This window comes from Nomascus leucogenys, chromosome 13 (genome assembly GCF_006542625.1).
Source record: "Nomascus leucogenys isolate Asia chromosome 13, Asia_NLE_v1, whole genome shotgun sequence".
Lineage (NCBI taxonomy): Eukaryota > Metazoa > Chordata > Mammalia > Primates > Hylobatidae > Nomascus > Nomascus leucogenys.
Window position 1 is genome coordinate 103,759,449 of NC_044393.1, and position 288,358 is coordinate 104,047,806.

Sequence of the window (288,358 nt, forward strand, 5' to 3'; positions counted from 1 at the left end):
GAAAACCTTTTATTAACATCAACAAGACAGGGTAGCCAGAAATAAATGAAGCAATGGTGCTTTAGGGCATTGAAATGACTCTGTGCACCTCTACAGTGAGGAGAGCAGTTAGTTAGATAACCCGCAGAGTGCACAGCGCCCGGAGCCGGGCACCCGGGTGGAGCTGGACTTCAGGGGAGGAGGCGACGTCCACGTGGGGTCAGAGATCCTGACCACTGTGCCACTCTGGTGAGGAATGCTGATAGTGGAGGAGGGTGTGGGGAACAAGGGGCCCATGGAAAATCTCTGCACTTTCCACTCAATTCTCCTGTGTACCTAAAACCGCTCTAAAAAATAAAGTCTATTTAAAGGGGGAAAATTTATAGGATGCATTTGAAGAAAACCTTGAACTCTACTGGGAAATAGTAAAAAGATTCAAGCAAAGGAGATTGTTCTTAGATAGGAAGGCTAAGCATGGTAAAGATATAAACATCCATCTATATACATCTAATGAGATAAGGATCAAATAATAACCTTTTTGACCTTTATAAAATAACCTGAAAGTTAATAAAAAATATAAGAGTAATATGTAATATTAAAATATAAAGGTATAATAAGAAATATCTATAATAGTGGTACAGAAATAGATAGTTAAAAAACAGCAAAGACTCTAGAAACTTCCATGGAGTCCAGACTCTAACATGCATGGGAATTGATTACAAGATATTATTTAAAATAACTGTAAGGTACTAAGCAAAGACTTAATGCGTGTATATTGTACTCCAACGGTCAACTCATTAGCCTCAATTTCTACCACAACCCTTTACACCAAAATTAATTCCAGGTGGATTCAGTATGATTTTTTGAGGTAATCTTCAAGTGTGCTTAGTTTTGCCAGGTGGGATCGTGCATGCCTGTGGTCCCAGCTACTTGGGAAGTTGAGGTGGGAAGATGGCTTGAGTCCAGGAGTTCCACTACACTCCAGCCTGGGCAACAGAGCAAGATCCCCACCTCTTAAAAATAAAGAAACAGGCCAGGCATGGCAGCTCACGCCTGTAATCCCAGCACTTTGGGAGGCCGAGGCGGGCGGATCACCTGAGGTCGGGAGTTTGAGATCAGCCTCACCAATACGGAGAAACCCCGTCTCTACTAAAAATACAAAAATTAGCTGGGTGTGGTGGTGCATGCCTGTAATTCCAGCTACTCAGGAGGCTGAAGCAGAAGAATTGCTTGAACACAAGAGGCGGAGGTTGCAGTGAGCAGAGATCGTGCCACTGCACTCCAGCCCGGGCAACAAGAGCAAAACTCCATCTCAAAAAGAAAACAAAGTAACAAAAAAAAATGTGCCTTGTTTTTATAAACATGAGATGAAACCAAGAAGTCATAAGGAAAAATATTAATAAATTATACTACATTAAAAATTTGTAGAGAAAAAGCAGCATGAGCAAATTCAAAAGATAAATAAAAACCCAAAAGCGTGCAATACCTATGAGAAAAACTATTTTAATTTTGCTTAAAAGGCTCTTATAAATTATTAAGGAAAAAAAGCCTAATTTTTTAAAATTCTAAGAAGAATGGTCAGGTGAAAATACATCAATCTTACACATAATTTAAGAAATGCTAGGGCCAGGTGTGGTGGCTCACTCCTGTAATCCCAGCACTTTGGGGAGGCCAAGGCAGAGACCTCCAGATCACTGGAGGTCAGGAGTTTGAGGCCAGCCTGGCCAACACGGTGAAACCCTGTCTCTACTAAAAATACAAAAATTAGCCGGGCTTGATTGTGGGTGCCTGTAATCCCAGCTACACGGGAGGCTGAGGCTGGAAAATCCTGCCTTGAACCCGGGAGGCAGAGGTTGCAGTGAGCCAAGATTGTGCCATTGCACTCCAGCCTGGGCAACAAGAGCAAAACTCTGTCTTAAAAAAAAAAAAAAAGAAAGAAAAAAAAGACAAGAAAAAAAGAAATGCTAATAAAATTAAGTGATGACTTTCTTTGTATCAGATTGGCAAAAATTGAAAATATGCAGAGTTGATTGAAGAAGGTGCACAAACCATCACACACTAAGTGTTAGATGGTGAACTGGCAGAAACGATGGGAGGTCCAAAAAAACTGTCAAGAAAAGAGCTCCAAACCCTGTTAGTAAAAAATGCCATTAAATAATTCCGTGATAGCATGTAATTTGTGTTTAAAAAACAAAAACCCAGCACCTCAGACCTTACTAGTAAGAGGATAGCTGCTATCAAAAAACCTGAAAACACCACGTGTTGGGGAGGAAGTGCAGAACCTGGACGCCTGGACGCTGCTGCTGGGAGTGTCAAACCGGGCAGCTGCAGTGAAAAACAGTGCGGCAGTTTCCCAGCAAGTTAAAATAAAAACTCCCATAGGGCCCAGCAACTTCCCCTCTGCATATAGACAGAGAATTGAAAGCAGGATCTCAAGGAGATATTTGCACTCTCGTGTTCATAGCAGCAGCATTCACAGCAGCTAAAACATGGATGCAAACCAAACACCCATCGACAAATGAATGGATAAACACAATGCGGTCTGTGCATGTGATGGAGTATTACTCAGCCTTAAAAAGGAAGGGAATCCCGACGTATGCCACAACCTGATGGACCTCAAGGATATTTTGCTGAGTGAAATAAGCCAGTCGCCAAAGGACAAATACGGCAGATTCCGCTTACTTGAGACCCCTCGAGTGGTCAAACCCACAGAGACAGAAAGTAGAACCGTGGGTGCCAGGGACTGGGGGGGTGACAGAGTGGGGAGTTCGTGCTTCATGGGGACAGAGCTCCAGTTTGGGAAGATGGAAAGTTCTGGAGATGATGGGGGCGAGTGATGGATGCTCAGCAATGTGGCTGTGCGTAATGCCATGGAACTGTACGTTTAGATAGTCAAGATGGCGAATTGTAGGTTATGTGCATGTCGCTGCAATTAGAAATGAGACCCGGGCCTCACGGAGCCGTGTAGTATTCACACAGTTGCACCAGAGACACTGTCAAGGGACACCCACCCTGGCTGGGCAAGTGTAACTGGCTGCAGCTTTGGTTCAAGCCCAGGAGTGGGCAAGTAGGGGTGGAGAGGAGTGGCACCTACGTTTTCCACAGCAAGCATGTACACATTTTGTCATTATTATTATTATTAATTATTATTGAGATGGAGTCTTGCTCTGTCACCCAGGCTGGAGTGCAATGGCGCAATCTCAGCTCACTGCCACCTCCGCCTCCCAGGTTCTAGCGATTCTCCTGCCTCCGCCTCCCAAGTAGCTGGGATTACAGGTGCATGCCACCACACCCGACTAATTTTTGTAGTTTTAGTAGGAATGAGGTTTTGCCGTGTTGGCCAGGCTGGTCACAAACTCCTGACTTCAGATGATCTGCCTGCCTTGGCCTCCCAAAGTGCTGGGATTACATGTGTGAGCCACCACACCCAGCCCAGACTTTGTAATTTAAAAGGAGGAAGAAAATGATCTGACATCTGCGAGAGGAACGGCAGCCAGAAAGAGCCTACAGCCAAGGCGTGACACTCAGTGGAGACCCCACCACTGGGCAGGGCCCTCTTGGGGCAGGCTCCAGCAGCCCCCTGCCCACACCTGCTCCCTGCAGGCTCCTGGGCAGTGCTTTCCTCCTAAGGGCAGACATTCCCTCCCACAGACCTGGGGAGCCAGAGCCTGTATCTCCTGAGCTTGAGGGCAAGAGTAGCACCCACGTTCTCTTCCCAGCATCATCACACTTATTCCATCAATAGGGTGTGGGCCCCTGCAGTGTGCCAGTCCTGGGCCAGGCACAGAGATGACACTGAGAGACAGCAGGGAGACGGCACCACCTCAGCAGTCCCCCGTGGATCCTTTAAGGGGACGAGTGGCCTAGAGACACGCCTGGCCCACCGGGCAGAGGCCGGTTGATGAGCAGCCGAGGCGAGGTCGTGAAGGAGGCCGCTTGTTCCCGAAGGCCTTCATGCCCCTTCCTAGCCCATTCCTGCCACACCCTGCCAAACGGGAAACTGACAACGGCCTCGGGTCCCGCCCATTTCAGAGGCCACCAGCAGATCACTGGAGGTCAGTGAGGGCCCCTGGAGGTGCCGGCCCCAGGGTTGACAGGCAGAGAATCCCGCAGCATGGGGGACGCTCCCCAGTCGGAGCCGACCTTAACCCTCCAGACTGTGGGACGGCAGTAAAACCACAATAGCTGGTGTCGGGAAAACAAAAGGAACAAGGTCCAAAGGGTCTTCTCCTTCCAGGGCCAGGTACCACAAAGGGGGTGGTCTAAGCAGGGGCCTTGAGCTGAGACCCTGGTCACCCTCAGGGGTGCCCTGGTGGAGGATGGGCAGGGGTTGGTGGTGCCCAACATGCAGGGGTGGGCAGAGGTGGAGCAGCCAGCAGGGGAGGCTGGAAAGGAGGACCCGAGGATTGGCCATGAAAGCAAGAGGCGCATGGCAGCCCTGACGCAGGGGCGCTTGCAGAAGCCAGGAGGGGCGAGGGCCGTGAGGCTGGGCCTCCATCTCTCACCACATACAAAGGTCAGCTCAAAACAGATTAAAGACTTAAATGTGAGATTGGAAACTATAAAACTACAAGGAGAAAACATAGGAGAAACACTTTATCACATTGGTCTGGGCAAGAATTCGGGGGGTAAGACCTCAAAAGCACAGGTAATAAAAGCAAACATAGACAAATGGGATTCCACCAAACTAAAAAACTTCTGCACAGAAAGGAAGCAGTCAACACAGTGAAGGGAAAACCTATGGAATGGAAGAAAGTATTTGCAAGCCATACATCTGATAAGGGACTAATAACCAAAATCAATAAGGAACTCAACTCAACAGCAAAAATCAAATGATCCTATTTAAAAATGGCCAACATCACTAATCACCAGGGAAGTGCAAATCAAAGCCAGAGTGAGACAGCACTGCACACCTGTGAGAATGGCTCGAACCAAACAAAAAAAAGATGGCAAGTGTTGGCGAGGATGAGGAGGAAAGCAAACCCTGTACGCCACTGGTGGGAATGCTAATTGGCACAGCCATTACGGAAAACAGCAGGGAAGTTCCTCAAAAAATTAAGAATAGAACTTCCCTATGATCTAGCAACCCCACTACCGAGTACAGACCCCAAGGGAATGTAGTCCCTATGTCAAAGAGACACACTGAAAAGTCACAGTGCTCCCATAGATAGGCACAAGGATTAGGAGTCAATTAACAATAAAAAAATTGGAAAGAAGTGTTGGCTCTGCCAGCCCCAGCTAAGTCAGATGGCCCATTGGACCTTGTATTGCTCCATTCTCACATTGCTATAAAGAACTACCTGAGACTGGGTAATTTATAAAGAAAAGAGGTGTCATTGGCTCGTGGTTCTGCAGGCTGTACAGGAAGCATGGCTAGGGAGGCCTCAGGAAGCTTTCAATCATGGCGGAGGGTGAACCCACACATGCCGAGTCGTTTACGGATTTTCTATTGCTGCTTTTGTGCTCCAACGACAAAGTTAAATAGTTACAACAGAGATGGCATGGCCCGCAGAGATGGAAATACTTACCAGCTGACCCTTCACAAAAACAGGTGGCCGCAGAGCCATGTTCAGAGTCGTACCACGCGTGGCAGGGAGAGAGCCAGGGCTTTAGCGACCGACTTGGACTTTGGCCCATGGTTGTTGCAGGCTGTTCCTGGGGTCGCTAACTCCCTGGCACTTCCAGTCTTCTTTGCACTCAGCAGAGGAGGCTAGGAATCTGCTGGAGGCCAGAGGAAGCTCTCAGTGCCCACATCAAGCAGCAAGTAGGTGCTAGGAGGTGTTAGTAGGATACCAACAGGCTGGTGACCCCTTTACCTTGGAGGGAGGCAACCCACACAAAACCCTTCATCACTGCTCAGAGATGGCAGGTGCCAATGTTAGGCATGATTTCAGTTCTCAACCACGTTAGCCTCTTCCCATAAGACTTATGAAGAACAGCCCAACAGCATAGAACTCCATGGAAGGGGCTCAGCTGCGATGTCACCACCCAAATACTCCAGGAAGGAAAACCGAGTCCAGGGCTGTGTGCTTTGCCAAGGGCCTCTCTCTCAGAAAATAGCAATGATTAGCGATAAGGTAGCTAAGAATGCTGGTTTCATGCATTTTATTGCTAATGTGACTCCTGGAAGGAGGGCAGGCAGGATGCTCACTTCCCCCTGAGTAGGTTAGGGTTTCTGTATCCTGTTTTGTGAGGCAGGATTAGGAGAATCGCTTCAGGACACAGGGCAGCGGTGCTGCCACCTCTGCATTCACTGTGAGTGCTCAGGGCTGTTAGTGCCAGAGAGACAGAATTCAACCAAATTGAAGGAGATGAGATGTCTCTTCCCAGGTTTCCCTAAATGGGTTGGCTTCAAGTGGAAGAAAATGCTGAAAGAGGTTTTAAAAGAGCAATGCAGAATGAGATAGAAAGAATAGAAAAAGAAACCCCTAAGACAGTAGATCTCACCGTGGAGTTGGAGCTGGACCAGGTGAAACAGTGAGATCCAAGAGGGGCCTATGCCACTGCCCCCTCTTTCCCGGGGGTCTCCATTTCTCTGTCCACCTCCCATGCCCTGGCCCTGGGGCTTGCCGACTTCCTGACTCCCCACCCCACTTCTCTAAGCTCCGCCTTTGCACCCACCTGGCGTGCCCCAGCCCTGCACCTGGTGTGTTCAAAACTCATCAGCAAGTCAAAATGTCTGAATGCCCGAATACGCGTCTATTTGCAATTATATGCACATGCTGCAAAACACTATTAGGGACTGTGTCAAGTTTTGAGATAAACATGCCCAGGAGTTCTAATATTTCCTCCTCAGCCCTCAGGGGCTCCTGGCCTCCTCCTGGCCTGCACCCTGCAACGCGCACACCCCACTCTGGAAACCTGAGGCCAGCAAGCGGCCCTGCCTGCACCCGCTCTTCACACCACTTTCATGTATGGGGAGGGATCCGTTGCCAAGATGATTTTGAAAACCTTTTAGGCCTTTCCAAAGCATCCTCCCCAAAGCTTATCCCCCCCAGATCACCCAGCACGCTCGCCTTGGTCTGTCCCAGAGCACTGACAAGCTCATCTTGGTCTCTTCCAGAGGCACTGCTAGGGCCCCCAGCCTGGGTTATGCATTTGCATTTGAGCAGCAGCTTCCTGGAAACAATGCTTTAGGGTGAAAAGCAGGCCCCGGGTCTGGACAAAGAGAATGTATTTTGGGTGATGGGTATCTTTTGCTTCATCTCCAATCACCCAAACCCCAGGGGGTGCCTGCTGATGATGTGTGGAGTGGACATGGGGACTGACTCTGAGAAGGTTCTTGGAAAAGGCTCAACTGACACCCACCAGTGACACGACGGCCCCTGTGTGGAGACCTGACTCACACCTCCTCTGTCGCCAGCCCATCCCCATCTAGCAGCTCCCATGGGATGGGCCCTTTGTTCATACAGTCTCTGTGGGCTCCCAGCCCTGCCTTCCCCTCCACGTCCTGTCCCCAGCCCCTGGTGCCCACACAGGACACCTGAAGCCACCACCCCTGTCCTGTCCCCCTCTTGGTCCCAAAACCAGGCGGGAAAAGCCAGCACCAGTAAGAGAGCCAGCCTCGAACTGCCCAGGCAGAGCTTGCTCAGTCCTGCGTGCAACCCAAGGAGCCAGCAACCGTCCAGGAGAAGCACAGCATGTGCAGAGGTGAAGAGCAGAGGCCCCACCCAGACCCAGCCGAGGCCAGGGCCAGCGGAGGCACTGGGGGCTCTGTCCCAGCCTTCAGAGCCTCTTCTTCCCATGTGCCCAGTCCCTGCCACAGTGGGCCCTGTCCTCCTCGCTGGTACCACCGATTCTCTCAAGGCTCTTACGTTGCCCACCGTAACCGACGTGACGGAGGCCGCCTGCTCTGCCTCTGTTCTCTGATCAGCTAAAAGCCACCCACGAATTCCTGCATTGAGAGGGCAAGCTTCAGCCAGGAGAACTGAGAGTGTTTTTCTAAACCAATTGTAACTAACTGGTGTCTTGTAATCAGCAGCGCGTGAGAGATGTTGTCCAAGGGTCAGGGACAGGGGCATGCCTTCCCCGGCTGCCAGCCTGAGCCATGACCCCAGCCCACCCCAAGTGAGCTCAGACAGGTGAAATGCCTGTCCAAGTTCATGGAACCAGGGCACAGCGGGGACAAGGCTGGAATCCAGGGGAGCCCAAAGCAGCTGCCCTCAAGGCTGGATGCAGGGCCTGGACTGCAGGTGCTGAGAAGGACCCCCCAAACGGATTCTCTTTGAGTACCCAGGAGCCGGGTAACAGGGAAAGGCGGTGGCCCAGCGGCCTGGCCCCCTTGGGGAAGGGTTTGCTGGGCTCTCTGGAAGCCCCTGGACCTCTGTGGCACTCCCCTTCATACACACTCACCTCCGCAGAACACCTCTGGGTCCCAGGCACTCCGGGCCAGTGCAGGCCCCAGCAGCAGGGCCAGCAGAGCCAGGGGCAGCAGCATGGGCCCCATGCCAGCTGACTGACTGTGCCGCCGCACACCAGCCTCCTCCCAGGCCCCTCACAGACCCCTCCGTGAGTGCTGGGCGTGCAGCAGAGAAATGGCATACAAAGGTCCTCGGGCCGCGCCGCCCTAGATACCTGCCCTGCCCTGCGGTGCTGCACCTGGGCCCCTTCCCAGTGAGCCAGCTGCACCTGCACCACACGGTTGGTCCCTGCCTGGTCCCCGCCCCCGCCCCCACCCCCGCCCCTAAACCTGCCCTGTCTGCCCTTCCCTCGGTACCCAATCACCCCCACCCCACGTCCCCACATCTGTCTAAGGTTCTCACACTTGTCTCAAGTTCCCACACCCTCATCCCCATCCCACCACCCTCACCTCCCTCCCCACCCCCACCCTGCCCTGCAGCGGCTGGTGCTGCACCTGGGCCCACTTCCAGGTGCCCAGCAGCCTCAGCCCAGCTGGTCAGCGCCCTGGGCCTACCCTCACCCCTAGTCCTCCATCCTGGCCCTCCTCCTTCACCCCTTCCCAATTCCACCCCATCCCTGGTCCCCACTCCATGGCCAGGTCCCCACACCTTGGTCCCCAGCCCTGTCCTATGATCTCTACTACCAATTGAGGTCCCCACACTCATGTCCCTGTCTCCAACCCCGCCCCTGTCCTGGCCCCACCCCCTGCAGCCCTCATCTGCCAGGGCCATTTTACAGCCCCTGTGCACCACGGTATGAGCCATGGAGCTCAGGCCCTGGAACTCAAAGCCCAGGGGGCAAACCCTCCCCCTGCAGGTAAAGGTGTGAGGTCCCCGGGCCACTCTGGCTGGGGGACATCACCCGGGGTTCTGAGAAGCTCCTCCTTTATCTTCCTGGGGACCTTCCCACCCCCATCCCACTCTCCTTCTCCTCTGTACCCTCCCATGGCCCCCCTTTCCCCACTTCATCCCCGCACACCCCATAAGCCTCTAAGTGGGAGGAGCTGATGTGTGTGCACTCTGACAGGACCCCACCCTGAAAGCAGCGGCCCCTTCTCAGAGGAGCAGGGCATAAAAAGCAGCTGAGCACCAGGCGCCCCCCTGGCCACCTCCCCTGGAGGAAGCCTCCACCAGGGTTAACACGGAGCCTGCACTGGTGACCTCCCTAGAGCACCCCACTGTGGACCCACAGGGCCCTGCGGGGCACAGGTGGGTGGAGAGGGAAGGCTAAGTGTTTAGTACAGGGAGGAAAACATTGTTCTGAGTGATTGTCTCCACATTCACCTCGTCTGCATTGTCCATGGTGCTGTTTGCTTCTGAGCACTCGGTCCCTAAAATAATGCTGGCTCCATCGAAGATGACAACAGGGAGCGACATTTAGAAGAAAATGGAGGTGAGGAAGGAGAGGGGCATGGGGAGAGAGGAAAGAAGGAGGAAAGCTAGAAGGGAGGAAGGAAAGAAAAAGAGAGGAAGGAGGGAAGGAGGAAGGAAGAAGGAAGAGAGGGAAGGCGAGGGAGGAAGAGAGGGAAGGCAAGGGAGGGAAGATGCCCCAGGATCTCCTGGTAACCACTGTCCCATCATGGACTCTGCTTCCCTCTGAGGACCCTGGCACCTTTTAGTGCAGAACAGCATCTGGAAACCAAGCTCGGGGTGCTCACTGCGTTCATTGCTGCGGGGGTGTCATGGCTCCCAGGCTCTCGGGGGACAGAAGGAGGAAATAGCTGTATATATCCATGTAGACAGACATGCTCACCCCTACACAAATGTGCATGTCTCGCTGACTGTTGCTGGGTCCATGTGTACATTTTAATGAACCTGTCAGTTGACACTGAGACCCCAGTCCCAGTCTTGCCACCTCCAGTTCTTTCTCATTTTCTCCCTTTCCAACATTAGTAGGCCCTTCTCTGACAGCAAGAAACCTGGCTCCTGTCTTCCTGGAAAGGTTTATTTGCTCCATTCTCTGCATATCTCCCCAGCGCCCGCCACTTCTTCATATCACTTGCTCCCCTCCCCAAGTTATGTCATTTACCAGGGCCCAAAGAATGGGCTCCATAAATAACAGCCTTGTGAGGTCTTTATGAACAGCTTGCTGCGTGCCAGGATCTGTGCTTTATGCAGGGATTCATCTTTAATTCACTCAATATCCCCAACCTGTAGGTAGGAAACTGAGCCTAAGGAAGATGTAGTCATTTGCTCAAGTATGCTCGCTCGTGTGGTTAGTGACATCATTTTATTCTTAGCCAGGGCAGCAGTGTGCTCAGTTCCTGGTCACCTTGCTCCTAGGTATGGCTAGGAGATGAAGCTCCAGCCAGGGAGATGTAAGCAGAGGTTGTTGGTGAGGCCTCTGAAAAGTTTGTTAAAAGTGGGAAGACTGGCCAGGAGTGGTGGCTCACACCTGTAATCCCAACACTTGAGGGAGGCCGAGGCAGGCGGATCACGTGAGGTCAGGAGTTCAAGACCAGCTGGCTAACATGGTGAAACCCTGTCTCTATTAAAAATACAACAATTAACCGGGTATGGTGGCAGGTGCCTGTAATCCCAGCTACTCAGGAGGCTGAGGTGGGAGAATCGCTTGAACCCAGGAGGTTGCAATGAGTCGAGATTGAGCCATTGCACTCCAGCCTGGGCAACAAGAGCAAAACTCCATCTCAAAAATAAAGAAAACTGAGTAAGGATGTGAGCAAAAAGAATAGCAAAATTAAGAATTTGATAACACAAGGAGTGGTAGTGGGCTGCTGAAACATCAGTCTCATATGATTTGTGGGAGTGTAACTGGGTACTGCCTGCAGCGAGGGTAACCTGATAATAGTCAAATAATCATTTAAGTTCTAAGCACACGTCCTGGGTGACCCAGTGATTCCTCCTGCAGGAATTCAGTCCACATACACTCGCGCACTCCTGCAGGAATTCAGTCCACACATCCCCCCCCCCCCCCCCCCCCCCCCCCCCCCCCCCCCCCCCCCCCCCCCCCCCCCCCCCCCCCACATCCACTCGCGCACTCCTGCAGGAATTCACCCCACACATCCACTCGCGCACTCCTGCAGGAATTCACCCCACACATCCACTCGCGCACTCCTGCAGGAATTCACCCCACACATCCACTCGCCCCCCCCCCCCCCCCCCCCCCCCCCTCGCGCACTCCTGCAGGAATTCACCCCACACATACACTCGCGCACTCCTGCAGGAATTCACCCACACATACACTCGCGCACTCCTGCAGGAATTCACCCCACATACACTCGCGCACTCCTGCAGGAATTCACCCCACATACACTCGCACACTCCTGCAGGAATTCACCCCACACATCCCCCCCCCCCCCCCCCCCCCCCCCCCCCCCCCCCCCCCACCCCACACATACAGTCGCACACTCCTGCAGGAATTCACTCCACACATACACTCACACAGGTGCACAATAGTTCATGTCTGAAGTTATTCATTGCAGCATTGTTTGAAATAGCCAGAGATAAAAAACAATCTGCCCTCAGTAGGAAACGTGTTAAAGTGTGGTGCAATGAACTACTGCGTCAGGGAAAAGAAAGAGAAATTTCTTTTTGTTTTTTGAGACGGAGTCTTGCTCTGTCACCCAGGCTGGAGTGCAGTGGCGCAATCTCAGCTCACTGCAAGCTCCACCTCCCGGGTTCACACCATTCTCCTGCCTCAGCCTCCTGAGTAGCTGGGACTACAGGCACCTGCCACCTTGCCCAGCTAATTTTTCTTTGTATTTTTAGTAGAGACAGGGTTTCACCGTGTTAGCCAGGATGGTCTTGATCTCCTGACCTCAAGATCCGCCCGCCTCAGCCTCCCAAAGTGCTGGGATTACAGGCGTGAGCCACCGTGCCTGGCCGGGAAATTTCTTTACGGAATGCTACGGGATAATCTCCAAAACGTATTTTTAAGTTAAAAAAAAAAAAAAAGAGATTCCAAACAGTGTGTATATAGCAGGTCCTTGACTTGTGATGGTTTGACTTGTAATTTTTTGACTTTATGAGGGTGTGAAAGCGACAGGCAGTCTATAGAAACCATACTTCAAATTTTGAGATTTGATCTTTCCCAGGCTAGTATACGCATCACGAACTCTCTCAAACCTGGGCAGGGGCAGTCGCAGCCCCCAGTCAGCTCTGAGACCACAAGGGTGAGCAACTTGCCCTCTGCAGTGGGCTGCGCTGCCCAGTGATGTTGCCAGCTATGGGCTGATGTGAGTGTTCTGAGCAGGGTTAAGGTAGGCGAGGCTGAGCTGCGATGTTCCCTTGGTTGGGTGTATTAAATGCATTTTGACTTAAAATACTTCCAACTTATGATGGGTTTATTGGGATGTGATGTCACCCTAAGTTAAGGAGCATCTGTAATGTAATATGCTACTCTTTGAGTAAAATAAAATATTTCTGGAAGGATACCAAGATCAGTCTCCTCTGGGTAGAAAAACTGAGTGGCTGAGGACCCTTGGATAATACAAAATCTGGCCTTTGTCCCTGGTTCCTGGGTGGCAGACTGTAAGTTCTGGGAACTTCCCAAGTGGTTAAACTGTCCCCATTATTCACCTTACTCATGGTGGGCCCTGGTAGCTTATACTAATGAGGTGAGCCAGCATGGCCCCTGGATACCTGCAGAATGGGAGGTGGTCACTAGCAAACCCAATCATGTGATTAGAGGGCTAGGACTTTGGGCCCAGGGCTATCGGCCCAACCTGCTGACCTCTGGGAGGCGGTGGAGGAGCTGGAGACTGAGTTTTCCCCAGCTTGGCCGATCACTCAACCAGTCGTGTTTATGGAATGAGGTGCCAGTAAAAGCTCTGATGCTGAGGCTCCATGGAGGGTCCAGATGTGCCTGGAAGGTGACGTGTGCTGATGCACAGGGCAGGACATGGAAGCTCTGCATTCAGGACCCAACCAGCCCTCACCCCACGTGTCTCTTCATCTGGCTGGCCTGATGTGTGTTCTTTATTATGAAAATGGGATTGTGGCCAGGCACGGCAGCTCATGCCTGTAATCCCAGCACTTTGGGAGGCCGAGGCGGGTGGATCACCTGAGCTCAGGAGTTCAAGAGCAGCCTGGCCAACATAGTGAAACCCTATCTCTACAAAAATACAAAAATTAGCTGGGCATGACAGCGGGTGCCTGTAATCCCAGCTCCTCAGGAGGCTGAGGTGGGAGAGTCGCTTGAACCCAGGAGGCAGAGGTTGCAGTGAGCCGAGATCATGCCACTGCACTCTAGCCTGGGCAACAAAGTGAGATCCAAGTGTAACACTTTCGTAGGCTCTGGGAGTGTTCCAGTAAATTATAAAACCTGAGGTCATCAGGGGAGCCCCCGGATTTGTAGCAAGTTGGTCAGAGGTGCGGGTGGCTTGGGGACTTCACTTGGGGGTGGCATCTGGAGCAAGGGCCATCTTGTTGGGACCCTACCCTTAACCCATTTATGCCAGAGGTCGCAAATTTTTTTGTGTGAAAAATCAGATCTTGGCAATGACCTTGAGCGGTAGGCTATAAGTCCCACAAGCTTAGTGTTCCACTAATGGAACACTAGGCATAAGTGGGTGAAACCTGTGGGGTCTGATGCTAACTGGGTGGCAGTTTCAAAGTGGAAACAAAAAAAAGGGAAATGAATTTTTGCTATAGACATTTTGTACCTTTTTTTGAGTATATTTCCTATTTACAAACAAATATAAAATAAAAAGAAAGGTATTTTTAACTCTAGGAAAAACAAACAGTTTTAGATGAAAGCCACGGTGCAAACATGAAGCCGACTAAAATGTGGCCTGATTTTGAGCTACCGACGGAGCTAAGAAAAAAGACTTTCTTCCCGCGGACAGGGAGCCCTCTCCTTCGAGAGGGGAGTCTAAAGCTTCCCGCCTGCTTCATGTGCTTCAGAAGCTCTAGCTTTCATTCTCCGTTCGATTTTACCAATCAGCCCTGAGCAAACAGACCTCCGACCCTTGAAGTCAGGAACACTTACTTGGAGTTTCTCCGGACAAGGCACAGGTGGCCGGGGCCAAGCTGCCCAGGTGAGGAAATTCTGGAGGACTCACGCCTTAGGTGCATTTGATTTCACCACCGCAAGAAAAGCCTCCTCACGTGCACCGCACGGGCTTGCAGAAAGCAGCCCCAGCCCAGAGTAAGGCGTTCGGCCAAGCGCGCTCTGCTCTGTCCCCGGACACTCCCTCTTCCTGATATCCTTGCAGCTCTCTGGTTGGGGATTTTTTCTTTCTCTTTGCATCCTCATTTCTCCTCTGGGCTTTTCTGTTGCACAAAACAGAAAAGAAAGAGAAGAAAAACACTTTGGCAGATTGTTTTATTCTGTGGCCAAAGGAAATCAGAGAGGACTAAGTGTGGAAGGAGCTGAGCGAGTCCAGCCCACTCACTGGGTGTACAGAGCAGCTTAGCAACAAGGCCTGGACTGCTGCGCTGGGCTTGCATTCTCCAAAAATCTCCCCAGTTCACCGGGGTCAGCCTGAGCGGGCACTCCAAGTCCATGGCCTGTGTCAAGTGAGTTGCACAGTTAACGCTACCTGGAGGCACTGGTGTCACCTTGGGTGTGGCATTGGTGTCACTCTTCCCCATCTGCTGGCCCAGACTTTTAGGCCTGCGCTGTCCCCTGGTTGTCTGTGGTCCTCCCCAGAGACAGGCTCAGTCCTGCCGGGCGCTGTGGAGTGCCTACCCTGGTGGCCGTTCCAAGCTTCAGCCCCCTGGGCAGGTCCAGGCTGAGACACCACAGGAAGGCCAGGGGAACCTCTGTACTGCCCGGACAGACCCCATCCCAGCATCCACTGAGGCCCCTGAATGGCTCCTTAGAGACTCTGGCTGCTGCTTCCTCTGCTTGGGGCAGCATGACAAGGCTCTGCAGGGCTGAGGAGGGGTGGGGTCCTCAGAATGACAGGTGCATCCAAGCCACACCATGCGGCACTGTGGGTGGCCTGTCCCTCTTCTTAGCCAATCCTTTACCTGAGCATTAGCGCAGCATTGTTTGGCCGGGATGAGCGTCGAGTTTAAATAGCCATGGTCCCTTCTGTCTGCCGATAGTGACTCCAGGGCCTGGTGGGGCCGGGCAGGGCACCCAGCTCTGAGGAAAACGCTGGCCTGTCCCCTCGACATCCCTCCTCTCAAGCCCACCTGCCAGCAAGACAAGCATGAGCCCCAGTCCCCGACGAGGCTGGTCCGATGCCTCTGACCTGCTCCCAGGCTACAGTGAGGACGGAGGGAGGAGCAGCACCTGGCTCCGACCGCCTGGCCACGCAGGCCTGCCTACTCCTGTTAGGGACCAACTGGGTCCCTGACTTAGCCCCTCTGAGACTCAGTTTCCCCAATCTGTAAAACAGGATGTGAAGGTGAACTTTAGGTGATGACTTGACTGGGGAAGGCAGGCCTGGGTAGCTGGTGAGGCCTCAGGTCTGGGTGTGTCTGGAGGGCGTTTCCGGGAAAGACTGGCATTGGAATCAGCGACTGAGGAAGGATGCTCAGCCCCCAGCCTGGGCCAGTGCCACCCAGCCACTGCGGGCCCACTGCACACAAGGCCAAGCGCAGGCATATTGCTCCCGCTCGCTCTCCTGGGCTCTCACAGTCCAGGCTCTCTGGCTCTTGGGCTCTGGGATCCCCACCAGCAGCCCTCCGGGCTCTCAGGCCTTCGGCCTTGGACTGAGAATCATACCATCAGCTTCCCTGGGTCTGAGGCCTTCAGACATGGCCTGAACTGTGCCATGGGCTTCCCTGGGTCTCCAGCATGCAGATGGCTGTTCTGGGGACTCCTCAGCCTCACAATTCCCCTAAGAACCCCCTCATATATCTCCATCTATCTACAGAGCTATCTGTGGAGTCACATAACTAAACCCCTATCTATCTACATAGATACCTAAATCCTTGTCTATCTAAATAGATATCCAAATCCCTGTCTATCTAAATAGATATCTATGTATCCACAGAATGAAATCCCTGTCTATCTACATAGATAGCTAAACCCCTGTCTATCTACATAGATACCTAAATCCGTCTATCTAAATAGATATCTACGTATCCACAGAATGACATCCCTGTCTATCTACATAGATATCTATGTATCCGTGGAAAAAAATCCCTGTCTATCCACATAGATATCTATCCATGGAATGAAATCCCTGTCTATCTACATAAATATCTATGTATCCACAGAATGAAATCCCTGTCTATCTACATAAATATGTATGTATCCACAGAATGAAATCCCTGTCTATCTACGTAGCTATCTATGTATCCACGGAACGAAATCTCTGTCTATCTACGTAGATATCTATGTATCCATGGAATGAAACCCCTGTCTATCTACATAGATATCTATATATCCATGAAATGAAATCCCTGTCTATCTACAAAGATACCTATCCATGGAATGAAACCCCTGTCTATCTACATAGATATCTATATATCCATGGAATGAAATCCCTGTCTATCTACAAAGATATCTATCCATGGAATGAAACCCCTGTCTATCTACATAGATATCTATATATACATGGAATGAAACCCCTGTCTATCTACATAGATATCTATATATCCATGGAATGAAATCCCTGTCTATCTACATAGATATCTATCCATGGAATGAAACCCCTGTCTATCTACATAGATATCTATATATACATGGAATGAAACCCCTGTCTATCTACATAGATATCTATATATCCATGGAATGAAATCCCTGTCTGTCTACATAGATATCTATCCATGGAATGAAACCCCTGTCTATCTACATAGATATCTATATATACATGGAATGAAATCCCTGTCTGTCTACATAGATATCTATCCATGGAATGAAATCCCTGTCTATCTACATAGATATCTATATATCCATGGAATGAAATCCCTGTCTGTCTACATAGATAGCTATGCATCCATGGAATGAAACCCCTGTCTATCTGTGTAGCTATCTATGTATCCATATGTCTACATCTCTGTCTCCATCCATCCATCCTGTTGGTTCTGTCTCTGAAGAACCATGACTAATATACAAGGATGAGAATAGCCTCTGTCTGGCCATGCACAGTGGCTCACGCCTGTCATCTCAGCACTTTGGGAGGCCCAGTCAGGTGAATCACCTGATGCTGGGAGTTTGAGACCAGCCTGGCTAACATGGGGAAACCCTGTCTCTACTAAAAGTACAAAAATTAACTGGGTGTCGTGGTGCACGCCTATAATCCCAGCTACTGGGAAGGCTGAGACAGGAGAATCGCTTGAACCTGGGGTTGCAGTGAGCTGAGATCATGCCACTGTACTCCAACTTGGGCGACAGAGCGAGACACTTTCTCAAAAAAAAAAAAAAAAAAAATAGGTTCTGTCTTCCGGGGCTGCTGTAGGGGTTCTCACGTGTTGCAGGTAGTAGCAGCCTTGGTACAGTCCCTGGCCCAGCATAAATGTTCTGTGAATCTCATGATGCTTACAGCGATGGTGCGATGCACGGTGTGGTGACTGTTCATGCAGCAGACTACACGGGACCCCGAGCTTGCCTGGGGATGGTGGGGCCTCTGCTGAATGGCAAAAGTGGGCAGAGGAAAGAGCAGTAGCCTCTGAAAGGCGATTTGAAGAGGAGAGAGACCGAGGAGGCCAGGGCAGAACAGGGCCAGGAAGTAAGGTGGTGGCCAAGAGGCGCCCGTCAGTCCCATGACAAGGCCTGGTGTAGGGGGCTCTGTGGAGAGCCCCCAGCCACTGCCATTCTCGACTATGCTTGTGGAGCTGGGTGGCACGTGATGACTTTGCCAAGCTCCATGACATGGAGCTTCAGCCTCTGCAGCAGAGCAGGTGGTGGAGTGCGAAGGGACCCTGTGCTCTCTGCATTTTCCCTTTCCCAAGTTCCAAGTCGAGAGCCAGGCCCAGTGCACCTTCCTCCCAGGGATGCTTGGGATGCAGCCCAAGGGGACTCCTGTGTCCCGGGCATGTTTAGGAACAGCCTGGGAAAACAGAATCAGGTTATGTGGCAGGCTGGGGACTCTGGGGAAGCCCTGAGCCTCTGCAGCACAGAGAGGAAGAGACTGGAAGGCTGATTCCCAGGATGGTGAGGGGCCTGCAGTCTGTGCTCCCAACCCAGCAAAGCCTCAGACACCCAAACTCCCATGGAGATGACTCCTCCAGGCAGACCTGGGGCTCCTGCACCTGCTTGGAAAGAGTCACTGGGACCAGCTGCCTTCCAGGGTCGAGAACGGGAACGCATGCACGGAGAAAGTTTAATAAATGTGTCAAACAAGCGCACTGCTCATGTACTCAAGTTCCTGAATATAAAGCCAGTCTCTAGCCCTTCCAAAGAGGCCCAGGCACATGGCGATGACATTTACAGTCATCATCTTGGTTATTCTATGCATGTGGTTTCATGGGGGAGGAATATCTGGCATTAGAAGACCAAGATTCAAGACTCATTTCCACCCGTGTGGAGGCTGTGTGGCCAAGGATAAGTCACCAAGTCTCTACTGTCCTCCATTTGCTCACCTGTCAGTGGATTAACAATGCTTTCCATCTGCAGGGTGGTGCAAGGGGTACTTAGGATCCTGTACCAAAACCACTGTGTAACACAGAGATCAACACACAGACACAAGCCAGGGTCCTCTCTCCACCAGTTGACAGCCCAGGACCACACCTGCCCTCTGCGGTCACTTTCCTGGGGTTGTACCTGCTCACATTCTGCTGTGCATGTAGTCACAGGGAACAGGCTAAATGAAAGCCTCTTTCATTCAACCTGAGTTGTCATTCGACCCAAGGAAAGACTCCAGCAAGCTTGTCTGGAGGCATATTAGAGCCCATGACCCCAAACAGTTGGCCTGAATACTGGGCAAAATGAAAATCCCTGGGCCTCATTCTGGCCAGACGTCCAGGAGCTGGTGAGGATAAAAATGCTAAGTTAGGGAGAGAGATGGGTCCCTCCTGGGGAACCGCAGAGCTGCCTTCTGCTAACTGCACCCCCGGGCGCCCGCCTATTGTTCTGGGAGGGGGCTCAGGAAGGAAAGTCTGCTTTTCTGTACTGGGTAAGTAACTTTCAAGGTCAGGATAACCTGACTGCACTCACCGAGCCTTTAGAACAATGACCACTGTCTGGCACATTCCAGGATGAGGCTGTTTATCCCGAGGCTTGTTCCATTTCCGACAGATATTGATCACACCCCTTCTCCATGCTGGGTGCTGGGGATGCGGGGATGAAAAAGCACAGCTCACACTCCTCCAACCACCCGCCAACCCGAGAGTGAGTTCCAGCGTGCTGGCACCTGCAGAGCCCGACATCCTGATGCAACCTGTGGGTGGGAGGAGGCCACACAGAGGGAGGGTCAGAAATTCCAAAGCAAAGAATCTGATGCCTCAGCTTCCCAGGGCAGGAGTCACAGCTTTCCGGCAGCAACAGGAAGCAAGAGCAGCGGTGGGTGCTGGACACGCCAGCGGCACCTGGCCAGAGTCCACAACCACTTGCAACCTCAGAGCTGGCCCCTGAAAGCCATCAAGACAGCGCAGCCAGAGCCTCAGATTCTCAGGCCAAACCAGTCTCAATGCTGGGCAGCCTTTTCCATGTGAAATTGCTAGATCCCATCTTATAATGGATACCATAAATTTGTATTAACATGGCATCTCACATTTAAGGAGTTTTTGAGGCAAGGTAGTGTTGAAAGTTTACCCTCCAGGCAAAAAAGAATGAATAAGAAGAGAAAAAGCCAATAACCTCACCCCTCTGAGGTTTAAAGCACCGGCTCGTTTACTGGGATATATATTTTTCTTTCATTGAATTGTTTTGTCTCTTTTACTTAGATTGAAAACCTCGTGGGCAGGGATCACGTGGCCCTTTTGCCCCCGAGCGTAACCAACAATAATCACTCGCTTTAAATAAATGCGTGTAAGAGTGAAGGCCTGTATGTCTAGTAGCTACGCCAACGTCTGTGCAAGTGCAGAGAAACACTGCGGCCTCCCCTCTGTTCCGTGTTGCTTTCCCTGTGCAGACAAGAAGTGAGCCCCTTTTCCTGAGGGGGTCCTTGGGTGCCAGGGCCAGCCAAGAAGAGTGTGGGGAGGTCTCACCACCCCCTATTTGCACAGGTGACTGCCAGGCTTGGAGGGGGCCCACGGAATAGCAAAGCCCTGGAGAATGAATTCAGCTGAGAAGGTGAAGGAGTGATCTTCCCCTTTTGGCATAAGGAGGGACAGGGCAGGAAAGGGGCACCTGCAGAGGACAGGTGTAGAAAAGGCTACACTGCAGGGAAGGTTTCTATGAGGGTCTGAATGTTTGTATCCCCCCAAAATCCACATGGTGAAACTTAAGCCCAAATGTGATGGTATTACGAAGTGGGGCCTTTGGGAGGTGGTTACTCATGAGGTCAAAGCACTAATGGAATTAGTGCCCTTATAAAAGAGGCCCAAGAGAACATATTCACCCCTTCCACCATGTGAGAGCACATCGAAGATGCTCTTTATGAGAAACAGACCCTCATCAGATGCTGAAGCTTCGTGGCTCTTGATCTTGGACTTCCCAGTCTCTAGAATGGTGAGATTAAGTATCTATTGTTTTTAAGTTACCCAGTCTAAGGTATGTTGTTATAGCAGCCTGAAGAGACTAAGAAAGAAATTGGTACCAGGAGTGGGGATGTTGCTATAACAAAAACCTAAATATGTGGAAGCTTCTTTGGAGCTAGGTAATGGGTAGAGGCTGGAAGAGTTTGGAGGTGCATGCTAGGAAAAGCCTACATTGCTGTGAACAGAACAGCAAGGACAATTCAGGTATGGGCACAGAAGAAGAAGAGAGCCTCTGAGAAAACCTCAATCTTCCTCAAGATTGATAAGAGGTCAGAAAGAGAATGTTGGTAGAAATACGGCCAGTAAAGGCCATTTTGCTGCAGTTTCAGAAGGAGGTGAGGAACATGTTATTGGAAACTGGAGGAAAGGCCATCTTTACTATGAAGTGGCAAAGAACTTGGCTGAATTGTGTTCATTCCTAGTGCTTTGTGGAAGAATGGATTTGTGAACAATGAAATAAGGTATCAGCAGAAGAAATAACTAAGCAAATTGTTGAGGGCGCAGCCTGGCTTCTCTTGACTGCTTATAGTAAAATGAAAGAAGAGAGAAATGAATTAAAGATGAAATTTATAATCAAAAGGGAAGAGAACCTAAAGATTTGGAAAATTCTCAGCCTGGCCACATACAGAGCAAAAAAGCATGTTTAGGAGAAAAATCAAGGGTGTAGCCAAGCGACTGCTAATAAGGAGATTGGTGTGGAGAAAAAGAAGCTGGATGCTGCTCATCAGGACAGTGGAAGAGTGACCCCAAGAACTTCTGAGCTCCTCAGGGCTGCTCTGCCTGTCACAGGTCCAGAGTGCTAGGGCCTTGGCGATAGAATGATTTCAAGGCTCTGCTGCCCATGTTCCAATGCAGTGCTACTTGGCCACCCCACCCGGGCTCAAGCCCACCTAGGCTTAAGCAGGCCCAGGTGCAGCTCAGCCCACCCCTCTGGAAGTCACAAGCAGTAAACTCTGGCAGTATCTATGCAGTGCCCTCTCCATAGGAGCTGTGGTGACATGGCTCCCTCCATCCAGATTCCACAGGATGGCCTGGAGAGCCCCAGCACCCAGGGAGAGAACTGACACAGAGGTGGGGCCACCTCAGAGAGTTCCCACCAGGACAATGTCCAGTGGAGTTCTAAGGGCAGGAGTGCCCACAAGACTCCGGCACAGTAGAGCCAGCAGCAGTGTGCAGCCCCAGCCTGGGAGGGCATGGAGCTCCAACCAGGGAGAGCTTCAGGAGTTACCATAGGCCACCACCCTCCCCGACCCCTCCATTCAACCACTGAATCTCTCAACTCGTGTCCTCTTCCAACTCACGTCCTCTTCACCCCCATCCTCCTCCCTCTTCTGGATGACCGCAGGCCTGTTTTCCAGGCTCCTCTCCCCACTCCAGGCTCTCCACAACATTCTCCACAGTCCTGCTGCTAAAAACCAACCCAACTGTGACCCAAAGACTCAAATGCCCAAGTTCTACCAAGTTCCACCAAGGGTTCCCACATTACCTTGAGGATAAGGGAGATTCTTATGGAGAGAAGGAAGCCAGACCAAGGGTTCCCACATTACCCTGAGGATAAGGGATATTCGTACGGAGAGAAGGAAGCCGGATGCTACCCATGAAGACAGTGGAAGAGTGACGCCAAGGGTTATCCTCTGCATTGGCATAAAAGCCCCGCACGAGGGGCCCCTGGCTGCCACACGGCAGCACCATCCTCTGGGCACCTTGCTCAGAGTTCCGTACATGCACTGCACCTCTGCGCACAGGCTGCCCCTCAGTCTGAAAGGCTGAGCCACCCTCCCAGCGGTTCCTAGTCCTTCAAGACTTAGTCAAGGTTAGCTCCTCCAGGAAGACTTCCCAGTGCACTGTCCTTCCCCTCCATGTGAGTCTGAGCCTGGTTCCAGCACCTCCAGCCTCCATCGGAACCCCCCACCCACCAATCCTCCAGAGAGGGGCTCCCTGGGCTGGGCTGGGCACCACTCTCGCTGGACTTGGCACTGGACATAACTTCCAGTGTGGGACACAGTGGACACTCAGTAGAAAGTGTTTCTGACACATCAATAACAGACTGATGTGAAGCAAGTCACAACGACCCCAGGACTCCACGTTTCCACCAAGTGAGGGGATGTTACTCAGTGAGCTACAAGACCACTCCCAGCCCTGCTATTGCACCAACTGTCCTTGAACTAAAGCCACTGAAAACAAAGTCTGGCATAAGAGGGTCTTTCTCAGATGGAACATAGCTGCTCTCATGATCTGTCATGCCACGTGACATGCCATATTCTGCAGGCTGCAATGCTGCAGCATTTGTGACCTTGGGAACCACAATTCTGACAAAACAAATTAGACACTAAGCATCTCTAGCTATCATTAAACTTCCCCAGCAGCGGGGCGATGATCGCATCAGACCTCAATTCTGCTCTCAGTTGTAATAGGAGTTTAGAGCCATATGTGCCTCGTTGCCTGAGGCACAGTAAGGCTGTGTTTAACAGGGCTCACGCTAGGGAAATAACGTTCCAACAGATCATAAACAATATTGCATTTGCATCGTGCATGTTTTTCCCTGTTTCCTCTCATCATAAGAAAAGCTGTATGCATTTGGTTCATCCTTCCCCAAAACACATCCGGCCTGTGTTATCAGAAGCACATGGGGAGGAAAATCTACTTCCGTCTGATGGACCCTGTTAATCTGAGCACAGCTGAGCTGTACCTGGGGCTCCAGCCAAAAGCACACGCCTCAGAAATGACTGCAAGCACACCCAGACCAGGGCGGGAATGAGGAACTGCAGATCAGCCAGGCTCCTCCTGCAACATGGCCTGTCAACCCTCCAGTCCAGGGGCTTTTCTCTCGGCCGATTCTTTGACGTTTCAGGCTACACGCAGGGGAGACAGAGTGTGTGTGTGTTCATGTGTATATGTGTGTGTTCATGTGTGTATGTATGTGTTCATGTGTGTATATGTGTATATGTATGTGTTTATGTGTGTATGTGTATGTGTGTGTATGTGTTTGTGTGTATATGTGTTTGTGTGTGTATGTGTGTTTGTATGTGTGTATGTGTATATGTGTGTTTATGTGTGTTTGTGTGTGTGTATATGTGTGTTTGTGTATGTGTGTTTGTATGTGTGTATGTGTATGTGTGTTTGTGTGTGTATGTGTGTTTGTATGTGTGTATGTGTGTGTATGTGTGTTTATGTGTGTATGTGTTTGTGTGTGTGTATATGTGTGTTTGTGTGTGTATGTGTGTATGTATGTATGTGTATGTGTGTGTATGTGTGTGTATATGTGTGTTTGTGTATGTGTGTATGTGTGTATGTGTATATGTGTGTTTATGTGCTTATGTGTGTTTGTGTATGTGTTTATGCGTTATGTTTGTTTGTGTGTATGCGTGCATTTACATATGTGTGTTTACATGTATTTATGTGTGTTTATGCATGTATGTTTATGTGTGTGTTTATGTGTGTGTCTGTATGTGTGTGTTCATACTGCAGTGCTTTTTGGGGATATCAGGTATCCTTTTAATGTTTCTCAAAGCAGCACATGTAAACCTGGCCCCCACTGCACCTGCAGCGCTCACTCCCCAAAAGCCACACTTCCAGCTTTGCAGACTGTTTCCTACCGAGCTCCACATTTCTCAATAAACAGCCATGTCCTGCCATCTCTTAGCTTTCAGTGTTGCACTCACTGAACTCCTATCTAGGATGAGGAATTACCTCAGTAACCGCCCCCGACACACACACAGAGCTGCACACACATACACAGAGCTGCACACACTCAAAGGTGCACACGCATGCGCTGTTGCACACACATATTCACATGCCCCCTGTTCATTCCCCCAGCCTGGGCATGTGCTTGTTTTTGTTAAATCCATGCCCAGCACTGACATTATGATTGTGGAGCTACCTCTCACCACTGAGCCCCTGCACTTGGTTACATTCCCTTTCTTGTACAAATTTTGTACATCCTGGAGTTAACTGACTTTTTTCCTCATTCACTTAATTTTCTATACCCACCTTAAATTCATACCCAGCTTTTCGGGCAGAGCTCAACCTCCCTCTCAGGGTGGTAAAGCACCCCTTGATTAGCTGAACCAGGCACTTCCTCATCAGCTCCCCCATGTCCTGGATTCCATGCCTCCCTTCTTGTTTACTCCCCTCTTTAAATGGAACAAAATTTCCCGGAGCTTCAAAAAAATGGTGAAGATTTTTTTTTTTTGAGGCAGGTTTCACTATGTTGCCCAGGCTGGACTCAAATTCCTGGGCTCAAGCGATCCTCCTGCCCCAGCCTCCCAAGTAGCTGGGACTACAGGCACGCACCACCACACCCCAGTGAAGATACTTTTTGAGACCTTATAAAATTATAAATATCTTTATTCTGCTCTCATACCTGATTGATGATTTACTGGGTATGGGATTCCTGGTGGGAAGTCATGTTCCTTCTGAATTCCAAAGGCTTATCATGGAATGTGACCTTCTAGCTTGTGCTTGAAAAGGTGTGGAGCCATAAGAATGCCCCCCAATGCCTCCACCCCCACACCTGCGCCTTCATCCTCCCACACATCCTCCCTCCTTCTGTCCCCACACTTCCATCTGCACCTCGCATTTCCAGCTACCAGGAGCATGGTTGGCTCAGAGTCCCAGCTGCACCGCTCTGAAATCTGTGGCCACATCCGTGCAGCCAGGGCGGTGCATGACGGGGTTCCAATGCAGTGCTGTTCTTGGAGGACCGTCGTCTCCTCTGCTGGCCGTGATGGCATGAGGACCCCCATGACCTTGGGCTGCCACAGGCCACGGCTGTCCCCACCCTTCCTCCCATCTCCATCACTGGGGTGTCCTCCTTTGAGGCCCAAGACCCTTTCCCACCCCGTCTAATTCTTGTCCCGGAGCCGTGTTGCCCTGAGAGATCCCTGCACACACAATTACGTCTCCTCATCCGCTTCTCACAGGAACCAGGCGGACCCAAAAGTCAAATGTCATTTTCCTTTGATTATTTGTTTGACCTGCTTTTTCTCTGGAAGCTTTTAGAAGCTTCTCTTCATCACTGGTGTCCTGAAACGTTGTGACAATATGCTTTCGTGTGAGTTTTTCCTCCCTTGCAGGTCTGGGCGTTCAATGGGCCTGTGTTTATTTCCCATGGCTGCTGAAATGAAGCACCGCAGGCTGGGGCTCATAAACATCCGAAATGTATTGCCTCCCAGCTCTGGGGCTGGGAGTCCCAGATCAAGGTGCCAGCGGGGTTGGCTCCTCTTGGAGGTCCCTGGGGAGGATCTGTCCAGGCCTCCTCCTGCCTCTGGGGTGGCTGTCCAGCCGTGGCACTCCCTGGCTTGTGGCTGCTTCACTTCTATCTTCACACGGCGCTATCCCTCTGCAACCGTCTCTGTCCAAATGTCCCCTTACAAGGATACCAGTCATATTAGACTGGGGGCCTGCCCTATTCCAGCAGGACTTCATCTAAACCTGACTAATCACATCTGCAAAACCCGGTTTCCAAATAAGGTCACCCTGGGGTTAGGATTTCAGCATCTGAATGGGGAGCAGGGGACACAGTTCAACACACACCAGGGGCCTTTCGATTTGGAAACTCAGGTCCTTCCACCCGCCGCGTGCTCCAGCCTCACTTTTGGGAGTTCCCATTTGTTGGATGTTGGGCTGCCACAGTGAGCTTCTGATTTCTCATCTTTTTCATGTATTTTAAATGTTTTGTCCTTTTTTTCCTGGGAAATATCTTGTCGTTGTTGTTTTTAGAGGTGAGGGTCTCAAACTCCTAGACTCAAGCGATCCTCCAGCCTTGGCCTCCCAAGTAGCTGGGATTACAGGGCACTCAGCACCGTGCTAGCTGGGAAATGTCTTCAGTATGTTTGGAGCTATTGAAATGTCAACACTCTGCCATCCTGTGCCGTCGCTGACGGGGCACCATCCCAAGCTCGTTTCAGGCCTAGCCCCACTCCCGCCTCCACCGGGTGCAGGCTTCAGCCATCCCTACTCCTTGTCAGTTTCCTTTTTATGGCCCCTGCTGGGGTTGTTTGCTTTATTTTGTTTTATCTGTTTATGTTTTATACGTTCCTGTCTATACGTGTTCACTTTTCTGTGTGTTCATATCCGTTCCTGTCTGTATGTTTTATATGTTCCTGTCTGCATGTGTTCATACCCATTCCTCTGTGTGTTCACATCTGTTTCTGTGTGTTCATATCCATTCCTGCAGCACCAGCATTGACTGGGCACCGAGAAATGCAGATTCACAGGCCCCGCTATAGGAGGTTCTACACAGACAGGAGCCTGGCCGGGACTTCGCACACAGCTTCCAGTCTGGGAAGTGCTGGCCCCCCTCGTCCTGGGCTGGGAGTCGTATGGTACAGGGTGGACCTGCAATTCCCCTCCCCTCTCTGGACCTCAGCATCCTTCTGTGGGAGGTGAGAATCTGTCCAAGCTGTTTTCCCAGGACCCTAACGGTCTGCGATTAACTGAAGGAGGCTCTGAACAGAGCAAGGAGAGCCTGCAAACATTTGCTTCTGTGCAGGGGCCCACCCGGGACCTAAGTGGACATAAAGTCGTAATTTCTTGCAACTTAATTATTTTATGGAATTTTAGAACTGGCAGATATCTCAGAGATCATGCACATTGCACCCTTGACTTTTACACATGAAAGAACAGAGGGCCACATCAGTTATGTGGCTCATAAGAGGCCAGAGAAGCCATTGGCAGTGGTGAGAGCCTGGATATCTAAACGGACAACAGCCAGACCAGCTGTGGACACAGAGCCAGGAGATACAAGCTGTAGCCACCAGCCCGGGAGCTGGCCCACTGTCTACAAGCCAGGCTTGTGAGAAGTGAGGACACTGTCTCCACAGCAACCAGCCCCGCTATTTACAGGCCGGCTCCTGGCCTCATGGGAGAGGTACGGGAAGTGAGGCCACTGTCTCAAGCAGCCACTCAGGAAGCCGGACCATAACCCCTGTAACCATCGGCCCCAAATGGCCCGGGCTTGGTTCATAACTGCCACTTCCCTAATTGTTGTCCCCACTTGCAACTCAGGACCAACCAGAGAAAGCCAAATGTGCCCCCAGCCAATCTCCTGGTGAGACAGGACACAATCCCTTGACCCCTTTGAGGACAGCAACTGGAGTGGCTGGAAGCTGCCCGTGGCTCCTCTCTGGCGGGAGCGGGCTCTGTGAGGGCCCCGCAGCAGCGTCCAAGCATGTTAACAACCAATGCTCTTTCAGCTCTGCCGTCCAGGGACAGCCAAGTACCAGTCAGCTCAGTGGAGGGTCAGGGTGGCAGCCCCTGCCCTCTCGGCACCCGGGTTCTCGTCCAGTGCCCAGGAAGAATCAGGTCACGTGAGCTGTTTGAAAGGTGATGAATGCGCAAGACTTTACTAAGTGGTGGGTGCCTCTCAGCAGAAAGGGAGGCTGGAAAGGGGATGGGAATGTGATCTCTCCCAGAAGCCCGGTCCTCTCTGAAGCCACACCATCTGAAGTTAGGCACGTCTAGCCACAGTCTCTCCCCGATGCTCAGCTGCTTGTGTTGCTCTGCCAGCTGACGTCTTTTATGGGCAGAGGATGGGGCGGGGCAGGCCAAAAAGGCAACGTTCAGGTGGAAAAATGAGTCAGCTGTTTTCACTTAGGGCCGCGCTTCCAGGCTTAAGGTTGGGGGTTAGCCAGGAGCCGAGCCCTTCTGTATCACTCGGACACGCTGCTTCTGAGGCACCTCCACGTTCCCACGACGGCGGCCTCCAGCCAGGGAACCGGCCTGCTGGTCAGGCGGGAGCCTTCTGTTCTCACGGTGAAGCCCACCATCCCCTGCCCACATTGGGGTCCCTGCCAAACACAGGTGAGAGAGTGGCCCCCTTGCTGGAGAAGCCCCTGAGTTGCAAATGGGGACAACAATTAGGGAAGCAGCAGTTATGAACCAAGCCTGGGCCATCTGGGGCCAGTGGTTACAGGGGTTATGGTCTGGCTTCCTGAGTGGCTGCTAGAGACAGTGGCCTCACTTCCTGTACTTCTCCAACGAACCCAGTGCTCACTGTCCCTTCCCTCTGCTCATTGTCCCTTGCCTGGTCTTCAGTTGTTCCCACAGCAGTGAAGCAGGGATTAGATGCCAGGCCTCCAGGTCCTTCCCCAAGCTCTCTTGATAGCCGCACTGCCCAGAAGGGAAATCTGGGTAGTTCTGACAAGTAAGTCGTGGCTGCTGTTTGCTAGCGACTGGGCCTCTGGGAGGCCGCCAGCAGTTCTCGCGATGTTCCTTTGGTGACATGCATTCTAAGGCCCAGACAATCCGTTGACCGCTAGACTTCGAGAATTGTTTTCCCTAACGTGGCACTAGCCGGCTGCATGAACCCATAGTCACCTGCCCCTATTTTGGGGTCAAATCTCTTACTTGCTGTCACACAGATTTTACTTTACAATTCCTCTCTAGAATGGGCCCCACTCCCCCTACCTCTGCACAGCCTGGGTTTGGCCTCCCAGTTCTCTCATGGAGGCTGAGACGGCTCAAGAGCGTTTCTGCACTCCAGCTGCGCGTCCCCAGGCATGAGCGCTCGTTAATTTCCCTGAGAGGCCGTGCCTAGTTTGAATATTTTTTCAGTCACTGTGCAGCGTGACAGTCAAAAACACAACCGACTCAACTAAGTCAGATGGGTGCAGAAACCCTTCGCATCATTTTAATATTAAAATCCCCCCAGGTTTACAATGTGGTCCATTGAAAAAAAGGTTTAAAGACATAATGCAGTTTACAATCCTAAACCCAAACTCCTCCTAAAACCAAATATTTCAGGGAACGAATCTCAGAGGAAAAAAAAAAAGTACAAAACCCAAGCATCTAACGAGGTGAAGGACACAAATGATTGTGATTTGTGAGAGAAAGTTCCCACGATCCGAGGGACTTGGGGGTTCTCTGCTGCCGCCCCGCGAAGCCGAAACACGGGAAGGAGGGCACAGGATGATTGACTTTGATCCTGACCAATCACCTACCCCCGTGAATGACCTTTTCTAGCTCAGTTGCCCGGCTGGGCTCAGTTGCACTCCTGGGAATGTGGAGTGCTTTTCTCCCGCTCATTTGGAATTCCATCCCACCCATGACACTGGCCTTCCTCTCTGCGAGCCCTGGTTTTCCAAACTGATAGCTCCCTTCCTGCCACCCTGCAACCCACACTACGAGAGAAGCTACCAGGCACACGCTCCCGCTCAGGTTTATTAAGAACGACATCACTGGTTCTCAAGTGAGGCCCGGGGGATGGGGGAGTAGATTCAATATTGGAGCCTGTGCAAAACCCAGAAGCTTGGGTCTCTGGTCCCTCTTCAAGGGAGGGCAGACCAGGCAATCTCAAGTCCAGAACTCTGCAAAAATACCCAGGAACCATGGACAGACACGCTGGCTGTTTCTCTACTGTCAAAGCACGGGAACAAATCACGTGGGTGCCCTGGATAAAACGTGTCCTTGGCCGAGCGCAGTGGCTCATGCCTGTAATCCCAGCACTTTGGGAGTCTGAGGCAGGTGGATCACTTGAGGTCAGGAGTTCAAGACCAGCCTGGCCAACATGGTGAAACCCCATCTCTACTAAAAATACAAAAAAGAATAACTGGGTGTGGTGGTGGGCGCCTATAATCCCAGCTACTCAGGAGGCTGAGGCAGGAGAATCACCTGAACCCGGGAGGCGGAGGTTGCAGTGAGCTGAGATGGTGCCATTTCATCCCAGCCTGGGCAATAAGAGCGAAACTCTGTCTTAAAAAAAAAAAAAGTCTCCTTAAGACACACCAAATCCATGACATCAGGTTAAAATTAACGTCTGAGACTGCTGAATAGGAAAGCAAGTGAGGCAGCACTGGAGAAGAGGGAACAGGGCCCTGTAGCCGGCGGACTTGCCTGCGGGAGGGCGTCATTGTTTGCATCAGCTCCTAGTGCCCTTCACCACAGCCAAGCCCCAACCAATACCTTAGAAGTCCCCCTGCCCCCCTAAGCCCCGGGAGCTTGCCCCCAGGAGAACTGATGAGTCAGGAAAGTGCAGAGGTGTTTCTAATACCTGCGTCCCCACAAAAAGCATCAAATCACAGGATATTTCATAGTCTAACTTGGTGTTACACCATTCAGCCACTTCTTCCTATGCCCTGCCCTTAAAGGAAAGTGTCCCCACAAAGCTGGGCTCCTCGGCCCTCTGGCTGGTGCTGCCACTGCTCTTCCAGCTCTGGGGTGCACCCAGCTCCCCGACTTGTGTGGCCACTCCTGCACCAACCAGTGGCCAGGAGAGCCAGAGCTTCTGCCAAGGCCAAGGGCAGCTGGTCAGCTTAATGTGTCCTTCTGCAGGGCACTGGGGCCTGCATCTCACTGACTGCTGTGTTCTCACACCTCACCCAGTACCTAGCACAGGGTAGGGATCAAATGGCTCCCCAGACAATGCAGCTCCTCGAGGCTCTCTGGTGATACTGTGTCTACCTACTGCCTCCACTTCCCAAGACCCCGGCTCTCCACAGGACTCATGGGAGCCCACCCAAGGCAGAGCCCAGAGCCAGCCCCAAGGACAGACGCTGTGGTGAGGCCAGGCTCTCAGACTCACTGTACATGAGAACCACCTGCAAAGCTTAAACATTCCAGCTGCACCCAGACCAGCAGCACCCAGACCAGTGCCACCCAGACCAACAGTGCCGAGACCAGCACCACCCAGACCAGCAGTGCCCAGACCAGCAGTGCCCAGACCAGCTGCTGCACCTAGACCAGCTGCCGTATCCAGACCAGCTGCTATACCCAGACCAGCAGTGCCCAGATCAGCTGCTGCACCCAGACCAGCTACACCCAGACCAGCTTTGCCCAGACCAGCTGTGCCCATACCAACTGCCGGAGCATCCCTGGGGCTGGGCCCCTGCACAAGCATTTTCAAAGCTCCCAGGAGACTCTGCTGTGAGCCAGGTTGAGACCCTCAACCCAAGACATCCTGATTGTGCCAGGCTTAGGACACCCGCTCCTTCTTCAGCTAGTGCCCTCACCTTTGTGGTTCCACAGTCAGGCCACAGTGCTCACAACTGTTTAGATTAAAATGGAGACCACCTCCCTTCATGTTTCACCATGAATCCCTCTTCCCACAAAAGCTGTAATACAGCAAACAGGTGGAGAATAGCGTGCTCACAGACTACACTAAATGGGAGAGATCAGGTTTAAATTAACATCTGGGATGGCTGAAAGGGAAGGGAAATCACAGAGGCAGGAGGGAAGGGGGAAGGCACGGAGAACAGTGGACATGCCCCCCACCCAAGGGAGAGGCTGTTGTTTCCATCCACTCCCAGTTCCCTTTACTTGACTGAATGTTGTAACCCCAGATTTCCTATGTTGAAACCCTAACCCCCAAGATGAAAGTATTTGGAGGTGGGGCCTTTGGGAGGTGATGAGATCATGAGGGTGGAACCCTCAGAGCCTTTCCACCACTGAGGTCAGGGCAGGAAGATGGCCCTCTGCAACTTGGAATAGGGCCCTCCCCAGAACCTGGCCACACTGCGCCGGCACCCTGGCCTCAGACTTGCAGCCTCAATAAATGCCTGTTGTTTATCAGCCACCCAGCCTGATACGTTCTTCCAGCAACCCAAACAAACTGAGACATGAAAGCAGTGTTGTTCGTCTGGGGTAATATCTGAGGTTCATTGTCTCATGCCAAGGAAATCAAGGACGTGCACACACAAGGAGTGAAGTTAAGAGCGGAAGTTTAATAGGCAAAAGAAAGAAAAGCACTCTCCTGAAGAGACGGAGGGTCCCAAGCGGGTCTTCTGGTCCGAGGTGAAGTGCAGGAGGTTTTATAAATGAGCTCAAGGCAGCACTGTCTGCTGTACATAAAGCACAAAAGATTGGTCGCATCAGGTGTGCCATGTGCATAGCACGCAAAGAACTGGTGAGGACTGGGTGTGCCATGTGCATAGCTCATGAAGAAGCTGGCCGCCCCAGTCTTATTTTTTATTCAATTTTATTTTGAGACAGAGTCTCACACTGTCACCCAGGCTGGAGTGCAGTGGGTGCCATCTCAGCTCACTGCAGCCTCCACCTCCTGGGGTCAAGCGATTCTCCTTCCTCAGCCTCCCAAGTAGCTGGGATTACAGGTGCCCGCCACCACACCTGACTAATTTTTGCACTTTTAGGAGAGGTGGGTTTCACCATGTCGGCCAGGCTGGTCTTGAACTCCTGACCTCAAGTGATCCACCTGCCTCGGCCTCCAAAAGTGCTGGGATTACAGGCATAAGCCACTGCGCCTGGCCTGCCACCCTAATCTTTTATTATGCAGGTGGGTTTGCTACCTGGCTGGCGCCATGTTGCCTGCCTTGTTACTGTACAAGTGATAACAAAGGAAAGGGAAGATGGCGCCTCCATGCCAAACACGCCCAGCCCTCAGGTAGCCCTTTTCTGTTGGCCCAGCTGCCGGCATTCACCCATGCAAACTTCCAGCTTGCTTATCTATGTTTGCAGCTCAATTTTTCAGGCTGCTCTTCGTTTGTTAGAAAAGAAATGATTTGGGGACTGCTTCTTGTTAAAAGGGAAACCTTGCCGAGGACTCCTTTACCCTCACTATCTACCTAAAATAATTTCTTTCCAGCTCCTGTATCAACATCCCCAGCCCTCCTTCCCTTTCACCTGGTCCCTGTCCCGCTCCACCCTAGCCACTCACAATTGGCACTAATTTCCTTGATTGCAGAGATGCCTGGGAGCCCCAGAGCAACCTGTGCCTGGACCCCAAAAACCACAGAACCCAGGAGGGGGAACAAGAGAAACGATTAATTATTAGACATAAATTGCATACATTAAAACGATGGTTACAGGAGAGCAGAGAAGTCAAGAATTTAGGCTTTACATTTTAAAACCACAGTTTTCTGACTCCAGAACATCTGGTTTTGCAACTGAGGAACATGGGAAAATGCCTAGTCTCTCTCCAGGGAATCCCACATCCAGCTATTTTATTTGTTTCAAAGCATTTTCATCAGATTTTAAAGATGGTTTACTGCCTGAAGATGAAAGGAATGCTTGTCAGAGTAATTTTTCATAGTTCTGCTCTTTCATCCAACTAGATCAAGAAACTAAGCAGGTGTTTAGGAAAACGGCTGCATTTTGTACCTGTGGGAGCTTCAAAAAGCAATGGAGATGCAAAACGGTTCTAAAATTATCCAGACACATTTTGCATCTAGAAATATGTGCATATTCATTCACCTTCAAATTCCTAAAATGATGCCTTCTGAAGTTGCCACAGTTTTCCCTTTTGTTTGCAGTGTTGATGCCTCATCTCCAGAAGGTGGGGAATGTTTTGTTTTGGTTTGGTTTTGGTTTTTTTAGACGGAGTCTCACTCTGTCACCCAGGCTGGAGTGCAGTGGCACAATCTCGGCTCACTGCAACCTCTGCCTCCCAGGTTCAAGTGATTCTCCCACCTCAGCCTCCCGAGTAGCTGGGACTACAGGCACGTGTCACCATGCCCGGCTAATATGTTGTATTTTTAGTACAGATGGGGTTTCACTGTTTTAGCCAGGATGGTCTCCATCTCCTGACCTCATGATTGGCCTCCATCTCCTGACCTCATGATTGGCCTCCCGCCTCGGCCTCCCAGAGTGCTGGGATTACAGGCATGAGCCATCCGCCTGACCTGGAAGGTGAGGAATGTTCTTTTTGCTGCCCAAAGCAGGCAGGATTTCTGAGACTTACTCATCGGCCAAAAATATTCCTCAACTGCAAATCTCTTAAAGGCCACCTGGATCACCTTAGTCCCAAGCCTCGCCCAACTGGACACATCACACAACCATCTACCAACAGGGTGTCTAGCTTTGGAGTTCTTCCAAACCACAGCAGCAAGCTCACGAATGCCTCCTCAGCACTGAGCAGCTGGAGGGTGTCTGTGCTGAACATCCTGTGTCTCAGTGTCCCGTCCAAGCTGTCTGGGGTTGGCCCCTATGAGAAGGGCTCCTCACTCATTAAAAACACATAAACATGGCAATGTGGGGTGGAGAGTGACAGCCCAGGCCTACGTTGAGGTTTGGTTCCCAAAGCTCATTTTGATTTTGTTTTGTTTTCTTTCCTAATAGCCATTTGACGGACTGAGAGCTCCTAATGAGAACACAAACTTAGACGAAATAAACTACTAAGTTGAGAACTTGGATCTACAAGTGGGCATATCTTTCTAAACTGTGAATCATTAACTGGGTCTCAGACTGGCCTTGCCAAGTGTACTGCATTTTTGAAGTGGCCTAAATGGGTTTGTTCTGCTCCCATAGATCAGTCCTCATGCTCTCCCAGCAGGAAATTGATTGTGAAAGAAAATTTTCTGACTAGAAAGGAAAAGAAAATTGTGCATCTTTCATCAAATACTAAAAGGTATTTGATGAGTCATATTTCAGTTTGAAACTGACTTGCAGATGCGTCTCCTTTTACTCTCACCATTTAACCCATGCAAAATTTGCATCTAAGAATAATAAAGATTAATAAGATCTTGCATTTCAAAGTAGTTTTAAGATACTGGTGTTTCTGCACCCCCCAAAATGAATGATGTTATGAATAATGTGTTAACCCACTTATTTTAAGTGAATAAAAGATATTTGAAAGAAAGAGGAAGCATAGTTTCCCAAACAGAAGAATTCCTTTGTAATGCAATTAATCAAGTGCTACTTTTAAATTATTCACCTTATGAATTCAAGTTTTGAAAATCTCATTTTTCTAAAGCAGAATATACCTACCCAGTCTGGTTTGGATTTCCTATCCCCCACCCCGATTTCCCTTTGAACAGACGAAACAAAGAAAGTCTGCAACCTTCAATGCGATGGCTTCCTGAAGGAGTTCCAGTTACTCAAGCATTCTCTAAAATCCTATACCAACTCTGCTGTTCAAGGACCCTTTATACAACGTCAACAAGATCTCTAGCTTTTCCTTATCACCATCGCCACCGTCACCATCACCATCTCCATCACCATCAAAGTTGCAGAGCCAGTATTGGGAGCATCAAACTGTAAATCTGGATTGTTTCGGAGCATTTGTTCAATTCTGAATGAATTAACAGGCCATATTTAACAACATATGCTCATATTACATATTATCCAGAAATATAAAACAGGCCTCAACCCTCAATCATCATTTCAGCCCCTTATTCTAAAACTGGTCCTTTCTCAGGAGCCGTTCACGCGCAGTGCCGAGGACGGCCAGCAGATGGCAGCACCAAGGCCCAGAAAGAGCAGAAGCCAAGCGGAAGCTCAAGGAGCGTTCAACGCCCACCGTGATATCGTCAGGACACCTAAGAAAGGCAAATTATGTTCTCTCTTCGTTATTTTCTTTCTGAACACATTTGACAACCCACCTTTTATTAACACGTCTGCATTCTCTGAGACAATGCTTTTGCACACCACCACGCTCCTGCAGCGCAAGGTCTCAATCAGGGATTAAGAAGGCTAAGATCCTATATAAAGAATATTTATGTCTTAATTGTCTTGAAAGCTTGGCATGGTAATTGAAGAATTCAAAGGTCAAAAAATCTACTTTGTCTCTCTTATTTTTCAGAAAATCAAGAAGCCAACAACGCCAAGATTGATGGAAATACATTTTTCGTGTCTCTTCCGCACATTATACTAAGTGGTAATGTCAAACTGCCAGGCCTTTCTGATGTTTTCTCTCTAAAGGTGAATATGCCTGAGTGTGCCCCGATAGAGATGCTCACTTATAAGTAAAAGGAAGAGCAGAGAAATCGCAAAATAAGTCATCACAAAGGATAGTAAACATTGGATCGTAAACATTGGAAAAAATGTTTAACCTCAATAGCAATCAAATCCAAAAAAAAAAAAAAACCCACCGAGATGTCATGATTCACTATCAAATTATTGCACATCAAAATGTATTAATAATGAGTCCTACATGAGAGAAAATAAATTGATCAAAACTTTCTGGAGGGAATTGGAGCCAGAGACTCAGGAGCTTTAAAAATATTCACAGTCTTTGACTTATTAGCAACCATCTTGGGACTCTAACCCAAGGAAAAATCTAAAATCCAAAATATGGAGTCAAGATTTTTCACTCCAGCAGTACGTGTAACAGTAAAACACAGGACACATTCTAAATATTGCAACAGAACAGTAACTCAATTATAAAGTATTTATATGACTGTTTATATTTGGTCAATAAAATAATGCCCATACATACTTCCAGAGCTAAGCATCTGAAAGGATATAGGCAGGCTGTCTCTAAATAGTAGGATTAATGATAGTTTTATGCTATGCTTTTGCTCATCTATGTTTTTAAGTTTTATGCAACGAACTTGTTTTAGGAGGAAGAAAACCATTAAAAGAGACTTCATTTAAAAAATCAATTTACTGACAGTGTATGAGCAAGTATTTATAATAAAGTATTAAGTGGATAAAAGGGAGATACAATTCTATGTACAGTATGGTCTGAACTATGTGAAACCATATACTGTACATAAAAGAGGGCGATAAACTGAAAGAGGTTCTCACTTATGGCTGGGCTATGGGTAATTTTATTACTTTCTCCATTTTATGTTTTCTACAATGAGCCTACATTACATTTTATATCAGAAAATAATAATTTTAATCAAAATTTGAACTGTGATCCATAATAAAAATTAACTCAAAATAGATCATTCATACTTAAATGTAAAACCTAAAATCATAAAACTTCTTGAAGGAAACATAGAAGAAAGTCTTGGCAACCTTGGGTTAGACAAAGATTACTCAGGACACTAAAAATACAACCCACACAAGAAACTGAAAAACTGGACTTCATCAGAATTTAAAACTTCTGCTTTTTTGAAAGACACTTAGGAATATGAACAGACAAGCCAGGGTCTGGAAGGAAATAATTTGCAAAGCACAGATCTGATAAGGACTTGTATTCACTTTATAAAAAGAATCGTCAAAACTTGATCATAAGAAAACCCAATTTAAAAAATGGGCAGAAGGTTCAAACAGACATGTCACCAAAGAGGGTATATTATATGGAGGGCAATGGTGCTCACGGAGGAGCTCAACACCACAGTCACCATGCGAGAAAAGCAAGTTGAGCCATAATGAAATACTACAACCCATCTATTAAAATGGCTTTTGTTTGTTTGTTTGTTTTGGAGTCTCACTCTGTTGCCCAGGCTGGAATGCAGTGGCACGATCTCGGCTCACGGCAATCTCCGCCTCCTGGGTTCAAGCAGTTCTTCTGCCTCAGCCTCCCGAGTAGCTGGGACTACAGGCACATGCCGCCACACCAGGCTTTTTTTTTTGTATTTTAGTAGAGACAGGGTTTCACCGTGTTGCCCAGGCTGGTCTCGAACTCCTGAGATCAGGCAATCCGCCCACCTTGGCCTCCCAAAGTGCTGGGATTACAGATGTGAGCCACCACGCCCGGGCTAAATTTTTTTTTAAACCTGGCAATACCAAGTACTGACAGGGATTTAGAGCAGCTTCTGCCACATTCTGCTGGTGCAAGTGCAAAATGGCACAGGCACCTTGGAAACTGACTGGCAGCTTTTTATAGGTAAACATAAGCTTCCTTATTACCCACAAATTTCACTGCTCCTATTCATCCAAGAAAAATGAAAACTTAGGTCCATACAAAACCCATATACAAAGGTTTATAGCACTTATTTCTTTCTTTATTTTGAGACCGAGTCTCCCTCTGTCACCCAGGATGGAGTGAAGTGGCGCGATCTCGGCTCACTGCAAAATTTGCCTCTCAGGTTCAAGCGATTCTTGAGCTTGAGCAACGCAGGGCTGTTGCCTGAATCTAGGTGTGGATTTTTGGAAACAAGGCCAATTAGGTCACTAATTAATTTCATTCAGTAGCCCAAGCAGAGGTTATGGTCAATCAGATTTAAAACTTACTTTTAACACATATCTCTGTTCCATTAATTTTCATTTCAGGTCTCCCATATGGAGAAGAAAAGCATGCCTTTAACTTGTTATTTGAGGATCTTTTTAAGGCTTTGTTGCTGCCCTAAGGAAGAAAAGGAATTCTCCTTCTCCTTTATCCCCAGTGTCCCAGGAAGGAACCGGGAAGTAGAATGACAGCAATATTGGAAATTACTTTCCATCTGAAGTGATTTGGTACAAGCAATGGCCCTTTCTGTGTACAGACAACAGAATATACAGAGCTCTGTGGAAACACGGAAAGGAATTGCATTTTTAAAAAAATGCTGCTCAATTTCGCATTCTCAGAAAGCCTCTGTTTCCCTAAACTCTGGGTTTCCCTTTTTACTATGCCCAGTAATGATGAGCTGAAGTACAAATCGCCCTCCCAACAAACTTCCAAGCAACTCTAACACAGTCGCCTTCTTTTTCTTCAGACTGTGACTTCCAAGGACTTTCACACTTTGCCTGGTGACATGGAACATGCATGCTATACACACAGGGGACAAAGTTTCATGAGAAAACACTTGAGCTGGGTGCAGTGTCTTCTGCTAGTTTTCATTCTGTCCTATACGGCACGTTTCATTTATTAAAACGCTGGTCGAGACCCTCTAAAAACTCCATCCCTCACGAAGGAGTAGAGTGACCGATGATGTCAAAAACACAACCCGGTGAGCCTGGCCACACAACGCTTCAGAGCCTCATTACCAACTGTGGCTCGCTGAGGCCACCGGCTTCCCGCAGCCAGTGGTAGCCAGCGGTTCTCCTAGCCGCACTGCTACTTCACATCATTCTGTTTATGGCCTTCAATGTGATTCAAACTGCTGTTTCTTTAAAATAAAAAATAATCTGGCTGGGCGCAGTGGCTCATGCCTATAATTCCAGCACTTTGGGAGTCTGAGGCAGGTGGATCACCTGAGATCAGGAGTTCGAGACTAGCCTGGCCAACATGTTGAAACCCCATCTCTACTAAAAATACAAAAAATTAGCTGGGCATTGTGGTGGGCGCCTGTAATTCCAGCTGCTTGGGAGGCTGAGGCAGGAGAATGGCGTGAACCCGGGAGGCGGAGCTTGCAGTGAGCCAAGATTGCACCACTGAACTCCAGCCTGGGCCTCCGTCTCAAAAAAAAAAAAAAAGAAAAGAAAAAAAAAGAAACATGATGACAACTAAATGCAACATGTGATCCTGAATTCGATCCTGGACCAGAAAAACGCAGATTCCTGGCCCTGACCCAAGTCGTCCTGAATCAGAACATCTCATGTTAAGCGCCAGGAATCTACTGGCACCATGTGACTCTTCAGTACACTAAAGTTGAGAACGATATGGCTGTGATCTTATTCACATGACAGGCATGACTCAAACGATGGAGCAAACATATCCAGGACATTTACAAATGGAGAAAAGTGCTGTGAGGGAAAGGTGGAGGGAACGATGACCTCAGACCACACAAAACACAGATGGGATCAGACGGGGACGGGAAGGCTTGGGGAAAGTCTCCCTGAGGAAGTGGCTTCTGAAATGAGACCTGGGAAACAGACGGGTTGAGGAGACACAGAGAGGGGGAAGAGCGGCCAAGATGGAGAGAATCGCTGATGGAGAAATCCTAAAAATGAAGGGGACGTGGAGATTTGGAGGAATTGATGTTAACCGAGGATACCAAAATTGCAACCCCGCCTTACTCAGCTCATGAAGGTGACAAGTGTGGCTCTCGAGGAGTTTCACAAGCACCTGGCGGGCTTCCTGGCCCTTGAGCTCAAGGCCTGGTCTTCACACTGAGAAACTGCAGAAAATTCCATGATGAGATTCAGACACAATTAGTTTAACTTTTTCTCTTCCCGTCCGGCACAGCCTCAACATTCAGCAAATGTCTTCAGCAGGCAGCAGACCGAGTGTTTGACACCCATCAAGTCGCCCTAATCCTATGTGGCTGCTGACACCATGCTGTCCCCCATCCCCAGCAGCAGCCCTGTCCAGCCTGAACCCACATTTGCTCCCCAGAGCCCTGCCCTGCACCCTCGGCCCCTTGGGTTCATGTCGCTCCCGTGGCCCTTGGAAGCTTTGAGAGAGAGATTACAATGGAATTGTATGCACTCACTGAAACCATGTTATAAGGAGTGGTTTATAAAGTCATATAAAAGATATTATCATGTTAAATGAAAAAATATACAAAATTACTTATAAAATATTATTATAGTTTTTTTTTAATTAATAGCAGTATAAATTCTCCCATAAGAACACCCTCCCTTAACCAGTCAAATACCAAAAGAGACTAGCCAGGGCTTGCTACTCCATCCACTCCGCAACGGTCTGCAACCTGGCCAGCTCCGCTTCAGCCCCTATAGGTCATGAGTGGAGGATGTAGAAGTCTTCGGGGACTGGATCCAGAGTCCCGAGAAGTCCAGGGACCAGCCCTGACAATGGACTAAAGACCTTCAGGGGGCCAAATCTGGAGGCCAAATGCAGAGTGTCCAGTCCACACCTGTGTGGCCCACCCAGGAGCTCGGCCTAAATGAGGCATCTCTGTCTGTTCAGGCTGCAATAGGCCAACACCATAGTCTGATGGCTCAGACAACAGAAATTTACCTCTCACAGTTCTGGAGGCTGGAAGCTGGGATCCAGGTGCTGCCATGGCCGGGTTCTGGGGAGGGCTTGCTTCCTGGTTTACAGACGGCTGGCTTTTCTTTGTATCCTCACATAGCAGAGAGAGGTCATCTTTCTGGGGTCTCTTTTAGAAGGGCACCAATCCCATTCATGAAGGCTCCACCCTCATGACCTAATCACCTGCCACCGACCTTGCTTCCAAATACTGTGCCATCGGGGGTTGTGGTTTCGGGTATGAATCTGGGAGGAGGACGCAAACACGCAGTCCATAACAGGAGGCGTCCAGATACGACGCAGGGTTGGTCTTCCACCAAGGCAAAGCAACAAGCATGGGCACCCACGCTGGGAGCCACCCAGGCTATTTTTGTTTGGCTGCTGAGAGTGTGGGTAATGACATGCCTCAAACTCATCTGCAGCACTTCATGAGAACAATTTGTGTAGAAGCTGCCAATCACCCCCTAGTTGCCAAGTCTGGTCACCTTTCCAGTCTGTACCTCACTTCTCTATGGCCTTCCACACTGCGGACCACTTTCCCCTGGAAACCCACGCTGACTTGGCTTCTGTGACCCCCTCCTGCCTGTTTCCTGCTGCTCTGCTCTCCTCCTGTCCACTTCCCCTAGACTTTCACATTCCTTGGGTCCCCACGTGCAGCCTCTGCCCTTCTCACACTTGCTCTCCCAAGGCCATCACCTTCAAAACCATAGCGCCTCACACCTGACGCTGGCAAATCTACGTCTCCCACTCAGATGTTTTGCTAAACGCCAGACCGGCCATGGACACCTGCAGACCAGAATGTGACACAGCATTTGGCAGTTCACAGGGACGGGATGTTCCTCTCCCCCTCACTCCCTGCTGCTTCCCCTTTTGTATTCCCTCCCTGGGTCCTGGAAGCCATCCCAGCCTCTTTCCTCCTACTCTCCTGCTACTTCCTACCCAGTTGGTTCCTAAGCGGTGTGGATTCTGCCTCTCAGATCTTCCTCCCCCGTTACCACTGCCAAGTGTCTTTGTTTACTTTGCTCTTGAATAACCACATAGTTTTAGTATCATTTAGGAGTTTTTGTTGGTTTTTGTAGCAGATAAGGGGTTGAAGGGAAGGCACACAGGTGAGGAGCTCACAGAAGGACAGGGACGCCAGGTAGGATGGAGACCCATGCTTGGGAAGCACAGGGCGTGGCAGCTCCAGGTGGGAGAAGCACAGGACCCCACTTGTTCTTCATTCTTGAGCCAGTCTGCTCAAGATTCCAAGCCCTGGCATGAGAGGAGCTGTCACATGCTCACCTCTCAGCTGCAGGAGGCAGCTGATGGGAGACCCCTGATGCGAAGCCTCCGACCTAGGGGAGAAGGGATTGTCCAAAAAGGAAACTGAAGCACTGTCCCCAAAGAAGAGGTGACCCACATCAACCACTAGTCACTACAGCCTCTCTTTGGCCTCCCCAGCCCCAGTCTTCCCTTGCTCCACCCAGCTTCTTGCCCCATGGACTTCCTTGACCTTTCATAAAAGTCGATTTTGTTGTTTCTTTGCTTAGAATCCTTTCACAGCTCCTCACAGCTTCCCATGTAGCCCAGAATATGCACGATGCTACTTGTCCATCCTTCCCATCCACACCTTTTTTTTTTTTTTTGACACAGAGTCTCTGTTGCCCAGTCTGGAGGGCGGTGGCTCCATCTCAGCTCACCCCTACCTCCGCCTCCCGGGTTCAAGCAATTCTCCTGCCTCAGCCTCCCGAGTAGCTGGGATTACAGGGGCCCACCACCACACTTGGCTAATTTTTTGTATTTTTAGTAGAGGTGGAGTTTCACCATGTTGGCCAGGCTGGTCTTGAACTCCTGCCCTCAGGTGATCCACCCACCTCAGCCCCCCAATATGTGCTGGGATTACAGGCTTAAGCCACTGCGCCCAGCCCCCATCCAAACCTTTGTTCCACTTCCCAAGCTCCTTGCCATTTGAGTTCCTTCCTGCCTCGACGACCAATCTGGCAGCCTTTAGGGGTGAGGCAGTCAGTTGGTTTCCTAAGGCTCAATTTCCACAGGGCACTTTTTAAAAAACCCTCTGGAAATGTAAAGAGATGGCAAAAATTCTGTTACTAGAATTCCACTCAAGAGGAGTACTATTTTTGGCTAGAACTAAAGTACTTTACGCCACTCCCTCCCCACCTAAAGGATAAACAGGAAGGCCTTGAGGCTGCCTTCTGAAGATGGTGGGCTTGGCTCCTGCAAGCTCCCAGGGTCCTGCCATGAGGCCTGCACATCTGTGGGCACTCGACACAGTGAAGGGGGGCTGAGGGTCTCCTTCTTCACATCTCTATCATGCATAACTCAGTTTCTTCTTTAGATAAATTATTTTTAGCCTGGGCAACATAGCGAGATCTCATCTCTCCTGAAAATAAAAATAAAAAATTAGCCAGCTGTAGTGATACGTGCCTATAGTCCCAGCTATTCAGAAGGCTGAGGCAGGAGAATCACTTGAGCCCAGGAGTTAAGGCTGCAGTGAGCTATGATCACACCACTGCACTCCAGCCTGGGTCAGAGATAAGAATAAAGTCACAGAACTTATAGCACTGTGGCAAATGCCTTCCCTCCACCCATTTGCTTTACTATTTTCTTCCCAAACTCAGTTATCCCCTTTGGGCAGCTCCCTACAGCCACTGGTCCGGCACTGCCTCTGCGCAGCCCCTCACACCTCTGACCCCGCTTCTTCAGTTGTCTCCTGTTCGTCTACTTCCCCTGGGATCCTGAAGATTCTGGATGGCAGGAACAAGCTCTTATTTGACTATTTTCACCTCTGGCCATGTGCTCAGCACATGCTCGATGGATGTGCAGGTGCACATTTGCTTTCTGTTGTTGGAAAATCTCAGACCTCATTTCTAAAATATCAGTTTTCCCGAGAAAAACCTTAATGACTTGTTTTGGGTTACTTTTTTTTTTTTTTTTTTTTGAGACGGAGTCTCACTCTGTCACCCAAGCTGGAGTGCAGTGGTGCCATCTTGGCTCACTACAAGCTCTGCCTCCCCGGTTCACGCCATTCTCCTGCCTCAGCCTCCCTAGTAGCTGGGACTACAGGCACCCGCCACCATGCCTGGCTAATTTTTTGTATTTTTAGTGGAGACGGGGTTTCACCGTGTTAGCCAGGATGGTCTCGATCTCTGACCTCATGATCCGCCCGCCTCGGCCTCCCAAAGTGCTGGGATTACAGGCGTGAGCCACCGTGCCTGGCGGTTTTGGATTACTTTTGATTCCAAAGGAGATTTCAGAGATCTTTGTGGAAAAAATAAGGTAGGATGGATCTTCCTACAAAGCTCAACTCAACCTAAAAAAAAGTTCTTTGGCAGTTTTAATTCATTGAAACATCTCAAATTAGCTCTAAAAATCAATGTCCAGCTGATAAATGAATAGTGTGATGGGTGGCCTCCATCCCATCTCCATATTAACTCAAAAACAACTTTGAATAAAACATTGCTCTTGGCAGGGTGTGGTGGCTCACGCTTGTAATCCCAGCTCTTTGGGAGGCCAAGGTGGACAGATTGCTTGAGACCAGGAATCCAAGGCCAGCCCAGGCTAGATGGTGAAAATCTGTCTCTAGAAAAAATTAGTTGGGCTTGGCGATGTGTGCCTGTAATCCCAGCTACTTGGGAGGCTGAGGTGGGAGGATCGCTTAAGCCCAGGAGGAGGAGGTAGGAGTGAGCTGAGATCGTACCACTTCACTGCAGCCTGGGTGATGGAGCAAGAGCTTGTCTCAAAAAAAAAAAAAAAAAAAAGAAAAGAAAAGAAAAAAATGCTTTTTGATTTTTCAAATGTTAAAGATTCCAGACTAATAGAGCTGATGTTTTCTAATATTTATAATGATAAATGTTTACAAATAAAACTAATCCATGGAAAACAAGGTACTGTAACAGAAAGGAATTCACAGACTCCAGAGATGCTACCATCACAGGGATAGAGAAGGAAAGCCTGCTTTCTTTTATGATGATGCAGTCCTGTAGACATCCAACAAGTCTCAGAGGTTAATATAACAAACCTAGTCTAAAACACGTTGAATTCACTATGAACCACCATCCAGCGCCTCCCCATGATGTCACCACTGTGCAGAATATCTGTCATGCTTGTACACGCCTTTATACTTTGGCTTTATGTGAAAGGTTACTTTATATATTTTTAACCTGATGTTTGATACTTTGTTTCTGAGCTCTTTCTATGTTGGTGTGCAAAGTTCTCCCTCATTATTTTGTGATTTTATCACAATCTGTTTAACCAGACTTTTAAAAAATCAGGATTTAGATATTGTTTTTTATGTTTTTATTTGTTTGGGTTCTTTGCTTGTATTTTCTCCTGTCAACAACACCGCAAGGGCCTCTGTTTCACATCCTCTCCTGTGTATGCAAGAAAGTCTTTAGGGGCAGTAACTCAGAGTGAAATTGCTGGGTAGAAGAGAATGTTCCAGTTCAACTGTATTAGGTATTGCCAAGTTACTCTTCAAAATGATTGCTCTAGTGCAGCAGTCCCCAACCTTTTTAGCACCAGGGGTCAGTTTTGTGGAAGACAGTTTTTCCATGTATGGGGCATTGGAGGGATGGTTTTGAGATGAAACTGTTCCACCTTAGATCATGAGGCATTAGATTATCATAAGGAGCACACAACCTAGATCCCTCACTTGTACAGTTTGCAAAAGGGTTCTCACTCCTATGACAATCGAATGCTGCCGCTGATCTGACAGGAGGCGGAGCTCGGGTGGTCATGCTGCCTTGCCCGCCGCTCACCTCCTGCTGTGTGGACCGGTTCCTAACTGGAGGTTGGGAGCCCTTGGTCTAGGGTATGCTTCTACCAGCATCCACGCTCTCACTGGCACTCAGCATTGTCCAGCTTTTACGTTTCTACCAAATTGATGGGTGTGAAGTGGTATTTCTGTGTTTTAATGTGTGTACCCTGATGGGTGTGAAGTGGTATTTCTGTGTTTTAATGTGTGTATCCTGATGGGTGTGAAGTGGTATTTCTGTGTTTTAATGTGTGTACCCTGATGGGTGTGAAGTGGTATTTCTGTGTTTTAATGTGTGTATCCTGATGGGTGTGAAATGGTATTTCTGTGTTTTAATGTGTGTACCCTGATGGGTGTGAAGTCATATTTCTGTGTTTTAATGTGTGTATCCTGATGGGTGTGAAGTGGTATTTCTGTGTTTTAATGTGTGTATCCTGATGGGTGTGAAGTGGTATTTCTGTGTTTTAATGTGTGTATCCTGATGGGTGTGAAATGGTATTTCTGTGTTTTAATGTGTGTATCCTGATGGGTGTGAAATGTTATTTCTGTGTTTTAATGTGTGTACCCTGATGGGTGTGAAGTGGTATTTCTGTGTTTTAATGTGTGTACCCTGATGGGTGTGAAGTGATATTTCTGTGTTTTAATGTGTGTACCCTGATGGGTGTGAAGTGGTATTTCTGTGTTTTAATGTGTGTATCCTGATGGGTGTGAAGTGGTATTTCTGTGTTTTAATGTGTGTACCCTGATGGGTGTGAAGTGATATTTCTGTGTTTTAATGTGTGTATCCTGATGGGTGTGAAGTGGTATTTCTGTGTTTTAATGTGTGTACCCTGATGGGTGTGAAGTGGTATTTCTGTGTTTTAATGTGTGTACCCTGATGGGTGTGAAGTGGTATTTCTGTGTTTTAATGTGTGTACCCTGATGGGTGTGAAGTGGTATTTCTGTGTTTTAATTTGTGTATCCTGATGGGTGTGAAGTGGTATTTCTGTGTTTTAATGTGTGTATCCTGATGGGTGTGAAATGGTATTTCTGTGTTTTAATGTGTGTACCCTGATGGGTGTGAAGTGATATTTCTGTGTTTTAATGTGTGTATCCTGATGGGTGTGAAGTGGTATTTCTGTGTTTTAATGTGTGTATCCTGATGGTGTGAATGGTATTTCTGTGTTTTAATGTGTGTACCCTGATGGGTGTGAAGTGTATTTCTGTGTTTTAATGTGTGTATTGTTGTGTTTTTTTTTTTATTGTGTACCTGATGGTGTGAAGTGATATTTCTGTGTTTTAATGTGTGTACCTGATGGGTGTGAAGTGGTATTTCTGTGTTTTAATGTGTGTACCCTGATGGGTGTGAAGTGGTATTTCTGTGTTTTAATGTGTGTTTGATGGTTGTGTATTTCTGTGTTTTAATGTGTGTATCCTGATGGGTGTGAAGTGGTATTTCTGTGTTTTAATGTGTGTACCCTGATGGGTGTGAAGTGTATTTCTGTGTTTTAATGTGTGTATCCTGATGGGTGTGAAGTGGTATTTCTGTGTTTTAATGTGTGTACCTGATGGGTGTGAAGTGGTATTTCTGTGTTTTAATGTGTGTCCCTGATGGTGTGAAGTGTATTTCTGTGTTTTAATGTGTGTATCCTGATGGGTGTGAAGTGGTATTTCTGTGTTTTAATGTGTGTACCCTGATGGGTGTGAAGTGGTATTTCTGTGTTTTAATGTGTGTGCCCTGATGGGTGTGAAGGTGGTATTTCTGTGTTTTAATTGTGTATCCTGATGGGTGTGAAGTGGTATTTCTGTGTTTTAATGTGTGTACCCTGATGGGTGTGAAGTGGTATTTCTGTGTTTTAATGTGTTTTTTTTTTTTTTTTTTTTTTTTTTTTTTTTTTTTTTTTTTTTTTTTTTTTTTTTTTTTTTTTTTTTTTTTTTTTTTTTTTTTTTTGATGGGTGTGAAGTGGTATTTCTGTGTTTTAATGTGTGTACCTGATGGGTGTGAAGTGGTATTTCTGTGTTTTAATGTGTGTACCCTGATGGGTGTGAAGTGGTATTTCTGTGTTTTAATGTGTGTATCCTGATGGGTTGTTTTTTTTTTTTTTTTTTGTGGTATTTCTGTGTTTTAATGTGTGTATCCTGATGGGTGTGAAATGGTATTTCTGTGTTTTAATGTGTGTACCCTGATGGGTGTGAAGTGGTATTTCTGTGTTTTAATGTGTGTATCCTGATGGGTGTGAAGTGGTATTTCTGTGTTTTAATGTGTGTACCCTGATGGGTGTGAAGTGATATTTCTGTGTTTTAATGTGTGTATCCTGATGGGTGTGAAGTGGTATTTCTGTGTTTTAATGTGTGTACCCTGATGGGTGTTTTTTTTTTTTTTTTTTTGTTGAAGTGGTATTTCTGTGTTTTAATGTGTGTACCCTGATGGGTGTGAAGTGGTATTTCTGTGTTTTAATGTGTGTACCTGATGGGTGTGAAGTGTATTTCTGTGTTTTAATGTGTGTATCCTGATGGGTGTGAAGTGGTATTTCTGTGTTTTAATGTGTGTACCCTGATGGGTGTGAAGTGGTATTTCTGTGTTTTAATGTGTGTACCCTGATGGGTGTGAAGTGGTATTTCTGTGTTTTAATGTGTACCTGATGGGTGTGAAGTGGTATTTCTGTGTTTTTTTTTTTTTTTTTTTTTTTTTTTTTTTTTTTTTTTTTTTTTTTTTTTGTGAATGTATTTCTGTGTTTTAATGTGTGTATCCTGATGGGTGTGAAATGGTATTTCTGTGTTTTAATGTGTGTACCCTGATGGATGTGAAGTGGTATTTCTGTGTTTTAATGTGTGTATCCTGATGGGTGTGAAGTGATATTTCTGTGTTTTAATGTGTGTACCCTGATGGATGTGAAGTGGTATTTCTGTGTTTTAATGTGTGTATCCTGATGGGTGTGAAATGGTATTTCTGTGTTTTAATGTGTGTACCCTGATGGGTGTGAAGTGGTATTTCTGTATTTTAATGTGTGTACCCTGATGGGTGTGAAATGGTATTTCTGTGTTTTAATTTGTGTACCACTTATACCAAGTGAGGTTTAGCAGCTTCCCATGTAGTTTCCCATGTTGTCATTAAGCATTTGAGTTTTCTCATCTGTAATTTGTATATTCATATTCTTTGCCAATTTTTCTATTGCACTATTTGGGCTTTTAAAAATTCATTAGTGGCCGGGCATGGTGGCTCACTCCTGTAATCCCAGCACTTTGGGAGGCCAAGGCAGGTGGATCACAAAGCCCCGAGTTCGAGACCAGTCTGGCCAACATAGTGAAACCCCGTCTCTGTTAGAAATATGAAAAATTAGCCTGGTGTAGTGGCAGTCACCTGTAATCCCAGCTACTCAGCAGGTTGAGGCAGGAGAATCGCGTGAACCCAGGAGGTGGAGGTTGCAGTGAGCCAAGATCGCGCCATTGCACTCCAGCCTGGGTGACAAGAGTGAAACTCCATCTCAAAAAAAAAAAAAAAACTCATTAGTAATAGATATCTGATTTGAACATTACATATCGTACGCATGTATCAAAGTATCACATAGACCCCAAGAACATATACAATTATGACATATCAATTAAAAGATATGTATATACATTTTCTGGATACTAATTATTTGTTAGTCATATGTGTTGCAAATATCTTTTCCCAGTTTACAACTTGCTTTTTTGTATTTAAGTGATATCTTTAGATACAGAGCGGTTTCAGATTTTACTGAGTTCAAATTTGTCTATGTCTTGCCTTTATGCTGTTTTATGTATCTTTTTAAAAAAATCCTTCCTTATCTACTAAATTAACGTAACTGTACTACTAGGCAAATGTTTATCAGAACATCGATATGTTCTCAGCACCAGTGTAGGTCAACGTGAGATTCGCTCCTGGCTTTCCCAACATACTAGCATTGATTGTCTCAGTCTCACCACTTTGTCTAAAATGTTAACACACTTTTTCTAGCAGCAAAACATTTTTGTAAGTAGATTTAAGTTCAAACAAGATACTTGATACAGAAATGTCTTTTAAAAGAAGATGGTGCTGACGGCCAGATCTTGGAACTACCCTGGCAGAGAGCTCAATACTGAGGGCTTAGAAATTAATGACGGCTTTGCTGTGTGCTTTTTGATATGGATCACACTGTGGCCCTGGACCCCACTGCCCTCGGCCATCTACGCTGCTATCTTAAGAGTGCTTCCCTCTCTTCCGCCACTCCCGTCGCTGGCTGTTTTTATGTTCACTGCCCCATCATCTCTTTAGCCAATTAAAATCTCCTTCTGGGCAAAGGTAGCTTACACTGCTCTCTCCACTCCCTGTGCTCTGCAGGGCGTGCTACGTGGTAGCTGGCAGGTGAGAAACAAACACTAGACAAATGCCTTTTGGACGGGACTATTCAGACTTTGTACTGCTGGCTAATATTTATCTACTGCTCGGAAGCCAGCAGTCCACCTTCCCTTCATTTCCTGCTGGTGAAAATTCCATCTTTTGGGTTGCACAATCAATTAACCTGATTTTGAAGTCGCAAGGAGCTTTTTGGACCCTTGTCTCTCCTTTCTTGCTCTTCATTCCCTTCTTCTGAGCCTGGGATCCCCTGGGGAAAGGACGCATGGCCGCTGGCTCCTCTCAGGCCACATTGTCCCCCGATCTCACTGCCTAAGGGGCTGGGGACACCCCCTAGCTGCAGCAGACTGTGTCTTGAGCAGGGCCTCCAGCTTGGGCTAAATGCCCACCCCATGGCTAGTCTCCGAAGACAAGGTGGGGAGAGCAGGCAGGTGATGAGATTCCATCATGGGCTCAGTTGCTTGAGTCATGCCATGCCTGGCCAGCCGCAGGGGCCAGGGGTCAGCAGCCCAGCAGTTCCCACTGGCCACATGTGGGGCTGTGGGGGCAGGGGAGGGAGCAACTCCCCCAAAGAAGGAGAGTGGTTTTCCTTTACTAGATTTCAGGACAATAAATGTTCCCCACCCAGGAGATCAGTCCTGGCTCAGACCCTTCTAGGTGATGTGACCCCAGCCAAGTCCTTTATTCTCAAATGACCCCCAGTTGCCCTACACTTTATAAGGTGGCCTTCCAGTTTTGTTTTGTGTTTTAAGAAACAGTATCTTGCTCTGTTGCCCAGGCTAGAGCGCAGTCGTGTGATCATGGCTCAGTATGGCCTCAAACTTCTGGGCTCAAGGAATCCTCCTGCCTCAGCATCTGGATTACCTGGGCTACAGGCCAGCTGAATTCTAAAATCCTGTCATTCTGGCCGGGCACCGTGGCGCATGCTTGTAATCCCAGCACTTTGGGAGACTGCGGTGGAAGGATTGCTTGATCCCAGGAGTTGGAGACCAGCCTGGGTAACACAGTGCAACCTTGTCTGTACAAAAAATTTAAAAATCCGCTGAGTATGGTGGCACATGCCTGTAGTCCCAGCTACTCAGGAGGCTGAGGTGGGAGTATTGCTTGAGCCCAGGAGTTCAAGGCTGCGACGAGCTGTGATTGTGTCACTGCACTCCAGCCTGGGCAACAGAGCGAGATCTTGTCTCTGCAGAAAGAACTGTACAGTACGCTAATTGCGGAGTGGGGATGTTGCTGTGTGCCTTAGGAAGTGGCTAGTCTCTCCACTTTAAGCTCCAGGCATGTTAGGTGACCACTGTGAGGTCGCTTCACATCATAAAATCACCCGGGAAATGCTCAGGACACTCATGGCAACATGGCTTCATGAGGTTTGTCATTAGCCAAAATGATAAATTACAATTAACTTTTAAAATGGCCAGATTTATTTATTCAACCAACAGTTAATACTTGAGGAATTAAACTCATGGTTATTAGAATGGCAGCACCAGCTTTTGTACCTGTCCTTCGCTGGGAGGGGAATTTAACTTCTTTCAATAAGAACATGTTTTAATAACTCGATCCTGCAGATTCGCTCCAGGACTGGGCTGCTCTAACATCAGCTGCCCAGGGCTGTTGGTTGATGCTCAACTGAGACTCCCTGTAGTGGGGAACAGTCTCGTATTCATTTCTGTGCCCCCACTGCCCAGCCCCAGGCCTGGAATATCTCAGCGCGTGTTTGCTAGGTGAACAGCCAATGTTAACGAGAAGCAAATACAGTCGCCCCCTGGAAGGTAGCCCAAAGGCAGAAGGGACACATGCTAGTAACCAGTGGTGAGTTGGCATAGGGGGAACATGGATGTAAGAATAATGAATGTTCAGGCAATATACACAATTTGGACTCAGAAAAATAAAACAATGTTAGAAAGAAAAAGATGGAAGTTTGAATAATGTTAGAAGCAAAGGTGTAATATGGACAAATGGTAAAAGATGAGTTATATTCAAAAGCAGATAGATTTAACTTCGAGATTTAACATTCCCATGTTCAGAAGCAATACTTTATTTGCTTTTGCACAATCTCGATGCTATTATTAATATTGCGCAGTAATTTTATACAGCTCTCTGCAACATGCAAAACACTTCTACTGAAGTTATCTCATATGTGAGCGGCATGAGGCGTGAAGAAGGTGTCTGAGATGGGTTTCCTCCACCGTCCTCAGTACCAACCTAGGACATTTTGTCTCCCTCTTTCCATTTGTAAAACAACAAAGGAAGAATGTGAGACACTTGCGGGAGCAGGCAGCTCCCCAAGAGTAAGCCCTGTCTCTAGAGTAAGACTTTAAATATGCTTCTGGAGCATGATCAAAAACTGTCTCACCAGAGTAACACCAAATAATGTGTGTGTCACATGACAAGTCATCATTAGCAAAGGGAAAAGCTTCTTGTTTCATAAGCCAGCATGGTGCATATTTGTACTTAAATGGGACCCTCTTAGAGGAGCAGCTCAGATCCTAAAAGTGAGAATCTGCATGACCATTTCTCTATGGTTTCCATTACTAAACGCATTATTTAATCGACATCTTTAGATCAAAAATCACCCAATTTGCATGATGTATTTTACTCTTACTATGCATTAGGATGTCATCCTGTTAATGACTTTATAAAGCGTTGTTAATAATGAAAAAAGATAGGCTAAGGAAAAAAGCACCATAAAAAGAGAATTCGTTATGACTGAAATTAATAACCAAGAAGTAAAAATTGGGACAAAGGATGACTCTGACATTTCTTTCTTGGTAAGTGATAGTAACAGATCCCTCAAAAGATAGTAACAGATCCCACATGGCAGACGCCTACGTGTGCAGAGGAATGTGACTGTGAAAACTGCTTGTGAGGCTTCAGGCCAAAGTAGAGATAGATGCACAGGTGCACTCTGAGAAAAGAAAGATTTGTCTTCTTGTTTTGAGGTCCTAGGAGAGGCACAGGGCCTGTGGCCCAGATACAGTGCCACATGCAGATCTCGGGACTGGGTCAGGACAAATGGCTCAGGACCATTCACTCTTTTGCAACTCAGACTAGCAATTAGCCTCTCTGTGTCCTCCTGGCCTTCTCACTTGTGAGGTGAGGCCAATTGCCCCCTATCCTGTAGATGTTGTGTGTGAATAAATGAGGATTTGTCAACAAAATAAGATGAATGAGCTCCTTGGGAACGGGTGCTATTTAAGTGCAAGTCGCAGCTTCTTCAGCATTTCTGCCTTGGCCAGGCGAGGTCTATACACCAGCACCCTCTCCCAGGACTCTGATCTGTGCTGTCTGTCCTTTGCTCACCCCAGGAGTTTACCTGCATGACCTGAACTCACTCCACACAGACCCAAAGTCTCAGAGCTGCAGTTGAATGTCTCTTTCTGCCTTTAAGACATTTGAGGCCGGGCAGGGGGCTCATACCTGTCATTCCAGCACTTTGGGAGGCTGAGGTGGGAGGATCGCTTGAGGCCAGGAGTTTGAAATCTGTGTGGGCAACATAGTGAGATTCCATCTCTATCAAAAATAATTTTAAAAATTACCTGGGTATGGGCTGGGTGCAGTGGCTCATGCCCGTAATCCCAGCACTTTGGGAAGCTGAGGTGGACAGATCAGTTGAGGTCAGGAGTTCAAGACCAGCCTGGCCAACATGGCAAAACCCTAGATACTAAAAATATAAAAAATTAGCCGGGTGTGGTGGCAGGCGCCTGTAATCCTAGCTACTCAGGAGGCTGAGGCATGAGAATTGCTTGAACCCGGGAGGTAGAGATAGTGCCGCTGCACTCCAGCCTGGGTTACAAAAGCAACTCTGTCTCCAAAAAAAAATTACCTGGGCATGATGGAGTGTGCCTGTAGTCCCAGCTACTTGGGAGACTGAGGCAGGAGGATCATTTGAGTGGTGCAATCTCGGCTCACTGCAGCCTTGACCTCCCTGGGCTCAAGTGATCCTCTTGCCTCAACGTCCCGAGTAGCTAGGACCGCAGGTGCACACCGCCATACCTGGCTAATTTTTGTATTTTTGTATAGACGGGGCTGGCTATATTGCCCACTCCTTTCCTCACTTTCTGCCTCAACTCCACTTTGCCATTAACATGAATGTCCATCCTGAGGTTTCAGCGGATCAGAAAAGTTTCCTCAATACCTCGTCCAGCTAGACTCCGGAAATGTGAAATGATAAAATTAGGGAAATAGATAGCTTTGGAAATGTGAAATAAAATTAGGGAAACAGCTCCTAAACAGCAATATTTGAGTCCATAATAGAGGTGCACGGTGTGAACAGTGAGAGGAAGCAGATCAAACAGCCCCGTTTCCCAACCTGAAACACCCAGGGAAGTGGTTTTCACATGTTAAACAACATACAAAGCACCTGGGAAGTGATTTCCTGAGCCAATTTCTGGAAATTAAGATGTAGTAAACTAGCATGGAACCCAGGAATCTGCATTCTGACAAGATCTCAAAAGTAATTTTGATGGAAATTTCTAAAATGGACCACATTTTGGGAAATGCTGATGTATGAAATAAGTCCCATAGAGCCGTAATATCCAAAGTGGAGTGCAGATATAAAATATATAATACATAATATAATATTTCAACAGATTATATGAACATGCAGGTAAATTAAGAAGCATGACAGGCCAGGCGCGGCTCACGCCTATAATTCCAGCCTGAGTGACAGAGCAAGATCCTGTCTCTCTAAAACAAACCAAAACAAAACACCAACGTGATAGGATGAACCCTGTGAATGCTGCACCCTATTTGAAAACTAGAACATGACCTAGTGTGTGGCGTCTCCCGTGGGGCTCTTTTCTCTATCCCCTTCCCCAGACTCCTTTGCAGACACTTTCCTTAATTTGTGTTTACTATGCTCTTGCTTTTAGAAATATTAGTTTCGGCCAGGCACGGCGGCTCACACCTATAATCCCAACACTTTGAGGGGGCTGAGGCAGGAGGATCACTTGAGCTCCACAGTTCAAGGCCAGGCTGGGTAACACAGGGAGACCCCATCTCTACAAAATAAAAACAAAAAATTAGCCAAGCATGGCGGTACACACCTGTGGTCCCAGCATGGTGGTACACACCTGTGGTCCCAGCTATTCGGGAGGCTGAGGTGGGAGGGTTGCTTGAATTCTGGAGGTCAAGGGCACTGCATTCTAGCCTGGGCAACAGAGTGAACCCTGTCTGAAAATAAAATTACTTTAAAAAAATAACATGTGATACTTACCCAGCAGAGGAGATGCCATGATGAGGAAAAAATAGCACGGACTTCATACCTAAACAATATGTTGCTTAGTTTTACTTGGTTTTGAGCACAAAAATGAAATACAATATATAGGTTTCTGAGACTTAAAAAAAAAAACAACTTAGTATTGTTAGAGCAGTTTTAGACTCCCAGAAAAATTCAGAGAAAGGTGTGGAGATCTCCCATATCCCCGCCTTTCCCGACACTGGCAAAGTCTCCAAATTATCAGCGTCCCCCACCAGGGCAGCTCATTTGTTCCAACTGCTGAGCCCTTGACACATCATTATAGCCAGAAGTCCGTGTTCACATTAGGGTTCACCCCTGGTCTTCTGAGACTTTCTCACTTAATAAAGAACTGTGTCTCTGACACTCATCCAGTTTGTTGGGAGTAGCTCTGGTTCACCCCTTTTCACTGCTGTGTACTAGTCTATTGTATGAGTATGCCAGAATTTATGTATTCAATTGTATACAATCTCCTGTGAATGGACATTTAGGTTATTTACAATTTCTTGTTCTTACAGTTGCTGCGTATATAATTATAAATATCCCCTGGAGCCTAAGTTCTAGAGTTTCTCTAGGGTATGCACTGAGGACTAGACTCTGGGTCATGAATCCGCAGTAGAAGGTGTCGTCAGGCTGTTTTCTACAGTGGCTGTATCCATACACATTCTCAACCACAGTGTATTAGTGTTCTCATTGGTCCATGTCGCAATTAACTGTTACTATTAGATTTTGTCAATTTAGTGGGTTAATTTGCATTTCTCTAGTTACTACTGAGGTTGAAAATCTTTCAAAATATGTTGGAGTCCTTTTGTTTCCTTTTCTGTGAAATATCTATCTGTATTTTGTACTATTTTTCTATTTTTTTGTTTGCTGTTTATTATTGATGTGTTGGACTTCCTTGTATTCTGTAAACTAATCCTTCATTGGAAATATATGTTGTAAATATCTTCTTTGAATTTGTTCCTTGTCTTTCAATTTTTTTCATGTCTTTTGATAAATGCAAGATCTCTTATTTTTAATATAATAGATTTTTGAAATGTTTTATTACTGGCATTTTTGTATCTTTTGAAAACAAGTTCTTCAATAAACATAAAAATATTTCCTTCTGATTTAATCTGTGTATGCAAAAATGCTGTAAACATTTCCAAATATCTGTGATGTAACATTAAAAAGGTTTATTTTTTACACATGTTGAGTCCAGTGCAGACTTGGGGGGAGGGAAAGGACACACAGGGATTTCTGCTCCACACAGTCATTCAGGCGCCCAGTCTCCTTCCATCCCAAAGCTCCGCCATCCCCAGGACTTTGGAGCCCTTCTCCAGAATTTTGCATCTAATGAAGCCAAGGAAATATAAAAAGGGTAAAGGCAACACAGGAGGTCAGGCCTGAAAGTAGCACATATTCTTGCTATTAACAGGATATGACAATTACCTTGGAGGTTGTTTGAAAGGCAGAATCCTAGGCCCTACTCCACAACTTCTAAATCTGTATTTGCATTTACTACAAAATCTTCTGGTGACTAGCTGCAACAACTTATGCTACTAGCTACCCAGAGCAGGTGCAGACTTTGTAAGTTAAAGCCCAGTCCTCCACAAGCCTGTGCTTGCTCAGACACTAGCCACAAGCTCAGGGCATCTCAGGCCACTCCCACTCTATTGTTTGTTCATCTGAACGTGTCCTTAGCTTGTCTCACTACTGAACGGTAGTGCTTGGCGATGCCTAATATTTGGTGGGGAATTCCTTTCTCTCAGTACTTTGAAGATATTATTCCTCTATCTCTAGCTTCTATTTTTGCTACTAAAAAGTATTTTATGAGTCTAATTGTCATCATGTGGTAGGTGATCAGATAGTTCTCCCTATTAAAAATGTAAAAATACAGTACTTAAATTCACTGACGAATAATTCATATGCAATGAATAGCTCACATTTTAATTATATGATTTAGTAAGCCTTGGCAACTTTATATACGCTTGTGAGGCTGCAACAAGCAAGGTACAAAACATTTGTATCACAACAAAAACTGCGCCCTTTCCCAGGCAACCAGTAATCTGCTATCTGTCAGCAGAAATTAATTTTGCCTTTTTAGAATTACTTGTTAGTTGCTCTATGCACTTTTTTGAGTCTGGCTGCTTCTTTGCCTACGCCTGATATTTCTGAGTTTCATCTATGTTGTGTGTATATTAGTAGCATGTTCTGTATTACTAAATAATATTCCATTGTATAAATACATTACAGTTTATTGATTCTCATATTGGCAAATGTTTTGGCTGTTTCTACTCTGAGGCCATTATAAATGAAGGTGTTATGAATATTCGGTTTTAAAGAGTCTTTGTTGTGGCTATATGTTTTCACTTCTCTTGGATAAACGCACAGAAGTGAAATTGCTGGGTCACATATAAGTATATCTTAACTTTATTAAAAAATCAAACTGTTTTCCAAAGTGGCTGTATGATTTTAAATTTCCACTAATAATGTATGTGAGTTACAGTTGCTCTACACCCTCAGAAAAACTTGGTATTTTAAGACTTTAATTTTAGTCACTCTCGTAGATGTATATTGGAATCTAAATGTGATTTTAATTTGCATTACCCTAATGATTAATGATGTTGAACATCTCTCATGTGCTTATTGGTCACAGATGTATCTTCTTTTGTAAGGTGTCTGTTCCAATCTTTTGCCCATTTAAAAAAGTAGATTGCCTTATAATGTGAGTTCTTATCAATGTGTTCTGGATACAAGCCATTAATCGGGTATATGTGTTACAAATATATGCTCCATTGTGTGACTTGCTTCCTCCTTTTCTTAATGGCAGCTAAGAGCAGAAGTTTTTAATTTTTAGAAAGCCCAACTTTTCCATTTTTCTTTTATAGTTTGTATATTTTATATCCTGTTTTAAAAAATCTTTGCCAACCCAAATGTTACAAATAATTTTTCCCCTGGGATTTCCTCTAGAATTTTATAGTATTCGTTTTTAAACATAGGTCTATGATACATCTCATATTGACTTTTGTGTGTGTGGGGTGCAGTAATGGTTAAGGTTTGTTGTTTCAGACCATTTACAGAAAAGACTTCCCTTTCTCCATTGAATTACATGTATAACTTTGTTGAAAACCGACTGGCCATCCATGTGTCTGTCTACTCCAGGAATGTATACTATTTTTTTACACTGATTTAAGTGTTTGCTTTTATCAATACCACACTGTCTGGATTACTGTACCTTTATAATAATTATTGGAAAAACATACTATATGTGCCTCAACATTGACCTTAGTTTTAAAAATTGTTTTGGTTGGACTTCATGACTAAAACACCAAAAGCAATGGCAACAGAAGCCAGAAGCCAAAATAGACAAATGGGATCTAATTAAACTAAAGAGCTTCTGCACGGCAAAAGAAACTACCATCAGAGTGAACAGGCAACCTATAGAATGGGAGAAAATCTTTGCAATCTACCCATCTGACAAAGGGCTAACTAATATCCAGAATCTACAAAGAACACAAACAAATTTACAAGCAAAAAACAAACAACCCCATCAAAAAGGAGACAAAAAATACGAACAGACACTTCTCAAAAGAAGACATCTATGCAGCCAACAGACACAGGAAAAAATGCTCAACATCACTGGCCATCAGAGAAATGCAAATCAAAACCACAATGAGATACCATCTCATGCCAGTTAGAATGGCAATCATTAAAAAGTCAGGAAACAACAGATGCTGGAGACGATGTGCAGAAATAGAAAATGCTTTTACACTGTTGGTGGGAGTGTAAATTAGTTCAACCATTGTGGAAGACAGTGTGGCGATCCCTCAAGGATCTAGAACCAGAAATACCATTTGACCCAGCAATCCCATTACTGGGTATATACCCAAAGGATTAAAAATCATGCTACTATAAAGACACATGCACACATATGTTTATTGAGGCACTATTCACAATAGCAAAGACTTGGAACCAACTCAAATGTCCATCAATGATAGACTGGATTAAGAAAATGTGGCACATATACACCATGGAATACTATGCAGCCATAAAAAAGGATGAGTTCATGTCCTTTGCAGGGACATGGATGAAACTGGAAACCATCATTCTCAGCAAACTACCACAAGGACAGAAAACCAAACACTGCATGTTCTCACTCATAGGTGGGAATTGAACAATGAGATCACTTGGACACAGGGTGGGGAACATCACACACTGGGGCCTGTCAGTGGGTGGGGGGCTGGGGGAGGGATAGCATTAGGAGAAATACCTAATGTAAATGACGAGTTGATGGGTGCAGCAAACCAACATGGCACATCTATACCTATGTATCAAACCTTCACGTTGTGCACATGTACCCTAGAACTTAAAGTATAATTAAAAAAAAAAAAAAGAAAGAAAAAGAAAAATGCAATTGACACACAGAAAAGAAATGTTTTGGTTATTCTAGGTCTTTGCATTTCCATACATTTCAGAATCAGCTTCTAATTTCTTCATAATGCTTGCAGAGAGTTTGGACTGCACCGTTGATTAATTGATTAGTTAACTGGAGGAAATTGACACCTAAACATCATTGAGTCTTCCAAACAACATAGACTCTCCATCTCTTTAGGTCTCCTTTAGTTTTTGTCAGCAATTCTTTGAGGTTTATAGTATATTGGCCTTGCATATATTTTATTAAATTTCCTAAATATTATTTATTAAATTATCCTAAATATTTCATGTTTTAGATGCTATTCTAAATTACATTTTTAAATTGTTTCTATGTTTGTTGCTAGTACATAGCAATACAACTAACTTTTGAAAATAACCTTGTATCCTTCAACTTTGCTAAATTCACTTATTTGTTCTCATAGACCTCCCTTTTGAGGATTACTTGGGATTTCTTACGTACACAATCATGTCACATGTGAATACCAACAGCTTTCCTTTCCTTTCCAAACGATATGTGTTTTTTTTTTTCTTGCATCATACAATGGTAAACAGAAGTGGTGAGAGCAGATATCCTTGCGTTGTTTGCTTTCTTAGATGGAAAGCATTGCTTCCACCCTTGTGTGGCCTTTACTGTATGTTTGAATTAGGTTGAGAAAGTATCCTTTCATTCTTGGCTCTCTAAGAGTTTCTTTTATCATGAATATACTTTGAATTTTTCTTAATTTTTCTGCATCCATTGAGATGGTCATATGGTTTTTCTCTTTTTTCTGTTATTATGATGAATTAACAGTGAATATTAAGCCAACCTTGAATTCCTGGGATAAACTCACTTAGTCACAATGTATTATTGTTTTTATATGTTGCCGTATTTAATTTACTAGTACTTTATTAAAAATATTTGCATCAGCCAGGCAAGGTGGCTCAGGCCTGTAATCACAGCACTTTGGGAGGCTGTGATGGGAGGATTTCTAGAGCCCAAGAGTTCAAAATCAGCTTGGGCAATATAGGGAGATTCCATCTCTACAAAAAAATAAAATATTAGCCAGGAATAGTGGCATGCACCTCTAGTCCCAGCTAATCTGGAGCCTGAGGTGGGAGGATCACTTGAGCCTGGCAGGTCGAGGCTGCAGTAAGCTAATGATCGCACCACTGCACTCCAGCCCAGGCGACAGAGGAAGACCCTGTCTCTCAAAGAAAAAAAAAAAGATATTTGCAACTCTGTTAATGAGGGATATTGGTCTATCGTTTTCTTTTATGTGATGTCTTCTTCTGAGTTTGATGTTAAGGTAATTCTGACATTATTAAATGATTTAGGAAGTATTTTCTTCTCCTCTGCATTTCTGGAAGAGTTTGTATATTCTTACTTCCTTGTATGTTTGATAGAATTAACTAGTAAAGACATTTGGCATGAAATTTGCACTCTTTCTGACAGTTTGCAGTCATCCTTATGTTTATTCTTCTGTATATAATGCCTTTTTTCTCACTTTTTAAAAGATTTTTGCTTTAACCCTGATTTTTAGCAATTTGATTATGATGTGCTCTATGGCTTCCTGTGTGGTTATTCTATTAGGAGTTTGTTGAGTTTCTTCAATTATAGTTTTATGATTTTTATCACATTTGGAAAAGCTTTGGCCATTATCTGTGTTGGGATTTGTCTCTGTCTCCGACGCTTCCCTTGGGCTCCAATTATGCACATGTGAGACTGCTTGACATTGTCCTACAGGTCATTCATGCTCTGTTCATTTTGTAAGTCTTTTCTTTCTGTGTTTTTCTTGAGAAGTTTCTATTGTGCCCACACGTTTTCTTCTGCATTGTCTAATGTGCTTTTAACTGTTTATTTTGAGATAATTTTAGACTTACTGAAGAATTTCAAAGATAGTTGGCTTCCAGTATGCCCTCTGACCTATCTCTCAGAGGTGAACATCTTACATAATTGTGGTATAATTGTAAAAACTAGGAAACTATCATAAATTGATGTAATACTATTAGTTATATTACAGACTTGATTGGGAATTACTGTTTTTCCACTAATGTCTGTTTTCCATTCCAAGACCCAATTCAGGATATTTTATCTGTTATGTCTCTTCCAATCTGTGACAGTTCCTTCATCTCTTTGTTTTTGGTTTCTCATAACCTTGACAATTTTGGAGAGTATTGGTCAGGGATTTTGTGCACTGTTCCTCAATTTGGGTTTGTTTCATGTTTTCTTGTGATTTAACTAAGATTACGGGTTTGGGAGAGAGGATATGGAAGGGCAAGTATGTGCTTGTTATCACATGGGTTGGGGGGCATATATGATATCAATATGTCTTCACAATGAAGTACAGTTTTCTAAGTTTTTCTAGTCTACAGTAATTTCCCCTTTATATACTCTACTAAAGTGAATTAGTAAGTGTAGCCCATACTCAAGGGGGGAGGGGAATTAAGCTCTGCTGGAGGGAGAAATATCATAAATTGTTGGACATAAGTTAAAACCTCCACAGTCAAGTATTTTTTGGAGAGCTACTTAGGCTATGAAAACATTCATCTCTTTAAAATTTCCTGCAATAATCTCCGTGCTCATCTGCAGATCTTACAGCATCTATTCCTGTGTATGTTGTAATTCTCTATTTCCCTCATTCATTTCACATTCATTAATTGGAATCCTTTTCTAAGGAAGAGCTATCCTTCTTCTCCACTTATGATTTATTCAATCGTTTCACAAATCGATTCACAAATATTTATCTTAGTCTTTGTGTAACATTCCAATACTACTGTGATTTCTTTTCTTGCTCAAATTATTCCAGCTTTGGCCACCAGGAGACCTGTGGTTTGGTTTCTGTGTCTTTTTGACATGCTCCTACTATTTTCTTTTTTTAACACTATACCTGATGGCACCACAAAATGTTGCAGGCTCATTTTGCATTTCTTCTGCCCCAGTCCTAGAATCAGAATCAGCCATTTTTCCAAAGAGCCTTGGTTCTGTTTACTTAGAAACCCAGATCTAGGTATGGTCGCTGCTCCTGGGCCCTGTCATAACCAGAGCTATGAACTGTATGCATGTATACTAACCCATGTATATATATGAATACACATCCACATTTATTTCTGTATGTGTGTATCTGTATACATATTTATGTAACCCTGAGCCCCATACTCCTATCTCAGACTCAAACCCAGCACTGCAAGGCTTATTCAAGCATTCTCCCGTTGGTTATTTGTAATCATTTTCTCTGAGTGTGAAATCTTCTTCCCATTACTTAAACTATAATTACTTATTTGTTCAAGCGCAGTATATGTGTAAAGTGCTTTCAGGATTGCTAATCCATACCCCTGTGAGGAAAGACATTACCAACTAGAATACACTGTTCATGCACATTTCCTTCCACCATCAGACTTGCCGTGTTGATTCAACACGCTGTCTCCAAAGGTGTGTGGCTCAGCTCCCTTCTTCTCCACTGTGTTCCATGTGGTTACGGCACACGAGGAACACAGTCCGTCCACAACTCACAGTCTGCGCTCCATCTTCAACTCCCCCAACATCCTGGTTGATGTTTGTAAGCTTTGCATATGGTAAAATTCATTCTTGGTGGTGCACAGTTCTTTGAGCTTTGAAAAATGCATACAGTCATGTATCTGCTGCCACAGTACCACATAGGATATTTTCATCAGCCCCCAAATTCTCTGAGCTGATGCTTTGTAGTCAGTTTCTCTCCACTCTCAGTACCTAGCAACTAGTGATCTGTTTTCTATCCCCACAGTTTTGCCTTTTCCAGAACACAAATAAAATCATGTAATACGTAGCCTTCTGGATCTGCAGCAAAAGGCATTCAAGATTCATTCACATTGTGTGAATCAGCAGATCACACATTGTTATTCCTGAGTTACATTCCATGTATGGATATCCTGTGCATTTTGCTTTTTTTTTTTTGTAGAGATGACGTCTCACTATATTGCCCAGGCTGGTTTTGAACTCCTGGCCTCAAGCCATCCTCCTGCCTTGGCCTCCCAAAGTGCTAGAATTACAGGTGTGAGCTACCACATCTGGCTGGTAAATGTGCTTTTTTAATTTTTATTTTTTTGAGACAGGGTTACCCAGGCTGGTGTAAATTCTGTCACCCAGGCTGGGGTAAATACAATTTTAAATGTATAAGACACCGCCACACTTTTCCAAAGTGACTGTACAAATGCTGCACTCTCAGTAGCAATGTTTAAGAGTTCTAGTTACTCTGTGTCCTTCCTAAAACTTTGATAGCGTCAGTTTTTAAAACTTTAGCCCTTCTAACAGGTGTGTAGTATCTCAATATGGTTTTATTTTGCATTTCCACAATGACTAATGATGTTCAAGTCTTTCATATGCTTATTTGCTATCTGTACATATTCTTTGGTGAAGTTTCTGTTTAGACGTTTTACTCCTTTTAAAAGATTGTTTTCTTATTTGTTGAGTTGTAAGGGTTCTTTATATATTCTAAATGCAAGTCCTTGATCAGATTCATTTGCAAACATTTTCTTCAAATCTGTGGTTTGCCTTTTCTTTGTCTGAACGGTGTCTTTCACAGAGCAAAAGGTTTGAATTTTGTTCTGTCAATTACTGAGAGAGTAGGGTTAAAGTTCTAAATATAATTATGGATTTTTCCATTTCTTCTTTTAGTTCTATCAGTTTGTCTCATGTATTTCAAAGCTCCGTTAGGTGCATACATATTTACGGATTTTTATGTCTTCTTGGATAATCAGCCCGTTTATCTTGTAATGTCTGTGTTTATTCCTGATAATATTACTTGTTTTGAAGTCTACTTTGTCCCATATTGTAGACACTCTAGTTTGTTTTCTTTCTTTCTTTTCCTTTCTTCTTTCTTTCTCTCTCTTTCTTTTCTTTTTTGCATTAAGAGTATTTAGGCTTTGGAACACCTGAAGTGAGAAGCATACTAGGAAATCAACACAAAATGAATCACAGGAATGTAAAACTGCAATATGATCTGGCTGAAGTTAGTGTCACTTTAACATGATTCTTTTTTTTTTTTTTTTCCCTGGAGGCAGGACATCTCTCTATTGCCCATGATGGAGTGCAGTGGCATAATGACAGCTCACTGCAGCCTTGACCTCCTGGGCTCAAGTGATCCTCCCACCTCAGCCTCCTGAGTAGCTGGAACTACAGGTGCACACCACCATTCCTAGCTATTTGAATTTTTTTTGTGTGTAGGGATGAGGTCTCACTATTTTACCCAGGTTGGTCTCGAACTCTTGGGCTCAAGTGATCCTGCCTTGGCCTCTCAAAGTGCTGGGATTACAGGCATGAGCCACTGCAACTGGCGAATTCTTTTACTGGAACATTAAAAAAAAAATTAACTTATTTTTAACTGACAAAAATTGTATATCTTTCTCATGTACAACGTGTTGTTTCAAAATATGTACAATACATTATGAAATGTCTAAATTAAGCTAATTAACATATGCATTACCTCACATACTTATGTTTTGTGGTGAGAACACTTAAAATCTACTCTCTCAGCATTTTTCAAGAACACAATACATTGCTATTAACTATGGTCACCACGTTGTACAATAGATCTCTTGAACTTATTCATCCTGTATAATTGAAACTTTGTATCCTTTGACCAACATTTCTCCAACCTCCTGCCCTCATTCCCCAGCCTCTGGTAATCACCATTCTACTCTCTGCTTCTGTAAATTACACCTTTTTAGATTCCACACACATGTAAGTAAGATCATATGGTAGTTGTCTTTTTGTGCCTGGCTTATTTCACTTTAGCTTAATCTCCTCCAGATTTATTTATGTTGTTACAAATGATAGGAGTTCCTTTTTTTTTAATGGCTACATAGTTTTCCTTTGCGTATATGTACCACTTTTTTTTTTTTTTTTTTTTTTGCAACGGAGTCTCGATCTGTTGCCAGGCTGGAGTGCAGTGATACGATCTCAGCTCACTGCAACCTCTGCCTCCTGGGTTCCAGCAATCCTCCTGCCTCAGCCTCCTGAGTAGCTGGGACTACAGGTATGCATCACCATGCCCAGCTAAGTTTTGTATTTTTAGTAGAGACGGGGTCTCACCATGTTGGCCAGGATGGTCTCAATCTCTCGACTTCATCATCTGCCTGCCTTGGCCTCACAAAGTGCTGGGATTATGGGCATAAGCCACTGCGCCTGGCCATGTACCACATTTAAAAAAATCCATTCATCCATTGATGGATGCTTAGGTTACTTTCATATCTTGGCTATGGTATATACAGCCATATAATGTTGCGACGGACATGGGAGTGCAGATACTTCTTTGGCATAGTGATTTCATTTCATTTGGCATACACCCAATAGTGGGTTTGCTGGATCACCATGGCTGTACTAATTCACATACCCACCACGTGTGCAAAGCTTCCCTTTTCTCCATGTCCTCTCCAACACTTGTTATCTTTTATCTGTTTGATAATAGCTATTCTAACAGATTACATGGAAGACAATGTTTCTTTTGGTTAGTGTTTGCATGGCATATCTTTCCTTTCACTTAGCCTATCTACATCTTTAATATTTAAAGTTTGTTTCTAGAGATGGAGTCTCACTCTGTCGCCCAGGATGGAGTGCCGTGGCACCATCTCAGCTCACTGCAACTTCCGCCTCCCAGATTCAAGAGATTCTCCAGCCTCAGCCTCCCGAGTAGCCGGGATTACAGGTGCCTGCCACCACGCCCGGCTATTATTATTATTATTATTATTTTGTATTTTTAGTAGAGATGGGGTTTCGCCATGTTGGATAAGCTGGTCTTGAACTCCTGACCTCCAGTAATCCACCTGCTTCAGCCTCCCAAAGTAATACAGAACCTATATTTCATTCTTACATCTTAATGCAATCTGACACTTTTTGGTGTTATGAACGTTGTGTGTGTATGGATCATTCACATTCAATGGAAACTGAGTTGACATGGTTGGATTCCAACCTACCATCTTGTTAGCTGTTTTTTATTTAATTTGTTATTTCTTTTTTTCTTGGGCTAAGTTAGCTTTTTAAAATGATTCCCTTTTATCTTTCCTAAACATATATATACACATTTCTTTAAAAAAAATTTTGGTGGTCACCTTAGGGCTTACAGTTTATATTTTTAATTACTATGCATTTATTTTGAAATATTATACTGTACTTCTTCACATGTAGTATAAGAACCTTATAGCAACATATGACCACTTCCTCCCTTTCATCCTTTGTATTATTGTCATGCATTTTACTTGTTCATATGTTCTAAGCACACATTTTCCCTATTTTTGCTCCAATCAATCTTTCAGAGCATTAAAAATAGGGAAAAAATGTTACCGTCATATATTCAATTTCAACCGCACTCATCATCAACCGTGTTCATCATTTCTTTGTGTTGAACCAGATTTCTGATTGTTGTCATAGTCCTTGTACCTAAAAAGCTTCTTTTAACATTTCCTGTAGAGCTTGTCTGCTTGCAATGAATTCCCTCCATTTTTGCTCCTTAGGTATTTCTGCTGGGTAACTGTTTCTGACAACAGGTTTTTCCATCAGTACATAAAACATTGGTCATGCAACGTCTTCTGGCTTGTATGCTTTTTGATGAGACAGCTGCTTTAATTCTTATTGTTCTTTTCCTCTCTAGGAAAAGAGAAAACGTTTCTTTTTCAGCAATTAGAATATGATATATTTGGACATGGGGGCTTTTGCTTGTTTGCTTGTGTCTTGGTATTTATCTCGCTTGGTGTTATCTGAGCTTCTTGGGTCTATGTTTTGGTGCCTGTCATAAATCTTGAAAAAATTAGTTCTTCAGACACTTGTTCCACTCCTTTCTTTCTTCTTCTTCTAAGTATACATATGTTAGACCATTCAATGTTGTTCAACAGTTCATAGATGCTCTGTTTTGTTTCTTGCACTCCTTCTTCTCTTCGCTTCAGTTTGGATAATTTTTATTTATCTTTCTTCAAGGTAACTTATTCTTTCCATGTCAAGGGTATCAATGAACCCATTGAAGGCATTCTTCACCTCTATCGTTGTGCTTTTGATTTCTAGCATTTCCATTTCTAGCATTTCCTTTTTGTACACTGAATTTTTGTTTGAAACCTTGTTTTTTTTAGTGATAGTGTATACTATGGCAAATATTTTCTATGATTGGAGATGAGCACATCTTGCTGTGTAGCAGGTTGTTAGTATGAGTTTGCTATCTTATTCAGGAGTTGGGCTTAGCGAGATATTTGTTGTTGCCACAGCTATCTTCTGTGCACAAAAGGCTCCAAATTCCTCCAGCGACACCTTGTACTTAGAACATGGGCTCATTTGTGAGATTGTTTTCTCAGTGTCTGCGCCTCCTCTGAGCTTTGGGTCTTCTCTTTGCACTGCGGTCCTGAAAGAAGCAGTCTCTTGTGGGCCTCCCAACTGTATTTTGTCATTTTTACTTGACATCTGTTATTCTGGTGACAGGAGATAGGAGAGGATCAGAACCCTCTGATGTTCTGTTTAAGCATCCTCTTACACAGCGAGTGTCTGGGTCTCAGGGATGTGGACTTCAAAATACTCCTCCTACCAGCTGCAGTGTTGGGCTTGGCAGGTATCCCTGATCCTCACCTAGGGTAGAGTTTGTTATTTTTCTGTCCCCTTTGCACAACGGAAATGGGCTTCCCCATTGCCCTAGGGCCACGGTTTTTGTGGCCTTTCTCCCTGAAGGCCTTTTTCCATAAGTGAGATAAGGGAGCTGTGTACCGATGGAGTGTCTCTAGTGGACACTGTTCCCTCCCTCAAACAACGTAATGAGGAACTTCCTCAGGATTCTGCCATCTCTCCTGTGAGTGCCTGGTGGAGTTCACGAACAAGAAGCCTGCAAGAGGAGGCAAACCTCTCTACTCTGCAGCCCCAAGGGACTTCATACTCTCACACATGGTATTTAGAAATTCATTTTAAACGTTTTAGCTGACTCTTACTTCCCGCACATATGGCGTCATTTGTTTCTGTCCCAGGTAAGCAAATGCTCAGGTCCTGTTTTTCTTCCGAGGTGTCTCTCCCTCGATTTCCAGTTATTTGGTTGCCCTGCAATGTTGACTGTCTGATGGGCTCAAGAAAGCTACAGTTCTTTTTGCTGTAACCTTGGCAGTGATACTTCATCCAGTGTTCTACGTCTATGAGATAAAACTGGAAATTTCTAACTACTTTTATTTCTACCCATTGAACATTTTATTTTGAATACTGTATTTTTCAGCTCTAAAATATTCACTTCCTATCTATTTCTTTCTTCATTATGGCCTTGTTTTCCCTTAAATTATTGAGCATATGTATAGTAATTTTTTGAAATTCTTTGCCTGGTAATTCCATCATTTCTGTCATATTGTTTCTATTGGTCAATTTTTCCCCTGGTATTGGTCATATATTCCTGCTCCTTCACTTCAGTAGCAATTTTTGATTGGATGCTGGACTTTTGTGAATTTTACTTTATTGAGTGCCGAATTTGGTTGTCTTCTCTTAAAAAATATTGGACTTTGTTCTGGCAGGCCATTAAATTACCTGCTGATCAGCATACTCCCTTCCAGGATTGTTCTAAAGCTCTGTTAGGAGATTCTGGAGTAACCTTTACTCTAGCTTTCTGGTTGTTCCTGATGTACTTTGTCTATCCTCATGGAGTTTCACCCTACAGCAGCATATTCAAGGTGACTCCATGCAGATTTCCAGAACTCTTTCTCTGCCTGGCTCCCTCATCTCCAGTATTGCAACCCACAAATGTCCCACACCAGCATCTACAAATTGTCATCCCTGTGGCCCCAAATCATTAAGACCACTGTGTTCTACCTGAGTTTCCCCTTCCTGCCTCACAATCCAGAAAGCTGGGCTATCATAAGGCCCACCTCGTTTGTTGCCATTCTCTCAGGGCTCATGGTCCTCGACTGCCTGTCTTCCAATGTCTGAAAAGAGCGTTTCCAAATCTGTCCAGTTTTCAAGTTGTTTGTGAAGTGAGAAGCCTGTCTCAGTATTCCATCATGGCCAGAGGCGGAAGTTTCTCTTTCGCTGCTTTTTGTGTCTTCTCTTTTTTGGTTATTAAAATTTTTAGTTTCACCACATGTCTAGATGTGGATTTTTAAATTTTTTTTTTACTCCATGCTTGTTATGCTTCCCGAATCTTTGGATTTATGTCTTTCACTGATTCTTAAAAATCATGTGAAATCATCTTTTCGAATATTGCCTCTCCTTTATTCTTTTTATTCTCTCCTTCTGGAACCTCATTTTAACATAGTGTTTTAGTCCTGCAGGCTGCTGTAATGAAATAACACAGTCTGTGTGGCTTATAAACAGAATTTCTTTCTCACAGTTCTGGAGGTGGGGAAGTCCACGATCAAGGTGCCAGCAGATTCAGTGTCTAGTGAAGGCCCATTCCTCATAGGTGGCCATCTTCTCACTCTAACCTCACACGGTGGGAGGGGCAAGGCAGCTCTTGGGGGTCTCTTTATGAGGACACTCATCTCATTCATCTATTCACCTCCAAAGGGCCTCACCTCCAAATACTGTCACATTTAGGGATTAGGTTTCAACATACGAATTTGGGGTGGAGGAATACAAACGTTCAAGCTATATCACGTGTTTGATATCCTCACTCCAGTCTCTCAACTGCTAAACCTCTCATTCACATCCTTCATCTCCTTTTCTCTTTGTGTTATGTTCTGCAAAATTTTTTTATCTACCCTTAATTCCCAAATTCTCTCAATTGTGTCACATCTGTGTAGTTTTCCCTTTGAGTTTTTTAACAACTGTATTTTGAACAGTGTTTGATTTGATTTTTTTCCTCTTTAATTTTTTTGAAGCAATACAAACCCATAGAAAGTTTAAGAGTAAAATTAAACTTTTTTTGTGAATCATTTGTGACTAAGTTGCTGACTTGATGCCCCATCAGCCACAAGTACTGTATGTAGTATGTATTTACTACAAATGCTTTCTTCCTATATGCCACTTATTAATCACTGAAATCAGGAAATTAACTTTGTGTTACTGCCATCTAACTTTCAGACCCTATCAATTTTTGCAAATTGTCCCAATAATTGATTGAAAAGATCATTTATTGCATTTAGTTGTCATGTCTTTTTCTTCTTCAGTCTGAAATGTTTTCTTAGTCTTTCCTTGACTTTCATAATTAGATCTTTGAAGATTACAAGCCAATTATTTTCTGGAATGTCTCTCAATTTGAGTTTGTCCTTTTCTCTTCAGAATTAAATTTGGTTAGGTATCTTTGACAGGATTATCACAGAAGTGATGCTGTACTCTTCTTATTGTATTATATCAGGTGGCAACTTTTATTTATTCCATTATTGAAAATGTTTACTTTGACCAGTTAGGGTGGTTTTAGAGGCTTTTCCACTGAAAATTATTCTTTTCTACTATGTAATTAATACATATTTTCTAGGAAGGAACACCTTAACTATTTTGATACACTGTTTCCATATAAAGTTCAACTTATTATTTATCAATATTTGTATAGACAAGAGCTTTCCTGTTTTTAGTCTATTACTCTCATTATTTAATTTGATGCTCATCTCATCTCTGCTTTGGCCCATTAAATCTCACTTCTGTGTCCTTCTGACATATCTTTATCACTATTCAAGCACTCCCTTGATTTTTGGAGGGAACAAGATGTTCCAGGCTGATCGTGCGAATTCCATGCCCTAGCCCTGAAATCAGTTGTTTTTCCAAGTAATACTGGTTCCCCTTGAAAAGTGGTATTTAGAAACCAAGGTCTAGGTGCTGGGTGTGCTCAAGATGGGCTGCTGTCTCCAGGACACTCTTGGTGGACAGTTAGGAAACACACACACATACACACACACACACAGTTATACAAAAATAGGCACACACATATTTGCATATACACTTACTCCTACAATGAAATACAATTATCAAAAACTGTTAGTGCAATCACTCTTGATTCCTTATTCTAATAACACACCATAGGGTTAATTTTAGCTTTTTCTTCATGTAAGTAACTCCCTATTTGCACAGTGAGAAACTTAGCTCCATCACCCTTAATATATTTATATATCCGATCAATTTCCCTGTTCATAACCAATACGCCATCTGTGTTGTCACCTTCTTCCATGCAGGTCCCCTTATATACCGGAGTTCTGATTCCCTGTGCTCTACCTCCCATCTGTGTGAAAACTCTCACAATGCTTGTGTTCTGCTGTTCTAGTCTACTTATCTTTGGCAACTCCCACCTCATCCCAGTAGGGCCCTGAATTCCACGTTGGGCCCATACCTCAGGATTATGTCCTATTAACCTGGTCATGTGTGACTCCCCATGTTGAACTGCCCCCACGGGTGGATGCCCTCCTCACTTTGCCAATCCACAGGACATACTTTGCACCCTGTGGTGCTCTCACATGCCTTGCTGGGCAGCCCTCTCACAGGGCGTGGGCTGGAAGACATTCTTGGGCTCTGATCCTCTAGCCTGGCCAGCACATCCCTCCCCACCTCTCCCAGCCCTGCTATACCACTAGTGCTGCCTAATGGCTTTAGGACACTGTTCAGATACAAGAAAAAGGAAGCACTCTCTGGCTACTCTAGACAGTCTCTTCTTGATTTCTTTCATCTTTTATTTCCTTAAACCTTTCAAATATTGTCCTTTATGGTAATTTTAATAACTAAAGTCCCTAGGAGGTCAATCTAGTTTGTATTTTTCACTTACAGTGGTTTCTTCCCTCGTGCATTTTGTGATCTTTAAGTCCATAATTGGTTGACCTTAAACTGTGAGGAACGTTAAGTGGATAATTTGGGAAAGCCCTTCCAGGATCTCTGGCCTAATTTGGGAGCCTGGGGTTTAGATTCCCTCCTCAAAAGCTGTCCAAGAATTTGCTTCCTATTGGCAGTGCAAACGGGGATGACTTCCCCAGTGAAACCCTGAACTTCCTGTACACTACTTACTGCTCAGGCTTTGGCTCTGTTTTTTTTGTTTGTTTGTTTTTTTGCTTAAGAGATGGGGTTCTGTTCGGTCACCCAGACTGGAGTGCAGTGGTGCAATTACAACTCATTATAACCTCGAACTCCTGGACTCAGATGATCCTTCTGCCTCAGCCTCCAGAGTAGTTATGCAAAGCAGTTAAAGGTATGCACCACCATGCTTGGCTATTTTTTTTATTTTTCGTAGAGATGGGGCTTTGCCATGTTGCCCACACTGGTCTTGAAATCCTTGGCTCAAGTGATAACCACCTGCCTTAGCCTCCCAATGCATTGGGATTACAGGTGTGAGCAACTGTGCCCAGCGTTTTGCTTCCTTCTTGATCCTTTGGAAACATTATTCCTAAAACCTAGCAATACAACAAAAAATGTTTTCTACAGAATCTGTTTTGTAGGAGGAGGGGAACAGAATTTCCAGTTCATCATTACTGAGAGACGAGAAAGACTTCTATACTCACTTTATTTACAAAAACGCGAAGCTTGCTTTTACGATTTTAAGTAGGATATGTATGAAACTGCAGCGCTCACCAGGTAGTCTTCTTAGGTTTAACCCCTGACACTCATATAATGCCACGCCTGGCAGCAGCTCCACTTTGGAGGATTGAGGAGAAGAAACACACTTCACTGTGGTACAGGCATGGAAGAGCTCTACTCTTTGGCTCCCCAAATGCAATTCAGGTGCAAACCAATATGGATGGGGGCTTGGCTTGGAAGTCCTTGACTGGCGGGAACCAGTTACCTGAGTTTATCTTTTAGATTCCCACACTCAGTTAAGACAGTAACAGAGGCGAAATGGCTTCCCACCAGGTGTTTTAAGATTATTTAGTACTTTCAAGCCAGAGGCAGTGTACAAGTCAGAGGTCATTTTTACCATGAGCAACGTTTTATTTATTTATTTAGAGATGGAGTTTCACTCGTCACCTAGGCTGGAGTGTAGTGGTGTGATCTCGGCTCACTGCAACCTCCGCCTCCTGAGCAAGTGATTCTCCCGCCTCAGCCTCCCGAGTAGCTGGGATTACAGGCATGTGCCACCACGCCCAGCTAATTTTGTATTTTTAGTAGAGATGGGGTTTTGCCATGTGGGCCAGGCTGGTCTTGAACTCCTGACCTCTGGTGATCCACCTGTCTCGGCCTCCCAAAGTGTTGGGATTACAGGCATGAACCACCACACCTGGCCTACAACCAATGTTGTTTTATACCACAATGAACATTCTGTCTTCATAAGGTTTCTATGGCAAGTTAAAGTTAACACAAAGTAAAATTTGTTCATAGATAAGGAAAAGGGGTTGGTTAAATCTTTACTCACAGTAATTTACCAAGAACTTCAAATACTGGGTGTCCATGCTCAAAAATTTTTCCAGTGGGTGTTTGATCAAAAAATTTTATAGACTCTTGTTCTAGAGAAATTCAGTTTCAAGTGGCTTATGAGATTGTTTCATCTGTTAATTTGTTTTTTTGTGGAATTCTTCTGAAGATCACCACTGAATTATCCTGAAAAATATTTTCTGAGTTAGGCACGCCATCCTCCATAGTTCAAAAAATAATGAAAGGTGATAAAGAGTTCAAGTCATTTAAACATGGATGTATTAACGTGTTTTTTAATAGAGACCATTTTTCTTTTTTTTTTTTTTTTAATAGAGACCATTTTTCAATGGGTTGCTTGCAAAACATTTTTTTTGGGGAGTGAGTTCTCACAGTTGAGAAGTTTTTTTTGTTTTTTTTTTTGAGACAGAGTCTCGCTCTGTCACCCAGGCTGGAGTGCCGTGGCACAATCTCGGCTCACTGCAACCTCTGCCTCCTGGATTCAAGCAATTCTCCTGCCTCAGCCTCCTGAGTAGCTGGGATTACAGGCGCGTGCCACCATGCCCAGCTAATTTTTGTATTTTTCGTAGAGACGGGGTTTCACCATGTTGGTCAGGCTGGTCTCAAACTCCTGACCTTGTGATTCACCCGCCTCGGCCTCCCAAAGTGCTGGGATTACAGCGTGAACCACCACACCTGGCTGAATAATTGTTTTTAAAAACTTTTCTGATTTTTATTTTAGGTATTATTTACATTAGCTATTAATCCAGGAATGTTTATTTTTTAATAAGACAATTTCAAGCATATAAAAATTGAATTTTATAGTAAATATTCTTTTAGCTACAATGATTCTACCACAAGCTTTTTATTTTTTGTGACAGAGTCTCGCTCTGTTGCCAGGCTGGAGTGCAGTGTGATCTTGGGTCACTACAATCTCTGCTTCCCAGGTTCAAGTGATTCTCCTGCCTCAGCCTCCAGAGTAGCTGGGACTACAGGAGGGCGCCACCACGCCCAGCTAATTTTTGTATTTTTGTTAGAGAGGAGGTTTCACCAGGTTGGCCAGGATGATCTAGATCTCCTGACCTCGTGATCTGCCTGCCTCGGCCTCCCAAAGTGGCGGGATTACAGGCGTGAGCCACCTTGCCCGGCCAGCATTTTATTATTCGTACCGTTTTATCATCTCTTCACCCATTCACCAATGCATCTCCTGTATGGACGTCTTGGTTGTTAACTCACGGCATTGGACCTCCAGTTTCATGCCTCTCCACATTGCAGGGTCCTCTACATTGTTTTATTAGTCACCTTTCTAAAATACAAATCTTCCCATGTAAATTGTTTCTAAAATCTTTCAATAGATCCCACAGAGTCAGAAAAACGTCCCTAAGTCCGGAATCCTGGCCCCTGCCTCCCTTTCCAGTTTCATTGCTGGGTTAGAATGCCTCACCTAAGCCCCACATTCATCGATACGGAATCAATGTTTGCAGCTGGTGTGTACTTACTTAGTCAACCCCCTTCCCCAACTGCGACCACTCAGACGCGCCTTCCCGGGCCCCACACCCCAACACCCCTGAGTCCTTACGTCCACAGCTGTCTGACCACCCAGCACCCTTTCCTTTATGTCAAGTATGAGGACTTCGTTTCTTAACCTTTCTTATGCTCAAAAATGCAAACTCAGACATGAGTGCCGGGCGCTGTCCGTCCTGCTCACGTCTTGTTCTCAGGGCCGCAAGGCGCAGGGGCAGTAAGGGCCGAGAGCCCACCAGGGCCTGGCGCTGCCCGCTGCCCAGCCACGCGCGGAGAAGGGGTCGGGGGCCCGGGGTCGCGGGTCCGCAGGGTCTCGGGTTGTAGGAAGTGGGGGATCGTGGACGCCACACGACTGCGCGTGCACGTTAGTCGGGCGCGGGCGGCGCTCATCCCAGCTCGCGGAAACACCTGCCTGAGTTGTGCGCACTCTTTCGTGCCCTCAACACAAGCCGTCGGCGTTCACTACTGCAGCTCATTCAGACCTCACTCTCCAACCCACTGTCCAGGCACAGAAACGATAGTTAAGGTCCCCCGAACCGTACGCTGGGCCTTCCCTTTCCGACTCCTAACGGGGAGACCGGCTGCCGTAAAGCTTCGCTTTGCCGACTGCTGCAAAGCGCCTTACGACTGAACCCGGAATCGACCTACGGCCAGCAGTCGTCCCCGCCCTGCTTCAAACATTTGGGTTTCAGGAGCCGGGCGGAGGTGGCCGCCGCGTGTTTGCGTTGCACGCCCACCGCCCGAAACACGGCGGCGGTCTCAGGGCTGCTGCGGCCTCAGCAGGGGCAGGCCCCGGCTCCCGCCCGCCTCCCGGCCTCCATCATCCCAGGGTGCACCGCGGCGGGCGCGGGCCCGCGGCCATGTTGCGGTAGTTTGTTGTTTTTTTCCTGCGGAGGCGAAGGGGCAGCTGTGGACCGCGAAGCGCCCGGCTTCGCCTCTGCCTCCTGCAGCCCCCTCCCTTCCCTGTCCTCCGCCACCCGTACCCAGGCCCGGACCACGCACGTCGGCCCACCAGCTGGCTTGGTGGGCGAGGCTGAAGGCCGGGCCCTGAGAGTGCCATGGCGGCCGCCCTGGGAGCGAGCGGAGGAGCTGGCGCCGGAGGTACGTGAGGCAGCCGGACTCTGGGGGCCAGGGCCGCGCCGCGGTGGGCGGGGGTGTCGGCCGGGGGCCTCCCCGCTTAGGAGAGGACGAGGCTCTCCCCGGCTCCGACTTTCTTTGTGTTCGGCCTATTCAGTTTTCTCTCTTGCCTTCCCTCGCTATTGTCATTCTCCCTTTCGCTCCTCCTCTCCGCTGTGCAAATCGTACTTACCTGTGAACTTCTGTGCGTCCTCTACTTTGCAAGGCTAAGTGTCAGGCCCATCTCTGGCGTTGGCGGGCATTAAGTGCGGAAGCCGGCCTGGTGTCCTATGGCTAGGAGAGCGCCCCCCCCCACCCCCCGCTACAGTGTCACTTAGGGAGAGCGGGGCAGGTCGCTGTAGGGTGGGTGGTTAAGATTGTGGGGCCATCCTGAGAGATTTATATTGATTTCAAGCCCATTACAAAAACATAACGAAAAGATTGACCTGTGTTAAGGAATGTGCGACAGTAGGCCATTTTGGAAAGTGAGATTTCTTGAGAAAGTCTCAATAAATGCCTGTTTTAAATTGTTTGTTGTCTAATAACCTGTTAGTGTTTTATTTGCGTCTTTGAAAAGTGAAAACGTGACACAAAAGGTTTCAGTTCCTTTGGATAGTTTCTCTTGTTTGCAAGCATAAACAATATTGATGAAACACCTATCTCTAAAAAATTGTAGGTAAACTACTTTCAGGTAAAATTACATATCACTGGGGGTTTTAAAAACGTGTGGAGAGATACTTGAAAGTGACTTTTTAAATGATTATTTTGAAAACTTTGAAAAGATGGTAAAATATAGATAACAAAAGCATTTGGGATTAGTTCTTACCATTGAAACGTTGAAAAGCCAGTCTAGTGTATACCCGAGTATTTTTTAGTAAATGCTAGCAGATGGTTACATTGCAATCATCCTGTTTAGGAATTTTGGCCCAACTGTCAAAACGTTTGCCTGACAAAATGGAAAAACAAAACTACAAAGACTAAGTGTAGGAATGTCGCTTCTGGCAATTTGGTTTGTTATATGCCACTTTTCTTTCAGTTTAAATACGTGATATTTGCGTGTTACATCTGACACTAATTAAAATTTTAAAATATATAGTTCACCTATCTTTCTGGGGGTCAGAATTGCTTGTTTTATAGCATTCCCAGGGTAATCTAGGAACTCTTGGATCAACACTCTTTTCATTGGAAAGACTAAGGTGTTATTTGTATTTTTTCTCTTTTCTTTCAGTAGTGTACAGTGGAGTTTTCTAGAGGCTGAATAACATGTGAAGACGTTATGCTGATGGCTAATGGAATATATGCTTCTGTATTCTTTTACGTTTCTCCTTTTAAATTTCTAAAATAGTAATATCACTGAATGTAATGCAGATAAACAGGCTTTTTTGGGTCTTCAATAATTTTGAGGTCAGAAGTTTTGAGAATTGCTATTTTAGAAGAATAAGTAGGCTTTATTCATGATGCTTTGGAGTTTTTCCTTCCATTTTGTCACAAGTGCCAGAGTTTCCTTTGCTCTTCAATTCAAACCAAACTCCTTGCCAAGGTTTGTGACTTCTGTATGACTTGGTCCCTGCCTACCCCACCAGCATGTTGTGTGATTGTTTCCTTTATCCTGGAAGTTCATCGCATGGACTGCTTCTGTCCCTGCTCTTGCCAGGCTGCCTCCTGATCCAGTGGCTCTCACGCTCTTAAGGGAGGCTTTCCTTGAGAATTCATTCTATCTGAGGAATGTCTGTCCCTTGCTCTTGTGCCTCTCTTCTCTTCATTCTCTAGCACCGTTGTTTGTTTTCTTCAGAATGTTTATCTTAATTTGTAATTTTCTTCAGTTTTTACTTGTTTTTTAAATCCGCCTCCCACAGTAGCCTGTAAACTTCATGAGGACAGAAATGCTGCCTGTTTTACCATGCATTCCACGTGTTCCTGGCAAATAGCATGTGTTCAACAAACATTTGGTGAATGAATTAAAGGATGAAATGTATTCTTTACGAATAGGAAATAATATAATTGTATCCTAAGTTATGTTAGTCATTTCCACCTGTGTAACTGATTAAATCATGTTAGCTTGGAGAAATATTTACATTGGTAATACCTTATTGAGCTATAGATAGCTTATTTGGTAGCTCAGTTTAGCATATTGTCTAGCACAGTGGCTTTCAAACTTTTTAAAATGGCAGCCACAGAAATGTGATTGACATTGTGATTTAGTACATACATAAAAGTTAAAAAAAATTTCATGAACAATACTGGTCCATACTATGCCATGCACTCTAATGTTTTCTATTTCATTACAGTAAAATGCTGGTTGTGACCTAGATTAATTTCACAATCTACAAAATGTTCAAGATTGTCAGTTTGAAAATACTGGTCTCCTGTATAGTAAGTGGTTAATATTTATTTAATAAAATAGATCTTGGCTATCCATAATCTGGATAGCCAAAATGGGTACAACAAAGTGTCTATAGGAGTGTTTGCTTACTTTTTACTTTTTTTTTTTGAGACAGAGTCTTGCTGTGTTGCCCAGACTGGAGTGCAGTCGTATGATCATGGCTAATTGCAGCCTTGGCCTCCTGGGCTCAGTTGATTCTCCCACTTCAGCCTCCTTAGTATCTGGGACTGCAGGTGTGCACCACCACGCCTGGCTAATTTTTGTATTTTTTGTAGAGACAGGGTTTTGCCAAGGTGTCCAGGCAGGAACTCGGGCTCAAGTGATCTGCCCGCCTCAGCCTCTCAGAGAGGCTAATAGCAGAGAGAATGACAATTGTTACTTATTGGAGACTGAAAACAAAAACATAAAGGCAAAAACATGGCATTTTGGGGAAGGAACAAATAGTTTAATGAGTTTCAAGATCTTCTAGTTCTGGTGCTTCCTTGTAAAATATAAAATAAAAAATCAGTACACAAATCGTAAAAAGCCTCCAACCTAGTGAGTGCATTATCTCACTTAAAGATTTACAACTGCATTCTTGGGCCTGAGCTAATCTGATTTTATGGGTGAGGTGAAAAAATGGGTGCTTGTAAATTTTTTGTTTTCTAGTCAATTCGTAGAAATAAAAGGTTTTAATGGAAAATTTCAAACACACCCAGTAGTAGAATAATGAACCCACATACTCATCACCTAGCATCAACATTTTGGCAATCTATTTTCATCACCCCACCTCCACTTTTGTATATTTCAAACAAATCCCAGGCTGGTAAAATTTTAGAGCAAGATACACTGCTGGGATGAGTTAAGACTTTAGATACTAAACCAGTTATCTTAATTTACATTTGAGAGTAAACTAGCCCAGAAAAGTTCAGCCACCTAACTGTTAAGAAAGGGAAGTAGACTCGAATTTAGGTCTTTTGACTTCTAGTTCAATGTTCCTTCCACTGTGTCAGTATGTAGTAAGACAGGAAAGTAAGAAGCATGGTGCAGAAGGTTTTCATTCGAAATTGTGTAAGTGAAACAAGTTTTAGTACTTCAACAGGTAAAATTTACCTGGTAGGAAATTTTTGGAGCATTTTAATCACTAATAGTGCTGATAAATGAGATGTTTTCATACTGATAATTATGTGTGTATAGCCATTTAATTCTTTATTTTTCCTTCAAGAAAATCTTTCATGCTTAATTTCTTAGCTTCAATCAAGAGAGTTTGAGGAATGGGGAAAGAATAGCCTTTCTCATTTCAGCCATGAGTACTTTTAGCATTTCGTGTAGGGCAGGTGTACTAATGACAAAGTCCCTTAGGTCATATCTGGGGATATAATTTTTGAATGGCCGTTTGAAATATTTCATCCTATCACCTTCTGGCTTCCATAGTTTCTGATGAGAAATTGACTGTTAATCTTATGCAGGATCCTTTGTACATGACATGTCACTTCTCTCTTGGTGTATTCAAGATTCTCTTTGTCTTTGGCTTTTGATAGTGTGATCATAATGTGTCTCTGTGTGGGTTTCCAGATTTATCCTGCTTGGAGTGGTGAGCTTCTTGAATACGTAGGTTCATGTCTTTCACCAAATTTGGAAGCCTTTTATTTTTTTTCTCCAATTCTTTTTCCCGCTACTTTGTTTTCTCCTTTTGAGACCCCCATAATGCATAGATTGGTACTTCTAATGATGTCCCCCTGTTTTTTAAGGCTCTGCTTGTTTTTCCCCTGCTCCTTAGACTGGATAATTTCAGTATTTTCCTGTTTCTTCACCTATAGCACCCTTGTTTTCTTCAGAATGTTTATCTCAGTTTGTAATTTTCTTTAGTTATTTACTTGGTTTTTAAATCTGCCTCCCACATAAGCCTGTAAGCCTCATGAGGACAAAAAATGCTGTCTGTTTTACCATGCATTCCAAATGTTCCTGGCACATAGCATGTGTTAAATATTTGGTGAATGAATTAAAGAATGACATGTTTTCTGTATGAACCTAAAAAATATCTATAATTGCATCCTAATTTGTTAGTCAATTTCACATGCTTTACCTGTGTGACTGATTAAATCATGTTAACTTGATTTTTTCGGTCCCTCAGTTTTGGGACTGAAAATTGAACATTTTAAATATTGTGATGTGGAAATTTTGGAAGTCAGAATGTCCCCCGTTTTCTGGGTTTGCTATTTCTTGTTGTGGGCTTCAGTTGTCTGGTTTTTTGATGACTTGCCAAATGAAAATAGACTCTACCCCTTGTCTCCTGTGGTCACTGATGTCTCCGTTGTGTTGTATGATTGCCCAGCCAGTGATCTGATGGAGATGTCCTCAAACGGCTGGAGCTGCAAATAAAACAAAACCAAAGCCAGAAAACAAACAGAAACTCCTGTGCTTACAGATGGCTGAGGTGACTTCATTGCTCATCCAGGCCACCTATAACCCCAGCCTTAGCCTCACCTTCTGCATATGCGTAGCTCAAAGATCAGCCAGAGGTATAAATCTAGGGTTCTTTCAAGTTGTTTTCTGAGCATGTGCCCAGCCTTCAGCATGTGCATGGTCTTCCAGATTTCCCAGTATACATGGGAGCCCTCAACACTCTCATTCCTTCATATATTTTCCTCCTCAGCCTCTTCTTTCCCAGGCTTTTCAGTTTGTGTGTTGCTTACCCTGTCCATCATCCCTTGCCCCAGGTGACCCTGGTTAGTGGATGTTTTTAAATGCTTTTGACAAGCACTGCCTGGGATGCTGCTCTAGCCCTGAGAAAGTTCTGAGGGGGTGATCTCTGAGCTGATTCCTCAGAGAACCACCAGACAGGTCACAATGCACAATCACAATTTTTTGAGGACAGGTTCTTATTGACCCCTTTAGCATCACTGCACCAAGAGCACTGACTGCCATCCCCACTGCTGCCTCTGAGCTGTGAAATGCTTTCTCTGCGTCTGTTGTGATTATGTGTTCTTCCCCTGTTCTTTAATCTCTTAATGTAATGTATTGATAGATTTCCAGTGCCGAACTAAGCATGCATTCTGGGGTTCAAAATCTTGATCTGCACATTTTGTTCTTTTTATTATATTGTTGGATTTCATTTTAGGATTTATCTGTGATCATAAGGGAGACTGACTTACAGTTTTCTTCCTTGGTATTTGTGTGTACATTTGTGCTATCCTTTTATTTATGATATGTTGGTTTTTAGAATGAGTTGTGAAATTTTCTGGGACGGTGTAAAAATCTGTTACTGACTGCGGAAGAGCTCTTCTCCAGAGCCATTTGGGTCTGGTTCCCTTTAAAAAAGTTATCTTTTCAATTTCCTGTATTATTATTGATTTATTTAGTTTTATAAGATGAAAAGTCAATCACGATCATTTAAATTTTCCTAGAAAAATTATTCTTTATGTTCAGATTTCCACATTGATATAGAGTTAAGCAATGCCACAGCTTCTTTTTTTTTTGTTGTTTTGTTTTGAGACAGAGTCTCGCTCTGTTGCCCAGGCTGGAGTGTTGTAGTGGTGTGATCTCGGCTCACTGCCACCTCCACCTCTTGGGTTAAGTGATTCTTCTGCCTCAGCCTCTTGAGTAGCTGGGATTACAGGAACGTGATACCACACCCAGCTGATTTTTGTATTTTTAGTAGAGACAGGGTTTCGCCATGTTGGCCAGGCTGGTCTGGAACTCCTGACCTCAGGTGATCTGCCCGCCTCGGCCTCCCAAAGTGCCAGGATTACAGGCATGAGCCACCGCGCCTGGCCGACAGCTTCTTAAGTGTGTGTGTTGAAGGTAAATTTTTTGAGACTGAGACTCCTGAGTCTGAAGGAATTTTTAATTTTCACAACTTGATTGGTGGTTTGGTTGGGTCCAGAATTTTAGATTTGATTTGATTTGATTTTTGTAAAATTTTTGGCGGTATTGTTGTGTTTTCTGGCATCCAGATCTGCTCTTAAGAAGTTTGAGGACATTCTGATTCCTAATCATTTTTATGTGACCTTTTTTCATTCTAGAAGTTTTTAACAACATTTTCTCCTCTTTGTTTGACATTTCATCCCTTAAACTCAGCCATTTAGAAGGCTTCATGGCTAGGCCAGGAGGTGGAGGTTATAGTGAGCCGAGATCGCGCCACTGCACTCCAGCCTGGGCAACAGAGGGAAACTCTGTCTCACCAAAAAAAAAAAAAAAAAAAAGGGTCTAGGTTCCTGGGAAAAGAAATCAATGTCAGTTCCTGTAGATTTTAAGTCATGGTGGGAACATCCAGTAGGCTGAGCCCAGTTCACTTGTCTCTTCTTGGCTACCCAGGTTGATAGAGCGAGCCTTTATAACTTCCGTAATAGGAGGGGTCCTATCTCATATCAAGCAGGACTTCTATTATGATTGATTTTTTTTTTTTTTTTTTTTTTGAGACAGAGTCTTGCTCTGTCGTCCAGGCTGGAGTGCAGTGGCGCAATCTCGGCTCACTGCAAGCTCCGCCTCCCGGGTTCACACCATTCTCCTGCCTCAGCCTCTCAGAGTAGCTGGAACTACAGGCGCCCGCCACCACGCCCGGCTAATTTTTTTTTGTATTTTTAGTAGGGACGGGGTTTCACCGTGGTCTCGGATCTCCTGACCTGGTGATCTGCCCGCCTCGGCCTCCCAAAGTGCTGGGATTACAAGCGTGAGCCACCGCGCCTGGCCATGATTGATTTTTAAACCCTGAATGAAGAAAGTTCGTTGAAAGACAAATGACCAGTGAGCACTACACTTCATAAACAAAATAAAAAGTTCATTTTAGGGAGAACCTGTCCTGGGGCCCATGTAATATAGGAGATTTTTAAAACAGTGACTACAAATTATTTCTAAAGCAACATGGTATAGGAACGCTTTCTGAAAATTTGGCTTGGCTATTCAGAACTTAGTAGTTATGCTGTAAGGCTCATATGTTCACTTCGAAAGTTATTGGACATTACCTGATTTCTAGTTAATATTTAAATAAAGGATCTGGATTTCCTCATCTGTAAAATAAGGAATTTTGACTATTAGTGATTTGGACTAGGAACATATTACACATGAGTGTGATATTGAGGACAAAGAAGGTTGAGAACCTTTGGAATACAAAGGTCAGCAAACTTTTTCTGTGAAGGGTCAGACAGTAAATATTTTAGGCTTTGCAGGGCAGATGAGTTTTGTTGCAAGCGCTGAACTCTGCCGTTTACCTTGAAAGCAGCCATAGACAATATGCCTGAATTGGAATAGCTGTGTTCCATTAAAAGCTTATTTACATAGATGAGTAGTAGCTAAATTTGGGCAGAAACAGGTGGCAGGCCCTACTTGGCCCATGGGCTTTGGTTTGCTGACCCTTAGATTAGATAATTGCTAGAACCCTATCCCAAGCTAGTAGTCTATGTGGTATCTCATCCAAGTCCAGGATTCTGGAAAAGAAGAAGAAATAGAATGGTAAGTAAAAGTTTGTGTTAACTGTAGATGTCTGATTGCTGCATGATAGAGAATTGTAGAAATCTAGTAGATATCTTCAGTCTTGAAGGAAAATTGATTCCCCTATTAAAATGGAATGTCTTGTACAATGTTTAGGCCTTAGAAGGAGATTTTCCAGGTAAGGAGGGCATTGACCTCTTTCGTTTTGCTCAGTTAATATTTTACCCCTTGGCTTTCATGGATGTGCTGTTCTTCCTTTAAAGTTCTGAACTAATGTGGACACATTTTTTCTTCTTGGTTCTGTTTAATATGACTGTTATGAACTGGAACTTTAAAAAGTATTTGTATTCTAAAGGAAAACAGAGGGAAATGACTCAGAATATGTTAAGAATACAAACAGGCTGTACAGGGTTCTTGTGTTAGCTTGCCCTGTAAGATTTTGAGTCATTATTTCACTTAGCGTAATGTCTTCAAGATTCATCAGTATTGTAGCATGTGTCAGAACTTCCTTTTTAAGGCTAAATAATATTCCATTATATATCTGTACTATTTTTTTTTAAACCATATATCCTTCAGTAGACGCTTGAGTTGCTTCCACCTTTTGGTTATTGTAAATAATACTAATAGGAACTTGAGTATATTAATACATCTTCAAGTGCCTGCTTTCAGTTCTTTTGAGCGTATACCCAGAAATGGAATTGCCACACCAGTCCTTGGATTTAGAGGCCAGTCTTAATCCAGAGTGACTCATTTTAACTAATTACATCTGCATAGGTTCTGTTTCTAAATAAGGCCACATTCGGAGGTTCTGGTGGACATGCCCTTTTGGGGGATGCTGTGGTATGATAAAAAATGAATATTTTTTTCTGCCCTGGTTACCTCGGCAGAACTTTGGAAACCGTTTGAATTTACTGTCTTTTCTATGCTAATGAGATGGCTTATAGCGGGGGTGGGGGCCCTGGATAGCTTTGGGGTGGGAGCTTGTCAGAAAAACTAACCCCATGTTAAGAGGGTTAGAACGTTGAGGCTCAACCCCCAGCCTCCCTTGAGGGGAGAGGGGCTGGAGATTGGCTGTAGTCACCATTAGTCAGTGATTTAATTGTCAGGTTTAGGGAGCGTCTGAGTTGGTGAGCACCTCCTCGTGCTAGGAGGGTGGTGCACCCTGACTCTTCAGACTAGCCCTGTGTACCTCTTCATCTGGCTCTTCATTTGTATCCTTTATAATAAACTGTAACAGTAAGTACAGTGTTTTCCTGAGTCCTGTGAATTGTTATAGCAGTTGGGGGGAGGTGTGATAACCCCAGAATTTGTAGACTTCAGCCAGCGAGAAGTGTGAGTAGCCTGGGCACCTCATTGCAGTTGGCATCTGAAGTGGGGCAGCCTTGTGAAACTGAGCCCTTAACCTGTGGGGCCTGCCCTAACTCCAGATGATTAGTATTAGGATTGAATGGAATTGTTGGTATTGCAGTATGATTGTGCAATTTAGTACAGTCAGCAAGTCAAACTTTTAAAAAATATTGCAAAAGATGCGTGAGTGAAGTGTAATAATACACATGCAGCATTTTAAAAACCAAACTCATGAACTTCTACCCCACCTTCAAACAAACCAGCACATCTATCCATCAATCCACAGCTAATCCAGATTCAAAATACTGATGTTTTTCATTGACTTCTCCTTCCTTGTTATATTCAGTTAGTCAACATGCCTTGGAATTTCTAAATTGACAGTTTCTAGTTCATGCATTTGTCTTATTCTCCCTTCCGTTTCTTCACTGTGGTGCTAACCACATTTTTTTTTCCTAATGGCTGGTTTGTAGTTATTTTGTTTTACCATTGTTTATGTTTTATCGATTAATTAGTTCTTGCTTCTTGCTACTAGATTACCCTTTCTAAACTGAGGTTGTGTTGCATATGAAGTATAGATTTCTTATGTTGCTTTTCTAGTAATGCCGCCAATCTTTACCACCTTTTCTTTCTGACTACTTCTCTCTGTGAGTGTGCTTTCAACTTACCTGAACTCCTTGCTGTGCTCTAGGCTTGTGGAACTCAGCCTCTGTGCTGTTATTTCCCTGGAATGCCCATCTGCTTGACAAAAATGTAGTCATTCTCAGCCTTCATCTCAGTTGTTACCTAGTGTGTCAAACCAAACTTGATTTTCCCCAGCCCTCATTGCATTGTATATATTTTTTGGAATCTTTACTCAAATTTCAGTCATTCCATTAATTTAAATTCATTTGCTTTTTTACTGATAAATTTACATAATATGAAATTTAATACTTCATTAAAAATATTATATATTGTCCTGTTTTAATAATTTTATTTGTCCACACATTATATGTTGACATGTGTGCACAGATAAACATTGGTGGTGATGTTCTCCTAGTTTTACAATTGTTTTTATCAGAGAAATTTGGGATGATTTTAATATCTTTGTGCTTTTAGGTATTGCAGTAATATTTCATAATGATCATGTATTAGTCTGGTATAGATAATCAAGCTATTACTCTAATTAGTTTTTTAAAAGTTTAAGGAAGAATAAAGAAGACCATAAATCCATAATTAATTCTGTGTGAACAGATAACTACCATGATAACAGTTTGGCTTATATCCGGCACACGTGTACACATATGTTTTACATACATAGTGGCCATACCATATTGTATGATATTGGAGAATTCCCCCCATTATATTATTGGGGATATTTTTTCATGTCAGGAAACATAGTTTGACTTTAAAATTCTTATTGCTGCCTAATGTGTAACTACATGACTGTACTTTTATTTGACCTCTCTGCTCTGGCTTTTTTTTGTTGGGCATTTGGTTTATTTCTACTTTTTCCTATTAATAAAACACTTCTTGATGAACATCCTTGTACATATTACCTTTGTTCACTAAATGATGAACAGTATTTCTCAAAGTCTTGGGAGTCCCCGAGACTTTGTCAGAGTGTCTGTGAAGTCAGACTATTTTCTTGACGGTATTGAAGGCTGTTTGCCTTTTTCTACTGTGCTGACAATTGCATCAATGTTGCAAAAGTAATGGTGGGTACATTCTCTGGTGTTTTAACATGAATTAAGGCAGTGGCAATTATTTATTTTATTAAATCTTGATCCTAGAGTGCATTTAAAAAATCTTTGTGACAAGTAGGGAGCATATGCATAAAGGACTTCTGTTTCATACTGAAGTAAAACAGTTGTCTTCAGGAAAAGTACCTGTCCAGCTGGCACGGTAGTGTGCACCTGTATTCTCAGCTACTTGGAGGCTAAGGCAGGAAGCTTACTTGAACCCAGGAGTTCAGTCCAGTCTGGGTAACATTGCAAGACCCCGTTTCTTAAAAAAATAAAAAAGGTACTTGTTCAATTTAATTGTGAGCTGAGCTAGCTTTTTTTACTTCTTCTGTAGAATATCATTTTTACTTGAAAGGACAATTGACAGACTGTGGTTATTCAGATTTTAGTGCTTGGCAGATACATTCTTGAAAATGAAGTGAGCCTGTCACTTCAAGTAAAACAGTGGACATTATTTGTTGCCAATGATAATATGTAAGCTTTCAGACAAAAATGAGAATTTTGGAATATTTATACTTGATATTGTGAGCTTGAAAACGTCCCAGCACTTGAAGACTTTCCTGATGAGATTGGTGATGTTGTTAACCAGTGTGATTTTGTATATTGGATAATGAAATGTGTTAGCATTTGGAGTACTACATAAATCAGGGAACCAATATTTTCAAAATGACCACTGCATGGTGGCACAAAATCATGGTTAAAGATCCAATAACAGTGCAAGACACGCTTGGACTTTAACATAACAGGGTATGAAATATTCATTGCTGTGGCTTCAGATTCTGCATTGCAGCCAATCTTTAAGAAATGGCCACTTTTTGATTATTAATGTAGTATCGAAGAATATCTAAAATTGTTTGAAAAGACAAAGTACTTCTTTTTACAACTACGTGTTTATTTAGAGTCAGATTTCTTTCATGTATTTCAGTCAAAAAACATATTGAGCGAGACTCTGTCAAAGGAAAAAATATATATATATCTATATCTCACAAGAGATTGAATGCAGAAGCAAATAGAGGAATTCAGCTGTTTTCTACAAAGTCAGACATTAAAGAGTTTTGGAAAACTAAAAAATATTTGTTTTATAGACTTTTTGTCATTAAAATATGTTGCATTAACATGTAATACTGGTTTGTTTCTTAAGTTTTACTCTGACTATTCTTTTTAAAATTATAGTCAGCCCAGTTTGTACCAGCTGACCCTTACCTCATTTCCCATCTTTACCCTTCTGCTCTAGTCTTTTCCAATAAAGGCCTTAAGTTATATACCATATATTAGTTTGTTGGGATTACTGTTTGTCTTTTCTTACTAGAATGTAACCTACACAGGGTGAAGGGTTTTTTTTTGTCTTGTATGTCGGTTGTCTAGAACAGTGCCTGGCATATATGTGGTCAAGAAATAGTTGTCAAGTGAAGGATACAGGTTTCATGACTCTTCAGTTGTATTCATATTTTTTGCTTATCTTGCATTCTCTGATTTTGGAATGATTTCAACAGCCGCTTTCCTTAGCTATTTTATGGTATCTCTCCTTTGGGAAAATACTTTAATTATTTTTGATGATCCTGGCCTCTAATTTTGGCTTTTGTGGATTTAACTCTGAAATTTCCAGAAAGTGCTATGTAGCACGATGGCAGTTAAATTTCCTTCTGGAGTGCCTGCGCTGATGCACAGTGTGAGATGAACACAGGGATTCTTAACCTTAGCTGTCCATCAGAATTAGTGGGAGCTTTAAAAAGCAAAAAGAGCCCACTGAATCAAAAATCAGTGAGGAGGCCAAGGATTATGTACTTGTTAACAAGGTTTCTAGGTGATTGTTATTAGCTAGCCTGGCAGAATTAGATGCTCTTTTTTTTTCATTTTTTCTTATTGTGGTCTCACTGTTTTGTCCAGGCTGGAGTGCAGTGGCCATGCACAGGCATGACCATGGCACACTACAGCTTCAAATTTCTGACCTCAAGCAATCCTCCCTTCTCAGGCTCCCAAGTAGCTAGGGCAACAGGCTCCAGCCACTGCACCCAGTGGATGCTCTAATTAATTAGCAATGTCTGCCATGGATGATTGCGATTCAGTACTAATTCCTTCGCTGTGTCTTAATGAGAAAAAAGCCACAAGCTAAATTTTTAGCTTATAAAATATTGGGACTTTGCTTCTGTTTTCATAGATAGGGAATGCTCCTTGTTTTCATGAAGCATGAATTTTGATATTTTTAAATTCATTAAGAACTATTTTTTGGCCTAACATATATCAGGGACAGGGCATCCTGTACATTTAAAAATAATGTATATTTTGCGCCTGTTGGTCCAAGTACCCTGTATTGTCTGTTAGGTCTAGTTGATTTATAGTATTTGAGTCCTCTATATCCTTATTAATCTTTTACCTGGATTTCATATTTGTTGAGAGTGGGGTGTTGAATTTTCTAAGTATTAATGTAGAGCAGTCTCTTTCTCCCTTCATTTTTGTCAACATTTGCTACGTCAGTTTTGGTGTTCTCTTTCAGTGCATATATGTTTATAATTGTTATATCTTGAGGAATTGACCCTTTGATCGGTATACAGTATTCTTTCTTTTTGAAACAATTTTGGATTTAAAAATATTTTATCTGATATTAGTGTAACTTTGCCAGCTGTCTTTTGGTTAGTATTTGCATGAAATATCTTTTTCCATCCTTTCACTTTCAATTTATTAGTGTCTTTGGGTCTAAAGTGAGTCTCTAATAGGCAGCATATAGTTGGATTTTTTTTTTTTTTGAGACGGAGTCTCGCACTGTTGCCCAGGCTGGAGTGCAGTGGCGTGATCTGGGCCCACTGCAACCTCCGCCTCCTGGGTTCAAGTGATTCTCCTGCCTCAGTCTCCTGAGTACCTGGGATAACAGGCACTCGCCACCAAGCCCGGCTAATTTTTGTATTTATAGTAGAGACGGGGTTTCACCATCTTGGTCAGGTTGGTCTCAAACTCCTGACCTTGTGATCCACCTGCCTTGGCCTCCCAAAGTGCTGGGATTATAGGCGTGAGCCACCGCGCCCGGCCACTTGTTTGTTTTTAATCCTCTCTGCCAGTCTGTGATGTGACAGAAGGTAGTCAAGTGGGAAATGCCAGATGCCGGTCCTTCCAGTGGAACAACTATTGACTTGGCAAGAACTGTTGGAAGCAGCCGTTTTGGAACTTCAGAACCTAACATTGGTTTTCATCACTGATGGGCTGGTACAGAGGCTTTCTCTGTTAGTTTCATCCCCCTCCGCTGAAGCAGTTTCTCCTTCAGCTTTGTTCATGTTTCCTTTTTGTTGGATGCAGGCATTTAAGGAAATATACCAGGTCACTGGTTGATTAGGGAGATAACAGAAGAGAGACTTCAGTGACCACACTTAAGGAATACAATAAATAGTAGTTTTAAAAAGCCATTAAACAAATAGACAGCAACCTTCATTGTGTAACAGCAGCAACTCTGGGGAAGGAGAATCTGGTTTCTAGAGTTACTACATTGCAATGTACAGAATATCCAGTTTTAAATAGTAAATAGTAAATAAAATACTATATTGTATAGAAAGAAGCCTGAAAGTATGGCCCATTCATAGGAGAAAAAGAAATAGAAACCACAAGGATACCTAGACGTTGGATTTACTAGACAGATGCTTTAACCTTCTTAAATATGCTTAACGTGCTTTAGGAAACTGTGAACCAAAAAAACTAAAGGAAATCTGGAGAATGATACATGAAGTAGAGAATATTAATAAAGAAATTATTAGAAGGAAACAACTTCTGGAACTTTAAAGTACAGTAGCTAAAGTAAACTCTTTAGAGGGGATCAGTAGCAGATTTGAGCAAGCAGAAGAATCAGCAAACATGAAGGTCAGTTGAGATGATCCGTTGGAAGAGCAGAACGACAAAACAATACATAAAAATGAACAGTCTAAAGGACCTATGGGACACCACCAAGTGTACTTGTGTACACTTAGGAGACCCACGAGAGCAAGAAATTGACAGAAAAAAAATTTGAGGAAATAATGGCTGAAAATTGCCAAATTCATATACAAATATATAGCTAAAATACAGGAATCTGTACATCCAAGTACACCACACACTGGATATATTAAAACAACAGAAATTTATTCATAGGTCAGGAGACCGGAAGTCCATATTAATGTGCCAGCAGGGCCACACTCCCTGTGAAGCCTCTAGGAGAGAATCCTTTGCCTCTTCCAGCTTTTGTTGGCTTCCTGCATTCCTTGGCTTATGGCAGCATAACTCAAGTCTTTGGCTTCACATGACCTTTCTCCTGTGTGTGTGTCTATTTGTCCCCAAATCTCCCTCTCCTTATGTAGACATCAGTCATCATTGAATTTAGTGCCCTCTTTAATATCCAGTGTGATCTCATCCGAACTTGATTACATCGATAAATAGCTTTTTCAGTTTTAGAGACAGGGGCTTGCTCTTTTGCCCAGGCTAGACTACAGTGAGTCAGTCATAGCTGACTATACCCTCTGCTTCCTGGGCTCAAGCAGTCCTCCCGCTGCAACCTCCTGAATGGCTGAGACTACAGGTGTGCACCACCACACCCAGCTAAGTTTTAAAGTTTTTTGTAGAGGTAGGATCTGGATATATTGCCCAGGCTGGTCTTGAACTGCTGGCCTCAAGCGACTACCTTGGCCTCCCAAAGTGTTGGGATTACAGGCATGAGTCACTATGCGTGGCCTTGTTTCTAAAAAGATCGCATTCACAGGTGGCAGAAGGAGGGGTAAGACTTAAGCATATAGTTTTGGGGGATGCAATTCAACCAGTTATAAGCAGTTCTGCTAGCAACAAATTTCTTCCTGTTTTGTTCATCTGTGAATGTCTTTATGAAAGATCATGTTGGTGGATTTAGGACTCTTTCTTTGAGCACTTTGAATAGGTCATCTTACTGCCTCTGGCTACTTCTGTTTTGATGAGAATCAACTATTGCAGTTCCATTGTAGGTGATGAGTCATTTTTGTCTTGGTGCTTTCAAGGTTTTTTCTGTGTCTTTGGCTTTGAAACATTTTGACTACGTTGTGTGTGTTTGTAAATCGTTGAGTTTATTATCATTTGAGTTTGTTGAGCCTCCTGGATGTATAGATAAATATTTTCCAGTAGATTTTGGAAGTTGTCAGCCATTATTTCTTTGAGTATTTTTTCCTACTCCTGTCTGTCCTCTCCTTCTGGTGCTCCCATTACACGTATATTGTTGTGCCTCCTAATGGCCCCACATTTCTTTGAGGCTGTGTTCAGTTTTCATATTCTGATTTCTATTCTTTGGATTATGTCATCTCTGTTATCTGTTTTCAAGTTTACTAATTCTTCTGCTAGTTCACATCTACTACTGAGCCCCTCTAATGAACTCATTTTAGTTATTTTTCAATTTCAGAATTTCTATTTGGTTTTTAAAAAATAATTTCTGTCTCTGTGTGTGTGTATACATATATATGTGTGTGTATATATGTGTGTGTGTGTATATATATATATACACACACACACATATATTTATTTTTTTTTGGGGGAGGACGGAGTCCCACTCTGTCACCAGGCTGGAATGCAGTGGTGCAATGTCTGCTCACTGCAATCTCCACCTCCCCAGTTCAAGCCATTCTCCTGCCTCAGCCTCCCGAGTAGCTGGGATTACAGGCATGCATTACCACACCCACTTAATTTTCGTACTTTTAGTAGAGACAGGTTTCACCATGTTGGCCAGCATGGTCTCATGATCCCCCTGCCTTGGCCTCCCAAAGTGTTTTGTTTTTTTTTTTTTTTTTTTTTTTTTCCCCCAGACACAGTCTTGCTCTGTGGCCCAGGCTGGAGTGCAGTGGTGTGGTCTCGGCTCCCTGCAACCTTTGCCTCCTGGATTCAAGCAATTCTCTTGCCTCAGCCTCCCGAGTAGCTGGGATTACAGATGTGTGCCATCACATCTTTTGTAGTTTTAGTAGAGATGGAGTTTTGCCATGTTGGCCAGGCTGGTCTCGAACTCCTGACCTCAAGTGATCCACCTGCCTTGGCCTCCCAAAGTGCTGGGATTACAGGTGTGAGCCACTGCACCTGTCCTCTTTATTCATATTCTTTATTTGACCTGATACTGTCATCATATTTTCTTTTGGTTTTTTGACCATGGTTTCATTTAATTCTTTGAACTTATTTATAATGACTACTTACAGATCTTTTTCTATGAAATCTGATGCCTGGTCCTCTCACATGCAGTTTATGTTGCCTGCTTTTTGTTGTCATTGGATTATAGGTTATACCTTCTTGTTTCTTCCATATCTTGTAATTTTTTGTTGAAGTCTGGACATTTTAGATAATACATTGTAGCAACTCTGGGTGCTGGTCTCCCTGTTCTCCCACCCCTGGGCTTATTACTGTTATTTGCTTCTTTACTCCTTTGTTGACTGGCTGGGTTATTTTAATGAAGTGCTCACCCCTCCCCCGAAGCTTCTGATGTTGCTCTGCAGTGACCACAGCCTTGGGCATGCCCAGTTACCCTGGGATGGTTGTCATGGGTTTGATTGTCTCTCTCTGAGCACACCTTCTGTAATGCTCTGGGGTGTAAATTGCTTTATAAATTGAGCCCATCACATTCAGGCTCCTTTGAATGGATACTGTCCATGGTTCATGTTTGAGATTTGTTCTGACCCAAGCAGAGGCCCTCCTCACCTGTCTGTGTCCCCATTTCTCTCCAGCACAGCAGCTCATCTACATTCTGGCCATATTTCCAGCTGCTTTTACCGTTCTCTTCCCAGTTAGCTCTCACCAGAACTCTCCCTCACTGTTTTTGGGAGCACTCTTTGGCTTGAAGTCAGTTTCTTTGGAGAGTTGTGGAGCACTCTTGTTCTAAATGTCTGCTTCCTCACCCCCCACCTCTCTGAGCCACAGCATTTGTGCTGTGGCTGTGGACAGTGGTGTACCAGTCTCTGGGTGATACCCTTGCCTTAGGAGCTGAGTGCCTGGGAACGGGGGGAAAGCAGCAGCCCCAGGTCTCCTCAGTTTGGCTTTCTTGGTGTGGGACCCCCAGCCCTTGACCCAGGGCAGGGGTTCTCTGGGCCCAGCAGTGTCTGTCCCATCAATGGGACCTGAGTGAAAGAAAGGAGCCCACACGTCTTACTCACACTCACCCAGAATTCAGCCTCAACAACGGGTAGGTGGGGGTGGGATGGGAAATGCGGAGGTCCTTGTCCTCCAGCTGGGAGCTGAGTGGGGAGGGCATCCTGTGTTCTTGGCTGCACTGGTCTGGAGTGGAGTCTTAGCATTACTGAGTTTCGAGGATGAAGAGGGGTGGGTCCTGGTTTAAAACTCATTAATTCTTGCTGCCATTCTTGCCAAATTTTTGGTAGATTTCTGGAATAAGTGTCTTTTCATTTGTTGTATGTCCTTAGAATTATTCTTAGAGACTTTAAGTAGTTATTTTATAAAACAGTTTTCACCAGCCTCACAGGGAGAGGACCCGTGGAGCTCCTCATTCTGTCGTATTGGAAGTGGAACTTCTTGAGGCTATTAATTCTTTAATGTCTTTAATTATTGGATTTTCTTTCTTTCTTTTCTTTTCTTTTTTTTTTTAAAGCACTTGTTCTGTTTGGTAATTGTATTAGGCCGTTCTCACAGGGCTCTAAAGAAATACTGGCAACTGGGTAATTGATAAAGAAGAGAGGCTTAATTGGCTCATGGTTCTGTAGGCTGTACAAGTGTGGCGTCAGCACCTGCTCAGTTTCTGGGGAGGCCTCAGGGAGCTTTTACTCATGGTGGAAGGCCAAGCAGGAGCAGGCACTTACCTTACATGGCAAAAGAAGGAGCAAGAGAGTGAGCAGAGGCGGGGAGGGGTGCCACACTTTACAACAACCAAATCTCCAGAGAGCTCACTGGCTATGGTGAGGGCAGTACCAAGCCATGCCGGATCTGCCCCTGGGACCCAAACGCCTCCCACCAGGCCCCACCTCCAACACTGGGGATTACAATTCAACATGAGATTTGGCAGGGATGTATATTCAAACTGTATCAGTAGTGTTTGGTAAGAGTATATGTATTACTTCGGTAGAACTTAATTGATTTCCAGCTCCAGGCTCGGAAAATTCCTGAGGCTTTATAGGTGTTTATATCATCTGGCCCTACCTACCCCAACCACCTACCCCTAGGTAGACTCTTTCTGGGGAGAGAGATCTATGTTCTGCTGTCTCTCAAATTTCTTTGCTTGTATGTATGTCTGAGATGAAAGCCTTTAATTTCAATTCTTTGTTTACTAGGAATAAAAATAACTTTGTCAGGTGCCACCCATTTGTCAGTTCTTGTATTTTAAAATACATTGTCAAATTTAATGTTCCAGCAAATTTATGAAGTAGATAATAGCTTCGTTTTTACAGAAAAAGAAACAGGCCTCTAAAGGGCTCTGCTCTTAATTGCCCTTTCTTCACTGTCCATTTCAGTAGCCACTTGCCACACATGGCACCAAGCACTTGGAATGTGGCTTGTTCACATTGAGATGTGAGATGTGCTGTGTGTGCAAAATAAGCAGTTAGTATGGAAAAAATGTAAAATATGCTGTTAATATTTTCTGTATTGATTACACACTGTGATTTATATATATATCTGTGTGTGTATATATATACTTTTTTTTTTTTTTTTTGAGACAGAGTCTCTGTCACCCAGGCTGGAGTGCAGTGGCGTGATCTCAGCTCACTGCAGTTTTGCCTCCCGGTTCAAGCGATTCTAGTGCCTCAGCCCCCCAAGTAGTTGGGATAGCTGGGACTACGGACGTGCACCTCCATGCCTGGCTGATTTTTTTTTTTTTGTATTTTTTTTAGTAGAGGTGGAGTTTTGCTGTGTTGGCCAGGCTGGTCTCAAACGCCTGACCTCAAGTGATCCATCCGCTTTGGCCTCCCGAAGTGCTGGGATTACAGGCATGAGCCAGCGCGCCTAGCCATACATACTGTGATAATATTTTGGATATACTATGTTAAATAAAATATATTGTTAAAATATCGCCTGTTAAAGTTTCACCTATTTCTCTTTACCTTTTATAAATGTGGCTACTAGAAAACTAGAATTAGGTGTGTGCTTATATTTCCGTTGCTCAGCACGTCTCTGTGTTATCTCTATTTTGCTTAAATGGAATCTTAGCTTTCCCTGGTTTGGAAAAGTGACGATTACAAAAAGTGTTATGAAAGTCTCTAACTTTTTAGCACATCACATTTTTTTTCTTTCACGCAGTAAAAAAACCACTCAAAACCCATTTTATAAAGAAAACACTTTAATAACATTTGTGGGGTTTTTTTTTTGTTTTGAAAACCTGTTAGTGATTTTTCATGCCCAATAATGTTCAATAAGTTGGTTTTCTTGGATAGCTTGGTGTTTTTTAAGATGTTTCATTATTAAAAATGGCTAAAGTGTAAAATGATAGTTATATATGAAACTTCTGTAATTTAAAATGTCGTCAGGAATCCTTAACAAAGTTGTTTTAGTGTTTGAATTATTTGCATTGTGTCTATTGTAACTTAGTAAAACTGACTTCAATGGACTGTTCTCATAGATGATGACTTTGACCAGTTTGATAAACCTGGCGCAGAACGGTCGTGGAGAAGAAGAGCTGCTGATGAGGACTGGGACAGGTACGTGCACCCTGTGCTTCACCTGACCGCCCGTGCCGATCTCTCTCATTCTGACACTTGCTTCCTGAGGGATCTTTGCTGAACACAGCACTGTGACTACCTGGTGCTCTCTCTTGAGTGGGGCTGTCCCTCCTGGGCTAAAGTGAAGCTTCTCCATGCAGAAGGCTGAGGTGGGCTCCTCTTCCGCGCCTGTGTTGTGCGGAGGGCGGCCAACAGATCATAGGTCTTCTGTCCTTTTTCTTTGTTTTTGTACAGTAATGATACTGACTTTGTGGACACCCAGAACCATTACTGGAGTGGCCTTGTGCCAGAGTTCTTTAAGCTCTACTTTGTGCTGAGTATCTGGCTACACTTTTAACGTTTTTTCCATTCTAATGTGTGTAGATGGTATTTCACTAATTTTAACTTTTGTTTTCCTGGTTACCAGTGAAGATGAAAATCCCTGTTTAGGAATGGATGAAAATGACCTGTTCAGGAATACACACAAACACAATTTAAAAATCCACAGAAATGATAGATGGTAGTTTGATAGAGTGGTTACCTCTGGCAAGGAGTTATAACAGAGGTTAGAGATGTGTTCTGGGAGAAATACACAGTGGGGCTTAATCTGGGTTGTGGGGCTGAGAAATGATGGTTATTCTTTATAACTTTTTTAACACCTTAAATACTGTGTTGAGAAAATGTAACAATTACTTTGAAGCTGCAGTCCATTTGAAAACGGCAGTGTCACATCTAGAAGTTTTATAGAATAATCTAACTTGAGAACTCTGAGGCCCTTACAGTCCACGTAAAGCTGATTGCTCTTCAGTGATTCATGCAGTGTATTAGGATTCTCCAGAGGAGCAGAACCAAAAGAGTATATGTAGAAAGATTCGTTATGAAGGACTGGCTCACGTGATTGTGGAGACTGAGAAGTTACACGGTCTGTAGAATGGTGTAGTTCCAGTCTGAGCCCAGTGGCCTGTGAACCAGGGGAGCCAGTGGTGGGAGTCCCTATCTGAGCCTGGAGGCCTGAGAACCAGGAGCACCCATGTCTGAGGGCAGAAGATAGCTCAGCTCAAGAAGAGGGTGAATTTCCCCAACTCCAACTTTTTGGGTAATGTCTGCCCACATTGGTGAGGATGGATTTCTTTACTGTCTATGGATTCATTGCTAATCAGCTCTGGAAGCACCCTCATGGACTTTCACAGAAATAATGTTTTGTTAGGTAGCTGGGCACCTCTTATCCCAGTCAAGCTGTCGCACACAATCAGCCAGTATGCATTCTAAAAGTTAAATAGTGCTTAAAAACGAAGCCTTTCCTAGAAAAGAAATGGTCTTACTAGTAAGTACTAAAGCTAGTTTTGACTAAAAGACTGTGATGGTGAGCTGAATAAAATATTAAGTGGGTCTTTTAGTAGCTTACTCATTATTTGGAGTTCCTCTTTGAATGGTCTGTTCATATCTGTTTTTCTTTTGGGTTGTTTGTGTTTTGCTTATTGATTTTAGGGACTGTTTATATTATACTTACTGGAAATTTATTTTTATTGTTTATAGATATCTCTTCCCAGTCTGTGGCATGTGTTTCCTTAAAAAATAGTCTTTAACTAGATTTTTGAAAAGAATACAGTCAAATGTATAATCTTTTTCCTGTATAGTTTTTTATTCTTTTTTTATTAAAACATGAAAAAAATGTATTTGGAAACCCTTTTCAGACTTCCAAGAAAGTTGCAAAAATAATACAGAAACTCCCACTTGACCTTCTCTTACACTCATGAACTGCTTGTCATTCTAATTGTTTACATACATGGATATACTGTATATGTAAAATTTTCTTTCCTGTACTATTTGACAGTAGGTTGCAGGCATCATGCCACTTCTGAATGCTTCAATATTGTTTAGCATGTATTTCCCCCAAAACAGGAACTTTCACTTATATAAATATTGTATAATATTTAAAGTCAGGAAGTTTTTATCAGTCATCCAATTCTATATATGTGAGGTTTATCGTTGTTCTTTTGGAGACAGGGCGTTTCTCTGTCACGCAGGTGGAGTGTAGTGGTGTGATCATAGCAAGCAGGAACTCCTGGGCCCAAGTGATGCTCGTCCCTTGGCCTCCCAGATTGCTGGGGTTACAGGCAAGAGCTAGCATGCCCTGCCTAGTTCTATTTTTTATTCTACAGTGGTTATTCAGATGTTTGTCAGTAATGCTCCTGCCTTGGCCTCCCAGAGTGCTGGGATTGGAGTGAGCTAGTGTGCCCTGCCCAGTTGTATTTTTATTCTACAGTGGTTACTCAGATTGTTGTCAGTTGTCTCAATAATTTCCTTTATACCCCCCAAAAGAATTTTTTGTTCTGGTTCAAGATTCAGTTCAGGATCATACATTGCATTTTTCTTTCATTGTTTCCTAATGTGGAAGAATTCTGTAGTCTGTCTTTTATGATGTTGACAGGCCATTTATTTTGGGTTTGCTGGTGTTCCATCGTGACTAAATGCGGGCTGTGCGTTGTGGTCAGGGTAGATGATGTGCGGCCTCCTGAGTGCCCACTTCAGGAGGCACAGGAAATTGGTTTGTGCTTTTTGTCCTTAAGAAATTCTGCCCTTCCTTGTATTCTGGATATCTCCTGCATGTGTCTATGAAAGTTGTAATTTTTTTAATAGCTATACAGTCTGCCTGAAATTGATTAAATTGATTGATTTTTAGTTACAAGTTCAAGCATATGTGAAAATAGACTAGTACAGTGAACCCAATGTACCATCCCCCAGTTTCACCAGTTATCAGCATATAGCCAATCTCTTATCCATACTCTCTGCAACCCCCTCAAATCACAAAATTTGTTCTGAAAAAATTTCGGAATATATTTTTCTAAAAAATAAAGGTTTACAAATACAGCCACAATAGATACTGTATCTAAACAAATTCCTTATTATGTAAATACCTTAGTGTTTACATTTCCGATTGCCTCTTATATTTGTGTGTGTCTATGTATACGTATGTAGATGCATATATATCTACATACATATGTATACACACATTTTAAACATATGTATTAGTATACTGTCACACAGTGTGGTTGTGTGTGTGCTTTCTGATTGAATTGGACGCACGTGGTCATTGATGGGTGTATCTTTCAAGTGTTGTTTCATATACAGGTTCTCCCCCATCTTATTTTAGTTCCATGCAGTTTTTGTTGAAGAAGCAAGGTAACGTGTCTTCTAGAGTTTTTCCTTTTGCTGATTGCACTCCCTGAGGTGTTTTTAGTGTGTCCCTTAACTGCTGGTATTTTATGTGAGTTAATAGAAGTGGATGGGATTCAGGTTTGAACTTGGGGGAGGGGCCGCGGTGTGGCAGTGTAGTAAGTATTGCTGTGTTCCTCATCGGAAGCTACTTGGGTGCTGGTGAACTTCGTGTGGTGATACCTCTGCTTTTTGTGTTACCTGTAGTACTAGTACACTAATACAGTACCTAAGTACTGTCAACTAGTTCGTTCTTCTGAGGTAGAGATTACATAGAAAAGACAGGGTAAGTGATTCTTTCCTGTCATTTACCAAGTTTCAAACTAAGAAGTCAGCTCTAGCACTTGCAGGGATGAGTTTTGTTTTTGAATCATTTTGAAATCATAGATTTAAATGTTGGTTGTGTTGAATCCATTGTCATTTAGTATCTTTATTGGTGGTTACATTGCCTGATATTTGTTCAACTGGAATTTCTTCAGGTTGGCTCCTGTGTCCATTTGACATGACTTTAGACGTCTTTGGCAGCTGTCTTGCTTTCTGCTATGATGGAACTTGTTTTGGTCATGGTGTGAGATGGTTCTAGTTTTTATCGTTTACTGTATTATGAATTGCAGTTGTCTCAGTGTTGTTTGTGAACAAGCTGTTTTTTTTTTTTACTGTCTTCAGTGACATGTTTGCATCTATGAAGATTTTGCCACATGTATTTCTTTTTTGATGTTTTAAGCATAAGACAGCCTCTCTGTGTGCTGCATGACACAGAGAGAGACACTTGGAAGGTGAGAAGACTGGGTCAGGAATTACTATGGTAAGTTCTTCTGCCAAGCTGTACTGGTAGTGGTGTTTGGAAGAATATGATATCATTGTTGAACCAACACCTGAAATTGTGTGTTTTTTTTTTTTAAAGATATTAATGTCGCATGTGTCCAGGCAAGAAAGAGATGCACACTCAAAAAGTTGTTTTTGTTGGTTTGTTTTTGTTTTTTTGAGACAGAGTCTGCTCTGGAGTGCAGTGGTGCGATATCAGCTCACTGCAACCTCTACCTCCCAGGTTCAAGCAATTCTCGTGCCTCAGTCTCCCGAGTAGCCGGGATTACAGGCATGTGCCACTGTGCCTGGCTAATTTTTATATTTTTAGTAGAGAAGGGGTTTCGCCGTGTTGGCCAGGCTGCTCTTGAACTCCTGGTCTCAGGTGATCCAACCACCTCAGCCTCCCAAAGTGTTGAGATTACAGGTGTGAATCACCACGCCCGGCCCAAAAAGTTTTAACTGAAGAAATGTAATGAAGGGTCTATTTACAGGGCAGGGTTAAAGAACTAATGAGTTCATTCCCATCCAGGGAGTACCAGTTCCTGCCCCGGCCTTGTGGGAAGTGGTGTCCTAGGGCCCAGTGAAGGCTGTTGGGGGAGGGATACTGTAGTCTCTATTTCTTCAGGTGAGAAGGGAGGGGCCGGTCTTTCTCCTCCTACTTGGTGACGTTATGTTGGTGCTTCCCAATGGGTGAATACATCTGGAAGCCAGAGGTTAGGACAGGCTGTGCCAGCTGCTCCTGGAGGACACAGTACAGCCACAGAGCGGGCAGGTAAGACGGAGAGTGGACTAGAGTGGGGAGGACCCAGAGACTACAGCCCCACATACAGTGGTCAAGTTCACTTCTGGTTTTGAAAGGCTGTAGCCAAGTGGCTGACAGCAAATACTTGTTTCCTGAAAAACGTCTTTGAGGATAACTTCTGTTTCTAAGTAAAAATATACTTGCTTTCAAAGAGCTCATTGTCTATAAGCTTTAATAAGAAGTGCCTGCCAGAAAGATTGTTCGTACTCAAGTAGTGATTACTGGTGGAATCTTTAGGGAGCTCTAGAATTGAACACAGGAAGCCTCTTCATCAGCCCAGTGCTTGTTTGCTTTCCTAGAACACTTGCTGCTACTGCCAGCCAGAGTGACTGCTCACCCCTTTGAAACTGCCAGATGGAGACCAGTCATTTCCATTAGTTCATTGTTGTTTTTGGCAAGAGTGGATGTAGTTTTACGTATGTAATAAATTTATTCGTTATGTGTACATTCTTTGTGAGGGTCCAACTTTACGATGACAAGAAGAAAAGTACATATAGTTTCTGTGGGGTGTGTGCGTAGTAGTTAGGACTTGGATTCTCTCACTGGTGTCACTACTTCCTAGCTGGGTGACCTTGGGCAAATTAGCATCTTAGTGTCTCTGTTTTCACATTTTAAAAATGGCAACGGTGTAAGTGTCTACCTGAGAGAGTTATTATGTCAGTGAAAAGCTCGTGTGTGTGGAACATGTCAAGTGGTGCCTGGCACAGAAGTGTGCTGAGCGGATGCTGTGGATCGCTGGGGCTGCTGTTTATAGTTAGTTGTTCTGTACTGAATCCCACTGTCCCCCATCCTGTTTCTTATTAGTCATGAAACAAGTACTAGTCTTCATTTTCTCTACTTATTTTATAGTTGATACACTTACTTATCCTTTTAAAAATGTTTTTGTTGAGAAAAAATAAGTAGTTATTAAAGGTTGATTTATTTCCATGTACTTGTCAGCAAAAGGCACAGATACTTTCTAGATTTTTGCTTGTATAATTACTAACGCCTGTTTTTAAACTTTGTCAGTTTGCCCTGGGAAACTGGCATCACATTCCATTTTTAGTTACTTAAGGTGATGGTATAGATGAGTGCCTGTCTTTAAAAGAGGTGCTTGTGTGTTTTTGTTTATCTGGAATCAAATTTTCTTTCTTTTTTTTTTTTTTTTGAGACGGAGTCTCGCTCCATCACCCAGGCTGGAGTGCAGTGGCGCAATCTCGGCTCACTGCAAACTCCGCCTCCCGGGTTCACGCCATTCTCCTGCCTCAGCCTCTCCGAGTAGCTGGGACTACAGGCGCCTGCCACCACTCCCAGCTAATTTTTTGTATTTTTAGTAGAGACGGGGTTTCACCGTGGACTCGATCTCCTGACCTCTCGTGATCCGCCCGCCTCGGCCTCCCAAAGTGCTGGGATTACAAGCGTGAGCCACCGTGCCTGGCCTGGAATCATATTTTCAAACGGGGTTATTGTAAATGTTGTTGACTAGACAGCATTGTTTTCTCCCTGCCTCTGGAGGGTGGTTGGAACACTGAAGATACAAAGATTGTATTTGAAGATGGTAGTGGTTTTAAAATGTTGGAAGAAGCTATATGTTATTCTCTTATAACTATCGTATAGGAGTCTGTGAAAGATTGTTTTTCAAGGGCTGTTAAGTTCTTGTCCTGCATCTGTCACTGCTGTGTGACTTTAGGCAAGTTATTTCATGTCCTGACCTTATTTTCTTTTATCTGTAAAATGTAATATAGGACTTATTGGAGGATAACTTAAAATAACGAATGAAGTCTTTAGTGCATGAATTAAATGATTTGTCAGGTTGTTTTTAGTTCTAAAAGGCATTATATAGAAACATGCATTTCATTATAACTCCATATATGCATTCCCAGAGATTATAGTATTCTGCAAAGTGGCATGCTAAAAATAAACACGATTTTTTGGTAAAGTAGTGGTTTTGCTAAACCTATAGAATTTTGTAACCAGAGCCCCTATTAAAAATAAAGTAGCAATTCTAATAAGAATATTGATGCAGTGAAATCTCCATGAGTATTTGCACCTAGAATTACAGTCCGTCTAATTGTATTTTCTCTTTGTATATTTCTGTATGTTGACTTTTAATGATATTTGCTTCCAAGAGATTGATTTCCCCAGAATTAAAAACGTAATCTAGTGGTAGCCATTTTTATCAACTAAAAAAATCTTGTTTCTAATAAATGCAGTGGAAAATGTCTTCAGCTTTTTTATTTGCTAAGAGTTTCTGTTTTAGTTGTAAAAATAGGGAGAAAGCCTGCTTCTAATCATTTAAAACAAATATGCTGGAAAAAATTGCAAATCACTGATACAACATCCATGTTATACAAAGCTAATTCCCTTAGTTACTGCGATTTGATTTTATGTTCTCATTCGTTTTTAAAATTTATTTATTTTTTTCAGTTTCTTTTGGTTTGATGAGTGTCAAACGGTCTCTAGTGGTTTTGGTTTTTATCTTCCAAATTAATTATATTGTGCATCTTTTCCTTCTTCATTAAGGTTTTTAAAGATAGTAGAAAGCTTAGATGTGACTTACTATATTACAGTTTCTGCTTTTACTGATTATTCAACAGACCCAAAGAGATTAAGATCCCATATTAAGGTGCAAAACTAAGATTAGAAGTATAGTGACGCACTACCTATAGCAAAGCGTCTCCGTCTCCGTACTTAAAAAGATAAAATGTTCTCTGTGCATTTGAAAATACATTTTTATTATTAATAAAGAAAAAGGAAAGTATAGCAAACAATGTAAAAGTATCCAAGCTGGCCGGGCGTGGTGGCTCATGCCTGTAATCCCAACACTTTGGGAGGCCAAGGCAGGCGGATCATGAGGTCAGGAGTTCGAGACCAGCCTGGCCAACATGGTGAAACCCCGTCTCTACTAAAGATACAAAAAATTAGCTGGGCGTGTTGGTGCATGCCTGTAATCCCAGCTACTTGGGAGGCTGAGGCAGGAGAATTGCTTGAAACTGGGAGGCAGAGATTGCAGTCAGCTGAGATTGCGCCATTGTACTCCATCCTGGGCAACAGAGTGAGGCTTTGTCTCAGAAAAAAAAAAAAAAAGGTGCCTGAGCTGTAGAGTTCTTGGTAAATTTCCAAGTCATCTACAAACTTGTAAGTCTTATGGGAATAATCATTGACATGTCTCTTTTTTTCTCCCAAGTGAACTTGAAGATGATTTACTTGGAGAAGATTTGCTATCTGGCAAAAAGGTAAGAAGTTTATGTCCTTCTGAGATGAAATAATAGTCATTTAATTGTACTTAACATATAGCAGTAATTACTTATACATGGGTTTCATTACTGGAAAGTTAGGTATAGATTAAAATTTTGTAAACTGAATTATTGTTTAAGTGCACAAGGACTTGACTGTTTATTAGTAAATTCTCTGGTAATTATAACTCAAGAAATAAATCCTTGAAGATTAGTTCCTACTTTGTCCAAGGCACTCTAGCAGTTACTGGATTGTGACAGCATTAACATAAAGTTGTTCCTTGCCATAACAGAAGGTAACATTTGGAGGTTAATATTTTGCATGCTTGTTCTGGATTTCACTTTTTGGAGGCATTCAGAGATAAGCTTAAAGGTAAACATACTCAAATATAATAAACATTAAAATAAATAAAAGTCTAAAACCTAATGTAGGTTTTTCCTAAAGCTTTTTGATGAAGTAAAAAATTTGTATATCTATTTATATATATTGTGGGTATATGTGTGTGTGTGTGTATATATACACACATATATATGTGTGTGCATATATATACACATATATATATACACACACAGGTATATGTATGTGTGTGTATATATGTGTATATATACACACACACACACACACAGAATCCTACCAGTATATTTTGGACATTATAAAACACATAAAAGTAGAATGTAAAGCAAGAAAGTGAAATACTACAGTTTTTAAATTTTATTAACAGTTTAAAAACACTTTCTGTTCTCATTATCAAGATAGTTTAGGCTTAGTTTTTTGTTTTTTTTTTTTTTCTTTTTGAGACACAGTCTCACTCTGTCGCCTAGGCTGGAGTACAGTAGCACCATCTTGGCTCACTGCAAGCTTCTAGAAGTGATTACTGCATCATTAGCCTGCAGGTGGCCTGGCTTTGGCCTAACCCCACTTTCCCTCCTTTAGATGGCTCTGTCATCACTTCTAACACTAAGAGTTAGTGTGGTTAGTTGTAAATCCACCTGACTTAATAGGAGTAAACTGAAATATATCCATGTAAGTTGAACACGAAAGCCTAGTGAGAGAGCCTCGTAGCTGGTCCATCTTGTAGTGTGATATCTGGAGTGTGAGTGGGATGCTCAGTCCTTCTTTGTCATGGTCACTGGGGGAAAAGGCTCCTGTTTTTATCCTGTATTGGGGAATTATTTTGCACACTCTTCGAGGTGCTCTCACTTGTATTTTTGTACCTAAAGTGGCTACTTTTTTCTTTGTATTTAAGATGCTTTAATGGATAATAACAGTTAGATATTAAAAGGTTTAAATGTAGTAAAATACTTTGACATGAAGTTGGATTTCTATCTCTAGGCAAGCCTCATGTCATGGTTTGCCCTGTGTTTCTTTCCAGAAAGCTGTAATAATTCCCTTTTGATTTACATGTGACCTCCTCTCATAAAAGCTTTGGGGACAGGACTGTTATCAATAAAGATGGAGAAATACTATTTGGACAGTAATGCTGACTGTTCTGGGGGAAGTCATCTTACTTTTCTCAGTTGAGCCGATTGTTGTAAGTTGCTCATGTTGGGCTGGAACCGGAGCATGCCCAGTGACAGTGCATTCCGACGTCTCAGTGGAGGGGCTGCGTCTGCTTTAGACATTTTGGAAGTGTGTTTACTTTGGAACAGGAGATGTGTCTCTCATTTCCTCTTCTGTATTCTTTCCTAACATAAAATGAATGCATTGTACCTTGTAGGAATCAAGGAATTGAAAATATATTTAAAAAGCCTGAAAAAGATGTAAACAGTCGTGACTAACATTTTGCCATCTGTCTTTTATTCTTTTCCCATGTGTTTTTAAATATGACCGAAATATAGGCTGGGCGTGGTGGCTCACGCCTATAATCCCAGCACTGTGGGAGGCCGAGGCAGGTGGACCACTTGAGGTCAGGAGTTGGAGACCAGCCTGGCCAACATGGTGAAACCCCATCTCTGCTAAAAATACAAAAATTAGCCGAGCATGGTGGCACGAGCCCGAAATCCCAGTTACTCGGGAGGTTTACTTGAACCTGGGAGGCGGAGGTTGCAGTGAGCCGAGATCAAGCCACTGTACTCCAGCCTGGGTGACGGAGTGAGAGTCCGTCTCAAAAAAAAAAAAAAATGAAATATAGATATAAAACGTTACTTTTTAAAAATTTAATATTGTATCATTGGCATTTCTCCTTTGTCATTAGGGTTATTTTAAAATATTTTATAATGGCAACGTAATATTCAATGTTTGTATATGCTATAGTATACCTAGTCACTCCTGTGTACATTGAGGTTGTTTCCAGCTTATTGCTTATGACTTTTTTTTTAAACCCTTTTTGTGGAAAATCTCAAGCATATACAAAAGAGGAGAGAACAGTATCGTTTACACTCAGGTGTCAGTCGCCCAGCCTCAGCAATTTTTAGTTAAAGGCTGTTTTGCTTCCTGTTTACGTACTCACTCCCTACCTCCTGAATTATTTTGATGTAAATCTCAAGCATTATGATGATATTTTAATGGACAAATCTTACTATGCTTTTGGGATTTTTTTCTTAGGAAGTTTCTATAAAGAGGAATTCTGGCTTAAGGGTAGAAACATTTCATGGTTCTTGTCTTGTATTGCCAATTTGCTTTCCAGAAATGTTTGATCCACTTACGTTCCTAGCAGCAGGGAATAAGCATTGCCCTCGCTTTTCCATTCCCTGTTCGATACTACTTTTTAAAAAGAATCTTTGTCAGTGTGATAGATGAAAAATGATTTCTGGTTAGTTTAATTTCTATTTATTTGATTTCTAGTGAGAATGGAGTTTTTTTTCACGTATTTATTAGCGAGTTAATTACTACAGGGTCTATGATGGAGTTCACATGATGAGCACACTGGCTGCCTGAACAATTTTTTTCTGCCACTGGGGTCCCCACGAAATGCACAATGATGAGCCTTTGCTTGGAGAGACTCCTAAGGCGCAGATAGCCCGAGGGAGGCGCATAGTACTGAGGAAGGCACACGGTCAGACTGTCAGGGACAAGTTCATTTGTGTCAAGAAGGTTGTTAGGGCTCAGTTTTAAATAATTAAGGTTTCAAATTGAGGATAAAGCAGGCTGATGTGACCAGGCTAGAGCTTTTAGAAAGTGGGTAAGAGTGAGGTGGAAGTTGGCTGCCAGCTTGCAGTTCCTTCTTTAGCTTTTGTATTTAACTTCATCAACTCGTGTTGGACAGACATTCTCCTGTTATATTGAGGTGGCTCTGTTTCATAGATGCCTGTGTTGGAGAATGTTTTGGGAACCATTTTATTTTTAGACTCTGGCTATTCCATGAAGGTTTTGTGTTCTTGGGAGTATTGGAGAGAACCACTCTTTTCCTTTCATACTTGTTTCTCTCCCCATGGGAGAAATGGCCTGTTCGGAAAGATGGAGACAAAGGATTTCACTAGCATCTGGGCCACTTTATCTTCATCTCTTGGGATCTGTGGCCCTGATTTCCTGCAGACCATCCTGAGCAGAACCCTCTGGAGCCTGAGAAAACTGTTCACTCCAGTTCTTTAGGATGTGTTGAAATCAGCTTTGGCCTTGAGGATGTAGCCTAGCTCTCCATTCCTGCTTTCTCAGTGAAGCGGATATTGTGCTTATCACCTCCTGTGTCTGTTAGGTTTAAAAGCCAGAGAGGAAAGTTGAATAATCCTCAAAGGAGATTCAACTCCCACGAGGACCCACCCACCACAGTACACATTCCCTTTCTATTTGCTTGATGCATCCTTGGCTCATTGATTTTTGACAAATACTAAGAGTTTAACTAAAAAGCTCAGAGAAGCAGCCTCTCGAATGAAATTTGTCTCTCATTGAATTATTAATTTTTAAAGCTTTCCTGAAGTTTTATTTACTGAGTTGGACAGCCAAATTGAGGTTTGTCTGTGGTAGGCCTGGCTCATAGCTCTCACTTTCATAATGGCATCTCCTTTCAGTCTCAGAACTGGCCCTGTGTGGATGACAGATTATATGGTCACCTAACGGAAACTTCATTTTCTTTTTTTTTTTTTTTTTTTTTCTTTTTGAGATGGAGTTTCGTTGTTGTTGCCCAGGCTGGAGTGCAGTGCTTCACTGCAACCTCCACTTTCTGGTTTCAAGCAGTTCGCCTGCCTCAGTCTCCCGAGTAGCTGGGACTACAGGCACCCCTCACCATGCCCGGCTAACTTTTTGTACTTTTAGTAGAGCCAGGGTTTCACCATGTTGGCCAGGTTGGTCTTGAACTCCTGACCTCAAGTGATCCACCTGCCCTGGCCTCCCAAAGTGTTGGGATTACAGGCATGAGCCACTGCGCCCAGCCAGAAACTTCATTTTCTGTCAGTTAAGCAGTCTGTTTTGTTATCACACTATCTATTCTCCCTTCTGCAAATAAACTATGTGTCCTGTGTTATTTTATTTTTATCTTATTGTGGCGTCAGTGATTAGGTTGAGTCCTGTGTGACTAAGAAGTACTAGTAAGATTGATTATTTTTGGCTATCAGAAATACTCTAATAAAGTATACAGATAAGTTTTTATAAGGTGTAACTACCAGGAAAAGACTGCTTGTTTGTTCACCTTTAAAAAGAAAACCAAGTTGATTTTTCTGTCTTTACTTTTTAAGAATGAATATGTGTGAATGACAGTGTGTATGTGGCTTTGACTGTCTTTCGTGAAGGGAGTAGTAATTTATATATACCATTTATACATATAAGTAATTTTAAAAAGGGAGGAAAGTGTGAAGTAGTGTGAATAAGTAGTGAGACAGTGTGAATAACACCCCCCCCAACCTAATCTAAGATGCTCAAATATATATAACCTAAGAAAACCTGGAACTCTTGACAGAATAGCTAGGCCCTCTCTGCTTATAGGTAGGAGTACCATCAAGAACAGGAGTGGGGAACTGAGCTGCTAACATTTATTTTCATATGTGATCTGTATTGGAAAAACCAAAGTTTTATTATAGTCTCTTATTTCAATTTAGTGATTCAGTTATTTAAAATCTTATTTCTAAAATTACACTTTTTATGTTGTTTAAAAAATCTGTAGGTTTTGGATATTAGCATGTTGAATTTAGTAGTACCTTAAGGATATCTTTCTTTTTTGTGTATTATAAGGAAATATTATTTGTTTGTAAGCTTCCACCAATGGACTTCTTACCTTTTCTCTTTTGTGTGAGAATAAATGTGATCATTACACTTGCTGTTTTTACATTTAACTTGCCTGGGCACCTGAAGCTGAGCCCAGGAGGGATCCACGTGCCTTGTGTGGGATTTCTTGATTGTCCAGTGGTGACCAGAAAGCCTTCTGGGTGGCAAACGTTTTAATGTAAGGCTAGAAACAATTCAGTCAGTGTAATTTTGTACTTTGTAACAAGCCTTTTTATGGAAGTGACACACATTAATTATATTTCTTATTTTAATTAGAATCAGTCGGATTTGTCAGATGAAGAGCTAAATGATGATCTTTTGCAGAGTGATAATGAAGATGAAGAAAATTTCAGGTACTCAATATTACCTCATTATAAATATTCTTTATTTAACTAAATTGATAGGAACTGTTATTTATAATTATAATGGAATGTAATTGAATAATGTAGCCTTATATCTTTAACACATGATTACGTTCTAAATGGAATACTAGTAATAACTGTAGAAGCCATATGGATGTTCTGTAAACAGAGCAGCTGTTTAAAATCAGTAGTTCTTGGCCAGGCGTTGTAGCTCATGCCTATAAACCCAGCACTTTGGGAGGCTGAGGCAGGTGGATCACTTGAGGTCAGGAGTTCGAGACCAGCCTGGTTAACATGGTGAAACCCTGTCTCTACTAAAAATACAAAAATTAGCCAAGCATGATGGCGCACACCTGTAGCCCCAGCTACTTGGGGGACTGAAGCAGGAGAACTGCTTGATCCACAGAGGTGGAGGTTGCAGTGAGCTGAGATCGTGCCACTGCACTACAGCCTGGGAAACAGAGTGAAACTCCATCTCAAAAAAAAAAAAAAAAAAAAAAAAAAAATCAGTAGGTCTTTCATTTAATGATCTCTGTGAGTTCTGTTCAGTGCAGGTTATGAAAATTTAATATGGATATATACTGCTTTTTTAAAGAATTACTTTATTTGGATGGAGGGCAGTGGCCTGGGACCCTTAACACTATTGCAGTTTGATGTTGCTGCATTTGTTTTCATTTTAGCCAGTTTATTTACATCATTTACTGAATTACCATTTTGGACACTTTGGGAGGTGGTACTTTAGACTCTAGTTGACTGATACGATGAATGTCTTTCTGTTGACGTACAGTAAACTATATTAAAAGAGGAGAGAGACACTCTGGTAGGTGGAATAATTTTTTTAATTTTATGAGGAAACATCGGGAAAATGTAGACAAGCTCTTGTTATAAATGTAATTAACAAATATATGCCATTTATTATTGAGCCATGGATTTGTAACAGATTTTCTAACATAAAATAATTTTTACAGGTAAAAATAAGTTTTAAATTATTCTACCAGTCAGCTAAATTTCCCAATTCCATTCTTTGACATCATTGTTATATTGTAATCTTTTGAGTTAGATTGCCTTTTAGAAATACATCATTGAAGTTTTTTAGCCACAGTATCTTGAAGTCTAAGAGGTGTATTAATTTTTTGTTAGGATTGAGTGCTGTGTGTGAACATAGATTTATCTGCACGATCTTGCATGGGAAATGTTATCTTGTACCTTATTGTTTGGTATTTAACTGTTGTGATTTGATAGGTGGAACATGACTTCTTTTTTGCAGTTTCAAAACCTTTGTTATTTTACTTAGAAATTATGAACAATTTTTAAAGATATTTGTGACTAATATAAATTTATTTATTTGAACACTGAAATGTATTTTCACACAAATTTTTAATATTTTGATTTTCTTCAACAGGAGTTTATAATTTCTATCATAGATGTAAGAAAGAAAAATTGTTCTTAAAATTCCAACTCTGATTTTCTGCTTATAGAATAATACTCCTGTTTTTACTTTGAAATCTTAGTTTCTATTTCATTTTGTAAATTAGAATGAAATATAGGCTATTTGATTTCACTCTTGGACTTTTGCCAGTCAGATGTGTTTCATCTGTGGTTGATTTAATTCTTTTGGTCAAATAACTGCAGCTGATGTTAAGTAGAGGGGCTATGTGCATTGCCAGTCTGTGGCCGGCTCCATATAGCACAGTTAGCTCTGCTATATGCATTAAGGGTTTAGGGCACTGGCTCTGTATAGCATTTTGAATACTGCTGGAGTTAATGTGCATTTGTCAGTAACTGGAATAACTTTTTATCAGTCATGGTTTAAATCTTTGTAACAGCTATTATATAATGTTTTAGTTCGAGCTCCTCTCTTCATTGGGTGCTTTTTTGTATTTTCATCCTCTCTAGTTCTCAGGGTGTTACAATTAGTCTGAATGCTACATCTGGCATGGTTACATCATTTGAACTCTCTGACAACACTAACGACCAATCTGGAGAACAGGAATCTGAGTATGAACAAGAACAAGGAGAGGATGAACTGGTTTATCACAAATCTGATGGATCGGAATTGTATACTCAAGAGTACCCAGAAGAAGGACAGTATGAAGGCCACGAAGCTGAGTTGACAGAAGAGCAAATAGAATATGTGGAAGAGCCAGAGGAGGAGCAGCTTTACACTGATGAAGTGTTAGACATCGAAATCAATGAACCTTTAGATGAATTTACAGTGAGTCTTTTCTCCTTTGTATGGGCAAAGATAACCTGGCTTCCCATGCATAGGCTTCTAGACTGATTTGAAATCTGTTTACCTCCCCTGGGAGGGAGAGGAAATTAGACCTTATTATCACTGTCTGCCAGTTTCTTTATCTGAGCTATGACAAAGTTTGTGTTGACAGCTTGTTTGGCCAGAGGTAATGCTCCTTTGTCATTCTGGAAGGCTGCAAAGAATCGTGACCTTGAGGATTGTACCCTAAGGAAGAAAACAGCTTTGTGTGGTGGGGATACACTGTCAATTGTTAGGAGCACTTAATGCAGAGCTTTTATCCAGGCTTTAGACAAGATCTGATAAAGTCCTTCTAAGGTGAAAAGACTGTTGACCTGCTAAAGACATCTTTAAGGTGCTAATATTCCAAAGTGATTGATGTCCTGTTCATTCATCCTTTTTGTAGCTGAGAACTGTCTAAACCTGAATAAAGAGATTGGAGGTTAGTTTAGGAAATGTCACATATAATTCGTTATCTATAATCAGGAAGCAAGATTGTGCTGATTTTTTATTTCAGAAAGATGATTTTGGTAGGTAGTTTTTTTTTTCAAAGTTGAACCAACAAGAAAGAAAAAATGTACTAGTGCAAGATTCTCATCTTTTAATGGCTCATTATCAAACGAGATTTGTTTTTTAAAATAAGCATGTAACGAAATTTATGAGGGAAGGATGTGATCTCAGTAGCTGTAGTAGAATCTTAGGGTTTTTGAGAACACTGTGGGGGCCGAGTGAATGGGGCTGTTGGAATGGTGACAGAAGTATGCAAAACTGGGGCCTTAAAGAGCCCATTTGCAATGGGAGTAGCTCTGCTTTTCTGTATTTACATCTTCATTCGGAGTAAGCTTTCGTTTCAAAAAAATAGTTTAGAAGTTGCTGAATTGTGGTCATGCGTATGAGTAATTTTGAAAAGGATTAATTGTTTATGTGGAACCTTTGAATATTTAGTTCCAGTCATGATTGTATTTAGGTGTCTCAATAGTTTTTTTTTTTCTTTTCGAGACGGAGTCTTGGTTTGTCGCCCAGGCTGGAGTGCAGTGGCCCGATCTCCACTCACTGCAGCCTCCACCTCCTGGGTTCAAACAGTTCTCCTGCCTCAGCCTCCTGAGTAGCTGAGATTACAGGCGCCCACCACCATGCCTGGCTGATTTTTGTGTTTATAGTAGAGATGGGGTTTCACTATGTTGCCCAGGCTGATCTCGAACTCTTGACCTCAAGTTATCCGCCCGCCTCGTCCTCCCAAAGTGCTAGGATTACAGGCATGAGCCATGGTGCCTGGCCCTCAATAGTTTTAAGATATAATTTTTTTTGGTTAATGTTTGCTCTTTGGTAGATACAGTAATGAGAAATGTTTGTAGTTTTGGTAAATAGAATCATGTAAAAGGCATCATGGGAAACTTGTTATTTCCATAACACTGTAGTAATTTGTTCTAGTAATCCTTCGCTAATGTAGGCACGTGCCTTCTGCTTTACTGGTGTGTTTGTATGCTCTTAAAGTGAGACACTGTAATTTAAAATGCTTTTTGAAAATTAAACCAAGATCTTTTAGAATTGTGCCTAGTTATTGCCTAGTTAGAGTATTTTATTATTTCTGTTACTCATCAGTAAAATAAGATGATTGGCCTGGGTTCCTTCCTCCTGTAAGTTCGGCAGTCCAACAAGTCTTTACTGATGTCTAAGCACTGCGGACACAAATATTGCTAAACCGTGTCATGAACATTGGCCCTGCCTGTGAACTTAGCACTAGGTGGCACAGATCATAGCGTGGAAGGTGCCTGATAGAATGCGTGTGCACAGCCACACAGGAGGTCTCTTTCACTTTGGTGTTCTTGTAGAGTTTGTTGTAAAGAGAATTTCCAGGTGAGGAATTTCCCTCTCTTGTATTCCATTGTCAAACTTGAGATTACACATAGGCCCCAGTTGTAATAAAATCCAACTTAATTATCCAACATCTTGTGGTCTAAGATTCAGGTGTTGAAAAGAAGAAAATGTGGCAGTTTAATAATACTCATAGTACTCTTCCACATTAAAGTGAAATTTTTTTCAGAATTAAAGTCTTAAAGTAAAAAAAAAATACTTAGAAATTCTGAAAGTGTTCTAATGTTTTCACAGAAAGTTGTAAAGTTTAAGCTTGAGCAGTAGTAGTTAAATGTCTCTCTGAGCACTATAAGTTCATCTTAATACATGTGTTCTAGCCATGGTCTTTCTTTTCTTGTTTTATGATGATCACAATGGTAACATCTGAATGGTCTGAAATGGCCACTTCCTTGGACAGGAGGAGATACACAGAAAATTAAATTGTGAGGTACTCTTATCTTGCTCGGCAGTGGGAGCCTCTCTCTCTCTCTCTTCGGAGGCTGTCACTGAAGCCCAGATGATTTGTTCACCATTAGACTAATGAACACATGAGCAGATTGTGTCTCTGTGTACCCCAATGGCATTTTAGTTTACTAAATGGCTTGTATAACTGTGATTTTTGTTCTTCCTTGGGTTGTTAACCCCCACTCTAAAGCCAGACTTGAACTCTGAAATGTGGATCTGTTGGAACCTACCTGCAAAGCCACATGGAGGGGCTTTGGTGCATAACTGGGAGTAGAATCATGAAACCCCAGAATGTACAGTGGGAGGGTTTGCTGTTCCCTACGAAGAAAGGGAGGTCCAGAGACATCATTAAAGCTGGACGCACAGCTCTGCTGTTGTTTCCTGTGAATGTTGCTGGTGCTGTTCTTGAGAGTGAATTGTGATTTCATTTGAAAATGTGTGCTCATTATATTAGTAAGGAGTGTATATTGGTTTAGTCAACAAAATATTAGAAAATTGTTGAGTGACTTCTACCTTTAAGTGCAATCAGTTTATTTAAGGCCTTTAAAATTAACATAGATTGAGGTTTTATTGTTCTGTGAAAACAAGTTCAGGTTGACATTTTATGTCATGGGTAGCAGATGTTTGTTTCCCAGCGAGAATCCAGGAGTGTGGACTGTACTGCATTGTACACTGGCTGAAGATTTGGATTAGCATCATTTATTTGACTCTACTTGAAATCTGAATGTCCTGCTGCCAGTGATTCATGGGTAGTGATAGTTGTTATTTTGATAGGACGCTAACAGTTTTTTCTGGAAAATAAAATGCATTGTGTTCAAATTGTCTTGAGAGAATTGTGGGAACTAAGGTGGTTTGTCACCTTAAATACGGCTGCTTTATTTGGGGGTTCTAGATGAGACTGTCATGTACCATACAGTAGGTTGTTAAATTTCTGTAGGTTGTTCACTCTTTGAGGTTGTCTGCTTTGGAACCATTTTACTGTTCATTTTTTAGCAAGTAGGCTGGGACCCTGGGAAGTCTACCTCTACTGAGTAGGATCAGATGTCGTCAACTTGTTAGCAATACCAGAAGCCCTTCTTTCTTCTCTGCAGTTGTGGTCGTCTCCAGCCAGCTTGCCTGCTTTCTTCCATCTACCCAGAAGGGATGCTTGCTTGCTAATACACCCCTTAAGTTTCATACAAAACCTGGAATCTTTCTCTCATTTGAGAAGGGGACCTAATGGAGAAACATACTAAACATGATTTTTAAAAAGCTCCTCTGTTTAATTGCTGACACTTTTGTTGTCTTACATTGCCACAAAAATAGAGTTGGGCATGATTTCAGCCCCCTCCTGCTGCTGAGCGCCTCTTTGAGAGCACAGAAACCATGTCTTTTGAAGGTGGCTCTTCCGTGCTGATGATTTGCAGAGGAGCTGTGTGACAGGGCACTTGGAGTTTGAAGGAGAGCCCACGGCACTCGCTGTGGTGGCTGGGCCAGCATGATGTGCTTTGTTTGCATTAACACGCAGAGGAGGTTCCCCTCTGTTTCTGGGCCTGGTGCTTTGTGCTCAGTCAGCTAATCACCGTAGTAAGACTTTCTACAATTATTAAGCATGAATCATAAAGACGAAAAGTGCGTAAAAAGCCACCCCAAAGCTGTATGAGAAAAACTTGTTTTCTCTTTAATGGCTGTTAGGATGAAGAATACTTGCAGGCTTATGGTGGGCAACAAGGGCTGCGAGAGCAGGAAGACTGTGTGGCTGAAGATGAATTAGATGAGATTACTGATGCCCACGTTGCTCCTGCAACTGAAGAGGTATTTGTTCATCTTTTAAAAAGAGTAAAAAGTTTGCTGTTTTCTCCCCTGGACTTAAAATGAGCATCTTTTTAGCATTAGCGAAAGTCGATACGTATCTTTGAACTGTGAGTGTATAGTGAAAAACTTGAACTTTCTAGGCTCCTTGGGAAGTGAGTTCTGGTGTGCTGTGATTTCTGCATAGTGTGTGCCCTTTAAGTGTTAGAGTGTTGTAAATGTTTTGCGGGGATGTGGGTGGAAATCGTTCAGAAATGTGACATATATGTTAGTGCTTTGAAAGCAGTGCTGTAATTCTTTTTAATTAGTCAGTAACAGTTAATTTGGACCATTATTCAACAAATACTGCAAGGTTTCTGTAATTAGGTGCATTTTTAGTGTTGAAGAAGTAAGGATGATGAAGCTTGATTTCTGCTTTCAAGGAAATTGGAGTCTAATATAGGAGAGAAAAAAGACGTGTAAATACCTGTGATGGGAAAACAAAAAAAGTAAAACCTCCCAAGAGAGGCTCAGAGATAGTGCTAGGAGCTCACCGAGGAAACCCCGTGGGGAGAGAGGTTCATGGTTGACGAGGCTTTATGGAAGGAGGTGGACCTCTGAACTCTGAGGCAGGTCTTGAAAGATAGATGCCATTTGTACTGAGAAAGGTGGGGTGAGGCGTAGAGTTAAATAGTTGCTGTTCTCTTACCCCAGAACTAGGTGCTGTGGGCCAGACATGCAAGCCACAAATCAGTCTTCAGCCTGAGAACTTCACAAGAGTTTTTAACACAGTTTTCATCTTTTGTCAAGAGGCCATGAAAACTGATATTTACTGGCTTAGGCCATTTACTTTAGGTGTTATTTCAGGGATTTAGATGCTCAGTCCAGAAAACTTTATTTACTTTACCCTTTTCCCCCAATATGAACAATACTATGACAGTCTATGAATGTGTTTGCTGTGCACATTACAAAACAGAAGCACTTCTTGCACATACCCTTTCTCCCCCTCCACCAAACTAAATTTGATTTTGTGTGTGTGTGCTTTCTTCTCTCTCTCTTTCTTGCTCGCTATTTGAAATAATTTGAAACTTAGAGAAAGGACAGAATAATACAAAGAACTCTTACCCAGATTCGCCAGTTGTAGAAGAATGTCCAAGAACTAAGACAAAGCTAAAGAAGATATTAAAAGCGTGCAGAGAGTGGAGGTTAGGTGTGTCTTGTTCATCACTGTATTCTGTAGCACTCTCTTTATTACAAAGCTAGCACCAGTCTAGGTTAAACCTGAAAAGGGGTAATTTAGGCGGAAGACATCTGAGAAAAATCTAAGTAGCCACTAAAGGAGAGAGAAGTAGACAGAAGACTGCGTGGAGATCATTCCAGGTGGTAAATAGTTGAGAGAGAAACCAAGGAATTCGGTGCCTGTTAATTCCTTGTCCTTTTTGTTTGTGGTATTTTGTTTTTTTGTTTTTTTTCTTCTTTTTTTTATTATACTTTAAGTTCTAGGGTACATGCGCACATCGTGCAGGTTTGTTACATATGTATACATGTGCCATGTTGGTGTGCTGCACCCATTAACTCGTCGTTTAGGTATATCTCCTAATGCTGTCTCTCCCCACTCCCCCCACCCCATGACAGGCCCTGGTGTGTGATGTTCCCCTTCCTGTGTCCAACTGTTCTCATTGTTCAGTTCCCACCTGTGAGTGAGAACATGCAGTGTTTGGTTTTTTGTCCTTGCGATAGTTTGCTGAGAATGATGGTTTCCAGCTTCATCCATGTCCCTACAAAGGACATGAACTTATCCTTTTTTATGGATGCATAGTATTCCATGGTGTATATGTGCCACATTTTCTTAATCCAGTCTATCATTGATGGACATTTGGGTTGGTTCCAGGTCTTTGCTATTGTGAATAATTCCACAATAAACATACGTGTGCATGTCTTTATAGCAGCATGATTTATAATCCTTTGGGTATATACCCAATAATGGGATGGCTGGGTCAAATGGTATTTCTGGTTCTAGCTCCTTGAGGAGTTGCCACACTGACTTCCACAATGGTTGAACTAGTTTACAGTCCCACCAGTAGTGTAAAAGTGTTCCTATTTCTCCACATCCTCTCCAGCACCTGTTGTTTCTTGACTTTTTAATGATTGCCATTCTAACTGGCATGAGATGGTATCTCATTGTGGTTTTAATTTGCATTTCTCTGATGGCCAGTGATAATGAGCATTTTTTCATGTATCTATTGGCTGCATAAATGTCTTCTTTTGAGAAGTGTTTGTTTATATCCTTCGCCCACTTTTTGATGGGGTTGTTTTTTGCTTGTAAATTTGAGTTCATTGTAGATTCTGGATATTAGCCCTTTGTCAGATAAGTAGATTGCAAAAATTTTCTCCCATTCTATAGGTTGCCTATTCACTCTGATGGTAGTTTCCTTTGCTGTGCAGAAGCTCTTTAGTTTAATTAGATCCCATTTGTCAATTTTGGCTTTTGTTGCCATTGCTTTTGGTGTTTCAGACATGAAGTCCTTGGCCACGCCTATGTCCTGAATGGTATTGCCTAGGTTTTCTTCTAGGGTTTTTATGGTTTTAGGTCTAACATATAAGTCTTTAATCCATCTTGAATTAATTTTTGTATAAGGTGTAAGGAAGGGATCCAGTTTCAGTTTTCTACATATGGCTAGCCAGTTTTCCCAGCACCATTTATTAAATAGGGAATCCTTTCCCCATTTCTTGTTTTTGTCAGGTTTGTCAAAGATCAGATGGTTGTAGATGTGTGGTATTATTTTGAGGGCTCTGTTCTGTTCCACTGGTCTGTATCTCTGTTTTTGTACCAGTACCATGCTGTTTTGGTTACTATAGCCTTGTAGTATAGTTTGAAGTCAGGTAGCATGATGCCTCCAGCTTTGTTCTTTTGGCTTAGGATTGTCTTGGCAATGCGGGACCCTTTTTGGTTCCATATGAACTTGAAAGTAGTTTTTTCCAATTCTGTGAAGAAAGTCATTGGTAGCTTGATGGGGATGGCATTGAATCTATAAATTACCTTGGGCAGTATGGCCATTTTCACGATATTGATTCTTCCAACCCATGAGCATGGAATGTTCTTCCATTTGTTTGTGTCCTCTTTTATTTCGTTGAGCAGTGGTTTGTAGGTCTCCTTGAAGAGGTCTTTCACATCCCTTGTAAGTTGGATTCCTAGGTATTTTATTCTCTTTGAAGCAATTGTGAATGGGAGTTCACTCATGATTTGACTCTCTGTTTGTCTGTTATTCGTGTATAAGAATGCTTGTGATTTTTGCACATAGATTTTGTATCCTGAGACTTTGCTGAAGTTGCTTATCAGCTTAAGGAGATTTTGGGCTGAGACGATGGGGTTTTCTAAATATACAATCATGTCATCTGCAAACAGGGACAATTTGACTTCCTCTTTTCCTAATTGACTATCCTTTATTTCTTTCTCCTGCCTGATTGCCCTGGCCAGAATCTCAAACACTGTGTTGAATAGGAGTGGTGAGAGAGGGCATCCCTGTCTTGTGCCATTTTTCAAAGGGAATGCTTCCAGTTTTTGTCCATTCAGTATGATATTGGCCTTGGGTTTGTCATAAATAGCTCTTATTATTTTGAGATACGTCCTAATCAATACCTAATTTATTGAGAGGCTTTAGCATGAAGGGCTGTTGAATTTTGTCAAAGGCCTTTTCTGCATCTATTGAGATAATCGTGGTTTTTGTCTTTGGTTCTGTTTATATGCTGGATTACGTTTGTTGATTTAAGTATGTTGAATCAGCCTTGCATCCCAGGGATGAAGCCCACTTGATCATGGTGGATAATCTTTTTGATGTGCTGCTGGATTTGGTTTGCCAGTATTTTATTGAGGATTTTTGCATCAATGTTCATCAGGGATATTGGTCTAAAATTCTCTTTTTTTTGTTGTGTCTCTGCCAGGCTTTGGTATCAGGATGATGCTGGCCTCATAAAATGAGTTAGGGAGGATTTCCTCTTTTTCTGTTGATTGGAATAGTTTCAGAAGAAATGGTACCAGCTCCTCCTTGTACCTCTGGTAGAATTCAGCTGCGAATCCGTCTGGTCCTGGACTTTTTTTGGTTGGTAAGCTATTAATTATTGCCTCAATTTCAGAGCCTGTTATTGGTCTATTCAGAGATTATTCTTCTTCCTGGTTTAGTCTTGGGAGTGTGTATGTGTCCAGGAATTTATCCATATCTTCTAGATTTTCTAGTTTATTTGCATAGAGGTGTTTATAGTATTTTCTGATGGTAGTTTGTATTTCTGTGGGATCGGTGGTCATATCCCCTTTATCATTTTTTATTGCATCTATTTGATTCTTCTCTCTTTTCTTCTTTATTAGTCTTGCTGGTGGTCTATCAATTTTGTTAATCTTTTCAAAAAACCGTCTCCTGGATTCATTGATTTTTTTGAAGCGTTTTTTTGTGTCTCTGTCTCCTTCAGTTCTGCTCTGATCTTAGTTATTTCTTGCCTTCTGCTAGCTTTTGAATGTGCTTGCTCTTGCTTCTCAAGTTCTTTTAATTGTGATGTTAGAGTGTCAATTTTAGATCTTTTGTGCTTTCTCTTGTGGGCATTTAATGCTATAAATTTCCCTCTACAGACTGCTTTAAATGTGTCCCAGAGATTCTAGTATGTTGTGTCTTTGTTCTCATAGGTTTCAAAGAACATCTTTATTTCTGCCTTCATTTTGTTATGTACCCAGTAGTCATTCAGGAGCAGGTTGTTCAGTTTCCATGTAGTTGAGCGGTTTTGAGTGAGTTTCTTAATCCTGAGTTCTGGTTTGATTGCACTGTGGTCTGAGAGACAGTTTGTTATAATTTCTGTTCTTTTACATTTGCTGAGGAGAGCTTTACTTCCACCTGTGTGGTCAATTTTGGAATAAGTGTGATGTGCTGAGAAGAATGTATATTCTGTTGATTTGGGGTGGAGAGTTCTGTAGATGTCTATTAGGTCCGCTTGGTGCAGAGCTGAGTTCAATTCCTGGATATCCTTGTTAACTTTCTGTCTCGTTGATCTGTCTAATGTTGACAGTGGGGTGTTAAAGTCTCCCATTATTATTGTGTGGGAGTCTAAGTCTCTTTGTAGGTCTCTAAGGACTTTATGAATCTGAGTGCTCCTGTATTGGGTGCATATATGTGTAGGATAATTAGCTCTTCTTGTTGAATTGATCCCTTTACCATTATGTAATGGCCTTCTTTGTCTCTTTTGATCTTTTTTGTTTTAAAATCTGTTTTATCAGAGGCTAGGATTGCATCCCCTGCCTTTTTTTGTTTTCCATTTGCTTGGTAGATCTTCCTCCATCCCTTTATTTTGAGCCTGTGTGTGTCTCTGCACGTGAGATGGGTTTCCTGAATACAGCACACTGATGGGTCTTGACTCTATCCAATTTGCCAGTCCGTGTCTTTTAACTGGAGCATTTAGCCCATTTACATTTAAGGTTAATGTTGTTATGTGTGAATTTGATCCTGTCATTATGATGTTAGCTGGTTATTTTCCTCGTTATTTGATGCAGTTTCTTCCTAGCCTCGATGGTCTTTTCAATTTGGCATGTTTTTGCAGTGGCTGGTACCGGTTGTTCCTTTCCATGTTTAGTGCTTCCTTCAGGAGCTCTTGTAGGGCAGGCCTGGTGGTGACAAAATCTCTCAGCATTTGCTTGTCTGTAAAGAATTTTATTTCTCCTTCACTTATGAAGCTTAGTTTGGCTGGATATGAAATTCTGAGTTGAAAATTCTTTTTTTTAAGAATGTTGAATATTGGCCCCCACTCTCTTCTGGCTTGTAGAGTTTCTGCTGAGAGATCAGCTGTTAGTCTGATGGGCTTCCCTTTGTGGGTAACCCGACCTTTCTCTCTGTTAACTCTTAACATTTTTTCCTTCATTTCAACTTTGGTGAATCTGACAATTATGTGTCTTGGAGTTGCTCTTCTCGAGGTGTATCTTTGTGGCATTCTCCGTATTTCCTGAATTTGAATGTTGGCCTGCCTTGCTAGGTTGGGGAAGTTCTGGATAATATCCTGCAGAGTGTTTTCCAACTTGGTTCCATTCTCCCAGTCACTTTCAGGTACACCAATCAGATGTAGATTTGGTCTTTTCACATAGTCCCATATTTCTTGGAGGCTTTGTTCGTTTCTTTTTACTCTTTTTTCTCTAAACTTCTCTTCTCGCTTCATTTCATTCATTTGATCTTCAGTCACCGATACCCTTTCTTCCAGTTGATCGAATCGGCTACTGAAGCTTGTGCAGTCGTCACGTAGTTCTTGTGCCATGGTTTTCAGCTCCATTGGGTCATTTAAGGACTTTTCTACACTGGTTATTCTAGTTAGCCATTCGTCTAATTGTTTTTCAAGGTTTTTAGCTTCTTTGCGATGGGTTTGAACTTCCTGTTTTAGCTTGGATGTTTGTGGTATTTTGAAGTTGGAAAACTAATTTTATTGTTCGTTTTTCCTTGTAATTTATTTCAGTTTTTAGGTAACAATATTTTCTTTATTCTTCCCTGATACTCCATAATATTTATAGCATATCTTAAAATAGGGAAAGGTTTTGTAGATTTCAGTTTTCAAGTGATGGTTACATAAACTTTTATTGCAAGGCAGTTAAAGAATAAGAATGTTAACAAGTATTATCATTGCCTGGGTGCCTTCTGGAAGTGCCTTCTAGTTCTAGGTGTTTTTAACTTCAGTTCCTGGACAGTCCTCATTAATATATTAAAACAAAAGAGGGCTACTATAAAAAATGGTGACCTGGCTGGGTGCTGTGTCTTATGCCTGTAATCCCAGCACTTTGGGAGGCCTAGGTGGATGGGTCACTTGAGCTCAGGAGACCAACATGGGCAACATGGCAAAGCCCCATCTCTAGCAAAAATACAAAAAATTAGCTAGGTCTGGTGGCACACACCTGTCGTCCCAGCTACTCAGGAGGTTGAGGTTGGAGGATCACTTGAGCCCAGGAGGTGGAGGTTGCAGTGAGCTGTGATTGCGCCACTGCCTTCCAGTTTGGGTGACAGGGTGAGACCCTCTGTCCAAAAAAAAAAAAAAGAGTGTTTTTTTTAATTTTGATTTTCAGTGTCTCTTGTGTGGGGGAGGAGGGAGAAAAAGAACGACAAATAATGTGACAGTAATTCAGGACTTGATTAAGCAAATGAACAATAAGTGTATGAAAATATATTCAGTAAAAATTAAAAGAAAATGGACAATTTTAACCTACTTTAATATTGACAGACCTCAGAATTATTGATCAGATGTAGTCTGATTGACTTGAGGGAGCATTTTGGAAACATTGTCAGGAGACAGTTTTCTGAGGGTCCTTCATTTAGCTGCAGGTTTTGTGAGCAAAGCAAACAAATCACTGCCTATCCTTTGTTCCGGAATACCTTTTCGAGGATTCTGGTGTAGCAGACAGCTACAGATGCAGTGTCTTCCTCTGGAGTCAAGGACAGGCTTGCTGACTGCCCATTGTGACACATTCAGGGTTTCCTGTGCAGAGAGATCCCTCCTATAACACAACCTCCTATGTGGGCAGGGTCACCTGGCTCTCTTCACAAAGCCCAGTTGGGAGTGGGGCGTCTTGGAGCTGGTGCAGAATGCTACTGCTAGTGATACAAATAACATTCTCCTAGTCTCCATATTTCTGACGAAGAGTCTTGGCCTTCTTACACCTTCCGTGAAATGGTGGTCAACTAACTTGTTAGCTTGCAAGTAGGGTAAAATCTTATACTCTTCACTGTTCTTGACAGTATTAAAAGCTTTAAAGCTCTTGTCCTTGGACTCAACAATTCCACTTTAACAAATTTATCCAAAAGAATCTGTGTTCAAAGGTATATGTATCAAGTATTTGTTTGCAGCATTGAAAATAAATGGAACCAGTGTATAGAAGACTAAATCGTGGCCTAACCTTAAAGTGTAATGCAGTATACCAAGTGTTGTCTTAGTTCTGTTTGGCTTGGAAAGGTGCTCGTGATGCATTAAGTGTAAAGAGCAGGATGATAGAATTCTTCTCCCCTTCAGCTCCCCCTGTAACTGCAAATCTAAATGTGTGTGTGTAATTCTCAAGAAAAAAAAAGTCTATGTAGTTACAGATGGAAATGGTAGTAATGATTACTGCTAAATGGTGGAATTATTTAGTCTTTGTATTCCAATATTTTCTGATTTAAAATTTTTTTTTACTATAAGCAAAATAACTTTTATAAGTAAATATTCTTTTTCCTTTTTAAATATGAAGAGACAGGGAAACATAAGGTGGTTAAAATGCCGACCCTTGAATTTGGAAGGCAAAGAGCTAGAAGTTGCATTTGTTTCACTCTTGTGATTTTTTTTTTTTTTTTTTTGCTGTTAATACTCTCACATGAAACTTCCTAAGGGTTGTTTTCAGTATGAATCTTCCTAGCAGAAAGTAAGAGCTCATCCATATTAAGTATTTTGTCTTTTTTATACCTTCTGCTAGATGTATTATTTACTTTTTACTTTTAAACTGTGTATCATAATTTAAATTTACTGTTGAAAAATATTTTTAAAAGGTATTCATATATTTACTTTTTTTATCCTTTCCTTGATGGTTTTAGTTTACTTTGTTTATGTTGCTTGCTTTTGAGATGACAGCAGGTTTTTTGTGATGCTCTTGATCTTAGGACTTTCAGTTGTCCTTCCTGGAGGCTGGTAATGTGCTGGTCTTTTCCACTAGCAATAAATATTTTGGGCTTTTTTTTTTTTTTCCCGGCTGCATTGTAGAATATTAGTCAATGAGATACTTATTGGGAACTCGTGTGCATAATACTGTTTTAAGTGCTGAGAGGTAGAAGTTGCTAGTATTTCAACTTTTGTAGGATTTGGTTTTGAAGGGCTTGTGATCCATCTTTTTTAGAAGTCTAAATAAACTGTGTAGTCCTCAGGGAGGAGTACCATTTTTAATGTGCCACATATCCCTCTGTTTTGGTGTCTTCCTAGTTCCTGGACTCCTTTTCCTAAATATCTGCGTTGTTGCTGAGCATCCCGTTGTGCTCCATCCGTGTTGCCGCACGTCTTGCTCTGCATTGCTTAGGACTGGCAGAAAGGGTGTTGCCGTTTTCCAGATGACTTCATTCTAGGAGCTCTGTTAAGGTCTATATTAGAATCTTAATTATAGAACTTAAAAGCAATTAATTAATTTTAATTGAAAAGCCTATTTTAGGTGACTCCTTTTATTTAACTAATGTTCTTCCTTGGTTCATATAGAGAAATCACTATATTTGAAACAAGTTAGATCTAACTATAAAGACTAAATATCAATCCTTTATAGTTATGCGGCCACATTAGTGCTGGTTATGCCATTGTCTTCTAACATAGTTATTTAAAAAGACTTGCCATTTTCAGATAGTTTTGGCATGTGTAGAGGAAGAAATGAGAGAAGCTTTAAAGACATATTTGCACCATTTAAAATACTTGTGAAATGGTGATAATGTTTACATTTAGAGATAAGCATAGATGTAAAGTGTACAGTAAGTTTTCATCCATGTGTACATCCAAGTTACCATCCCGTGGTTGATAAGGAACAGTTCCATTACGCAGAACGTTTTTGTCTATTCAGTCCTGACTCCTCAGAGTAAAGCTGTTCTTATTCCTCTACCTAGATTGGCATTTCCTAGTCTGGAACATCACCTAAATGTAGTCATATAGTGTGTGTGCTCCTGTGTCTTGCTTCTGTTGCTCAGCATGTTTTTGAGATTCATCCAGGTAGTTGTGTGTATTAATAATTTATTCCATTTTATGGATGTACTCCATTTGTTCATTCTCCCAATGATAGACATTTGGGTTGTTTCCAGTTTTTTTGTTATTATGAATAAAGCTACTAAAAGGATCATATTATCCATCTTTTTGTGGATGTATGTTTTTGTTTCTCTTGGTTATTAACAAGTAGTGGAATTGCTGAGACGGTCTGGAGGTATGTTTACTTTTATAACAAACCGCCATTGGTTTTCCAAAGTGGCTGCACCATTTGGTACTTCCACCGGTACTGTGGGGGAGTCTCCATTGTTCCTCATCATTTGATGTTGCCAATCTCCTGATTTAATCCTTCTAGTGGGTGTGTCATCGTGGTTTTAGTTTCCATTTATCTGACCTCTAATGATGTTAAGCACCATTCCATGTGCGATTGGACTTTTGTATATCTTCTTTGCTTCTAGTTTTAGTCTCTCAAAAAAAAGTGGGTTGTCATTTTGTTTCTATATATGCTATATATATCCTATATATTTTTCATATAGAAGATATGCTGTCTATACATGTATTTTCTACATGTGTCTTCTCTGGAGAATATGTATGCATACATACTGCATATATTCTAGATAGAGATAGATAGTTGTCTGTATATTCTGGGTATCATTCCATTGGGAGATAATTTCATATTACGTATTCGTACTGTAAATATTTTCTCTGAGCTTGTGGCTTGTGTTTTCATTTTCTTTTTTTCTTTGAGACGGAGTCTCACTCTGTCGCCCAGGCTGGAGTGCAGTGGCATGATCTCGGCTCACTGCACCCTCTGCTTCCCAGGTTCACGTGATTCTCCTGCCTCAGCCTCCTGAGTAGCTGGGATTACAGGCACGTACCACCACACCTGGCTAATTTTTTATATTTTTGGTAGAGACAGGGCTTCACCACGTTGGCCAAGCTGGTGTTGAACTCCTGACCTCAAGTGATGTGCCCACCTTGGCCTCCCAAAGTGCTGAGATTACAGGTGTGAGCTACCATGCCCGGCCTCATTTTCTTAAATATGTCTTTTCATGAGCAGAAAATTTTAATTTTGTTGAAGAATTTTGTGACCTTAGAAATCTTTGTTTACTCCAAAGTTATTATCTTGTTTTCTTCTGGACACTTTACAGTATTAATTTTAGTTAAGATTATGATCTGTCTCAATATGTGCATGTGTGTGTGTGTGTCTCTGTGTGGTATGAGCTTCCATTTTTTCCATACGTTTTTCTAATTGTTCACCACTATTTGTTGTAATGACTTTCCTTTCCCTTTGGAGTGCCACAGTGCTTGTCCTGACAGTAAAATTAGGTTTTAGTCTCTTTCTGGTTCTTGCGTTGTTTTTGTATCCTTATATCAGTACTATACAGTCTCGATTACTGTAACATGAAAGCATGTTGTGTAAATCCACTAATTTTATTCTTCCTTTAATTATTTTGTCTATACATGGTCCTTTGAATTTCTGTATAAATTGTGGAATGGACTTGTGAATAACTACTTAAAAGTCTGGTTAGGATTTTAATAGAGAATGGATAGTGTTTTTAAATCATATTGGGAGAAACTAACATCTTAATAATCATATTGCCTGTTAATAATGACAGTTTAAAAATTCTTCCTTTTCAATCTATATCTCTTTCTTTCTTTCTTTTCTTTCTTTCTTTCTTTTCTTTCTTTCTTTCTTTCTTTGTCTTTCTGTCTTTGTCTTTCTCTCTTTCTTTCTTTTTCTTTTCTTTCCTTCCTTCCTTCCTTCCTTCCTTCCTTCCTTCCTTCCGTCCTTCCTTCCTTCCTTCCTTCCTTTCTCCCCTCCCCTCCCCTCCCCTCCCCTCCCCTCCCCTCCCCTCCCCTCCTCTGTTTTGTATCATTGACCTCCGGTACTCCGTGACTAGAAACATTCAGGACAGACGTTCTTGCCTGTTCCTGATATTAGGGGGAAAATGTTTATTTCATCATTAAGTATGCTAGCTGTACGTTTTTATATCATATTGAAGAAGTTCTTTTCTATTTTGAGTTTGCTGGGATTTTCTTAAAAATCAGAAATGGGTATTGAATTTTGTTGATGCTGCTTTTTTGCATCTATTGAGATAATTATATGGCTTTTATTCCTTATTGTGAATTAAATTAACTTAAAAAAATGATAAACTATGTTTCAGATTTTATTTCCATTTGACTGGTTTTTCTCTTCATGGCCTCTCATTGGTCTAGGACCCAAGCCACGTACCCCATTTGTTGTCTCTCCATTCCCCTTTGTTGTGTGACAGTTTCTTAGTGTTTCCCTGTATTTCATGACCTTGACAGCTTTAGGAAGTGCTGGCTGAGTATCCTGTACGATGTCTCCCAATCTCGGTTTGCTTGACGCTTTTTTCATGATTAGCTTGAGGTTGTGGATTTTGTAAAGAACACTATGCAACCCTTGTGCCACTGGGCACATGACATCCACAGCGCCCCGGCAGCGCCCACCCTGGTCATTTGGGTCAGGCAGTGTCTGCCAGTTTCTCTTTCCTTATTCAGTTCTTTGGAAACAAGTCACTAAGTCTAGGCTACCTTAAGGGGATGGGGTTCTGGGGAGAGGGGAGGAAAGGAACTTAAGCCCCACCTCGTGGAGGAGGAGGAGGAGGAGGAGGAGTATCTCCATAGATTTGGAATTCTTCAGGTAAGATTTGACTGATTTTTGAGTGTTAAATCAACCTCATGTTTCTGGATAAACCCCACTTGGTTGTGATGTATTAACCTTTTTATATTTGGTGAGATTCCGTGTACTTTTACTTTTAAAAAGGATTTTGTTTCTGTATTAATGAAGGACACTGGTCTGTAATTCTTTTTCTTCTAATTTTTGCACAGTTTGCTTAGTCTTTCCAACCCATAAATTTTCACTGTTGGTAGAATGACTTTCATTTTTATTTGATGATGTATCAATTATTCTATCAATAAGCATTAAAAACTTAGTGAACTTTTTGTAAGCAATGTTTTCTCTTTCTCTCGCACTCTCTCTGTCTCTCTACATATATATATATAGACTGTGTGTGTGTGTGTGTGTGTGTGTGTGTGTGTGTGTGTGTGTGTTTGTGTTTTAGAGAACTACCCATTGTTTCTGTTTAGATTTTGGGATAGAATATTGAATTTTCTTTCAGAACACTGAGATCATAGTTTCATTTCAGAATTAGCTGGAGAACTTCAAAATATATACAAGTCTGAGTATCGTTCCCTCTTTGCTTTTCCAGTTCTTTCTACATTTACAAAATAAAGCCTAAGTGGACCTCTGTTTTTTTAAGTACTTTGATGGTGATTTTCATATGCACTATGTATTAAGAATTAAAAATAAATCTTTCAGGTTTTCACAATAAGTCAGTAACTAAAAATCAAACCTTTGACTATTTTTGGCAATGTCTATAGTGAAATGAAAAATTTACATGCACATTTAAATGTTTACACAACATAATCTTAGGATAGTTTGATTTTTGTGTTGTAGCAGCACACTACCCATCAGTGGAATGTAGCTTGTCAATGGCATGCTAGGTAATATTTGTTAAAAATTATACAGAAGGCCAGGCGTGGTGACTCACGCCTGTAATCCCAGCACTTTGGGAGGTCGAGGCGGGTAGATCACGAGGTCAGGATTTCGAGACCAGCCTGACCAACATGGTGATACCCCGTCTCTACTAAAAATAGAAAAATTAGCCTGGTGTGGTGGTGGGTGCCTGTAATCTCAGCTACTCGGGAGGTTGAAGCAGGAGAATTGCTTGAACCCGGGAGGCAGAAGTTGTCGTGAGCTAAGATCGCGCCACTGCACTCTAGCCTGGGCAACAGAGCAAGACTCTGTCTCAGGGAAAAAAGAAATTATACAGAAGGTCAACATTTTGGCAGACAGGTTAATTTTCTAAACCATATGGTCAAGGGAGATGGATATTTTAAGCCCCGTATTTAGAATAAGAGACTGAAGAATTAAGTCTAGCTCAGTGAATGTTGTCAAATGGTCTGCAGTTGAGCAAGTCGTATCAGCCGTGTTTGGTGTCTGTCAGTTTAGTTTCCCTAATCTTTGATGTAGTTCAAGGATTAACTGAGCCCCAAGATTTGGACCAGAAGTTTGCATTCTAGGAAGGTTCCATCACTCAAAAATACTCCTTGTGCTATCCTTTTGTGGCAATACCTTTCCTTCTTTCCTAACTACTGGTTACCAGTGTAATTTTGTTCCTTGGAGAATATCATATAAATGGAATCATTGCAGTGTATAACCTTTTGAGATTGACTTCTTTTACTCAGTATGATGATGCCTTTATGATTTTATCCCTGTTACATCAATAGGTCATTCCATTTTATTGTGAAGTGGCATTCTGTGGTTTGGATGTACAACAGTTTATCCGTTCATTCATTAAAGGACATTTAAGTGTTTCCAGTTTTAGTGATCCTGAGTAGAATAAACATTTTCCTATAGGTCTATTTGAACATAAGGTATCATTTCTCTAGGGTAAATATCTAGGAAGAAACAATTTTCAACTCATCTTTATCCTCTTTAGATTTCTTAGATGGAGATTTGGATGCAGAATAAGCTATATTAATTTCAGTGCTGTCTTGTTTTACATTAAACTTATTTGGAAAGTCTTTGAACTGTGCTTACAGTTGCTAATAGTTGAATTGAAGATGACTTTGTAGAATCTTTGCTTTGTTGGTAGTGATTTCTTTTCCTCCCTTTTGGCCTTGCTACCCTACTCAGTGTAGTCTGTGTACCTGAAATGTTGGTGTCACCTGGGAGCTTGTTAGAAAGGCAGAACCCCAGGCCCCACCCTGCATCGGCTGAGTCAGAATCTGCTTTTCAACATGATTCCCACTGATGACTGGGCATTGAATTGGAGAAGTGCTGCTCTAGAGCATCATGGGAGTGGAGAAGAGGCGTCCTGAGGAAGCTGGCTTTGGTTCTGTTGGAAAGTATGGTGCAGCACGTACCTTGCAGGCATCCATTCTGATTTCAAACACTCAGTAGTACAGAAAAAATGGCATCAAACCAGCAAAAATCCTGAGATTTTGGTACTTTAAAATTCTGCAGTATGCTGGACGTCAGCATACTGAGTGGGGGTGTTGTAACTGTCAGGCTTAAGGTGAAAGTTGTAGTTTACGGTCGTCATCTGCTCTTCAGGCATTTGCGCTCTGGAAGATCTTTCTCCACTGGGAGGATTTATAGTAGAGTGTGTGCATTTGTAGTTGGTCTTTTTACATAGAAAATACTGAAAACGGCAAGAATATAAAATGATTGTGTCATTGGTTTGTTTTCATTTTTTTCTTGTGCATTTTCTAATAAAGTTCACTGTTACTTCTATTAAGAGTAAATAACATTTGCATATTACAAATCATGAGACTAAAGGAGCAAATATATTCTCCTTACATTGATAAAAAGTATCTAAATTAACCTTGCTCTTTCTAGGTACTTATTTTATGTCTAAGAGTGGGTCACAGAGACTGATCTGAGGTGAGAGGTGATTCTTTCACTAGGAACATGAGTGACACTTGGCAGTAAGAATTGTCCACAAAGAAATTACTTTTAATTTGGGCTGGGGTTAGGGAAAATTTTTGTAGGGAATACTGATATAATAAAATTTCAGATAAAAGCTGGTTTTAGTGAAGACATGACTGAAGAAAAAAAGTTTCTCCTTTTCAATAGTCTCAGTCAAAGATGGTGATAAATTAACTCTAGACAGTGAGATTGAAGTAAAAAGGAGTGAGAAATGATGAAAGAATTTTGGAGGCTGCATCAGTACAACAGCACATTTGGACTGCTTGTCTGGCAATGAAGGGGAAGGTAGGTGGGGTCAGGAGTTATAAAATGTTGAGCCTTTAAGTTACAATAAACTCATAGAACTTTAGTGTTAGTTTAATTAATTCATTTAACTTCACTATGACCTGTATTAAACTCAAAGCAATAAGTCCAGCAGGAATTTTTGGAATTTGTTTATTCTCAGACATGTAAGCAGCAATGATGTGTGTGTAGGACTTTGTCTATTAATTGCAAGCAAGAATTTGACCTTTTTTTTTTTTTTTTTTTTTTTTTTTTAACATTAACTGTTAATGTTTAAGGTTATTTTCTCCTGGAGTCAGTTTAGGGCTTCATGTGGCCTTTTAACAGGACATTTTGCAGTATTTTTTACAACTTAAATATAAACAATTAAATATTTTAGCATTCTTTAATATTTAATTCAAAAGAATATGAACTTACTGTCCTTCTTTTTTTGCCTTGTGTGTCTGCAATGTAGGGAGGTATGGAAACATTGGAACTTCAAAAGGACATCAAAGAAGAATCAGATGAAGAAGAAGAAGATGATGAAGAATCTGGACGATTACGTTTCAAAACTGAAAGGAAAGAAGGAACAATTATTAGGCTCTCAGATGTAACTAGAGAGAGAAGGAACATTCCAGAAACTTTGGGTAACTCTTTTGCCTGTCTCCCATCCTCCTTCACTCTCATTTCAACTTCCTCCATAGTATTGTTGTAATTAATCAAAGTAGGCAAAGAAGGTTGACTAGGTAATTGTGGCTGCCATCCGGAGAGTGGCTGGACTTTGGAGTGAGTGCTGTTATGGTACTGTAAAACTCATTCTTTAAAATCATTGCTGTTTATGGATTTAAAATGCTTGAATAAAATGTTCAAGATAATTAAAAAAAATTTTTTTTTTTTTTTTTTTTTTTTGCTGCTCTTATACATACTATGAGGTTCTGGCTGGTCTTGAAAAGGTGGCATGGGGATGGTAGCTGTGGGGCCATGTTGACCCTTCCCAAGACCCTGAGGTTGTCAGGACGAATTCTGGACAAGACTGGTTTATATTTTGTACCTTTTAGTGTCTTCGTAGCTGTCTTTTTTTTGTGTTTTCTGCAGTTCCTCTGATTTTAATGAGACAGGTTGACTCGTTTATAGAAATAATCACTCTGAGCAAAGCTTGCTATGTGAAAGGTCTACTACAGACCGCTGCTGATTCACAGAGACTTTTAATAGTGACCCTACCCCTCATTATACAGTGTTTTTCAATGTCCACTGCAAAGAATAAAGCAGTGATTCCAAATTTGAGTGAGCGTCAGAATCTCAGAGGACTTGTTAAAACACAGATTTTGGGACCTACTCCCAGCTTCTCTGATTGATTAGATATAGGGTAGAGCCCAAAAAAGTTGTATTTTTTTTGTTTTGTTTTTGAGACAGAGTCTCGCTTTGTTGCCCAAGCTGGAGTGCAGTGGCACAGTCTTGGCTCATGGCAACCACTGCCTCCCAGGTTCAACTGAGTCTTCTGCCTCAGCCTCCGGAGTAGCTGTGTCTACAGATGCACGCCACCACGCCCCGCTAGTTTTTGTATTTTTAGTAGAGACGGGGTTTCACCATATTGTCCAGGCTGGTCTTGAACTCCTGACCTCGTGATCCACCCTCCTCGGCCTCCGTAAGTGCTGGGATTACAGGCGTGAGCCACTGCGCCTGGCCTAGAAAGTTGTATTTCTAATGAGTTCCCAAGCAGTGCTGCTCCTGCACTGGTGCTTCCAGAACCACTGGGATATTGTCCTTCTAAGGAGGAGGGCAGGCAGGAGGGCGGGAGGACACGGGCTCTGCCTGCCATCTGGTCTTGGTCTAGATAAGAATCAAGACTTACCTTTCATGATTACTTTTATTACTTTTTAAAACCATTATTCATAGTCGTTTTTTTGTCCAGAACATGAGCCTGATACGAATTCTGTGGGAGGACACTAAGCTCCAAAGATGCACGAGTTAGCAGTAGTCAACCAATATTATCTTAATTTACTAGGCAAGATTGTTCAGAGAGATTCTTCTAGAATCTTTGTTCTCTCTTTCTTTGTGGTCTAGTTTACTACCACTCCATCTTGTGGCCCAAGATTTCCCTAGACTTTTTTCAAGTTATGATATGAAGTTGCCAGTTGAGCTGAAGCAAATTTCTTAGAAGCATCTTTAATTTCTAAGAAATAGAGTCTGGCATTGGCCTTAGGTGAAAGATGGAGCAAAGGTCTTAAAACAGAAGGATGGGAATAAACAAAATACGTCAACAGGAGGAATTGGTAATATCACAGAACAGTCTACTTGAGCAGAGACATGTCAGTCTTGGCTTGGGATGAGATGAACAAAGGAAAGCTCTCCACACCTGGCAGAATACTAAGGAATTCTAAGGGCAACCCACAGCCACTACCTGGAAGGTATAAAGCTTCCTGAACTGGGGAGGGATGGAGGAAGAGAAGGAGTAGTCATCACTACTGCTTCTTTTGTTGGGTCTTGTTATCTGGGCTGTGGCTTTGGTTACATACATCTAAAACATGATGTATAAAAGCATAGTCACTGAGAACTCCCCAGGTAGCTACAAGTTCTAAGACTATTAATTCACTTGCTAGACAGCATTACAAATGGGGGCCTTTCCCCGACTCTGTAGTCTGCTCCCTGTCGGCCGGCTGTGGATTTCGTGGCTCGTCTTCCCTCTTCTGTACCACCCTGCCCTGATTTGTGGTGCCTCTCTGCCTTTCCCACCTCCCTGGTTTCCAGCTGTGTCATCTCATCCCTGTTCATTGTGCTTCCACCCAGCCACTAGTAACATCCTTGTTCTGCAGTGATGGCCAGCTTGCATGTGTGCTTAGTGTCTATTTCAGTCCTGCATCTCCTTCCTCTCAGGACTTTCCCTCATTTTGTTCTTTCCAAGGTCATTGACAATTTCGTGTATTTAAATAACTTGTATTAAATCTGTTTTGCTTTTTAAGGCATCTGGCAACTTTATGTTCATGTAATTCTGGGACAAGAAGCTGGAAAGGTTGGTTTGTGGTGGGCAAGTCCTCTCCTTTGAATTATGGGGGAAGAGTATGAGACTCTTAGAGGCAGAGTAGCTATAAACATATGCAGCTTGACTAGTGACCATTCTCGGAAACAATAAAAAAGCACTTAACTGCATTTGTGTAGAATGTGGTTGTTTGGCAAGATGATAGGGCAGGTGAAACCATAGTTAAAAGTACCTTTTTCTGTTCTTTATTACTTAAGAAAGCTTGGTGCTTGGAAACATGAGTTTCAGATAACTGTAAAGTTAGGATTTTTCCCAACACAAAGGAGGATTTTTCTGTCCATCAAAAGATTGGTTTCCTAAAAGAGTGAATTCTCTTGTTACCTTCAGCACCTCCCCCCAAATAAAAGATGAATTTTATATCTGAGGAAATACATATTGAAAAAGAGATAATGCCTCAGTATTTGGTAAACTAGACATTTGAATACATTTTTACACATCAGTTTATTTGTGTGCTCTTAGAGATCAAAATAAAAAAACCTGAACAGTCTCAGGTTCTCTGTAGAAATAATTGCATTTATTTGATTGTGTAAAGCTGTTTGCCTACTCTGTAATGGGATTAAAATATTTTGCCACCAGAGTACCTGTTGTCTTATATGAGGTGTACTTTTTTTTTGTTTTCGCTGATATCATCGTTAGGGTTGAGAACACTTCATTCTTTAAAAGGGAGAATCAAGTGATGCACTGGTATCCCCAATTTCTGACTCTAAAAGTTTACATGTGAAACGACTTCTCTTCCAAGCTAGGAGGGAGTTTTGGTTACTTTTAGTCTTTTTGCACATTCACATCTCTGTGAAAAACATTCATACATATGACAGCCTCAGCAGTTAAGGAACAGTTTTATGCACAGTTGTTGATTGGTATTTTGAATGCAGATTGGATTAGAAGTAGAATTCTGGGCTTTCATCTAGGTTAAGATCTTAATTGACTAGCTTTTTTTGCTCTATCAGGATTGTGGAAATTAAACCTTACAGAAAAAGATTTGAGTGACAGTTTTCTCAGTTTTCCCAAGGATGGTACAGAACTACATACTTAGGAAATAAATTAATTCATTACATACAGAGGATGTCATAGGGTGTAAGTGCTGAACTCCCTCCTGGAGCTCAGTTGAGCCAGGCTACAGAGCAGGCATGTGTAAGGAATGGTTCACTGTGAAAATGCCTGTCGCCATTTCTGAAGATGGTGTCACTGACCAGTGTCCCCCAATTGCCAGTCCTGCAAGTTGAGAGCTCTCTTTTCATCTAGGAGGTAGCCCTTGGATTGCCTTAGAAAGCAGTGTAAGCCATAAATGAAAGACTGCATTTATTTTAGTTAGAAAGACTGCCTTTATTTTTAATTCATTATCTGTGAGTAGGCTTCCAGGTTATTTTATTTTAAGTTTCATTGGCACATGTTACATGTTAAGTTGTTTTTTATTGCTGTAGCCTGAAGAACCTGCTTGTACACCCACAAAATATTCTCTTGAAATAATATCATTAATTTCAGAGGATCTGTGGGAAAGAGATCTTTCTCGGTAGTAACAAACAATTCAGAATTGCTAATGCCAGCAGTAGCTCACTGTTTGAGGGTTTATACTTAATGGTCCTTGTATTTGCAGGGCCTTTAAAATTTTCTTGATTCAGTTGTCTTTTAAAAAAATCTCAGACTATCATTTGTTATTTTTATTTTGCCAAATTGTGTGTTCTGTATGTATTTCAACTATTATAAAATTATTTGCATGCAAATATATTTTTCTTAACATTTTAGAAAGGGACAATGCAGTGTAAAACTTTGTTACACTGAGGTATGTATCTCTTTAGAATCTGGACATAGTTCAGAAAACACTTAAAGGGAAATTAACATTTCAGTTGAAGTTACAAATGTAATTTCCATCCTGTCATATTTTGGTGACCTTTTGTGACAGCTTGTCTCAATTGGAGGAAAGCATTTTTACTTGCTGATTAAAGATGTCATTTGAAACCATTTTATTACTGAGGATAGTGAAATTAATCTTGACACTCAGAACCACTAGAAAAATAATTGCTGATTCACTGCGTAAAATGTGTGTGTGAACTAATCATGTAGTCAAGATTAGAATAAAAGTCTATGCTGGTTAAGAAGAGATTAAATTTTCTTTCAAATGGGGTCTAGTTTTATTTGAAGGGGAGAGGAGTACCACAGAAACAATTTCAAGAAAAATGTGGCATAGAGATTTTGGAGGAGTTTGGAGATGATGATGGGATCCAAGGTAGAAGGTAGACTCTGGTAATACTGAAAGCTTACCCTTGGCTGGGGAAGAAGGCAGGAGAAGGTGTCTTGGTATACTCAGTGACATTTTCAGAAAATGTGGCATAAGATCTGTTGTCCCAATTTAGCTAGTGTTGTAAAAGGACCATATGTGGCTAAATCATTTTCGTTTCCCTTTAGGAACCTAGAAGAATGTGCCATCTGAAGTTTCTTAGGGCCAGTGCCCATGTTTTCTGTATCCCTAAAGCACTGGGCAGAGCAGCGAGCAGCTGCTGGACACTCCACACGTGTTTGCATGAGTGTTTTCTCATGTGACTTTGCTCTCGTTTGATTTGGCTTCTGTATCAGTCTGCATGCATATGAGAAGGCTTCACAGTAAAGTTTTAAGAAAATAAATACGAAAAATTGAAATGATATGTATTAAATTGAGTTTTTTATTCTTTATTAAATCAACTTGACTTCGGAGTGAGTTCATTAATAGTTCTGTTTTTAAGTGAGAATGATCAGAAATTTGTGTTCTTGCGTCTATGTGCCATCGTATGCTATTAATACTTCTACTGGCTTCAGTAAGAAAATCATACTGCTGTAGGACTGGTAGAGACAGCTTCTGACTGATGTCATGCACCATCAGTAAAAGGTGTGACTGCAGGCCGGGCGCGGTGGCTCACGCCTGTAATCCTAGCACTTTGGGAGGCTGAGGCGGATGGATTGCCTGAACTTGGGAGTTCGAGACCAGCCTGGGCAACGTGGTGAAACCCCGTCTCTACTAAAACGCAAAAAAATTAGCCGGTGTGGCGGTGTGCACCTGTAGTCCCAGCTACTTGGGAGGCTGAGGCAGGAGAATTGCTTGAACCTGGGAGGTGGAGGTTGCAGGGAGCAGAGATCACGCCACTGTGCTCTAGCTAGGGCAACAAAGTGAGACTGTGTCTCGGGGGAAAAAAAAAAGGTGGGACTGCAAAATGCCTTGTAGTGTGAGGGCAGTGGTTAAATTTCACTTCAGCTTCTTTTTAGCCTCAGTCAGCACATATCAGTGGTCTCAAATGAAAATAATTTAAAATTTATTGTTAACACTTGCATTGTATCATAAAGGAAAGCCTGTTCTTTTTTATCAGATCTCACTGTGGGTTGTGTGTGTTGCTGGTTGTATCATACTTGCCGCTGCTAGTTGAGTGTTTACTGCGGGTGAAGCACATGCTGTGGCAGAGTTTCATTGTCACATCATTCTTTCCTGTTCTCTCCCTAGACCTCCAGTTTGGGCTCTCAGAAAGTAACTAACACATACACATTTTTTCACGTAGAGCTTTCAGCCGAGGCCAAGGCAGCATTGCTTGAATTTGAAGAAAGGGAGCGACAGCATAAACAAGGACGCTACAGCTCCAGGCGGGGAGGACGGCGAGGAGGTCCACTGATGTGTCGTGGTGTGGGGGACCAGAGAAGAGAGAGCACCGAGAGGGGCAGGATGAAGGACCACAGACCTGCGCTGCTTCCTACACAGCCTCCTGTCGTGGTAACTTCAGATTTTCTTGTAGTAGCCCTAGAACTTTAGAACAAATGGCAGTAAGCTTTTGTGGGTATCCTAGTATACATTTCTCTCTTCTTAGTCTGAAATGAAAGGTTAGTAGCAGGGGTAAGGGCTGAAGTTTCTGCTTTATAGTCTCATGTGATGTTGCATATAGTCTTAGAAATTCAGCACTCCAGTCATCTGGTAGTAAGAAATCATCCTGTACCACAGATACTTCCAGAGGAGGAATTAATAAGTGACCTGATGCCCTTAGATGACATAAGCTGTGGGACCTTGCTACCTAAAGCCTCTAGAGAGGTATTTCTGAGTGCATTACCTTTGAAAGATGTTATTACAGATAGAATTTAGACAGAAGTTGTTTATTTTATAAAAATATCTTTATACTGTTTACCATAGATTTTTTCATTAAATAGCAGTTTCTCAGAATTATTACCATGTCCTCCATACAAAGCTTTCATTAGTCTATAGTTTAGGAATAAATCACGTACCTGTAATTTCAATTAGAATTTCCTTTGTATTTCAGAGATGGCACATCTCAGAAACAGACAGAAATAATTGATTTTTTTGCTCTTTTTTTGTTTTTGATACAGAGTCTCCCTCTGTTGCCCAGGCTGGAGTGCAGTGGCATGATCTTGGCTTACTGCAACCTACATCTCCTGGGTTCAAGCGATTCTCCTGCCTCAGCCTCTTTAGTAGCTGGGATTACAGGCGCTTACCACACCCAGTTAATTTAAAAAATATTTTTAGTAGAGACTGGGTTTCACCATGTTGGCCAGGGTGGTCTCGAACTCCTGACCTCAAGTGATCCATCTGCCTCGGCCTCCCAGAGTGCTGGGATTACGGGCGTGAGCCACTGGGCCCAACTTATTCTTTCATTTAAGCTTTAGGGATTGTATGGCTTTTTACTTAGGTCAATCTTCAAGGAAAAATTTTCTTAATACAAATATGTGTCCACTGTGTCTACCACATGCCCTTTTTACATTTTTATCTGAATTTAGAGAAAACAACGTTTCACTTCTGTTGAAATGTTATATTTCAGGAGCCATTCATTTGTAAAATAATAAAGTAGAAGAAATAATTTTTGTTTTAGCATGAGAATTCCAACTCTGATGTGTAAAGGGAGAGGAGTAGGTAGGCATACACAATTTGATGATACTAGGAACTGCTGTTTGCTTACACAACTGTTTTGTTTTTGAGCATCTCTAACAGCAGAAAGGCTGGATTTATAGTTTGTCTTTTTTTCCTTCGTTGCTCTGTCTCCGCCGCAAACCTCCACTTGCTGTATGTTGAATAACCATTTTCATTATTTTGGCCTCTTTAGGGGCCAGACAACTCTCATATGAGGCCAGTGTTTACGTAATTGTGTCTCTGATCCTGGAAAAGTTGCTGAACTCTCTTTTCTTGCCTACAAAGAAGGGAAGAGCATGCATGTATCTCTCACCTGCCTCCTTAGAGAGGCTGAACTGAGTTGGTGTGAATGCTTTTAAAAATGTCACGGACATTCAGTTGTCCTCAATCCTGATGGTGACATTGTATCTCTGGATTGTAATGTGACTGATTTGGACTGTTAGAGCCTACTGTGTACTAGGAGTAAACTAGACAGCCGCCCTAAGACTGACACAGCTTCGTAAGCGATAGTCTCATCTCTGCTAATCAGTGATGAGATCAGGACTGTTGTATCCTCCGCTCCAACTGCGTTCTGTTACATCGCAAGCTTTCTCCATCCTATTCACTCCCCATCCCAGAGCTATTTTGTCTCTTTGAGTCTTGACCCCCAAAGTTTTGGAAAGAATATTTTTGGCTCATGTCTCTGCTTGTACCCATTTTCTCCTTGGTTGGCTCTTTGCTGCCTGGATTCCGTTCTGTTCCTTGTCCTGAATGGTGCCCTCAGAGATGCCACCTGACCCCTTGTCCGGTTGGACCGCACTCTGGGGCCTTGGGCATCACACATGGTCTCTTTGTCTTGAGCAGCTCTTTTTTGGGCATATGAGATTTTGGATGTATTCTCTTATCTTCTAGAACGGTTTCTTTCTCCCTTTTGACCTTCCTTTTTGTTTTCAAATTAAACTTTTATTTTTAATTGCATATATTTTTGAGGTACAGTGCACTGTTACAGTATGTATATGTTGTGGATGGATTATAAAAAGCTAATTAACATTGGCATCCCCTTAAATACTTCCTGGTTTTTGGTATTGAGCATTGAAAATCTCTTTGAACAGTTTTGAAATGCCCTTTTCTTTAATTGCATTTTTCTTCAGGTTTTGTTCTAGTCCTCCTTTTCCTCAATGGTCTCCCCAGCACTGTTCCTCTTGCTGTCACCTACTGTTTCTCCGTGAGTCTTAGTCTCTAGCCTAACCTCTTTCCAGCTCCATTTTCTCCGTCTCCCAACTGTTCCTGTACCTCTCCAGACACGTGTTTCACAGGCCCTGAATGTCACTTGTTTAATCAAACAAACATGGTCTTTCCCTCAGAACTCTGTGGTCTTGAATTAATGACCATGCACTGTGGTCACTCTCAGTTCAATTAAAATTTAACTTGGGTGTCCCTCTGTCTGTTAGTGTGCTATCTGTGGGATACAATGGTGAATAAGATAGACAAGATCCCCACTCTCACGGGCAAATGTGCACAGATGTGATGAGTTAAGGAGGGGGAACATAACTGCATTCTGGGAGCATGTGTGCTAGTGGATGTGAGCTGGTACCAGAATCTTTTGAAACGTCTTCCCTGAGGAAGGATAGGTGGGCCAAAGCCATTCACAGATTAGTTTTAGAATTCTACTCATTGTTCCTCTGAGATGTCTTCTTGCTCTTTGTCAGACTATGGCTGTTCCTTTGATTCATCTCTCGCCATTGCCTATTAGATGGTCTCCTTCCGTCTTCTTTACCCTCGTTCATCTCACACAGCTGTGAATGATCGTTTTCCTACCAAAGACATCATTTGTGATCCCTTATTATACATGTTGTCTATGGCATAGTAATGGATCATTTACTTGGAATTCAGAAGCCCTCCATAATTTGGCATCATCTCAGGGAAAATGCTTGTAAAATTAGACAACTGAATTAGTAGTGGTCTACTGCTAATTAGCTGTGTCATCAGTTTGGTTAGTGATTCAAAACCTGTGGAATCAGATGGCCTGAATTCCAGTTCCAGCTTTTCTGCGTTCCAGCTTTTCTGCTTTCCAGCTACTTGGTCTTTAAAAGGAGGTCAATAAATAGGACCTACTTTATAGGATTGTGGGGAGCTAGGTCAGCTAACTTTCTCTACTGACCTTATAGTAGGAACTTAAAATGTGGGGAAGATTTAGTCGACAGCAGCTGTTGCAGTTGTTGATTTCTTCCTCTCTAGTGACTGTTTGATAAAATAACCACCCTCGAATTGAGATCTCTGATCACTTTGAGTATGTAATTTTCTTACCTTCTTTCCTGGTCTCCTGGTTTTACTAAGCAGGTGGGTCTGTGCTGCTTCTGCTTCTTTCTGGGTATCTGTCCCTCACTCTGCCTTGCACCTCTCTCTTCTTCATCACTGAGTTCAGGTGTCACCCTCTCAGAGAAGCTCCCTCCCAGCCTCTCCTGGAGGCTCTTTGTAGCCCTGTCTTGTTCTCAGGCCCCAATTCCAGAGCAGGGTAACTGGTGCACATCTCCTGCCTTGCTTACCAGAGTTCCTGGAGGGGGATGCAGGGCTGCTACAGGGAGGGCTGTGGCAGCTGCTCTTCTGTCCCTGGCACAGGGCTTTGCTCAGTGTGGGCAGTTCAATTCCCTGAACTGAATTTTTCGTTTTTTCGAAATTCACACTGGGTGCTTTGGCGCTGTTTTCCCTCCTGCCTTGAGATTGACTCAATTGTGAGACTGTAGCCCTCATTGTGAAGAAGTAGAGAAGCTTCTTTATCCTGCTGTTTTGATACAAGTTGTTACTACAGACTTCTTACATTGTAACTTAAAAAATGCAATCAGTGTAAATTTGTAACACACCAGCATTCTTTTAAATGTTGATTTCGGTGAACTTTTGTTTTTTTTTGTGATTTGTAGACTCATTCTCCAAGGTTAATTCCTCCTCCACAGCCCCAGGCTCCCCCTCCACCGCCACCGCCGCCTCAGCAGCAGCCGATCAGAAGCCTGTTCCAGCCTCAGCAGCTGCAGCCGCTGCTTCCGGTGCAGCACCCGCACCACCCATCCCCGCCTCAGGGAATGCACATGCCTCCCCAGCTAGAGACCCCAAGGATGATGATGACCCCGCCACCCGTGACTCCACAGCAGCCCAAGAACATACACATCAACCCGCACTTCAAAGGGACGGTGGTCACGCCTGTTCAAGGTCTGTGTTTCCTTTTACTGTTGTAAAGCGTAGATGGCCCCAGCTTCCAATGGTTTGACTTAGGATTTTTCCACTGACGCGTTTTCGACTTCGTGAGTGTGTGAAAGCAGTATGCATTCAGAAGAAATAGTTCGATGTTGAGATTCGATCTCTCCTGGGGTAGCAACATGCATCCCAAAACTCCCTCGAAGCTGGGCGGGGGGGCTGCAGTTCCCAGCCCCGATGATTTTGCCAACTGTGCAATGATGTGAGTGTTCTGAGCTTAAGGTAGGTGAGGCTAAGCTATGATGTTTCATTGGTTGGGCATATTAAATGCATTTTGATTAAGGGTCTTTTCCACTAACGATAGCCTTATTGGGATGTAACCCCATCCTATATTGAGGAGCGTCTATTATGTTATAGATTACTGTGCATCTGAAGGCATTTATTAGTTTATTGCACTGAAGCCGTCTCTGCGGCAAAATAGTTTTCACATTCAAATTTGTAAGGTTGAGTTTTCCTTGGCTCTTCCCCATTCATTTAGATTTTAGCTTGATGGGTCAAGTATGTTTCTTTAAAAATGTGTATCTCTTACTGTATAATTGAGTGGAAAGTACTGAGAGTACAGTCTGAATGCAAAGAATACACTAGAGATAGCTATTGGAATGCCTGAACTGTGACACTTTGTAAGTCTCCCGGTGAGGATGTTTGCGGTGGTGAGTGTCCCTCTTTGGTTCCAGGCAGCATGCCCCCCTTCAATTCCAGTGTCAGCTGGTGGAGAGGGGACACATCCATCTTTTAGTTGTTGTAATCAAATAAATACAGATCTGATTATTACTGAAACATGTTCCTTAAGCTAGGAAATGGTTTTCGAGCAGTTTATACGAAGCTTTAACTTCATGTACCTGTGAACACACACATTTATTGAGCTACTACTCTATTTCTGGCATTTGAGTTATATTGACGAACAAACCAGACAAAGCTTTCTTCAACCATGATCTTGCTTTCTATCAGACAGTCTTATTATTGTTGATTAGCAGTAAACATAAGTATTTTATGTGGCATGTTAGAAGATGAAAATGTGGTGAGAAATTGAGCAGGATAGGGAGAAGGGATGGGTTGTATCTTAAATAGGGTGATCAGGGTGAACTTCACTGAGCAGGAAAGAGTTGAGGGATATCTGTAAGTTAGTAATGTGGCTGTTCAGGGAAGAAGATTGCAGGCAGAGTGATCAGCAAGTATAAGGGGGCTTCCTCCAGGAGAGACCCTGCCTCATGTGTTTGAGTAGCCAAAAGGAGACCAGCCTGACTTTTGTGGAGTGATCAAAGCAGAGAAGAAATGCAGAACCTGGGTACTGTGGGGCCGTGGGGCCATCTGGCCATTCTCAGGACTTTGGCAGGGAGTGAAATGGGCAGGGATTAGAGGGGTTTGAGCAGAGGAATGACGTGACCTTGTGTATGTTTTAGAAGGTTCCTCTTGCTGCTGTGTTGAGAGGAGACTGTCGGGTGGCAAGGGTGGAAGCTGGTGTCTACCTAGGAGGTGACAGATGATCCTGGCGCAAACCAGTGTGGTAGCAGGGAGAGTGCAGAGAGCTCAGGGCTGGATGAAGTAGGAAGATGGGGCTGATGGGATTTGCTGATGGATTGGATGAGTGTGAGAGGAAGAGAGGAGGTAAGAGTGATGCCCAGGGGACCAGAGCATTTAGGGCTGGTCTGGTTGCCATCACCTGAGGTGGGGAGATCAAAAGTTTTGTTTTGGGTGCATTAAATTTGAGATGCCAACTAGCCATGTGAGTGGAGGGGTCTAGTAGGCAGTTGGATGAGAATTCAGTATAGGGGTTTGGGCTCAAAGTACAGGTCAGGAGGTTGTTGGTGAATAGGTGGATTTAGACCCTGCCCTCGAATGAGAGCCCTGGAGGAGGGAGTCTGTGTGTGGGGAGACAAAGGACTGGGACCTAGGGCACTTGACACAGGAGGGGGTGGGGCAGGAGGAGAGCCCATCAGGGAGACCAAGGACTGGGACCCTGGCACTCGACACGGGAGGTGTGGCAGGAGGAGAGCCCAGCAGAGGAGCTGGGAAGGAGGAAGGAGGATGACGGTCGATGGGGAAGGAAGCAGGTGGCCATGGGCTGGCAGGGCTGCTGCCAATGGGTTAGTGGGTGTGGCCTGCCACTTGGGGGCGGGGCTGGTGAGAAGGAGGCACAAGCCTGGCTGAGATGGGGGCAGGGACTTGAGGCGACTGTATTGACAGACTTTGACTGTGTTTTGCCAAAACAGAAGTTGAATGATAATTGATGGGAGCCAAGTGGGCTTGAGAGAAAGTTTTTTATTCTAAGTTTTTTGTTCATTGCACTTACAGAAAAGAGCTAGTTAAGAAGGAAAAACATCATTGATGCAGATGAGAGGAAAAACTTGTCTTGTCCAGGACCATGTGCCAGAGGTGGGCTTGCTGAGATGGAGGAGCAGGGAGTCCTCCACAGCTGGGGCAGATGGTGAGGCCTGAGCTCAGATGGATGGGCAGGTGGAGGAGTCTTGTGTCAGTTCTTCCTTGGTGGCCTCAGTTTCCTCAGTGGGTAGCAGGGAGCTACAGTGGGGATGTAGGAGGGCGTGTTGAAGGTCTGAGGAGAGGAGCTATGGAGCATCTGCTCGTGCTTTGGAAGAGTGGATGTGCGCAAGGATGGGTGGGGCTGCTGAGCCCTTGAGGGGTGTGGATTTGAGGTGAGGGCAGTCAGCATGGTTGTGTGTGTCTGTCCAGCTGCGCTCATCTGTGCACACTAGGTGTGGAATAGGCAGGCAGTTGGGTTTGTGAGGGTCATGGTTTTCACAAAGTCGTAAAGGGAAGGCAGTGCTGATAACGATGGGCTGTGGATCATAAGGTAGATGCCAGGGAGGAGAGGACACCAGGGAGGAGGCTGAGACAGTGAAAAGGAGGTCATTGGAGATCTTCGTAGAGTTGAACGATTGTTTGAATCAGGATCCTAGAGGGAGTGAGATGGAAGGGTGGAATGGTCACCAGGACTGGAGGCAGAGGTGGCACGGATCTGAGGCAGGACACGGCAAGGGCCATCTTTGTGTTTATTCAGACTGGAGCTGAACTCCCTGAGAAATGAGAGGGGCAGTGTGGTGCTGGGGCATGTCAGCTGGTGGCATGAGATGAAAGCTGGGTCTGGAAGCAGCAGTTAGATCAAGAAGGAGCCCTTCTACCTCCAGACCTTTGGCAAGAAGCTGTGGGAGAACAGCTGCCACTCAGAGGGGCCATTAGAGCTAGAAGGTGAAGGAACTCAGGGGTGTTGCGGATGCTGCTGGTGGGTTGGGAATTTGGGATTCCCAAGGATGTGGGAGAGAAGTTTCAGAAGTGGAGAGTAGCCTACTAAGGTAATAGTTCAAGTGCAGGGGATTGGCCAGTGGCCTAGAGCCTGGGACCCTCCCATACGTGGGTCAGAAGTATTATGAAGTTGTCCTCTTGACAGTGTCTGCGGGTCACCACCAGGCCACTGTGCATGGCAGAGAAGCATAAGGTTTTAAAGTATAATTAACTCCTAACCCCTCCTGACCCCATCGCATGTCCCTGTGTTCCCCCAAAGTTCTTCCTACCCTGGTTAGCATCGCTCATCCACACATCCTCTTAGGTGGCCCTGAGCGTCGCTGATTAGTGTGGTGCCTATGTCTCCTGCAGTAGCCGTTGAATGAACGGAGACATGAACACATGCATACTTGAATGGGGAAGGGTGGCTTTCCTTCAAGTAATCCTTTGCATCTTCCCCATAGTGGTTGTCCTAAACTTGGAACTGCTGTCAGTCTAATTTGTTGGAATAATTTTGCTTATGCTAGCATCTGTTATTCTTGTGCATTTCCTTGTAAAATGCAGTGGAAAACTGGCAGTTGGTAATATGTACAGATTTTCTTTAGCTTAACTAAAATAGTCTTAGAAATATAGGGTGGTAAAGCTATCAGGAAGCCCCAAGATATCCTCTGTGTATGAAGATGGTGTCCCCTGCAAAAGTCAGCAGCCTGGCAAGTGTAGAATGCAGGCCTTGCACCCCACAGCGCACGTGTGATTTAGCAGCTACTCCAAGGTCAGCTTTCTGACAAAAGTTCTTAAACTCAGAACCAGCTAGCTTTTTCTCACCATGAAACCAGGAGCTTTAGTGCCGCATGTCCCTTATCTGTAATTTACCTTTGACCTTCAGAGGTACACTGACACAGGAGAGAAGGACAAAGTGTCCTTGCTAGGTAGATAGGCAACACTTTTGAAGCAGTTGTTTATTCTGTAATAGATGAATGAGCTTAAATAGAAATGCACAGTTCCTCTTGAGAGAGATGTCTCCTGTAGGTAAAAGATACACAGATTAAACCTTTGATTCTCAGAGCCTTACACAGATGAAAGGTGCTTTTTAAAAAAGCTAACAATATATACACATCTTCTTCTGATGGCACAAACTTTCTGAGGATGTGAAGTGTTCCATTATAATTTATTTAAAAACAATTTTGATGGAAATTTAACTTGTTTCCAGGTTTTTACTATTATAATGAATTGAAAACTTAGTCCATTAAATACATGGGACAAGTTATAAATATTGAACTTCAAATATTCAAGTTGAAGCTTCAGCTAGACTGGTCTCTAACATCACACCTTTTAAATTCTTCGCTGCTCACAGTGGTCAGGGCGGCAGTCGGGCAGCCAGGGCCTGGCAGGGAGAGCCTGCAGACACATGCCTGGGCATTCCCACCGAGGTGGCGTCTCTTGGGTGGGCCAGGTGTCTGCACTGTTCCCACCAGGACTGTCCGCACACAGCAACCCTTTTTGTCGGCTGTTTTTCCTTTTCTGCTGTTTTTTTTTTTTTTTTCAAATTGGGAAAAGGCTGGTACTTTGTGCAAATTACCAGCTCATCAGAGGCTTCTGTGTAAGAAATCCATTTAGTATAATCAGATTGCTTTCTAGAAATCCCACGTCGCCTTCTTGCTCTCATTCTCCTGGTTAAAGAGGCTTAATGTTTTATCCTTTTATCGTGTTGGAATGTTTTGGTAGATATTGGCATTTACATTCCAGGTTTCTAAGTGGTACCTATGATCGAGTTAGTGAAGATCTGGGTGTCTTATATTTGTTAACTTGATTTTAAAAATTGCGTCTTTACATTTAATATGTAGTTTTTTTCTTTGTCACCTTCATTATAATCTTCTGAGGTCAGAGATATTCTTGTATTTTTCTTTCTCCACTTTCTCCAGTCTAGTGTTTCACTTTAGATATGGAATTGATGTAACATCAGCTGTATAGAATTGAGGGGAAAGTTGTATTCTATTTTATATAAAGTCTAGCAAACTGACCCACTCTAATTTTGAAATTTGGACTCATTAGATTAGTCTGTCAAGGAAGGGATGAACTTCTGCCATTTTTACATTTTATAAAAGTAAGTTTTGTTTCAGTCACACTTTGCATTTGATCAAGCAGTGACACAGGCCATGAATGCTATCACTTGAAATCGAAGTGTGGGAAGTGCGATGCCAATTATAAGGCTTAATGTATGGAATTCCTTGAGTAATCATAGTAAAAAAAAAAAAAGTTGATCATAGCACCCTGTTTTTAAAGTGATTCTGATGGACTTTTAAGAGGTATCACCTGTATTTCACATGTAGCAGAAACTTATTAAATTAAAAAATAAGCTGCGTTGTCGATTCTACCTGATGTGTATGAGTTTGCTGGGGCTGCCATAACAAGCACCGCCAATAGGGTGAGTTAAACAACAGAAACTTATTTTCTCACAGTTCTAGAGGCTGGAAGTCAAGTTCGAGGTGTGAGCAGGGCAGCTTCCTTCTGAGGCCTCTCTCCTTGCCTTGTGGTTGGCCGCCTTCTCCCCGTGTCCTCACATGGTCCTCCCTCTGTGTGTACTGTCTGTGTCTAAATTTCCCTTTCTTATAAGGACACCAGTCAGGTTGGATTAGGGCCTAGACCTCATTTGACCTCAATTACCTCTTTTAAAGACCTAATCAGTGGAATCCAGTTACATTCTGAGGTACTGGGGGTTGGGGTTTCAACGTATACATTTGTGGTTGGGTGTGGGGGCGGGAGGAGGGAGTTGCAAACAGTTCAGCCCCACAGTACCTGACAATCTGAGAGCTTCCTAAGTGTGTATCTGCCAGCACATTTTGATGTAAGACGTAGCCTGCACTTAGATTGTGAGTTTCTTTGAAAATCAAGATCAGTATAGCGCATGGTGAGTTTTAAAGAGCTTAAACACATCTGATTTAGCCTCAAGGTATGAAACTTACATCTAGTTTCTTCTCTATTATGAGATGTCTTTTTAAAAATGATTTGATTCCTTGTTCTGGTGGATTGATGGAAGTCCTGCTTGTTTATAAACCAAAGTAAACGAAAAGCCTTGGCACAGGAGATTGTTTAGTGGAAAATTTTTAACAGTCTGTGAGCATTTTCTCCAGTTCCCAGGATGTGCTGTTTTCCTTTCTCTGCCTGCCTCACTTCCCTTCCTCCCTTCTCTCTTTCATGATTCATGAGGATTGAGATTTAAATGTGTATATGACTGGTGTAGGAAAATATAACTGGGATTCAATAACCTGGATTATCTGTATAGGGATAGGAGAAACAAACTAGGTTTTTTATTTTAGAGGAATACTATCTTCTTTTGTTGCAAAATATTTTAATTCCAAATAATTGTCAACTACTGAGATTTAAACTTCTGCTTGCGCTGCTATGTACTGAAAAGGAAACTTCTGCTTTCCCCTTTTCTTTTATGGAATTGTTAAAAATACTAAATGCTTAGCTTAAGTGTAAGCACAATGTATTATATGTCTGGTACACGTAGTATATATTTCATATTAAACTTCATATCTTGTCTTACAGGGGTTTGGGTGTTGAGTAAACTGTGTCTCTAACGCAAGGGGTTTTTCTTGCAGTGCCCTTGCTACCAGTTCCGAGCCAGCCGAGACCTGCCGTGGGACCCCAGAGATTTCCAGTGAGTAGCAGCTGCTCCTTCTCCTTTGATAGGGATGAGCATACATTTACTAAGAAATATTAATATAGCAAGTGCAAGAGGTTCCAGCCAAATATAATTTTAAAGATTTGCAAATATTGACAATAATCTCTGCAATAGAAAATGTTTGTTAAAAGCTTAAGGTCAATGGATTTTTGAGAGTAGAATTAATTTTGTTTAACTGTAAAATTGTTGAATCAGGATCATCAGTGGAATGCCGTTCGTCTTAAAGAATATGAATATTGATTTTATTATTGCCTTATGTTGAGTGAGAAAGGGCCTTGCTTTATTAGAGAGGTGGGGGGTGTATGTGTGCATGCACGCACAGGCACATGTGTGGTTGGTTGTGCATGTGTATTGTGTGTGAAAGTCTAGGAAATGAAAATGAGAGATCTCTTGTTTTTTAAAAGAACCTCTAGGGTCTTAATGAGCCACTCATTTTATATTTTAAAATGAAGGTTTTCACTTGAAAATACCTTTACAAGAAAGCATATATTCTCTCTCTCTCTCTCTTTCACACACACACTCTCATTCACACACACACTCTCATTCACTTATACACACACAAATGCACACTTTGCTGTATCTTCAGTAATTTTATCCATTCTTCTAACATGTTTTACATAGAAGAAACAAGCCCATTAACTAGTTATATTTGTTTAAATATATACATTTTATTTTATTTGAATTTTTGGTTCAGTGTGTAGTTTGTTCATGGTTTTACTAAACTAGAGAGTACATTTTTTTTTTAAACAGTGTGGGGGAAAAAATATACTGACCATAAAATTTTAATGTCATTTATATGTAAAACAGAGGTAGTCTTATTTAGGTTAAATAGTCTGATTTTCAGGAAGTATCTAAATGGCTTATTTAACTGTTTATCTTTGGTACTTCAGTAGATAACATTTATATATGGCATTTAGCAAAAAGGTTAAATGAAGGATGTGAATGTATAATCAGGTGATTATTCAAAAATAACATTATTGGATTTAAGGTTCAGAGTATTTTATAGAAATTTCTTTGACTTGTAGTTATGAATTATGACATGGTTTCTAAAGCTGGTTCTTCCTGATTTCTTTATGTTTAGCTAATGTGTTTCTATAAATTATTTACCAAGTTCTAAAAATTAGTTGTTTTTAAAACATTAGGTGATATTTATTGGGTATCTATTTGAAGCAGTTGTCTAAAAAGTCAAGTTTTATTAGCTCCATTACCCAAGACTGACATGTATGATTTTAGTCATTGAATACATTTCTTCTGTGGAGTAGTTTATCTGCTAGTTATTGTAAACACTGACATATTAAATACTTTTTGCTTTTTCAGGACTGTGATTATATCTGTGTTAAAATCATTTTTGGATGTGTTTTCCTGTTTCGTACTACAAGGATAAAATTTGATGTGAAAAACATTTGCAGTTAAGATATAAACCTAAGGCAATGTAATTTACATTTTTGTAAAAATGGTTACTAATATAAACTTAGAATAGTCAGTTGCAATTTTTATTTCATTTTTCAGTTGTGCAGATATAATTGTATCTGATGCTAGGAATAAAACCTTAGAATACTTTTCTGCTATTAGAAGAGGATAATGAAAGAACATTTTTGTGAGAAATTGAACTTGTGTTTCAGTTATATAGTACTCTAAGCATGGTAAATATGTTTCAAGGCAGTTTTGAACAGTTTCTGTGAGGTGTAATGTTCAATTTTTGTTTTTGAGATGGGAAGTATGTGTGGGTGATGGGAAATAGTTGGGCTAGGAATGAGCTGCGTATGTGAATATAGCTTAAGAAGTGTTCTCTTCAGCCCAGGTATTTACCACGATTTAACACGTATCTTCCTTTAAGTCCTACGTTACAGTGAACTTGTGGTATAGCGCGTGCAGTGCACTACATATTTCTCTAATCATTTTCCCTTAGAGAAAATCATGAAATGTGTACTTTTTAAAATACAGTAGCGGTATTGTGTTTTTAAAAAGCCCACCAGTCTTGTTGGGAAGGAAAATAAACTCTAGGCTATCTCTGGTTGTTTTACTTGTAAGCCAGATCTTTGTTGAGTAAAGTTATTTTTTCTTTTTTCTACTACTAGATTAAACTTGGTTCCTGTGAATGTAAATGTAATTTTGTGAACATTTAATGAGGATCTGCTTAATGCCAAGTGCTCTGCGTAGTGCTGTCTCTAAGCTATAAAATGAACCAAGCAACATTAAATGAAACCTAACTTATGTCCTTTAAGCTAATTTTCATTTGAGTAAAATTTAAAGATAGTGAAGACAACATTGTTGGGGCTTAGCAAAGCCCTCTGGAGATTTCTTATTGATGGCTGGATGTGCTGCAGGCTCTGTCTTGGTTCTTATGGATGGCCATGTGCCCCTCAGTTTCTATCCTGGTGGTTTTCTGTATTTGGGGTTCAATCAATATTTGTCAAACTGAATTTTGCTTTAAAAACTGACTACACACAGGCACACACAAAGCGATGGAACATTCAACTTCATATTTAACAGGTGGTCTGTTTGAGTCAGTGTGCTTCTTAGTACGCAAAAATAGATTTGAATTCAGAAATCTGTGTGCCAGTTGTTGTGAAATTTGCAATTGAGCAAATCAAGGTTCATTGTAATCTCTCCTTTCCCCAGCTTAAGTACCTTTAAAGGAATTCTCATTGCTCCTAGGATAGGTAACATTCTATCCAAAGCTGTGCTCGTAGTGCATATGTAGCTTCCTCACATCAGTCACAGTTGTGTGTTTACTCCTGTTTGTGTGATATCTGGTGAATGTCTGTGGCTAAACACCCGTGCCAGAGTCCCAGTCATCCTGTGCTCGGTGGTGCACTTAACCACAGGCCCTGTGCAGAGAGGCGGGAGGGAGCACATAGTTGTCAAATAGACATACCCAGAAACGTAATACAGAGTGATCTTACTGCTTATTAGGAACCCTACATAGAATAAGTAATGTAAAGGGGGGTGTGCATTTTAATTTTTGTATTTTTTACTTTTTGTTGTTTTCAAGAATATATGTAAATTTGTATAGTAGAATTATATCACATGCATATAACTATACAAGAATGCAGCTTCATACCCAATTGACTAAAAGAGTTAAAAAAAAAAAAAGCAGACAATACACAAAAATACCACTAGATTTCCAAATTTTAAAGGCTCCGTGATACATTTGGTATTTATGCTTAGTTTTGAACTAGTATGTCTAGAAATTTTGCTGAGTTATAATACCTCTAGTTTTTTTAATTAAACATTACAGAAATTGAGGCACCCAAATATGAAATACTATTTTTCATAGTGTGTAAAATTATTTAAAATTATTCTTTAAAATTATTCTTAAAAATCCAAATCTGAGGCCAAAATTTGGTATTCTAGGCTTTGCTTGTAGTTAGACTAATATTTTTATTTCATGTTAATTAGCATTATTTGGATAATTTAAGAAATGATTTTTTAAACAAATAACTGAATGTCAGAATAAGTGTCTTTAGAAAAGGATCCTTGTCTTTGATCATTTCGGAGAAAATTGCTTTAGCTCTTGGTTATGTTAGTCTTTGCACTAGGATGCATGTCCTTCCCTAGTCCCTCATTTAAGGAATTCTGTAAAGTGCTTTGTAATTTAGGTTTCCATTTAAAAATTAGATTTATGTACTTAATTTTAGTTACAGATACGCACATTAGTTCTGAACTCTGAAACTTTTTTCTTCTGATTGTAAAACATATTTCCATTACATAAGTTATGAATACTTACATGGGCTGATGAGCACAGGAAGTAACATACCCTCAGAGCTTAACATGTCCTGTGTGACTGATGACCCTGTTTCATTCGGGCACTTTGCTCTGTCCAGTCTTCTGGTCTGGCCTCTTACCATTCACTAGTCCATTTAATGAACACATTTTTGTTCATGTCAGGAATGTTGAATGCTATTTCACGAAACACTGTGTTGTGTTTTGTCTTTTAAATAAGGAAGTAGTGGGATGGAAGGCTAGTTACCTTTCTGAAAGTAAGTTTCTACACTTTAAATTCTGTTTTCCATTTCAGATGTTCTCTGTTTTACAATTAAATTAATCTAATTGGTTTCTCTTTCTGCAAAGGCTATACCTGGTGTTTTTGTCACTAATATAAAGCTATAAGTCCTTATCTTATCCATAAAGTACATTTTCTAGTCATGTATTTGTCCTCAGAGAGTTTTTTGATTTTAAAGTTTGCCCATTTAAAAAAAGTAACATAAAATGTCAACTGTTGGAATATTTTAAAGTGTTGTTTTGAGATTTTTGTGAATCTAGTTTGTTTTTCTGTGCAATTGCTGTTTTTAAGCTTATGGAAAAGTGCTGAGCTAAATATTAAGCTTATGAAAACATCATTTTAAAGATTCCTGACCTAGAGTATTTTAAAATAAGTTTAAAAATTTTAAAAACTATTCAGTCCTTTGATTTTTACATTGGTGTGTCAGGCAAATGGTTATATTTCAGTTAGCCATTAAATACCAGGTAGTTTGGCTGCTGAATAATTTCTTAGTGCCTTTTGTTTAAATTTAAAATAAACTATACTTTTAAGTTTAAATGCATCTTCTTAACAATTGTGTTATTACTCACTTAGACCTAGCAGATGAGGTTCACATTTGTGTTTATTCTGTAGTTACAGAACATCGTACGTCTTATAGTTTGGGCCGCATTTGGGCACATGGTATCAGGTGGCAGTGAATGATGTTTCCTGGATGTGTCTTAAAGGCCATTTCATGCAAATCATGTTTGATGAGACTGCTGCATCAAATCACATTTCTTTCTGATTACAGCCCTTGCAGATGATAATCCAGACTTTATTCTATCCAGGAAAGAAAGTCTTGCTTTTGAACACCTACTGTTTTTACGACATGCCTGCAATGCCTTGTAATTACCAGCACTTAAGCTATGGAAGGAATGATGGGCATTTTCTCTGATCAGATCTATAAGTAGTAGCAGGCGAATATAGTAGGAGACCCTTCCAGCTGTCAAACATTGTCAGGCTTGCAAGGAGAGAATGCAGTTTAAAATGCAGGTGACATAATACCCAACATCCTCCACTTGCTAGTGGGTTTCTGATTAATCGTGATTACCATACATTATCATACCATCAAATTTAATCATATCAATGAATTCCCATCTGCAGCAGTAACAGGAGCAGCTAAACACTATGGTAACAGCTATTAAAGAAGGTGGTTTATCAAATTCAGTAACCCTTTAACCTGCTGCTTGGTCAGCATGCGTTGCATGTGTTGGATAAAGATAGGGCTGGGTTAAAGTCCATGCTAATCACTCAAAGGCCAGGGGTACTCCTTGAAATCACGTAAAATTGGTTTCTTGTTTCTTCTGTTGGAGCTGTTGAGCTGCTTTGTAAAACTGCTTTATAAAGTATGTGATAAACTACAGTTGTCCCTTGTACAACGTGTGTATATGCGGGGGCCTGGAAGCAATCTCCTATGCATACCAAGGGAGGGCTGTTTTTTGTTTATTGGCTAAGTAAATCTGTTACATTGACTGGGACACCTGTTAAATTCTCTTCAGATACAGAGTGCCATATATATAGACTTAAACCTCAGTGTAGTTTGCCCATCTGCAACTTAATAATTTAGCCTGTGAAATGTTGGACACGAAGTTTAAAGTCTTGGAACTCCTCTGTACCAAGGAAATCTTAGTTATCTATTTTTAGTGATGTGTCCTACAAAACACACTGCTTTTTTTTTTGTTTTAATGTTTAATTTCCCAGGAGTTGTTGAAGACCTGTGGTTCTGTTTAGGTGCATTTTTAAGGCACACTTGGAGAGAAGTCCTGTTTTATTATAAAGTATCAAAAGCAATTCTTCTGGCCAGTGCTCCCAGCAGTTTGGGAGGCTGAGGTGGGTGGATCACTTGAAGTCAGGAGTTGGAGACCAGCCTGGGCAACGTGGTGAAACTTCATCTGTACTAAAAATACAAAATTAGTTGGGCATGGTGGCGGGTGCCTGTAGTCCCAGCTATTTGGGAAGCTGAGGCAGGAGAATCGCTTGAACCCAGGAGGCGGAGGTTGCAGTGAGCTGAGATTGTGCCATTGCACTCCAGCCTGGGTGACAGAGCGAGACTCCATGTCAAGTAAGAACGAAACAAAACAAAACCAAAAACCAAAAGGCAGTTCTTCCAAAAGATGAGAATTTTTCACTTTAAAAATTGAGTCCTTTGAGCATACAGGTGTGTGAGTTTTGCCTCGTGCCTACCATTATATAATCATCCAGGGACTCTCCTGCCCCTTGTGGTTAGCCCTTCTCCCTGCCGGCCCCTGCCAGCCACTGAATGTCTGTTCCTATAATTGTGTTATGTAAATGGAATCATAGAGCTTGTTTCATCTGGAACCTGGCTGCTTTCCTGTAGTATAAAGCATTTGAGATTCATCCATTTGCTGCACCAGTCAGTAGTTTGTCTTTTCTATTGCTGAGTAGTATTCCAGTATATGGATATAGCACAGTTCGTGTATCCATTCACCTGATAGGCAGTTGGGTTATTTCCAGTCTTCGGATGTTGTGATTAGAGTTGCTGTAAACATTCGTGTACAGGTTTTGTGTGTGTGTGTGTGTGTGTGTGTGTGTGTGTGTGTGTGTGTGTACAGATTTTTTTTGTGAACATAAGTTGTCAGTAAATGCCTAGGAGTGGATTGTGGATGATAGTGTATTCACAGACGAGATTTAAGACAGACTGTATGCTTTTCAGTTGACGTAGCTGCTGATACTGCTGCTTTCCTTTTTTAGTTGGTTCTTCCCTTTTTTAGGTTTTTTTTTTTGAAAGGAAATAGTCTTCATAGAACATATATGGTTGAAAATCAGTAATGAATAAAAAAAAATTGAGTGATCACTATATTCCACAGTTTGTGTTCAGCAGCCTGTGGAGCAAAAGTAAAAAATTATTACTTTTTGTTTTAGAGATTGGCAAGCTGACTTTTGGAAAGATCAAATTGCTTAAGTTCACACAACTGGGCGTGAGAGGGAGGACTGGAGGCCGATTCTCTTAGTTTTTATGCTGTGCTTTCTCCTTAAATATGAAATTGAACTTCCATAAACCGAGAAAAAAAAAACATAGAATCCGGTAAGTTGAATTGTAACTACATAGAATCGTGACCCTCATTAAGTACTAAAGTAAGTTTACTGTAGCAGTCATTGGGAGGAGTTGTTTCAGGAGGGACATGGGAGGGGTGAAGGTGCAGAAATAAAGAGTTTTTCATTTCAGGAAATAATGTAAGTAGTCTTTAGGAGGTTCATCAAAACACCATTTTGTACCAAAGAAAAGTTTTTGTGGGTGCTCTTGTTTCACTGCTTGAACCATTAACATTATCCTAATGTATTTAAATTCACGTGGTGTTTTTTTACCCCTAAGTGAAACCTAGTACTTGGCACTAGGTATATCCTTCTTCAAAATGTTTAGAATGCATCTATAAATATCAAAGTACCCTCTAGGAAGGTGAATATAGGTATTTAAACAAGGCATAACCTGAAAGAAAAAAAAATCTATGGAGAATACTGAAATAAGAGGATTAACATATTGTGATAGAGGGCGTAATTTTAATTATGTCAGGGGTCACTAGTGGCCTTTATTCTTTGCATTCAACCCATTTAATCAGAATGAACTGAGAGGTGTTCTTAAGTGTCAATTGGTTGCTTATATCGTTCTTTGTATTTTAAGTGAGATTAATAAAGGACAACATGTTGTAGAGATTGGTTGTAATTTATTGAAAGATTCATGAAGTTTCAATGACATTGTTAAGGCATTTAATTAGTCTTATTAAAATATACGGACTGACCCTTTTAGGGAAGCTGATAAGTCACATAATAGCTGTTAGTGCCTTTTTATTCTTGGCTTTATACGATTAACTTTGTGCTAAGCAATTTATGCAAAGTTTTTCATCTTTTTTTTTTTTTTTTGTAACCTGAGTTATCAGTTCTTCTTGAATAGGATTAATATAGATAAAAATCATGTAATTAACAAGAGATGCAGAAAAGTGAAAGTATAATTTGTATGAGAATTATATGAGAGAATAATAATTTCTTACCTTGGATTTTTAAAGGGATATAAAGAAAAGCAAAACAGAGCAATTATTTGAGAGGATTAAAGGAGTCTTTTCTTTCAAAAGGTAGAATTACGTTAGTACTAAAAGTTCTGTTAAGTGAGGTATTCACAAATAACAATTTTAAAATAATTCTGTATTTGGTAGAGAGAATTGGTAATGTAGTACCCTTATTCCCATGAAATGATAGAAGTTAATAAAGAAATGATCACATCAACAGAACCTCTTATGAATGTCAGATTTTGGAACCATGATTTATATGGCATTGCTTGGAGATAAATTTGTCTTAGCAGAAGCAATGCTGATGGATAAAGCACTTAATAAACCAAGAGTGTGAAAATGTGGGTTCTTGTCATCTTAGTTGTCATTCATTGGTGATGTAACCTTAGTTACTTCACTTTTAACTCTGTAAAACCTGAGTTTCTTTATCACATGGAGGAAAAGTGACTTGTCTGCCAGTTTATTTGACTGAGTCAGGCTGTGAATGAGGCTGCATTTAAAAGAAAACTTAGTTAACAGTGAATGTTTTATTTTTTGCATAAAAATGAAAAAGCTTTTTTTAAATGTATATCAGCTGTGATAGGGACTCATATTTTTTCCATCTACCCATCACCTAATACATTTGTGTGTATTCCAGGCTGAAAGAAGAGGAGGGGCAAGGGCAGAAGGTGCAGGCCAGCTGAGATATCCCCCAGGGAGCTCCCCCCACCCATCCCCCAGCTGACGACTGCCCCTGTTGGCCAGAGTCTAGCCAAATGTCACCCTCCTTATAAGTTGGAATATGTAGTTTTTAGCTGGACAGTGTTGTCCTGAATAAAATTAGGGCTCTGTTACTAAGGAATAAGTGAGAATTTGTGCTAGGTAAGCAATTAGCAGTCTTTTCCATGTGGCTGACATGTTTGTCAGAATTTAAGTTGTGTAATTAAAGGGAAAGAGAAAAGTGCCACTTGTGTTCAAAACAAACAAAACAGGAAAAGTGACACTGCGCTTCATGAGACCTGCTATTTGTCAAACTTCTGTTTCAAAAAAGCAGTATTGCTAACAGTCAATGAGCAGCTTTTGGGATCTTAAAGCTTAAAAGTTAAAAAATTTATTTAAATATTTAAACTCTCAAGTTCTGTTAGAGCACTGGCAAGCCACATATCTGCCCAGATGAGCTCTCCCTTCCGTCCAGTGGCATCTGACATTGCCAAAAAGGTAACCACCCATCCCCGCTTTTTTTTCTGAGACAGGGTTCACTCTGTAGCCGAGGCTGGAGTGCAGTGGTGTGATCGCAGCTCGCCGCAGCCTCGGCTTCCCGGGCTCAGGTGATCCTCTCTCCGCAGCCTCAAGTAGCTGGGACTACAGGTGTGTCCCACCATGCCTGGCTAATTTTTTTTTGTACTTTTTTTGTAGAGATAGGGTTTCACCATGTTGCCTAGGCTGGTCTTGAACTCCTGGGCTCAAGCAGTCAGCCCACCTTGGGGTCCCAGAGTGCTAGGATTACAGGCGTGAGGCACTGTCCCCAGCTGAGGCAACCCTTTTCACTCTGGTGTATTTCACGGATCAGTCATTGAATGCTTTTTTCTGAGAGGAGTCTTGGATTATCTGCCCTCTTTTCTTATCCTGCTACCACTTGGCTGATATGCGGGCATTTGTCATCTTGGAAAATGGGCCATCATGACTTCTTCCTGATTGGACTGGATTTATCTACCATTCAGGTGCCCTCTTTCCCTGGGCCAGCCTCTTCACCTATAAAGGTCAGTGGGTACTTCAGGTTCTTTGGGTCCTGTGCACTTGATGACATAATGTTACCTCCCTCCTCACTGCCCTTCACCCAGCTGCTGGAGGAGACAGCACCTTGCTTATAGCATGTACATACTCCAGGCTACACTTACAAATCCTTCTTTTCCCGTTCTTACTCTATTTAACTAACTTCCAAGGTCAGAAATTGCCTTGTTTACTCACCCTGAGTAAACGGTTTCTTTCTAAATCTTAGATAACGTCTTTGGTCTTATTTCTTTAATGCAGCTCTTGCAGATTGATCAAGTGAGTACTGATAATTTCTTTTACTTATTAAAGCCTGCCATGACATTTCCATGGCTATCCGACTCTTGACTTGATGTAGTACTTGTTTTCTTGACTGTGAAACACACATAGACTTGCACAATTACACTTACATATGTGATGATAAAACATATGATAAACAGGGACTGATTAGGGAATGTGAGAAAAATCCCTCCCCATTTGCTGTTCATACCAAGGAATTCACAGTGTGCTCTGCAGGTACGCAGCCTGGGTTTGAATTCAAGTTCTGCCACTTTCTAACCGTGTACTGAGTGAAGGTTATTTAAATGGTCAGAAGATTTCTGTGAGCAGAATACCTACCTTGTAGGGTTGTGATAAGCATTAAATGAGACAGCGTGTGTATTAGTCTGTTTTCATACTGCTATAAAGAATACCCAAGACTGGGTAATTTATAAAGAAAAAAGGTTTAATTGACTCACAGTTCTGCATGGCTGGAGAGGCCTCAGGAAACTTACAATCATGACAGGAGGCGAAGGGGAAGCAAGCACCTTCTTCACGTGGTGGCAGGAGAGAGAGCAAAGTGGGGGAAGTGCCGCTTTTAAACCATCAGATCTTGTGAAAACTCACATACCATCATGAGAACAGCATGGCGGAAACCGCCCCATGATCCAGCCACCACCCACCAGGTCCCTCCCTCCACTCGTGGGGATTACAGTTTGAGATGAGATTTGGGTGGGGATGCAGAGCCAAACCCTATCAGCATGGAAGTTCTGGCCTCCCACCAGTGAGCCTCACTCTTCTCCCAGGTGCAGGGTGAAGAAGCCAGTCAGCATGGTCCTCTCACTCGTCTTCTCTAATGATATTACATAGTTAGAATACGAGTTAAAATGATTTCTGTTGGCCAGATGCAGTGACTCACACCTGTAAACCCAGTGCTTTGGGAGGCCAAGGTGGGAGGATCCCTTGAGGCCAGGAGTTTCAGACTAGCCTGGGTAACATAGTGAGACCCCATCTCTACAAAAAATTTAAAAATTAGCCAGATATGGTGGCTCATGCCTGTAGTCCCGGATTCTCTGGAGGCTGAGGCAAGAGCATCACCTGAGCCCAGGAGTTTGAGGATGCAGTGAGCTGTGATTGCGCCGCTACACTCCAGTCTGTGTGGCAGAGCAAGACCCTGTCTCTTAAAAAAAAAAAAAAAAAAAAAAAAAAATTCTGTCATACATGTAAGAACTCAGCTCTGTTAATTTTTCTGTCTCTAAACTAGTGATCACCCCAGATCTTGGCTTCTGTTTGGTCCTAGTGCACTGTATGTGTTTCATATCTGCTCAGCTTAAGAGCCTTAGGCAGTTCACTGCCCGAGGTCTAGGTCAGTACATCCTAACCTTTGTTACTTAATTCAGCCATTCAGCACCTCTCCCTGTGCTTTGTGGGCAGCTGGTTTTACAGCATGCTGTAGTACTTCCAGGTTGAGAATGTGAGGCTCGGGGAATACCTTGCTATTACAAACAGACATTTCATTCATCCATTAAATATTTATGACCGCCTGTGTGCCAGGCACTGGGCCAAGCATGGAAACACATTGATGTATAAGACAGGCCTGGTCTCAGTTCTCACGGACCCGGCAGTTGAAGGGCAGAGAGAAGTGGAAGTGGATTGGAGAGATTCAAGAGAAAGTTTCTAGGACTTGCCGGTACTTCCTGAGGGATTTCTGATTTGAACTCAGAAATAAGAATGCAAGCAGGGAATCTATACTGATTTGGTTTTTACCATATATGGAAACATGGAAATATGACAGAAGACGTGGAAATATGTCAGAAGCTGTATATCATATTTACAGTCTGGGCTGCTGCCTACAAAAAGGTATAAAAATGATAACGACATGTATGGTGAACTTTTGTTATTTGCTAGGTACTGTCCTAAGGACTTTCCTGCCCCTGTGAGGTGGGTACTAATTGCTGTTTTATAGATGAGCAAGCTGAGGCCCAGACAGATTCAGGCATGAGCTCAAGGCTGTAGCTGGTAAGTGGCTGGGATGCAGACAGGGCTGGGAGAGCTGTCAGGTTAGATGATGAGTGCTGCTTCTCAGCCTGAGCACCTACAGGATCACTGTAAGTTAGAATAAAGTTCTGCTTAAACATTAGTGATGGATTTTAAAGGCTTTTATTTTCCACTGAGTGTGGAAAAACTATCATGAGAGAGAATTTTGGGGGCTTTGTTATGTACCAGTAACATTCAAATGCCAGTGACTGTGCATTTGGACAGCATGTAAATAGTCAGTTAAAGGAAAGAAAGTTTTGGGAAGAGATGAAAATCACGATATTAAAGTTCCAAGGAAATCTTCCAGGGAATCTGATAGTGCTTAGAGACCTAGGAAGTAATGTACCTAGTTCTCAGGTAGCTTGGAATTTTTGTGGAAAACTAAGTTTGTGGACCCAACTCTTTGAGTTTATTCTTCTGATTCAGTAACTCTTTCCTTTTAGAAAAGGATGAAAGGGCTAAAGACAGTCCTTTTCCCTGATCACAACCTGTGGCAAAGTAAAACATCGAACCTTGGTTGACTGTTGGCTCAGAGTGGAGTGGAGGCCAGTCTACTTTCCCAGTTACATTTTGCCTTATCTATAATGAGAAAAATCTTTTTTTTTTTTTGAGACGGAGTCTCGCTCTGTCACCCAGGCTGGAGTGCAGTGGCGTGATCTCGGCTCACTGCAAGCTCCGCCTCCCGGGTTCACACCATTCTCCTGCGTCAGCCTCTCCCAGTAGCTGGGACTACAGGCACCCGCCACCACACCCGGCTAATTTTTTTGTATTTTTAGTAGAGACGGGGTTTCACCGTGGTCTTGATCTCCTGACCTCGTGATCCGCCCGCCTCGGCCTCCCAAAGTGCTGGGATTACAAGTGTGAGCCACTGCGCCCAGCCGAGAAAAATCTTTTTGAGGACTCGAAATTAACTGCCTGATGGAAGGTGGGAAGGAAGGTTTATAAAGAGCCCTGCTGCAGCAGCCACATGGCCAGAGTGCTGTAGTGCCCACCTTATCCGAGGGGCGTGTACTGCAAGACCCCCAGTAGAGACCGTGGTTTTTCCTGTACATACATACCTAGGATAAAGTTTAATTTACAAATAAGGCACAATAAGAGATGAACAGCAATAGCTAATCATACAATAAAACAGTTATTACTCTTGCATTTTGGGGCCATTATTAAGTAAAATATGAGTTACTTGAATGCAAGCTCTGCAGTACTGTGACAGTCAATCTAATAACCAAGACGTTCACCAAGTGACTAATGAGCTAGCAGGCAGGGAGTGTCTTCAGCATGGATCCTCTGGACAGAGGTATGATTTCATTCCCTGGGCTGGACGGAGCAGGATGGCAAGAGATTTCATCATGCTACTCAGAAAGGTGTATGGTGTAAAACTTATGAATTGTTTATTTCTGGAATTTTCCATTTAATATTTTCAGATTTCAGTTGATGGTGGGTAACTCAACCCCAGAAAGTGAAACTGTGGATAAGTGAGGACCTCTGTACTGTTGAGGATGAGATTCGTGGCACTAAGATACAATCATGGAACTTAGAAGAACTACAGAATTTTCTAAGAAATGGAGTTTTTCAGTTCTAAGCCCAGTAAGAAAAGCAGTAATAAATATTAGGGCTTCACCTATTAAAGAATGAAAATGGAAAGATCAGGACCTCTTTTAGCTTGTTCTAATTATAGGCAAAATTTAAAGAGAACTGGCACTTCCCTGGCATGAGAACTGAGTGACAAAAGGCCAGCTACAGAAGCAGCCCTTCTTTCTGCACCTGGGGAGGAGCCCTGCCTGCTGCTGGTTGGGTTTGTGGGAACAGTGTACCCTGCAACTGCACGCTTGCAACTGGCACGCTGGAAAGGGGTGAAGGGGAAACTGAGCCGAGATAGGAGAGAGTGGCAGTGTGTAATTACCTGTCATTCTGAATAACTGATACATTAAGCTTTGCTTTACTCTTTGTTAAAATTGGTAAAATAATTGTAAATTGATAAAAAATTTTCACGCCCAGTGATGCTGATTTCCAGCTGTTAATACAATAAGAAAGTTTAAGGGTTAAGTGGAAATAGCCTCAAAGGACTCTCCCCCTTTCTCTGAAAGTATATTGTATGCTTCCTGTTCTTTCTGGCACCTCCCGATGTCTGCTTTTTTGCCAGCTCATTAGCATAGTAGTGACTGATAGAGCTAATGAGTTACGAGCCCTGAAGTGTGCTGACTGTAGTTAGGGCTGACGGCTTGTCAGCACATCAGTAGCCGACTTTCACCTTCTGTTCTACTTCAGCATACTGTTCCTCTATTTAAATGAAAAATCTGACCAAATGTATAAGAGTGAGAATTTATATGTATTTTTAACAAATAGACTGTTGCTAAAAATTAGCAGCAAGTCCATTACTCATGGTAGAAAGTGATGTTTAGATGCAGGTGGAAGTGGAGAAGGGTGGGAAGGAAGAGTGGCAAGGATGCCGAGGGCCTTGCAGGCAGAGGGGACAGCTGTGTGGTGGCATCACTAGAAGGTGTTGAGAGGTGTGGAATTATCCTGGGCAGTGAGAGAAGGAGCTGCCCAGGGCCGGGTGAAAAACTGCTGATGGACACTGATGAGCCAGTTAAAGTAAAACAAAAGCTTTTAGTGATTCCAATTCATGGGATTCTTCGTGTCAGGGGTAGAGGAGTCAGACGCTTGGGTATGTCTGGGCCCTGTGTCAGGCGTCTCCAGATACAGGGAGGTGGCCAGAGAGTGAAGCAGGGTCAGGAGGAGGTAAAGGTTACAAGGGTTACAAGAGAAGCCGTTTTCTGTAGTGATTTTGCATTTTGGCTGAGACAGAAATGTAAGAGTGAAAATTTTTCAAGGAAATACCGGAGATGGAAAGGGAAAGTGTGTAATGTGACGAGTGTCCAGGTTCCACATTCTGAGTTGGGGTACACTACCATTTTTATGTCTAAGTCAGGGAAAAGTTGTAACCCAAATTTAGTAATTTTGATGAGACTTCTCATTATGTGGGTTGAAACTCCCCCCACCGTCATGAATAAAATGAACCTTTGCAGAAGCTTTAACTTGGTTTTCTTGAATATTGAAATCCCTGATGTGGTTGAGTGAACTTACAAAAAAATAAAAATACTAAAATAGGGTTGTGATCTTGGACCAGTGATTTAATGTCATAAGTTTTAGCTTCCTCACTGTGTGTCGATGAGTTCATGGGGCCCTGGTATCAACAGTGGTGACAGTGTCATACCCAGGAATTCCTGGACTCTGCCAGTGGACCAGGGGCCTGAGTTCCCTTTGGTCCTCATTTTAAAGTGGCTGCTTATAAAGCATTGGTTCTTGACTGGCCCTTAAGTTCTGCAAGAATCCCTGCAGTTGTCAGTCACTGTACGGTAGGGAGTGTGAAGGAGCGTTTGCTCAGCTATAAAAGGCTGTGAGTCCTGGCAAGTAGAAAGAATGGCCATTCGCATTGCTAGTACCTTCCTGTTTTGTCATCTAGCCCCTGAGCCTTGATTTAGAACCCACTTCCCCAACTCTAACCCATGCTGAGACTTTGTTCTTAAGTCTCCTAATCTGGCTCCCACTAGGCATCAAGACCTACCAGAAAAGTAAGAAAATGAACATTTAATTCAGTCATTCTCTTTGTGAGCACCTCCCAAGTTCCAGACTTGGCAGACAGAGGCCCATACCTCATCCCAGCTGTTCCTCGGGGCTCCTTCTCCCTGACCCAGTCCTGCTGTCACCTCATGCCCAGTGCGTGCCTGGCTGCACTAGTGCCAGCCAGATTTACCAGTTTGTCTTTCAGCTGGTCTGTAATTTCAAGAACATCGACAGACCCACTCTTTGTGAGTTGGTTTGGACCTTGAGGGTGCTCTGGTCCAGTTCACTTTTGAGATCATCCCCGGCAGGTGGTGCTCCTCCTCCCGAGTGCGTGCTTCCGTGGGTTGAGGATGTGTTCATTGCTGCGAGAGTGTTAGAAACCTCCTCCCTCTGTTGAATTGAAATCAGCCCCATCCAAACTCTTACGTAGGTGGTTGGGCAAACCAACATCAAACCTGCTTGTAGTTGATCTTGACTCAGTTACATGAAGAGAGCTATCATAACCACACTTAACGTTGGAAATGGTTTTTCATAGTTTCCAGAGGTGTTTTTCACTTCGTATTTGTAAGCTAAAATGTCATACCCGTTTTTCATTTGAAGAGTTTACATTTGAGTGATTTTTACTTTTCACAACTGTTATCTTGTTTCAGGCTGTGATATTGTCTCTTTTTGGTGTCTCAGTGACATCATTTTGATCCGTATGTTTTACATTTCTCAATGCAAATTCTTCTAATGAATCTTACTGGTTCCTTTTGTATTTACCTGTTTGAAATCCCTCCCGTGTGCCTCCTCCCCCGAAAGAAGTGTGGTCAAGTGTGCATTGAAACAGCTTAAGGAAACAGGCTAATTGGAAAAGGATTTTTATGCAGAACCACCATTGCCAGTTTGCGTGGGTGGAAGCAGTGTGGTCAGTCAAACCTCTGCAAGCAGAGGCGGGCAGTTGTTTCTTTTATTCCGTATCACTCCGAGAAGCATCATTTAAACATTTTTTTGAAATAATGCAGAACCTTTGATTGCTAATTTATTGTCATTCAGAAAGTTTTGAAAATTATTTTAAAACATGTTTTGAAATGCTTGCACAGCTACTCTGCAACTTACGATGGGGTTACATTAGGATGAGGCCGCTGTAAGTTGCAAACATAGTAAGCTGGACCATTGTAAGTCAGGAACTGTCTGTATATGTCAGAATCATGTTGATATACAAAACTAAAGATGGCATACTAATGCTATACTTTATAAATAGAACATTTAAGTTACCTGGAGAAATACAATATTATTTTGGAGGAGATACATTCATGCTCACACCATGTGTTTCATTGACTTGAAACGATAATGAAAATATTTTTAAAATAAGAGGAAAAAACTTTGGCAGTAGAAGAAAGCAGGCAAGCTCATTGAAATTCCTCATGCAGATGTAGTAAGTAACAGTTCTGTAATGGCCTGTGCTATTAGAAGTAATTTTTCTAGCATATTATTAGCAAAGTAAAGAGATTAAATAGTCAAGAATATTGGCCAGGTGTTGTGGCTCATGTCTGTAATCCAAGTACTTTAGGAGGCTGAGGTGGAAGAATCATTTGAGCCCAGGCATTCGAGACCAACCTGGGCAACATAGCAGGACCCTGCCTCTACAAAAAAACTAGCTGAATGTGGTGGTATGCTCTGTAAGTCCTAGCTACTCAGGAGGCTGAGGTGGAAGGATCCCTTTTGCCAAGGAGTTTGAGGCTACGATGAGCTGATTGCACCACTGCACTCCAGCCTGGGTAACAGAGCAAGACTCTCTCTCTCTCTCTCTCTCTCTCTCCCTCTCAGAAAAAGAGATCCATATCAAAGCATTATATCAGTTAATTTTCAAATTATTATTATGATAAAGTATACACATTTATTAGGGGTAAAAGGCCACGTATATGATATGTATTCTTACTTACAAATATATTCCTCAGTTACTGACATTTATTGGGTTCATTGTGTCTTAATTGATGTCTTTATCTAGAGAAGTGACACTCCCTAATGTCAGGCAATAGTATGCTGTGGATTTCCTTGTTTCACCTAAAGTCAAAAGCTACGAGATTTTCAGCTTTGGACTTTCTGTTGTACATGTTTCAATAAGTGCCTAAAGTTTATGTTTTTATAAAGATATAATATTTGTGTGTTAAACATTTCTTTATTATTTTGTAGCCAACAATCTTAAGGGTTTGTGGTGTTTATACTAGTGTTCATTTTGTCTGTTCTCTCAATGCCATGGGTAGAACAGACTTTTGCAGGGAGAAGGAAGGGAAATGCACTGTGGAAGGGCATTTTCAGTGTTAGAAAATGTTGTTGCGTTTAGACGGAACAGTGAATTAGTAATAAAATGATAGGCCAAGGCATTGGGATTGCAAGTTTGTGAGAAAGAAGAGTGATACTTAAAAGTTGTGAAATATTGACTCAGTTTCAAAGAACAAGGTGCTATTAAATGAAAATTATTTTGATGATAGTTAATAGTTAATTACTTCTTTTTGGAGCAGTGAAAAAGTGGTGAACATTTCTTTACCTTTATGCTGCTGCTTAGGTCAATACAGTGGTTTAAAAAAATCTCCATGAATACCTGAAAAGCCAACTGAAAAATGAAGTAATTTTAATTTGTCTCTAAAGAGTTCTAGTAACATGTAGTTTTTGAAAAATGTTAATCTGTGAGAATTTGCTTAAAATTTTTTTATCCAAAGGACTCTATGTACTACTTTTTCTGTAGTAATTTGGTTTCTTAAACATTTCACATTTCTGTTAAGTCAGAAATTGCTGATTGAATTTCTTTTTCTTTTAAAGTGAAGCAGCTTCATAGCTGCAGCTTACAGTCCTGTTAAATAGTAAAGATGAGCATCTTTAAAAAGATAAATGTCATGACATTTAGTGTTTTGGATTAGTGGGAAATAGGCCAATAATTGCATGGATTTCAATAAGCTTAAAAATAATATTCTTGTGTTATAATGACATTAAAACATAGACTTAATTTCTAGTTGCTGCGTTTTGATTTTTGATCATTTAATGTGGCAGAATCACCTGTTGTGTAACACTTAGTTTTTATTGTTAATATGTGTGGTCATGTCCTGTGTAAGGATGTTTTGGTTAATGGTGGACTGCATAGACAGCAGTGTTTCCATGAGATTATAATAGTGTATTTTATTGTAACCTTTTCTAGGGTTGGATATGTTTACATCCACAGATACTTAGCATTGTGTGACAGTTGCCTACAGTATTCAGTACAGTAACATGCTGCCCTGGTATGTAGCCTTGGAGCTACTAGTGTGTACTGTACAGGCTAGGCGTGTAGAAAGTGCTACCATCTAGGGGGGTGTGTGTGTGTGTGTGTGTGTGTGTATGATTACAATACACTCTGTGGTGTTCGCATGATGGAATCACCTAAGAATGCGTGTCAGAATGTATCCTGTCATTAAGGATTTATGACTCTGCGTGCGTGTGTCTCTCTCTCTCTCTGTGTGTGTGTGTGTGTGTGTGTGTGTGAGAGAGAGAGAGATGACAATACACTCTGTGGTGTTCGCATGATGGAATCACCTAAGGATGTGTGTCAGAATGTATCCTGTCATTAAGGATGCATGACTCTGCGTGCGTGTGTGTGTGTGCGTGTGTGTGTGTGTGTTTGTGAGAGAGAAAGATTACAATACACTCTGTGGTGTTCGCATAATGGAATCACCTAAGGATGCGTGTCAGTGTATCCTGTCATTAAGGATGCATGACTCTCTGTGTGTGTGTGTGTGTGTGTGTGTGTGTGTGTGAGATTGCAATACACTCTGTGGTGTTCACATGATGGAATCACCTAAGGATGCATGTCAGAATGTATCCTGTCATTAAGGATGCATGACTCTGTGTGTGTGTGTGCGCGTGTGTGTGTGTGTGTTTTTGTGAGAGAGAAAGATTACAATACACTCTGTGGTGTTCGCATAATGGAATCACCTAAGGATGCGTGTCAGTGTATCCGGTCATTAAGGATGCATGACTCTGTGTGTGTGTGTGTGTGTGTGTGTGAGAGAGAGAGAGATTACAATACACTCTGTGGTGTTCACATGATGGAATCACCTAAGGATGCATGTCAGAATGTATCCTGTCATTAAGGATGCATGACTCTGTGTGTGTGTGTGTGTGTGTGTGTGTGTGTGTGTGTGTGTGTGAGAGAGAGAGATTACAATACACTCTGTGGTGTTCACATGATGGAATCACCTAAGGATGCATGTCAGAATGTATCCTGTCATTAAGGATGCATGACTCTGTGTGTGTGTGTGTGTGTGTGTGTGTGTGTGTGTGTGAGAGAGAGAGATTACAATACACTCTGTGGTGTTCACATGATGGAATCACCTAAGGATGCATGTCAGAATGTATCCTGTCATTAAGGATGCATGACTCTGTGTGTGTGTGTGTGTGTGTGTGTGTGTGTGTGTGTGTGTGTGTGTAGAAAGAGAAAGACAATGACTGTTAGGAGACTCGTTACTTAACATTTGTGAGGAAAACTTGGAACCAGGTCTGTATTTCTAAAAATTACATACTATTTTTCTGTCCTTCACCCTGTTTCTCTGTTGTTGTTCTTTAGGGCCCTCCAGAATTTCCACAGCACACACCTGGGCCTGTTCCCAGCAGTTTCAGCCAGCCCCCACGACTCCCTCTCCAGGACCAGTGGAGAGCCCCACCCCCGCCTCAGGATCGAGACCCTTTCTTCTTAGGAGGTACAGAAAGAGTGAATGGTGTGGAGTAACAACAGAAGCTGCACTGGGTGATGTGCCCAAATGCATTTATTTCGTAAACTTAATTGAACTCCCAGTTGGAGATGTTAGGAATGCCAGGTTTTTGTACCATAGCAGTTCTGCCTATCATTTCAGGTGCTGAAATTGGACATTGTTGTTATCTGAAATGGGAACATCTCATATAAAAGAGGAATTTATGTATAGAAAATAACAAATGAAGAAATCTAGAAATAAGAGGCAAAATCTGGAATTGTTTCCAAACATTCATAACCTGTCAACACTTGTGATTTTTGTCCACAGTAAGATAGTGCTTCAGACTCTTTTCTGAGAAGCACATGGTCTTTTTAACCTGAAGTTAATGATGTTGTGTTACCTTTCAGTTTCAGGTGAACCAAGATTCCCGAGCCATCTTTTTCTGGAACAGCGAAGTCCCCCTCCACCACCACCGCCTCCTACCCTTTTTAACAGTAGCCATCCTGTTCCTACTCAGAGTCCTCTACCATTCACTCAGCCAGGACCAGCATTTAATCAGCAAGGACAGCAGCCAGTGTTCCCGAGAGAGCGTCCCGTACGACCAGCCCTGCAGCCTCCAGGTCCGGTGGGGATTCTGCACTTTAGCCAGCCTGGGTCGGCAACCACGCGGCCCTTCATTCCTCCTAGACAGCCGTTCCTGCCAGGCCCAGGACAGCCGTTTCTGCCCACACACGCACAGCCCAACCTGCAGGTACGCATCCTGAGTGAACCTCCAGGGAAAAAATGTGTAGCTTCGAGGCTTTGTGTTTCATAAAGTTTCAAATTTTTATTTGAGCCTACTAATTTGTGGTTATTTAAAGAATAGAGTATTAGTCTTAAATGTACTGTTTGTTAAAGACAACTTTTTTCAACAATGTTGCTTATCTCAATACAAGAAAAAAATGGGAAAATGTCATTTTTTGGGAATTGAAAAATGCTACTTAATAGAATTTTTTGAAGGGTATACTACTAATATAATTAGGACATGTTTTGATAATCCATTTGCTCATCTGTATAAAATTTCATGAGCGGTTTACCAGTGGAAATACTTTGTCAAATTATATTCCTGCAGTAGACAGTTTTGAAAAGAGTCTTTGCATGGAGGGAAGAGGATGTTGCTGTTCACTGGTTATTTGAAGGCCTTGAGTGCCCTCTGCCGACCGGCTTCTGCTTCATGGGTTTTCACTGGTTATTTGAAGGCCTTGAGTGCCCTCTGCCTGTCGGCTTCTGCTTCATGGGTTGACATGTGTCTGTAACATCTTTCTTACCAAGTGTATATTTCTTCTTGTATTGTAGGGTTGCTATTAAAATACATAGTGATGGTAAACTTGAATCAACTATTTAAAAATACATGGAATACGTATCTAAGCCAAAAACGGAAAATGAATATTATCTAGGGTGTTAAAGGAAGATGAAATGTTTTTAAGAATTTTTCTTTTTATTAAAAAAATGCAATTAATACATCCCCATTGCAGAAATTTTCAAGTATATGTAAGAAAGGAAATTAAATACTCTCATTACCTAGAAACAATTCAGGAGCTTTTTTTTTGTCTTTTTTTAAATGCACATCCTCTCGCCACCTGCTTTTTTCCCTCCATGTAACATATCATTTGATCTTTTCATGTCAGTGAGTTGGTTTTGATGTCATCATTTAAGAGTGCTGTATGTGGTTCCCTTTCATGCTGTCTGTGTGGTTGCATGTGTGTATACTGGTTTCAGTACTTTAGTATCATAGTGCTATAGGGAACATACTTTAGAGTTATGAGTTTGTCTGCATACCTAGTTTTCCTTAGGACAATTCAATCCTAGCATTACTGGATTAAATATAAAATTTAAGGTAATAGTTTCTGGCTTATTACTGCATTTAAGATAGTATTACCTTCGTCAGCAAGTCTAAAATGAAGTTTTGGTACCGCTGAAAGTTCCTTTCTTGTGTTGAGGTTTTTAAGGAAATGATTGAAGTGATTATGCCCGGTGTAACCATTTATGAACTGTTGTTTCTCTTTCTTTGGAAATGGAAGGGGCCGTTGCATCCTCCGTTGCCCCCTCCGCATCAGCCTCAGCCTCAGCAACCTCAGCAACAGCCCCCGCCCCAGCACCAGCCCCCGCACCAGCCCCCGCCCCAGCACCAGCCCCCACCCCAGCACCCACCGCAGCACCCTCCGCAGCACCAGCACCACCACCACCACCACCTGTCCGTCCCACCCCCTCCTTTGATGCCGATGTCTCAGCCACAGTTCCGGCCTCACGTGCAGACCGCTCAGCCTCAGGCCAGCAGCAGCCGGATGCAGTGCCCCCAGCGCCAGGGGCTCCGGCATGTAAGTGTCAAGGGGTGTCTTCCCTGTGTCTTCCTGGGAGGCCTTTTAACTTACAGGACTTGAGGGGCATAATTTGTAGGTTAGAATATTTTCCAATTCTGATTTCTGTTTATAAAACGTGTAGTACATAGTTCTGAAGTGAATCCATGTTTTAAAAAGCAATCAGGTGATTTGTTTTCTCGACTACAAGAATTGATAAGATACTACTTTTGTGTCTCAAAGACTGTTAATATTTACTTAAGCATCTTTCTTACATCTAGATATTTCTATAGCAATCGACAGGAATTAATAGACACGTAACTTCAGAAAATACTTCTGGGTGGTAGTCACTTTCCCTTTACCAGTGGCTTCTCTTTTGATGTATAGATTATCTCTGTCTTTTTGGTCTCTGAATAAATACATAAATGAATTCAGGAAAAATACGTTGACTGTTCTGTTGCCAGGTACTACTCTAGTCCTGGAAATACAGCAGTGAACAGAAGAGACAAATTCTTTTCCTTCAGGGAGCTTATACTCAGTCGAGGGAGATTAGCATACATGTGTTTGTGGGGTTGTGTTCTCAAGCACCATCAGCCAATGTGTGACTTGTCATGCACTAAAAGAAACTGGGAAACAATGTATCGCTCTGAAAATAAAAGGCCACAGTCACTGCCCTTGTCTTCCATTAAATACATATAAGAAGTTTTTGTAATTTGGTTTTTAGGAAAGAGAGACACAGTGTGGCTAGTGGTCAGGGTTTTTGCCTCCATTAAATACATATATAAGAGGCTTTTGTAATTTGGCTTTTAGGAAAGAGAGACACAATGTGGCTAGTGGTCAGTGGTCAGGGTTCTCGCCTGTCAGTTTTCTTTTAGTATTGTCTCCTTTTCACCCTTGAGCTCCAGGCATGTCACTTAGCTGCTTGGAATCTCAGTTTTCCTGATATTTGCCTCTTTCTTTCTTCAAGTAAACATTGCAACTAAAGTGATATGAACAGTAAGAAAGGATTTCTAAATCTGAGAAGAGGGTGCTTTATAACGTGGGTTTCATTTGTTAGAATAATGGTAGGCTATTCTCATGACCCTTGTGCACTGGGATATTTGACCTGCGTGACCTCGGAGATCCCCTTGCTTCCTCCTCTCCCCCCTTCCAGCTCTCTCGTGGTCTCTTTGCCTCCTCCAGGTGTTGGTACTCTCCTAAGAATCCCCAGGATGAATATGACTCTAAGCATTTCCTCTCAAGTAAAACGTTCTGGCACCTTTCTTCTCCCGGGGGTCATGTTTCTTAGGACATTGACCTGATGCTTGATTCTTGTTCCAGCTTAAATTTAAGTGACTAAGTAAAATAGTAGCATGTGAATCCTGTTGATCTCTGGTGGCAGATAGAGTGGTTTTTTGGCTGTCTCAATTCTTTTAAAACTGTCAGTCCGTTTACTGAAGCACCTGCTAAAGATCAGCCTGGTGTAATTTCTGTAAAGAGGAGCCTCTCTATAGGCAAGTATGACAACTTTACCAATGGAAGTTGTTAACGTTAGGATGAGGCATGCTGCCACATGGATCAGGTGACATTTATGTATGAGAAAAAAAGTATGAGAAAAGTATCCGCTCCCCAAAAGAAGTCATTTACTAATTAGAATGATTTATTGTGTTTTTATTTAATAATGTGCCTTTTAATGTTCCTTCTGCCAAATTTCCACTTACAATTAGAATCTCTTTCTTTTTGTGAAAAGAATACAACTTCTCAGAATGTAAGCAAGCGGCCCATGCAGCAAATGCAGCCCACTGCGCCAAGGAACAGCAATTTGCGTGAATTACCCATAGCGCCGTCACACGTGATAGAAATGAGCAGCAGCCGCTGCTCTACCACGCCCTCAGCGCAGGTGAAACCTATCGTCAGCGCATCACCACCCTCGCGGGCCGTGGCGGGTTCCAGGAGCTCACAGGGAAAGACGGAAGTGAAAGTCAAGCCAGCTAGCCCTGTGGCTCAACCTAAAGAAGAGGCAAAAACAGAACCAGAGGTAGGACACTTCTCTTATTAACAAACGTTGGTCTCAAACAAGAAGCCTTAGAATCAACTTGGATGTCTTAGTTCACTCTCAGTAAGTTATTCACAAAATCTTCCCACGTTTTTCAACTGGGTCTTTTTTTTTTAACCTAACAGCCATGTTTATTAAAAAAACACTTGTATTCTCACTAGTTTACAAGATTAGATTTTATTTATATATTTGTACAGTTACTGTTGTGTTATACAGAATTGATATATACCGGGGCTTAACAAACTTTTTCTGTAAAGGGCCCCAATATTGTATAAATATTTTAGGCTTCATAGTCCAGACTGTTGTAAATACCCTTCTCCGCCATTTTAGCACAAAGACAATTTAAATATAGTTCTTCCATGAATAGATGTGGCTGCGTTCCAGTAAAACTTTATAAAACCAGGTGGTGGACCAGATTCAGCCCGTGGGGTGTCATGTGCTGACACTTGGTGAATCCCACAGGTTTCTGTGACTTTTCTTAATTTACACTATTAACTTCTAGAAGATAGGACCAGTTTTCTTGTTGGTCTTTAAGATTTCTGGGGGTTTGCTTTGTGTTGAATTATGATTATATATGTTGTTGCTGTTGTTTCTAATTTTTCAGTAGGCACAGAATGTAGTAGTGTGAATAATCAATGCAGCTCAGTCTTTATCTGGCTTTAGTTGAGGCCGTCTTCTCTCACAAGCCTCAGTCTCCTCATCTGGTAAAGGAGGGTCGGCCAGGGCGGCCTGTGCAAAGGGCTGGCACCTGGAGAGCGTGTCAGCCTTAGTGAAATGTGTGTGGAGTGCTCTGAAGCAGTGCAGCGGGTTAACTTGTCCAATATCAATGTCATGAAGAATGGCTTTAGATAAGAATTTAGGCAAGTCATGCTTTCTTAGTTTCATAAAAACCAGTTAACACTGGTTTTACCTTTTAATCAGTTCATTTTTTTTCAGTCAGATTTTCTTCTCATACATTATTGTAGCAGTTGTATTGTTTACCAAATTGGAAGTACAAAGTTGAAATATTAACATACAGTGAACTCTTACTAGAACACGAGTGACTTTTGGTTTTAAAATCAATATGTGAAAAAATAATGTAGATTTACAAACTGGATCGGAATAGTTTAGAAAGAAGTCTTTGGTAAAAGTTCTATCATACTTCTAGTGTATATAGCCAGCTCCTAACTCAGTATGTGTAACTGATTTGGTTCAGAAAAATGAAGTCACACACTCGTTACTTACATAATAACAGGGCTACCTAATAGGGGAAGTTGCCTTTCAGGCATCCTGCTGGCACATCTGGCGATCAGTTCCTTCCATGATAGTTGATTTAGGCAAACTTCTAAAGGATTCTTCCATGGAGTTATTTCGAAAAGATGCCTCGAGTGAAATGGAACCTGTAGGTCACCGTAGTATAAATGGAATGTCTTGATTTATTTTCTTTTAATTTTCTCTCTCTATATAAAGGGGACCAGGATTATATATATTTTTTTACTTTTTAAAAGAAAGATCTTCTATTTGTTTTGCTTAGCTAAGTGTGACTTATTTTCTCATGTTCACCCCTCTTGATGATGATATAATAAAGGGTGAATCTGCTTAGTTGGAAGTCTTTCCAGGTATTTCAGTTGCTGTTCTGAACATGCTTTAACTCTTTCTTGACTGCATGGGAAGAAATTAGGATGACTAGTAGTTATTCCTGTATTTTGAGGCAGTGGCCCCTTGGGTCCTGTGAATATGTCCCCGGCCGTCTGCTTCCCTGATGCCCATGTCCCTTGTGTCCACTATCCCCCCAGATGTCATGTCTTGCTCTGTATGCCTACCCGTGTAAACAGACTGTCACCCACCTTTATTTTTGCCGTTTGAAATCTGCCCTAGATGTGAAATTAGAGAACAGAGTTGGTCAGAATTGCTTCCAGGTCGACAAGTAATCCCTGAGTGAGGGCTGGCACCAGGCACTCAAGCTCCAGGGCACCAGCCGACTCCTCAGCTGTGCTTTTGCCTTGAGTTCCTAATTCTTAAGGTTTATTTAGGGAAAGTAAGATGGTGAAATAGCTGAATTCTAGATAGATTAAATCCTGTTACGTTCTTTTATACGGGGTCTGTGGATATGGATGATTTTTAAAGAATATTATTACAGTTCTTTAAAAATGCTTAACTTTTTATACATTTTCCCTATTGGATCCTTTTTATTGAAAGTTACTGGAGTTTTTCAAAGATTTTTTTTGTATCGACTTGAAGAATGGAATTTGGAATATTAAAGGCGTTCCTTATATACCATTAATATTCCAATACTGCAATTGGCAACATTTTGATTCTGAGGAGAGTACATGAGTTCAAGGTCAGAGAGATTGACTTGTGCTGTTCATTATAACCAATTATCCTGTGACAAATGAGTTTGAGATCAGGCTGAAAATTCTGTACGAAAAATCAATAGTTCTAATCAGAGCCTTTCAGGTCATTTACACCCCACCTTTTGTTGGTTTGTCAGGGAAGAGCCAGATAAAACCTGTGTGACAGCAGGCCTCCCTACTGCTGCCATTCCTGTTTGAAACATATTTTGATATCTTAAATGAATAGTTTAATTGGTTTCAAACTTGTAAATGAGTGGAAATTTACATTATTTCATTTTTAATATTCTGATAAGATTTTCCAAATTAGCTTTAGCTGTGTGGTTTTTTTTTTCCCCTCCCCAGAGGAAGGAGTTATACTTAAAGTCTTCACACAGATTTTGAATGACTTCTTTCACATACTGAATTAAAGGACTTGTGGTAAATGTGTTCTTGTAATTTGTCGAAATAGACAATGGGCACCTTGCCTGTATAGCAGAGTAAACCGTGTATGTTTTCCATTCTAGTTTCCTGATGAAGATGAGGAAACAAGGTTATATCGCTTAAAGATAGAAGAACAGAAACGCCTAAGAGAAGAAATCCTGAAACAGAAAGAATTACGGCGGCAGCAGCAGGCTGGTGCCAGGAAGAAGGAGCTGCTGGAGAGACTCGCACAGCAACAGCAGCAGCTGTATGCTCCCCCACCCGCAGCAGAGCAGGAAGAGCAGGCACTGTCACCATCACCCACCAACGGTAACCCACTGTTGCCCTTTCCAGGTGCACAGGTCAGACAAAATGTGAAAAACAGACTTCTTGTTAAAAACCAGGATGTCAGTATTTCAAACGTTCAGCCCAAAACGTCAAATTTTGTACCATCCAGTGCCAACATGCAGTATCAAGGACAACAGATGAAACCACTGAAACATTTGAGACAGACCAGAACAGTTCCTCAAAGTCAGACTCAGCCGCTGCATAAAGTACTCCAGATCAAACCTACAGATGTGGAGGAGCCAGCTGTCCCCCAGACTCCTCGAGTGGCGTCCATCCAGGGCCGGCCCCAGGACACAAAGCCTGGCGTGAAAAGGACTGTCACACACAGGACAAACAGTGGTGGTGGAGACGGGCCCCACATCAGCTCCAAGGTCAGGGTGATTAAGCTGTCTGGTGGGGTAAGTTGACAACTTTTATGAGAGCCTCTTTGAGTCTGTGTTTCACATAGAATGTCCTCATTTGCAGAGAATATTTTTGAAGAGAGAATTAAAAGTTATCTCTGTTATAGTCTTGTAACCAATCTCTACCTACTTGAAGTTGGTATAAGAATTGGCGCTTGACAACAGGCATACGTTCTGAGAAATGTGTTGTTAGGCGATTTTGTCATTGTCTAAACATCCTAGAATGTACTTACATACACAGACAGTACAGCCTGCTGCACACCTAGGCTATATGGTACAGCCTGTTGCTCCCTGGCCACAAACCTGTGCAGCATGTTACTGTACTGAATAGTGTAGGCAGTTGTCACACAATGGTGAGTAGTTGTGTGTCGAAATGTATCTTAGTGAACGTACAGTAAAAATACAGCGTCATAACCTCACGGGACCGCCTTTGCAGGTGTTGCCCATCTGAGCAGAATGTCATTATGCGGCACATGCTTCAGTTTTCTCTTTTGAGTCTTAATGAAAGGCCAGTGTGACAATCCCTAAATTCGATATTACTCAGTTTTAGCTTCTTATTGTAGATAATTTGTGATAAAATCATTATGTTTGTTTTGGAAATAAATTTTCCTTTACAGAAATCGTTTGTGGTGTATAGCTTTAGATTCAGTGAGCAGCTGTGGAACAGTGGGAGTGGTGGGCAGCGCAGGTGTGTGTCTAATTTTAATCAGCTTTGTCCCAGACTGCTGGGCTACTGCTTGTTTTCTGTTTTCAGTTTGCCCCATTAAAAAAAAAAAAAGCGTCATAGAATTGAGAATTGAAGTCCTGTATGCTCTTCCCACATGCTTTCAGAAGTGGAGCGTGCCTCATTTCTTTCTCTTGCTTTTCATCATTGCCCATATCAGGTCATTTTCAGTCAGGCACAGGAAGTGCAGTTTTCCACTATAGTTTGGATAAGTTCAGTACTCTAAAATAAAACCAGTCACTGCAGATAGATTTCCATTGCAGAAGATTCTTCCATAAAGAAGTGATCTGTAGAACACTTGCTTCTTTATCCCACCATGTAGTCTTATTAGTTGTGGTAAGTAGCTCTCATCTGTTGTTTTCATGAAAATGAATTCTATAAGAAATACTGTGGTCTCTGTAATTGCTGTGCTCTATAACAGTGCTATTCATTGTATGCAATTTATATTATAAACTGAGGAAGAAAGTAGGAAAGTTGTAAACATAGGCTTCTAGAGTAAACCAGCTAGCAATGATTGCTTTAAAAGACACAAAAAATCTATACAGTAAAAAAAGAAAATAACTTCTCTCTTTTAGTCCATTTCAGGATGGTAGGATGTGATCATGTGAAAGAGAACATTATTTCTTCTCCTTGCTTGTGCTTAAGAACAACTCATTTTGTTAGTTAGTTAATTAGCTGAGATTTAGTGCTTTTATTTCTAGGTTTCTAGAACAAAACTATGACTTTTTCATGTGCTATAAGAAAATTTTTATAAAATACTATGATTAGAAGTTCCATATGTAGACTATCCAGTAGGATGCATAATTTTGTTTTATCTGAATCTATTTTCTCACATCTATTCATTGTAATTAGAAATGTTGAGAAGAATTGTGTTACATAAAATTGTTTTCATATTATATGAATTTGTTACCTTTAGGTGAGAACTCAAGCACTCATTAGTTTCTTCAGTGTTTATGGCCCTTTTGCTTTTGACCTTGTTTTTAAGTGTACTGTGTTAATCAGTGTCTCATTCTTTTACTTGTGTTACAGACTTTTTAAGATGAGATGCTGGCCATTGTTGGGAATTAGGCCTTTTCCCATAGCAACCAGAACTGGTGCTGTTTGTTACAATGGCCGATGTGTAGAGGGCTGCCTGTACTCTGCACTGGCAGGCTGGGAAGTGAAGGGTCGTTTCTACCATCAAAGAGCAGCTTTTACACTCATAAACAGCTTTCCTTTAAAAGAATTTTATCTACATGAATTTTTACTCTTTTTCTCCAATGGAAAAAATTTATATCAGACCTAATTCCAAAATCATGCTAATTTTACAATAAACAGGCAAAACAAAGGAATTTTTCATGAAAATAGCTGTCAAACCAATGCTTTGGAACAGCTCTTTGTCTTTTACTTCTTAAGTGTTAGCTAGCCCACATGTTCGTATCTTAGGGTTTACTCAGTCCCCTCCAGTAGCACATTGGCACTTTTGACCTAGCAGGGAAGATCTCTTGTTCGTATTTCTCTGAACCAGAACAAATAGTATTTGTCTAATGGCATTGTTTTTTGTTTTTTTTTTTTGTGGGTGAGGACTATTTTTAAGAGAACATATTACTAATGGTGGTTAATTGCAAATTGTGCTTATTTCAGACAATGCAAAAAGGAAACATTTATTTTGGCTTGTGTTTCTGTTCCTGGCTGCTGGTGAGGCATTCTCTGCATCTGGGGGCTGTGATCTTAATGCCCAGGGATGTTTTCTGCCTGCGAAAATCTTAAGGAGCCGAGAGCTGAGCAGGCCTTGGCTGACAGGAGCTTAGCATTTGGGGAGGATTAACTTGTACATAGTACCTATACAGAATATTATTGTATACATTTTAGTTTTATAATTACTTATTTAATAAAAACATTTTATTGTTGGTTCGTGTTTCCCATTTTTTCTAACCTAAACTATATCCTAACCTAAATTACCTCCTTCCCTTTTTTCTAATTTAACTAGTGTAACTAAATCTAATGCATTTAATTAAATTATTCTTTGCATTCAGTAGCCTCCTAATTCTTCACGTCTCTAGACAGGATAGCAAACTATCTTTGCATAGTGCCATTCAAGAACTTGTGCTCTGGTGGGTGATTGCAGTTAAAATATGTGTCCACAGGATTGTTCACATGTTTATGAAAGCACAGTTTTCTTGCCATTCTTACTATGATATACAACTTAATTAGGTTTCTGTGAGTGTACTCATGTCTGTGAGGCAATTGTGAATCAAATGGAGTTTTCTTCTGTATTTTCCATATGTCATTACTTACAATGAAATAATTTATCGTTGGGTTTTATTAAACTGGGTTTTTTGAAAGGTGAGAGAGGCTGAGTCTTAAGACCATAGGTTTTTGTCGTCTGCCCTGTGGTTAATTATATCGCCTTTCAGGTGATTTTCCTTGGTCCTTGTCGTTGTAAGAGAATGTCTAGTCCTTTCATGGTGGTCCCCTTTGTGGCTGCTGCTGCAGTATGCGTGCGCATAGGGAACGTTTTGGAAAAGAAATGAGCAGCATGATTCCTGGGGTTGTTTCTTAAGCGATTGTGTTGACCAGGGTCAACGTCTTGGTTTAAAGCTTGAAAAGTGACTGTGCAGATTCAAGGGCTCATTGTTGGCATCGCGTTTTGCCGTTGGCTGCTCTGGAATTTCTTGCTGTGTAGAGATTGGAGCCTTTCTCTAGGACTGAGAGCTCACCTGTGCATGCAGTCATGTGATGGGGTAAAACAGTATGGCTTTGGGTGCAGAAAGACTCCTGTTTGAATAGTTGTCTGTTCTTTGGGACACTGAACAGTCATTGCATTTTTCTGAACTTTAATTTCCAATCTGCAAGTGGGGTTATAGTAAGTCTGCTGTGAGGCATCAGTAAACGAAAGCTTCTGGTACACAGAAGGCACTTCATAACTTCCCATTTTCTTTGTAGAATGCTTCTAAGTCCCCAAAACATCATTCTCAGTAAACTATCGCAAGGACAAAAAACCAAACACCGCATGTTCTCACTCATAGGTGGGAATTGAACAATGAACATGGACACAGGAAGGGGAACATCACACTCCAGGGACTGTTGTGGGGTGGGGGGAGGGGGGAGGGACAGCATTAGGAGATATACCTAATGCTAAATGACGAGTTAATGGGTGCAGGAAATCAACATGGCACATGGATACATATGTAACAAACCTGCACATTGTGCACATGTACCCTAAAACCTAAAGTATAAAAAAAAAAAAAAAAAGAAATAAAGTGTGTGATTTTATGCCAGATAATGGCAGTGGCTATCGTTTATTAAGTATTTAGCACGTACTCACAACATCCTTCTGAGGCGAGTGCATTGAATCTCAAAGAGGTTATGTAACCAGCCTATGCTTAATGGGGGCTCCTAGGATAATGATGATGATGATGATGATGATGATGATTAGGATTAGGTTTCATTTTGGTTGCCCATGCAACTGACTGATAGTGACTGCCTGGAACAATAGGCTGAGAAGGATTTGATACATGAAAAAGCAGCCTGGTTGGTAAGTAGCCTCAGCTTGAATATAGGCCTGGCGAGTGGCTGGGGTTCCATCATCCCGGTTCCAGAACCTGGGCCGCTGGCCCAGGAAAGGGAGTGCATATTGTGTCCTGGTTAAGAATAGCCATCACTTGCTACGTGCTGTGAATCTATCCTTGAACATTTCTGTGTGAATCAAATTAAGTCACATTTTACATTTAAAACTTCGAAGGGAAATATTAGGGGAATTTGAAATGGAAAGAGATCTTTTGTTATGAGGCTAATCAATTTCTGTGTATGTGAATTTCCATTTTTTTTTCCACTCATTTTATTGTCTGGATTTGCTAGGTGAGATTACAAAAGGAACAAATTAATGCTGCTTATAAGTAGTATTAGCAGCAAATACTGCTTCTAAAATTTCATGTGCCATCATGACTATTAAGTAGATAGTTCATCTGTAGAATTGTATTTCATGGAATGGTTCTCTTTTAATTACTTAGAATATAGAAATATTCTCCATTTGCCCATTTTCTCAGAAAGCTATTTTTCAGTATTTAAGAAACCAAAAGAACAACCTTGTCACATTATAATTTTGTTCATAACCAATACATAATTCCCAGAAAAACAATTCAAGTAATAACAGCAAATGTAAAAAGTATAAAATATTTACTTAGTGTAAACTTACTATAGTCATCTAAAACCATTCTGCGTGATTAAACACAGGAAAAAGGAATTAGAACAAACAAGTGCCAGGGGAAATTCTTTGCCTTAGGTGGTCAGTTTCTGTCTTCCTATTTAGGGGGAATGGTATAGTCTTTGAAGTGTTTGCATCTTGGTTTTCATTTTGCATCTCTGTAACCTTGGTTACCTGGCCTCAATGAATCCCAGTTTCCTCATCAGTACAATGAGAACCAACTCTTCTCCCAGGATCCTTGCAAGGATTAAATGTCATAATCATGTAAAGTTAGTGGTACAGTGCTTGAGTATGTGATAATAGCTCAGTAAATGTTACTACCCTTTTAGTTGAAGGAAAAAGAAAATGGTTTTTGTTTTTGGAGTGGCTGTTTATATTGAGCTTTAAGAAAATGAAAGCAAATACCAATTCAGCTGCTTTATTCTAATCAAGATAATAAAATTTTAAGAATTTGGCGGCAAATTAAGTAAACAGTCCTTTATTCTGTTGGCCACACAGAGAAATGGGAGAAGCACAGAATGCCCCCGCAGGAAAGCCAGCTGTCCAATTGTGATGCTTTTATTTTTAAAAGGCTGTCAAAATGCTGCATCCCGAAGGTCCCAGTTTATTTGCGGGATCATGCTTTTGTGGGGTTGGACTGCATTTGTAAATTTCTTCCCTTCCTACCTTCTCAAAAGTTACTCCCACTTTTGGAATGATATGTATATACCTGATCCCTTTTGTGGAGCTTGGGGAGGTGGGAAAGGGAATGTTTTAATATAATTTTAGTTTTAAGAACAGTAGGAGAAACTCTCATATGTTCTTTATCAGATTCACCAGTTGTTTACATTTTGTCAAGTTTGTTTTATCCTGGTCTTTTTGTTCATTTGCATGCACAAAAACCTTCTTTCCCAAACCTTTGAGAGTAGGTTGGAGACATGATGTGTTATGATTCAGAACACAGATACTCTCTTACAAAACCACATTTGTACATTATCAAAAATAAAAATATTGTGCACTGATACTATCATCTTATCCATAGTACATATTAAGATTTTATTCACTGGACCAATTATGTCCTCTGTAGCTACCCCCACCTTCCAGGGTCCAGCCAGGATCATGCATTATATTCATAGTGTCCCCTAAATCTGCTGTTTCTTGCCCTTGACCTTTTTAAAGAGCAGAGGGAATGCCCTTTAATTTGGGTTATCTTGTGATTTGCCCTGATCGGTTTTAGGTTGCCCATATTTGGCAGGAACACCCCAGAGGGGATATCGGGTCCTTCTCAGTGCATTCAGTTGGGAGGTTTGTCCAATATTGGCAAGATTAACTTTGGTGGGGTGACGGGTGGGTAAAATTGGTGTTTGCCAAGTCTCTCCTCTGTAATGTTACGGTTTTACCCTTTGTAACTAGTAAGTAATTTATACGAAGATTTTGAGACTATTGGGACTATGTAAATATCCCATTTCTGATCAAATTTTCACTACTGTTAGCAGGCACTGAAGTTTTTCTAATGCCAACACTCCTGTGTTTGTTAGCTGTCATATTCCTGCTGTGATAATTTACACTTCTCCTTCATTTATTTATTCATTTATTTATGTCAGTATGGGTGTATGAATTCTTACTTTATGCAATGAACTGTCACTGTCATTATTTATGTTGATGTTAGAATTGTCCCAGATTGACCAGTGAGAGCCCCTTTAAACTGGCTTCTGTGTCCTTTGATTTGTTGCCATTACTCTTGGAACATGTCCTCACTTTCTGGTGCAAGAAGATGCTCAGGCTCACCTTGTTCCTTCTCTGCGTGGGCTCTGGAATCGGTCCTGCTTCTTGGAAGCTCCAGGTCCTCGGAGTGGAGATCTGGGAGCCAATTGTGCCCACTGCTTTGGCTGTCCTGTCTGGGCCCGCTCAGCACATTTTTTGTTCTTCTACTGTGAGTTGCAAAGAAAGGAAAATGGCTCATACGGATACTGCTTTTATACTGTATTTTTTGAAATAGGTCATTGGTGGGAATTAGGAAGTAATTTTTGCTATTTTGATTTTATTTTTTGAATTATTGTAGTTGATAGTTCTAAGAATTAAACGTTACTATTTAGATATTTAAAGTGAGTCCCTTATCCTCTGTAAACCCAAACAAAAGATTGACAGTCATTATTTGCAAATTTTGTTGAGGTTCTAACCTAAGTATTGTTACATGGAAAGGCATGAGACGCAGCTGAGCACTGAGTTGAGAGCTGGGCAGAAACGTGCATGACATGCTTCTGAGGCCGCCCATCGCCCTGTGAGAACCACTGGTCTAAGAAGCCGTGGAAATTCCTCAGCACTTCGGTCGGGCTTAGAATTTGCTACTGTCACTCCTGCTCCTTCTCTGGATGTGCCATGTTTCATGCGTCTGGCCCACTTATTACTTTGGATCCAGCTCAAGTGGGTCGTCTTCTGGGACGCCTCCCTGGATGGCCGCTCCCACGCACACTGGTTCCTCCTTTCTTTGTTCCTCTTCTGCAGCCTGGTCTTCTCATCTGACCGTGTGTTTTCAGAGCCGGCTCCTGATGTTACTGCTACTTACCTGAGTGGGAGTTTGGTCTTTTTTTGTGTGTCCAGGATGTAAGGCAGTTTCAGGTACATTATAAATGTTTTAAGATATTTAAATACTACGTTAAAAATGGCAACATGGCTTGCACTCTCTTACTGAAATAGCAAAGGAGGAGTTAGCAGTGTTCTACCCCTTTCCCAAGTACTTCTGATGATAAAAGTAGTAGTTTCTGTTGACATTTAGATGATACAAGTAAGCAAAATTTGGAAAAAGACAAAAAAAATGAATCGTTACTAATTCTTCTGGGCATTATTTCATGCAAAAATTTATTATTGCCTCCTGAAAGTCCTCCTGTATTCATTTGCAAAATGGGATATTTCACATCCTGTTTTGCTGCTGTTTGAATTGTGTTAAGTGGTAAATCTGCAGTGGTAACTTGTTTGTGGTGAAGACCCATGCAAAGGCAGAGCCTCCACCTTGTGAGTGTCATTCAGGGGAACCCACGTTTTTAGCCTCTAAGGTCCCAGACAGGAGGATGCCGCTGTTCTGGTCACTTGATTTCTGGCAGAAGGTGACTTCCTAGGATGATCTCTGGCAGCGCCTGGGAGTGGATGAGTAGCAGAGCTAAGGAGGAGCTGAGAGGGGCCAGATAGAAGCGACTCAGAAGTAAGGTTCCCAGTCTGAACCTGCCCATGAGAAGGGCAGAGCTGCAGGTGGATTTCCAACAGGACACTTCTGGGAAGACCAGGCAGGAAGGGAGACTGAGTGTAAATGGCTTTTGACACAGAGGTGGGGGCCACGAGGGATGCATATTCAGGTGCTTGGGGCTGGGGAGGAGCGTGGAGGCGCAGGGGAGGCACCTTATGCCTGCCAAGTTGGCTGGGTGGAGTTTGACCTCATTTGTTTAAAGGTGCTAATGAGTGGTAAAATGGCCAACAGGCAAATAGCAGAAGAGTGAAAGAAAAATAGGGCCTATAGAATCCTGATTAATCACTTATTTGATAAGACGTACAGTCTAGCATCTTCCTTTTGGGGGAGAAACAGTTGTGCATGAATACTTGTTTTTAAGAGCTTTGAAATGTCTTAGTGTGGGCAGAATTGATAATTTCCAAAGAGACTACTTTTTAAGCATTCTTAATCATGTGGCCTCTAAACATGGCAGGATAGACCATTGGTCATTAGAGGACATAAATCATTTTGAACATGTAAGAATTTCCACACTCATTAATTTATGATTTTTTTAGGGGTATGATGTTAGGGAGTAAAATTAGCAGGTGAATCAGAAATAATTCACCTTCAGTTAGGAATCAGGATTAGCTCACCCGCCCCAGCCAGAAGGGGAATCTGCTTTCTTCAGTGTCTTAGGTAACTTCCCTCCCCTAACTTTCAACAGCCTACCCACATAGGATCCTGGCCACCTGTTCTGCAGAACTTGCTCAGTGCTACAGAGCAGATCCTTTGGGGCCACTCTTCCAGGGCAGGATGGAAGGGCCACTTTTCAGAGCCTGGGGCTGCACCCCTGTGTGAGGGACTGTGTGGCTGGAAGAGCTAGACTTCACACCCTGCCTCATAAGCCACAGCATCTGGAGGTGCCTGGCTTACTTTAGTAATCCTTTTCTTTTTAGACTGGTAGATTTGTGCTGTCAAAATCGGAGAATCCTGGGGTATGAGATCCCCTCAGAGGCTCAGGGCTTTTGTTTGTTCCTTCAAAGGCCAGCTAATTTTGCTTTTGAAAGATCTCCCCAGGCCTAACTGATGTCAGAAAGGTAGACTGTTAAGAGGGAGAGCAAGCACTTGAATAACTGTGCCATGTTCTCACCATACAGTACTAGAAAGTCAAATGCATGTGCTAAGAGAATCCTTTTCTTTCATGAAGCTTGGTGGTTAGGAGGTCTGTCCACCCTGGTCTCTCTAACCTTACGGATTTGGTTTTAATTCTGCCTGTGTAGACCCAGTTCCAGATAGACAGTATTTCAGATGGAAGTGCTCCCCATGTTTTGCATGCTTCCTATTTCATGAGGATAATTTATCGCAGAGAAGGAAGAGAATATGAGCCTGTTTATTAATACTTTCTTTTACCCTCTCTTCTTTAATCCAGTAGTCTTCAGAGAAAACAATAGAGGAGCCCTAAATGTATTTATATTTAGAAACTTCGTATAGCCTGCATATCATTTATTGTCCACATTTTGAGTGAGCTTTATAAAGATTACAGGGATAGGCCCAGCATTGTCGTAGTTAATAGAAACCTGTTCAGTGAGGTCTCTGGACTGTAAGATCAGCAACATTGGCGGTGACAGTGAAGTATGGCCTTATCGAAAGGAGAATTCATAAGAGGCTGCCCTGGGACACTACACCCCTGTCCTTCTGTGTGTCCTGACAATGTTATCTGTCCTCTCAGTACGGAGTATCAAATGTCTGTCATGAGTACAGAAATTAATTTAATGTCACCTGAAGACATGCAATTAATCTTTTAGAGGTTTTCATAATACCTTTACAGAAAGAGTTGCCAGTTTGGCGGATTTGGATTTTGGGGTTTAGAAGAAGATAAGGAAAATTAATTTTTCATCAGGGTTAATACAAGTTAGCAGGGCCACAAAGGCTGAGAAAAATGGTTGGGGAATTTGTCAAGTGTTGTCACTCTAGAATAATGCTGCTTAGCGTCTGATAGGTATAATCAAGAGTTGAGATTTCTATAGAGGGGGTTAATCAATTTGCTCGCTAGTGAATGCAAGTCAGTGATAGCACTTCTTCATGGGGTTTAAGAATGAAAATAAGATTTGATCTGTCAAATTGCAGGAAGCCCTGACAATATCAATAGGTGTTTTTATCTATGCATTTAAACCATTTGTTATAAATAAATTTGTCCTGCTAATGTTGGGGGCTACAGACCTCTTTTTTTTTGTAATGATTAAGCTGATAAAAAGTATTCCCTAAGCTTACTTAATTCAAATAGTGCCATATATATATATTGAATTAAGTGTGTGTGTGTATATATATATATATATATATATATATATATATATATATATATACTAGTCTAAAAAGCGATTTTTATAGCATTAAAAGATAATCATTTGTGGGAAAAAAATGTTTCTGGTTTGACCAGAGATGACAAAACTTCTTTTCTCTCTCATGTGCTTTGGAGGAAGTAGGAGATACTTAAAATGTTGTCTGAACCTAGTGTTGTTTAAAGAGTTAAAAAGCGAACACCACCCTGGAAAAATTCAGTTTCAAAGCAAACATACTTTTTATGAATAGAATGTAGTCTGTCACCCACATACAACACTTATATGCGGATGTTAAGATAACAGCCTTCTAAAATTCAATTTGAATCAACAGTATTTTAAAATTTACTTAACTGAGTACTAGTAATTTTAGGATCTCTTTCAATGCTGTAATTATATGCATAACTGTAACCTTACAGAAGACTTATAAATGGGTAGATTTAATTTGGCTTGGTTCTTATTCAAATCTTGTCTATGTGTGTGAGTATAGGTATAAAAATATGTAATACATTTGTTTCTCAGATGTAATCAGTTGAAGAATTTGTTCCTGGATATTTGTACTACAACATACTAAAATCAAAAGTCAAAATCAGGAAGTTGTTTTGGTATATGCAGTAAAAGGGAATTGAAAGCGTTGTTTCCACATTGATCCCGCCATGTAAATTGGGCCAAGTGTGAGTCTAGCGCGTTGCAGTTCACTCCTCTCGTGGTGCACTCTGCTTGCTGTTTGTTCTAAGAGATGACATGAAATGGAAGCTGGGATTGTGATGTTTAATCTGAGCATATTGGAAACCCAGGAGAGGCCGAATGTCACTGTGTGCTGCCCGTGAGTTGGAGTGAATGGTAAAACCTCAGGCGAAAGCACAAGTTGCAAAGTAGGCAGCAAAGTTTGGGCAGAAACGTCACCAGCAATTTCCAGATAGCCGGGTAGCTTGGTGGTGGGTAGCATCTACGGTATCCGGGTGGTATCAAAACCCGTATTTTCCTTTCCCTAGCATGGCTGTTGTAATACCTGATTTTGTGGCTAAAATAGGACTTGTCAGTTTACAAGTAATGATTAGGACCACCAAGCTGTATTGGATGCCATTCAGAGTAATGCTTGCCTACTTCTTGACAGAGGTTGTAGTATCAGCCACAGTATGGGCTGAAGTGTACCTTGAAGTTAACGTCTGTCCATTGGGAAAGGTGAAATGAAAATTTTCTCAAAAACAAAACTACTAATAAAGTAAAATTTGAATGTGATCCACAGAATCCAAAGGGACAAGTTGTTGAATCGAAGAGTCAATGGGAGAATTTGACCCGTGGGTAGAAGTTGTTCACCTGATCCAAACTACGCTCCTGGCCACAACCTAGGGATGTGTATGCTAGTTCACATTCTAGTGTGAACTGGAGTAAAACCCAGGAACTTGAAACTGTTCTGTAGAATTAGCTTTTCCTCATGCTAAGTCAAAAGGGAATAATTGTTCTTTTAATTAGAAAAAAAAATTCATTTTTTTCTTTCAAAATGAAACAACCTTTTACTTATATTCAAACCTTCAGTGCTTAGCATGATCTTCAGAAAAACTCAGAAGCACAGCATTATAGTAGCCCTTCATTTAATTAAAGGGATTTCATTGTTGATCCTGTTTCAGCTCTCTCTGAAAATAGTTTCAAAATATGTTAGTGTAAACTCCTCCCCTGGTTTTGGAGCCACAAAGATGTTCCAGCGCTTATTGTGTGACTGAAGTTTGTTTAATGGGCACAATGAGGACAATCTACTTACCTCTCAGGGAGGTGTATTAGGCAGTTCTTGCACTGCTATAAAGAAATATCTGAGACTGGATAATTTATAAAGAGAAGAGGTTTAATTGGCCCAGGGTTCTGCAGGCTTTACAGGAAGCATGGTGCCGGCATCTGCTTGGCTTCTAGGGAGGCCTCAGGAAGCTTCCAATCATGGTGGAATGCAGAGTGGGGAGCAGGCGCATTTCATGGCAAAAGCAGGAGCGTGGTGGTGTGGGGCGGAGGGTGGGGCATGCGCCACGCACTGTGAATGGCCAGATCTTTTGTGAACTCAGAGCTTGCTTATCACCAAGGGGATGGCCTAAGCCATTCACCGTCATCTGCCCCATGATCCAAACACCTCCCACTAAGCCCCATCTCCAGCACTGGGGATACATTTCAACAGAAGATTTGGGGAGGGACAAAATACCAAAACTACATCAGGAGGACTGAAGGAAAACAACGTCTGTACAGACCCTAGTACATTTCTTGTCCTATTGTAGACATTCAACAGATATGAGCTATGGATTATTTCACTGCCAGTACTAAGTGAATATATTGAATAATACCAAAACTCTTGATGATTAAGATCCCAGGAGTGCCTTGAAAGTTTCCATTATAAAGTTTTATGATCCCATTTGTTGCTATATAACAGGGTCCCCAACCTTACTGGCACCAGGGACTGGTTTCTTGGAAGACAGTTTTTCCGCGGACTGGGGTCGGCGGTGGGGAATGGTTTCAGGATGAAATTGTTGCACCTCAGATCATCAGACATTACAGTCTTATAAGGAGCTGGCAACCTAGATCCCTCACATGCGCAGTTCACAGTAGGATTCATGCTCTCATGAGGATCGAATGCCGCTGCTGATCTGACAGGAGGCGGAGCTTAGGCAGTAATGCTTGCCTGCCTGCTGCTCACCTCCTGCGGTGCATGCAGCCCAGTTCCTAACAGGCCACAGACTGGTAGTGAGGGTTGGGGACCCCTGCTGTATAAGGTACAAAAACTTGTCTTGGATATAAGCAGCTCCAGAGCTTACCCAGGCAGGGCTTCTTTCTGCTGAGCAGTTTTGTGGGAAGAGTCTTTCCTTGAAAGTTGGGTAGTCGGCATCACAAGACTCTGAAGCACCCCACTTTCTGTGTCTTGTGGTGTCTGCCTGCCCTGAGGACACTGTGGTGCATATACCTCCAGGAAGCAAGAGACCACCAAGAACCAGACCCACTGGGAAGAAAGACCAAGTAGCTGCATCCCAACCTGCCATGGGGACCGAAGAGTCTGTCAGTCAGGGCCCAAGAGCTTCCCAAGCAGTCAGGGGTGCAGTGGCAGGCCCAGGAAGGCCCACCCGGCCCCACGGAATGAGCAGAGGTGGCACTAGGAGGTGAGGTCTCTGTCTGCAGGGACTGTCTCATCACAGGCCTTATTCCTGTCTTTTCAGGCCATTGCTTAGAAAGTCATCAACGAGGTATGACACCATCACATCAGGACCCTTTCTTTATGTTACAAGATCTACATAAGGAAATTTTAGGTTTTTTGAAACAGATGAGGAAGGGAAAGGCTTTTTGTAATATCTGTATTTCTGAACTTTAAATAGAGATCAAGCCTACCTAAAAAATAAACTTTCCTTCAATGGAAAATAAAAGTTTACAACTTTATTTTTCAGAGTTCTTATCTGACATTAATATCACCAGACATAAATTTTCACCAGTCTCTTACCCAAAATAACAATGAAGAGAACTTTCTCTTATTCGGGGTATTTATTGACTCAATGTTTATGCTCTTTTTTTTTTTTTTTTTTTTTTTTGAGATGGAGTCTCGCTCTGTCGCCCAGGCTGGAGTGCAGTGGTGTGATCTCGGCTCACTGCAAGCTCTGCCTTCTGGGTTCACGCCATTCTCCTGCCTCAGCCTCCCGAGTAGCTGGGACTACAGGCGCCCGCCACCATGCCCGGCTAATTTTTTGTATTTTTAGTAGAGACGGGGTTTCACTGTGTTAGCCAGGATGGTCTCGATCTCCTGACCTCGTGATCCGCCCGCCTCGGCCTCCCAAAGCACAGTTAAAAATTATCAAATTACTACAGTGTTATGTGTATCACCCAAATACACATGCACATTGTATACCTTACAACACACGAATAACAACATCCTCCTTTTGGTGCCAGCTATTGTTAAAGTTTCCTCTCTAGACCATCTTGTTTCTAGCTCTGGATTGCCAGGGAAACAGCGGTCGTAGCATTCGTCTCGCCGTCCGTCATGTTCTGTGAACATCGTTCCCTTTAGGCCAAAGGTACTGTCTCCTCTTTTTCTGCCATGTGACACTTCATGTTGCTGGGCTGAAAGTTGGCCTTTTATTATCTTAGTGACATGTAGTAAATATGTGTGTACTGGTTGACAGTGGCTATAACCTAGTATTCTGATACTATAATCTCTTTTAGCACATTCAGAACTACTTAGCTTTAAAAAGTACAATCTAGTATTTACTGATCTATTCACTAAATATTTCAGTGCCTTCTATGTGCATGAGACATTGTGGTATGGTGAACAAAAGAGATTCACTGGGGTCTAAACCATTGGCTTCTCTCAAGCACTTACAAAATAGCAAATGTGGTTGGCATCCTTGGAGACCTAGTTGGTTAAGCTACCAGGGAGTTGATTTAGATTGCTTAAGTTCATACGATGGAAGTCCTTCTTAGAGAGCAAATCTTCCACAATCCATGCATTTTCCCACCTTAGTGGAAAGGGTAGAAGTTGGAGAATCACAGTCAGTAAGACTGTTAGGTTGCTGAGTTGTGTGGAGAACTGAGTGGTCTGATGTCCCCTCCACCTAACATGGGCCCTGGAGGCTGGTGTGAAGTGTTCGTGCTTGTAAAGAGGAGGAATGTTTTCATTGGCAGTACGGCTGAACATGTGCATAGTGAATTTATGAATCTCACACTAAGATTGTACTGTCAGGCAACACCATTGCAATAGGATTTTGGATAAATTAATGGTCACTGGTTCTCATGAAAGATGAGGGTATGTGGTATATATTTTTAAATTTTAAAACTTTCTAGTATAGAAAATTTCAAGCATGTATAAAACTAGAGAGAATTCACATAGCTTTTTAAGATACAGACTGAAAAATTGTGTACTCAGGATAGGCCCTCCCTGCCTGTGGTGGGATACCTGCTCACACCTTGGGTAGGAAGACCTTGTGGAGAAGGTTTAAGAGGCACAAACTACCAGCCTGACTTTGGATTGTGCAAGCGGTCTGCCTTTTCACAGTGCCTCCATTTTCATGTGGGGGTTGGGGGTAGCCCCTGTAAGACAGGAGTGACTCCCAGTAAGATCAGCACATTTCAGGCGATGATAATTCACATGATAGAGTCATAGAGCGTTAGGTGGGAGAACCCATCTGGCTCAGTCACCCGCAGCCCTGGCTGGACAATAGCAGATGTACCCACGGTCCTTTTCCTTTGTGTAGTGTGTTCCCTTGATTAACTGGGGGGTGTTAAACCAGCTCTGCACTTCTGGGATGAACCTTACCTGGTCATGAGGTGTGATCCCTTTTCCGTGTTGCTAGATTTAGTCTGCTAATATTCTGTTGGGGATTTTTTTTCATGTATGTTTATGAGGAATATTCTTTTGCAGTTGTCTTTTCTTTTGATGCCTTTGGCCTTGTATTAGGGTAATACCAGGCCCAGGAATGAATGGGGAAGTGCTTCTGCCTTTTCTGTTTTCTGAAAGAGATTGCGTAAGCTTGGTAGTCTTTCTTCCTTAAATATTTGGTAAAACTTACTGGTGAAGCTATTTGGGTCTTTGTTTTTCTTTGTGAATGGTTTTTAATTCATTGTCTTTACTTCTTAGAGTTCTATTTGTATTTTCTCTTTCGGTCAGTTTTGGTACTTGTGTCTCATGGAATTTGCTCATTTCATGTAAATTGTCTAGTGTGTTGATGTAAAGTTGCTTGTAATGTCTTTTTAATTTCTTAGGGTCCATTGCGGTGATCCCTCTTTGTTGCCTTCTTTTGGTAATTTATCTTCTTTCCTTTTTTCTTGGTCAGTATCCTTAAAGGAGCATCAATTTTTTGCTGATCGCAAAATACCAACTTTTGGTTTCACAGATTTTCTTTTTTCTTTTTACCATGCCATTGCTTTTCGCTGTCATCTTTATCATTTTCCTTCCTTCTACTTGGGTTTGATTTCCTTTTTTGAGGAAGGGGGACTAGCTTCTTGAGGTAGAAACTCAAATTACTGGTTTTAGATGTTTTTCCTTTTTGATGTCATTGCTTAAGTTGCACCCCCTGAATTTTGATGCATTGTGTTTTTGTTTTCATTCTGTTTAAATATTTTTTTGTTCAGTGTTTGTATTATTTTTATTTCTCAGCCTAGCTTCCTAGGGGTTGACCTTACTGCTGCGTAGCTTAGTGGCCAGGCAGCGCCTGGGACGAGCTTGTGCTCAGGTCTCTGGACCCTGCACGGCCCCCCGTGGCCAGTTATCTGTGTGTGGGTTGGGGCTTCCCAGGCAGCCATGTGGGGAGAGCCCATCTAGGCCTTCTCTAGCACTTTCTGTTCTGGAATTTCCTCATTAGATTTCTCAGATTTCTAGCTGGTGTGCTGCTTGTTCCAAACTGAACCATGACCAGAGGCTTACAGACCCATGGGCTTCCCTGCACCTTTCCCTCCGAGGGTGCTCCTTGTATGGCCAGTGCTGCTGGGGGACTTCAGGCCTTACTGAGTTTCGGCCCTGTGCTCATGGAGCTGCCACACACTGCACTGTCCTCACAGCTCAGGAATAAATGCTTCTCCATTTGTTTCATTTTCTTTGATTTCCAGAGTCCTCAAATGTTGTTTTGGGAAATTTTGTCCAGCTTGCACTTGTTTTGGAGAGAGAAAATTTGCAGACTTTTTCATGCCACCGGTTCCTGTGTGACATTTTTCATCTCATCTTTTCTTGAGTCCCTGTTACTTTGTACAGTCTTAGCAGAAATCTTAGCTGCATGCGTCTTGCCCCAATCCGTGTTCCTTCTTTTTGCAGAGCCCTTTGTTCCGTTTGGTCTCCACAAGATACGTTTGGTAGGAAGAGCGGGACAAGGCTATGTGGGCTGCTTCTGAGCTGGTTGACCAGGTTGCCCCGGAGACACTGGCACAGCTAAGCACCCCGTGGGGAGGGTTTACTATCCCATGACTGACACTCCCTCCCTGTGGATGTTGAGAGTGGGCCTGGTGCTAATAAAAGCCTCCATCTTCCTTTTCAAGTCCAAGCATCCATCCTGACATAATTCATCAGGGTGGTGTCTGCTGTCCTTGCGGTTCTTTCCCAGCCTCCAGCTGTTCTTTGGGAAAAACACTACTCAGTACTGAAAGCAGCTGATAGGCACCACCCTAAGACATTTTTCTGCTGCCTGGATGTATGAACATCGGTGGCGCAGTTCCAAGGTGTACTTGCCTCCTGATCGATGAACAGACTGTTAATAAAACACAAAAGTTAAGATTCCTGATATTTCTAAGGTGCTTCGTAGAGTAAGTGCGCTTCTTGGAAATCCACATACTCTGTAGTTGCTGATGGCACTTTTAACGCTCGGCAGAAGGAAGGGAAGTTTCTAGCCAGTATTTTGCGATGCTCTTCGGCGCTTCAGAGCGCTGTATTGGAGAGGTCAGAGTATTTGAAGTTCCTGTATCCAGAGGGGGTGCAAGGCGCCATGATGGGTTTGGAAGACTTACAGTCGCAACCAGCAGGAGTTGGGCTCGTTGCCTTCTTAGGGTAGGTTGGAATGGGAGTTAAGAGTTTAAAACCACTGCTCATGCAAACTGTACATTTTAACAAGAATGCTCTTGAAAGTGAATAATGCATGCTGAAAGTGAAAATGCGTGTTGCATAATGAAGTATTTTGAAGATAACCAGTATTTCACGGAATTCAACAGCATTTATTTTAATCGCAGACCTGTTATATGAATACAGTAATTAAAGGGCATCTTAGTGTTTGAAATTTCAAACATACTGTTGGAACCTGACCACTCTCCAATGAGAAATGTCCTTACTGGCTCTAGTGAAATGACAAGTTTCGAGTCACACTTGTTTGAAATGGTTTTGCTTTGTGGGTGAACACTGGCTGAGGTGGGCTTCCTAATGCTGGGGAGGAGCGTTTGGTGGAGCAGACACTGAACAACGTGCCGCCTTCTTGGTTTCAGCAGGGAGGAGAGAGCGATGGCTTTTTTCACCCAGAAGGCCAGCCCCAGCGGCTTCCCCAGCCTCCAGAAGTGGGACCGCAGCCTGCCCGCAAGGTGACGCTGACCAGGGGGGGCCTCCAGCAGCCCCCACATCTGCCAGTGGGGCCCCACGCGCACTCGCCTGTCCCTCCAGGGATCAAAAGCATCCAAGGAATTCACCCGGCGAAGAAGGTACTGCTTGTTGCCTTGCGCACAGCCCTGGAAACGCGAAGGCAGGTGTGAGGCAGTGTTCAGACGCACTCCAATTTGTAGCGCATGGCACACAGTAGTACTCACATTCATAAGTGAACCATCATTTCCTTTGTTCTGGCTTTGAAAACACATTAACATTTTCACCAAAGCCTTTTCCTCTCCTGACTTATTTCACAGAACAAACCCAGAAGAGCACCCACAGCCAGCCAGGAGTGCGATTGCTTCCCGCCGCTCTGAACTGTCTACCCAGCAGCATCTGCTGTGCTCTCGGGACAGTGCCTGCTGCTGCGTGTCAGCATGCTTTCCTTCCTCTGTTCACTGACTCACCAGAAATTTTACAAATGCAAAATCAAGTGCATGCTCATGGCCCCAGTTCAGACAGGGGAAACTGAGGTCTTTGGAGATGACGTAACTTGCTCTAGGCCACAGTTCCCAGCACCTTAATCCTTCCCTTAACCCTGGGGATTGGAAGGAGCTTCTCTGAGCTCAGGCTGTCAGGCAGGAAGCAAGGGTGCTCACCATCCCCCTTTCTGTTGGAGTGACCGTCTGTGTGCTAGGAGCACATCCTGTCATATTGTACACAAGTGACAGAGTGCCCTTCCCCTCAGCTTCTAGTGAGGCATCTTTCTGGCTCCCCAAAGTCTTGAGAGTGAAGTGCCCTCTTGGTGCAGAAGCCAGTAGCACCTGTTGGGTGGAGCTATGCAGAGGGAGACCTGGGCGCAGCCCTGCTTTGCGCTCTGGAGGATGGCAGTTCTGCCCGCTCATCCTCCCTCGTCATCTCGTCACTTTAGAAGTAGTGTTACTATTAAGACTATTCTGGCTCCTTTTGAAGTATTTAAGTTACTTTGTCTTATCTCATAAACACTGCATGATATGAGAGCAAACAAAATTCCATTTTGTACTAGAAAACAGATGTATAGACAGATTCAGTGATAATGCCAGTGTTAAAGTGATGGATTCTTTAAAGATTGCTGCGGTCTGAATTTTCTTCCTTCAGGTGCCATCCCTGGATATATGATGAGAAAGGCCTTAGAAACACACCCTGCATACACGCACACACACAGCACACTTGAGTTTCTTCAACTTAAACGTAAACGCCCCTGTGAATGAGGATCATGATGTTTCCTTTCTTATTTAAGCAATTCTCAGCATCTTATAAGAAGATGCATTTAAAAAAAACCTGGTGCTTGGTGCTTATAAGTAGGCATTTGTTAGAGATATTATTGTTAATATCATAACTTACTCTAGTTAGAACAGAAGACTAGTCAGTTACTACTGATTTCCAGCCAGGGTAACTGTAACTTGCAACTTTTCATGTGCATTTTCCAGTGTGGTTTCTCTTGAAATAACCCCTTGCAACTGTTTTAAAACTTACTTCACAGGCATAGTTTTGCTGCCTTCTTCAGAGTACTAAGAAATGTGGAGGTTTTCTCTTCGTTTCCTCGTGTGTGTGCACACTCATGTCCTGAGGTTCTATTCCAGTTTCCGCCTAACTTTCTGCCTTTTTCTGTGATGGAGTGGGAGGCCACTTTTGCATTCTGCCCAGACTCCCCGACAGAGTTCGGGTAGACCATCTGGAAACCCAGTGCCGTCCATCCCCACCCTGCCTTCTGCGCTTCACCGCTGTCCTAGGCTACATCGGGCACATATGTTCTCTCTGACTTTCTAATCTGGAGAAAGTGTGGGAAAGTTCAGCAGTTTCCTCTTTTTTAAAAGTTCCTTGAGCAGTAGTTTTGAACCCTAGGCAGCTTTTAAAAATGATAAAGCTTGGGCCCGCCTTAGACCAGCAGAATCATACTTGGGGGTGCCTGGGTCCTCAGTCACAATTGTGTTTTGTTTCTTTTGAAAAGCCTGCAGACGATGGAAATGTGCAGCCACGGCTGAATTTCTGGTTGCAGAATCTGCCTGGGAGGGTTACAGGGTAGCAAATGTAGTCTCTGCCAGCGGAGTCAGGTACATGATGCTGTGGCTTGTTGTGACTGTAAGGTGGACTTAGCACTGTGCATAACAGGTCCTGCTTAAACCAGCCTATACTACGCTAGGAGAAATGGGGGCTCTGGGACTCTCAGGACTGGATCCAAATTCTTAACTGTCATTTGCAGCAAGTTTCTCAGCCCCGATGGGTGCCTGATCTACACAGAATGATGATGACACAGTACCCACCGAGCACAAGTGTGTGGCCCCTGGAGGAGGTGCAGGCTTCGTCAGCTCCCTCCTCTTCCTCCGCCTACACTTAAACTTGCTGGATATAGTTGTCTCATTTAGTTATTAAAACATTGTCTGATAGTGGATAGAAAACTACAGAAAATCCTATAGCTCATGGTATATTTTAATGGATTCTAAGTTATTTGTTCACTTTTATATCTTAGTGACTATGGAAGAAGCTCAGGCTTGAAACTCTGAATGTATTTCCTTTGTTGTCACCAGGCCATCATGCACGGACGAGGCAGAGGAGTGGCCGGTCCCATGGGCCGGGGGCGCCTGATGCCAAACAAGCAGAACCTGCGGGTGGTGGAGTGCAAGCCCCAGCCCTGCGTGGTGTCTGTGGAGGGGCTGTCCTCGTCCACCACGGATGCCCAGCTGAAGAGCCTGCTGATGTCAGTGGGACCCATTCAGGTAGCCGCCTGGGGGTGGCATCTGTGCCATGGGTGGTTGTGTCCCAAGACAAAGTCATTTCTTGACTTAAAACACAGTGCCCATTGTGTTGGCTACTTCATATTAAAATAATACTTGGGAAATAAGACAAATAACCTGTTGTGCATACTTAATATCAGAACATTTGCCTCAAATGTTTATTTTGAAATTTTCAGATTCTTAGTTATAAATTTTAAGAAATAAATACTCCAGCTGAACAGATTATCCTTTGAGATCCTCATATTGTCATAGAAGGTTCACACTTGCACACATACATACAGAATTTTTTGTTCTATCAAATGACTTGTTTTATTTGTAATAACATTACATTTTAAAGTATTTAGCCTTCTTTTCCTTGCTTTCCAGAAATAGTTTCATGTGCTAAATAACTGTGACTTGGTTTAGATTTTACAAATATGACAGTATCTTGGACTGTATCTTCATCTCTTAATTTAAAGCTGGCTAACTCTAATGCTGAAACATGCCTGCTGAGCTGGCTGCAAATGAGATGCATGAAAAGGAACACAGTTCCAGGTCCATTGGAAACAGGTTTTCCACGGAAACTCCTGGTCTGTGTAGGCCCAGAGCCCTGTAGCCGACCCAGCGAAGAAGCCACCTGCTTGTTCAGTCCGATTTCTGGCCTCCCTGTCAGGTGCCACCTGTGGTGCCCATTGTTGCCATTGCCATGCACCCTGCATCCCGTGGCGGAATCTGGTGTGTCTGAGGGCAGAGCACTTTGGAAATAAGACATTTTTGGATGCACAGAGTACATGTCAGAGTTCTGAGGAGTCCAAAGTGCTTTCTTTCAAGAATCTCTTACAGCCTCTAGCTTCATGGGTGAATTTGGAAACATGTTAACACTAGGGTTGATACAAGTAATTAATGTACATGTTTTAGATCTCCATCTGCTGTTGACAGTTCCTAAAAATGAATAGATGAAAACCCTTCCAGAAACATACATGTTACTTGGGTTTAATTGCTGCCATCTTCATTATTGGCTTCCTGGGGAGATAGGTTTCATTTTTATTGGTGTGTAGTAGTGGAAAGTTAACCCAAAGCCTTGGCTTCTGTTTGTGATAGAGCGGGCTCTCTAGTGGTGCAGTTAGGAATACTTTATCAGCTATTAGAAGTGTACAGTTTATGTTTAAGGATATTTCAAAACAGTTGATCATAATCTGGATTAATTTGCAGGAACACAGTAGACACTAGAGCATTTTAGATGGATTGAAATGTGGTTATCCTAATCTGAGATTCTCAAAATAAATGGCGACGGAGAATTCTGGTCCAGTAACTGTGTAGCAGTGAGTCCAGGTGAAAAAACCCTGAGCCTAGTCTGTTGGGAGCCACAGACGGGTGCACTTGGCGAGGCCTCACGTGTGTGGCCCAGTGTCCTGCTGGTCCTCCTGTCTTTGGGGTGATCTGTACTTCCCTGTGGGCGGAAGGGTTGCACTGTTGTTTTCATATGTCACCTGCTACTTTTGTGAATTTTGCTTCATCATGTGTAGCCTTGATCATTTTCTTATATTTTTGAGTGTGATCGAATTGTCAAGATCCATACCTGAACAGCAAGTACTGTTTGCTTCTCACAGCATTGAGTTAGGCTCAGAGCCTACATTGTGAGAAGATGCTTGGAGTCATTGCCAAACCAGCTAACTTCTGTCTTGTCTTTTAAATTGAATTTTGCGTTTTGTACTGTGGGTTTGTATAGACCTCTTATATGGTCTCTTTTTTCTTCCGTTTGCTTCCATTTCCTTCAAGTGCTGGGATTACAGGCGTGAGCCACAAATATTTTTTATCCTAAATGTTTTGGAATAGTGTCGAGTCTCTGTCTCTTTGGGATATGGCACCACCTAGTGTTCACTGGTGTAATGCCAGGTGGTGTCTACACCAGGAGGACCTGTATTCATTCCTTTGGGACTTTTAATTGTAGAAAATTCTAGTAACTGCACGTTATTTTTTGTTTTTGTTTTTGGAGATGGAGTCTCGCTCTGTTGCCCAGGCTGGATTGCAGTGGTGGGATCTGGGCTCACCACAACCATCGCCTCCCGGGTTCAAGTGATTCTCCTGCCTCAGCCTCCCAAGTAGCTGGGACTACAGACGCATGCCACCACGCCTGGCTAATTTTTTGTATTTTTAGTAGAGACGAGGTTTCACTGAACATGTTAGCCAGGATGGTCTTGATCTCCTGACCTCGGGATCCGCCCAAAGTGCTGGGATTACAGGCGTGAGCCACCGCACCCGGCTGTAACTGCATGTTAACTATACTTTTTAAACCCATGGAATTTGAGGACTTTTCTCAGTGTACCAGTGATGTGGTAGCCAGTTTTGTTCTCAGATTAGTGTTTTACTTCCTTAAACTACATTAATAAGCCTCTCCAGAAAGTCCATTTCAAAGACATTTATCTATAGACTCAAAGAGTGAGGAAGAATGAGAAGATTTCGTAGAAATGTCATAACCGGAAGATGGTCTTCCAAAAAGTTTCAAACTGTAACCATGTTTCAGAAATTGTAACTTGACAAGAACTTGATTCCTCGAAGACTATTTTTTTTTTTCTGTCTACTCATAAACCACATATGAACTCTTTCGTTCTTCCTGGGTGTCATCTGGAAGGAAGTGAAAGAAGCAAGAAACCGTCATCTGTGTTTCTTGCAGGAAAGCACATTAAAGCAGTGGGAAGAAGGGGAGTGGGCGCGCAGCCTCCCTGGCTGGGCCGCAGTGACCGACTTCTCCCGAGTCAGCTGTGCTCCCAAGGCCAGGGGGGCTGCCGTCCCCCAGAGGCTGCTGAGGAGAGCCCTCGGAGATGCAGCGCAGGATGCTCTCCCTGACACTGCTGATTTGGGGGTAGGCATAGAAACGTAGAAAGCACCGCTCAGAAAAGAATCTGCCCTTTGCAGAGCGGATCTCAGCCCACCATGGAGGCCCTGTGAACTCGGTGGAAGGTGGGATCATCTCGGCGTCTGACTGACCGATTCTGCTTCTGCTTCTAAGATAAAGTGGATCACCGAGAAGACAGCCCCTTTATGTCTGGTTCTGACTGCAGGAAGGCCTGGTTGGTGAAGTAGAAAATCTTGGAATCTTGAGTAAGCAGCTGAGTGGTTTTGAAGTTTGGACAATTGAGAAAGAAAACACTAAGCAGTGTCAGACATGGATTCCAGAAAAGCCCACCTCACAGGCTTAAAGAACAGATGTGTGTGGGCACAGGATGGGAAGCCACAGCGGAAAGGCTGGTTAACTGGAGGCTCTCCCACAGGGTTCTGAGAACACGGTTGTTAATCATTCCAAAAGGAGGAGGAAGATTGAAGAGACCTGTGTGAGAACACAAAGCTTGTCTGTGCTTTAGAGGAGAAGCATGTGTAAGACAGGGAAGATGGGACAACCAGGAATGAAAAGGGAAAAGGAGAGATGAGGAGACGTTTTAAAATTATACCAGAGCAAAAGGAGCAGCGCGCCCGTAGTGATCACATGATGTGCAGGAGAGCCCAAACATTGAAATTCAGGGGAAGTACCAGAATTGGTGTCCAGGAAGACCCAGCATGTTACGATAACAGATGGAAACATGAAATGGGGCAGAAAACTCGGTGTGGGCTGGAGTTGCCCAGAGCACTGTTGTGAACCTTTCTTTACCGCTCAGCCCACCACTGGAATCGTGTGCAGGCTTCAGGCGCTCTATTTCCAACAGGAGGTTGGTCGCACAATGACCTGTGTGTAGAGGGGAGCCCCACGGGCCAGTCCTGCACACCGTTCCATACAGAAATGCTTAGCAGGCTCACTGAGGCTCTGCAGGGGCTCGGCCCTCCCTGCCAGGGAGTGCCTCCGCCACCCCTCTAGTGTCGTACTCTGTTCTAGGGTGGCGCTCAAGAATTTACATCTCTCACGATTTATAAATTAGGCTTATTTTAAGCAGTTTGACTTGTGTTTAAAAGCAGCTGATATCTTTTTTTTTTTTTTCCTTTAAGTGATTCCTTAAGGTGCTAGAATTGTTGGCCAGAGGGAGAAAAAGAGCTTGGTGTTTAGGATTGCAGAATCCATTGTAATCCTGTAACATTTTAGTTATCTTTATACATGCAGGCACACACACAACCACAGCCATGCACAGACATGTATACACATGCACAGACTCTTCCTCAAAAGAGGAAGAACTTTTCATGGGGAAAAGAGGCTAGGGTTCTGAACAACATGGAAGCTTTTTGCTGCCAGGTGGCGTGGTTGTTGATTCAATCTTATGGTTCTGGATGGGATTGCTGGGTACAGATGTGGGAAGCTGCCAGCTGAAGTGTATTCTTTTAACTTGCATTTGCTACTTATTTATAGTAGTCCAGTGAGATTTCCTCAGAAGTTGTCTGAAGATGTCTCTGAAAATGAAAAGCCAGTCAGGGTGAGAGCTGGTGTGCCAGCCTTTCCCCTCTCCCTGCCAGTATGTTATGTGGGGCTGGGGGTGAAGAAGGAGGTCCTTACATAGGTCAGTATGTAGACTGGAGACAAATTCTAACTTTTGGTTTGTTGTGGGTGAAGAAAAGTTTTAACTCTATGATAGCGTGTTGCTGAGTTGTATAGAGGTGTATATTTTCACAGTGGAAGCTGGCGACCATGTCTTTAAGCTTTCACTGGAAAGTTTCTTTTCTTCTGCTCCTAATAAATCACGAATACTTGTCATTTTGGTAGGTCAGAAATGGTTGAATATTGGCAATTTCTACAATTTAATTTTGTATCTAGAAAACAGGGTTTATTTCTGAAAGAAGGTACGAAAATGTAAGTAGAGAGGCTAGACAGGAAGCAAATGTTAGGGCAGCAGACTTGTTCATTATGTTGAGTGTCTGAAAACCATGTCATTCCTCTGATTGAAGAATCTCACTGGAAGTTAATGCTTTCTTCACGGATAGCTCCTCAATCAAATCGAGGTTTTTAAGCTACATGGATTACAAGTAAAACCCGATACCAAATGTTGTACGATTGGCAGCCTGATGCCCTCATTTCACATTGTGAAATTGCCCAAAGGAAATAAAGTCACCACATGTATCTAGAAATGTTATTTCCCAAAAGAACTGTTGATATTTTATTTTTTATTTTTTTTAAATTTTTTTTTTGGAGACAGAGTCTCACTCTGTCACCCAGGCTGGAGTGCAGTGGTGTGATCCTGTGATCATGATTCACTGCAACCTCCACCTCCTGGGCTCAAAGGATCCTTCTGCCTCAGCCTCCTGAGTACCTAGGACTAGAGGTGCACACCACTGCACCTGGCTAATTTTTGAATTTTTTTGTGGAGACAGGCTCTCGCTTGAGTATAGTACTTCCAAAATCCAGATTCTATCTGTGAATTGCAGAATGTTGTTCATTGTTTTACGATATATGAAATTAATTTTCCTTATCCATTCCTAATGAAGGAATTTTTATATTTTTAGACAAGATAAGTTTAGAGAAGGTCCGTTATTATAGTTCTCACAGTAAGCTCTGCTACCGTATTGGCAGCTGTTGTGTGAAACTGTTTCATTCACTTTGGGCATTGTTTAAACCCCCCAGGATCCTGGAGCACTGAGCATGCTAACGCTGTTGCCGGAAGAACGGAGAGAACCCCGGAGGCACGGCTGCTGCAGCTCTAACCTAGGTTAGGGTTAGGGTTAGGGTTAGGCTGGGATGGACAAGTGACACTCACTCCACACAGCCCCTTAACCTGGGAACAGAACAGATAGCATTTTCTCTTTGGAAGTTGCTCTATTGTTTCAGTGACTGAATATCATTCACAGGCTAATACACAAAAGGGGTGCATGCTGAAATATGAGTCTGGCAGATTGGGAGAGAAAACAGGTCTCTGTCAAGAAATACAGGCGGAATTTCAAAGTCCAGAAAGCCATATTGCAAGCCATATTGCTGAGAATGTATCCAGGAGACCACGTTGTGGGGCTTTACTTTTCCTGTTAATGAGAAGTGAAACTATCAAGAAATTTCTTTTGTATTCATTTTTTATTTCAGAAAGAAGGGAGAAAGTCTGATATTTTACTGAACTTGTTTCAGAAAAAAACCAATTCCGTTACTGCCTCACAGGCTGCCTCATTGCTGGCCTGTCTCGGTGATGTCCCCAGACCAGGGCCGATGCTTCTGGGGTAGCCTGTTTGCAGGCCTTCTTGATGCCCTTGAATTTGGAGACTTGAACCTTTGTATTTCTGTGTAAACGCTGTTGTAGAAGCACTGGAAGACACCTTTTTCGGGAGTGTTTGAGTATTCTTTTAGAGCTCTGCTAGTCTTGTTTACTGATAGACATTCTATAGTTATTAAAATGGAGAGCAGTTATTTCATATACAGTGTAACTTTTTAAAACACTTTCCAAGTCACTGATGTTTTTTAGCTGTTTGCTTCCATTGTAGCTCTTTGACATGCTTTAAAATGAAATGGCCACATGTGCCTCAGTATTTTCAAGGGATCATGTGCTGGGCTGGTAGTTAGTTATTTTCTCTAGCTATTCTGTTTCACTGAACAGAAACTCAGACACAGCAAATAGTTTCTGGCCACCAAAAGTGCCTGCTGAATGCAGTCCTTCAGGACAGTGTTTGCTGGTGCCCATGCCAGGAGTTGCCCAGGGACACCTGTTCTTAGAAGAATCAGGCACCAGGCGCGGTGGCTCATGCCTGTAATCCCAGCACTTTGGGAGGCCAAGGCAGAGGCGGATCATGAGGTCAGAAGTTTTGAGACCAGCCTGGCCAACATGGTGAAACCTAGTCTCTACTAAAAATACAAAAAATTAGCTACTAAAAATACAAAAAATTAGCTACTAAAAATACAAAAAATTAGCTAGGCGCGGTGGCGGGTGCCTGTAATCCCAGCTACTCGGGAGGCTGAGGTAGGAGAATCGCTTGAACCCAGGAGGTGGAGGTTGCAGTGAGCCGAGATTGTCACTGCACACCAGCCTGGGCAACAGTGCGAGACTCCGTCTCAAAAAACAAGAAGAGTCAGGGGCTCCTGTGTGTGCTCCAGACAGCAGGCACTAAGTTGACTGTGTCTTGAAGTAATTGAGAAGAACCAGACTCTGGAGCTCTGAGTTGCTTGAGAGTTCACAGAGCGCCACCGAACAGATCCGCAGATCGCTGTGCTCTCCTCCTGCCTACCCCTCCCAGCCCTAGATCCTAAAGGCTTAAGAAAGCAGAAAGCAGCTCCCCCTCTTCCTCAGGCAGCAGATTTGAGGACTCGATGTAAGTTTCGCTTTGCAAACACTTCCTTTGTAAATCTTTACTGGATTCATCATTTCTTTCGGCCAATCTTCACAAATTCATTTCTTTTTCACTGGCATTGTTTTAGGCCAGTGGGTGGCGACTTCATTTCAGATACCACCGTTTAAGACTGCTGTTCTTAAAGTACAAAATGTGACCACGTTATGCTGATGGCTGCCCCAGGCACCACTGCCCTCACCGTGGCTCAGCCAGATGCACAGAGATGGTAGACTAGGGGCCATTGCCTACTGTGGGCTGTGGGGCCCCCATACTAAACAGTTTCCTCTGGTGTGATGAGTCCTGTTCTTAAAAAATTCATGGGGGCCGCTGTGAAAAATCACCTGATGAGGCATGAGAAGAGGAGATGTCTCTATCCAAGGGTACCTGCTACCAGGTCTCCTAGAGCAGGTTGGGGCAGCTGATGGGGCCAGATGATGGGAGGCCTTAACACTAGGATTGGAGAGTGTAACTGTTGCTGTTGGGAATGATTTAGTAAAGCACTGTTTTGGAATAGATGATCTAGATAAGAAAAATTGCCAGGGAGATAGAAAGGAAAATCAATTAGTTTGTTCCAAGTGTCCGCCTGGACTCATTTTGTGTTAAAGCTAATAATGTTTAAATATATATATTCATATTTTTTATTGTCATTTACAACTGATATTAAAGTGTTTGTTTTTCTTCCTCTAGAGTTTACAGATGCTTCCTCAGCAACGGAAAGCCATAGCTAAGTTCAAGGAGCCAGCCCACGCATTAGCATTTCAGCAGAAATTCCACAGGTGACCAGTGTGTTCTGTGCTTGTGGTGATAAGGGGGCGGGAGCAAGGACCTCCTTCCTGTGCCCTCCCATCCATCATGGCAGCAAGCATGTGTCCCCACCTGTTCCTGTAGAAGGACACTAGGGCACAAAGCGCAGACGATGATCCTGTCATGAGGCGCACGTCCTTTTGTCTGGTGGAGAATTGCCCCTTGTGTTTTAATAGATCTTCCCGAGGAATCTGCCTTTTTATATGATGGGTTTTTATTAAACAGGACCCACCAGGCTCCTTTAGTTACCTCCCACCTTGGTAGATTGATTTCCGATGTGCAGAGTTAATGTCGATCGTTTCTTTAAATTTTCACAGGCATATGATAGATTTGTCCCACATAAATGTGGCCCTGATCGTGGAGTGATTCCTAACAAGAGAGCCTGACCTTAGGCTGTACACACACTGTGGAATTTCTTCAAGGGAGCTGCCGGCCGGTGCAGAACCCCCAGAGCACAGGTCTCCGGGCCGCAGTCCTGCGTAACTGTTGTCCAGAGCGCCAGCCAGCCACGGGCCTGATTCCGGAGGAGCTGAACTGACAGGACACAGCAGGCTGGAGTTGGTGTTAGATTGCTTCACATTCTGTTGTCACCACCAAGAACTCCAAGTTTTTCGTTTTGTTTTGTTTTCAAATTGCTCACAATGCATGTAGACATTGTTCTTTGTGATCTGACTCTATGATGGGTCACAGTGACTTAGATTCAGGAAAGAACATTAAGGTCACAAGTTCTAAGTAGTTTTCACAGCAAAGAATATTTGATAATGGTTGCACTTATCTTCAGTGCAGGTTAGAAGAGTCTTCTCAACCAAGCTTCACTCGAGTTGTCTTCTCAGCCCTCAAAAGGCTCTTGAACAAAACGTAGATTAAAATTTGGGTGATTGTTGATTGACCTTTGCATACCCTGGAAAGCCAGGGTGTGAGTGGGGTGGTTGGGAATGGTGCCAATTGAACAGCAGATTCTGCTTCTTGTCACTATTTCAAAAGCGTCAACTCTGTGTTCCTAGTTTCGATGAACTCCCCATTCGTTTTTAACACACTTCCCAGATAAGGCAACATGCTGGACAGGCACATGGCATGGCCCTCGGCTAGAGCAGGGTCTGTGATGGCCTCACCTGGCAGCCCTCTGGCCTAGTTCCCACCACATGAGGTGATGGAACGGCCTGAAGGTGGAACAGACCTGTTTTTTTCCTTATTAAATGCAGTAAGGTGGCCTGTTTATCACTGGCTCTGTGATACATGACATTCCTTGGGAATTTGGTGGCCACTGCTTCGGTCACCTCTGTTTTTCTGAAGGCTGTTCCAGCAGGGCTGCCCTGTCTATCAGTGGATGTTCGCTCTGGCCTGCCGTTCCCCGTGGGATGCCGGGTGAGGGTGGCTTTCATCCAGCCCCAAATGAGACGAGTCTGTGTCATCGTTGAAACTGCTTTTCGTAATTGCGGGTAGGTTCCTGTAGGTGAGACATACTCTCCATAAAGGTACTGTAGTAGAATTCATTCTGGGCAAACACCGAAAAAAGTGCCTTACTGTATTTCTGCTCATGAAAGAGTTTCACTATTTTGGATATATTCTAAAGTGGACCTGAGCTATTTGAGCAGATAATGATAGGGCATACTCAGACATTTTAGCTACCTTTTATACCTACGATTTCATGTCACATTTACTAATAGAATTAAGGGAAATAGAAGCCCGTTCTTTCTTACTGCCCCTGGAGGGAGCATGGCGCTAGGGCTGTCAGCCTCCTAGAAGGAAGGGACTAAGGAGACGGGCACAGACTTGCGTCATCTCGTTTCCACAGTTGACGTTTTATATTACTTTCTCAAATTAAGTTACCAAAACAAACTGAAGAGCTGAAGCAGGTCTTCCAGACCCTGCGATCCTTTCTGTAGCAGTGATTCTAAAGTGGCGTTTGCTGTGTGCTTGAGAGTAACACTGCACGCTGCAGGGGCTGTTGAGGCAGTCAGTCCCAGGAAGCCACAGCGCTTGTAGGATCTGCTAGGACCCTGCAGCTGTGCCGCTGCCACCTCTGCTCCAGAGTGTCCCAGCCAACCCTCGGAAGATGGGATTGTCAGTCAGCCCTGCCTCACCATGCCTGCAGGAGGCTGTCCAGGCAGCAGGTCTGTGTGCCCATCAGCAGGTTCCCATGGCTGTCACTGCCCACTCATTTCCACAGTTAGATACGGATGTGTTGATGTATTTGGTCTAGTTTATTTGGCTCAGTCCACAGCTGCGTTGGAGTGGTGACTTTGGTAGCCCTTGAGCTCTAATTAAGAGAGATCCAAACCACTCAGTACCCACTGGGCAGTGGGAAGGCCTACCGACTTACTTCACCATTGAGGGCTTACTGATGCAATGAAATGAGTTTCATGACTTTTTTTTTTAAACACTTTTTGAAATAGAGTGTCCTGTGTTTAAAACCAAAAATATGCATGTTGTCTCTGAAAAGTAGGCATTGAAACAGACTTTTTTGTAGTCAGTGTTAATAAAATGGATCCCGTTTGGGCCTTCCTTGTTAAGATAGACTTCATGGCCACTGGAAGGTCTGTTTTGGTGTTACCTGAGTGTGACACAGGCACTGGGGTGTGCGTGTTTCTCTAACTGTCTACACATGCACATAGGCAGACTTTCTCCTAGAATGTTCTTGAAAGGTGATTGGCAAAGTCATGCAGGCCCGCCTTAAAGCGCTGATTAGAACAGCCCAACACAGTCCGACCTCACTCAATACCCACAACCATCGACAATGGATTCTTAGTACCAGACAATCCCAGTAATGAAGGTTTAGTTTCCTTGAAGGAAACTACAGAAAAGGAAAGAAGCAGAATTAGAAAGGAATGGTACTTACATGTTTGGTGTGCTGCTCACGTGAAGTCAGCCCACATCAGCCAAACCCTCGTGGAAGATCTGCTGCAACCATTATCTTTGTTCTTGATTTCATCATGCATTTAAAATGAGATGCAAGAGCATTTAGCATACAATGTAAATATGGACCTTTTAAAATTAAAATATCATTGGAAGTGCTTTCAACTCAGCCACATCTTAGCTATTAGTTCTTTGTGTTGTCTTATCAAAGTTTAATGGATACAGTTCCACAGTTGTTGATGTGTTTGTGTGTATATTCGATTTTTATAAAGATGGTAGTAAGTCAATACATTTATCCTGATCTGTGTATTATTTGTTCACAAATTCAAGAAGCTTAAAGGTCGTAAATATCAGTATCTATCTCATAAGGTAAATCAATAGCTGATTATGTGGAGCCAAGTTACTTCTTTTCTTTTTGCGTTATCTCGTTTTGATTTTGTGCTGTAATAGAAGTTCACTTAGCTACTTTAAGATAACCTTGCATTACCACTGGTCTGGCCACGTTTGTTAAATCCTTATGCTGATATTCTTCTAAAGAGTAAATCTCATCATTTTTCCAGACAGATTTTGAGGGGTTTCTCTGTTTTGTGGACAGGCAGCAGCCTCCTCAGGCGCCCGCACCCTGCCTTGCTGGAGGAGATGGGATGGGGCGGGAGGTGGCTTCACCGTAACTATTTTTAATATGGGTCATTCTTAGCATGATTTGTAAAGGTCTCAGGCAAACAGTTGTTGAAGCTTGCTTCTATGGCATTTCTGAATTGTGGCAGAGCTTAGATCCTGCACCCAGGGGTCTTTTTTTCAAACAGCATCTTGCTCAGTTCTGTGAACAGAAGGCTTTGTTACTGAAGGAGGTGGAAGAGGAGTTTAGGGTGAAGAGGAAGAAGGGATGGACAGACCCAGGTGAGGAGAGGCCTGGGGATTGGGGAAGCTGTCATCTCAGTGTTAATAATCAACTTGCTTCTAACACACTGGCTTGTCAGGGGAGGTCATCCAGTCCGGTCGGTCGAGTTGAGAGCCCTTGGGCCAGGGTGTTTGGTGGCACAGGGGCATCTACTGGATGGCCTGGAGGAGTGGGGGAGGGGAGCGTCTTCACTGGGTGGTGACCAGCTGGGACAGGTCAGGTAGGGCAGGTAAGGGACCCCCGAGGCCCTGGAGCCTTGTCCTGGGATGGGTTTGAAGAACTCATCACTTGTTTTCTTTTGGCTTTTGTTGTTTTTGTTTTGTTCTGTTTGTTTTGTTTTGTATTTCTTTGTTATTTTACTGGGAAGGTAAGCGGAATGTGCTCATAGACCATCAGACTGACGCTTGTCGAAGGCAGGTCCTAGTCACGTAATTGCACAGGACAAGGAGGTCAGCGTGTGTGATGGCAGCGTGCTGTGCCGGCACATCGTGGAGTCCTAGAAACTCTTTAGTCCCTGCGGCTGTTCCCCTCCTCTGCTCTCTCCCTGGAGAGGACTGCCAGCTCTTAAGAAACATTCCTGGTGCGGTGTCTGCAGTACCCTTTGTGGGCGACTTCAGGCTTCCCGCTTTCATGTTGCTCTTTCTGGGATTCGTTTTTTTATTGCCCTCCCTCCCTACTTGTAGGCCTCAGCTATGGCTTCACGTAATCGCTTTTAGACCCAGTTTGGCTTCCTTTCATTAAGCTATGACCCTCCACCCCATTTTTTTTTTTAATTTGGGGTGGGAGGGAAGGGGGTGGGCGAGAGAATACTCGAAAGGTATTATTGGTTCTTCAAAAAATTATAGGTGACGATTCTACCAGGGAATTGACTGATAGAGTGGGTGCAGGACAGGAAAGGTTCAGAGGCACCCCACTACCACCACTCGGAAAGCCCCGAGTCCAGATCGACTAGGGAAAGCCTTAGATACTTTAGTGTATTTCAAGAGCATTTCAGTTAACTTTTTCAACTATTTTTAAAGTTTGTGAATGGAGTGTTATTTTGGACATTCTTAAATATGAATTCTCCAAAGGCATTTAGCCTTGACTTAATATTAAATCCTAAGGATTTTATGTAAGGTTTTTTTGTAACCTATTTAATTTTTTTTAAATGCCTAACTTCTGAGGTGCATAAGCCCGTGGTTTGTGTACTGGAACCAAAGCGGAACTCACTGATTCATATTGGATCCCCAGGTATACCAACTGCTGGTAGCATATGGCTGGAAAAGGCCGTTTGCCTCACACATTGTAACCTGCCTTGGCTAGAAAATGCTTTAAATGTCTCAACTCTCTCTTTTCTGTGTCATGTTTTGGTAGGAAATCTTTAAGATTGGCGGACGGAACAGGTATTTTAGTGAGACACTTCTGAGTACTTGCTTTTTCCTTTGACTTCTAACCAGCTAAAAGATAAGGAGGTCTTCATGTTGATATTTTGCTTGGTTTTATTTTACTGATTTTAAAAGGTATATAGAAAAATGTAGGCCTTTAAAAAGAAACAGCATATAGTTTTTTATTTTAATATGTTCCATAGAGTGGATAGGCAGACAGGTACTATTGTCATGTATTCTGTATTTAATAATTTAATATACTCTAGAAAGTAGACCTCATGCATTCTTTTAGCATGATTTTCTTTTAAACTGCTTTTCATTTTAAGGGCACCCGTAGCGGAAGCTGATTTTTCAAGGACTATTTAAGTTGTATGTGTTCTGTAGCATTTTCTTAGGTGTGTAACATTTTTAATAACATGCGCGCACAGCACACGGTGGTGCCCTGAATCGAAGGAGCAAAAAAAGCCATCGCCCGTTCCTATAATCCAGCTTTGCTTTTCACAGGCGTGGGATCCAGGATGGTGTCCTCTGAGGACTTGAACTCTTGGGCTTTAATTCCCCTGTTTAATTTTCAGGTACCACAGCAACAAAGCACAGAGTATGACCTTTTCATGTCTGAGCTGATTCTTTTTGCTGGACGTGCCTGCTTCTTGCTACTGTTCATTTAGTAATGAGATCACCTCACCCTGCCATGCTCTGGGCTCTCCCTCTCTGTCCATTTCTGTTTTGCTTTCCTGGCTAAACCCATCTACCATTCTTAACACTGGTAGCTCCTGTCCCATTCCAAGACTCACTCTCTCACTTTCCCATCTCCTTCGCTTTCCATGCTCCTCTCCCTCCACCTCCTGGCTCCACCCTGGGTGAGGGCTGTATTCCTGCCACTCTGCTCCGCCTCAGCCTTGAGAACTCCACGTGGGCTGGGTGGGAAGGTGCTGACGATTTTCACACTGTGTTTACCACTCCATCACCTCTCAACCTTTGCTTTGACAGGTCTTGACTCACGATTTATTCCTCCAGGTCTTTGATTGGAGAGAGTAACTTTTTAATTCTGTTGTTTTGCAGTTTGGCTCTGTAGGAGTGAGTGGCGATTCAAAGATGCCAGCGTCCCGCAGTGTGCGGTTCGTGCCCTTAACCACCCGCTTCTTTGTTTCCCGCCCCTCTGCTTTCGCAGGAGCTCTTGTGCTTGAGTTCAGTGTTAGTGGTAGTGTGGCTCACTCCACTTGGAGGTGGCGGCCGTCTGACCGTGTGTTACTGCTTTGCCGACGGGGCCTCCCAGCCCTGATGCGTGTACACTCTGCGGGCTGCACCGGGTGGCTCTGGTTGGGGGCGAAGCTGTGTTGACTGGGAGAGCGTTGGAAAATTGAAACATGGAGAGATGACGGGAGTGCGTTTCTCTGGGTTTGATCTCCATCCCGTTTTCTCCCAGACACACTGCACCTACCTTGGGGGAATGCCGTTGCCTGTTCCACCCCTTTGTTCACTTCGCGTTAACTGCTGTGGTAACTTTTTCAGGATCTGTGTGAAGAATGGTAATGACGTAGTTGAAAGGAAAATGTACTGTTGTGTGTTTCATTTGTGTGATTTCATACCAAAAAAATGTGTTTGAACTATATTGTATGTAATTTGGAAGTCGTGTTAATAAAACCCTGCAGTTTCCACTCTGGTTCCGTAGCCTTCATTTTCTCTCGGCGCTCAGGTCGGGCCACAGCTCATCTTACCCGTGTGTCCGGGACGGTGCTTCTGCACTTCTGTAAGGGGCTGGGGTCGGGGGCTGCCCTCACACTCCCCAGACTGGCCGCTGGGTTGCAGCCCGTGGCTTTCACGCAGCTCTCGTTAGTGGGCCACGAAGGTCAAGGGCAGCCGCCGCCTCCTTGCCTGCATTCTGGGTGCTGCATGACTCCGAACTGACCAGGCGGATGGCATCAAAGTGTGCTCCTTTTGGTTGGGGGTGGGGGAGTTAGTCTTTTTAATTTTTTAAAGCATTATAGATAATTTTTACAAGTTTTCTTCAGAAGAGACTTGTATTCCAGCATGACGATAAGAGACTGAAGATGGGGAAGCTCAGTCTCCCGTGATGCTGTTTTTCCAGGGTGGCGTGTTCTTGCCGTGTGCAGGCCTCGCTGGAGGCTGTGATCACAGTGCATACACCATCATGTATATTTTCCATTTCACGTATCCCACGCGTTTTTCATGTTGTTAGAAATTGCTTATAATTTATGGTCTATTTTGAAAATGAAATCTTTAAAAAGAAGGCAGCTCTGTTTCCAGAAACTACCGTTAAAGGAAACATTCAAGAAGATATACCCCCATCACACCCCCTGCTCTGCCCTATGATGGGCCGGCTTCCCCTCTCACCCAGATGCTGGTGTTGGTGTCTGTGCTGGGGTTCGGGGGGCGCTGGTGACCAGCTGCAGCCCACTCTCCACCTGCAGCACCCTCTTCTTATGTAGAAACAGGACCACTGTTCTCAGTGCCATTTCCTTTGGTCCCTTGAGTTTGATGGAAGACATGTGCCTCCCTTGACAGGCCTCTCCCATTCTTCGTGGGACAGCCTGTGGCTCAGTGGCTGTAAAAGCCAAAGCAGATTGGGACATGGTGGCACCCTTTCTGTCATCCCCCTGGTCCAGGCCGGTGTGCAGGGCTTGACAGGGCCACCCGGCAGTACCCTGGGGAAGAGCACAATGGCCGTGGAAGCACTGTTGGGTATGCGGGAAGAGGGCACATGCGAGGTTCCGTCTGTGTTCATCCCGAGAATGGGTTTCATGGGCTTGCTGCCTCATGGTGGCTGTCCCTGCCCAGGGCCGGAAGCAGGCCGTCTAGGCAGGTGCGGGAGGGCCACACAGCCATTCTTCATGCTCTTCAACTCTGCGTAATGCACATGTGAATTCTAGTGACGTAGTTGAAAATGTACTGTTGTGTGTTTCATTTGTGTGATTTCATACCAAAAACTGTTTGAACTACATTGTATGTAATTTGGAAGCCATGTTAATAAAACCTTGCAGTTTCCACTCTGGTTCCGTAAGGCAAATGGGGGGCCTTCCACAAGCAGGGTGGCCTGCAGTGCGCAGACAGTGGCTGCTTTCAAAGATACATTTTATCACCCTGTTTTCCCTGTTCTCATAAGGATGAAAAGGAAAGTGCCTTAGTTTGGACCTAAGTAAGGAAGAAAGAAAGCAAGAGAAGAGGCAAATTTGGGAAATTGAAATGGAGGAGGAGGCAATAGGGAACAAAAGCGAAATGTGTTGGGTGAATTTCTCAAATCCGATTTAATTGAATTTTTAAGCCCAAGTCATAATCTGAAAATGCCATGTGATTAGAGGCCAAGGCAGTTTTCTTCCTCTTTAATCCATAGTTCAAGAATAAGTCATTCCTTGTTTTTAAAACCTGGACTTTGGGTAATGGGATCTCTACAGAACATGGGCAAAAAACGCCTTGACATTTCAGGGAGAAGATGGGGCTTTCTTTTGATTAAGGGGACACTCAAGAGTGGTAGATCCTTTGAAGAAGGTATTGTTATTTCCCATAGTTGCCCCCTGAGCAGTGCCTGGCATGCTGGAGGTCTTGGTGTGTATTTATTTAGTGCAACCAATTACGTGAGGCAGTCTATTTGTGGCAGGCCCAGGGGTGTCCCCGTCCCAGACACAGGAGGTTTGGGAGTGGTTCAGGTGTGAGGCACTGAGCACTCCTGTTGAAACATGGCAGCTGAGTCCTGAAATCTCACCTTGGCGGTTTCTGCCTGTCTCACCTGGAGTGCAGTGGTGCAATCACCGCTCAATGTGGCCGTGACTTCCTGGGCTCAGCTGATCCTCCCACCTCAGCTTCCCCAGTGGCTGGGACCACAGGCGTGCACCACCATGCTCAGCTAATTTTTTTTTTTTTTTTTTGAGACGGAGTCTTGCTCTGTCGCCCGGGCTGGAGTGCAGTGGCGCAGTCTCGGCTCACTGCAAGCTCCGCGTCCCGGGTTCACGCCATTCTCCTGCCTCAGCCTCTCCGAGTAGCTGGGACTACAGGCGCCCGCCACCATGCCCGGCTTTTTTTTTTTTTTTTTGTATTTTTAGTAGAGACAGGGTTTCACCGTGGTCTCGATCTCCTGACCTCGTGATCCGCCCGCCTCGGCCTCCCAAAGTGCTGGGATTACAAGTGTGAGCCACCGCGCCCGGCCACTCAGCTAATTTTTAATATTTTTAGTAGAGACGGGGTTTCGCCATGTTGTCCAGTTTGGTCTTGAACTCCTGGCCCCAAATGATCTGCCTGTCTTCGCCACCCAAAGTGCTTGGATTACAGGTGTGAGCCACCATGTGTGGCCAGGTCCTTTTCTTATTCAAACATGTATTTGCATGTTTTGAAAGCATGACTTACGTCTGATGGGAAAAGAAAGTGATAAAAGAGTTCTGTAGGAAACACACAGTACTGACAATTGGTGGCTCTAGGAACAGAGGCACAGAGCCATGTGTTGTATACCTTGAGGTGCAGCTCATTGCTGTGCGCTTAAAAGAAATGAGAAGCACAGCAGTTTTGAAGCTTCACGCTCAGAAATGAAGCTTTCTTGCTGACCTTTGGTGTTGCCTGTAGGCTGCAGCGAGAGGGCAGAGGTCCTTGTGGCTGTTCTCTAGGGTCCGACGTCAATCCAGACAGGAAAGTCAGTGGGGCATTCTGGCCGTGTCGCACCAGGCTGCAGAGCTGGACACTGAGGAAACCCCTCCAGAAAGAAAGGCCTACCTCCCGGCCCACCGCAGGCGACTAGAGGACAGGGCAGATGCCCTTCAGACCAGACGGAGAGGAGCGCTTCTCTGATTCCAAGTAACAGCTGCTGTTGAGAAGAGGAGGCGTAATGAAAACCCGCACCTGAGCTCTTCACCCAGCTTCGAAAGTAAGCCCGGATGTTTTCAATCTCAGAGGCCAGTCATGTTTTTTCCCTAAAATTGACAATGGAGAGAATTTTTTCTCGCCATCGAGGGAGGGCACCTGTGGATGGTGTCTGAAGAATGATATCATGTTTTGTTCTCATTTTTTTGGAGACAGGGTCTTTCTTTCTCAGTCACCCAGGCTGGAGTGCAGTGGTGCATTCTCGACTCACTGCAGCCTTGACCTCCTGGGCTCAAGAGAACCTCCCCTCTCAGCCTCCCGAGTAGCTAGGATTACAGGCGTGCACCACCACACCTGGCTAATTTTTGTATTTTTTGTAGAGATGGGGTTTCACCACATTGCCCAGGCTGGTCTTGAACTCCTGAGCTCAAGCGATCCACCTGCCTTGGCCTCCCAAAGTGCTGGGATGACAGGCGTGTGCCTTGCAGTGCTGCTCCTGGCTTCGGCTTCTTCCCTGGCCCTTACATTGCCAACGTGCACCTCAGTCACCAAAGGCAGGCTGCGCCCCAGCTTCCCAGGATGGATGTGTCCCCAAGATGATGGCACCAGCCTCGCCAGGGAGCCACTGATGACAGCCGTTCAGATGATGTCAGGTGAAGCTTCCTGAAATTCTCTCTCCCGTTAGTCTTCGGAGTAATCAAGGGAAAACGCTTCTTTAACAAAATTAATAGATTAAAATCCCAGTCCTTAGAAAAAAAAACTCAATGAAATAGACAAGCCGCTAGCTAAATAAGAAAAAAGAATGTACAAATAAAAAACACAAGGAAAGAATTACTATTGATAAAACTTTTTTTAAATTGTAAAACATAACATCAAATTATGTAAAACATGTAACATCAAAATTATACATCAATATGTATGATTTTAACTGTCAGTGTCCAGTTCTGTCTGTTTTATTACATATGATCACATTGCTGTACAGCTGTCCCCACCATCCATCTCCAGAACCTTTTCATCTTACAGAACTGACACTCTGTCCCCATGAAACACAAACTCCCATCCCCTTCCCGAGCCCCCAGCACCGCCCCCCCCCCCCACCCACTCCACTTTCTGCCTCTAAATTTGACGACTCTAAGTGCCTCATGTGGTTGGGATCCTATGGTGCTTATCCTTTTGTGACTGGCCTATTTCACTTTGCACGATGTCCTCAAGGTCCATTATGTGACAGCCTGCGTCAAGGTTCCCTTCCTTTTTGAGGCTGAGTCATATTCCATTATAAACACACAGTGCACTTGTTACCCATTCACCCATCAGTGGACGCTTGGGACGCTTGACAATGACGAATGCTGTTATGAACATGAGTGTGCACACGTCTTTTTAAGACCCTGCTTCCAATTCTTCTGTGTCTGTATGGGGGCATGGAAATGCTGGGTCGCATGGCAGTTCTATGTTTAATTTTTGAGAAACTGTCATCCTCTTTTCTACCGCGGCCGCAACATTTGACATCCCCACCAACAGTGCTCAAGGGTTGCTTCCATGTCGCCACATCTTCACCAACGTGCTATTTTATGTTTCTTTGTGTGTGTGTGTCATAGCCACCCTGATGGCTGTGAGGGGGTGTCTCATTGTGATTTGGAGTTGCGTTTCCCTAATGGTTAGTGAGGTTGAGTATCTTCTCATATGCTTGTGGGTCATTTGTGTATCTTCTGTGGAGAAACACCTATTCAAGTTCTTTGCCCGTAAAAGGGATTTTGTAAGCAATAAAAGACTACTTTGTATATCTTTTTGCAGATAATTTAAAAACCTATATGATATGGATAATTTCTTAGGATAAACAGTGTATCAGTATCAACTGCTGTGGAGATCCAAAGCTCATACCAGTCAATCTCTACAGAAAAAAATAAAGAAAATGATCAAAAAACTAGGCACACATGCAGAAAGGCCCAACATGTTACGGAGGAATCCTACTAAATGTTTGGAGATCATATAACTTATGCTGCATAAATTGTTCCAAAGCATTTAAAATGAGAAAATTTCCACATCCTTTTAATGAAGCAAATATATCATTTATATCTAAACCTGGAAGAGATAGCACAAAAAAGATGACTAACCAATAATGTTTATGAATATTGATGCAAAAAAATCCTGAATAAAATACTGGTGAACCAAATACTGCGTTAAGGAACACAAGGCTGTGCGTGGTGGTTCACGTCTGTAATCCCAACACTTTGAGAGGCTGAGGCAGACAGATCACTTGAGGTCAGGAGTTTGAGACCAGCTTGTCCAATGTGGAGAAACCCTGTCTCTACTAAAAGAAAAATAAGAAGAAGAAAAATTAAAAAAAAAATCAGCTGGGTGTGGTGGCAGGCACCTGTAATCCCAGCTACTGGGAAGGCTGCGGTGGGAGGACCGCTTGAGCTGGGGAGGCGGAGGTTGCAGTGAGCAGAGATCCTGTCACGTAACTCCAGCCTGGGCAACAGTGAGTCCCTGCCTCAAAAAAAGGAAAAAAAGTTTTATGAAGACACAAAAGCGATTCGCAGTGAATTCCCTGTCTCGAAGCCTCCATTGTGGAGGGATAGTACATTGCCCGAGGACCCCAGGCAGCCTCCCAGACGGCCACGCTTTGGGGCTGCATCAGGCATTTCAGGACGTGGGTGATTCTCCAGTGAAGGTTTTGTTGTTGTTGTTTTGTTGTTGTTGTTGTTGTTGTCGTTTTGCGGAACTTATCTGGTCAGGCGGTCCTTCTGTCCCTGCCCCAAGGTAAGCCCCGAGGCGGGGGCCCCGGGCCTGCGTCCCCAGCGTCCCAGCACCAGCCCCGCGCGGCCTCCCGCTGGCTGCGTCCGAGCAAGGGCTCCGGGCCCGCCTGGCTGCCCCGAGGGTCCCAGAAGGCAGCGCAGGGACAGCCCCCCCCTGAACCCGCGGCTAAAGGAGGCCGGGCCGCCGCGCACCCCGGCACCCCTTCCCCGGACCGCGAGGCTCCGCGCGCGCATCTCTGCCGGGCGCTCCCGACCACGGCCCAGCCCTGGGGACCTCCGGGCCGCCCCTGTCTCGGGCCCTGCCGCGCCGCCCGCCCGCTGCACGCCAGGACTGCGCTCTGTCTGCCCACGGCCCCCGCCTGGCACAGACGCTGGGGACCTTTCCTCAGTGCTGCCTCGACATCCGAAGGGGCTGGGACGCCCGTCCCTGGTGGGAGCGAGCACCAGGGACGGGTGAGGGGTGCGCCGCGGGAGGCTTTCCTGCCGGCCGGAGGGGACCTCGCGTCCCCTTCTCTCTCTGTCCCTCCCTCTTTCTCTCTGACCCTCCTCTCTCTCTTCCCTCTTCTCCCCACTTCGCTCCCCCACAGCAGCCCCACCTATTCCCGAACACGCCCAGAAACCCACGGAGAGCTGTCCCCTGGGCCTGCCCTCTCCTTTCTGGCCCTTTGAGGATTACAATTTGTTAAGAAAGAACAAGTTAGCAACTAGTGTTTTTAAACAGTGTGTTTTCACACATTCCAGTTTCGTATGAAAAGTTTGCCTTAAGCTCCTGATAGCCAGGACATTGAAGCCACCTGGGTCTCCTCTGTTCCCCCCACCCTCGGGCCTGGACGGTCAATGCCGGCTCCGCTCACACCATCTGTGTCCACCCAGAGGGTCGGGCCGTGGGAACATCGAGTGTCTGGCCCGCACTTCTGTTCTTAACCTCGCAATGTATTCAGGTTTCCCCAGGCGGAGCCCTTAGCATATCGACAGCTAAAAATCCAACCAAGGCCAGGCGCGGTGGCTCACGCCTGTGATCCCAGCACTTTGGGAGGCTGAGGAGGGCGGATCACAAGGTCAGGAGATCGAGACCATCCTGGCTAACACGGTGAAACCCCGTCTCTACTAAAAATACAAAAAATTAGCCGGGCACAGTGGCGGGCGCCTGTAGTCCCAGCTACTCGGGAGGCTGAGGCAGGAGAATGGCGTGAACCTGGGAGGCGGAGCTTGCAGTGAGCTGAGATCGCGCCACTGCACTCCAGCCTGGGCGAGAGAGTGAGACTCCGTCTCAAAAAACAAACAAACAAACAAACAAAAAAATCCAACCAAAACCACAGCCAGCGAAGTAACAAAGCGACAATCGGCCTTGGGCCTGCGAGGGCGGGGAGGGCAGGGTCCGCTGCTCAGCCGGATGTGCAAGGACTGCCATGGGGCTCCAGCACAGGGACCGGGCCCCCGCGGGCTTTGAGTGACGCGGTTGGCCAGGACGAGCCCCATCCACCCTTGGACAATGAGCAACCGCAGCCGGCCGCGCAGCCTGGGGGCCGTCTCCCTCTCCAGCCCCCGTGTCCTCTGGTCCACGACTGGCTCTTGCCCTGATTCCGTTGGGGCTGAGTCACAGCCAGGGAAGGGGCTGACGCAGAGCAACGCTGGGTGAACCCCGTCTTCCTGAGGCCACGCTTGCACCGGGAGGAGAACAGTGAACCCCCTGAGCACCAACACGCCCCACATCCCCCACGAGCAGCCCAGCCCTGGGGAGGAGCCCGTCCTGCTCCCTGCCTGCCACTCTGGCCATGTCCGTAATCCTGCCCAGCATCCCACCCAGGCTGTGTGGGTCCCCACGTGGTCACCAGCGTCCTTTCAGGACAAGAGAAAACTGAGCACGACCAGGGCTTCCGCCTGCCGCATTCATCGGCCCCCGTTCGGCTGTGCCAGGTGCCTCCCCATGTGGCTTCTTGCTCCACGGCATCCCTGGGGGAGGGAAAAGCAAGTGTCTCCCTGTTTCACGCAGCCGCGCAGGCCTAAACGCAACCTCTCCTGTTCCAACAGGCCTTTCTGGGGTCTGTCCTGCTTGCTTTGCGGCAGCCAAGGGATATAATGGGTGCCGGCCAGCCTCCCCCTCCCATGACCCGGAGGAAGTCCTTCCAGCCCCTCCCTGAGCCTGCTCCCGGCAGAATCCCTGTGTAAGTGGATGCGGGGTCCAGAGATGCCACCGGCTGGGCCAGACCCCATGAGGAGAAGCTGTGCAGGAGCCTGCAGAACTCTTTCCAGGTCGGGGCTCTCACACCCGCTGGGCGGCCTTTGCTTCCCGGTGCTGGCTGTTCCCAGACGCCTGGGCTTGTGCATGTTTAACCCACCCAGAGACAATGGTGCTGTCGCATTTGTTCATCGGTTTCTTTTTTTTTTTGAGACGGAGTCTCGCTCTGTCGCCCAGGCTGGAGTGCAGTGGCGTAATCTCAGCTCACTGCAAGCTCCGCCTCCCGGGTTCACGCCATTCTCCTGCCTCAGCCTCCCGAGTAGCTGGGACTACAGGCGCCCGCCACCACGCCCGGCTAATTTTTTTTTGTATTTTTAGTAGAGACGGAGTTTCACCGTGTTAGCTGGGATGGTCTCGATCTCCTGACCTCGTGATCCGCCCGCCTCGGCCTCCCAAAGTGCTGGGATTACAAGCGTGAGCTACCGCGCCCGGCCTCCCATCGGTTTCTTATTCGCTCACTCATTCATGAGCTTGATATTTACTGAATGCCACCGTGTGGCGTTTCTGCGGTGATGGACACAGTGCGGTGCGGCAGCGGACGGCACAGTCCAGCCTTGTCCGCGTGAAGCATGCAGTTCTGGTGGCAAAGAGGTGGCTCCACTGCAGGGCTAAAAAACGCCTGAGGACACCAGCGCCTGGCCTTTGTGTGTCCCGAGCCGGCAGAGCTGCCCTGGCTTGCCCGGGACATCGCGGGTCTTGCAGCAGACCTGGGAGCCGGGGCTCCAGCCCCATGGAGCCATCTTGGGAAAATGTACACTTTTTCCTTGGATGAGAATATTTGAGAAAGGCCTTTTGGGGCACCAGTGTTGAGCCTGGCGTGAAGGCAAACCTCATGGCTTCATGGCCAGCCCACCTAGTTCTTTTTCACCCCACAGCCCACAAGATCCTTCTCTGAATGGCTCTGATTACTTAAAAAGTGAACATCACCATCAAAGGTTGAAGACTATCGTTTCAGATATTCCTTAAAAACAAAACAAAACAAAAAAACTACACCATTGGCTTTGGAAGCAATAGCAAAAGCCGAGGCCCCAAATCTCTCAAATGTGCACCCAGCCAGCTCCCTGGAGGCTGTTCCAGGATGTTCTCCTGATCAGGTAAAAACCAGCATGGATTTAGAGAGGAAAGTAGAAACAAAACAAATCATTTCTTAAACATTTTTTAAATTAAAATGTTTTATTTTTTCTTACAAAGAGCTAAGTTGTCATTGCGACAAATTTGGAAAATACAGAGGAGGAAAGGGCGAAAACAAAGTCACTTGTAATTGCATCGCCCAGAGAGTAGGTCCCTGCACACACACACACACCCAAGTGGACCAGGGTGCACACTGAGTTACGGAAGCAGCTCTTGTCACCACGCAATGTATGGTAAATATTTGCTGAGGAGGTTAAATATTCTTCCCCAGTCACCTTACATAACTGAGTAGCAATCCCTTATGTGGATGTGTCTTAATTTCCTTAATCAATTCCCCAGTGATGGTAATTTAGGCTGCTGCCCAAATTTGTTCTACTATAAATACCACTGTCGAAAACATACTAGTGGCTATGTCATGTGCAAATCCATAATCATTTCCTTGGTATAAATTCTAATTGATTAAAATTACTGAGTCAGTGAATACATACAAATGCAACGGCTTTGGTAACTTATGGCCAAATTTTAAAAAAGATACATTGACTTCCGCCTCCATCGGAACCCCAGGTTAGGAGAACGAGCATCTCCCGAGGCATGGCAACTCTAAATACGGTCGTGTCCTGAGAACTCCCTCCCCGTCTTCTTCCTCCCAGCATTCATCCCCATCGGAACTCCGGGGCTGGCCCTGAACTCTGTGTCTGTCACGTAGAATGTAAAGACCTGGAAAGAAGAGGTGGGCATTGCCGTTTGCGAGAAAGACTAAGCGCAAAGGTGGAAGCTGGAATGGGCCCCGCAAAAGGGAGGGTGTTTGGGAAGAATGACAGCGGTGCGGGGTCTGGGCTTGCTCTGGACAGCGTCCCCTGCTCTGGCTTCGTCTGGACGGTGCAAGGAACCACGCAGACCGTGAGCGCCAAAGAACAACATTTCCTGGTTCCTTCCCTTAGCTGCGCAGTGTGGAAAACCATTTACCTTCTCCAAGTTAAGCTTCCTTGTCTGTGATCTGAGGAGACCCCCCAGCACCATCTGGAAGTCAAAGGCGAAGGCGGGCTCAGAACCACTGTTACTTTCATCAGTGATAGGATGGGCAGAGAACAGAACAACTCGAACGAAAGATAGAACCCACCCGCTAAGGGTTGCATGTGAAGAATCTGTCTTCCCCCGCCCACACACGAGATCCTACGAAATTTCAGGGAAGAGTGGAGGAATTCTTTAAGATCTTCTTTAGCCCCGGGAATAGGGCCAGCTTGAATCAAAAGTTTCTTCACAGATAGGCTCTACCATGATTGAGCCACTGAAGATGAGCAGCTCTCCCTCCCTCCCTCCATAATCCCTCCCCCCTCCATAATCCATCCCCCTCTCCATAATCCCCCTCGATAATCCCTCCCTCTCTCCATAATCCCTCCCTCTCTCCATAATCCCTCCCCCTCTCCATAGTCCCTCCCCCTCTCCATAGTCCCTCCCCCTCTCCGTAGTCCTTCCCCCTCTCCGTAGTCCCTCCCCCTCTCCATAATCCCTCCCCCCTCCATAATCCCTCCCCCTCTCCATAATCCCTCCCTCTCTCCATAATCCCTCCCTCTCCATAATCCCTCCCTCTCTTCATAATCCCTCCCCCTCTCCATAATCCCTCCCTCTCTCCATAATCCCTCCCCCTCTCCATAATCCCTCCCCCTCTCCATAATCCATTCCCCTCTCCATAATCCCCCCTCCATAGCCCCTCCCCCTCTCCATAATCCCTCCCCCTCTCCATAATCCCTCCCCCTCTCCATAATCCCTCCCCGTCTCCGTAGTCCCTCCCCCTCTCCATAATCCCCCCTCCATGGTCCCTCCCCCTCTCCATAATCCCTCCCCCCTCTCCATAATCCCTCCCCCTCTCCGTAGTCCCTCCCCCTCTCCATAATCCCTCCCTCTCTCCATAGTCCTTCCCTCTCTTCGTGGCCCTGCTCTCCCTCTCTCTGTGGCCCCACTCTCATTCTCTCCGTGATCCCCCTTCTCTTCATGGCCTGTGTCCTCCGACACTCCCGCTGGAGCTGATGAGACACCGTTCACCCAAGCTCCCCGGCTCTGCCTCTTGCCCTGGGGAAGGAGTGTCCACACCCAGCCCACAAGTTCCTGTGCCCTACTTGCCCCACGGGCCCTGTCCCAGGAGCCCTCCCCTCCTCTCGGAGAGGGATTTGGTGTTTAAGCTGTGCCTTAGATGTTCTCCTCCCCTAGGCTAGAGGATTTCTATTCCAAGCTGTCGCTCTCCTGCTCAGTGGTTTAGATGCCCCTGAATTGAGGTGTGGTCGGGAATGCTAATTCCAACCCAGTGCGAGGCTGGCCCTGAAAACAGTACCCAGCCCTTCTCCCCTCATGCCTCATCCCCTGCCCCTCTGTGCCTCTTTCTCACGCACTCGTGCACAGGACGCACACTCACACTCAGACACACATATGCACGCTCACACTCGCACATGCAAATTCACACACACTCATACACACACAAATTCACATTCACACATGCACATTCACACTCACATGTGCACATTCACATATAGACACACATGCACATTCACACATGTGCACATTCACACATTCACACACACATGCACATTCACACACACGTGCACATTAACACACTCATACACACATTCACACACATGCACATTCACACATTCATACAGACACACACAGACACATGCACATTCACACACATACACAGATACATACACCATTCACACACACTCATACACTGACATATACACATTCACACACTCATATACACCATTCACATGCACACTCAGACACACACACATGCACTTCACATGCCCACACACATATGCACATTCACACACGCATGCATGCACACACAGACACACATATGCAGACACAGACACTCAAACTCATACTCATACATGGACAAATACACACTCATACACAGCCATCCCCTTGGACACCCCAGTGGCTCCGGTGGCAGCCAGCAGATCTGTGTCTCTGTGGCACGGACACAGAGGGGCCAGAGCCCAGTATCTCCTGCAGGCCCCAGGGCCCCACATGCTCCTTGGTGGAGGCCAAGGTCACAGGCTGCAGGAGGGGTGGGAGGAGCAGCGGTGAAATCCCACCCCAGAGGCTGGTAGGGCTGGGCAGTGGGACACGACGTGACAGAGAGAGCTGCTGGGTGTGCCCAGCCAGGGCCCGGGGCAGGTGTGGGAGGTAGGTAGGCCTGCCCTGGTCTAGCAGGTCCCACTGGAGGAAGCTCCCCCGGGCTGCTCAAGACAATGAAAGCCTCCACCCTCCGTCTGGCACACTTGCAGACAGAAGTATTTTTAAACTTATTTCCCTGACCTAAAAAGGGTCTTTTTTGACTGAACACCTAGTCTTTGAGGACTGACACCAGCACTCTGCCTATAAATAGCTTCGCTCGCCTGCTGGGAGGGTCGCTGTGGCTGCTGTGGTGTTCAGGGACAGCTTGGGCCTCTGCAGGTGTCTGGGGACCTAAGGCCACCTCCTGCCCTGCCTGTGGCCCCAGCGTGGGGGATCACATGGAGTTATTTTAAATTACAGAACTGGGAAGAGGTGCCAGGGTTGGGGCATGTCAGCTGGCATTCTGTTGACCATGCCCAGGCAGGTGGCTGAGGCCCCCCCATCTCACAGCTGCCTCCTTGCCCTCGACCTGGTTGGTGTTCACCAAGGCTGCCTGGGCACCTCAGCCCGGGATGTGATGGGCTGTGGGAGAGAGAGGGGCTCAGGAGGGGGGTGTGGGCAGGACCAGAGGCCCACAGTGGCCTATGATGCCTTGGGTGGGATCCTCGGTCTGTGCATTTTAAAATTAGTTCATCGTCTTGTGTTCTGGAAGTTCGTTCCTTGCATTGAACTAGGAAAGTATAGCAAATAGAACAAATCTGCCTGTATTTTTTCAAGTTACTGAAATCCGGCTGGGCACGGTGGCTCACACCTGTAATCCCAGCACTTTGGGAGGCCAAGGCGGGTGGATCATCTGAGGTCAGGAGTTCGAGACCAGCCTGGCCAACATGGCGAAACCCTGTCTCTACTAAAAATACAAAAATTAGCTGGGCATGGTGGCACATGCCTGTAATCTCACTTATTTGGGAGGCTGAAGCAGGAGAATTGTTTGAACCTGGGAGGCAGAGGTTGCAGTGAGCTGAGATCATGCCACTGCACTCCAGCCTGGGCAACAGAGCGAGACTCTATCTCAAACAAAAAAATAAAAATAAAAATAAAAATAAATAAATAAATAAATAAAGTTACTGAAACTCCACCACGTGTTGGTGTGCTGCCTAATTCCAGCCAATGCTTCATCTTAGCAACAGCTGAAATCTCTGCGGGCTGCATACGATCTGTCTCTGCCTTGGACGATTTGATGCATTGCCTGGGAGCTTTGTACATTCATTTATCTTTTTCCACAGTTGTAATAATTGCTTGATGATTCCAAGCTTTTTTTTTTTTTTTTTTTTTTGGCTGAGGTCAATTCTCTGGGCAGCATTCTTCCAATCCACCTCGTGGAAGTCCTGGGCACATCTCAGCCACTTCTCTTTCCTTCTCTTTTCTCTTCTCCTGGGGTCTTTCCCTCATGTATGCTCACAGCCCTCCCAATGGAGCAAGGAAACTTCCAGTGTCTAGAACAGAGAGTGAGCTGTGACCAGAGGAGAGGTTGGCAGGGTTGGCACATTCGCTGAGGGGTCTTGGGAGAGGTGCCTATGGCTCGCCTGCCCTGGAAGGGTGGGCTGTGCCTCTGCCCCACTCTGCCTGGCTGGTCGGGTGTTCAGGGCAGGCATTCCCCAGGGAGGGGCATCCAGGGCTGGGGCTCCCTCACTACTCCCTTCTTTCATTCTTGATGTGGCCCTGGACACAGAGCAGGGACTTTAAAATTGCTCCCACAACCCACTAGTGGGTTCTGAAATCAATTAGTCGCCGGCTTGAATAAAGAGACGATACTGCGGTGTAGGGTAGATATTCTTAGCAAACTCTGGCTTTGCTGTGACCCACGTGTGCAGGTGCTGCGGTGAGGGTGTGCTCCCGGGTGTGTGTGGTCCGTCATCCCACATGGTTGCTGCACACTCAGGCTGACACGGCTTCTGTGCATGTCATAACAATCTTCCAGCGGGGTTTATTTCTGAAACTTTTTTTGTGACAAAGGAGAAAAAGCTGAAAGAGGTGGTTTTTTAGATCCAACCTCAAGGCAGGGCATCCCTGGGGCAGCTGGTCACCACCCAGAGAGTGGGGCCTTCTGTGGCGCTGGGGAGGGTCTCCTATCCCAGGACGGCCAGCCTTGGCCCGGCCCTTGGGTCCTCCTGATGCTGGCCTTGCGTTGCCGCCTGCCTGGCTGGGACCCAGGCTCTAAGCACTTGCTAGTGGTGGGGCAGCCTTTGTGTTTCACCAACCTGGATTCCAGAAGAGTGTTCCTTAGGGTCAGCAGAAACGCTCCATCTCTTCACCTGGGTTCTCATATGTCCTAGAACGCTTTCCACTCAGGCTTTGACTACGAGAGGACACCACCTGTCCCTGTTTCAGAGCGAACACTGTTTCTGCCCATGCACCTCTGTCCAGGGCTTGGCGCCCCTGGGCCTGGCTGTCCCATCCCCTCCTCCGCACTCCCAGAGCCCTGGCCTTCCCCGCCTGGCACATCTGTTAGTTCAGCCTGAGACCTGCTTCTGGAGCTAGAGAAGATGGGCAGGAGGGAAGGGGCTGCTGCAGTGGGTGGGTGGCCCTGGCCAAGTCTGTGCCGCTCCCTGCTCCCCGCGAGACCTTGCGCCCCCTCTGAGACCCGCTCTTCCATCTGCACAGAGGGAGTCGTGGTGACAGGACGAGGTTTCCCGTGGAACCCTCAGGACAGCTCTGGACGCTCGGGACTCGGTCGCTATCAGGGTCAGATGTCAGAGGTGGCCTTTGCCCTCTGCCCTCTGCCCTCAGCCAATACTTTTCCTGATTTCCAGATTTCTCGATTTCTTTCCTCTCTTGTGCTGACGGCCGGCACCATCCCCTCACTCTCCCACGCCCCTTCCTCTGTGTTTTTGGCTGAGGCCTCCTGCGGGTCCCGGACTCAGGGCGGCCTCTCCGGGCCGGCCCCAGCCCCACGAGGCTGAACTGACCCCTCTGGAGAGGAAGGCGCGTGACCCCCTGGCTCTCATCTCGCTGCCCCTCCTTGACGCTCCCGGGGATGGAGGTGGCCTGTAGTCATCTGCCCTCGGTTTGAAGGGACTCTGACGCTTGAATCCTTAGGGGTTCACCTGGGCTGTCGGACCGCCGGCTGCGGCCCCGCGGCGTTTCCCCGAGGCGACCACCAGAGGGCGCGCGGACTCCACCAGGGCAGAGCGGGGACGGCTCCCTCCAGCCACCGCTCCCTCCAGCCCCGGGCCTCAACTCCAAGGCTCCCTCCAGCCCCGGGACCCCGGCTCCCCCCAGCCCCCGGACCCCGGCTCCCCCCAGCCCCAGGCCCCAAGTGCATGGCTCCCTCCAGCCCCGGGACCCCGGTTCCCCCCAGCCCCGGGTCCATGGCTTCCTCCAGCCCCAGGCCCCAAGTCCATGGCTCCTACCAGCCCCGGGACCCCGGCTCCCCCCAGCCCTGGGACCCCGGCTCCCCCCAGCCCTAGGACCCCAGCTCCCCCCAGTCCCCGGACCCCGGCTCCCCCCAACCCCTGACCCGCGGCTCCCCTCAGCCCCAGGCCCCAAGTCCACGGCTCCTTCCAGCTCCAGGACCCCAGCTCCCCCCAACCCCAGGCCCCAAGTCCACGGCTCCCTCCAGTCCCAGGCCCCAAGTCCATGGCTCCTTCCAGCCCCCGGACCCCAGCTCCCCCCAGCCCCCGACCTGCGGCTCCCCCTAGCCCCAGGCCCCAAGTTCATGGCTCTCTCCAGCCCCGGGCCCCAAGTCTTGGCTCCTTCCAGCCCCAGGACCCCAGTTCCCTCCAGCCCCGGGTCCACAGCTCCCCCCAGTCCCAGGCCCCAAGTCCTCGGCTCCCCACAGCTCCGGGCCCCAAGTCGGCAGCTCCTCACAGCACTGGGACCCCAGCTCCCCCCGGTCCCGGGACACTTGTGGAGAAGAAGCCGGGAGCTGGTCCAATGGCAGGTGCCACCTGCACCCAGCACCCTGCAATTCTGGGGAGAGCATGGAGGTGCAGGGAGAGGAGAGAGCCCGGACGTGGGTAGGTAAAGTCGCCAAACGCCCACCCTGTGCTGCCAGTGCCTTTTACACGCGGAGGCTGTGGGGGCTGAAAGACCACCGGGAGCCCTGGCTTGACCAGGGCTGGAGAGGAGGAGAGCACCTGCCTGCATCCCTCGGAAGCCGAGTTGGAACCGCAGAAGGAGCCTCCTGCTGCAGTCTGCTGGTGTTCGGTGCGGATCCAAACTGTGGATGGGCTCCAGGGCACGCGAGGCTGCTTCTCTCGCGGGTGGTGCCCGGCGCTCTGCAGCTTGGCGCTGGGGGAACCAGGCCCAGGATAGTGCCACAGCCGGAATCTTTGGGAGGTAGGAACCTGGACACTGGGCCGAGGCTCACTCCACCCTCCGAGGCCCCAGGCACGGGAGGGAAGATTGTGCTGTCCCCTGCCACTCACAGAGCAGTAAGAAGAACAGCAGTCGTTAGAATGGCGCGCCGTGGAGCGGAGTAAACACGGGCAGGCTCAAGCGTGCCTTGGCTTCCCGGGCTGCGCGGAGGCTCCCACCCTCTTTCTGAAATGGCAGGGACCACATTGTCCTCTCCACAGCCCCATTCCTCTGCGGAGGCTCCTGCCCGGTGGGGCCTGCCTGCTAGGTGGGCCGCCTGGGCCATGAGAGCCGCAGAGTTCTGGCCAGAGGCCTTCAGCTGGGATTCTGAGACCTAAGCCATGGGCTGAACAGACGCTCAAGGGTGGGGGCCTTGACGCTCCTCGCAGAGGCAGTGGGTTTGTTTTGCTGGCTTTAGGTTGCGGGGTTCTGAGGCACATCCTCACGCTAACCTCAGATCTGGAGGCAGGAACTTTCCCAAGTGGAACGGGCGTTGCTGTCCACTTCCCCTGGAAGCAAACGCTTGGGCCCTCACCTGGGGTGGAGGATTCCATCCAGGAATCAATTCTGTGTGGGGGAGAGTTTTTTCGTTTGATTCCTGGCATAATCTCTCTTCTACTATATCTTCAGTTTTCTGATGTTTCAACCCTCTTGTTTCAACCTCTTTGCCCCATCTGAAAACACAGCTGCCTTCATCTTGAAAACCAGAGATAGCTGTTAAAATGCAACCCTCCATACCCACCCTCATGCCTCCCTGCAGGAGGACCCAGCGCTTGTTTATAGAGTGAAATGTGAATTACAAATTTTTTGGTCTTAATTTGAGAAAATTAAGCTCAGCCAAAAAAAGAAAAGAAAGTCATCTCCAAATCCAGACTTCCTGTTTTCTCACTATGGGGTGATCTGCACAGATGAGAAGAGAATCACGGTGTGGCTCCTGCTAACTGCTCTGGGGACTCCAAGGGCTGTGTCTGGGCCCCGCCTCTCCTGCACAACGTGTGCCTGTGAAGGGTGTGCCTTGCAGTTTAGCTCACACCTGATCAGCATCGAAAGGTGCTGTTGCCCTACCAGGCAGACGTGGCTGCCTCCGGGGTCTTCCTGGACTTGTTAACCTCCTGAGGCCCCTATGGCTCTTAGGAAGAAGCAGGAGTGAGTGGGCAATTCTAATTGAATTCTAATTGAGAAATACGCTGCGATGGTAGACAGGGCACTGTGTTCCAGCTCCTGCCCTCAGCCCCCAGCCCCTAACACCAAGCTTGATTTCAATCCAAAATCCTAGAAAGAGGGTTGGCAAACTTGGGCAGAGAGCCAGAGAGTAAATACCAGGCTGTGCGGGCCGGGTGGTTTCTGTGGCTTTCCTCTGGGCTGGCGGAGAGGCTGCTCCAGACAACACGTGAGTGAGTGTGGGTGTGTTTCAATAAAACTTTATGGATGGACACTGAAATTTGAGTTTCATGGAATTGTCCTATGTCAGGGAATAGCAGTCTTCTTTAGATTTTTTGTTTTTAAACATTTTAAGAATGTAGAAACAGTCTCAGCTCAGGGACTGTGTGAAAACAGGCCTTGGACCAGATTTGTCCTGGAGGCCAAAATTTGCCCAGCTCTGTCCTGGAACATAAATCCCAGGGAGTGCCCGGAAACGGCAGGGCTCACGAAGGGTTTTGTGCCTCATTTGTGGGAAGTCATACGGAAGCCACTTCCTGGGCTTCTCGGCCTCCTAGAGTGGATCACCATCCAGAAGGATGGAGCACGTGCGCCGAGGATGAGCTGGCTCCCCGCAGGCCCGCCCGCCTCCCAGGCAGGCACTCTGATGCTTTCTTGCCAAATCTTGTAACTGACCGGCATTCCCTGCATGTCTGCCCCATATTTCCCATGCGGGTGTGATGCTGACAGCTCTGTCAACTCCCTCAGACAGGGGAGTCAGGTGCCTGCCTCCTGGCACCAGTAAAAATTCCCAAAGCCTGACCAAACCCACCCATTGAGAGAATGGAGTCTGCACTCTCAATGAGAATTTCCTTCACGGTCCCAGCACTATCTCCTGGAAGACGATGAGAAACACAGATGACAGTTCAGGAGCGGGGTTCTGCCACATAACAGACACTGAAGAGAGTCTCTGTAATTTCTTTAATTATTCAAACAATAGAGCACAAAGATAACAGTTTCAAGTACATTCTGATACACGTTTTGACAGGAATAGATATGCATTTAGTCATGAGGGAGGCTGGCAGCAACCACCATGCGTACATTTTGCACAAACTCTTGGCTCCGTCAACCCTGAATGAGAAGTCGGCGCCTCGTCCTGGCGGGGCTGGGCTGCACCCTCTCGATGCCCTGTACCTAGTTTCTCTAAGCAGTGGTTTCCTTTCCTTGCCTGTGAAAAAGAGAATTTTAAATATAAAGCAGTGGACGGATCTTAAGAAGATGGACCAGGAGGGCTGGGGACAGCACCCAGCAGCACAGACACTCTGCCACCAGGCCTGTCCAGGAGGGAGTGCCACCCAAGAGTCAGGATTTCCCATGTGGGTGAAGCTCTGCTCCAAGGTGCCCTGGTCACCAGCAGAGTTGCATCATGGCCTCAGGCACCTTGGGGCTTGGTCAACGCCCGGCTTCTCTCTGATCGTCTGGGCTGCACGGCCACATTGCCGGGTCTGTCAACACAGCCAGAGGAGCTGCTGTGCCCAGTGCTTCTGGTTCACTTTTGACTGACTTGAAATCAGACTGAACTGTCAAAAGAACAGAAACCATCGCACTTCCTCCGAGATTGTAAACACCAGCCTGGAACCTGCTGACCACCTAGAACACCAAAGAAAAGTCTTTTGCAGAAAAAGGCTGAGGATGCTCCTGAGCAGAGGGCCCGGCCCCGTGGAGGCTCCAGAGGCCCTGGGCCACCCATCTGGTCACACACCCTCTGCGAAAGGCCACTCAAGGGCAGACCCTCAGCAGAGCAGACCCTCAGGGACTGGGCCCAGCCTCGGGAGCCAGCCCCTGCCAGGTGGGGCTGAAGTCTGTTCACTCCTGTTCCCTAAGCGTGGACCGCCTTCCACACAGGCTCCAGCTGCTAGGAGGCCCCGAGCTCATGCAGCGCAACCCTTCCAAGGCCCAGCCTGCTCAGATGATTCGGCCCAAAGCACAAAGCATGGCAGACACCTTCCGTAAGCCGAAGAACTGGGAGTAGTCTTCCACCTGGGACCCTGACAACCTCCAAGGGCAGAGACCCTCTTGGCCAAACCTCCAAGGCAGCATGAAGCATGGAAGGACCTTCCCCAGTCCAGTGCCCACAACAGCATGCTCACTCAACAGGGATCAAAGTCCACGCCTGACCGCCATGTGACACAGACAACCAGCGTAGCCTGAGGACCTCAACAGCAGCCCCGACATTCCAGCGACTGGCCCTCGCCACTGTGGGCTTGCCACTCGGATTTAAGGGGACACTCAAGAAAAGAGGATAGGAGCTTAAGAGAAGACCAAACCAGGTCCTCTCTTCTAAGGATGCTTTCTGGAAGGGACACAACAGGACCTCAGAAAGCAGCAATGAGCCTCCTCCCTACAGATCAGAGAAGCACAAACAGAGCTGAGGTTTCTCCAGCCATGAGAAGAAACAAGTTGGTTTGTGTGCCTACTTTGGTTACCTAAGTCAGTCAGTCTGAGTTCACAGTATAAGCAACACATCTAAATAGAATATTGAGAGCTCCTGTCAGCGCTAGGTTTCCCAAACAAAGAAGCCAAAAACTAAAAGAAAAAGGGCTGCAACAGGAATTCTTAGTTATTAGATACTAAGCGGTCTGTGCATGGCACATTTTATTTCTATAAAACTATTACAAAATATTCAAAAATACATTTTAGTAAATTTACAGCAGTTATTTCTCAATTTATTAATGCAAAAACATCCTTTGTTTTCTCTGTACAAACTGCAGGCTCCATCCTCGTGGGCTCGTCACTATGTGCGCTTTTAAAAAATATTATTTTCTAATAAATTCTTTGAAGTTAAAAATAACAGAGTTCTTCCAGTTTGTCCAAAAAAAAAAAAAAAAAAAAAAAGAAAAAGTGTGTGTGTATGTTGTGTGTGTAACAGTCTTGGCTTCCAAGAATGTGGCAAAATGGTGAATACAAAGGGAATATGAAACCATAAAGACGAGAGGAGATGGCTGTTACATCGGAAACTAGTTAAATTAAAATAATATATTTTCATATTTTACACTATTTCAAAAATGAAATGTAATTCAGTTAAGTATTGATCTCTCAAAAAATCTAATTTACAATTCTGTGTATAAAAATATAATTTGTGGACCCCCATGAAGCACGTTTGAGTTTGCACTTGCTGAGAAGCAGGAGATGGAAGGGAGGGATGGCGGGGACAGAGGTTTGCTTTCTGACAGCCGGGACGAGGGACATGTAGAAAAATAGACTCTGAGCAGGTTGCTTGGCCTCACAAAATAATCTTTCCCCCGTGAGTACAGTTCACATGATCATAATAAATTATCCAAGAAACAAACTATTTAAGGCTCTTGAAGGTCCGGTTCATATTATTTAAAACATCTATTCATACCAAACAAATAAATAGCCAGGAGAGGAGGAAAAAATAACCAAAATAAAACAATAACCAAAAAAATTCAAAAAATATATATCAACTAAACACAACAACAAAACTTCCCGGGGTCCTTGTTTCCTTAGAGTCTACTTTGGACTGTCCTACTTTATTATTCTTATTCTTATTCTTATTCAGAACTCAGTCTGGTTCGTGCGCCTTTTCCGAGTGTCTTTTTGCTTTGCGTTGCTGTTGCTGCCCCGCCCCGCCCCCTCCCGCGCCCCTCCCCCGGCCCCCCGGCTTCAGCTGGACTTGACCGCCATGCCCAGCGGGTGCAGGGCCTCGCTGTCCAGGAGCCAGGTGCCTATTTGGTAGAGCAGCTGCGAATACCAGTGGATGCCCGCGGTGGCCCCCGCACCCGGAGCGTCGGCCGCACCAGGCGCGGGCAGGGGTACTCTGCCGCCGCCGCCCCCGCGGTCCCCGCCGCCGCTGTCCCCGCCGCGGTCCGTGCGCGCGGGCGCCAGTGCAGCCAGGAGCGCGTGCGCCAGGCGGAAGGGCGCGAAGGCCCGGTGCGCCCAGCTGTGCTCCTCGATGACGGCGTAGCACGAGGCCAGCACCCGGTTGATGAGGATGGTGCCCTGGGCCGTGAGCGGCGCGTAGGCGCCCGCGGCCTCCTCGCGTAGGGTCACGCTGTGCACAGCGGCGGGCAGGAGCCGGCGGTCCCCGTCGCGCTCGGCCACCACGTACACGCGCTGGCCCGGGCGCACGCGGCTGGCGAACAGCGCTCGAGGCCCCAGTGCGCCCCCGGAGGGCGGCCCAGAGCCTGAGGACGCCTCGGGCTCCCCGGCGGCCGAGTCGTTGTGCGGCGCCACAAACAGCAGGTGCGCGGCGGTGAGCAGCAGGCGCTCGCGCGGCTCCCGCGTCTCGATCACGTAGAAGACCTTCTTGGCGCCGTCGTCGCGGTCCAGGAAAGTGAGGAAGTCGCTGTAGAGCAGCCGGCCCTGGTCGTCCGCCGCCAGCACGCGGTCCCCGGGGCGCAGGTCCTTCACCAGCTTGGTGCCGCCCTGCTCCAGGTGCACCGTGGCCGAGCCCGGGAAGCAGCCTCCGGATTTGGCCGCCACCGAGTTCTCTGCGGGTGAGGAGAAGGGAAAGAAGAGAGGACAGGGCATTGAGTTCCGAGAGGGAGGCGCGTCTCGGGGAGGAGGGCGCACGCTTGGTGCCCGCGCGCCTAGGCCAGGGGTGCCCAAGGCGCGGGGCGGGGCGATTGATTCCAGGCGGGTCCCGCACAGACCTCCCTCCCCCAACTCCACCGCCGCAGGGACAGGATTCCGACGCAGGCACATTCCTTAACGACTCTCTAAGTCTGGGCTGGCGGTGACAGAGGTTGGCTGGCGTTTCCTGCAGAGGCCGGTGACACTCCTTCCTTCCGCCTTCCTCCAACCCCACCCCCAGCTCCGCACACACCCGGCCTCTCCGCGAATCCATCCAGAGGGTGTTTGCTCTGCACTTGGATTCCTCAGGAAGCCTCCTTGAGCTCCCGCGGGCGCCGGGCGCACCCTCCTTCCCTCCTGCCCCCGCGCGGGGCGCGGCGCCTGCTTTCGCGCTCAGCACCCGGGCTGCGCGGCGGAAACCCCTGGCTCGCCTGCCCGCCTGCCCGCAGCACCCTGCCGCGCCTCGGCGTGGGCCTGCGGAGGGGCGGGGGCGGGGAGTGCAAAATAGCTGCAGTAGTTGTAGCAACTGGACAAACATTCCAGAGATTGGCCGAGGTGTGAAAATCCGAGGCTTGTGTGGATTTTCTAATTAAAATCCAATAAAGGGCCCAGCATTGTCATTGTGATTTCTGGGATAAACAGGAGACACTCTTGGAAGGGGACACTTCCATTTTCTCCCCTCCCTTTTCTCAGCTCACTCTGTCCCCAGCTCGCGGGCCTCCCCCTCCCTATTTGCTCAGGTGCAACCCCCCCCCCCCCGTGTGCAATTCACAAGCACTATTTGCACAGCCAGGCCTCTCTTCCAAGCACTCAAGATGTGTATTTGAATTTTAAATGGCGGGGCCTGTTCGGAGCGCTGGAAGCGCCGCGTCTCAAGGCCCCTTGACTACCCGCTTTCTCGAGCCCTCTGTCGCTCTCTGAGGCTCACTGTCCCGAGGACAATAATTGAAGTTGGGGCGGAGCGCAGGGGGCCGGGGAGGAGGGAGGGGAGGGCCGTCTTCTTTGCATTCCAATCTCCGGGATCATGCTTTTTGCAAATAGAGATTGCCAGAAAGAATCTTCCTGCTGGAATTACAGGGGGCTTTTAATCTTCTCATCGGTTTCTCTGGCATGAAGTGCGGGGCTGGCCGTTGGAGGCCCTCCGTAGCCCCCCGGAATGCGACCCCGGGCGCTGGCGAGCCCGAGTCGTCGAGTCGCACGGCCCGGCTTGACACGCTGCGCCCCGCGCCCCCGCCCGTGTGCGCAGAATGCCAATGAGCGGCTCCCGCGCCGCGGCTCTGCTCTCCCGGCGCGATCCGGGGGGATGGATTAGCGCTGCTCACTTGGGAGGAGGCCTCCGGGGACCCCCGCTAGGGGGACCCCGCGGGCAGGGAGCCGGGGAGGAGGTTTTGCGCAGGGCGCGCCCTGGGCCCAGGGGCCGCCGCCGAGCCCGCGAGGTGGGGGCGCCGCCTCCTGCCTCCCTGCAGCCGGGAGCTCTGCGGGCCGCACACCTGCCCCTGCCGCCCCCGCTCCACGCCTTTGCTTTCTGTGGGGACTTTATAGATAGAGAATAGAGAAGCCACTCTAGCCTTTACCTACAAGTGTGCCTTGACAGCTTAAAAGTGTTTTCCTACTATCATATTGCCATTAACATGGAATTTAGGAGACAAGTAGGGAAACTTGGAAGGGGGCTGAGGAAGGCAGAGTTTCCCCGAAATTCACCGTGAGCGGCTTTGCTAAACGCGCCAATTTATGCGGGCAGAGAAGAGCGCTGTGCACACAGCCTCAGGCCGGAGGTTTGCGTGCGCGCGATGGCGCCTCCTCCACGGCTGTTCCTCGCCAGCAACAGCGTGTGGCGTTGCAGGCCCAGAGAAGGCAGCCTCGCGCCGACTCGGGCCGGCTTTTCGGGGCCTGTCCGCCGCCCAGGGCGTCCCAGCCCGGCTCCCAGTAGGAACGCAGGCTCCGGGCGCGCGGCCTCCAGCTGCTGGAGGTGGTTACCCCTGGGTTTACTGCCGCCCACCGGGCCTCTCCCCAAAGGCTGAGCGAGTGAGCGAAGGCAGCTTAGGATCCACGGGCGCCCGGCGGGGAGGAGCCAGGACACGGGCTCCGGGGCAGGACAGACGCCCCTGCGCTTGGGATAGCGGGTGGGGGCGGTTGGTTCTTAAGCCCTAAACGAGAGGAAGGAGCTCGCCCAGACTGGCTAACCGCGCAGGGCTGCCTTCCCTCGCCTGGAAGGGCCTGGCGCCCCTCCCCCAGTCACGCTTTCCCACCCCCTGCAGTGGGGGCTTCAGAAGCGGGCAGGAAGCCACAGCACCCCACCTCGGGGCATGGAGAACCTTGGGCTCTGTGGCCTCAAAGGTAGGGGTGATTTCGAGGGGCCGGCACCTCACAGGGCAGGTTCCCACCGCGGAAACGCAGTCATCGCCCAGCGCCCCTGATCCTGGCCCTCAGCCTCCCCCCAGGTTTCTTTTTCCCTTGAATCAAGCCGGGGGTCCACCAATGGCCTTCCGTGAGGCGGATCCGGGGGGCCAGGGCCAGCTTACCTGCTTTCACCGAGCAGTGGATGTGCGCCTTGGACTCGTAGTACACCCAGTCGAAGCCGGCCTCCACGGCCAGGCGGGCCAGCATGCCGTACTTGCTGCGGTCGCGGTCGGACGTGGTGATGTCCACTGCGCGGCCCTCATAGTGCAGAGACTCCTCTGAGTGGTGGCCATCTTCGTCCCAGCCCTCGGTCACCCGCAGTTTCACTCCTGGCCACTGGTTCATCACCGAGATGGCCAAAGCGTTCAACTTGTCCTTACACCTCTGCGAAGACAAGGGGACCCCCCACCGACGGACACGTTAGCCTGGGCGGCCGCCACCCCTCCCGGCCCCTCCATCAGCCTGCCCTGCCCAGTCTCAAGGCGCGAGGGCCATGCGGAGAGGTGGGGAGACGGGGGTTGGAATGGCCCAGACACACCGAAGAGCCGGGCCCTGGGCTGGGGAAGAGGGGCAGCATTTGCGGAGGAGCGTGGAGGAGCACGTCCTCTCAGGGTAGAGCTGGGGGCCTTTCTCCAGGTCCTGAAACAGCCGATGCTCCTAGCGAGGCCTAAGAAGCAAATAAAGTTTCTCTGAAACAAGTGACCTGCATGTTTAAGACATCAACTACGGGACCCTCCAGGGGCACCCTCTGGGATACCCGCCCCGCCCGCACGTTGCCCTCCACTTCTAGCCCCCCTTCTGGGGCCCCTTTCTCCACCTGCGCAGCCTCCACCTTCTCCCCGCGTAGAATCCCTCACAGCAGGCCTGACAGAGACCTGGGTGCAAGTTCCCAGAAATAAAGAAAAATGCACTGCGCACTTCCTCCAGAATTGAAGGCCTTGCATTTATTTGCCTCAGGCCCTAACCCTATCCGAGGCAGAGGGGAGGCGAGAAGCCGCTGGCGGGGCTGCGGGGTGGGCGGGAGCCTGGGTGGCAGGCGGCTAGGTGAGTTACCACTTGCAGCACAGGCCGGGGCCGGGACAGACATTCTTTATCTGGACAGCCACATTCTTTTTGCCCGTCGAACTCTTTTCTGCCTGGCTTTTCTGTGGTCTGATTGCGTTTCTTGTTTTCTTTAACCTGTTCCCTTCCTCCCCTCTTGTTTTCTTGGCCCCAGCTTAGAATGGTGTCCAGCAAGTTTGAAGAGCAAACTGAAGAGGTGGAGGAGGGGGAGGGGTTTGAGAGGAGGGGGAGGGGAGATAGGAAGGCCTGAGGTCTCCGGGTCCTCCGCCTGCGGAGTCTCCCAGGAAGTTGCCTGGTAGGAGGCAGGAAACACTGACTAGGCAGATGCAGACGGGGTTACCTGGGATTCGGATTGTGGGGGTTCCCCTGGAATTCCTGGGTCACTCTCAGATAAGGATGCGACAGAAAGCAGTTGAATCCACTGTGTGTGTGGGGGGGCACTGACTTGCTTCCTGGATGTTTACCCTGCTGCTGCTGGTGGGACACGGGATTTAAAGAGGGGGAACTGGCACAGATGACGATGGTGGCATCCCCCAAGAAGCTGCGCCAAGTGGAGGCCGAGGGGCAATTTCAAGGTGACTTCTGCAGAGGGCGGGGCTGACCTCTAACCTCCTCTAGTCTGGAAGGATGCTCTGCTTGGAGTCTGGTTGTCGCGATGGAAGGACAGCTTCTATCCAGGGCCCTAACTGTAGCGTAGGTGGGGAGACTCTTTCGAGAGGGTGGGGCGAGGACGCTGGCCCCACTGCTGCCGCGCTTTAAGGGGACGTGACACATTGCGCAACAGGAAAAGTCCTGTGTATCTGGCAGCAATAAAAACCAGTAATATGGTTGTAGAGTTAAACATGCAACAACTGGGGCTGGGGTAGGGCTGGGGGCCGCCCTGGTAACAGGTCAGTGCCTGCATGTTTGTGGGCCTGCCAGCAGTTAAAAAAAAAAAAAGTCGGAAGGGCAGAGTTTGAGTGAGGTCATCTTGAGGATTGAACGCGTTTTACATGAAAATCAATCAGTAAACCAGGGTCAGTGTAGAGCTATGATGTGAGGCCTGTTGCGCGCAGGCGCACACCACCAACACGCACACGGACCCCCATGCAAGACCCCCACCCCACCGCAGCTCCCTCCCCTGGGGCTGCGCCGAAGAAGCTTTAAACAGCTCCCCAGGAGGGCAGCCAGGGAGAGGGCGGCAGGGTGAGGAGGACCGGGCCCCCAGCTCTGTGAGCTGCGCCACTTGGGCAGGCATGGAGGACCCCGGGCAGGGAGACCCGGGCCGATCCGGGCCGCGACGGGAGGTGGCTGCGCGAGTGAGGGGCGGAGGCCGAGGGTTGCCGGAGTTGGCGCCCCCGCCCCTCGCGCCCTCCCCCGGCCCGGGCTCCGCGCGGCCTCGGCTGGCGGCCTCTCCTCCGCCCGCTCTGGGCGGGATTGTCGCAGGCAAAGCCGGGAAGCCCAGGCCGGTTATTAATTCATTGGGTCGTGTGCCGCGAATCAAGCCCGACTCTGTGCAGCCACCGTGAAGCCCAGCAGGGCCGCCGGGGCCGGGCTTTGTGTCGGCGGAGGCCAAGTTGTTCCCCACGCCGGAGCTCCTGCCTACCTCCCTGATCTGCGAGCCGCGCCGGCGACTGTCACCGCCAGCAGCCGGTGGGCTTCCCCCAGCGCGGGGGCGGGGGCGTCCCAACTTCGAGACAGCCCCAGCCCCTAAACGCACCTCTCTCCACTGTCCTTTCCCCCACGCTTGGTGGAACAGCCCCTCCCCAAACCCACACCTGAGCGTCTTTCCTGGCGGACCCAGAGCGCACATTAAATCTATTCAGTGTAGCGGCTCGGGACCCCACTCCAGGCTTCAGATCCGGCCCTCTGGCCTCCTGCCCCTTAGGAGCCCCCTGGCCGCCAGCACCTTCGCCTGGCACCCTAGGCCCGCGCGGGGAGAGCGTGTCTGTCTGCGCTTTCCTCTCCCGGGTTAATATTAACTGGCAGCTCCTGCGTTCCAGAACTGCTCTGAAAGTTCCACTGGGGACGATCTCGCCATGGTTGAGGGACTTGGACGGCAGTCACATTAGAGACCCAGAGACAGGGAGGGAGACAGAAGAGGAGGGTCACGCACCTGGGGCAGAGCCTAGGTGGTTATTTAAAATGAGGGCGGCCGAGCAGGCTCCCCAAACCTCCCGCGGGCCTGGGGCTCCCCTGCCGCCTCCTTCACCCTGCCCCTGCCCTCAGCACCCGAGCCTCCGCCTTCCCCATCCCTTCCTCCCCCACCCTTAACTCCTGGAATCGGGAGAAGGAAGGTAGGGGAGGGATCAACCGGGGATACCTCACAGACTGCCAGCCCCTACCCCCCTCGGTTTTAGGGGACCTTTGTGGGGTCGACCGCCTGATAATCCCGGCCTGGCTCTCCTCACCCAACCCCCACTTGGGCCGTCCTTCCCCCTCCTTTTGTGTTGGGAACGGGAATAGCCACTGCCCAAGGAAAAAAGTATTTGTTTTCGTTTCGTTCGTCTGAGGGAAGTTGACAGAAGGTCAGAAGTTCAAATGCTGCCTGTGCGCGCGGCGGCGAGAGTGGCCGGGCGCGGGGCCGCTGGGCTCTGCGTCCCCGGGCAGGGCGGACGGGGGTCGGGGGGAGGCCCCCAGGCTGGGGGCTCCGGCTGGGACGCGGAGGCCCAGAGGCCGGGCAGGCGGCGGACTGGGGAGGGGGGCGCGTCCCAGGGCAGGCCGGCGGAGCCCGCGCTGCGCCCCGGCCCCTGCGCGGGCGCCCCCATCTCCGCGCCCCCGCCGCCGGGGTCACTACAGCGAGCCCGGCGCTGCTGTTAGCTCCTGCGGTGCCTGCGCTCCCGCGCGTGGAGCGGCAGAGCCCGGCGGCTCCAGCCCAGCCCCGCGCGCACTGAAACCGTAGCCGCGGGGGATCGATAACCCGGGAGTAAGTGGGGCTGCATGCGTCTGCCTCGCTGCGCGGCTCTGTGCGCTTGCAGCTTTGCAGCAGGGCTGCAAGGCCCAAGCCCTGGGAAGGCGTGCGAGTCCAGGACCCCTTCTGCGGTATTGGCCTCCCGCAGAGCAGGGCAGAAGCTGACCCAGTCTGGCTCTGGGACCTCGGGTGTCCACGCCCCCGCCGCTCTCTCCGCAGCGCCTCCCTCCTCTCGGGTTCCGAGGGACCCTGGCAAGGCCCCTCCTCCGCGGGGAGCGAGGGTGACGAGAGGATGGGCGCCCCGGGCTAGCCGGAGAACTCCCTCCAGCCAGCTGCACGCACCGGGCACCCCGTGGCCCGTGCAGAGTTAATTGTGGATCGCGCTGCTCTCTGGCACTGGCGCGCGCGTCCACACTCGCGGTCCAGATTTAAGGTGGTCGGGAGCAGATGCGGGAGAGCAAGGAAATCAGGACCATTTCCCATTCCTCTCCTTTCCAACAGCTGGAGCAGGCTACCCTGCCTGCCCCTCGCCTTTCTCGGCCTCAAGCAAGCCTGGGAATCGGGTCGGGAAGCAGGGCGGCCCGGAGGTAGCTCCTGTCTCCCTGCCGTCAGTACCCTCCCCCTGCACTTGCGCCCCACCAGCGCCACTCCATCAGCCGCTGTACGCACCTAGCCCTAAAGGTAGGACTTGAATATTTTAATAGGGCAATAAAAAGGATGTTGACCTATATTTGCAAGGAAACCCATTTCTGGCTTCAGTTATACGTGCATGGAGTTTCAGAAAGTCTAGAATTGGCTGGGAGATTGGCAGCTCAGAAATCTCAAAGGAGTTGGGGAGAGAGAGAGGAATTCATATTTTGCTTAGCTTCCCCTCCCCCCACACTAATATTTATTCGCTCTTAATTCTTATGCAAGCAGGTTGAAAACTAAAGTGATGCAATGCCAATAAGTTCTAAGTCCCTCCCCTAAGGTACCTCGGGCTTGGAAGAACGAAAGAGCATCCTTAAAGAAATATCAATACATTCACACTCTGATGGGCACAATTGCGGACATGCAATCGCAAAGCCAGCTCTGCGATACAGCCAGGCACCCGGGGACGGGCGGAGTCTGCTCTGGAGCCCCTGCCTTTTGTCAGAACCGCCTCCTGGCTTTTCCAGTTGAGAATTCTTTGGTGGGGAGGTGTAGGGTGGGGGTAGTAGTGGGAAGGCAAACCACAGAGGCAACGGGAGACGTGGGGGCTCTGAGCTCCAATGCCCAAGGCTACGTTCGTTCGTTCGTACAGTGCCCGGAGGCCACTTCATGTTTGTGGGAGGGGGATTCCCACCCTCTTCTTCCATTTCCACTCCTGACTTGGAAAGGGCCGACGCCCCCAAAGTGAAGGTCTCCCCAAGTTACAAGCCAGGGCAGAGGTAGGATGGGGAAGGCCATTGTAGGAAGACTCATCAAATCAGGGCCATAATGAACCACGTCTGTTACCGTCCTCACCCCCACCACACCCTAAACTTCTCCAGCTGGACCCTTGACCTCCATTCTCCTCCAGGAAGAGGAAGAGATGGGAGGCGGGCAGGTGGGTGGGGAAGGAGCGGGTGAAATCACCTTCCTATCTGCCCGAAGAGCAAACAGAGTTAAGTCTGGAAGTGTTCGGCTTCTCGTAACCCCCTGGAAAGCCACACATTCCACGCCCCGGCGCTGGGTTCCTACCTGAGTCATCAGCCTGTCCGCTCCGGTGTTTTCTTCATCCTTAAATATGATGTCGGGGTTGTAATTGGGGGTGAGTTCCTTAAATCGCTCGGAGTTTCTGGAGATCTTCCCTTCATACCTTCCGCTGGCGCCTAGGGTCTTCTCGGCCACATTGGGGATAAACTGCTTGTAGGCTAAAGGGGTCAGCTTTTTGGGGTGCCTCCTCTTCCCGAACCCCCTGCCCGGTCCGCACGCCAGTCCTGAGCACACCAGCAGCGAGGAGACGAGGACTAGCAGCAGACATCTCGCCAGCAGCAGCATCTCGCCCATGGAACTGATGACTTCCGAGCTGTCCCCGTGCGGGTCCGTGCGCGAGTGCGCGCGGCGGGTGTGTGCGTGTGCGCTCTCTCTTGCGCTCTCCCTTCCTCGCTCCGGCTCGCCCGCTCGCTCGCTCCCTCGCTGGCTGCCTCGCTCTTTCTCTTCCTATATAACCTTGCCCGCCGCGGCTGCGGGGGACTCTCCACCGCTCCCCACCCAGACAGGGGCTGGAATGGCAGGCTGCCGGCCGCTGATAACGGAACACATCGGAGTTGGGTGGCGAGACAGCAATCAAAAGACAAAAAGAGTCTGATTTTAAATGGTAGCAAGCCTGGAGAGCTTGTGAGAGAGGCTGCCTTTAGCACTATATTATAGCTGCCAGGGGCGCATCTGATTGGCCAAAGCCGCACAAGCTTGTCTTCTGATGTTAACCCTGAAGAAGACTACATTTTTTTTTTCTGTTGCTGCTGTTGCTTTATTTTCACCTGAAGGCTTCGAGTTAAAAAAAAAAAAATCTTTCCTAAGATAAAGGTGGGCGGGAGGGAGGAGCACATGTCTTGTGGTAACAGCAGTCACTCCCGGCTTTGTGTACATCCTTGTGTTTCCCCCTGACTTTCCCTGGAATGGTAGGTGCTTCAGTTAAAACCAACTTAAGTTTTTAAAGGACAGTTTAACCCCCCCCAAGCTTCAGTCGTCAAGCACAGAGTCGCTCACACATTTGAGGGGCACAGCTGCCCAGCTGTTATTTAATTTTTCTTCCCCAGGGACTTGATAGTGCAGGCTGGGTCTCCCTGCATTTTGAAGAAAGAGGACTGAGCCCTCCTGAAGACTGAGCCTCTGTGGACCCAGGATAATTATGAGTGACCATAACTTAAAGCACTGGTATTTGAAATGCTTTAAGCGCCTTAGGAAAATGTAAAAATACTGCTCTTTTATTGTGCTTCAATTAATACATTTTTTTTTGTAGAGCTCTGCAAATGGGATGGAGGCGTGCTCGAGGGCAGGTACAGAGTGAACTGCGGGCGTCAGAGTGGATGGGCAAAGTAGGTCTGGGGGCCGCACCCCAGCACAGGGCAGAGAGTGGGGGCCAGTGTGTGCGCTGGGTGTGTGGAGGCCATTGCAGGGTGTGGGGGGGCAGGCGAGTGGGTGAAGCTGTGCTCACACAACCCCTACGATCGATCAGAGCAAAGTGCAGAGCCAGGGATGAGCTGAATGTGGAATTCAGGCTCCTTGCAAAGCTGGCCTTGTGTGGGGGCTCAGCAGGCCACCAGTCTCCAGGCACAGGAGCTACCAGGTGCTAGGGGCTGCAGCCCAAGGGGTCAGGGGCCCTGGGGGAACAGTGTTCTGGTTAATGAGGGGCTTCCTAGAAAGAGGGCACAGTGCCCAGGAGTTGGCAATCTTTGAGTCTATAATCACCTCCCTTTTCGCAGAAAAAGGAAAAAATCTCAAAAGTCCTAAGTAAACCAGGAAAATAAAATTTGAAGCTCCCCGCCAACCCTGCTTTTTTTTTTTTTTTTTTAACATCATGGCCTTCCCTTCCTCAACCCCCATCCCACTCATATACAGTGATTCCTCTAGCATAGGATGAGAGAGTGAGGGTTATTTACGTGGAGGGGAAATGCCGACCCCAGGAGTCATCAGATGCTTCAGATGTGGCCCTGTGAACTTAAACACTCTCCCTTGACCCCGGGCCCTTGGAGTGGAGGGGGAGAGGCCCCGTGTGAAGCTCAGCCCTCAAACAATGGAAGTTTCCAGAAGTTCCCTTTGCAGATCAACTTTTTGTGTGTGTGGTGGGGGAGAGAAGGACAGGAGCATCTTAAGACACATCTGTCTTGGGCATAAGAGGCTGAGCGTTAACAAGATTCGGTGGTCTGGGTCCCTTCGGGGAGGTTGACTCAGGCTCCCCATCCCACCTCTCTTTCTTGTTCCTTTCCACGGTTTGTGAAGAATCATGATCCCCGGAGGAGAGTGCCGGGGGGCGGCGGGGGGCGGGGTAGTGTCCACTTGACCAGGCCCCGGCAGTCTCCACTGAGCGGAGCCGGAGATCAGCTGAGCCCAGGGATTCTCCAGGCGGTGTGTCTGCGCTGCCTGTCCTGTTCCCAGTAAAAAGAGACACAAAACAGGACCCGTGTCTTCTCCAGAGGAGGCCAGCCTGTTTGATGCGTCTACCTGCACAGCATGTGGATGTCACATCACTGGGTGGTGCCTGGGCTGGACCAGCGACCTGGCCCAGTGGGACACTTGCAAACCTTTTGACTGCCCTGCCCTCCACCCTTGGCATCTCCTCTTGCCCCAGTCCCTCCTCCTCCCCCTGTCTTTCCCTGCTACTTACTCCCTTACAAATGCAGGCAGAAGGCCCCCCACAGGGGTTGCCACCCCGGGGCCTGAGAGATTGGGTGTGCAGCCCCGCCGGGAGGTGGCATGTGCACACAGCTCACCTCCTCGAGGGGCAGGGTGGGTGGGGTGTGCTTTGGAAGCAAAAGCCTGAGCTGCACAGAGTTCCACGTGGGCACAGCTGGACGTGGGGTGCCCCCAGGTGTGGTCAGCTCCCTCGTGGCAGAGCGCAGGGAGAAGACGTGGCTTGGCATTGAGCTTGAGTGACTCAGGGCATTTCCTGAAACCTCCCTGCCGTAAGGGATGGCGTGAGGCCCCCTCCTTCTCCTCCATCTCCAGAGAGCCCTGGACACCCTGGAGAGCACGTCAGGGGCCGCCCCCCTTGTGGACTGGCCGATCCTCCAGAGTGAAATAATGATGGGGCAGAAAGCCTGCCCCCACGCCTAAGTTCAGAGGGCCTGCCCCCTGCATGGGTTGAGGGGAGCTTGGCACAGAAAGCAATCCCAGTTATGGGTATTGTCTTAGAACCAGGCTGCTGACTGAGCCCCCCAGAGAAGCTGCTGCTCTGCCCTCCGGCCCCTTACTCCCTGTCCTTCCATCCCACCCACTCCCCACCGCCCAGCACTGCCTTCCCCTCCAGAAGCCAGGTGGCTCTATCTCTTTGCCTTTCCCCGCCCCCAGACCATTTGGCCCCCTCCCCGCACCAGCAGAGGCTCCAAACCCCAGCCTCCCGGACAAGGCCAGACATCCGGACATGCTGGGGCTCCATTATTCACCTACCTGGGCTCTGCCTCTCTTCCTTGGGGTCATGCGCATCCCTCCCTCGCTCCTTCCTCCAGTTTTCCCTCCCCCACACTCCCCCACCTCCACCCCTTGCCCAGCATCCCTGCTGAGGACAGAAGCTGCCTCCTCTTCTGCCCCAGCCCCCAGGCTCCCTCCTGGGCACTGCCCCTGCCCCTCCTTCCGGCCCCTGCCGCTAGATGGCCTCCTCACTCTGCCTTCGGCTCGGGCTTGGCCGGTTTGGGAAATCCCCGCAGTCCCAGGTCGGGAGGCCCGGAAGCCAGGCAGCCTCCTTGCTTCATCCTCCCCTGGCCCCGTCAGCAGTTGCTGTGCCCCCCTTATCTCCCCTTTCCTTTCCAGATTTGTACCCGCTGGGCCCTGCAGTTCTGGAGCCCGCCTGCCGAGCGTCTCCAGATGCTGCCTCTGTTTCTAGTCTCTGGGGTTGGCCCTAATCTTTCATGTCCTCCTCCCCTTTGATTTTTCTTCCTTATAGTAATTCCACGCAATCTCTTTCCATCCAGCCATCCAGTCTCCACTTCTTTCTGGATTTTCCCGGTTTTGGCCAATGGAACTTCTGCACTCCAGTTCTCTTGTGATTGCATCCAGGGCCTTTTGAATTTGGGAGGGATGCTGCACCTTAGCCCCCTTCCCCTAACTCCATGGTCCTCCCCATCCCCGGGCCCTGGGGATGTGAGTCTCCAGCTTCCTGGAGGGCTCAGGCTCTGGATAGTCCAGGAAACCCAGCCACACTCTGCACAGCACCCTGACTGTGGCCTGGCTGCAGGTGGATTGAGGAGACGCTGTCCTCTCCGTGCCAAAGCCCAGGAGCTTTGGGGTGGCTGCAGGGCTCTCTGGACTCCTGCAGCCACATCCTCATGACACCAGCGCTGAGGGCAGGCCAGCTGGGAGGCAGCTGCCAAGACACACAAGGCCTCGGGGGACCATGGCCGGCTTGTGGAGCCAGCTCTGCTGGGTGCCCACTGTGCAGCGTTTCTCAGCAGTGCTGTGCAGCGGGCACCAGGCCACCCCCAAGCCGCCCACAGGCCCCATGACTGTGGGTGCAGCCTGGCTTCTTCCCGGCCTGGGCTACTCTGTGAAGCAGGGTGCAGGAGACACTTTGGTGACTGGGATTCCCGCCCTCATGCCTGTCCGCCTGCGCACCAAGCCCCGTGGAGCCCCGTGGAGCCCCGTGGAGACCCGGCTCACATGCATGAAGGCTGCAGGCTCTGAGAGATGAGGACCCTGCAGTTTCTGGGGACACTGGAAAGATCACACAGCCAGTTCTGTCGAAGTAGACATCCTAAGGCAGGCAATCAGCTGAGATGTGAACGTGCAGCCTGAACTATGTTGCTGTGTGACTTTGAGCTGATTTTCTCTCTTTAGACCATTTCCTGCCTTTGTTGAGTCACTTCGTCTTCATTTGAAGTAATGGGCACTTCTTAGGTCTAAATAATGCCTCAGGTGTGTGCCTCTGTACAGTTTCAAAGTGGTCTAGCACTGTTGTCAGGGGAGCCTGAAGCTACGTTTAGGAGTTGGAAAGGGAGGCACAGTGTGGGCAGGTGGCCTCGTGCCCAGGGAGGAAGGGGACCCTGAGTCTGCATGCTGCTCCTTGCACCCCAGCTACCTAGAGATCCTTCCACGAGACCATCATTCCTTCCATCTTGGAGCCTAGTTAAGACACAGGTGCCCCAGATAGTTAATGCATCAAACCCTTGCGCACATGAGAATCACCTGGGGGCTGGCTGAACAAAAGCCAACAGGCAGTGCTGAGGCCTCACTCCCGAGCACTCAAATCAGAATTTCTCCTTTGCTGACTTCCCTGATGGCAATCCCCAGAACCCAGGAGCAAGCGTGGGAGGGGGAGATGTGGGTGCAACTGCCAGCTCCAAGCCCCCTGCTGCTCCCCCAGCCCCTGGACACTCCCCAGCCTCCGGATGCTCCATCTGCTTGGCCCCCCAGCCCCCGGATGCTCCCCAGTCCTGCTTGATGCCTGTGTGCCTTGGGCCCCGTCTGCCCAGCTGGGCCTGGCACGGAGCTGCACGCAGAGCTTCAGACAGCAGTGGTCAGAGGCCTGTGGGGTGTGCATGTGTGAGCTTTAGATTCTTTCTGGAGAGCGCGTGGAGGGGGTACGGTGAGGGGTGAATGTGACTGGGACACATGCAGTGCCTGGAGGCTGGGGTGCCTCGGAGGAGTGAGGATGAAGCTGTGTGTTGGGGCGTGCTGGGGTAGTACTGCCGCGAGCAGCGTTTTCCCAGAACCGCCCGGAGCCAGCTCAGCCACTCCCATTGGAGGAGGGCTCCCTGGTTGGCTCCACACCTGCTCTTCTTCGACGAGTGAAGCCACGGAGCCTGTTCTTCCCCACTTCCTGCACGAAGGCTGTTTCCTGACAGGAGCAGAGCTAAGCTGAGATCCTCCAGGCAGGGCCGGCAGCTGATGCCACAAGTTCCACTGAGAGAACCAGCGTCACCGAGGCCGCTCCTGTGCCCTGTGCCCCGAACCCGTCCCGCTTCTGCTCTGCCCACTTCCACGCTGCCTTGGGCCACGGAACTGTCATGACTCAGCCTGAGAGCAGTGGGCTCCCATGTCGCCTGGGATCTCCGCAGTCAGAGCGCCTGGTCCCCGAGGCCCTTCAGGGCTGTATTTTCTAGAGACTCGAACATCCCTGTAGGGTCAGAGACTATCTGGAGGTGCCCCCATGCACTGGGCTGTGCTGAAGGAGGGTTGTGCTCTGTGTGGACTAAGGAGATCCTCAGGGCTCCACCCACAAGCTCCCGGGCAAGCCACGCAGCCCCTCGAGACGTCTGTTTCTTTATCTGCAACGTGGGAGTCTGAAGTCAACGGTGCCAAAATCAACAGTGCCAACGCCAGAAGCCCGTCCAGCCCTGGGTTCTATGAGCCCCTGGTCTTAGCCTCAGGAGAACTCATGCAACGGTCCCTCTGCAGAGTGAAGAAAACTAAGAATCAACCCTCATCGCACCCCAGTTCTTGTTGTGTCTACAAGACGGGACCCAAGAGTGACCCCCTCCTTGCCCCTTCCTGTGGCATCCATTGGGTCATGGCCCCGCCCACACTGGAGGTCAGCCTGGTTCCAGCAGCCGTTCCTGCCCTAGGGCCTTGGATCTGTCCTTCACTCGAGTGAGTGCCAGCCGGCGTGCTCCCTGGGGGGACCCAGGTATCACCACAGGGACCTGCTGGGTCGGCTTCCCGGGGGGACAGGGCAATGCTGCCCCAGGGGCTTGAGGGGCACGGAAGGCCCCCCAACCTCATCTCTCCAAGGAGTATTTCCCTTCTCTGCTTTCTTGAGAGGGGATCCAGCCCACTTCCCTCTTAATGTGCAAAATGAAGAGCCGGGGGCATCAGTGGCCAAGGCTGTTTTGGTAGCAGAGGCAGCTTTAGGGGCTGAGGTCCGGGCACCACAGGTGCAGGGAGAATGTGTGGGGCAGGGGCTGGGTCCATCCAGAGGTGGGAGAAGGGCACAGAAAGGGAAACTGAGGGCCGAACACACATTTGGGCTTTGAAAAAAGCTGCTAGAACCGGAATGATTTGCCAGGTTTTGTGCTTGTAATTTTGACGTTATTCTCATGTTTAGGGAATTGTTGACAGGCACTCCTGTTTCTTTCTCTGGGGCTGTGGGGCGCATAGAGAAGGACCTGTGTTTCCTGCGGAGGAATTCCCCGTACGAGGACAGAAGCAGCATTCCAGAGGGAGGCTGTGCAGGGCACTCCTGGGATCACACACAGAACCCCAGTGGGAGCAGAGTCCACAGACCGTGCGGGGCTCTGGGCTCCCGGGGCCTGGCCTGGCAGCGGCACAGCGCTGTGAGATGTGTGCTCAGACAAAGGGGTGATGCTTCTATCGGGGCGGCTCCGGGGCTCCTCTCCCAGCCACACCACTGACTTGCAGTCAAGGAACACAGCAAAGAGATCCCAGCTTTCTCTGGCAGGCGGACGGGTGGGCTTTACGCATCGACCATCTCACCAGGCAGCTGCGCTCAGCGAGAAGGGAAGTTGGACTGGTGACTTTGGGTAATAGTAATAGTAATACTTATTCAGTGTTGGTCATGTCTTGGAATTGCTCTTGGATTAAATTTTAATGTGTTAATACAAGCAACCCTTTCAAGGGGGGACCATTGCACAGATGGGGAAACTGAGGCACAGGGAGGTTAAATATCTCCTCTGGGATCACACGCCGGATTTGTGGCAGGGCCTTAAATCAAATTCAGATGACCTGGCTGACAGCTTGCCCTCTGACTCTCTCTGTGGGCAGTGATGCTTCCGGAAGCTTCCATGTGGCGCTCAGCACTTTTCTGTTTGGGTGTGTCATTGGGTAAGGGGAGGGAGGAAGGTAGAAAGAGGACCCGCTCCACCAGGAATACAGAGTAGGGAGCCCCACTTGGACATACGGAAATAGGAGATGACCTGGAAGAGAGACACCACAGTACCCAGGGCCATGCATTTTGGGCCAGGCAGGAAGTAGTCCCGAGGTTCTGGGAAGAGCGAGGATCAGGGGTGCCTGAGAGTGGTGTTCCTGCCCTGCCCTGCCCCACGACTCCTTGCACAGTTTAGAGGCCCCCTCCCCTGGACAGCAGCAGCCTGCACTGCCGAGCGGGGCTGAATTTGTGCAGGGCCTTTAGCGCCCATGCTCCCTTGCTGCAGAGCGGCCGACCTCCCCCTTTGCCCCACTTTCTGGAGGAGGAGGCTGAGGCTCCCGCCGAGACCTCACTGTCCACTCACAGGGCCACTGGGAGGGAACAGGCCTAGAAACGCCAGGTCAGGAGAAGCACTGCACACACGCGAGGAGCCATCTAGTTCCACGGATGCTCCTCTGCAGTCCACGGCTCCACTGGATGCCTGTGGAAGACGTCCCAGGAGCGTGTCAGAGAAGGTGCTGGCCATGGAGGCGTGTGCAGTGTCAGGGCGGAGCTGGCGCCTGCACACGGGACGCTCAGGTGACTTCGCCTGGGACCACTCCGCCATGAGTGGTCAGTGTGGGGCCAGGGCTGACCGCAGGCTCCAAGCGGCAAGCACCACACTCCAGCCCAGCAGGGCCATGTTTGCAGGCAAGCTGTGGTGTCACCAGGCGGTGGACACAAATTCAGGCCTCAGGGTTAGTCATGGTCAAGGTCATGGGCTTCTAGCTCTTTGGGTTCTTCAGGCCACCGTGGGAAGGAACAAGGCCCAGCGGGGAAGCACTTATGCAGAACAGCCTTTCCCCGGCCATCCTCAGCGAGAGGCTCTGTTTTGCAGCTTCAGACACTCCCACAGTGGAGGCCTACACGGGGCACTGCAGCTCCAGAAAGGATGGAGATTGTGCGACACGGCCGCCTCGCCCTCAGGTCCTCTGCTGCCGTCACTCAGCAATCTCTGTGCACGGCACCATGCCCGCGATTAGTGCGTCTCAAGCCTTCATGTGTCACGTGAAGAGCACGATGGGAGAACAGAGGTGGCGGGCACACTAGCTACTGCTCACAGAGGCTGAGATGCCTGTTCTCTCCTCTGGGCAGATGGCTGCTTTTGCTGGTTTTGATTTTATTTTCCTGACAGACGATTGGTGCAAGCAGTGGCTGTGATACAAGAATCTAAGCAGACGATGTGATTCCAGGGCTCACTCCAGCCTTGGCTCTTCCATTTGCCTCTATCTCCCAGGAGGCCCTTTTTCTTTTTCACTTTCTCTCTCTCTCTCTTTCTTTCTTTCTCTTTTCTCTTTTCCTTTCTTTTCTCTTTTCCTTTCTTTCTTTCCTTCCTTCTTCTTTCCTTCTTTCCTTCCTTCCTCTTTCCTTCCTCCTTCCTTCCTTCCTTCCTTCCTTCCTTCCTTCCTTCTTTCCTTCCTTCCTTCTTTCTTTCTTTCTTTTTTTTTTTTAATTGAGACAGAGTCTCACTCTGTTGCCCAGGCTGGAGTGCAGTGGCGCAATCTCGGCTCACTGAAGCCTCCGCCTCCCAGGTTCAAACAATTCTCCTGCCTCAGCCTCCCAAGTAGCTGGGACTACAGGTGTCCAGCGCTGTGCCTGGCTAATTTTTGTTTTTATAGTAGAGATGGGGTTTCACTGTGTTAGCCAGGGTGGTCTTGAACTCCTGACCTCAGGTGATCCGCCCACCTTGGCCTCCCAAAGTGCTGGGATTACAGGCATGAGCCACCATGCCTGGCTATCAGGAAACCCCTTTTTCATCATTTCAGATGGGAGTGACCACCACGAAGTCTGGCTGATTGTCTTGCAGCCTTTAGCCTGGAGTGTGGGGAGGTTAGTACCAGCGTCCGTCCTGCCTTGGGCGTCTCACTGCTGGGCGTGTGTGTGTTCTCTAAGTCTGCCGTGACAACCTGCCACAGACAGAGGCTGAAAACAACAAAGTTCTTCTCTCACCATTTCAGGAGCTTAGAAGTCCGTCTTTTGTTATTGTTGTTGTTTGTTTGAAGGGTGAAGGCTGGGTGCCTGATTTCTTTTGTGTCTTCCAGGGTAGCTGAGAGGGTGTGTGACTCTGAGTCTGAGGCGTAGGAAGAAGCTTTATAATCGGGCAGGACTTGAAAGTTGTCAAAGCTTATTTCCACCCATGATCTCACGGGACCCCCAGCATCCCTGTGCGGTCATTGAGGTGGTAGGGGCACCCCTACATTCACAGACCGGAAGATGGAGGCTCAGAGGGTTAAGTGCTCTCCCATGGGACGCCTTGTTGGAGGGTGGGGAGCAGAGGTGTAACTGCAGCCCACGGTTCCGGGATCTTTATTCATAAACTCTTCATGAATCCAGAGAGGGGAGAGCTCAGATGTGTTCCTCTCCCTGCATTTCTCTCCCTTGAACTCGGATCTCCCATTTCAAGCCTGCAGATCCCCATGTCTCTGAACCAATGACTCAGTCCACACCATGCCTTTCGACTCTGTCTCACTTCTGCCCCCTGGTCCAGCGGCAGCCTCTCCCCCTCCTCTGTGCCTTTCCCACTTTCTCTACCTGTGGCTTGGGGACTTCTGGCTTATCATGTCGTAGGCGTTTGGCTGATGTGACCTCTGGATCATTGCTTATATTCATATTTCACTTTGGGGGTTGTTTGACCTTTGACTTAGGGGTAGTTATTAGTATCCTGAACATATTTGCTACTTTCCAGAAAAAAGCCTTCAGAGTATCCGTCTTACTCATCTCTGTAGGTCACACAGCTCCCAGCTCAGAAGATGCTCAACAAATATTTGTCAGTTACCAGAAGTTTCTTACTAATTAGCCAGTTAAGCTAGTGGCATGTTGTGAAATGAGTTTCAGTGGTTGCTATTTAAAAAGTAAACGAACACACCAAAACAAGCAAACAACAACAACAACAAATAACAACAACAAACCATGGTAACTGAAATATCAAATTCAGAATCCACGTAGCTTCTTTCCTTCCTAAGCAGAAGCTGCAAACTTGGTTTTCAGTTGTTCTGATGATAGCGTTGATCAGAGAGGGCCTGGAGGGAAGGTCGGTGTTTTCCTCCTATTTCAATGTGCTGCGCCTTTGGCCAACGGGCCCACAGCACTACTCGGAGGAACCACAGGGCTTCAGGACATGACTGTGCTGGGGCTGGAATCAGGGTCATTTCTCTGGAGCCAGTGGGTTTGAACTGTCTCGGAACCCTCATTGAAGTCCACTATCTGCATGACTTTGGACAAATCTTTTCACCTCTCTGAACATAGTTCCCTATCAGCAAAATGGGGACAAATGTTTGCTTCGTGGGTGTCATACGATCCACTGAGGTGTGGCAGTGAGTGTGTGGTGCACAGCTAGAGCCTGGAGCCCAGGGTGTGCTCTGCAAGTGGCTTCACACCTAGACCGAGTGACGTCGCTTGCAAATTGTCTTTCTGGGACTTGCCACTTAAGTTGGCACAAATACACTTAAGGCCAAAGGCAATTCAACGCAAAATATTCAACTGTTTTCAAACAGAGCAGGGCACATAACAGGGATCACTTCTTTCGTTCGACAAAAGAGGACGTTCAATCAGACTGAGTTAATTTAAATAATGTTTCTTTCTGCCGGGGCCGTATTCCCCGTGCCCCTCCTGAGCAGCGAATGGGATGAGCGACCGTGAAGGCGTCACGTGGGAATCCTGATGGGACCTGTCCCATTAGTGTGTGCATGTCACTCACGGAGCGTCTACACTCTTAAAAATAACCTCGTGAATTCTTTTATTTAGGGTGGAAACTCTCCACGGCTTTCTGGCTCTTTACACGTAAGGATTCTCTGCAGCAGCGCAAGGCAGCCCGAGGGTGAGGCGCAACTAATGATGATGTGTTTTCAGGGGGCACCTAGTCCTCGCCATGATGCTGTGGGGGAGAGACAGACCATGTATTATGAACTCAATTTGACAGATGAGGAAATTAGGTCTGAAGAGAGACTAAATGACTTTGCCTACAGTCACTGAGCAGCGTCTTCCACCCGTGCTCCACGCTTCTTTCCACTTCTCTGTCTTTCAACTCAGGAGCTGAGTGTGCTGCTGTGGGGTTACCTAGAACTCAACTCTCCTAAGCCCAACGCTCGAGCTGCCGTGGTGTCTCAGGGCGCGGGCCTCGAAGTGCACTCTCAAGATGTTTCTTTGTCCTAGTGAAGATGGTTCCTGTGGTTTCTGCACAGACTTGTTGTTGGTGAGGTCTGGGCTGTTTTTAGAGCAGTTTGTCCACAGAGAGGGAAGACCCCTAAGTGTCATCTTCCCTGGACAGTGCTCAGTGTCATCTGTTTCCCCAGATGGGGAGTTGGAGGGTCCTGAAGGAGGTCGGGCTGGGGTAGGGGGGCAGCGGGCGGGATGTCAAGAGCAACCTAAAGGCATGAGATCAAGTCAAACTCAACGCTTCTCCTCTTGGCCTTTTCAGCGTGAGGATGGCTCACACCAAAGTACGCAAACCAACAGACTGAATCGCAGCTCTCTGTTTGAGCAGTGCCCACACAAAGCCTGCCCTCTGGAGTCCTCCTCCAGGCTCCACCCCGCCATGGTAACCGCTGAATTCGCCGGGCCATGGTAGCAGGCCAAGTATGTGCATGATTGTCCCGGAGTCTCTTCCAGTGGCAGACGGTGTTTGAATGTTGTGTACATGTTTTCTTTCTTATCCTGACATATTTATACCCTAGTTTTGTTTTGTTTTGTTTTGCTCAGTGGAGGAGCCATGGGGTTAGGAGGTGATGGAGTGGCTGGGAGAGCCTTTGTATCAGATTGGTTAAGAAGGCCGACCTATGGTTGCTAACATTCTACCACCAAGGGCTAGGAGAGCCATCTCCCTCCAGGACACACGCGTCAATGGGCTTGGACGCAATTTCAAAGCTGCATGCCAACGTGATCACGTGGCATTTTGATTCAGCTATTAAGGAAGAAGTAAGTGTAAAGACTTCAGATACCTTAGGCAACAGTTCCATAAAGGAGGCAGTAAAACATGTAATTAGGCAAATCAAATAAGGCACGGCAACAGCTTTCAAATATTTAGTCACATATCATTTCCCATTAATTTACTGTGGGCTTAAATGAGGTCTGCATTTTTATAATCCCCTGTAAAACTCAGAGGCATGGCAGAAGCGTGGTGTGCTTTTAAACACGACTTCCTCACGCCGCAAGGTGTTATGACAGTGATGGGATCATTTCATCTGGCGGAAGGGGCAGAACAAGGATGGGATCTTTCAAGGGCAGCCCTGGAAAATCCAGGCGTTGCATCAGCGTTCTCTTAACTTCAGGTTTATAGAGCTGTGTCCAGAGGAATCCTTGAAGCGTTATGGTCTTTTGGTAGCTCAGTCCCTTTCAGTTATGACAGTTTTTCCCAAACCTGCTGTGACGTGACAACTAATCCATCGGTCACCTTTCTTTGTAGAAATAATCAATTCCAATCAGTAATTGCTTTTGGGCAATAGTTCAATCCTGCTGTCATCTTTTGGCTTCCAGCATCATCACATCATCTGAGTAGCTCTAAGGGCAATAATACATTTTACTGTGACGATATCCAAGCCCAGACAGTATTTGTTCCTGGGCTTAACCGTTAGGTTAATACACAGTGCATGTTTCCACACTTTATTCTCAATCCCCCGGTACAGGGAGGAAGTGTGCGTGGGAGTCTGTGTCTTCAGAATGTCAGACATCTGAGTCCCTGAAATGAGTCGTCTTTCTGAGTTTTCAGAGACATGTTTGGTGGCAGGTAGACACAACCTGAGATTATTGAAGTGATTGTTTTTGGGAATATTCTGTAAGGTCTTGCATTCAGCACAAGAGGAAGGATTGATTGAGAAAAAAAAAAGCATTAGGTCAGAGGTGAACCAAGAATCTTATGCAGAGTTTTCAAACCTAAACCCGTATCTACATGGCTAAGCAGCACACTGGAAGGGAAAAAGCCAGCGCAAATAGGCGTGGACGCGAGGGACAATCTTTGCAAGGACGTGGTCCCTCCCTTCCTTTCCCTGCCTTCACTCGGCTTTCGCCCTCTCTTAGAACTGGGCTGCTCTGGGGCCGGGTGCGCTGGCTCATACCTGTAATCCCAGCACTTTGGGAGGTCGAGGTGGGAGGATCACAAGGTCAAGAGATCAAGACCATCCTGGCCAACATGGTGAAACCCCGTCTCTACTAAAAACACAAAAATTAGCTGGGTGTGGTAGCACACGCCTGCAGTCCCAGCTACTCGGGAGGCTGAGGCAGGAGAATGGCTTGAACCTGGGAGGCGGAGGTTGCAGTGAGCTGAGATCGTGCCACTGCACTCCAGTCTGGTGACAGAGCAAGACTTCGTCTCAAAAAAACACAAAACAAAACAAAAAAAAAGAACTGGGCTGCTCTGTCCTTCTCTCATCTCAGTGTGTTATCTGGATAGGTCTGGGCTGCTGTGTTCCTGAACTACAGAGCTTTCTGTGGTCTCATTTGGTTTTATGATTTCTCAAATTGGAGTTTGAAATACCTTGTATGTCTTATTTACTCAATAATACAGTCCTTAAGAAGTTTAATTAAAATGAGGGATATCTGTTCTTGACTGTTGTCTTAGGTTTGGGATCTCTATAAGGAATAATGGAAAATTAATGCCATCAGGGCTTTGGAGAGCTGCTTTAAATCAGGTATGACTACCACAGGCTCCTTAGGGACGCCTCACACTGTGACAGTTTTCCTGACTTTTTCCTTTTTTCTCTCTTTTAAGGTAGGGGAAGAAAAAAATTTTTCTTTTTTTTTTTTTTAATAGGAAAAACCAAGGCATTTGCTCTGAGCACAAAGGTTTTTAAGATATTTGTTATGAAGGAATAAAAGTCCTATTAAAATATTTATAAATTGAAACAACCTCAGAAGCCACACACACAATTAGGCCTTTCAGCCTCTATTCCAAAAGCCAGATAAATCATCATTCAGAGAGCACAGAGGAAAATCAAAACAAATACAAAGTGCTCAGAAGCCGACCGTGAAACAGGGAACAGAATGTGGTCTAGAAAATGCTCCTTGCCTCTGAGCAGGGGCACAGTCCACAGACATCCCAGGAAACCTTTGAGTTTCTGACTCATCAAAAAAAAAAAAAAAAAAAAAAAACCCAACCAAACAAACAAACAAAAAACCCCAAAAACAACCGGAAAAGGAAAAGGAAAAGCAAGTGTGGTATCATCTCAGGAGGCCGTCATCGAAATTTAGAAGTAAAATGCAAGCAAGGAATCAGATCCAACCCTCTAGTGTTCTAGATGAGGAAACCGAAGCTTGTCTAATGCAGGTGCCTTGCTCACGTCAAGGGTTGAGGGGGTTGCGTGGGCAGAACTAGAAAACAGATCCTGACCCTCAGATCACAGTGTGAGGTGTCTCTCCACTTGGGCTTCTCTGGTGGGTTCAAAGTCCCGCCCGTGAACCAGCTCTAAAATTCAAGGGATTGTGCACCCCGGTATTTTCCAGAGGCCGGAGACATCCGGAAGAAGCGTGTTCTCTGGTTCATGTACCATCATTTATTCCTACTTCCGTTTATTTCACAAGCATTTAGTCAGCTCCTATTTTGCTAAGACCATACCAAGACTGTCTTTTGGTCCAAATGTAAGACCCAGCCCTGTGGTTGAAGTAACTCAAGGCGGCGAGTCCTGTAATGAACCACACCAAACGGGCTCTGAGTCCCTGGAGAGGAAAGCATGGAGTTTTCACGCTTGCTTCTGTGCCTCAGGGGTCGTCTGCTTTTCTTGGCTGGGGTGCCGTGCACCGTGCAGTGGGTACAAACCTGGAGACCACGTCCGTCTGTGGCACCGTTGGGATCTCCAGGTCCTCCTGGCAGAGGACTTTCTGTTTTGGCTTCTGTTTGTTTCTGACGCAGAGTCCTGGGCAGAGTCATGTTTCTTTTTTGCTTTTTTGAGTGAAAGGTTAGCATTTTTCCATTCCCTTGTCAGTCCCTTCCCTGTGACAGAAGCCCCTCCATGTTCAGGGTGAGAGTGAGGTCCCTGCTTCAAATGAGCAAAGGCCAGGTCCGCCAGTGCTGCTGTCATAAAATCCCGGCACCCAAGAAACCATGGCTGGTCCAATGACCCCTTGGGTTGTTGCAATGACAGTTCACAAGCTTAAGGATTTGGCTTTAAGTTTTTGTTTTTTTTTTAAATTTGTAGTCACCATAGGATATCTCTTTATTTCCTCTCCAGGTACATATTAATGACGTGTTACCCATCATCTCTTGTTTGTGCAGCAGGGATGTGGTCCTGGCTTAGCTCAGTCTGCCATATTGTTGCACCTGAGTCTCTGTTGATTTCATTTTCAGGCAGCTCTCCATTTAGTGGCAGAGATGGCTCTTGGCAGCGCCTGGCTCTGGGGTCCTTAGCATCCCTAGTAATTTCCCTAAGAGGCTTGGATTTGGCCTTCTTGGTTCACGTGCTTCCTCTGGGCAGGTTACTGTGTGCACAGTGTGGGGTTCTCACTCTTCCGGCTGGGGCAGAGTGCTTCTCCAGGAGGAGACTTCCGGTGGAAAGCCCTGCCAGGTGGGCGCAAAGTCCAAAGAGAGACTTTGTAACCAGAAGAAGGAGGTGACAATGTGGACAGGCTGCCACGCTTTGCTTCATTTATTCAACATTGTAGTTATTTTGACTTATCAAGACTGTAACCACTGTGGCGAACAGTATAGGGTTTCTTGAAAATCTAAAAATAGATCTACCATATGATCCAGTGGTACTAGTCTGTTCTCAACATTGCTATAAAGAACTACCTGAGCCAGGTGTGGTGGTTTACACCTGTAATCCCAGCACTTTGGGAGGCTAAGGCAGGTGGATGACAAGGTCAGGAGATCGAGACCATCCAGCGAACATGGTGAAACCCCATCTCTACTAAAAAAAATGCAAAAATTAGCTGGGTGTGGTGGTGTGTGCCTGTAATCCCAGCTACTCGGGAGGCTGAGGCAACAGAATCACTTGAACCAGGGAGTTGGAAGGTTGCAGTGAGCCGAGATCGTGCCACTACACTCCAGCCTGGCAACAGAGTGAGACTCTGTCTCAAAAAAAAACAAAAACAAAAACAGAAAAACAAACTACTACCTGAGACTGGGGAATGTATACAGAAAAGAGCTTTACTTGGCTCATGGTTCCACAGGTGTATAGGAAGCCTAGCTGGGGAGGCCTCAGGAAACTTACAATCATGGTGGAAGGCAAAGGGGAAGGAGGCACTTCTTCCATGGCTGGAGAAGGAGGAAGAGAGCAAATGGGGAGGTGCTATGCACGTTTAAACAAGCAGACCTTGTGAGCACTCATTCACTATCACGAGAACAGCAAGGGGGAGCTCCACCCCCATGATCCAATCAGCTCCCACCAGGCCCCTCTTCCAACATTAGGAATTACAAGTAGATGTGAGATTGGGGCAGGGACACAAATCAAAATCATATCACCAGTGATTCCACTCCTGGGCATGTACCCAAAGGAAATGCCATCAGTGCCCTCAAGAGCTTTCCACACCCATGTCCATTGCAACACTGTCCACAATAGCCAACGTTTGGAATCACCCTAAGTGTCCATTGGCGGATGAGTGGATAAAGAAAATGCAGTGTATGTACACGATGGAGTACAATTCAGCCATAAAAATCAGTGAAATCCTCTCATTTGCAGCAATGTGGATGGAACTAGTGAACATTATACTAAGTGAAATAAATAAGTCAGACACAGAAAGTCAAATATACATGATTTCACCTCTATGTGGAGTCTAAGAAAACATGGAGTTCATAGTATCAGAGAGTAGAATGGTGGTTACTGGGGGCTGGGGGCTGTAGAATGGTGGTTACTGGGGGCTGGGAGCTGGGGGAATGGGGCACTGTTGCTCGGAAGGTACAAAACTTCAGTTATCATTGGAGGGTCAATGGGCAGCAGGGTGACTATCGTCAGTAATAACGTATATCTGAAATTCGCAAAGATGGTAGATCTCAAGTGTTCTTAAGACAAGAAAATGGAAAGCATGTGAGCTATTGGATGTGCTAGTCAGCTTGATAGTCATGGCCATTTCACAGCGTGTACTTATACAAAAGACCATGTCGCACACACTAAATACCTCCGATTTTTATATTTCAGTCTTTCCTCCATAAAGCTGGAACACAGAGTGCTCACATGAAGCCTTCAGCATAGAGCCTTGCCTTGCACCCTAAGTCACTCCCGCGCCTGAAGCACACGCCAGGCCAGGTGCCAGCAGGTGCACACCCCAGTGCTGCCCAATGGCTGTCCCCTCCTTCCAGTGAGAAGGGGCCTGCTCTCTCTTTCTCTCTGGTGGGCCTCCCCTTCTGATGCCACTAACTGACTCGTCTCCTGGGCTAGTGCTGGAGGTGGGCTCTTTCCCAGAAGAGCTGAGACATGTAAAGGAAGCCGGGTCCACGGGGCCCTACCCCGTCCAACGATGACCTAAGCTGGGCAGTCAGGCAGACAGATGCCTTAATGGGGCCCCAGCACAGTCAGCAGCCACACCTGGCACATCCTCTGGGGATGTGGCACTTGGAAAGGAGCGACTCGCAGGAGGATGGGTAAAACACCACCCACTGTGCGTGCCAGGGGAGGAGTCCAAGGCCCTGGATCAGTGAGGCTCTCACCCGGTCCAGCCCTGCATGTCCTCCTTGGGAGGGGTGGGTGGGGGGACGTGACCTCTGGCATTAACGTATCCTCGTGCCTTAAAGCAACAGCTCCATGACCAGGCCCTGCTGGCTGCCCTGTGCTGCCGTTTCTGGGCCTCACTGATGCTAAGTTGGAGGATAGTCAGGGGGAGGCCACGTTTGCCAAGTGAAATTGGGAATTACATGAGTGGGACCGAAATCTGGAATTCTCTTTTTTTTTTTTTTTTTTTTTTTTTTTGAGATAGGGTCGTAGTCTGTCATCCAGACTGGAGGGCAGGGTATGATCTTGACTCACCACAACCCTGACCACCTGGGCTCCAGCCGTCCTCCCACCTCAGCCTCCCAGGTAGCTGGGACTACAGGCACATGCCTGGTTAATTAGGTGGCAGGCTAATTTTTGTATTTTTTGTAGAGATGAGGTTTTGCCATGTGTTGCCCAGGCTGTAAATCTGGAATTCTGAGTCAAGGTGGAGGACCTGAGAGAGCTGGGGACATTTGGGAGGGAGGAATGGGCTGAGTGTTCAGGGGGCAGACAGGGATGGGATGAGAGGCGGATCCCCGCAGTGAAGCCAGGTTTCGAGGCGAAGGAGTCATCCCGAAATTACCCAGATGAGAAATCTTGTTTCCGAAGCGCCTCTGCGTTCCGGGCACCAAGGGCGAGTGAGTTGTGGCCGGGTTGTCGGGGGGCCAGGGACTCTGCCTTCAGCCGCTTTGGCTGCTGGTTCTGCTGAGTCATTGCCCGAACAGCACCCCCAGATGCACCCGAGGAGGTGAGGCTCTGCGGACCGGGTGCCCTGTGAGTGAGAGGGCAGTGCACGGGGCCTGTCACTTCTCAAAGCACCTCCTTCGTCCTGGCAATTTAGTGAGGGAGGCTGGGCAGCCAGGGCTCTTACCATTTTATGGAGGAAGACACCAAGCCTCAGGGAGGGAGAGGGAAGGCGGTGGAGCCGGGCAGAAGCCTGTGGAGCTGGGTAGAGGCCGGCGGGTTTCCCAGCAGCAATGTCTTCTGCATCTTCTGGCCGAGTCCTCAGAAGACCCCGGCCTGGGCCAGGAGGTCTGATTCTGGAATGCGAACGTGGTGGGGCTGTTGCCATAGATACCGGTGTGGTCACCAGCCTGAAACCCTTGAGCCACAGAGAGGTCAGACGGTGGTCCCCACTCCTCAGCCTGGAGCCTGGCGGAGACGCTCAAGGAAGAGGGTGGGCTGATCGAGCACGCCTCTCCTTTCTTCAGATCCTGCGCTGCTCGGGGGCTGTGCAGGAGGCCTGTGCTCATCCGGGAGAGAGCCGGAGTCCAGTGGGAGGAGCGCGGGGGTCGGGATGCTCTGCTTCCCAGAGTGCGCCTGGGGGCCTCTTTGCCTCTTGGGGCCTCAGTTTTTCCAAATGTAAAACCAGGGCAGCTCTTCAAGCCCCTGGCCAGTGACACACAGAGACGAGTAGATAAGGACACAGGGGCAGACTGTTCCGAAAGCGGTGAGCCGGCCATTTCAGCGCTGGTTCTGCGTGGACTTTCCTCCTCTGGAGGCTGGAATCAGCTGGTGCAATCCATACCATTCTGGTGGGAAAATTCCACCAGGCCTTCTGCAAACACACAAACTGTTTGGCCCCACAGACCCCATCTCTGCAGGGGCGTCATGTACTCAGAACGCACCAGTAACCCCCACTTGGACGCTGCTTGCTCTAGAAAGATTTCTAACTTGGTTATCTGGCTGCAAACCACCAGCAGTTTCAGAAATAAAATGACAGAAAGGGGAGGGATTGTTAGAGGTTGGCTTCATGAAAGGAAGAGACGGAAAAACGATACAAGCTGAGTGAAGGGACTCCCGGCTAGCAGGCTGGGGACACCCGACCATTCAGGGTGCTCAGCTCGCTCCTGCCTTCAGTCCCGAGAGGCTTTGCGGTTGTGTAAAGCAAGGAACAGGCACGCGAGGAAGGCAGCTTTGTCCAACGCGGGCTTCAGTGATGCAGAGAAATGTTGTAATCCTTCTTGAGAAACATTTGCATGCAAAATGGTTGACATACAAGACATTTTAACATTTAGAGGAAGGTTAGTTCCAAGTTTCCAGTATCCTCCTAAGAACGACGGGAGCTGACATCTCAGAGCTCTTCAGGAACACGAGGTGACGACCAGCCCCTTTCCCAACCCCGAGGTTGCAGAAGGAGTGAGCTGGAGCCAGAAGTTCCCTGCCCCCTTGCCTCCCCGCAGGAGCTGGGCTGGGAAGAGAGCTGGGGGCAGGGAGGGTGCCTGTGAGGGGGCAGGGAGGGGGCAGGTGAGGCAAAGCTTCTAGATGTCAAGGAGAAACGGGACTGGGTCAAGGCTCAGCCAGTCTCGAGTGACCCTGGAGAGCTGGGATCTGCTGGTCTGTGGGCCCAGACATTTTCTGTGCATCTACTCACCTTCCAGCCCCCACCCTGGCCCTGGCCCTGAGACCTCCCCACATGGATCTCCTGCCTCGGTGCTCCCTGCAGTTGGATGAGCAGCCCCGGTGGTCCTGACAAGGAGTGAGAGCAGTTGCTGCCCCGGTGTGACCCATGCTGCTGTCTTCAGCCCAGCAGGTCAGTCCTGCTCTGTGACTTTGCTGAGATGGGCTTGGCATATCCTTGGGTCAAATGCTGCTCTGACCCTGCGTTCGCTTCAGTTTCCGGGGGAGGAGAATCTTCCAGAGTGACAGAGAAGGGCCAAAGGATGTTGGAGCTGGAAGGAACCGAGGCCCCAGCCAGCATCACCAGGTTTTCAACTTCAGCTGCACATTAGAATCATCTGGAAAGTTCTAGAAAAATGCCTCTGTCTAGCCTCACTGCCAGAAGCCATGATTTAATTTGTTTGGGATGGAGCCCAGGAATTATCTTCCAGGTGATTCTGATGTGTAGCCAGGGTTGAGTTTCACGGATCCCAAAGCTGTGTGGCTCAGAGTGGGGAAGTGAGTTGGAGGAGGGGGCTGCAGCGCAGGCCTCTGATGGCCTCACGCCCTCGCCTGCCACGGCTTGCTCCTCAGAGGCTGCGGGTTTAGGCTATGGAGTAATTTTCAAAAATACCAATTCTGGATCTTGCAGGCATTTAGGGTACCCCAATTTCTTCAGTGAATCCTGAAAACATTATACAAACTTCTGTGCATCTCAGCAGAAACTAACAGCAAAATGGGACTTGGCTTAAGCTCTGGAGACATTTGAAATCTTGGCTAGTTGTACAATGATGTGTCATGGGATTTCGGCGTTCTGGGGACCCTTTGTGGGCTCAGCCGCAGCGAGGCTGCTCTTTGGGGGCTCTTTGGTTGTCCAGCCGCACCTGCTGGGAACCTGAGGCCGAGTCTGCACCACCCCCATCGGAATTCCCAGGCAGTGCCCTGGGAACCTGCCTGCCCCTGCGCTGAGTGGTGACAGCTGGTGGGTTGTCCCTCCCATCACGGAAAGCTGCTCCTAAGACAGCCTGCGGCTTCAGACACGCAGTAGCATTTCTGATAGAGGGTGCCAAAGCCTGGGGACACCCGCTTCCTCCTGAAAAACCAAACGATCTTTGGTTCTGCTGCCTGGGAAGTCCAGCCACACCTCCACCCTGTCCTCTTTGGGGCCGAGTGGGGAGCACGCAGCTGGGGGCCAGCTGACACATCTGGGGTGACAGAGGTCTCTGGCAGCTGGCATCCTAAAGGCCAGAGGTTTGCAAGTACACTGTGAGTTTCCTGCTCTGTTCTTTAAGGAGAGCTTGGTTCTCAAAAAAGTGCCATTTGCTAGATGAGGCTCACTGTGGTTCAGTGGGGAGTGCTCTGGAGGGACCTGGGGGGATGGGAGGGCAGGGGCTGCCCAGTGGGCCAAGCCCCATTCGTAGCCTGCTAGGCCACTCCTTAAGCCCATGGCGGGAACTGCTTGGTGGTTTTCTGGGTCCATGAGCTGCCACCTAAAAGAAAAAAAGATTTTTCAAGATGTAATTTGCTCATCATACATTGACCCATTTGAATTGTATAATCCAGTGGTTTTTAGCATATTCACAGATACATGCAGCCATCACCACAGTTCGGAGCTATTCGTGACCTCAGAAGTAATCTTGAGCTCTAACCCTTCCTTCCCCCGGCCTCTCCCTGCAGATCCACTCTCCAACTCTGCAGGCTTCCCTCGTCTGGACATTTGGCATGAATGAAATGGCACAATGTGAGGTCCCTGTGGCAGCTTCTTTAGAATAGTCACACAGCATGATGCTTCCGGGCTCGCCTGTGTTGTGGTGTATGATGGGGCTCCTTGTCACTTTGTGGCTGAGCGACACCACAGGGTACGGAGGTGCGTTTTGTGTGTCCGTTTGTCCACAATGGATATTTGTGTTTTCTCCACTTTTGGCCGTTGTGAGCCGTGCTACTGTGGCTGTGATGTGTGCAGCTCTCCTGGGTGTGTGTCTAGGTGTGTATTCCTCCACTGGAATCTGCATTCGCTTTGCAGCAGCCAGGTCAGCAGCGGAGGCAGAGTGAGGGGTGAGGCCTCCCTCAGGGGCTAGGTGGCGAGAGGGGCAGGACCTGGGCCAGTGGCCGTTCTCAGAGTTTCCCTCCGCAGAGCCAGCCCTTTACCATGTGGTTCTGTGAAGACAGTGACTGTCTCTGAGCCCCTTCCTTACTAAGGGTCTCTGAGTTCATTCCTATAATTCTTTTTTGGTGGGAAGGAGCAGTCAGGTCTTGCTCTGTTGCCCAGGCTGGAATGCAGTGGTGCAGTCCTGGCTCACTGCAGCCTTAACCTCCTGGGCTCAAGCGATCCTCCCACCTCAGCCTCCCAAAGTACTGGGACCACAGGTGCACACACTAGGCCTAGTTAATTTTTTTTTTTTTAATTTTATGTTTTGCAGAGATGGGGTCTCACTATGTTACCTAGGGTGGTCTTGCACTCCTGGGCTCAAGCGATCCTCCTGCCTTGGCCTCCTAAAGAAATGGGATTATGGGCATGAGCCACTGTACCTGGCTCCTTCCTATAATTCTTACAATTCCTATATATAATAAAAATTATTTACAAAGTGATATGTTTAGAGATTATACGTAGGAAATGACTCCTATATATAATTTCTTGGAATTCTCATGACTCCTTTAGTTTCTCTTCTGAAATGATGGACAAAAACACACTCTGAGGACAGACTTCTGAGCCACCGGGAAGGCCTTGGTGCCTGCAGATGGTGATGACACAGGCGAGGCCCAAGGGGGGTGGCATGGGGCCCGACCTGGGCGGCTGCCCTCTCTCCCTGAGCTCAGGCCCCCCTGGGCCCAGTGACTTCCAGTCCAGGCTCCTGGTCTGGGCTCCTAGGAAACCTGCCAGTGCTCCTTGTGTCTGTGGGCCTCAGTTTCCCTAGGCTTGAAACAGCACACCCATTGCCATTTGACGAGTGTGTATCTTCACATTTCTCAGGTCCTCACTGCTAGCACCTGCCCATACCTCCTCAACATCCCTAGTTCCAGCCATGCCCAGGGCACCCTCCCCAGGCACCTGTGACTCCACCTATGGATAGGCAGGTCACTGGCTCAGTTTCTGGGAGCAGCCCTTGGCCCAGGGCAGACAGATGCTGGAGGATAAGCCCCTCAGTTGTCCCCAGTCCCTGGTGGGCTGACCCAGCTGTGTCCTGTGCTGACCGCCAGAGCTCCTGGTGGGACAGAGACCCACTGTCTGTGCCAGGGACCTGCCTGTCAGTCACCCTGCATCGACTCCTGGGGTCACCTCCCCACAACTGCTTGCTCTGAAATCCCTGTCTTAGGAGACTGAGTTGAGACAAGGATTCCTTTAAAAATCCCTCCTTGCCTTTTGTTGCTCCTGGACAGCAGGGGTTTGGGGTGATTGCATCTGAATAAACTTCCCTTGGTTGTTCCTGCCCGGGCCCCGGGCCTCTCTGATCTGTTGTTGTGGAGACTGATTCTTCTTGCCCTTTGTGGTTGAGTCAGGTAAGGGAGGCCTGTTTATCCACGAACACACACAGCGCTCGGCACAAACATCAATGGGTGGAGACAAGGTGTGAGCGCCGCTCTGTCGGTGACGGTCACCTGGGGTGGAGCAAGCCGTCCTCCTTGAGCCCCACGGACTCACACGGAAACACAGGGCAGCTGCACAAGATGAACTTGGACAGGGAGGAAATCTGTCAGGGCAGAACTCACCGTCGTGTGAACTCACACGTGCCCCTCTCCATCCCCAGACGGCAGGAAGTGACTTGGGCAGGGCGGCCCTGAGCTGTGAGCCCGGGGTCCTGACCTCAGGTGGGCACCTGACGTCTCTGGTGGGTTTGAGTTTCCTCCTATGAAGAACAGTCCTTGCACTTTATCATCCAGTTGGAGGCTCAGCTTGGATCAGACGTCTCTCAGCTACACAGGGCAGGGTGAAGGCCCTGCGTGTGGGGACTGGCCAGCAAAACCCCCTGCCAGCCTTGGTGCCCACTGGTGCATGGCCCGGGCTGTAGAGGGCATAACAGGGCTGGTGTCTGGAGGGGCTGGTGTCTGCTGAGGGGCCGGCAGCGGCCAGGGGATGCCAGCAGGCTCTGGCCCTTGGTAGCTGGACACGGGCCTCTGGCTGTGCAGCTCAGGGCTGGTGTGAGGCTGTGGTCTCCTGGGCTGTCTCTCCTCCGTCTAGGGAGGGGACGCTGCAGCACAGCGGGCTGGAGGGGCCTGTGGAGGCTGCTGTGGAATGGGGAGGAGCCTCTGTCTAACATGCCTCCCAGATCCCACCTTGTCCCCTCAGCCCAGCTCCTAGCCCTGGTGTAGGCATACAAAGGGGATGTAATAAATGCTTGTCAAGTGCTTGACGAATTTTAAGTGATGTCCCCAAGCCTCACCAATGAATACATCGCTGGAACACAATGTGAGTGATTCATCTGTCTCTACGTGGTTTTAGCAGGGCGGTCCGGGACACTGGGGTTGCATTGACTGTTTAGCCTGGGAGAACACATTTTCTTCTTCACGCTGGCCACCTGGGCCTTGCTGGCAGAGATGGGCTTTGAGTCACAGTGTGTACGTGACAATGCCCATTTCAACTAAGAGAAACCCAATCACAGAGCCAGCTTTTTGCTGGAGTCTTTGTCAGCTAATTGTTCAGATAATGACTCTTCTCAACTTTGCTTTTCTTTTTTAAAAATTTTATTTTTACTTATTTTTTATATTTTTGAGATGGAGTCTCACTCTGTTGCCCAGGCTGCAGTGCAGTGGTGTGATCTTGGCTCACTGCAACCTCCACCTTCAGGGTTCAAGTGATTCTCCTGCCTCAGCCTCCTGAGTAGCTGGGATTACAGGTGCCTGCCATCACACCTGGCTAATTTTGTATTTTTGGTAGAGACAAGGTTTCACCGTGTTGGCCTGGCTGTTCTCGAACTCCTGGCCTCAAGTGATCCACCTGCCTCGACCTCCCAAAGTGCTGGGATTATAGGCTTGAGCCACCGCGCCTGGCTGACTTTGCTTTTCATAAAGGGTGACAGAGGCCAAGACTCTTCAAACATGCTGACCTTTCGGGCACTGGGGCCCCTGCATTGCCATCCCATTTCTTTCCCTGTGATGCTGGGATGGGGCTCAGGAGGGAGATCCGGTGTGTTCTCCCCTGATCTCAGTGACCTTGGGAAAGCCACTTCTCAGCTACATGCTCTAATTGTAAAGGGGGAGAGTGTCCCTTTACTATCCCACAGGTTTGCATGTGGCTCAAGGAATGCATACACTGGGTGTAAGAGTGAGATAATCAGTATAGAAGAGAAGTGACCAGTACAGAGAAATAGAACTAATGCCATGCTCATGATTACTGTGGATGGCTGTGGGACCTGCTTGCTTGTTTTTTGATGCAGGTTGTCTTGGAGCACAAACAAATACAGTCGGAATTTGCTGTTTTCTTTTCTGTTTTTTTTTTTTTTTTTTTTTTTTTGATGGAGTTTCAATCTTGTTGCCCAGGCTGGAGTGCAATGGCACGATATCCGCTCACTGCAACTTCTGCTTCCCAGGTTCAAGCGATTTTCCTGCCTCAGCCTCCTGAGTAGCTGGGATTACAGGCATGCACCTCCACGCCCGGCTAATTTTGTATTTTTTTTAGTAGAGATGGGGTTTTACCATGTTGGCCAGGCCGGTGTTGAACTCCTGACCTCAGGTGATCTGCCCTCCTCGGCCTCCCAAAGTGCTGGAATTACAGGCGTGAGCCACCGCTCCCGGCCTTTCTTATGTTGTTCATGATAGTTTGGATCTTCTTTCAAAGCAGTGTTAAGTGCTTCAGATTTTTGGGAGGTGAGACAGAAAGTTGTGGTTCAGGATGTCTCAAAATGATGGTTCTGGAAAGCACTGTAGCTCTGTGACTGAACTGAGAGGTGCCTAGAGAAAATAGAGTGGCTTTGGTTGTTTTCTGGAATCAGTTGTGATAATAAAGGTTTAAAGCTCAATGAACTGAATTAGAAATATAAGTTAATGGATGTAATTCCCTCCATGCTAAGCTTATGACCCATGGAATTTTCTTAAACTGTGGCGTCTCTTATCAAGTGTTATCAGATGACAAAAATAAGGGAGCACATGAAGCGTGGTAAGTACTAGGTGAGAATCTTTCCAGAAACAATTATGTTAGGTTTTTAACCTAAGTTAGGTGACTTATCTTTGGTGGACACATGTCCTTGTGGCTGTGACTGATTGTATACAAACTTACAAAGTGAAACTTTCAATGAGAAAACCATTTTAACTCCTATAACTGCATTAGATCAGTACATTTGTCATGGTAGTCTTAAAAACTGCTTTGTCTATGACAGCTCTTCTGTGGGGAGGGCATGAAAGTGGGAGGACTTGGCACTGAATTCCAGGGTCACCACGAAGCCCAGTGGCTCTCCTGTTCTTCGGTGGTTAAGGATTTAGGGTCAGACACATGAGCTCGTTTCACTGGGATGCTGGAAGCCAAGCTCCAACTCATAATGCAGATGGCTTATTATAAAGTTAGAGCAGAGATATGGGAAATGAAGAGTGTGAATCAGACTTCTCTGAAGTCAGCAGTGCTTTACTTACTGTATCTTGATGATGGTAATCTGGATGAAGCTATGCAAATATGCTAAGCCAAGTCATTAATTTTGGCACTCTGGAGGGCTGTGGCCATCTCAGAACCATTACCTCTGGGGACTATTACTGAGTTCCTGGCGAGGGAGGCTGGCTTTCAGGTACCACGCATCTCAGGAGGGCAGGACCTGTTCGATGTGCAGGTGCAGCACTGGGTTTGCTCTTCAGACAGATTCCCTGCTGCGATCGCAGGACTGTTTTATGATGGTATCCGTCATGCTGTCAAAGAAGAAATCTTATCTTCTCTCGTTACTCAGAATACAAAGGGCTGGGATTTCCACTTGGCGCATGTTCCTGTTTACCTGAAGACTGTTTTCCCCTGAACTCTGATAAAGTTCATTTGCAGCTATGTGCAGAGAGAGACCAAACTTCTAACTCCCAGCGTGATTTAATGCTGGTATACTAGGCTCTGCTCTCAGCCGGGAGGACGTTTGTCGTGTAGAGGCTTTGGTGAGGAGAATCAGAGGTCTATGGTGGAAATGACCAAGGAGTCTTGGGTAGATGTTCCTTCCAGAAGTCAGCACCACCACCGGTTCCCTGTCCTGGAAGCTTCCAGTACCTGTTTCCCTTCATGTCATAGAAAACCGGATGAGTTTATTGGAATTTGTGAGCAGTTTTCCACTTAGAGTTCACAGACTCTCCAAGTGTATTTTGTATGCATGTGCATTTCAGCCAAATTCAGCTAGGTCCTATTTTAAACAGATCTGAGATATAATCAAAACAAAACATATCTATTCGAAGGTATATTTGCTTTCAAAAGGGATGGGCTAGTAGGTACCTTTTAATAGTAGGTTCCTCAGTGCATTTACTTGTGAGTCTGTTAGCTCTCCGAGGCTTCAAAACAAAGTGTGAGATGTGCCAGCGAGCGGACACACACACACACACACACACACACACCCCTAGCAAGGAAAGAACACCGGTTTTTCTTTATCCAATACACTTGACCACACACATCTCCATGAGTGCTTTTTCCTTCAAAGTCCTCACCTCGGGAAGCCGAGCTCTTCTGTAGTTTGACCGTGCTGGACAGCCCATTGCAGTCACTGCATTTGGCTTCTGATAGCTCTGGTTGCTTCAGAAGACGAAATTCATCCTTAAAGGACAACTCTCGGTCACTTCTGAGGATATCTGAAAAGCGTCCTTCAGATTCTGAACCCAGGTGTTGTCGGCTGCATGACTGGAACGGGAGCCTGTGTGGAGGGACAAACCTCTTCAGGAGGAGTGGCCCTGCCTGTGTAGAGAAAGTCCAAGTCTGTACTGTTGTCAGAACTGAGTGTTTGTTCCACGTGGGCACCTGTCCCCATCGATACGAAGGGCCGGAGGCTCAGAGATGGAACGTAACTCACACAGTCACTTAGCTGGCTCAGTTGTCTCCAGGTACCTCGGTGCCTTCTGGACCACCCTTGCGTTGGATTTTTCTGCCCTTCTTGACAAGTGACCCTTGAAAAATTATCTCACTTTTAGGTTTTCTTATGTCATCTCTGGCAAGCTGGCTTCTGGGTTACATGGCACTGGAGTGCTGCCTGCTTGGCCTGGTTTCATCGAAGACCAGTTCTTGGCTTTGTGGGCCAGGCCCTATTCCTCCCTGCAAGGTGAGTGACATCCCATTCTTTCCTTCCTTGCCTGCCCCAAAGGGAGGACGATGCAATCCCATGGGCACATGTGTCTCAGGGTGAAGGTCCACGTGCTGACCAATATGTGCAGACAATAGCCTGCGCCTGTGTTGACGCTTTTATTCCTCACCCACGGTGTGCCTGTGTTTCTGTGCACCCTGGGTGCTGTTGCCCATCTTCAGTAGCAACCAGTTTGTCACTAAACAGCATTCCGTTTGGTTTGCATGGGCTGGCAGTTAAACTGTCCTGGTTTTTACGGTTTTGTCTCTTAAGGCTGACTGCTAATGTTTTGCTACCCCTTTGGTTCAGTGGCAGCCCCCAGGGCTGTAGCGGCTGAGAAACAGGAGGGTGGAGGTCATATCCCTGGGATGTTAGCTTGGCAGGTGCTCACCCTCTGATGTGTCTTCACCTGTACTTTCCTCAGCCCCTTCAATTTTTTTTTCCTTGAGACAGTCTCCCTCTGTCGCCCAGGCTGGAGTGCAGTGGCATGATCTCAGCTCACCATAACCTCCACCTTCTGGGTTCAAGCAATTCTTCTGTCTCAGCCTCCCAAGTAGCTGGGACTACAGGTATATGCCATCATGCCTGGCTAAATTTTGTATTTTTAGTAGAGACAGAGTTTTGCCATCTTGGCCAGGCTGGTCTCGAACTCCTGACCTCAGATGATCCTCCTGCCTCGGCCCCCCAAAGTGCTGGGATTACAAGCGTGAGCTACTGTGCCCAGCAGCCCCTTCTATTTTTGAGAAAAATAATTCATTTTTATTCTCGGAAGAACTTCACCTTGGAAGTGGAAGAGTGAATTCTGATCATAGCCCACAGACCCTACCTGTGTCCTCAGGACCATGCCCTGTCTTGGGTGTGAGGATGTGGGCCAGAAGTAAGTTGCTAGCATCGTTTCTACCTCGTTTGATATTAAATCATCTGCAGTAAGATGGGAGAAGCTATGATGGGCGGACCTTTCCTTTCTCCCTCATCCTCCTGTGTTACAGATATCTTGGAATGACGTCCTTCTTCTCCCCGAAGACATGTCAGGGTAGCAGGAAGCCAGCACCTTTCCCCTTAGAGCTGTTTCCTTCTTCCCCAACCACAGGTGTTTACCAACTGTCTACATTGTGGTGGTGATGGAAGTGGAGGATATACAAAAAACAAATAGTAGGGCTGGGCGTGGTGGCTCACACCTGTAATCCTAGCACTTTGGGAGGCTGAGGTGGGCAGATCACGAGGTCAGGAATTTGAGACCAGCCTGACCAACATCGTGAAACCCGTCTCTATTAAAAATATAAAAATTAGCCGTGTGTGGTGGCGTGTGCCTGTAATCCCAGCTACTCAGGAGGCTGAGGCTGGATAATTGCTTGAACCTGGGAGGTGGAGGGTCAAGCAGTTGAGGCTGGATAATTGCTTGAACCTGGGAGGCGCCACTGCACTCCAGCCTGGGTGACAGAGTGAGACCCTACCTCAAAAAGAAAAAAATAAGTTATTTCTTTGTTTTGGCCCACACAGAGCTTAGCTCCTCCTTCAAGAGTAAAGACTGCGTGCACCAAATGCTGATTTGTGTAACACCAACAACAGGTGCAAGGGCTATCGGGGCCCAGGGCGGGAGGAGTGACATCCTGCGGTGGCTGGGACAGGAACTTCATGGAAGGGTGGTCAGCACTGAGATGGGCGGAGGCCAGGACGAAGGAGATGCCAGAAGCAGGGAGTGAAGAGGGAGTTTAGGGCCTCAGGTGATGGCTCCTTTGCATGCAGAGCGGGCCAAACAAACACGTCCCAGACTCACTGACCAGGGAGGACTGAGGATGCCAGGCCAGGACCCTCTGTCCCTTATGGAGCCATTGCCTACAAATGTATACAGGAGACAACAGTGACACACATGAGATGTCCTTGAAGTGAAACTGTTCAAGATTCCCCAGAGGAAATCTTCACAGAGACCCCAAGAAGGGGCTGGGCCCAGGTTACCCTCATCCACGTCTCAGGTCTGAGAGCTGCAGACACAGCAGGTCAGGGCAGAATAGGAGCTGATCTTGGTGTCGTCAGCGTTCAGGGGTGCATCTGTGAGTTGTTTTGTTTTGTTTTTGCATAGGCTCTGTTTCACGCTAACGGACCGAAAGCCCGCGAGACGCCCCCGTTCTTAAGGGCGGGGGCCAGGCCTGCCCCCTGGCAAGGCCGTCATGCTTAGAACTCAGCCACTTAGCACAGGTTGAGTCTCCCTTATCCAAATGCTTGGGACTGCAGTGATTTGGATTTCCGACTGTTTTGGATTTTGGCATATTTGCATAAGGGATATCTTGGGGATGGCACCCAAATCTAAACACAAAATTCATTTATGTTTCATATGCGCTGTCTATACACAGCCTGAAAGTAACGCTGTTGCCCCTCAGGGATGCTGCAGCAACTGTGTGTTGTGTGCCTGAGTTTTGAGCTGTGCATGGAATTTTCTACTCGTGGCGTTGTGTCTGTGCTCAAAAAATTTCAGATTTTTGAGCATTTCAGATTTCAGATTTTCAGGTTAGGGAAGTTTCACTTCTCGGTAACTGTCTGTGGACCTGAGGCCTGTGGTGTGGGGGCATGGAGAGGCTGTCACCTGGCAGGGCCAGGTGTCTGCGGGGCCTGGTGTCTGCAGGGCCTGGTGTCCGTGGGGCCTGCTGTCTGCGGGGCCTGCTGGCCTAGGCCAGGGCTATGGGGTTCCTGGTGGGGACGTGAGTAGGACAAACTCAACTGATGTGCTCCATCAGCACCTGCTGGACATTCTCCCAAGAAAGGAGACCGGGAAGGGACGAGAGAAAGTGTCCAGAATGGGGCAAGCATCACCTGGGGTCAGAGTGTGGATGAGTGGCCCCGGCCAACCCACACCGCACCCAGGCCAGCTGGCAAGGGGTCGGGTCCACAGAAGGATGTGGGGGACGGGCTGCCCCTGCGTGTGGCCAGTGCTTACTCCTCAACTCGGAAAGCCTGGGGGACATGAGCCCGGCACTCATGTGGTGGGCTTAGCCCTGCTGAGTGGTGCTGGCCACCTTATGGGGACTCTCAGGTGACTTTTGGGGTGCTGGGTGGGGGACTCCATGAAGAGCGGCTGGCCCTGGCTTCTGGCAGGCCAGGCCCTGTGTAGCTGGGGTCCTGGGCAGGCCATCACCCCCTCACCCCGCAGGCCTTGCCCTCCTTACCCTGCGGCCTGATCCCTGGTCAGCATAAGGAGTGCACCCCCGCCGCCCGCCTGTGGCTGTTTGCATGGGGAGGGATGAAAAATGTCTCTGATGTCCAGCTAGGGGCCTCCCTCGAGCTGGCGGCGTCCTCAGGCCACTTCCTTAAGAGCTCTGGACGGCCCCAGGAGCCCAGCAATGATTAACCACAGCGTTCCTGGGTGTTCCCTCCCGGGTCCCCCTCCCCCGCTCTTGAACTGGAGCCAGAAGGGCGTTGGGAGGCGGCATGGCTTGGAAGAACATGAACGGGGCCCAATTCCAGTTTCTCCACTTTCTGACTCTGAGAATCTGTGGAGGAAGTTACTAAACCAAAGCTGCACTAACATGGGTCTGTGTCTAAGATCCAGGGATCTGACAGCGGTGGAGACTCAGAACATGCACCAAGAGTTCGGGCAAACCTCCAGACATGTTTCTATGGAAGATCCCGGGCAGCTGGGACTCCAGCGCCCCCGAGCTCCACGACACATGGAACCTGTTTGGGCCTTTTCCTATCTCTCTGTGGGCACTGGGAATGTTTCCCCTCTGAGGTCGCCATTCTTCTCCTCCTAGCGGCCCGTCCTCCCCATGCCCTGGCCCAAGCACATCACTCCCCGTCCCCTCCCTGCCCTTCTCCGCCCATGGCCTGGGACAGACCCTTGGGTAATGCAAGTCTCCTGAACCCTGGACAGAATGGTCAGGTTACCTTTGGGGCTGTCTGTGCAGGAATTTCTCTCCCTGGAATTGGAGGCCTTTCTTTCTGGTGGGGACCTGCCTGTCCCCAAGGCAGCATCTGGAGCCCGTGTCTCAGAGGAAGCCCCTCCTGGGTAAGGCAGATGCACACCTGCATCTAAGCCAGGTGAGGGTCCCGGGTCCAGACACCTGCTTCCCCTCCTCACCTCCCGATTCCTATCTGTGGTCACGGAGAGAGAGAGGGGTCCAGGTTTTCCAGTTTTTGGGTTTTCCCCGCTAGAAACCTGGAAGCGAATGCAGGCTGTCGATAGTCCACAGGTCTGGGAAGGGAAAGGCCATTCCACGTGGCTTTGCGTGGGTTAGTTGTCTTCACCACGCCCCTATTTGGTTGTTACTAGTAGATTTCTTCTGTGAGCGGGAATCTGGGGCTCAGGGGTCCTCGCACTTGCCCAGGTCCCTCACCGTGAGCTCCCGGGGGTAGACCCGGCCTTCCTGCTCAGCAGGACTGGCTCTTTCCCAGGAGGGTGATGGCGCCCGATGGGCCCTGCAGCGTCTCTTATCGGGCCTGGCAGCCCAGCCCCCTGGGGACGAAGGCTCCCAACTCTCACCTAGGGGCACAGCTCCCCGGCACCCCTGATTTTCCCGCATTTCAGAACAGTCGCCCTCACATGCAGTGTGGGGCTCATCGGACATTCTCTGTTCTTTTCCCTGATACCCTCCGTTTGTCCAGGGACTGTAGCCCTGTCCCTCAATATATAAAAATGTCCAACAAAATTAATAACTTTCCTTCTGTAACTACAACCAGATATGCTCTCACACCTGAACTTCAACATAATTTTACCTATACTCAATCTTTACCACCTGCATATGAACCGTAAACTAAAAGACTAGATTCAAGCAGTCCCCTAAAACCCATCTAAAAGACCACTCCCGGACTCCCAGGCTGGAGGCCTCAGGCTGTAGTTCTCAATAAGACTTCTAATAAAACGAACTTTAAATCTTTGGCCAGGTGCGGTGGCTCCTGCCTGTAATCCCAGCACTTTGGGAGGCCGAGGTGGGCGGATCACAAGGTCAGGAAATCGAGACCATCCTGGCTAACGTGGTGAAACCCCGTCTGTACTAAAAATACAAAAAATTAGCTGGGCATGGTGGTGGGCGCCTGTAGTCCCAGCTACTCAGGAGGCTGAGGCAGGAGGATGGCGAGAACCCAGAAGGCGGAGCTTGCAGTGAGCCGAGATCGCGCCACTGCACTCCAGCCTGGGCGACAGAGTGAGACTCTGTAAAAAAACAGAAACAAAAAAACAAAAACAAAAAAACCTAACTTTAAATCTTTAAAAACTTATGTTTTTTCTTTAATCAACAAAGGTAATATGTATTTTTAGAAAAAGTAGAGCCAGGTAAGGACCTGGGTACGCTTGGGGTAGTGAGACGATGCAAGCTACGTGGGGCATCCGGATGGGACCTTTGAGAAGACGCCGACTGAGCAGAAGGGGAAGCCAGGGTGTGTATAGTGAGCCTGGCAGAATTCGGGGGGAGCATTCTGGGAGGAGGGGTGGTTCATGCAAAGGCCTGTGGCAGCATGGGCTTCGTGGGGGTGGGCTGTGGGAGATGAGGTTGGAGAAATGATGGGACCCTGGAGTCCACTCTGGGACTTCTGCTCTGATGCTAAGAGAAGTGGGGTCCTTGGAGGCTTTGGCAGAAGAATGATCTGACTTATGCTTTAACAGGATCAGTTTGGAGCTGTGTTGAGAACAGATTCCAGGAGCTTGGATGAAAGCAGGGAGACCAGTAAAGCATGGAAAGATGTCTTGGACCTGGGTGGACTTGGTGGATGGGATGGAGAAGATCAGAGTGTCTGGTCGTGGAGACGTTGTGAAATGGAGACATTGTGAGGTGGAGACGTTGTGAAATGGAGACATTGTGAGGTGGAGACATTGTGAGGTGGGAGACCTTCTGAGGTGGGAGACGTCGTGAGATGGGGGATGTTGTGAAGTGGAGACCTTGTGAGGTGGGAGATGTGATGTGGAGACGTTGTGAAGTGGAGACGTTGTGAGGTGGAGACGTTGTGAGATGGGATGGAGAAGATCAGAGTGTCTGGTCGTGGAGACGTTGTGAAATGGAGACATTGTGAGATGGAGACGTTGTGAGGTGGAGACATTGTGAGATGGAGACGTTGTGAGGTGGAGATGTTGTGAGATGGAGATGTTGTGAGGTGGAGACGTTGTGAGGTGGAGACGTTGTGAGGTGGCGAATGTTGTGAGGTGGAGATGTTGTGAGATGGAGACGTTGTGAGGTGGAGACGTTGTGAGGTGGAGACGTTGTGAGGTGGCGAATGTTGTGAGGTGGAGACGTTGTGAGCTGGAGAGGTTGTGAGCTGGAGAGGTTGTGAGGTGGAGAGGTTGTGAGGTGGAGAGGTTGTGAGGTTGTGAGGTAGAGACTTTGTGAGGTGGAGAGGTTGTGAGGTGGAGAGGTTGTGAGGTGGAGAGGTTGTGAGGTGAAGAGGTTGTGAGGTGGAGAGGTTGTGAGCTGGAGAGGTTGTGAGGTGGAGAGGTTGTGAGGTGGAGAGGTTGTGAGGTGGAGAGGTTGTGAGGTGGAGAGGTTGTGAGGTGGAGAGGTTGTGAGGTGAAGAGGTTGTGAGGTGGGAGACTGGGGCGGTTGCTCTTCACAAGAACACAAGGCTGGCCGTTGGCTGTCAGGGCACCATCTGCTGACGCAGGGGCTGATGCATCTTTACTTGGGAAGAAGGACACATTATGGGGGGGTGATGTGGGGGCTCAAAGGGGGAGGAAACAGTGTCTCGAATGTCAAGGAGTTGATCATAATGTAGCAGAGCAATCAGAGATATGCTGAAGAGACTGTGAGACGGAGCCCAGGTCCCAGGGAGAGCCGTGACTGCGGGGCTGAGGGCGAGGGTGGGGATCGGGACCACGTGGATCTTTGCGGGCTGGGAAGGAGTGCTCACCTTTAAACAGCTTTATTGAGATGTAATTCACAATACTATACAATTCCCCCATTTAATGTGTACAATTCAATGGTTTTTGTTACGTCATTTTACTAACTTACGAAACGTTTAGCAAAATATGGATAACAAAATTTGCCCTTTAAGACCATTTTTAATTGTACAACTCCGTGGCATTAATTGCAGTCACAACGTTGTGGAACCCACTATTTTACTTCCAAACCTTTTTCATCACCCCAGACAGCAGCTCTGTACCTATTAGGGAAGACCTCCCCACACCTTCCTCCCCGCAGCCGTGAGAACCTCGAGCCCGCCTTCCGTCTCTGGATTTTCGATATTTCATCTGAGTGTGATTGTGCAGCGTTTGTTCTTTGGTGAGTGGCTTTCTTCACGGAGCATAAGGTCCTCAAGACTCACCCGTGTTGGGGGTGTTGTGGCAGGATGTCAGGATTTCCTTCCTGTTGAAGGCAGAATGACATTCCTCTGTGTGTGGCCACATTCTTCGCCCATGGGTCCCTGGATGGACACCTGGGTTGTTTCCCTGCCTCGGCTGCTGAGGATGCTGCTGCTCTGAGCACTGGAAAGGCTTTAAAGCCACAGGAATGGAAAAACGGAGAGTGTTCAGGGAAGCGCGGATAGATTACCCGCTGGTGAGGCTCTGCATTCAGGAACAGAGGGTGTTTCTCAGGTAGGAGGCAGGTGTGTGGGACAAGCTTCTGCAGTCCTGCAGGGAGTCTCAGCAAGGGCCTGCGGGAAGAAGGCCCTGGCAGGAGGCCCTGAGGCCTCAGGGAAGAACAGGAGGTGCCTGGAGCTTTCCTGCTGCCTGCACAGGCACAAGTCCCTCCCTCAACATTGGGAGTGCAGGGGACCTGCACCTCCCTCCTTCCCTGCCCACTCTCCAGCCTCCTGTCTCCTATTCTCTGGCGCCCCCAGGCCTGGGGCTCTCAGGGTGTCCCTCCCTTCCCCTCACCTCCACTCCCCTCCCCTCCCCTTCCCTTTCTTTCTCTTTTTGAGAGTCTTGCTCTGTTGCCCAGGCTGGAGTTCAGTGATGTGATCTCGGCTCACTGCAACCTCTGCCTCCTGGGTTCAAGTGATTCTCCTGTTTCAGCCTCCCGAGTAGCTGGGATTACAGGCACCCGCCACCATGCCCGGCTTATTTTTGTGTTTTTAGTAGAGATGGGGTTTTGCCATGTTGGCCAGGCTGGTCTCAAACTCCTGACCTTAGGTGATCTGCCTGCCTTGGCCTCCCAAAGTGCTGGGATTACAGGTGTGAGCTACTGCACCCAGCCTGGGTCTCCACTTTCATTGACCCACCCCTCTTCTGCTTGGCTCAGAAGACCAGGGTTGCCCCAGGAGTTCCTGCCACGTCCCTCAGTGTCCAGTCCCCGTCTTCTCTTCCTCTGCCCATGTGACAGCGCTCGCGTGTCAACCACAGTCCTGGGGTCCTGGCTCTCCCACCATCATTCCGAGCCCAGGGCTCTTTGCTGTCCGTCAGAAGGATTTATGGGTGTAGGGGTGAAGGGACAGGGTGTGACACGGATGTAGCTAAAGGGGAGGAGATATGTCGCAAGTCCCACAGCTGTTCCCAGGGGCTGGGAGGGCATATGCTTCCTTTAACAGGTACGTAGTTCACTCTTAATGCCCACTGTGCCTCATCAATCTGGTAAAAAAAAGGCAGTTATCCGCCTAAAGACCCTCTTGGAGGTGTGGGGCTGTCCCACTGGCCTCCCTCCTACTCTGAGATGGGATTTTCCGGGTGGCTTCCTCCGCAGGAGTGATTCTGCTCGTGCGGTTTTGCACATTCAGAAAAGTGTGTCTGTAACAGGCTCCACTCCTCTGGCCCCAGAATCTTAACTCCAGCTGTCGCCTGGGGTCTGCCAGTGGACCGTGAAGAACACCTGTGGGGTTACTGCTCTCAAGACTTAAAGACAAGTGGGGAGAAGATGGTGGCTCTCACACGCTGACAGGGAGCCACCTGCCGCTTACCGAAAGCCAGCCTGAGCACCGTGTCCACACACCCAGCTCCAGGGATTGGGTGTAGCAGCAATGCTTGCTTTCTATCCTCCCTCAAGAGGGAGTTGGTGCTGTCTGTTTCCTCATCTGCCTTTTGTCTAATCTGTTGGGCACCTTGGTGTCTCCACAGCTCCCGTCTTAGGTCACTCTGGGGTGGGTCCAGCAGCAGTGAGACCCTGGGGATGGCGGTGCACAGCGTGACTTAGCCCTGGGGTGCACATAGCCCTGTAGCAGCTTGGCCCCAGGGGCAGGGGGCAAGGAAACCTAGGACCGGGGTGGGGGTGGAGGTAACTTGGAACTGGGGGTGGGGGGTGGAGGTAACTTAGGCTCAGTGGTGGGGGGTGGAGGTAACTTGGACCCAGGGACTGGGGTGGAGGTAACTTAGACCCAGGGGCGGGGGTGGAGGTAACTTGGGCCCAGGGGCGGGGGGGTGGAGGTAACTTAGACCCAGTGGTAGGTGGTGGAGGTAACTTGGACCCAAGAGTTGGGGGTAGAGGTAACTTGGGCCCAGGGCTGGGGGTGTCACAGCAGCCCAGGCTCTGGGGAATGGTGGGGCAGGTGCAGCAGCTACTCAAGCCCCAGGCGTGGGGCATGACGGCAGCCCCTTCTTTCAGGGAAGCGCAGCGGTGTGGACTCTGAGCAGCCCTCTTCATTGTGCAGAGCCTCGCTGACGAGCGCAGAGGTGCCTGTGGTGCAGGCTGTGGGTTCTGCAGGGGTGATGGGGACCACCAGGATCCTGCTCCCCTTTTCCTTGCAGGGCGAAATCTCTCTGAGAGGACCCTCCTCGGCTCCAAGCTGCTCTCCACGGGGGAATGGGGTGGCAGAGCAGAGTGGCGTCTCTGGTTTCTGCTCTCCACAAGGTTTCTGAGGCTTCTCTGCTGTCTTGGAGCCCTCCCGGCGTGGTTTTCATGGTGTGTAGTGTCTTTGTGTTGTTTTGTTGTTTCGTGGAGGCGGGGGGGAAGCACTGAGATTTCCTAGTCCACTGTCTTGCTGATGTTGCCTCAGGAATGGTTTTATACTTTACCAAGGGACAGTCCACAGGGTGGATTTTAATAACAAGGGCCCCAACTTGTATTCAAACTAACGCTTGATTGATTTCAGAGTGCCTTGTGTATGACTTTGCAGGAAGCTGATACCTTGCTAAGGGAGGCATATTGTAGCTGTGGGGTTCCCCCTTTAGTACTTGCTTCCAAAGTGTGTTACTATACCTCTGATGTGTCTTCCACAGGCCCCAGTTGAGTAAGTGTGCAGTTGAGTAAGGGTGCCTGTATCACTTGTTACTCTGAGGGTCTCACCCTGGCCTCTACGATGTTCTCAGGAAGCCAATAGAACACGCCCGGATTTAGCATCTGCTTTATCAAGGCTCCAAAGCACTAGAATAACAGGCAGGTGTTTAAAGCAAAGTCCCTGGCCTCGAGTAGCCTACAGCCTGGTAGGAAACAGAAACATATGCTCTGTCCAGCATGGAATTGTGAGCAAAGTCCCATGGAGACAGGAGGGGAGAATGACGGGCCGGAGGCAGAAACTGCAGAGACTGGCTCCACATAGCTGCTGTGAGAAACGGTAAGTCACTCGTATGGCTACACGGTGAGCTATACAGAGTGCGGGCACCTCAGAAAGGGTCCCTGAAGTAAGACAGTCCAGAATTAGGCTCTGGGATTCAGGGCAGGGCTGACGCTCACACAAGGCAGAGCCTTCCTGGGCATCTGGACTGTGTCCAGCCTCTCACTGCAGTGCTTGGAAGTGCCAGACCGATGTCTGGGAGAGTGCCACCAGGTTTTTAGAAACCTCACTGGAATCCTGCTTCCATCATTGCTTCCTGTAAACTCCTCTCTGTCTACACATGAAATCCAATCACTTCTACAAGGTTCTCTGTAAAGGAAAAGCATCACAGGGAACCAAGCACCCCACCGTGCCTATACTTCCCCATGGTAAACGTGGGGAACACACCTGCCCCGACTTCCACGCCAAAGGGCAGCAGGGAGATGCATCCTCCTTGGCATGAACAGGTCACGGGGCTACCTGGAAAGGGTCTTCTCGGCTTGCAGAACCGGGAGCGTCCTTCTGGGGCTCCAGGTCTGATGTAGGTATGGACAATGTCATCATAAAATGACGAGATGAAATGCTAAGCTGCTGCAGCAGGGAAAATGTATTAACAGTTTGAGGCAGAAAATCACAAAGTGTGAATCTTCAATGAAGGGGCAAACTTTTCCTACTAAAAATCATTATTCCTCCTATGCAGCACAGCTCAGCAAAGAACAGGAGGGCAGAACACAGGCTGAAACATTATCATCTTTTCAGACAGATCCTGGAATGGAGCTGATGAGATCTGTGTTCTTGAGGAACCACATCAGAGGCGCTAGGACCCTCTGAAATCATGTAAAGAGCTCTGAGCTCTAGGCTGCTGCAGGCCCAGCCGTCCCAGGAACTGAAGTCACCAGTGCTGTACCCTGCCCCTGGGGCCCTAGTCATGGCTGCACCCTGCTGTCCCTGGAGCCTTACCGCCATGGTGTTCTGACATGCCTGGACATGAGTGGCAGCAGCCCTCTCCCTCCTAGGCCTCAGCCACAACAGCACTGTGCTACCCCAGGGGCTTCCATTGCCACTGTGCCCTGACAGCCTTAGGATCCAAGTCGCTGTGACACCCCTCCTCTTGGGGTTGCAGCCACTGGCATGCCACTGACATCCACTGCCACCTTCATCCCCAGGGCTGAGCTGCTGCTTACCCTACTCCCTGGGGCCTGAGCCACTGCCATGCCTCATCTCCCCAGGCCCAAGCTATTGAGGTGCATCCTAGAATCATCGACCCCAGCTCTGAGCAGTCTGCACATGGCCATGCCTTAGCAGGTGCACCAGAGCCATAGGACCCATGGATGCACAGCAGTTCTGTAATCCCCTGAGTCCCATACTTGGCTCTGTAGCTGTTCTGAGATCTGTATCCTGAAATCTGGCACTGCTATGGCTGCCCACGGACTATGCCAGGCCCAGAACCAAGAGGACTCTCCTGCAGGGGAAAGGCCCTCCTAGGGCCTGAGCCATAACAGTGCTGCACCACCCCAGGGGCCTCAGTTGCCACTGTGCCTTGACATCCTTAAGACACAAGTCACTGTGGTGCCCCTCTTCCTGGGTCTGGGTCCACTGACATGACATTGAGATGCCACTGACCGAGATGCACCTTCATCCCCAGCTGCTGCTTACCCTACCCCTTGGGGCCTGAGCCACTGCCACACCCCATCTCCCCAGGCCCAAGATATTGTGCCCCAAGAGGACACTAGCAGTTTTTGTCACCAAAGATCCCAACAGCCCTTGCTGTCACCACCACCACTTCAAACACTTGCAGCCTTGGTCACCAAGGATCCCCACAGTCTTTACCTCCTCTAGCCTCGAGGCTGATGGAGGTAACTAGAGACTGCACACTGCATTCCTTGGAGCCAGAGCTGCCACACCCCACCCGACTGGGCACCTTATGCTTACCTGCTGGTGCAAGTCTTTCCTCATCAAAGCTATTCTGTAAAGTCTGGAAGAGGTGACTGCTTCTTCAAGTGCTCAGACATCAACACAAGGCTGCAAAAAACATGGAAAATTAAGGAAAACATGACATCACCAAAAGAAGAAATAGTTCTCCAGTAACTGATTACAAAGAAATGGAGATCTAGGAATTATCTGGAAAGAAATTCAAAATTATTATTTTAAGGAAGCTTAGTAAGATACAGGAGAACATAGATAAACACTCAATGAAATCAGGAAACAACATATGAATAAAACAAGAAATTCAACAAAGAGATAAAAATCATAAAAAAGAACCGAACAAATTCTGGGGCTGAAAAATATAATGAATAAAATGAAAAATGCAATGGAGTTTCAACCTTCCCAACAGAGTGGAAGAAAGAATCTGTGAACATGAAGAAGTGTCTTTGGAAATTGTCCAGTTGGAGGTGAAAGAAAAAATGAATAAAAAATAGTAAAGAAAACTGGCCGGGTGCAGTGGCACACGCCTGTAATCCCAGCACTTTGGGAGGCTGAGATGGGGGGAATACTCAAGATCAGCCTGGCCAACATGGTGAAAGTCCATCTCTACCAAAAAATACAAAAATTAGCTGGGTATGATGGTGCATGCCTGTAGTCTCAGCTACTCCGGAGGCTGAGGTGGTAGAATTGCTTGAACCAGGGAGGAGGAGGTTGCAGTGAGCCTCGATTGTGCCACTGTGCTCCAGCTTGGGCAACAGAGCAAGACTCTGTCAAAAAAAAAAAAAAAAAAGAATAAAGAAAGCCTATGGGACTTATGGGACACCATTAAATGACCTAATATGTGCATTATTGGACTCTCGGAAAAAGAAGATGGAGAGAAAGAAACAGAAAGCTTATTTTAAAAAATAATTGCTGGCCAGGCGCGGTGGCTCACGCCTGTAATCCCAGCACTTTGGGAGGCCGAGGCAGGCAGATCACGAGGTTGGGAGATCGAGACCATCCTGGCTAACATGGTGAAACCCCGTCTCTACTAAAAATACAAAAAATGAGCCAGGCGTGGTGGCGGGCGCCTGTAGTCCCAGCTACTCGGGAGGCTGAGGCAGGAGAATGGCGTGAACCCAAGAGGTGGAGCTTGCAGTGAGCTGAGATCGCGCCACTGCACTCCAGCTTGGGAGACAGCAAGACTCCATCTCAAACAAACAAACAAACAAACAAACAAAAAAGAAAGTGTAGTTTTTGTATGTGATTGAAGATAAGCTATTATCAGTTCCATATAGATTTGCATAATTAGGTTTTCTGTAAGACTCACAGTAACCACAAAGCAAAAACCTATAGTAGATACTCAACAGACAGAGAAAAGTAACAGCAAACCACTACAAAAATTTATTAAATCACAAAGGAAGAAGCGAGAGAAGAACAAAGGAAAAAGGAAGTACCAAACGGAGAACAATTAACAAAGTGGCAATAGTGAGTTCTTTTTTTTCTATTTAT

General features: G+C 45.6%; 2 protein-coding genes across 7 annotated transcripts; one reads left to right on the plus strand and one right to left on the minus strand.

The window, feature by feature from the left end:
* Window positions 1-76,461: 76,461 nt before the first annotated feature.
* On the plus strand, window positions 76,462-215,003 carry RBM33 (RNA binding motif protein 33). Of its 5 annotated transcripts, none has more exons than XM_030826282.1 (18): window positions 76,462-76,885; window positions 97,278-97,356; window positions 105,348-105,396; window positions 110,810-110,886; window positions 112,792-113,110; window positions 133,207-133,378; window positions 139,290-139,498; window positions 143,539-143,824; window positions 150,712-150,770; window positions 171,028-171,160; window positions 171,559-171,902; window positions 173,212-173,508; window positions 175,217-175,504; window positions 178,359-179,000; window positions 197,351-197,560; window positions 200,009-200,197; window positions 208,103-208,191; window positions 208,537-215,003. In XM_030826282.1, the coding sequence occupies exons 1-18, from the start codon at window positions 76,843-76,845 to the stop codon at window positions 208,583-208,585; spliced, it is 3,534 nt and encodes a 1,177-aa protein (XP_030682142.1). In that variant the 5' UTR covers window positions 76,462-76,842; the 3' UTR covers window positions 208,586-215,003. The 5 variants fall into 5 exon arrangements, with proteins under 5 accessions (XP_030682142.1, XP_030682143.1, XP_012367787.1 ...); XM_030826283.1 differs by having other exon boundaries at window positions 197,354-197,560; window positions 208,537-214,998; XM_012512333.2 differs by having other exon boundaries at window positions 143,572-143,824; window positions 208,537-214,998.
* An 18,841-nt stretch (window positions 215,004-233,844) lies between these two features.
* On the minus strand, window positions 233,845-245,973 carry SHH (sonic hedgehog signaling molecule). Of its 2 annotated transcripts, XM_030825767.1 has the most exons (4): window positions 242,695-242,866; window positions 240,414-240,542; window positions 239,998-240,259; window positions 233,845-234,110 (listed from the first exon to the last, which is right to left on the minus strand). In XM_030825767.1, exons 2-4 carry the CDS (start codon window positions 240,450-240,452, stop codon window positions 233,872-233,874), a joined length of 540 nt encoding a protein of 179 aa, XP_030681627.1. In that variant the 5' UTR covers window positions 240,453-240,542; window positions 242,695-242,866; the 3' UTR covers window positions 233,845-233,871. The 2 variants fall into 2 exon arrangements, with proteins under 2 accessions (XP_030681627.1, XP_003280908.2); XM_003280860.2 differs by lacking the exons at window positions 233,845-234,110; window positions 240,414-240,542; window positions 242,695-242,866 and adding exons at window positions 236,532-237,393; window positions 245,529-245,973.
* Window positions 245,974-288,358: the final 42,385 nt, after the last annotated feature.

Excerpts from the sequence above, each read along its gene's own strand:
- RBM33 (XM_030826282.1), top strand. The coding sequence starts at position 76,843 with ATGGCGGCCGCCCTGGGAGCGAGCGGAGGAGCTGGCGCCGGAG. Across the intron at positions 171,161-171,558 it reads AGACCCTTTCTTCTTAGGAG|TTTCAGGTGAACCAAGATTC; the intron begins GTACAGAAAGAG and ends GTTACCTTTCAG. Across the intron at positions 171,903-173,211 it reads ACGCACAGCCCAACCTGCAG|GGGCCGTTGCATCCTCCGTT; the intron begins GTACGCATCCTG and ends TGGAAATGGAAG.
- SHH (XM_003280860.2), bottom strand. The coding sequence starts at position 245,837 with ATGGGCGAGATGCTGCTGCTGGCGAGATGTCTGCTGCTAGTCCTCGTC. Across the intron at positions 240,260-245,528 it reads CGGACAGGCTGATGACTCAG|AGGTGTAAGGACAAGTTGAA; the intron begins GTAGGAACCCAG and ends TTGTCTTCGCAG. Across the intron at positions 237,394-239,997 it reads CCACTGCTCGGTGAAAGCAG|AGAACTCGGTGGCGGCCAAA; the intron begins GTAAGCTGGCCC and ends CCTCACCCGCAG.